This window comes from Neofelis nebulosa, chromosome 7, assembly GCF_028018385.1.
Source record: "Neofelis nebulosa isolate mNeoNeb1 chromosome 7, mNeoNeb1.pri, whole genome shotgun sequence".
Classification (NCBI taxonomy): domain Eukaryota; kingdom Metazoa; phylum Chordata; class Mammalia; order Carnivora; family Felidae; genus Neofelis; species Neofelis nebulosa.
In genome coordinates this window covers 60,430,200-60,716,176 of record NC_080788.1, presented here as the reverse complement: position 1 = coordinate 60,716,176, position 285,977 = coordinate 60,430,200, and the positions used below count along the sequence as shown (strand labels likewise).

The 285,977-nt window shown below is 42.4% G+C and overlaps 10 protein-coding genes, 1 non-coding gene and 2 pseudogenes across 55 annotated transcripts; 6 read left to right on the top strand and 7 right to left on the bottom strand.

Moving 5' to 3' along the window:
- Positions 1-990, top strand: part of LOC131516669 (E3 ubiquitin-protein ligase Itchy homolog) — a 3,034-nt pseudogene extending 2,044 nt beyond the window's left edge.
- A 14,348-nt stretch (positions 991-15,338) lies between these two features.
- On the bottom strand, positions 15,339-18,196 carry LCMT2 (leucine carboxyl methyltransferase 2). Its single transcript, XM_058737999.1, has one exon. It carries the CDS (start codon positions 18,194-18,196, stop codon positions 16,139-16,141), a length of 2,058 nt encoding a protein of 685 aa, XP_058593982.1. The 3' UTR covers positions 15,339-16,138.
- LOC131518311 (U5 spliceosomal RNA) lies at positions 15,597-15,705 on the bottom strand (annotated as a pseudogene).
- Positions 18,117-43,243, top strand: ADAL (adenosine deaminase like). 2 transcript variants are annotated; one of them, XM_058738012.1, is made up of 11 exons: positions 18,117-18,235; positions 24,543-24,772; positions 25,050-25,180; positions 25,899-25,959; positions 30,107-30,194; positions 33,000-33,081; positions 35,221-35,347; positions 36,434-36,514; positions 38,596-38,734; positions 41,508-41,608; positions 42,164-43,243. In XM_058738012.1, exons 2-11 carry the CDS (start codon positions 24,707-24,709, stop codon positions 42,356-42,358), a joined length of 1,071 nt encoding a protein of 356 aa, XP_058593995.1. In that variant the 5' UTR covers positions 18,117-18,235; positions 24,543-24,706; the 3' UTR covers positions 42,359-43,243. The 2 variants fall into 2 exon arrangements, with proteins under 2 accessions (XP_058593995.1, XP_058593996.1); XM_058738013.1 differs by lacking the exon at positions 18,117-18,235 and adding an exon at positions 18,430-18,573.
- A 1,830-nt stretch (positions 43,244-45,073) lies between these two features.
- ZSCAN29 (zinc finger and SCAN domain containing 29) lies at positions 45,074-57,776 on the bottom strand. 7 transcript variants are annotated; one of them, XM_058737990.1, is made up of 6 exons: positions 57,695-57,776; positions 56,306-56,737; positions 55,616-55,820; positions 52,845-53,540; positions 50,160-50,630; positions 45,074-47,688 (listed from the first exon to the last, which is right to left on the bottom strand). In XM_058737990.1, the coding sequence occupies exons 2-6, from the start codon at positions 56,621-56,623 to the stop codon at positions 46,820-46,822; spliced, it is 2,559 nt and encodes an 852-aa protein (XP_058593973.1). In that variant the 5' UTR covers positions 56,624-56,737; positions 57,695-57,776; the 3' UTR covers positions 45,074-46,819. The 7 variants fall into 7 exon arrangements, with proteins under 7 accessions (XP_058593973.1, XP_058593968.1, XP_058593969.1 ...); XM_058737985.1 differs by having other exon boundaries at positions 57,050-57,744; XM_058737986.1 differs by having other exon boundaries at positions 57,235-57,744.
- Positions 57,777-57,862: 86 nt separating this feature from the next.
- Positions 57,863-93,317, top strand: TUBGCP4 (tubulin gamma complex component 4). The gene is made up of 18 exons (XM_058738000.1): positions 57,863-58,146; positions 64,179-64,307; positions 67,103-67,225; positions 67,591-67,644; positions 68,685-68,741; positions 71,643-71,722; positions 74,253-74,454; positions 77,438-77,603; positions 77,821-77,945; positions 82,891-82,941; positions 83,358-83,463; positions 84,945-85,052; positions 85,484-85,622; positions 88,640-88,817; positions 89,367-89,501; positions 90,968-91,084; positions 91,708-91,847; positions 92,495-93,317. The coding sequence occupies exons 1-18, from the start codon at positions 58,069-58,071 to the stop codon at positions 92,505-92,507; spliced, it is 2,001 nt and encodes a 666-aa protein (XP_058593983.1). The 5' UTR covers positions 57,863-58,068; the 3' UTR covers positions 92,508-93,317.
- LOC131518336 (U6 spliceosomal RNA) lies at positions 81,749-81,853 on the bottom strand. The gene has a single exon (XR_009265027.1). It is a non-coding gene; the product is annotated as a U6 spliceosomal RNA (small nuclear RNA).
- A 713-nt stretch (positions 93,318-94,030) lies between the features above and the next one.
- On the bottom strand, positions 94,031-191,417 carry TP53BP1 (tumor protein p53 binding protein 1). 9 transcript variants are annotated; one of them, XM_058737955.1, is made up of 29 exons: positions 191,316-191,417; positions 165,384-165,573; positions 164,623-164,807; positions 164,324-164,417; positions 163,804-163,888; positions 155,902-156,035; positions 155,176-155,334; positions 154,669-154,798; positions 152,706-152,872; positions 151,005-151,131; positions 149,986-150,080; positions 146,613-146,821; positions 134,156-135,479; positions 127,572-127,691; positions 126,611-126,814; positions 123,136-123,193; positions 122,058-122,150; positions 117,309-117,792; positions 113,474-113,626; positions 107,243-107,514; positions 106,415-106,564; positions 105,692-106,122; positions 102,715-102,906; positions 102,093-102,311; positions 100,239-100,454; positions 96,298-96,392; positions 95,352-95,551; positions 94,733-94,878; positions 94,031-94,384 (listed from the first exon to the last, which is right to left on the bottom strand). In XM_058737955.1, exons 2-29 carry the CDS (start codon positions 165,388-165,390, stop codon positions 94,197-94,199), a joined length of 5,937 nt encoding a protein of 1,978 aa, XP_058593938.1. In that variant the 5' UTR covers positions 165,391-165,573; positions 191,316-191,417; the 3' UTR covers positions 94,031-94,196. The 9 variants fall into 9 exon arrangements, 7 of the variants coding, with proteins under 7 accessions (XP_058593938.1, XP_058593939.1, XP_058593937.1 ...); XM_058737956.1 differs by lacking the exon at positions 191,316-191,417 and adding an exon at positions 190,069-190,159; XM_058737954.1 differs by lacking the exon at positions 191,316-191,417 and adding an exon at positions 189,739-190,147.
- Positions 190,700-211,090, top strand: MAP1A (microtubule associated protein 1A). Of its 3 annotated transcripts, XM_058737951.1 has the most exons (7): positions 190,700-190,956; positions 191,928-192,029; positions 200,091-200,173; positions 200,439-200,579; positions 200,814-208,977; positions 209,114-209,334; positions 209,530-211,090. In XM_058737951.1, exons 1-7 carry the CDS (start codon positions 190,719-190,721, stop codon positions 209,683-209,685), a joined length of 9,105 nt encoding a protein of 3,034 aa, XP_058593934.1. In that variant the 5' UTR covers positions 190,700-190,718; the 3' UTR covers positions 209,686-211,090. The 3 variants fall into 3 exon arrangements, with proteins under 3 accessions (XP_058593934.1, XP_058593935.1, XP_058593936.1); XM_058737952.1 differs by lacking the exon at positions 209,114-209,334 and having other exon boundaries at positions 209,530-209,711; XM_058737953.1 differs by lacking the exons at positions 190,700-190,956; positions 191,928-192,029 and adding an exon at positions 196,821-196,855.
- LOC131516680 (uncharacterized) lies at positions 196,863-200,080 on the top strand. Its single transcript, XM_058738014.1, has 2 exons — positions 196,863-198,271; positions 198,513-200,080. The coding sequence occupies exon 1, from the start codon at positions 196,995-196,997 to the stop codon at positions 197,937-197,939; it is 945 nt and encodes a 314-aa protein (XP_058593997.1). The 5' UTR covers positions 196,863-196,994; the 3' UTR covers positions 197,940-198,271; positions 198,513-200,080.
- Positions 211,091-212,269: 1,179 nt separating the features above from the next.
- PPIP5K1 (diphosphoinositol pentakisphosphate kinase 1) lies at positions 212,270-255,764 on the bottom strand. 19 transcript variants are annotated; one of them, XM_058737964.1, is made up of 33 exons: positions 255,685-255,764; positions 251,927-252,022; positions 251,474-251,648; positions 250,817-251,012; positions 250,283-250,373; positions 249,971-250,056; positions 249,487-249,641; positions 249,274-249,375; positions 248,649-248,810; positions 248,415-248,536; positions 246,779-246,880; positions 246,447-246,533; positions 246,254-246,329; positions 246,015-246,124; positions 245,849-245,931; positions 244,966-245,097; positions 244,672-244,793; positions 244,197-244,379; positions 241,212-241,353; positions 240,799-241,022; positions 240,364-240,491; positions 240,040-240,154; positions 239,767-239,874; positions 239,011-239,127; positions 238,692-238,856; positions 236,713-236,862; positions 235,999-236,089; positions 233,049-233,174; positions 232,275-232,337; positions 228,630-228,812; positions 226,998-227,135; positions 218,312-218,425; positions 212,270-214,282 (listed from the first exon to the last, which is right to left on the bottom strand). In XM_058737964.1, exons 3-33 carry the CDS (start codon positions 251,618-251,620, stop codon positions 213,336-213,338), a joined length of 4,767 nt encoding a protein of 1,588 aa, XP_058593947.1. In that variant the 5' UTR covers positions 251,621-251,648; positions 251,927-252,022; positions 255,685-255,764; the 3' UTR covers positions 212,270-213,335. The 19 variants fall into 19 exon arrangements, with proteins under 19 accessions (XP_058593947.1, XP_058593948.1, XP_058593951.1 ...); XM_058737965.1 differs by lacking the exon at positions 255,685-255,764 and adding an exon at positions 255,406-255,601; XM_058737968.1 differs by lacking the exon at positions 255,685-255,764 and adding an exon at positions 254,426-255,370 and having other exon boundaries at positions 240,388-240,491.
- A 2,331-nt stretch (positions 255,765-258,095) lies between these two features.
- Positions 258,096-264,208, top strand: LOC131516663 (creatine kinase U-type, mitochondrial). Of its 5 annotated transcripts, none has more exons than XM_058737950.1 (10): positions 258,096-258,278; positions 259,247-259,432; positions 260,084-260,282; positions 260,486-260,581; positions 260,986-261,207; positions 261,344-261,429; positions 261,549-261,672; positions 263,299-263,433; positions 263,626-263,751; positions 263,964-264,208. In XM_058737950.1, exons 2-10 carry the CDS (start codon positions 259,284-259,286, stop codon positions 264,078-264,080), a joined length of 1,254 nt encoding a protein of 417 aa, XP_058593933.1. In that variant the 5' UTR covers positions 258,096-258,278; positions 259,247-259,283; the 3' UTR covers positions 264,081-264,208. The 5 variants fall into 5 exon arrangements, with proteins under 5 accessions (XP_058593933.1, XP_058593929.1, XP_058593932.1 ...); XM_058737946.1 differs by having other exon boundaries at positions 258,097-258,278; positions 259,148-259,432; XM_058737949.1 differs by having other exon boundaries at positions 258,097-258,371.
- Positions 264,209-264,399: 191 nt separating this feature from the next.
- Positions 264,400-285,666, bottom strand: STRC (stereocilin). 6 transcript variants are annotated; one of them, XM_058737939.1, is made up of 29 exons: positions 280,501-285,666; positions 279,401-280,186; positions 279,285-279,309; positions 277,280-278,534; positions 276,241-276,303; positions 276,033-276,143; positions 275,692-275,858; positions 275,318-275,504; positions 275,071-275,186; positions 274,678-274,810; positions 274,137-274,319; positions 273,816-273,854; positions 273,468-273,635; positions 273,247-273,312; positions 272,662-272,790; positions 272,309-272,367; positions 271,400-271,523; positions 271,176-271,288; positions 269,039-269,174; positions 268,430-268,626; positions 268,145-268,235; positions 267,776-267,932; positions 266,976-267,145; positions 266,217-266,372; positions 265,695-265,837; positions 265,356-265,504; positions 264,996-265,093; positions 264,753-264,900; positions 264,400-264,557 (listed from the first exon to the last, which is right to left on the bottom strand). In XM_058737939.1, exons 1-29 carry the CDS (start codon positions 280,544-280,546, stop codon positions 264,469-264,471), a joined length of 5,304 nt encoding a protein of 1,767 aa, XP_058593922.1. In that variant the 5' UTR covers positions 280,547-285,666; the 3' UTR covers positions 264,400-264,468. The 6 variants fall into 6 exon arrangements, with proteins under 6 accessions (XP_058593922.1, XP_058593923.1, XP_058593924.1 ...); XM_058737940.1 differs by having other exon boundaries at positions 272,662-272,787; XM_058737941.1 differs by lacking the exon at positions 273,468-273,635.
- Positions 285,667-285,977: the final 311 nt, after the last annotated feature.

The following is a 285,977-nucleotide window of genomic DNA, read 5'->3' as shown; positions in this document are numbered from 1 at the left end:
AAAGAAATTTTAGGTGAAATCAAGAGTCATGATTTGAAACCTAATGGTGGCAATATTCTTGTGATGGAAGAAAATGAAGAGGAATATATCAGAATGGCAGCTGAATGGAAGTTGTCTCGAGGTGTTGAAGAACAGACACAAGCTTTCTCTGAGGGCTTTAATGAAATTCTTCCCGGAAATATTTGCAATACTTTGACACAAAGGAATTAGAGGTCCTTTTACGTGGAATGCAAGAGATTCATTTGAATGACTGGCGAAGACATGCCATCTACCATCATTACACTAAGACAAGCAAACAAATTATGTGGTTTGGGCAGTTTGTTAAAGAAATTGATAATGAGAAGAGAGTGAGACTTCTGCAGTTTGTTACTGGAATCTGCTGATTGCCAGTTGGAGGATTTGCTGACCTCATGGGGAGCAATGACCACAGAAATTCTGCACTGAAAAAGTTGGGAAAGAAAACTGGTTACCCAGAAGTCATACCTGTTTTAATGGCCTGGACCTGCCACCCTACAAGAGCTATGAGCAACTGAAGGAAAAGCTGTTATTTGCTATTGAAGAAACAGAAGGATTTGGATGAGAGTAACTTCCGAGAACTTGTGCCACCAAAGGACAAGAACTTATTTGCAATGTTTGTCCTTTTCCTTCTCTGCTTGTTGCACATCTTGTTGTAAAATTGGGCTGTGACTGTTTAGAGAGTTATTTGAGTGTAAGTAAATTAATGTTATCATTGAGATTTATCTCCCAATGATTCTGGATTTCTACTCCATGTTTCCAGAAATCAGATTGCAAATGACTAGTCAAAACTTACTTAACATGAGATTTAACACAGCAATGAAATCTGCCTTGTCTTATTCCACTAGACTGTTACCTTAACAACAGTTTTGTATACATGTGTGGAAAATCAAAAAAAAGAAACTCCATACTTATTAAGGAGGCCATCACTCTCCACTCCTCCCTAACCCAACTCCTGGCAACCACTGATCTATTTTCTCTATGAAGCTACCTATTCTGGAGATTTCATGTAAATGGAACCACATAATATGTACCCTTTCCTAGCTGGGTTATTTTACTTAGCATATGTTCTTGAGATTCATGCATGTTGAAGCATGGATCAATACTTCTTTTTATGCCTGAATAATATTCCATTGTATGGATATACCACATTTTGTTTATCTCTTCATCAGTTGGTGGACATTTCAGTTGTTTCCACATTTTGGCTATTGTGAATAGTGCTGGTATGAATGATAATACATTTTTTTTTAAGTTTATTTCTTTTGAGAGAGAGTGCACAAGAGGGGGAGGGATGGAGACAGAGGAGAGAGAGAATCCCAAGAAGGATCCACACTGTCAGCACTGAGCCTGATGCAGGGTTCCAACTGACAAACTGTGAGATTATGACCTGAGCCAAAATCAAGAGTCAGATGCTTAACAGACTGAGCCACTCAGGTGTCCCCCACTTTTTTTTTAAAGTTTATTTATTTGTTTTTAGAAAGAAAGAGAGAGAGAATAACCCATTTTTATATTTGCTTTTCCTCCTTCCTGGTCAGTGTGGGAGACAGAATGGTGTGGGAAGAACCTGGAAGCCATGAGGCCACTGCAATAGTCCAGGGGAAAGGGGGAACCTTGGAGATCTGGACTAAGACAGGGATAGACAGAAGAGGCTATATATGAGAGACATGCAGAATTGGTGACAGTATGAGAGAGACAGGGCCATGGTGGACAGGGGAGGGAAAGAGGATGATACTAGAGCTTTAACTTAAAAGCAGTGTTTTAAATTGGTGCCCTTTCTAGGGCCCAAACATTTTATAATTTTTATAGCTACCATATGAATAATTACTATGTTAATAAATCCCATGTAAGTCCAGCCACTTGTGGGGACAAGTATTTCCAGGTTCCTAAAATCAGGGCCATACTTAAACTTTGTAGAGCCCATGGGCAAATATTTTTTGCAGGGCCCCTGTCTAAATATAAATTGGAATCACCCGAAATCAGCATGTCAACACTACTCTGGCAGCTCAGTCTTTCAGGAGGCCTCAAAGAACTATCACCTTGACCAACTGGAATAATCTGTTCACCAGGCCATTTCCAGGAATCTGATCCTGGTCACATTGCCCAGGGACAAACCCATAGATATGAGTTCTAGAGTTCCTCAGGGCATCTGGTTAATCCCATGTCAGGAAGGGGTGGCTATGGGGAGTCAGAGTGCCTCAAAGAGGTAAAAACAGAGATTGGGGCTCTGTGGAACCAAGTCCAAGCTGGACAGCACTGCCAACAACCACCAGGGAGGGATTTAGAAAACTCTGAGGAAGGCACCTCTGAGGACCTCGGAGAGCCTTACTTGTCCAGGTCTGAGGGTGGTAGAACCCAGAATGATCTGGGATTAATGTGAGCTTTGGGCAGGGGAATAAGAAGTGGAAACCAGCATTTGTTTTGGGTGTGTCCTACTTTCCAAGCACCATGCAAGACACCTGCTTCATTAGATCTTTATAAGCACCTTGTGAGATAGGTACTATCAAACCCATTTTACAGATGAGGAAACTGTGTCCCAGAGAGATTATGTGACTTCCCTCAGGTCATCCAATGGTGAATCCAGGTTCCAAAATGTGTTCCCTTTCTCTACTCCATGTGACTGCCCAGAAAGGATCTTGCCTTTTCCATTTCCACTAGAAGGGCATGTACTATTTCTCTACAAACAGTATGTATGTCACTCTGATCTTTTCTCTAGTTGCTGGACCTTCTCTAGCTGACTGAGTACATTCCACACTGAGTTTCTGTGACTGGGTTTTAGCCATGGCCCAAAGCCCCCTCTGATCTCTTGACAAAGGAGTAAAGTTTGCATCAAATAATTCCTTGGCTCCTAAACCCCTGTTGCAGGATCTAGGACTCCACCTGTGCCTGGCAATCCCCTGTCTGTCTGGGAAGGTTCAGCTCACATGTGGAATGGAGTCAAGAAACTCCCTAAAAAACAATTTAAGCCAGAGGAAGAGTCATCAGGCTAGGTGATAGAAGGCTTATTCAGAACCTGACAGGAAATCAGCTAAGATCATTCTGCATAGTCTGTGGTGACATAAATGATTATTCTAGTTTGGCTTGTCATTGGCTAGGACAGTCTTTGGGCAAAAATCATTAAGGCAAGGTGTGGCTGTTCTCTATGGCTGACGAAATCCTGCACCTAGGCAAGGGGCCAGGCAGGAATTTAAGCACAGCTACATGGCTTAACCATTGTTTGAACACTTTCACCAGAAGCCCTGAATGAGAGATGGCTTCATCTCTTGAGAAGTGTTGGCTTGGGTCAGGTAAGAGCTTCACTGTTTTACAGGCATCTTGGTCTCCTTTGTGTGAGCCTCCATCTTTTTTTCTGGACCCATTATTTATGATCCCATAAGTAACTACAAATGAATCAATAAAATGGAGTTGCTGTGAAGGCATAAATTCAAGATTTACATTAGAGGGAGGAGAATGGGAAGTCCCATTTCCTTATAAATGTAGCATCCTGAAAGAGAACATTTGGACAGTTTTTAAGAATCAGAAAATGTGTCCTGTGACTTGAACAAAACCTCAGGACTAGGGCAGTTGAGGTACTGAGTGTAACTGAGTGTAACATCAGCCCTCGGCCAGAAAATTACTCACAGTCCCCTGAAAATGACACTTATGATCTTGAGAAGGGGTAAGGAAGATACCTCCCAGAGGGGTTTAACATCAGGACAGACTCGTTTCTTCTTTGGGGGTAGTTAGCCCAGGATCTAAAAGTCGATGCCCACTCTCAACTTTTGACCTATAGCAAATAAGGTTATAGATATGAAAACCAGGAGCTAAAAGGAGTCTGGTTTCTAAGGAACTTGATAGAACAGTAGCAACATTTCTGGATGAGAATGACTTCCAGGTTAACTGACTCCCTAACACTAGTCCCAAAACCTGGCCATCCAAGTTACAATATATGGACAGGGCATCTGGGATGGATAACTTTATTACATCAGCCCTAGGAAATACCACACATTTCCATTATAGTTTCATGCTTGGTTGGTTGATCTGGATAAAAGGACAATGGTTTCCCTTGTTGGCTTGTGTTCAGCTGCTGCAACAGAAACCAAGCCTGGGTTATTTGACTTCATCATGGCATGAAATCATGGGCCTGTAAAAGGAGTAGAGATGATGAGGTGTTATATAAGGTTTAGGTCTCAAAGTCAACAGAAATGGGTTTCAGGTTTCTGGGCTGACAATGCAAACAAGGGAGTTTTGGCATTCCAGAGGCAGGGTTGATGCTACCTGTATGGCCAGTCCGACCAGCAGCACGTTCTCAGAGGTACTTCCCTAGTGCCAACTCAACTATTCCAGTTTGGGTCTGTAAAATGTCAAAGGCATTTTGTCACAGTGGTTGTTCTTACAAGGCAGATTAGTGCAGTGGTATGGGATTCAGTCCAAGCCTTGGAGCTATCTTGAGACTGGATTACTACAGGATTCTCAAACCTGAGTTTGAATTCTGTCCCTATGATTAGCCTGTGTCCATGAACAAATTACATCCCTTCTCTAAGCTTCAATTTCCTCATCTTCAAAGGGGACACGATAATAGTACCTCTTGACAGGGTTGTGAGGATTATAGGAGATAATTCTTGAAAGCTCTTGGCTCATTGCTGGGCACAGAGTCAGCTCTCAATAAACAGAAGCAATTATGACTATTTAAAAAGCATATGTCTGCTCAATGGGGTGCTTCTCCTTTCTTTCCTTCCTTGTTTTTGCTGAAGAAGCCCCTGGCCAGGTCTACAGAAATTGACCAGTCAGTAATGTACTTACCCAATAGCCCATTTCATTCCACTTCTGGGTAGTTTGGCCACTGTCCAAATGTAGTTATCTGTGGTAATTACTTCATCAATTGACTCAGGTTTTTTGGTAATGAAGAAGGCAGGACTATTTGATATAATAAATAAGGAACAGTGAAGTTGTTTGTTGAATAACCACAAGGCTGGGTTCAGCATCTGGAAACAGCTGAGCCTTGCAAGTCACTCAAGTTACCCCACAAAGTTTTTTGCTGAATGCAAAACAGTGATGATAACTTATGTTCTCTAGTATTTGTTTTTATCTTAGAGAGAGAGGGAGAGCATGTGAGTGGGGCAGAGGGGTAGAGGGAGCAAGAGAGAATCCCAAGCAGGCTCCACACCCAGTGTGGAGCCCAACAAGGGGCTTGATCCCACAACCTTGGGATCATGGCTTGAGTCAAAGTCAAGAGTTGGACGCTCAAACTACTGAGCCACCCAGGTGCCCCCCATGTTCTCTAGTTTTTTAAATTCACCTGTCACTTGACTGAGTGAATGTCCCTGATGTCAGGGAGAAAAAATATGTTGGTTTTTTTTTAATATGTTAGTGTTTAAAAATTATCAGGGGCACCTGGGTGGCTCAGTGGTTGAACATTTATCTGACTCTTGATTTTGGCTCAGGTCATGATTTCATGGTTTGAGAATTTGAGCCCCTCATTGGGCTCTGAGCTGGCAGTGCAGAGCTTGCTTGGAATTCTCTCTCTCCCTCTTTCTCTAGCCCTTCCGCATGCTCTCTTTCTCTTTCTCTCAAAATAAATAAATAAACTTTAAAAAATAATTTATCATAGTGTAAATGCAATAGGGAGGATTCAAGTTAACAAAAATAATGTGTGTCTTTAAATTTACAGATTGGCTTTACTATCTTCTCCCCCATTAACTAACAGCTTAAATTTACAGATTGCACTTAAAAGCCACTTGTATGCCATTAAATCCCATTGTGGCCCTCAGGAAAATTATCTGTGTATGCCATATTGACATATTCAACACATCTCAAACTAAATTCATTTTTCTCTTTAAACTTTCTCTCCTTCCCAACTACACGTTTCTTTCAATAGTGTTACCATTTTAATCTCCAAACGTAGATATCTTGATGTGATCTCTGATTCTTCCACCACCTTTCCTGTCATCAGGAACCACCTGGTCATGATCTCACAGTTCGTGGGTTTGAGCCCCGTGTCTGCTCTGGGCTGACAGCTCAGAGCCTGGAGCCTGCTTCAGATTCTGTGTCTCCCTCTCTCTCTGCCCCACCCCTGTTTGCACTCTGTCTCTCCCTCTCTCTCCAAAATTAGTAAACATTAAAAAACATTTCTTTAATTCTTAATTATCTCATCAACTTATGATGTGAGTACCATTATTTTTTTTCAATATATGAAATTTATTGTCAAATTGGTTTCCATACAACACCCAGTGCTCATCCCAAAAGGTGCCCTCCTCAATACCCATCACCCACCCTCCCCTCCCTCCCCCCCCCCCCATCAACCCTCAGTTTGTTCTCAGTTTTTAAGAGTCTCTTATGCTTTGGCTCTCTCCCACTCTAACCTCTTTTGTGAGTACCATTATTATACCCATTTTATAGATATGGGAACTGAGGTTTAAAGAAGTTAAATAATTATCTAAGATCACATGATAGTAAGGAGCAAAATCAGAATTGAAACCCAAGTCTATCTGACTCCAATCCCACAAGCTTAAACTATACAACTGCCTTTGGTCAGTTGTCCGACATGAACTTTTGTCACAGTTCTGCCTGGTTTGTTCTTCAGGATGAGTGAACATTAATTCAGGTTGCCAATGACTACACATTTGCTGTCCTCCTTGAGTTTATATTTTACTTCTCTTCTACCCTGAGTAGCAGAACTTTGGCTCTTCACTTGCATGCTATTTTTCCCTCAGGTCTTCCCAGATCTTATTTTTCAGACCATATTTCTTATCTTGTGGAAAAAAAAAAAAGGTAGGAATAATACCATGTGGGGCACCTGGCTGGCTCAGTTGGTGGAACATGCAACTCTTGATCTCAGAGTCCCTAGTTCAAGCTCCACATAGGGCACAGAGCTTACTTTAAAAAAAAAAAAAATTAGTTTATAATCTTAGTAACTTTAGGGACTTGAAGTTACTCTTATCAACTGTAGGCCATAGAAGGCAATCACTTATCAAAGAGGAATTCATCAATGAGAAATTGTCATGTATACATCAGCTGAACAAGACATGTGCAAGAATTATCAACAACTTGATTTTAACCTTGATTTTATCAAAGTTAACTTTCTTTGTGGTAGTGAAAAGAATTTTTATTCAGAACTTGTAAGAAGGCAAACAGGGCAACCCAGGCATGGTTAGAAAGTCATAAAAAATGTTTAAATGTTTAAAATAGCAGATTTTGCTTTTTAAAATATTTCTGTAATGAGCACATATGTCTTATATAATAAATGACAATAAGTGTCTTAAATTTTTTTTAACGTTTATTTATTTTTGAGACAGAGAGAGACAGAGCATGAATGGGGGAGGGTCAGAGAGAGAGGGAGACACAGAATCTGAAACAGGCTCCAGGCTCTGAGCTGTCAGCACAGAGCCCAACACGGGGCTTGAACTCATGAACTGAGATGGGGCGCCTGGGTGGCGCAGTCGGTTAAGCGGCTGACTTCAGCCAGGTCACGATCTCGCGTCTGTGAGTTCGAGCCCCGCGTCGGGCTCTGTGCTGACAGCTCGGAGCCTGGAGCCTGTTTCTGATTCTGTGTCTCCCTCTCTCTCTGCCCCTCCCCCGTTCATGCTCTGTGTCTCTCTGTCCCAAAAAAAAAAAAAAAAAAAAAAAAAAAAAACATTGAAAAAAAAAAAAAAAAAAAAAAAAAGAACTCATGAACTGAGAGATCATGACCTGAGCTGAAGTTGGACACTTAACCAACTGAGCCACTCAGGCACCCTGACAATAAGTGTTTTAAAATGAACTCTTGGCTAACACATGGCGGGATACAGAAACCTCAAGTTACTCTGTGTTCCAACTGAATTGACACTAGTATGAGTCTAGTGATTGACTCAAACCAAAAGTGGCTCACCTAGGTGAGTCTTAAACCAAACCAAAAAATTCAAAGGTAATTGGGCTAGAGGGGTAAGTTGCAGGTTCAAGTCACTCTAATTGAATCATCTTACTAGTTAAAATGTGGTTAATATACTGATCTTCTACAAAATAGTACAAAAAATTCACTATCTCTGCAATTACTTAACTCTGTTAACTACCCACCAGATGTCTGACTGGGAGATCAAGGAAGCAGTAGGACTAAAAATGGGGTTCCTGAAAGTAGATGTATATAATCACAGCTGTGTTCTAAAGGTTCTGGATGATTCTTTCTGAGTTTATGACCAATGGCACAGGCTTGCATGAGAGCGCCTAGTGTTTTTTTGGGTGTCATTTTATTATTCTTCACTGATGCTTCTTTATTCTCCCCCAGGAAGCCAGTGGCATTAGATTTATTATATTGAAATGGTATGAGAAAGGACTGGCTTCAAAAAGTTAAACAGCCACAGTGAGAGATACTTGTTCAGTTCTAGTGTTTATGGTGTCGGGTGCTGAGAATACAAAGATGAATAAGATACTATCCCTACCCTCAAGGAGCTAAAATCTGGAAAGAGAAGACAGACTAGAAAATAGATTATAACATAATATGGTAAGTGCAATATGGAGGATATTTACAAGGTGCTATTGCAATACAGAAGGGTAACCCATCCCAGCCTGAAAGAGAAGGGGTATTAGAATCATGGAATGCTTTTCAAAGACAAGCTTTGAAAGCCAAGTAGGAGTTGCATAAACAAAGTTGAGATGGTGTGCGAGTAAGGTAAGAAGAGCAGTATCGAGAATCCCACAGGGAGAACACTGTAAGTAAAGGAATAGAGGCATGAAACAGTATCACATACTTGGAGATCTAGGTGTAGTTCCATATAACTGGGATGTCAAGTAAGAGGAGGAGATATGGCAGGGGATGAGGCTTGTGACATAAGGAGTGTCAAATTCTGGCTTTATGAAAAAGCTATAAATGTAGAATTACACAGTATGCATGATAAATATTAATAGAGAAAGAAGTTAAAATAAAATAAATAAATAAACAAGACAGTGGATCTGAATGGAAGTGGCTCTGAGAAGGGCTCTGGGAGCCAGGAGCAGTCAGCGTGGGCTGTCTCACAGAGGAATTGTCCCTCTTATTGTTCAAGCTACAATTTGTGTTTCTAATTCAGCCATTTTTATTTGCCAGTCTCATTCCTATGTTTGGTCTGGTTATTTACAGAAGGCAAAGAAAAAAGTGAATGAAGAGGATAAGGAAAGAAGTTATAGATATTTGAGTAAGTGGTTCCTCATTTGGATGTCTAACTGAAATCACAAAGTTAACATATCCAACCTGAACTGTTGATCTACTGCCCCCCAAGACACACACACACACACACACACACACACACACACACACACACACACAATTTGCACCACCTGTAGTCTCCTTTATCTCAGTTGATGGCAACTCCAACTTTCCAGTTCTGGAGCCCATCCTTCACTCTTCCCTCTTCCTCATATCCATACCCAGTCCATTAAGAAATTTTGTTGGCTCTTCCTTCAGAATATACCCCTAATCCCACCATTTTCACCATTTCCAGCTCAATCGACATCATCTTTCATCTTGATTACCACAACAGCCTTCCAACAAGTCTCCCTGCTTTTACTTTTGACCTCCTACAATCTGTTCTCCCTGCGATGTCCAAAGGGATCCTTTAAAACTGTGAATCAAGTAGCATCACCCAAAACCCTAAACAACTCCCTTTTTTACTCAGATTAAAGCCAAAGTTCTTAGAATGAATTTCTTTAGGAGCTTTGCTCTGGCTAGTCCCCCTTCCTGAAATACTCTTTGTCCAGTAATCTACTTAGCCAACTCTCTTACCTTTTCAAATTTCACAGCTCCATGAGAGTGACCTTGTCCACCCTTTTTAGTTTTTGTAACCTGTTACCCCTATCCCCATGCACTCCTAACCCCCATTATCCTATATGCTTTTTCTTTTTCTCACAGTCCTTATCACTTCTAATATAATATGTAATGTATTTATTATCTTTATTATTTAGTTTCTGGTCTCCCCCTGCTAGGCTGCAACTTCCACAAGGGATTGATTATTTGATTCACTGGTCTACCCAGCTTAGAACACTAAATGTTGAATGGATGAATGAATGAATGAGTTATTATAGTCAATTGAAAGCTTCACTTACATTATCCAAATTTCCTATTGTTAACCTAAACAGAGGAATGAGTCACAGGCATCTTAATTCTAGGAACTGAATGAAAAAGGAAAACAAAAGTTTCCCTATGGTCTGACCCTGGGGAGAGGGAAGAAGCCACTAATCTTTTAACATTTTAATGTATTTTCTTATTGTCCTGAAGTTTTAAATGAATTATCAGATTTTTTAAAATTAATTTTTTATTTATTTTGAGAGAGAGAGCAAGGGTTGGAGCAGAGATAGAGACAGAGAGAATCCCAAGAATCTGACAGTGTAGAGCCCAACATGGGGCTCAACTCGTGAACCATGAGATCATGACTTGAGCTGAAACCAAGAGTCAGACGTTTAACCAACTGAGCCACCCAGGCACCCCAAGTCATCAGATTTTTAAAAAGTTGTTTATATGTATGTGTCCTTTCAGGCCTTTTCTATCACAAAGATTATAAACATATTCTTTATACTTGTTCTCACACTTAAATAACTTAGTTTTGCTTTATTTTTTAAGTTTAGATCAGGTCTTTAACCCATCTGGAATTTATGCTTGTGATTCGTGAGAAGTAGGGAGCTGACATCACTTCTTGCAAATGATTAGCCAATTGATCCCAAATCATACATATACAAAAGAATCCAGCCATTCATCACTGGTCTGAATGTCACCTTACTATAAAGTCTATTCTTGAATTTTTTGTTCCTTCAATCTATTTGTCTATTCTGGCACAAATATCAAACTAATCACTGTGACTTTACATTATATTTTGATTATCTTGGGGTTATCTCTGATCTTAACATTACAAGTCACTATTTATTACTATTTTTAGCTTGAATCAAACACATTTCCATTAATGTGACATTTTTGAATATTTACTATGTGTTGTGCACTGGAAATAAAAATATGTTGGCTGGACTCAATTGTGCAAATTTAAATTCAGTGGATTGTGGTCTAAACTCTGCTTTTTCAGTTGAGTTTTTTTGGGGGGAAGGGAAGATGATGGCAAAGTTGTTTTTTTCCTCTTAAGTATTGCTTAAGTTGCTGATGTATCCATACATAAGAAAGATTGGTTTTGCTAACTTTTTTCTGAAATAGTAAGTCTATATATGAATCAGATGTTGAGAGGTTCTAATGAAAAGCCTAAAAATGTGGACAAAGGCTAGGGAATGAGAAAAACAAGATGTAGTGTAATATCCTAAATTTATAGTTTGTTTTCTAGCCTTAGACTGCCATTTAGGTGACAAGTGACTTCATGAATAAATATTAGGGCAAGGTTTTTCCTCTCCCTTTATGAAACTTTGAGAGTTACACACCAAGTCATGCCCAGCGAAGCATCACCACATCCTAGCAAGATCCTGAGTGTATGTGCTCATGAGGACATTTAATTGCATGTTCCCACATCCTCAGATTAACCTTTTGGCAAAGTTAGCTCACTTCATTTGCAAAGGATATGGGGTAACCATGGTCCATTGTTGAGCAAAAGAGGATGAAGATCAGCTGGAAATTGCAATCAGGGAGAAGGTTTGGGTGTATTCTGTAAAGCTAGGAGTAACACCGGGAAGTCTACCACATTTAACACAGGTTAAAAGAGTTGAATTTTAAAAACTCTTAAAGAGAAGGTCTTTAAAACTTTAATACTCCCCTACCACACATTAAGTAAATGAATTTTGACATACGTTTGTGCATGGTATACACAATAGTAATATTCGAATATAATTTATTTGAGTGTCATATCGGACCTTCATCTGGTGAGTATTTATTAAGCATTTACTATGTTGGGGATAGCAACGTGAACTAGACAGACACAATTCCTTCCCTCAGCCAAGGAACTGCCCCTTCCCAACCAAGTGTGTTATGTCATTGACCAAGAAAGGTAAGTGAACAGTCTTTAAACTGTGGATTGACAGAAATGTTTTGTTTAATTACATAATTATCGACATCCAAGGAAATCTGTCTACTCTAAAGCTGATTATAAGTTTCATAACTTCTCTTTGTATTCACCCTCTTTAATTTTTTTAATGTTTATTTATTTTTGAGAGAGAGAGAGACAGAGCACGAGCAGGGGAAGGACAGGGAGAGAGGGAGACAGAATTTGAAGCAGGCTCCAGGCTCTGAGCTGTCAGCACAGAACCTGATGCAGGGCTCAAACCCACAAACTGCAAGATCATGACCTGAGCTGAAGTCGGACACCTAACCGACTGAGCCACTCAGGCACCCTCTTTAAATATCAAATCCAAACATGATTAGCCAGGACTCATGACCTACTTTGCCAGCCTAATACTATTTTATGTCCCTTTCATTACTGCAGTCAAAAAGCTGAGTTTGGTTTTAATGTCACACTAGACATTATTGGATGCTCCCTATGATTAAGAACTCCTCAGTGATTAGTTTTCTTATTCACCAGATTCTCCAAAGAGCATAGTCTTCTCTCCCATAGGGGAAGAGTGGTTGGCTACATTTGGGGCTGCCATATGAGAGTGTTTTCTAAAATATGTCATATGGGATGGGTCCCAGAGTAGGCATGGGTTGTTCAAGGCTGGGTTTGGGATCACAAATACATATAGAATAAACCAGGACTTCAAGGTCTGAGATCACAGAAAGAGAAGAAGAAAGCAATGTCTGGGCACTGAAATATATGTTACATGTCAACTTCCTAACATCACTAAGGAGGATTAAATCTGCAGAAAGATGAAAAATGGGCAGTGGTAAAATCCAGAAAGCACACAAAGAAGTGACAGCACTGGCCTTTGAAGAACATATCCTAGAAGAGTTGTTCTTAACCTTGTTTTCATATCCTCACTGGTATGATACACTGTTTTTGAGACCCTGGTAGAGATTGAAATTGTTGGGGCACCCAGGTGACTCAGTCGGTTAAGCATCCGACTTCGGCTCATATCATGATATCCTGGTTCATGATTTCGAGCCCTGCATAGGCTCTGTGCTGACAGCTCAGAGCCTGGAGCCTGCTTAGGATTCTGTGTCTCCCTCACTCTCTACCCCTTGCCCACTCACACTGTGTCTCTCTCTCTCTTTCTCTCAAAGATAAATATTAAAAAAATAAAAATAAAGAAAATAAGAAATTGTCTTCCTTCCTTAACTGGTTTTCCTAGTTAAAAGTTTAAAAAGTACTTGTATGCCTGGGTGGCTCAGTTGGTTAAACGTCTGACCCTTGATTTTGGCTCATGTCATGGTCTCGCAGTTCATGGGTTCAAGGCCTCGCACTGGGTTCCGTGCTGACAGGGTGGAGCCTGCTACAGATTCTGTCTCCCTCTCTCTCTGCCCCTCCACCACTGTACTCTCTAAATAAACAAACAAGTATGTAAGTAAGTAAGTACAATCACTAAATGAAGAAAAAGGCTTTCATTAACTTTCATGACTACACCAGGCTCCAAACCAGAATTTTAGAACACAAATATTCGGAGCTGAGTTGGAGAAGCAAAAATCTCTCTCCAACTTCAGTTCTCAATCTGGCCCACATCTCTAACTGCTGCAGATTACTGTTATGAAACTGGGAATCCAGCACTAGTCCATACTGAGTGCTGCTCCAGAGGTACAGGGTAAATGTTGCTGACAAAACTTCTAAGTGTTCTAATGAGGAGAGCTTGAGAAGTGAATAATTCCTTAACTGAGTATGATGCATTTATAGGGTTAAAGGTGGAGGGCATGTTTAATCTGGTAATTGCTTATAGAAAATGTGGGTAATTTCTCTGGGGAGAACAACCCCAATTACTCATAATGCACCATACTGGGCAGTGCTCAATAGGTGCCACTGCACTACAAATTTAGGTCTGGCATACATTCTCTTGATAATACACTCCCACCCCCTCCACTCCCCCCCGCCCCAAAAGTAATGAAATAATAATGGTTGATGGCACCATCTGAGAGGTAGCATAATGGAAGGTGTTACCTGGGCTTTGGAGTCATTTCTAGGTTAGAATTCTAGAACTAACTACTACATAGCTGAGAACACTCATTTCACCAACGTTCTGCTTTGATCTGCTCCTGAAAGTTGGGGAGAGCCTGTGGTGAACTTAGAAACAAGAAATACAGAGCAACCTTTTCTCCTTCTGATCATATTCCTCCCAGTTATCTAGTATCTGGCCCACCCATAGCTTTGCCAGATGCCTAGTTTTAAGCCCTTTGTTTCCCAGGGTTCACTCATGTCTATACCTGATAACGTCCCCAGAAAGGGCTCTTGTAGTTTCAGGGAAGTTGCCTCTCTTCTCCTGGGAGCCTTTATCTAACAGAACCAACATCTTTGCACCTAGATTTGTGTTTACTACTCAGTTTTTTTTAAATATTAAAAACCATTCACTTTCATTTATATGCAAACTTGTTAATAAAAATATTTAGGGAGAAGGGATTCTCTGTCATACTAAGTCCAGCAAGATGCTAACATTGATAGTACTTCTAAAATTTAGGTACTTATAGAATCTCAAGATATTAAGGTTTCAAGGATTGAGGACTAACAAGAAATACTAAAGTGGTAATTTCGTATCAACAAAGCCAATACCTTATATGAATTTCACAAGGTATACACAATTCAGATGATGAATCAAGGCTCAAATTTCAAGGATGAATACCTAAAACATTTCATTAACTTCACAAAGCTCAACAGGAAAAATGGCCCATTTAAAGAGGATAATTGAGAAGAATTTAATGAAGATACTAATTAAAAAAGGGTGAGCAGGATTAAGGGAAACCAAATCAGGATGGTGAAATACCTCAGAAATGTCCCAATCTTTCTGCAGTGATGGTAATGTTAGACATCTACATTGCCTAATAACCATGGATATTAGCATCATGAGGCTGGCTATTGAGCACTTAAACTTGATTAATGCAACTAAGCCACAGAATTCATTTTACTTAATCTCAATTAATTAAACTTTAAATAGCCACATGTGACTAATGGTTGCTATACTGGACAGTGCAGCTAAGGTCTAACAAAGAACCATTACAATTCTTAGGCCTAGAGAAGTAAGAAGGAACAATTACTGGAACCTGGAGTAATGCAGAATTAGAGCTTATAGAAGAGAACTACATGATAGTAGTCATGTGGACTTTGACAGAAGAATGCAGCCACTGATAACTTACAGACTGGCAGAGGAAACTGAGAATACCCTGACTCATTCTTCCTGCCCAACCACCCCCCTCTGATGCTTCTGACTGGTAGAGCTCACCAGAAACTAGAGGACCAAGAAAACTTTTATATAGTCCGTAAGAGTCAGCACAGAACATAGTGAAGGATGGAGACTAGATCTGGAGTAAAACATTATCATACCATGTACAAAATGACTTGAGGCATAAAATGTCTGGTTTATTAGTATGAATAAATCTAAAAAAATGGAACAAGTGGCAAAAAAAATTAAAAGCATATTTTTCAATAAAGTCCTACAAATGTCTTATTAAAAGCTATCCCAGAGTTCTCTGTTGCACTAAATGGCACAATGCTTTAATCCAACTGTAACTGGGTTCACTTCCGATTTCATACATGAAGAATGAAATCAAACCATGTCCCTTCAGTGACATTCAACCTTGTATTTTTTTTAAGGTAGCATCATAAAAACAAGGCCTCAAAAATTGGGTAAAAACTCATTTCTGTACTTCTCCATGGAAATCTTTAGGAAAAGGCAAAAGATTTATGTAATCTGAAACCAGAGTATCAACCTTGTATTTTTACCAAGAATCTGTGTTAAACTTTTTCAAAATAGCATTTCAAATCACAAAGCCTGAGTGGGAAATTTTTCACTTGACTTAGGCTGAAGGTCATTGTAACTCAATAAATGGATAAACTTAGATGAGGAAAACCAATCAACTAGACACATAGGGATCCAAAGGCTCCCCAATTCCTATTCTAGGACTGTATGGTCATTCTCTTTGGACAGGCCTACTTATGTTTTATTTTTGTACCATCTCTCTGAATGTTGGTATGTGTTTTAACAACCTGTTTCACTTTCTGCACTGGATAGTAGTGCTAAAGAGAAGAAAATGATGGGGAAGGAAAGAGTTGTAGTGTGTATAGCCACAGTCAAATCCTATTTGTGGAAACCTTTATTGTGTACTTCAGTGATTCTTGAATATTTCAAAAGTCCAGTCCTACTGTCCAGCACTTAAGGAAGAAAGGTCTAATGTCACTGCATGGGGGTTGAAGTAGGTACCAAAAGAAAAGCAGTTCCCACCACCTCCAAGGAGCAGGAGCTGTTGCTCTTCAGGAAGCAGGATGCTGGTATGATTGTGTAACATTAATGGCCATGGCACACATGTTGTGTCAATTTGATACTCAGAGCTCAACCCTGTAGTCAAATCAATTACAGTCACCCCAGGAATTGAGGAGGAATGAATCCAAACCCCACCAACCAGTAGAAGCTTCCCGTTGAACACATGAGCTGTGTGTGAATACCTTGGAGTAATAGGGGGCTGGATGACTATTGATTCCCACAGGAATCCACAAGAAATTGGTTTTAAAAAGAGTACAGAGCTCAGTGGCTCCTCAGAAGCACCCAGACCTCCAGCAATAAGGGCTCCCCCTTGCCAGCTGCAGGCACTATGTGAATGCCGACCTTCAGGTGCTTCCCCCTTCACTGGGATACTGACCCAGGCCATTGTCCCCATATGTAGGAAATGCCAGTCACTTAGAACAGGTTCCACCACACTTCGACCCCCATACACAAACAAATACTTCTGATTCTTACAGGACACTTCTGTTGTTGAATGCCGCCAACATGACAACATGGAATCTTCTGGGCCAGCCTTTGTTACTGTTACATTTAGGTCCCCAGTGCTATTATCCTCACTCTTACAGACACCAAGTTGTAGAATCCCCAAGGCTGGAGTTACTGGGGACAGTCTCCCTCCCAGAACCAGAACCTGAGTATCTGAAAGTCTTGTCATGGTGTGATAAAGGCGCCCATCCCACTGGGCTCCAGTCTCACAACTGCGTATTTGGTTGCCTTTCCATTCAAAGTCACAGTGTCTTGACAGCAAGTGAAACTTGCTCACTCGGCAATGCCGCCCCTCTTGTTCTCCAAATCCTCCTGCACTAAGAATAATGCTTGGGCTCAAAAGGACAGAAGCGTGCCCATATCTCCTAAGGTTTGGGCCCTGGTTGTCACTGGTGACTACACTGGCAGGCAAGACTCCTGATGGAGAATCAGGATCTACTCGAGGAAACGCCTCTGAGGGTGGAAACACCAGAGTTTGGGTGAGAGCATCTCCTCTAGAAGCGGCCAAAATGAAATAGTGGGCGCACTTCAGATGCCACTCCTCAAACTCATCAAAAGGTTCAAGATTTTCCACTCGCTGGCATTCTTCTGGGGGGAGAAAGCAGCGATAGAATTTATTCATGTCCATGGCACTGCAGGCAGTCCAGCCAGCATGAAGGAAGCGATGCTGCTGGGCCTGCACGTCGGGAAAGCGGTCCAGGCCATGAAGGGGAGAATTAAGCTGCCGAAAATGCTGCTGCATGAACTGGCCAAACGCATCGTGCGGTCTCATCTGCTCGTAGATTACGAAAAGGGCATCAGGAAAACGTTGGGCTGCCCAGGCGATGAGGGCCGCGGCCTCGTCCGGGTCGAGGTAGGTCAGCACTGCCTCTGCTAGGAGCAGAGTGGGCGCGGCTGCCTGGAGGCCCGCGGCGGCCAGGGCCTGATCCAATCGCGGGAGCTGTCGCAGGTCCAGGCCCAGGAGGCGGTAGTCCAAACTCTCAAAGCACAGTGCTGACGCGGGGTCCCCGTTCTGGAAAGGCCCAGTTAACGCGCACAGTTCCGGCGTATCTCGAATCCTTTCCGCTTTGCGCCGGGCCACGTCCGGAAAGTCTACCTCCCAGACTGCAGCCTCGGCCAGGCGGCCCTCACTTTTCAGGCGAAAATACAGAGAATCGGAGCCAGCTCCCAACGACACTATCTGTGCCCGAGGCGCGCCGGGGGCCGCGCACGTCCCTTCCAGGAAGGCGCGCACGCAGTGCCCCACGGCGCGTGCGCGGACGTAGTAGCCGCGGTGGATGAGCGGCGCGCGGCGTGCGGTCCCTGGAACAAGCAACGCTGCAAAGGGGTCGTGCACGTACCCGTGCGTGGCCAGGGAACTCTTGCTGAGGGCGCTGCTGTCGTTAGTGCTCTGTACTGCCCCCGCCCGACGCTCGCGGCTCCGCGGGCCCATGGCCAAGAAGAGGGTGAGGAGCAGCGCTCCGTCACGGTGGTGAGCTGCTCTTTCGTTCTGTTAATACCCACTGCGGGGACTTCTGTCCGGAGAGAGCTTTTCCGTGACTCCCCTTCCGCGTGTGTGCGCGTCACTTCCGTGAAGAACGCACCGCACCAATCAGAATTGAGGAGGGTGTCGCTTGTGCTAAAATTCGACTGTCTGATTTTTTTATGGATTTTCTGCGTCTGCATTTTTGGGGAAGGCTTACCGCTGTGGCTTATTGTAGGCATGTGGACTGTGTCCGGAAAGCGCTTTTCTACAAGCCTTTACGTCTGAGGGGGAAATTTAGCTAAGTCCTCACAGCTGTCTCAACTGTTGACAAGAATCTTTAAGGGGTGAGTCTGTGAGGACTGACAACCAGACCTCCTTGGTTGGCAGGGTCAGCATTGAGTAATTTGGTAGGGGCACAGCAGGGTTAGAACCTCTGACCTTGGGGGGCAAGGAGAAGGGGTCGTTTCTCTGATGCTAACTACTAGTACTTACTAATTTATGTAATGCTTTAATAGTTTAAAAACAGATCCCGGGGCGCCTGGGTGGCGCAGTTGGTTAAGCGTCCGACTTCAGCCAGGTCACGATCTCACGGTCCGTGAGTTCGAGCCCCGCGTCAGGCTCTGGGCTGATGGCTCAGAGCCTGGAGCCTGTTTCCGATTCTGTGTCTCCCTCTCTCTCTGTCCCTCCCTCGTTCATGCTCTGTCTCTCTCTGTCCCAAAAATAAATAAACGTTGAAAAAAAAAAATTTTTAAAAAAAATAAAAAAAATAAAAAAAAATAAAAACAGATCCCATTTAAATCTGAAAACAAGTCAGTGAGGCCAGGCGCAAAATGAAAAATTTTTTACAGAGGTTGTGATTCATCTAATAAATGTTTCCCCACAGACATATACTGTTAATTCACCTGTATTCCCGGCTCTGTGCAAAGCTGACAAGTAAGCCACTCAGCCTCTGTTTCTCAGTTATAAAGTTTTTTTTTTTTTTTTCATGTTTATTTACTTTTGAGAGAGACAGAGGCAGAGCGTGAGCAGGGGAGGGGCAGAGAGAGGGAGACACACAGTCTGGAACAGGCGTCAGGCTCTTAGCGGCCAGCACAGAGCCTGATGCGGGGCTCGAACCCGTGGACAGTGATCATGACTTGAGCCGAGTAGGGCGCCCAACCGACTAAGCCACCTAAGCGGCCCTCTGTTCTCAGTTATAAAATTACATTCCCCTCCACTTCTGAAAGTCTCTGATTCTAGGGTGGTGTTGAATATATCCACAGAAGAGGGAATCACAGAAGAGAGGTGATTATTCTCTCTGAAATGGTCTGAGATTTGTTGGGTGTTTAAAATAACCATGGAAGGAGTGCCTGGGTGGCCCAGTCGGTTGAGTGTCGGACTTAGGCTTGGGTCGTGATCTCATGGTTCATGGGTTCCAGCCCCGCTTCAGGCGGAGCCTAGAGCCTGCTTCGGATTGTGTCTCCCTCTCTTTCTGCCCCTCCCCTGCTGGCGCTCGCTCTCTCAAAAATAAGTAAACATTAAAAATTAAAAAAAACAAAAAAACATCGAGTTTCTAAGTTGGGTGTTTGGAAGTCATCACCAGTAGGAAACTGCTTCCAGAGATATTTGGGAGATTTATAATTTCTTAATTGGGATTTGGTGACTGACTGCAGGGGCTGAGGGGAGAAGGAAATCAGGATTACTGTCACTATGGTGACCTTGAAGCAATGTGGCAGAATGATTAAGAGCAAGAGTTTAGGAGTTCAGCTGATTTGGATTTGGATACCGGAACTCAGAAGTTTGAGTCAGGATAAAGTTTCGGTCATTGAAAAGTGTCTTTCGATCTGGTGTTGAAGAGCTTCTAATGACTTTAGGGAGAGCAATTTCTGTGGAGCAGAAAGGGCAGAGTTTATGTTTCAGTGAATGGTAGATAAGTAAATGGAGGCAGCCAGTCTATATTATGCTTTCAAGGACCTTAGCTTAGAATTTAAGGAAAGACAAGGCAGTAAAGAGGGATATGGGATGAAAGAACGGTTTTGTTTGCCTGTTTCTTAGGTGGAAGCAAATAATGTACCTGCGTGTTGGTTCCCTGACGGAAATTAGCCAGTGGAGAGAGAGGTTGGAGGAACAGAAAAGTGAGATTAACTAGTGGAGTAATGACTTGAAATAGCTAGGAGGGAATGGGATTTAGGGCACAAATTGATGTTGAGGACAGAAGAATGAATCCTTTATCTCTGACTTATGAGAGAAGAAAGTGCACAGATACAGATAAGTATAGGTGTAGGTGAAGGCAGAGAGAGATAGAGGGAATCCATACCTGATGGCTTCTGTTACCTCTCTAAAGCTGGCAGCTGGGTTGTTAGTTCAGTGTGAGGGGATTGGCGGGGGGGGGCGGGGAGGGGTGCTTCAAGTGTTTGGAATTGCCTCTGATGGCAATGGGAGCTCCCCTGAGCTTGCTGGGCTGTGGGAGCCTCATCTCTAAAATAAGAAGAGTAGGGGCGCTCAGTCGGTTAAGCGGCCCACTTAAGTTCAGGTCATGATCTCACGGTCTGTGAGTTCGAGCCCCGCGTTGGGCTCTGTGCTGACAGCTCAGAGCCTGGAGCCTGTTTCAGATTCTGTGTCTCCCTCTCTCTGACCCTCCCCCGTTCATGCTCTGTCTCTCTGTCTCAAAAATAAATAAACGTTAAAAAAAAATTTAATAAAATAAAATAAGAAGAGTAAGTGCTGCTTTCTGAGTTGTCTCAGATTTGATTGACGGCCAAAGAGAAAAAAAAAAAGAAAGAATTGTGGGACTTTAAAATATGTATACAGTACTGTAGAAGTATATTATTATAAGTTAGTAAAATATATGTGATATGTTAGAAATAGTACTTTTTTGATAAAGAACAGATCAAGAAAAGTGATGCAGGAAAAAAGACAATGCAGCCAAATTTGTGATTTGGGTACCTTACAATTGTTTTCTGGTTATTATTTTTTAATCTGTTTATTCTCATGTAAAATGAGGTTGATAATATCTCACTGATTGTTGTGAGGATTAAGTAAAATAACCACCTAAGAAATTTAGCAGAGTGTTTGGCTCATGATAAGTACTTAATAAATAGTAACAAATGTCTTTATTATTATGACTTCCCTTTTTTTAATTTTTTTTATTTTTTTGGTGTGAAAAATATTCTCTGGGAGACAGGAGACTTGGTTCTGATCTTGGTAACTTGATGAAATATAATACAAATGTAGAAAGATCTTAACTCAATGTGTTGCCTTTTGGCTACTCACTCCCATCCCAGCTTCTTCTGGCCCATGCCACACCTAGCCCAGAAAGGTAGAATGTGACAGCGCATGGTATTGTTGACGGCAGTATCTTAGGCATGGATCAGTGAAACAGGTTTTTTATTTTTTTAAGCTTATTTTTTTTTAGTAATCCCTATCCCCAATGTGGGGCTTAAATTCACAACCCCAAAATCAAGAGTTTCATGCTTTTCAGACTGAGCCAGCCAAGCACCTGAAAACAACAATATTTTCAATGTGTAAAGATTGTGCTTTTTGGTGGCTTTCACATTTCCTCAGGTTAACATTGTAGCCAGTGGGTCAGTAAATTTACAATGAGTTAAAGCTCAATCTGGAGGGTGGCTTGAATGTAGCACAAAATAAAATCAGGGTCCTAGAGCTAATCCTAGAGGATTGACCAGTCAGTAAAATCAATCCTAGAGGATTAAAAATGTATATGAAAGGCTAGCCACCTGTCAGATTATCAGCCCGCTGTGAAAAATGTCCTAAGTGCTTTTTTAGGTTGTTGTTCCGTTGTCTAAACATAAAAGTTCTTCCCTCTCACAATTCATAATAATAAAATTGTTTTGCAAGTTTTAAAAATTATTTAATTATTTTATAATTACTTAAAATTAATTTATTAACTATTTAATTTTTTAAATTATTAGTAAGTAAATTATCTAATTTGTTATTCAAATTTTTCATTTATTAAAATTATTTTAGAAAGCAATCAAGTATTAACATGCTTGTTGTGAAACCTTCAAATTGAACAAAACTGTGTATGGTAAATAAAAGTGAAATTGTCTCCCTTGACGTTTGCCATTTCCAACCCACTTTCTTAAGACTTCTATGTATCCTTTCCACCCAGGTATATGTATGGTTTATCTCCCTCTCTGTTTTTATATTATTTTTGCTTCCCTCCCCTTATGTTCATCTGTTTTGTATCTTAAATTCCACTTAAGAGTGAAATAATGTGATATTTGTCTTTCTCTGACTTATTTCACTTAGCATAATACACTGTAGTTCTATCCATGTTGTTGTAAATGGCAAGATTTCATTCTTTTTGATCACCAAGTAATATTCCATTGTGTGTGTGTGTGTGTGTGTGTGTGTGTGTGTACACACACACCACATCTTCTTTATCCATCAGTCGATGGACATTTGGGCTCTTTCCATACTTTGGCTATTGTTTATTGACCATTTTAATATTGTGGTAACTTCTTCTTCTTCTTTTTTTTTTTTTAAAATTTTTTTTAACATTTATTTATTTTTGAGACAAAGAGAGAGCATGAATGGGGGAGGGTCAGAGAGAGGGAGACACAGAATCTGAAACAGGCTCCAGGCTCTGAGCTGTCAGCACAGAGCCTGACGCGGGACTCGAACTCATGGACCACGAGATCATGACCTGAGCCGAAGTCGATCGCTTAACCGACTGAGCCACCCAGGCGCCCCTTGTGGTAATTTATTTAACGCCTCTCAGTATCAACTTGATTTGTAATGTGGCAAATTTATTTTGCAAGGTTATTGGGAAAATTAAAAGTAATAGTAAAAGCACTTGCTACTTACCTGGTAGGGTCTGAATGGAAACTATTCGTCTTATCAATATCATCATCATTAAGATGTGAGAACCCAGAGGGTCAGGGTGTCTATTCTGAAAATCACTAAATTTCATTTGAAATTTTAATTTATAAGCCACCTTCAGAGGTGAAGGGAAATGAAGATTTATTTATCATCTACAATGTGCTAAGCATTGTCCTAGGTGCTAGGGAGGTAAAATAAGCTATAGTCCTGTTTCTTCTGAAGTTCATAATCTGGTGAGAAAGAAAGACAAGTAAATCAGTGATTGAGATACAATGTGACAAAGTGCTGATTTAAAGGTAGTCACTGGATTATATGGGACAGTAGTAGAGGGAAAGTAGATTACTTTATTAATCCTTAGAGCTACTCTGCATTTGTATCCCATTTTACAAGTAAGAAAACTGAAACTAAGTAATGAAGGCCATACAGCTACTAGATGGCAGAACTATAAGAATTAATCTAGGTACATGTGACTCCAGTTCCTCTGATCTTCCTTTTATGTTATGTTATGTTATTTTTGAGAGAGAGACAGCATGAGTGAGGGAGTGACAAGGAGAGAGAGAGAGAGAAAGAGGAGGGGGGGAGAGAGAGAGAATGAATGAGAATATCCCAAGTAGGCTCCTCACTGTCAGCACAGAGCCCAATGCAGGGCTCAAACTCAGGAAACCATGAGATCATGACCTGAGCTGAAACCAAGAGTTGGATGCTTAACCAACTGAGCCACCCAGTTGCCCCTCTTCCTTTATATTTTTTAAGCAGCTCAAAAACATAAACTTTTACCCAAAATAGGCTTTATAAATTTCTACTTTTAGAAGTAGTTTCATAGAAAGTTCTAATAGGTAAGGAATACTCAATACCTTACTAAATTCCTTTATTTTTTTATTTTTTTATTTTGAGAGAGAGAGCAAGCAGGAGAGGGGCAGAGAGAAGGAGAGAGAATCCCAGGCAGGCTCTGCACCATCAGCGTGGAGCCCAAACCCATGAACTGTGAGATCATGACCCAAACCAAAATCAAGAGTCTGATGCCTAACCGACCGAGCCACCCAGGCATCCCACCTTAGTAAATTTCAGATTTTAATTCACCTCTACCAGTTTGAGGCATTTTCTTATTTCTAGTTCAGATTGTTAGTTTGCTTAAATTAGCATTGAAGGGGTTTTCATCTTTTAAAAAAAATTTTTTTAATGTTTATTTCATTTTTGAGAGAGAGAGAGGCAGAGCACAAGCAAGGGAGGGGCAGACAGAGAGAGAGAGAGAGAGAGAGAGAGAGAGAGAATCTGAAGCAGACTCCAGGCTCTGAGCTGTCAGCACAGAGCCTGATGTGGGGCTCAGACCCACCAACTGCAAGATCATGACCTGAACTGAAGTTGGACACTTAACTGACTGAGCCACCCACGCGCCCCGGGGTTTTCATCTTTTAAGGAATAAAGTGGCAAAATTCTGTTTCTTTGCTTTTATGTCAACACCTGAAAATGTTCACATTTGTTTACATAGGTGAAGCTGAGCCCAGAGCTACATATACAGTTTATCTTATCAAAATGTATGGACATAAAACAATCTGAAGGAATTCAAGACCACAGAACTTACTGACAAAAGTACATTGTACTGTTTATAACAAGAACGAGAGTATTTGGAGAAAGATCTTTTTCTACTACGTCATGATGGAAGCAGAAGAACACCAGCAACCATGGAAGACAGCTTTTTATTCAGAATTACCTAAAGTGGTGAGAATTCAGCCACAGAATTCTGGAGTGGTTACTAATTATACGGACATCTGTGTTGTTGTTGTTGTTGTTGTTGTTGTTGTTGTTGTTGTTGTTTTCACAAAGAGAAGTACATTTTATAGGTAGAATTTAAACTTTGTAAACTATAAGAGTCATGTAGCTACATCTGGTAGGTAATTTACCTGGTACAGAATACAAACATCAAGTACCTGGTATGATGCTATGAATCTAGTTGATACTTGAGAAGTTTTTACTGATTGTATTCTCTTGTTTTTAGGAACTTCATGCCCACTTGAATGGATCCATTAGTTCTAATACCATGAAGAAATTGATAGCCAAGAAGCCAGATCTTAAAATCCACGATCAGATGACTATGATTGACAAGGGAAAGAAAAGAACTTTAGAAGAGTGAGTTTGGGAAGGTTGTGGACATACTTCTTTTTTTTCTCTTTTATTGTTTTGAGATTGTAAATAGTATGTAAGAATCCAGATTTTTGTAGTTTAGAAATGTGTAGCCATTTGGTATGGAGGGTATAACTTGACATACAGCATTTTTTTCCAGCTGTCAGACTGTTGACAGTATTTTTAGTGATTTAGGTTGTTTGTAAAGTTGTACTATATTGAAATATTCTTTCTTCCTTTTTTTAAAGCTTATTTATTTTGAGAGAGAGAGAGCGGGGGAGGAGCAGAGAGAGAGAGAGAGAGAGACAGAGAATCCCAAGCAGGCACCACATGATGGGGGGCTCAGTCTCATGAACCATGAGATCATAACCTGAGCCGAAATCAAGAGTCAGACACTTAACTGACCGAGCCACTCAGGTGCCCCTGGAATATTCTTTAGACTTAAAAATATAGGCTTATTGACTTGTCTCCCTGTTTGCTGTTATCAGCAGAGGGTAGGAGGTGTGGTGAAGGGAAGCTACTATTGCCCGCTTAAAAATAATGTTTTATTTTTAGTTATTTGATTATCTTTCCAGATCAGTATAATTTTTGAAAAACTTAGTCTGTAATTCTTTATAGATGTATAATTAGTATTAGCCTAAAATATATTAATTCAACATAATGGGTTTGTCTTGAGTGACAAGTTTTTGATAACTAGAGTATGTTAAAACTTTTCATGTTGCAGATGTTTCCAGATGTTTCAAATTATTCATCAGCTTACTACTAGCCCTGAAGATATTCTAATGGTGAGAAATGAAGCAATTTTTAGAGTGGTTTAAAAACTATTAAGTAATTTGTGCACTTCTGGTGTTACACATGACCTTTTGCTTTGATCAAGAATCAAATGAGAAATGCTTTCTGCTTTTTTATGGCAACTGTTTTCAAAACCAACATCTGACATTTGCCAAGAACTAATATCAAAAGACTACATTCATTGAAAAAGATAAAAGAACCAAGATCATCATTTTCTGTTACATACAGGATAAAATGGAGGATAAGATCCTGTCCTGTTTTCCATATATTACTTACCATATGAAATATTTGACCATATCTGGCCATTTTCTTGATAAGGCTTTATCTGTATTGCTTGAGATACTTTTAACTGCCTAGGTGCACAGTATAGACAGTAAAGTTCAAGAAGTACTTAGAGATTGAATGACTGATTAATCCCTAGGGAAAGTGTGCCTTCCCTCTGGGGATGAAGGACTAGAGGATACCATTGTGTTCTCTTATCTGAAGCTCTGTGATATTAGAGCCTGATACAGAAGACTGACTTTTGTATCATTGTCTGACCAGGATGGCATTTTAAAATGTACTCTTTGTAAATGCAGAAAAGTAAATCCTACCAGTGTTCTTAACCATTAGAAAAAAAATTGCAGATTAAGAAGTATAACCTGTGTTTTTGGAGAACTAACTTCTGACTGGTCAAGAAAGAATTTTCCTCGGCTGAGACTGCTCCTCATGATAACTATAAGTAATCATCTTTTGAAGGAGAGTTAACTCTAAAAGTTTAGCTCAACAGAAGTTGATTGAGGAACCCAAAGGAGCATTGTCTTATCAGCCACTCGATAGCATTGAATACTGCTAGGAATGTTTCACTTTCTGTTGTTGATTGTAACAGAGCAAAACTCATGAAATTTTGGATTTGAAGAGCTTAATATTCTGGCTATAATAATCCCATGCTCATTATTTAATTCCTTTCAAAGTTGTTAAAAAGCTTTATTGAAATGAGATAAGGCCAAAGGATACAAAAATACAGATTTGAAGGGGTACATGCACCCCAGTGTTTTTGGCAACTTTATCAACAATAGCCAAACTATAGAAAGAGCCCAAATGTCCATCGACTGATGAATGGATTAAAGAAGATATGGTATATATATACAATGGAATATTTCACAGCCATCAAAAAAAAATGAAATCTTGCCATTTGCAACAATGTGGATGGAGGTAGAGAATATTATGCTAAGCGAAATAAGTCAGAGAAAAACAAATACCATATGATTTCATTCATGTGTGCAAATTAAGAACCAAAACAGGTGAACATATGGAGGGAAAAAGGAAAAAAAAGAGAGAGGGAAACTAACCTTAACTTTTAGAAATAGAGAACAAACTGAGGATTGATGAAGGGAGGGAGGTGGGGGTGGGTTAGGTGGGAAATGGGTACTAAGGAGTGCACTTGTTATGATGAGCACTGGGTGTTGTATGTAAGTGATAAATCACTGAATTCTCCTGAAACCAATATTGCACTGTATGCTAACTAGAATTTAAATAAAATTTGAAAAGAAAAAAAAAGCAAGGTGAGGAATTAAGATTCTGTGATTTGACTTAGTGGTACTAGAATGAATAACTTTAGGTGGTTCTGAAGGAGGACGCTGAGAGTGAAATTAGTAACATTTACATATAATAAATGAACGCTGTACGGGAGTACGTGGAGAGATTGTTTGTAAATGTGGGATCAAATGTGTGGGATCACTTAGCAGTACAGTCAAGTTAACCTGGGTGTAATCTCAAAGAGAAAAAGGATTGGAACGTGATTTGATGTGCCAGACACTATATCCAAGACTGCTTTCTGAGGTAGGTATTTTTACTGTTCCCTTTTTGCAGGTGGAAAAAAAAACCAAAAAACAAAAAAACCCCTGAGGCTTAAGTAGGTTAAAGGTAACTTGTTCAAGGTCACTCACAGAATAAGTGGAGGAATTGACTGTCTGGTTCCAGAGCCTGTGTTCTTTTTTTTTTTTTTTTTTTTAATGTTTTAATGTTTATTTATTTTTGAGAGAGAGAGACAGAGACAGAGCGTCAGCAGGAGAGGGGCAGAGAGAGAGGGAGACACAGAACTCCAAGGGGGCTCCAGGCTCCGCACTGTCAGTACAGAGCCCGACGCGGGGCTCGAACTCACAAACTGAGATCAGGACCTGAGCTAAAGTCAGATGCTTAACCGACTAAGCCGCCCAGGTGCACCTAGAACCCGTATTCTTTCTCATTCAAGAGATGCAGTCTTACACCATCCTTAGAGTAAGCAGAAGCTTAACTGTGTTGTGTCGTATCTGAAGAAGGAGCTTGAAAAAGAGTTGTCCTCAGTACCTGTTGCTGCATGGAGCAGAAAGGCCTGAATCTGGCAGACACAGTTGTGGACTCCAGGGAAGTACTATTGAACATGAATAGGGATGATTCCACAGGCCTCAACATGGCCTAGATAAATCATTTCATTGCTCTCATTCTGTGCTTGTCAGTGTCCTTCTGTTTTAGTTAGTTTCACAGGTACCTCAAGAAACCAAGAAAGAGTACTTGGATAGTAGATGTGGTCTCTTCAGTCAGTGAGGACCACCACTTCATACCCTCACCTCCACCCTCATTGTCAATGCATACATTAGCAAGTAGGCTTCTGCATTAGCTACATGTGAGCTGGGATAGAGTGGGTTGGCCTCTGTGGGTCTGTTCAGTTCTGGAGCCACTGACAAGATGCAAGCTTCTTGGTCTGTGTAGATGAGGCCCACATTCTGGTAGTGGCATTGGCAGCAACATGGAGTTTTGGGGGCAGCAGTGCCATGGGGTCCAGTACCTGTGATGATCATACAGAAGCTACAGGGTCATGCTTAGTGGTGGAAGAAACAATGGTATCTTGCTTGGTCTAGGAGTGTCACCTGATTTTGAATGCTTTTTGAGGCTGATTTTCCAGACATGCTGAATCTGAGCTTTGTATATTTATATTATAATAAATTCCTTTTTGGCTTTAAATACACACGCGCAAAACCAGATGAAGCCCAGACCTTGGATCACAGTGAATCTACCAAAGTAGTGCCACCTTGTTAGGCACTGTCTACATAATCAGCCAAACTTTATTCCTTTGCCAGGACACTGCCCTTGCATGCCTATGTGCTTGTAGTTGAAGCGGGTTAAGATTAGGGTACCAACTGCAAGGACTAACTAGAGCTGGTTGTCACAGCATTTCCAACCTGGTCCTTTTTTCTTCTAGATTTGGTATTTTTAGGATTGATGGCAGAGAAGGAAAAAATGAGTTTATCCTTTTGATATCATTTGCCCTGGTCATTTAACCATTTTTGGATTGTTGAAATTTGTGCTAACGTGGATACCATTTTATTCATATTTATCACCCATTTTCTTTGCCAAAGAGAAATTTTTCTTAGTACTTTTGGGGCAGATTTAACCCTGCCTGAAGAAATTCTTGAAAAGTACAACTTATTCCTAAATAACTTGAATAAGAACATTAAGCCATGGCTTTAAATGGTGAGTCAGTAATACCTAATTGTTTTAGCCACTTCTTTCTTTTTTTTAATGTTTATTTTTGAGAGAGAGAAAGAGAGCGCAAACAGGGAAGGGGAAGAGAGAGAGAGAGAGGCACAGAATCCGAAGTAGGCTCCAGGCTCTGAGCTGTCAGCTCAGAGCCTGACACAGAGCTCTAACTCATGAACCACAAGATCATGAAATGAGGCAAAGTTGGATGCTCAACTGACTGAGCCACCCAGGTGCCCTGCCATTTATTTACATATGTACCTCCCTAGTACTATGCACTCATAGGTAGTTTTAGTTTTGCCTTATTTCTCTGTTTTATCAACTGCTGTTGTGAACACTAGGAAATGGAGAAATGCTAAAGAGAAAAGAGCAGAAAGGTGTGCATGATGTGTATATTTGGATTTAATGTGAGAATGAGTGCTGTGAGGGGAGCTGTTGGAAGTGTTACAGTTCGGTCAGTCTCCTGCAAGGGTATGACAAAGCAGGTCATCTTGACTGCATGAGAGACTTCCAACATTTTTTGCAAATCAAGTTTAATGCATGTGATAAAGCTGTAGCATGTGTTGGGACATTATACCAACGTTTTTGTTGGGACCCTTACACTAACGTTATCAATATTGTGTCCATTGCCTTAATTGTCAGGTGACAAAAGATGTCATTAAAGAATTTGCAAATGATGGTGTCAAGTACCTGGAACTAAGGAGCACACCCAGAAGAGAAGATGCTACAGGTAGAATTTAATTGCTTCTTGGCAAATGTACTTTTTTTTTCCTGCATGCTTTGATGATTCAAGTGTTTATAAGTTTGGGAATATGAAGCATTTACTTTTACACTGTTAAGGAGTTAACAGTCCAAATCTTATGATGTACATTATTAATGAGTGAGGTATTAAGTTAAAATCAGATCAGGGATTATCTGTTTAAGGGAAATAAGAAAACCTGCAAAAAATTTGTTTGTTCTTATTTGTTTTTCTCACTCTGAGAAAAGGATACTTGCTCCTTATAGTTACATTGTTTTAAAGAGAGGCTAAAAAAAAAAAAAAAAAAAAAAAAAAAAAGAGAGAGAGAGAGAGGCTAATTCTCAGTCCTTGCATCAAGGGCACTTGAGACAGTGCCTCTTGAGTCGATGCAGACTCATGTTTTATGACGGCCCCAGAAATGAAGATTTTTCAGTCACTTCTCGGACACTGATAGGCCAGGAGCAAGCAGCAACAAGGTGGTAAAACCTCTTTTCATGGAGATGAGTGGATCTGAATGTGGTGTGGTCTGAATTCCTGGGACCCTCTTTTCATAAGGACAACATTGAGAGATATTATGTAGTGTCATTGGGTCCCTTGTAATATGTTGTGTGTGACCTGAAAATGCCCTGTCAGGTCATCTTGTGTCCTGACATGTGTAGCCCAATCACTCAGAGGGTGAACATTTTAAAACTACATAATGTAAATATTGAGGTGCGACAAGCAGAAAATTCTTACCTTGCATTTTTAAATTGCAGGATCAGTTCCAAGTTATGATGGTGAGGATAGTGGAAGGGAAGGAGAGAAGAAACCTGCCACTTATTAGAGCTAGTTTGCTCTTTGAATGGAGATTCAAAACGGGATGTTAGCCTAAAATACAATCGTGGGGAATGGGTTTATAAGGGTTAATGGAATATTAGACAACCATTAAAAATATTTGCAAGGATACTTTAAAGACTTGGGCCTAAGCTCAGAATAGTGTTAAACAACTGAACTGGATACACATATACCTAGTAGCATCTCATCTATTAAAAAAAAACATGTATGTATACTTAGAAAAACAAAGACAGTGGTTATCTCTGAGTGGTGGGATTACAGGTTAACTCTTACTTTTTTTCTTTATAATTTTCTGTGCTTTATTAGAGATTTTCCGGGGTGTCTGTGTGGCTCAGTCAGTTGGGCGTCTGACTCTTGATATTTCCCCAGGCCATGATCTCAGATCTCAGGGTCGTAAGAACGAGCCCCTCATTGAGCCCTGCAGTGGGCTCTGCACTGACAACATGGAGCCAACTTGGGACTCTCTCTGTCCCTCTCTCTCTGCCCCTCTCAACAATAAATAAACTTAAAAAAATTTATTAGTGGGGCGCCTTGGTGGCTCAGTCGGTTAAGCGTCCGACTTCAGCTCAGGTCACAATCTCGCGGTCCACGAGTTCGAGCCTGGCGTCGGGCTCTGGGCTGATGGCTCAGAGCCTGGAGCCTGCTTCTGATTCTGTGTTTCCCTCTCTCTCTGCCGCTCCCCCGTTCATGCTGTGTCTCTCTCTGTCTCAAAAATAAATAAACGTTAAAAAAAAAAATTAAAAAAAAATTTATTAGAGATTTTTCATCAAAAATAAGTATTTTATGATTGGGGTATGAGAATATTTTAGAGGAAGTTGTTCTGGAGAGTGTTCTTTCAGAGCCCCTCAGAAGAGGAGGGCTTTTGCACCCAAAACTGGAAGAACTGCTCTAGTGCCTAGACTGGAAACATCGAGCCTGACCAGGATTGAGGTGAGAGCCCAAGAGGGGATTTTTTTCTGGACCAGCAGGAAAACATTCTGCTAATAGAGAAAAATGGTTTTGTTATTTTAAGGACAGGCCTTTAGAAAGGGCTTGTTCTTGTGTTTGTAGAACAGCACTTCAAATTTTCATAGCAATTTGTGAGAGTAGTTGTTTGTTTATTTAAAAAAAAATTTTTTTTTTAATTTTTAAGAGAGAGAGAAAGTAGGGGAGGGGCAGAGAGAGAGAGAACCCCAAGCAGGCTCCACACCAACAGTGCTGAGCTTGATGCTGGACTCACACCCACGAAACTGTGAGATCATGACCTGAGCTGAAACCAAGAGGTGGATGCTTAACCGACTGAGCCACCCAGGTGCCCCTGTTTAAATTTTTTTTAAGTAGCTCCATGCCCAACATGGGGCTTGAACTCATGACCCTCAGATCAAGAGTCTCATGCTCTACCCACTAAGCCAGCCAGGTGCCTCTGTGAGAGTAGTTTTATGTCTGTTGAATCTAAGAAAATTTTTATTTAATTTTAACATTTATTTATTTTTATTCTAAGAAAATTTTTAAAGAGCTTTATTTTGTATGTCTTTTTTTTTTTTCATTTCAGTTTTTTTAGTACTTCATTTAAAAAATTTTTATTAAGGGTCGTCGCCTGGGCGGCTCAGTCGGTTAAGCGTCCAACTCCTGGTTTCCGCTCGGGTCATGATCTCACGGTGTGTGGGTTTGAGCCCTGCATCAGCCTCCACACTGCAGTGCAGAGGCTGCTTGGGATTCTCTATTTCCGTCTCTCTTTCCCCCTCCCCTACTCTGGCTCTCTCTCTCTCTCTCATTTATTTATGTTTAAATAAATAAACATTTAAAAAGCATAATTAGTATTTACAAAAAAAAGTACCTGTAAGGGCCATGTTTTAACTTATCTTTAATCATACCCTGTCACAACATAAAGTAAAAATGTAATTATTCTTAGAGGGATGCTAATGTTGAAGGATGAAATAGTTGATGATCTCTTTACAAATATTTTCCTTATGTCCTCTCCAGGAATGACTAAAAAGACTTATGTGGAATCTGTACTTGAGGGTATTAAACAGTCCAAACAAGAAAACATAGACATTGATGTTAGGTAAGCAGCACTGTACCTTAGTGGTCACTGTTTTAAAAACTAGAATGTGAAAATGTTGTTATTTTGATCATGAGTGTAACAGAATTTTATATATCAAACGGTAACTGATTTTACCTTAGGAAAAAAGAGTCAAGAACTCTATTGCTCAAAGTTGAGAATGCAACTCTAATTTATTCATGTGGCAGTAAAATTCTGAGTACTGTTGCTCTAGAGAAGTATGGCTTCCTATTGCCTCCACTAAAATCAGAATTCTTATTGTGGCCAATAAGGTCCCATGTGATCCGGTTGCCTCTCTTCAACAGCCTTATCTGGACCACTGGTTATTACATGCTGGTTTGCTGTCTGTTCCTCAGATAGACCAAGACTATCCCACCTCAACACCTTTGACCTAGAACACACTTCTGCCGTATCCTTGCATGGCTGGCTTTTCATTATTCACTTCTCCATTTGGTTGTCACTTGCTCAGAGGGGCCTTCCTTGACCACATGATCTAAAGTGCCCCCCAAATCCTCTAGTAACCCTATTTATTTCCTTTCTGGCATTCTTCTTAACAGGACCAGAAATTATCTTGTTTTATTTGTATATGTGCTGCTGAAGCAAGCACTGTCTTGTTTTATTTGTATATATATACCCACTAGAGTGTAAATTCATGAAGGTAGGAATCTTTTCTTTTGATTCTCCACTACCCCTCCAGTACTTAGAACAGAGGTGACATAATCAGGGCTCCATAAATCCTTGAAGGAAGAAAGCTACCTGTATAGTTTCTGGCTACAAAATCTCTCCAAATTAACCTTAACTAGACTAACACCATCCCCTCCCCTCCAAAAAAAGCAGGTAAAAGACAAGAGAATTCAGAAAAGAAGACTTACAAATGGCCAGTAAATGTATAGGGAACTGTTTAATCTCACTAATCAGACAGTATTAAAAAGAAATATTACAATGCCATTTCAGTAGGCCCTCCCCAAAAAGGGTAATAACCAATTGTGAACTTACACACTGCTAGTGAGCATATGTAATAAATAAAACTTCTTTAAAGAGCAATATGTATTCAGATGTATAAAAATCTTTCCCTCTGACCCAGTATCCCACTTCTAGAGATGCTTTCCTAAGGAAATAAATTGATTTATATGTAAGATTCTTTATTATAGTGTTATTTATAACAAAAAGTGGAAAAATTCCTTAAACATTCAGCAATCAGAAGACAGTTATATTTTGTTATGTTCATATGATTTATGTTGTTTTCTAACATTATTTAATGGCAGGAGAAATCGTTAAGTTAAAAAAAAAAGACTGCATTTTATATATAGTTGACCCAAATTTTGTAAATAAATAAATGTTGGGGGAATTTATTTTTGTATGTGTGTAAAAAATTGATAAATCAATAAATGCTGGAGGAAAATTATGCAATATTAACAGGGGTTCTTTGGGTGTTAGATGCCAGCTAACATACGAAGAATGCATTTGTATCAGCTGTTGAATATGTGTTAGAATTAGAATATTACTACTTTTGTAACACTTAATGAAATAATGGATCTAAGCCTCCTGATGAAGGAACATGCCACCATCTATGAAATACTCTTGCCAAAAAATTGAATCTGATCAAGCCTATAGACTAGATTTAATTTTCAATTTATAGGAAATATAAGAGACGGGAGAACAGGTTAGCAACACAGGAATTCATTCAGCAAAATACATATTGTGGGAAGCTTTATAGGACAAAGCACCTGGTTTCTTCAACAAGTAAATTCAAAAAAAGAGGTGGTGTGTGGGGTATGGAGAAGGGGTAAGGTGGGGCGTGAAGGGATTGCCTCTAGATTAAAAGAGTCTTGGGATACATTGACCAACATAATACTTGGACTTTTGTTGAGTTCTGAATCAAAAAAACTAAAAAACAAATACATGAACAACAACAACAAAAACATGAGACATTTAGAAATATGAATACTAACTAGGTGTTTGGTGCTGTTTAGGAATTTATGTCTCTTGCCTTCTGGCAAAGTAAGCTGTCCTGTCAGTCAGGCTATACCTTTCCTAGTAACTAACTTTCACATGTAGCCTGCTATACCTCCCTGGCTATACTCAGAGTTGTCTTTTTTATCTGCACCATATTTGTTTTCAATTGTTTTTCTTATATTAAAGGTATTTGATAGCAATCGACAGAAGAGGTGGCCCTTCAGTGGCCAAGGAGACTGTTAAACTTGCTGAAGAGTTCTGTCTCTCTACTGAGGATACAGTTCTTGGCCTTGACCTCAGTGGAGACCCTACTGTAAGCTACTTTTCCTAAATACATTTTATTTCTGGAAGGTAGAATCAGTTTGTGGGGTAAGGATTAGCTTGGAGCATCCTGCATTTTCCAGAGGTCCAGCAGACTCTCAGTGTGGATGAAGACCTATTCTGCCCTGGATGACCATCATGTCTGTAGCAACTGTTCTCAACGAGGACTCTGGGAAAGAATTAGGCCTCTAAAACAGAAAAAAGAAAATGATTAGCATGGCAATATGATTATTTTCTCCATTCTTCTAAAGATGCTACCCAGTATCTTTCTATATGCATAGGAGAGAAGTTAATTTATTACATACAATGCATGTTTAATGCTTAATTAATACTTCATTATGACTAGGGCTTAATTATCTCATAGAACCCCCAGTTGAGAGAGGCTGGCCTACAGCTTCTTGAATGTCAGATTCAAGAACAATGTCTAACCTGTGGCACTATTGACATTCTGGGCCAAATGATTCTTTGTCTTGGGAGGATGTCTGTGTATTGCAGGGTGTTTAGTAGCATCCCTGGTCTCTCTATCCACTAGATACCAGAAGCACCTTCCTAGTTGTGACAACCAGAAATGTTTCTAGATATTTCCAAATGTCCCCTGTGGTGGCAGAATTGCCTCTAACTAAAAACCATTGAACTTAGGGAGTCCCAGGAAACTGGTTCTTATGGCTTTGTCTAAACCTGGATTATTCTGCTCTTGTTTCATTCATCTATTTGGTAGAAGCTTTCTTTGCTCTAATCATCCAGGTTCCTGAATCAGGTGAGTTCTCCTCCTTAGTGCTAGATATCTAGATTTCCTTTCAGAAATAAAATTTGGTGACCTCCCTACCTAGCTTGGCTGACTGACCTCAGGTTCACGAGACTTAACATTCTTGAGGGCAGGGATTGTGTCTTTGCCAGCTTTGTATTCCCTAAGGTGTCTAGCACATTATAGGTGCTTTATGAATGAAATTTTCAAATGAATCAATCTTCCATTTTTTCTTGCCATTATTTTTATTCCTTTGTTTACTGAGACAGAGTACCCAATTCTTTAGCTTGCCTAAAATGTTAATGAGTCTTTGTTTTAACTTTTATCTTCAAGGTAGGACAAGCAAAAGACTTCTTGGAACCTCTTTTAGAAGCTAAAAAAGCAGGTCTGAAGTTGGCATTGCATCTTTCAGAGGTAAATAATAGTGTAAAATTAGGCTGAGAAGGTAGATTACAATGAAAATAATAATCATTTGTAAATGGCTAAAAGTAAACCTGCCTTGGAAAAACATTTTTTTAGAGGAGGAACATAGAAATGTTTTAAAATGTAAATTATAATGGTAAAGGCATGACTTTCTTTAGTCCCTCATGTTACTGTTTTTATGTCTTTGTGGTTCCTGGGGGTGGCTGTTGACTTGCACTACAGCTGTGTTATTAAAGCAGCTTAATGACATCTTACTAGAGAAAATGCATAAATTTTCATCATCAGGCTTGTCATTGGCCAGACACTGAGAAAAGCACCAGTTCATCTCACTTGTCTTTGTAGGATAAGGGACCTGAATGTATGACATACACTAGTAAGAAAGGAAGTAACTCATCATTATTTTATAAGGCTTATCAGAAGATCAGGTGCCCTTCATTGGGCCTCAGCTCCTTGGCAACATGAGCACAATGACAGACAATGTACAGATAATGGTGAGAGAATAGTCACTTTCGTAAGCACATCCCTGTGAGGCAAAGAAGGGTGTCTACTACACTTTCCCCCATTTTACAGATGGATTTACTTTGTACCTCAGCACTTCTACCAATTTTTCTTCCTTCCTTCCTTCCTTCCTTCCTTCCTTCCTTCCTTCCTTCCTTCCTTCCCTTCCCTTCCCTTCCCTTCCCTTCCCTTCCCTTCCCTTCCCTTCCCTTCCCTTCCCTTCCCTTCCTTCCTTCCTTCCTTCCCTTCCTTTCCTCCCTTCCTTTCCTCCCTTCCTTTCCTCCCTTCCTTTTCTTTCTTTCTTTCTTTCTTTCTTTCTTTCTTTCTTTCTTTCTTTCTTTCTTTCTTTCTTTCTTTCTTTCTTTCTTTTTTTCTTTCTTTCTTTCTTTCTTTCTTTCTTCATACAAAAGCTGTACATAATTATTGTATACAACTTGATGAGTTTGGGGTTTATTGTCTTGAGTGCAGGAAATAATACTTAAGCTACTTATCTCACAGGTTTATTGTATTAGGTTCAGTAATATATAAAGGTTGAATAGTATCGTGATTTGACGCAAAAATTAGAGCTTCTTGTCAATACTGATGTTTTTCGTTTCTATAAGCAAAGAGTCAGTAATCTAGTGGCAGAACTTAAAATCTAGGATCTGTGTTTCCACAGTCTGATCAAAAACCTCTCTCACTCATAGGTTAGCCTCTAGCTGACCTAACTGATGTCTGATTTTTAGCTACAGGTCAATATAATGGAACAGCCAGGATGTTTTACTGTGACTGGTTATCTCTGGTTTTGGGCAACTGCATCAGAACCTTCTCATTACCTTAGTCTCTGTTGCTTTTCTTGTTTGATCCATTGGATATAAAACATTTCATTTCAAAAAAAAATTTTTTTAATAAAAAAATAAAACATTTCAACATGTTATGGTCATTTGTATTTTAGGCTATCCAGCAGATAAAGAGCACAGCTAGACCTTTTCATGGTAGTTGGGGAATGTCTAGCTTTGTCAAAATAAAACATGCACATCTGAGCCCTAAAGTCAGAGCTCCATGACCTTAGACCAAAAAAAAAAGACAAAAAAAACAAAAAACAAAAACCCCCCCAAAAAACAAGCTTTATGTTTTAACTGCAAAAGTTAGGTGTATCTGAAGAAAATCCAAGTATAGAGAAGTGTAATGTAGAAGGAAAAAAATTAAAAATGGAAGGTCCACTTTCCCATTTCAGTTCTGCTCCCACATTGATCCTATTACTTTCTCTGAACTTTAATTTCTTCATCTTAATATTTTGTAAGATTCTTGTGAGGTTTAAAGGAGAATTTATGTGAAGAGGCGCAGAGCAGGGCTGTGTTTGTTGTTATTACCTTTGCTGTTAACTATATTATTGTCATTGAAGTGAATCTAGAAGAATATTGGGAAATGAAAGATAAAGGCAAAGAAGAGAGCTGGGAAGGTTCAAGTAGTTCAGCTTTCCAGAGTGTCAGCATTATCTTCTTTGAGGGACAGAGTAGCTGGCTGTAGAAAAAAAAGTACTTTGGAGAACCACTGGAAAGGTTATTCATTCTCTCTCTCTCTCTCTTTTTGAGATTCCAAACCAAAAAAAAGAAACACAATTACTTCTGGATCTACTTCCCGACAGAATTGGGCATGGGACATTTCTCAACTCCTCTGAGGGAGGATCGCTGGAACTGGTAGATTTTGTGAGGCAACACCAGATACCACTGGGTAAGGCTTAGGGCTTTAGGTCCTCCAGACAACACTCTGTGCCTTTGTCCCCAGCCACCAGGTTGCATGCAACCCAAATGTAGAGGAGTACTGTTCTAAATAATGTAAGTGTCATTTAGAAATAAAAAGTTGCATGGTGCATGTGCTTCCTGAGCCTCATTTAAATAACAGAAAGTTTTACTACCTTCCATTAGAATATAAGCTCCATGAAAGCAGGGCCTTTGTCTTGTTCACTGCTACATTCCCTAGTTCCGGAAACTCAGTATTATATTGAAGGAATAAGGGTCATCTAGTATTTTTAAACGACTTTAACCAAATTAATATGTGTTATGAAAATATGTGACATTTATTTAAAAATTAAGAATTAAAGGGGAGCCTGGGTGGCTCAGTCGGTTATGCGTCCGACTTCGCCTCAGGTCATGATCTCATGGTCTGTGAGTTCGAGCCCCGCGTCGGGCTCTGTGCTGACAGCTCAGAGCCTGAAGCCTGCTTCCGATTCTGTGTCTCCCTCTCTCTCTGACCCTCCCCTGTTCATGCTCTGTCTCTCTGTGTCTCAAAAATAAATAAACATTAAAAAAAAATAAAAAATAAAAGTTAAGAATTATGGATGATTCCAAGTCCAATTTTTATATGAGTGTTGACTATTACATACTTGTTTGTCTACATCTGTATCCCTGGAGTTGCTTTTATTTAACAACAAGTATTTATGAAGTGCCTACTCTTTTCTAGTCACTGTTCAAATTGCTGGGAAGAGAGCAGTAAACAATACAGGCAAGATTTCTTTCTCAATGAACTTATATTCTAGCATAGGTAAGAGAGGCTGTAAACAATTACACAAGAAAATGTCAGTGTTAAGTTCTTTGAAGAAAGTTAAACAGTTTGGTATAATAGTAATGAGATAACCACTTTCAATTGGATGGTCAGGAAAGGCCTTTTCTCTAGAGGGAAAAAAAGCAGTTGGCTGAAAACTATTTTACTAACTTACCAACTTGCTAAATTTCCAAATTGATCAATTGGCAAAAACATGTGGGTGTGTGTTTTGTAATTACTGATAGAGTTTTCAGCAATTAATAAGTTGTTTTTTTTTTACTAAGGATGTTAAAAAAATTTTTTTAATCTTTATTTTGAGAGAGCAAGAGAGAGACAGAGCGTGAGCAGGGGAGGGGCAGAGAGAGGAGACACAGAATCTGGAACAGGCTCTAGGCTTCGAGCTGTCAGCACAGAGACCAGAGCAGGGCTTGAACCCATGAACCGTAAGATCATGACCTGAGCTGAACTCGGACCCTTAATCAACTGAGCCACCTAGGCGCCCCATAAGGACATTTTTAAACACCCATAAAAGTAGAGAAAATGGAAACCACTTGCTTAGTGATCTTAGTGTGGTGGCCCAGCTCTGCACCCAGCAGAGTGAGGGAGCAAGTGGCTATCTCTTGGACTGAGTGGGAGGCTGCCTTACCCTACTCAGCAGTCACCATCAGTCAAGTCAGTGAAGTATTTCTGCTCTGGCTGGGGTAGCTGGGTACAGTGTGTCAAGGCAGGAATTTGCTAATAATAGAAGTCATTCTTTTTTTTTTTTTTTAATGTTTATTTATTTTAGAGAGAGAGCACAAGCAGGGGTGCAGAGAGATAGGGAGACACAGAATCCGAAGCAGCCTCCAGGCTCTGAGCTGATAGCACAGAACCCGATTTGGGGCTTGAACCCACAAACTGTGAGATCATGACCTGAGCCAAAGTCGGCGCTCAACCAACAGAGCCACCCAGGCACCTCTAGGTGTCATTCTTAAGATGGACTTACTTGCAGCCGACAGTGAATAGACAGTTGTCTGAATAAAGAAGCTTAGAGATTTTCTTGAAGTTCATTTCTGCTCTTGGCTTTTTTAATGCTATAGCCCTCAAGCAGTGCTACCATTTTGTCTTAGCCTCTACTGTAAGATGAGGAAGAAGTGCAGCAACCCTTCAAAAATTCCTTCATCAGGGGCGCCTGAGTGGCTCAGTCAGTTGTGTCCAAGATTTCGGGTCACGTCATGAGCTCACAGTTTGTGAGTTTGAGCCCCACACCTGGCTCTGCGCTGACAGCATAGAGCCTTCTTGGGATTCTCTCTCTTAGTCCCTCTCTCTCTACCTGTCCCCTGGTTGCACTCTCTCTCTCTCTCAAAATAAATAAATAAACCTAAAAAAAAAAAAGAAGAACAGTTCCTTCATCCTACTTCCCTGCTTTCTCCAAGGTGACTGACTGCCTTTTACTTTCCTCTTTCTACTCCATTTCCACATGGCTGTGGAGGGGTAGGAGTTCCCTGCCTGGTACAGTTGCTGCCGTAAGTTGCAGCATATATTTCCACACAACTACACTATTTGAACTACGAATTTTCACACATAAGGTCAATTTTGTAAACTCATGAACTACTGAAAATTAGCATACTTTGGAAAGATTTCTCTTTTTTTTTTTTTTTTTTTTTTTTAATTTTTTTTTTTTTTTAAACGTTTATTTATTTTTGAGACAGAGAGAGACAGAGTATGAACGGGGGAGGGACAGAGAGAGAGGGAGACACAGAATCGGAAGCAGGCTCCAGGCTCCGAGCCATCAACCCAGAGCCCGACGCGGGGCTCGAACTCACGGACTGCGAGATCGTGACCTGAGCCGAAGTCGGACGCTTAACCGACTGAGCCACCCAGGCGCCCCTGGAAAGATTTCTCATGTGTCTTCTTGATGAACACTGATGAGTGAGTCTACTAATCTGCTTTTAATAAGAGACTTTTTCCTCCTTTCATCTAGAACTCTGTTTGACCTCAAACATCAAAAGTCAGACGGTTCCGTCTTACGATCAGCATCATTTTGGATTCTGGTACAGCATTGCCCATCCTTCTGTGATCTGTGTAAGGTTATTTTTTTTGAAGTACTTTGCTCCATTTTAGTTCCAGAGGTGCATTAGGTCAGACATTCACCCCTAGCTGAATGCCTTGCATGCCTGAGGGTAGCACCCAAGTAGAAGAGTAAGAGCGGATCAGGGCAGGAGGGGCTGCAGAGGGCCAAGGGAACTCAGGTTTGGCTCTATGGGAAAGGGTCCTGGATAGTACCCAAGGGAACATAAAAAAAATACTGATGCCCAATACCATCCCTTGAGATTCTGTTTTATTTGATCTGGGGTGAGTCCTGTACACAGATACATTTTAAAAGCTTCCTAGGTGATTTTTAATATGCAGCCATGGTTGAGAGCCACTACTCTGGTGTTTTTAGTTTTTGTTTTAAAAAGGACAAATAAGCCTATTTCGTTATAGATATGCATGAACGCATTTATAGGCCTATTTAGGCTCTTAAAAGAAGCATGGTAAATATTAGGAAAATAGAGTGTAAACAAAAGTTTTTTAAAAAATTATTTTCTTGTTCATTTTAAAACTTCTTGGTTTTGTTTTGTTTTTGTTTTTTGGCAGACCGATGATAAGGGTGTTTTTGCAACACACCTTTCTCAAGAGTACCAGCTGGCTGCTGAAACATTTAATTTGACCCAGTCTCAAGTGTGGGATTTGTCTTATGAATCCATCAACTACATCTTTGCTTCTGACAGCACCAGGTCTGAACTGAGGAGGAAGTGGAATCATCTGAAACCCAGAGTGTTACATTTTTAAGCTGCAGTGAGATAAACTACTTTTGACTATGTGCTGCAACCAGGATCTTCCTGCCATATCCCACTTAGTAAACCGTCCACCGCTCCCTTTGAAGCACAGCAGCCAGCTACCATAGGTTCCATCACCAGCACCATATTTGTGGTTGGTGCTCAGTAAACATGTCTTAAACTGACTGCAGACTCTGAGGTCTTACAGAGCTTACTTACCTCTAAGCTGCTTACTGGAAGGGACTTGAAAGTGGCTGCTAACTAAACTCCCCATTCCACCAGTTCCTTTCCATTAGTGATCATAAAACTTAAGGAAAATCAAAGAAATTTCTCATCAGGAAGAATTTTGGAGTTACTAATCTAAATAAGATGAGGAGAGGGGAAAACAGATTGCCACCAAAACCTTTAAGCCTTGTAGCTTGTGGCAACAGCTCTCTTTATTTTGTTGTGCTTGTTTTAATCAGACTCCCTTCATTTAAGTATTCCCTGAAACCCCAGGCTATACTACATACCATGGATTTTTGTGAATATCCAGTAGTCAGGGTTAATCTACTTTGAATGACCCTAGTGACAGATAAAGCTAGCTTCTGAGATCTGACTTTGCCCTTCTCATGATTAATTCCCATGGAATCAAGGTAGTGGTTCTTTAAAATGTTCCTACCTTACCCTTCTCTTATTTTGACTATAATGGAGCTATGCCAGATATTTCTTGAACTCTAAGGTACTTTGGGCTTCAATCCAGCCTTTAATCTGACTTCCAGTTGTTCCAGAGTTTTGTTTCTGAAAGAGCCCCACGGTGGGTGTAGGAGAAATTTAAGGTCCTAACTAAAATATTTCCATATAACATCTGTTATTATTTAAGCACTGTGATATCAGAGAATATATGTGAAAACTTTGAGATACGCATCTCCCTGGATAGTTATTTGAGTATATAGGAGTAGATTTCATTTTAGATTTTGAATTGAATAATGGAAGAATTGAGTGTTCATATCTCATCTTCCCTTTCCTTTTTAAAAAAAAAATTTGGGGGGCACCTGGGTGGCTCAGTCAGTTAAGCATCTGACTTTGGCTCAGGTCATGGTCTTGTGGTCTGTGAGTTTGAGCCCTGCGTCGGGCTCTGTGCTGACAGCTCGGAGCCTGGAGCCTGCTTGAGATTCTGTCTCCCTCTCTCTGCCCCCACACCCCGCTCATGCTCTGCCTCTATCTCTCTGTCAAAAATAAATAAAAATTTTTTAAAAATTAAAAAAAAAAATTTTATGTTTATTTTGGAGAGAGAGGGAGAGCATGAGAGTGAGAGGGGCAGAATGAGAGAGAGAGATAGTGAAAGAGAGAATCTGAAGTGGGCTCTGTGCTGTCAGCATAGAGCCCAGGGGCTCGAACTCACAAACCATGAGATCATGACCTGAGCCAAAGCCACACATCCAGCCCACTGAGACACCCAGGTGCACCCCCCCCCCGCCCTTTTTTTTTTAAAGAGTTTATTTTTAAGCAATCTCTGCACCCAATACGGGGCTCAAACTCATGACCCCGACATCAAGAGTCACATGCTCTACTGACTGAGCCAGCCAAGTGCCCCTCTCTTATTGTCCCTTTCCTAATTGGTTCTCTACAGAGTTGATAAGACTCAGCCTCCCTACTCTGATTATAGTAAAAGAGAAATGGCAACACAGAGAAAACCTGTGTTATTAAGTTCTGTGGCACTGGCCATAGCAAGCAATCAAAGGAAGAATGACAGGTGCCTGGCTGGCTCAGTCATTAGAGCATACAAATCTTGATCTTGGGGTCATGAGTTTGAGCCCCACGTTGGGGGTAGAGATTATTTTTTAAAAAAATTATAGCATGGGAAAAATGAAGAAAAAGAAAACAACTGAGGAGGATAGGACTATCTAGCTCCTGCTAACACATTCTTGCTTCCTTTGTGCACATGCCGCTCCGTCTCCACAAAGGTTTTCTTATAAGTATTAAAAGGGCAGGTAGGCTGGGTGGCTCAGTAGGTTAAGCGTCCGACTTCAGCTCAGGTCATGATCTCACGGTTCATGAGTTTGGGCCCCACGTCGGGTTCTGTGGTGACAGCTCAGAGCCTGGAGCCTGCTTCAGATTCTGTGTCCCCCTCTCTCACTGCTCCTCCCCCACTCATGCTCTGTCTCTTGCTCTCTCAAAAATAAACATAAAAAAATGAAAAAAAATAAAAGGGCAGGTTAGGGTGCACAGATCCTCTTGCTCCACCTACAGTAGCCTTGGTTTCTCTCTTAGAATGTGTAAAGACTATTATTTCTTGCTTCTTGCCTCAGGAGTGGCAGATTGGGTAGCAGAAAATGGTTTGTAAGCTAGTTTGAGATGAAATAGGCATTTCCCAGTAAGAATTTGCCTTTGCCCTATTCCTTTTGTACATTCTCTTCATCTGTAGGTTGGAGGGCTGGTCCTGGGTGTTTTAAAATAAGATTTACTCTCCATGCCCAGTATGACACAGGCCCTAATGGACTGTCCCAATGAATAGAGATACAGATACCAAAGAATGATTTGTATTCTAATTTCTCTTTTACCACTTCCTAATTTGTTTCTCAGTCTAGAACATAAAGATTCAAACAGGCATATTTCTAGTATGCCCACATAGGGAGCTTTAAAAAAGCAGGTAAAAATGTATCTTTTCCTCGCAGCAACAACTTAATAACTTGCACATGTACGTTTGGGGGGTGGGGGGGGGGAAACACCAGAAAGAAACACTGGGTACTTTATAGACATAATTTTTTATTAACATGGTATCCCTGAGAGGCAGATTAAGGTGTAAACGTTATTCTGATTTACAGAAAGGGAGATGGATACAAACAGGTTGACTTACAAGACATCTGGAACCAGAATTCATATCTGCTGATACACCAACCGGTGCTTTTTACACACAACTACACATAAATATACTAAAGACAGTAATCTCTCATTTTCAGAAACATTCTAGCACACTTACTAAACCATCTCAGATCCAGAGGCACTGCTTTAGACTGGTGTTTCTTCTATCATAATACCTTGTTCCCCATTTTTCCCATTTCTCACCCACTCAGAACTCAGTTTTGTGATTTATTTTGGAAAGTTTATCCCACTCTAATTTACCTAGTAACCCTCCTTCCTTTAAACACTTGCTGTTTCATGAAGCCTTCCTGAATAAAGAGAAAAAAATACCTCCCAGATTTTTCTTATAGAAAACTATAATGCATTAGATCTTAACATTTATGCATAATGTTACTATATTTCTAGATTTCTCTAAAACTGTTACAGCTCTACATGTGCATTTATTGTTTGTCCATGTCAGTGTCATCTGTTTTAGACTAAGGACAAGGACAGAGTCTGTTTACCTTGTGCTCTACTATGAATATATGGGCAATTAATTCAATACTATTTGGTTATACATAGATCAGAATTATACTTGTGTTTGAGAGCTTCTAAAAATAGGTGTGTACAGTTGAATGTGTGCGTGTGCATGTGTGCAAGTATTGGCAACTCCAATGACCAAAAATAATCTGTCCTCCCTGCCATTAGGCTAGAGTTGTTGGCACAAAGTGGTCTGTTTCCTAATCCATGGGAACATGGCAGTGGCTTCTGCTCAGTGCAGGTTAGTATTAAGTGCCCATGGGGTACATAACACTAATCTAGGTGTCTGGAGTGTGTGGAACACAGCCAATTCCCTACTGGCAGCTTTAACTGCTTTCCCTCTCAACATATCCAGCTGGCTTGCTCTTTGCACATCTGGACAAGAGACAGATGAAATTCAGATGAGATGGAAGAAGAAAAAAAGATCAAACTAGATGCTCTACTCTATTCGAGAACATCTAAGACTTGGAAGAAACTAAGAAATTCAGGGTTCATAACTCAATATTTATACAAGGTTTACAATGTTTCCCCATACAGACACCTAGGCTTTTGACAAATTCTTTAATAGGTCAGAGTCAAGGTGGACATTAAACTCTCGTGTAAGGTAAATGAAGTGTGCATGACAAATGTCATTCTGAGGACAGGCTTATGTGAACACAAAGAGCCATTCTTACTTGCATTTCCTTTACTATATAAAGAGCTAGACCCACTCAATTAGAAAAGTCTCACAACGTCTCCCTGAAATGGTGCAGTGATAAGTTTTTCCAGTTGAAATACAGCTGAATAACAGGATGAATAAATAAGGGTATATATCAAAACTATAGGATATACTACCTAGTCCTGTCTATTAAGGGAACAACATAGGCACTGAGAGGTAAAGGTGTCATCTGTCATTTCAAATACAGGCAAGGAGAGGGACTGAAATCATCCTCTCATTCTTAAGATGACTGCCTTGGGAATCATAGATCCAGGAAAAACATAGGAACAAGGGTGGGGTAAATCCTAGAGTGTTTCCTAAGCTAGTTGGGCAGAGAATAGGAGATGGATCTCACTATTGGCAGACTTTTTCCAACCATTTTGATATATTTCTTTCCTTTAAATTCTCAGGAGCTTACTTAGGTGCCGACTGTGACAGAAGTTTTTCTCGTGTATGGATTTCTCGGTGCTTATTAAGAGCAGAGCTTTTACTAAAGCACTTGCCACAATCACGACACCCATAGGGCTTCTCTCCTGTGTGGGTTCTATGATGTGCACGTAAGTCAGAACTCTTACTGAAACTCTTTCCACAGTCAGGACACACATGGGGTCTCTCTCCTGTATGTATCCTCCGATGTGCACTGAAATGAGAACTGTTGTTGAAGCTTTTTCCACACTCTTCACATTGATAGGGCTTTTCTCCTGTGTGGGTTCGCTGGTGAATTATAAGGCTTGAGCTCTGATTGAAGCGTTTCCCACACTCACCACATTGATACGGTTTCTCTCCTGTGTGGATTCTCCTATGGGTGATGAAATTTGAACTGTCACGGAAACTTTTCCCACAGTCAAGACATTTATAAGGTTTCTCTCCAGTGTGGATTCTCCGGTGTCTAATGAGGCGTGCACTCCTACTGAAGCTTTTCCCACAGTCAGCACATTTATATGGATTTTCCACTTGATGGGATATCTGATGCATGAGCTGGGAGTTCGGACCAAAGCTTTTGCCGTATCTGAGATATTTATAGGGTCTCTCTCCCAAATAAGGTTTCTGATGATTTAGAACTTTACCTAAACTCCTTTCTGGGAGTGTTGATTTTCCTCTTCTCTCCCCTGGGGTCTTTTCCCACTGTCGTTCTGATCTACATTCAGTGTCACTGCCTTTACCCTGATTAAGATGCCAGGGAACTTTCCTTTCTGACCTTGCAAGTAATGTCCTATGTAGTTGTACTTCCTCAGAAATATCTCGTTTTACATTCTCTTCGTTATCAAATCCAGCCTCAAAACCTGATATGAAAATAGAATTTTAGAAGTTATCCATTTCTTCAATATTACGTGCCAGGGTTTAGGCAAGTATCACATTAGATTATTAAAGGTAAAAATTAGGAAGGACTAGATCCCAAATGACTACTATCAATTAAAATTCCAATTTTTTACTCCTCTAGTTAGTAACCTATCACATGCTTCTCATCTATTACAGGGACTGATTAATATATTCTTTTAACTCTCCCTGGATACCCACGATCTTCAGAAAATCCTCTCAGTATAACAAGTAAAACTTACCAGCTTTAAGATATGTCCATAAATGCCCAGGAAAACCCTGAGAAACACCTATATCCAAAAGAGCTACATGAGTCCCCTTCCCCTCAAATTCCTTTATGTTGAGAATAAAAACAGAGTAGAAAAATATTTGGTGTCTTTCAAAGAACAGAAGGCTTTCTGAGAGAGAAATTTTGCTACAAAGTATCTCCCTAAAACATTCTCTTTTCCCATGGAAAAATAATCATGTAATGTTCCAAAAGCACTACTCTAATGTCCAAGCTAACCTTTTAATACATTTTTAAAATTTTTTTTTTTTTCGTTTTTTTTTTTAAATTTATTTTTGGGACAGAGAGAGACAGAGCATGAACGGGGGAGGGGCAGAGAGAGAGGGAGACACAGAATCGGAAACAGGCTCCAGGCTCTGAGCCACCAGCCCAGAGCCCGACGCGGGGCTCGAACTCACGGACCGCGAGATCGTGACCTGGCTGAAGTCGGACGCTTAACCGACTGCGCCACCCAGGCGCCCCTACATTTTTAAAATTTAAAAAAAATTTTTTTTAATGTTTATTTTTGAGAGAGAGCACAAGTGAGAGAGGGGCAGAGACAGAGGGAAACACAGAATCCAAAGCAGGCTCTGGGCTCTGTGCTGACAGCTCAGAGGGGCTCAAACTCAATGAGCTGTGAGATCATGACCTGAGCCAAAGTTGGATGCCTAACTGACTGAGCCACCCAGACACCCCTTTAATATTCTTCTAAGAACCAAACACCAGGCTTCCCAGGTCCAGGTTATGTGAATTTGTAGATACTTGCAGATTTTCAGTTTGTGAATGGACTTTGAATTTTCAGATGTTTCAGATAAATTCTGGATCCCAAATTCTCTGAGCTAAATCTGAGAGCAAAGAAATACTGAGTGTCAGCCTGCTTATGTACCCCTGAAAGACAGTATTTCTACCCAGGAGCCCAGTCTTATGAGATGCCCCATGAGATAGAGATTTGTTACATTCAGTTTAACCTCAAAACCTTAAATACGTGTGTATGTACTGTGAGCCTCCAAGGAGAGTAATCGAGCATTTCCTAAACGTAGAAGGCATTTTTTAGTGGAACATACTAATATCCCCATGGACATAATGCTCCACAGAACACCCTTGAGGAATGCAGATCTAAAGAACTTTTGGAAAAGAAAATTATTACTTATTAAATACTTACTATGTGCCTAAGCACTGTGCTAGGTGCTTCACCAAAGTACCTCGTTTATGTCAATCTTAATAAGGTAGGTCTTAATATGTAAGCAAACTTACAGGGTTAAATAACTCGCTCTGAGTCACTCGGCTGACTAATGGACATGAGAATGCAGATTCACGTACATGTATGACTCCAAAATCAGAATTATTCTTCCCACAAGGAGGGAAGCCATAGTGAAATATTTATTTTTCTGACACAGCAGTTAAGATTCAAAGGGTCAATTCCCTCAGGAATCATAGACTTTTGCCCAGCTGTATCTGAAGAAAGAGGTTATCAGGTTTTCATATGTGTGAATAAAGCAGATATATAACTGGTAATACATAGTGGAACTAGAGGAAAAAGCATTAATAAGAATGAACTTTAAAATCAACTTCATCGCACTATGAGTATACAGCATGCTATTTGGGAGATGTTAGCTTTCATATGCCCTGCTAGGTAAACTGTCTAACAGCTCAGATGTAGACAGCAAATTTATAAAGTCTGCAGCCATCAGACTGATGCTGTAGTATGAGAAGGCAAGTCAGGTGAATCATTTATATACCCTCTGAGCTGTTTTAATAAGAAGGAAACATGGAGAAGAGATAAAGCGGTCACAAGAAGAATTCATGAGAGCTGGGTATAGAGGCCAGTCTTCTGGTTTTCAGTTTGTGGATTTTTCTCCTAAATCCCACTGCCTCCCCTTTGCTACTTAAATCTTAAGAAGTAAAAGGATTGGGGCACCTGGGTGGCTCAGTCGGTTGGGTGTCCAACTTCAGCTCAGGTCATGATCTCACGGTTTGTGAATTTGAGCCCCACGTCAGGCTCTGCTGACAGCTCAGAGCCTGGAGCCTGCTTCAAATTCTGTGTCTCCCTCTCTGTCTGTCTCTCTGCCCCTACCTTGCTCACGCTCTGTCTCTCTCTCTCTCTCTCTCAAAAATAAATGAACACTAAAAAAAAAAAAAAATTAAAAGAAAAAAAAAGTAAAAGGATCTTACCACTGGGACTCTGGAATAAGACTGGAGCACGGGTCATGACAACCTCTAAGGGTACCTCAGTATCCTCTTCATCATCCTCAGAATCTTCTTCTATGGTCTCTTCTGCCACCTCAGCTTGCTTCTCAGCTTCAGTCTCATTGACCTCCTGGATGGGGCAAGAGGCTGTCTCCTCTTCCTGGCCATCACTGGATGGGGCAACAACCCTGGCACTCACCAAAGCATCCATTTCTTCAAAGAATGGACAGGTCTCTGGTGCTTGGCCATTCTTGACTTTCCGATAGCTGGTTTGTAGGCTTTTAAACTTGGTCCGACACTGCTCTGGTGTCCTAAGGAATCCATATTCCCATAACCGCTCAGCCACTGCTCCATACAACTGGCTGTTGCGGTGACAGTTCTGGAGGGCTTCGTAGAACTGAGTCTCACTAAGAATTGCAAGGTAAGTCTTCGTCTCTTCATAACCCCAGTGTACACCTGCCACCAGAAAAGAAATTTCAGCACCACTTAATGCAGGCTTTATAGCCTTAATTCCTCAGCCCTATCAAGTGCATGATGAAAAATCACCTAAGCTTGGGCTTCTAGGTGAAAAAATAAAAACACTTCATGTTTCCCAAATCTATACAAACTCATTATAGAATGTTTTGCTTCTCTATATTGTATAGCAATTTCATAGGGACCTTTATTCCTACATTCTGTTTAGCCATTAAAAAAGGAGGATGCCTGGGTGGCTCAGTTAAGCACCCGACTACAGTTCAGGTCATGATCTTACAGTTTGTGAGCTTGAGCCCTGCTTCCCACTCTGCACTGTCAGCATGGGATTCTCTCTCTCTCCCCCCCCCCTCTCTCTCCCCCTCTCTCTCTCTCTCTCCCCCTCTCTCTCTCTCTCTCCCCCTCCCTCCCTCCCTCTCTGTTAAACAAACAAACCTTTCCACCAGATCACTGAAACAGTCATTACATACACTGAGTCAAGAGTACAGGATGCCTTTCCCCATTCTTCTAGTATGGGGATTCTCTGGAATTCTGATCCTAACTAGAAAATAACTGGTCAAAGGAATAAGACCCAGTCAATCACTGTCATGAGTCATCCCTAACTTCTCAGATCATTCTTTTTCCACCAGCTCTACTTCCTTATGAATTAAGTTTTCCAAAGAATGACTCAAGACCCCAAAGAACAGTCTCTTTCACACTTTCACACTTGCGTAATCCCTATTAGGACCCTTCTTCATTTGCCACGGTCTCAAAAATGAAAGCCCAGTAACAGCAAAGACCTGAAGGGTACAAGAGAAGACCTGATAGTAATGCACCTTATTATCCTTAAGACTGAAGGACTGGTTGGAAGCCAGAAAGAAGGAAGCAGCGCAGACAGCATCTCCTGTCCTGAACATTTACTAGTGCTGCAGTCCCCCCCACCCCCCGCCCTGCCTTGGGCTAATATTACTTCAGTATGATTACAGACTCTGCTCCCTGAAGGTCCCCATGGTAGAGGGAAAGGAGATTCACAGTCTTCCTCCCACTGGCCAGCCAACTGGAGAGGACATTGCTTCCATTATCCTCCACTTACTGCAGGTAAAGGAGTGGGGGAAAGAATTGAAAAACAGAAAAAGTGGAAAAAGATGAAAAGAACAAAGATAATGAAAATAGCAGCTAGCACATGTGCCACATCTGTGGTTTACCTGCACTTACTCCAGTGACAAAAAGAATGAAAGATTTTGAGAAAGGAAAAAGTGGAAGATAGGAAGACAAGAGTAGAACACAAAGTAACACATATAGTAGAAAAATGAAAGGAAAAAAATCACAGTGAAACTGCAATTTTACAGATGTAGTCCTGCTGCCATGCCCCATTTTACATGTGAGGAAACAAACTTTGAAATGGTCAGATAACTAAGGTCGCCTAGGTGATGAGTGGTCAAGATTAGAAACAAGGCCTCCTGACTCATAGTTCGGTGCTCTTTCCATAACAACATAGTTATATAACTTATATCAACAGTAATAAATAACACTTAAAAACAGTTCCATAGGCAAATAATATTTCAACAAAGTGTTAAAACAAGATTTCTTACTATGTGTGTTGCAAATCTCATAGAGGAGTCTTAGAAAACGTTTCTAACTTCAGGCAGTCCTTCTCTAGGCTAGGCTATGTAGAAAGGAACACATAATAAATTGACATTGAGAAGTGGGGAAATAAAAGATAAAACACCAGTTTGTATAAGGTGCTCAGTAAATATTCTCCTTAAAGCTAATATAGTTCTGGGTTTTTCTCAGCAGTAAATTATTTTATAATCAGGAAAAAAAATACATTTTAATAAGGAAATGGAAGAAATGATACTTTTTTTTTTTTTTTTAAAGTAGGCTCCATGCCCAATGTGGGGCTTGAACTCCTGACCCCAAGATGAAGAGTCCACATGCGCCACTGACTGAGCCAGCCAGGGGCCCCAGGAATGATATTCTTTTTAAGAGCTCTCTAGAATTTTCTAAGTGTACTTCTTTAAAATATCTAAAATTATTCCCTACTTACTATTATCTAATTTTCCCACAAAAGAGAATGAAATACAGATAGAACTGAGAAGGTACCTCTTTGTTCTGTTTAAGTGACAAAGCCGACAGGTGACATTAAACATGCTGACTGCACATTCAGTCCCATAACTCCTCAGATCTAACCACAGAACCCCCAAAAGGAAAACTTCTTACCACTTGGGCTTCGAAAAAGAACAGGTGCAGTCAAGTTGTCGGGGTCTTGGGGGGTGGCTTCCTGGACCATTTCATCACTGTCAGACTCTTCAGCCATGGCCTCTTCTGCTCCCTCATGCTGCCAACCCCCCTGCCCTGGCTCCTCAGTCTCAGCATCACTGCCCACCAGGCCAGAGTAACAGGCTCTCTCTTCCAAGCCATTACTGGGCAAGGCAATAACCTGGGCACTCATCAGGGCTTCCATCTCTTCAAAGAAGGGGCAGGTCTCAGGTGGGTGACCACTCTTGACTTTCCTATAACTCTTCTGGAGACCTTTGAACTTGGTCCGACATTGTTCGAGGGTCCGAAGGAAGCCAAACTCCCGGAGCCGCTCAGCCACAGCTCCATACACTTGGCTGTTTCGGTGACAGTTTCGGAGAGCCTCATAAAACTCAGTCTGACTGAGAATTGCAAGGAGAGTTCTGGTCTCTTCATAGCCCCAGTGCACACCTGCTACCTTCTCATCCTCAAAGCCCCAGTGATCCTGTTCCACCCAGGTCCTTCTCTCTCTCTTGGATGATAACAGATCAGCATGCATTTGTCTATCTCCTGTGTGACTGCCTCTTGAAAGTTCCTTCTCCTTGGAGCCCAGAGCAGGGACCAATGGCTCTCCTTGCTCCAATCTGGAGACCACACCGGATTTAGGAAATGGAAATCCTGCTTGCAGGGAAGCAAACAAAGGATATCATAATTTGGATTGATCATAAAAACACCTCTGAGTTCAGATCTGCCTTTTTTTTTTTTTTTAAATCCAAGAGGCTTTTATAAAGAAAGTATCTAAGGAAGTGTTTTCAGAAAGTTCAGTGGGTTGGAGAAAGTACACAAAACCTCAAATAATGAGAATATTTTCCAGTGCAGGGTGACAAGAGAGGAAAATGTTCTGTTTGCATGTTCAGAGCAAACAGTTATGCTCCATGTTGCTCCCTAGCCTTCCTCACCACTTACAGGCAGGTCTTGGCACTGCTGGGAACAGGCACCTCCTGTCTCCTGTAAGTTCTCTGCTTGGGGCTAGAAAACTAAACTCAAGAGTAATTTCAAGAGAGAGAGGAGCAGGCGTGAAGGGGGGCGGGTGGGACTTCAACTCATCCATTTCCTTCACACTATCACCAAGTTCTAAAAGTTTTTCACTTTAGTTTGTCCTCTGTTCCTCCGGCCACCATCCAAGTCTAGACTCCTTATCCTCTCACACCCAGATAACTGCAACAGTCACTGTCCTGCCTGACTCCAGGTTCTTGCTTCCTCAGTTCAAACACTATACTATTGAACCTTAACCTGAATGCCTACCACGCACTATCCATTCATATCAGACTCCCCTCCAGAATGCAGCATACATTTATTCATCACTTTGTGCCTTTCCTTTAAGTCCCTCCTATCCAAATGGAACCCATTCTATGAGAAGCTGTATTTGCCAAAGCCCCCCATGAGCCTTCCCTACTGCCCTCCCTCATCGCCCACTCTGCCAAACCCCTATTGTACTCACACAACTTGAGTAACAAGTCATTGTCTGGCATGGTTTCAATATAGTTAAGTTGAACACATATTTGCTTTCAATCACACCATAAGCTCTTTGAGAATAGGCACCTTTGCTTATTGCAGAGTACCTTGCAAGGCATTAGAATACATGTAGGTGTTCAATAACTGATTAATTCTGCAAGTCTCTATGTAGAATTGCATCTGAATTACTAAACAGGCCCTTAAAAACTGCTGAGAAGGCTAGCATCTTAGACGATAAGATCAGAATTCAAAACAACCTCAAGTTAAATGATTAAAAAAACAAAAAACAAAAAACAAAAAAATGGAGTTCAACCAAGTATAAAGAAGAAAAACGAGTTCTACAAAATCAGGTACAACAATAAGCACTAGCCACAAAGACAATGGGAAAGCTGTAAGAGTCCTGGGAGTTACCAAGTAAACAATGATCACCAAATAATTAGTTGAGCTATACTGAAAGAGAACGTAGTGAAATTCAAAAGTGAAATTCCTATTCTGCCTGTACCTACCAGGCCCCTCCCTGGAATAATATAATTTAGTTCTCCACAATTAACATAATATTTGGAAGACTTAAAGGTTCCAAGGGAGAATAACAAAAACTTAGTAAGTTTAAAGAATGGCACTTCTGGGGAAGAGCTTAAGGAAATAATATACAGTTTAATTTGGAGAAGGAAAGTGACTGAAAGGAGGCTGTGCCTTCAAGTATAGAAACGAATTTTTTTTTTTAAATTTTTTTTTTTTTTCAACGTTTTTTATTTATTTTGGGGACAGAGAGAGACAGAGCATGAACGGGGGAGGGGCAGAGAGAGAGGGAGACACAGAATCGGAAACAGGCTCCAGGCTCCGGGCCATCAGCCCAGAGCCTGACGCGGGGCTCGAACTCACGGACCGCGAGATCGTGACCTGGCTGAAGTCGGACGCTTAACCGACTGCGCCACCCAGGCGCCCCGAAACGAATTTTTATCTAGAAAATACTGACCTAGTATCATCATTGCCAAGAGGAAATAAAATAGTTCCAATTCTGAAAAAAATTGGGGAGCCATCCTCTGGCAGATTCGTCAAGAAGAAATATGAGAATACTATAACAGAGGGCTAAACTACATACCTTCAGGAGGTCTCCAACAACTGCATACTCTACAATTTCAACTCAATTCCTAAAATCCCTTTCCCACTCACTATTCCCAACCCTACTTCCCAATTTAGAATGGCATCCTATCCTCCCATATGAATCTACTCCTCACCGCTCCTTTGAAAAGGTCTGAGCTTCTCCTTTGGATTCATCTGCTCCTGTGGTCTCAGGTCTGGGCTTCTTGCCCTCTCTTTCTTGGTTACACCCCTGGGCTGGGGTTCCACTGACTCCTGCCGAACACTTAATAACTCTCGTGATGATTTCAAGGGTGTCATCTTCTCCAAGCGCACTTCCTGCCCCTTCACAGAGACTGTGACCTAGAAACAACCCCCATTAATTGTCACTGCAAGGTTATAATGAGGGGCACTCCCAGAGGAGATTATTTAATACCCCAAAAGAGCTCATCCTCTTGGGACATGGCTAGGGTTGGGGGGAAGGGGAGAGGGTTTAACAGTGAACAAGGGTCTTTCTTACTCCATGAGCTTAGAGCAGCTGGAACTCCAGAAGGAAAAGATGAAATTAGTAAACCCAACTACAAGCTAAAAAATACTTCCCCTTTCTTCCCTCATAAGTAAAAACACCGTTAAGCCATGAATAACTCATTGTGACAGGGTAGCAAAGGTACACCCAGGTAGCATCTCCAGACAAGTTCTATCTGAAAAAGTTACCTGTTCCAGGACCAGAAGAATGAGCATCACCAAAGGAGATTGTGCCCCTCTTTAAACCTGCCTATATCTTAATTGGGCCCTTTATCCTTGCCCCTTCCCAGTCACACACTTTAGAATTCCCCCTCCCTTCTCACCGAACTTCCAGGTCTTCCAGGCTCTCTTTCTAAATCTTCCACCAGAGCCACTGCCTCCTCTCCACTTTCTGGACATTGCTCCTGTACCCAATCCTGGATCTCCCCAGGTAAGATGGTCAGGAACTGCTCTAGCACCAACAATTCTACAATCTGCTCCTTGGTGCGCACCTCCGGCCTTAGCCAACGACAGCAAAGTTCCCAGAGTTGGCTGAAAGCCTCCCGGGGCCCAGCTACCTCCTGGTAGTGAAATCTCCTGAAGCGCTGTCGGAAGGTCTCAGAGTTAGGGCCATTCCCTCTCAGAGTGGGTTTGGCCATCATTCACAGCAGAAAGCAGCTGCCCTCCACTTAAGGGTTCGAGGGCTTACACCTATTTTCCCATGTCCTTGGAGAATCACCTGCAGATGAGTCTCTCACTGTAAGAAGAGTTTCTTCCTAGGGTAGAGAGAGATGGCACTATCAGAAGAAATACACTCATAGGTCTAAAGTCTTGCCAAGAGCTGGCCTGCTTTCCCATATACTCCACATGGCCATCTGAGGTAGCACCAACTTCAGGATAGCAAGCCAAAACTGAACATGAAGGAAAGAGACCTTTCAAAGGCTGCATTTCTGGGTGACTTCCACAGCAGCCCCGGGAAGCAGCAGAGAATAAAGTACTGTCTGCTCTTCTTCCACCTCCCCCCAAATCTGATCCCATTTAGCTCCCCTGACCAATGTTGCAAACTGAGTTTGAACCATATGGGAAACCTGGAGCTTGAGAGGATCTAAAGGCAAGTCACCATCCTGCTGAAGGCAACACAAAGCCCCTGTCCAGCTGGTCGCAGCTGATCTCTCCCAGTACCTCTGCAAGTCCTTCCAGAGGCCCTTTACATCCTCCCCGCCCCCTCAGACTCCACAACTACCAGTTCCCACCCGGGACAAAAATCAAGTACTGAATACTGGTCTTTGTTTTCCCTCACAGCAGAAGTAAACGATCAGCAACTGTTCGGGAATTATTGACGGGAAACCTCGCGCATTGGGAGGACTGGTTTTGGTTCCTGAAGAAGGGCCGGTGGGCGTAGGGAGTCACACACAGTTGGTGGAGACAGGGAGTCCGAGAGGGCAGTAGTAATGGGTCTTCTGATGACGAGTTCGGTTGCTGGCCAGGGGCTCGGAGGGCTGCGAGGTTCGCGGGAGTGGGGCTCAGCTCAAAGAGCGGCGGGTGCGGGATTCCGGCCTCTTTGTCTTCGCTCTCTCCGGCCAGGTCACTCTCGGAGCTGTCGTACAGTCCCTCCAGAGGCCTCCGACCAGGCCAAGGTGCCCTGAGAGCACCCTCCGACTACCCGTGGGGGCGTCTCCCTCTCGGGGCTGACCCTCAACCCACTTGCATTTCTGCCCCCGGGCCTGCCTCACCCTCTTAGGGTCGGGCCCCAACCCGGCTCTGCAGCCTCCCAGTCCAGCTCTCAAACCGGAAGTGCGAACGGGCGCCTCGGGCGCTGAGGGCGCATGCGCAAGGGCAACTACAGAGACTCCTCCAGCAGAGCCCCTGCAACAGCGAGCGAGTGAGCCCAGCCGAGCGCGGCACACTTCCGGGACGCGGCGCGCCTATACCGTACCCTTTCCCTTCCACTCTTCCCGCAGTTGTCCTGCTACTTGGGATTCAGGACGAACAGCCTGTCCCAGGGGCCTGGGCGCTTGCACAGAACGCAGCATTCGCCTCCGTGGTCCTCTGGAGGGGCGCTGCAGGAGGGGGCGACGGATATAAGGACTCGAGATCCGCCGCGGGAATGATCCACGAACTACTCTTGGCTCTGAGCGGATACCCAGGGTCCATTTTCACGTGGAACAAGCGGAGTGGCCTCCAGGTACGGTCGGACTCAGAGCGCGGGAACTCGCGAGCGCATAATGGGCGTACCCAAGCCAGTGCCCGGGGGAGGAGTTTGCAAGGGCGGGGGGTGGGGCTTGCAGAGGCTGAGGCGATTCGGAGGCGTGTCCCTAGACTGGTAATGGGGGAAGTGCGGGAGGGGGCCTTTGCGCGCGGTACCGCATCTGGAGAGGGCTGGGCCCAGGCTGGCGGATGGAAGGCCGGTGCCGGAGGGCTACGCCTTCGGGACGGGGAGGGAGCTCGCGACCGGGCCTAAGGTTGAGGTGTCTGAGCGCGTGTTGCTGGGGAACTGGATGTAAGGCGAGTTTCACCCATTTTCACGCACCCATTTGCAGTGCTTTAAAGTGAGTTTTGAAAGCTCGTCCAAATACGCAGCGCCTAACATAGTAAGAGGTCAGCTACTTTTGTTGTCTGAAAAATGAATGAGAGTGTTTCCCTCATTACTCCTTTCGCTGGAAATTTCTGCACTAGGAGAATTTGGAAGGGAGGCTTTCACGTAACCAGAAATGTTTAAGGAGGAAGGGCTAGGTACTGTATGCATTATCTCATTCAATCTGCAGGATCACCTATCTCCATTTCACAGATCAACTTCCTGTATCTGGTAGCTAGTAATTAGCGAGCTTGGTCTTGAACCTCAGGCCTGCTTGGCTATGGTGTCTGAACCACTCTTTTCTGCTTTTTTTTTTTTTTATTATCCAGTCCTCTCAATAACTTAGTAACTTAGGTATTGTTAGCCCTTATTTACAAAAAAGCAAACTGAAGCTCAGAGAACTTGTGGCGGCTAGTCGTGGTAATGGCAAGATTTGAGTCTAACTCTGTCATATCACAGTCATGCCTATTCCAAACCAAGCAACAGATTCTGAACTATGGAGAACAAAGTGATAGTTACCAGAGGGAAGAGAAGTGCGGAGATGGGCTAAATAGGTGATGGGGATTATGGAGTGCCCTTGTGATGAGCACTGGGTGTCCTTATATTGTACACCTGAAACTAGTATTACACTTTATGTTAACTAACTGGAATTTAAATAAAAACTTTAAGAAAAAGTCATGCCTGTTCCTATAACAATTGCCAGTATAGGCTGCAGAAGAGCAGAAAAATTACATTCCTCTATAAAACCTATAAATCAGATTCCTCTTCCCTATAAAACTAACAATGGCAGGCATAAAGGAAGAAACTGTATAGGAAGCATTTGTGGGTGCTTGACTGAAGTAAAAAGATAAAGTATAGGAAGAATAGTTTCCTTTCTTTTTTATAAAAAACTCTCAAGTCTCCATTTTCCTTATTAAAAAATTTTTTTAAAAATACTTATTATTTATTTTTGAGAGAGAGAGAGAGTGGGGAGGGTCAGAGAGAGAGGGAGACACAAAATCTGAAGCAGGCTCCAGGCTCTGAGCTGTCAGCACAGAGCTCGATGTGGGGCTCAAATTCATGAACCATAAGTAAGAGCCTGAGCTGAAGTCGGATGCTTAACAGACTGAGCCACCCAGGTGCCCCTGGATATTTTCCTTCGTAAGGTGTCAGCTTCAAAGTCACCCCAGAAAAATGTTCTCTGACCATCTCTTTAAGTATCCTCCCCTTATGCCATTATTCTCCCTTACAACAACTTATTTCCCTTATAGGAGTTATCACAGTTTATATTAGTTTTTACCTGTGTATAGTCTTTCTCCCACATAGGTTGCCCATAGCAGCGAAGACTACAGTGGTTTTCTTCATCTATGTAGCCAGCACAGTTTCTGCCACTTGGTAGGTGTTCAGATATTTGTGGAAGAAAAGAAGACTACTAAAAACAGAAAATATTGATACATTCTGCAGTGTTTTCACATTTGAATAAAGGGAAAAAGTGTCATGAATGCCTAATGTTGACAAAATTCATTTTATTGTAATACTGAATATGCGTACACCTTAACCTAAGTATAAGCTCAAATTTATTTGAGTGTAAGCTCAATTTATTGCTCTTAAAAAAAAACCTGTAAAACCAAATATTTTTACAAAGTAAACAAAACTACCAAATGGATGCACTCAAAATGACGTTAATCTAATGCACGGTTTCTCAGCCTGGTTTCTTTCTCATTGTTGACATTTCGGGCTGGATAATTCTTTGTTGGGGGTTGTGTCCTGCCTGTGCATTATAGAGTGTTAAGCAGCATTCATGGCCTCCACCCACTAGATGCCAGTAGTACCCCTTGAGTTGTAGCAATAAAAAAATATCTGCAGATATTTACCAAATGGGGCAAAATTGCCTCTGAGAACCAGTGATCTAATGTGACATAACTATTGTTGTGCTGAAACTAAATCCCCAACATTGAGTTTAATAATAGTATGACAGCTGCAGATGTGGCTGCATATTCTGTTTTGACTTCAGTAAGTCTAGTATGGAGAATGCCTGTTCATGTAAGTAGGTTGCACCAGATGGTACCAATATATTCAAGGTATTGTTTGCTGTTTCAGAATAACTAGACCTTGAACTTTTGTAAAACTCTGCCACCAAAGCACTGCTTAGAATTCCAGTTTTAATGGGAGCATCACTTGATAACTGGGTAGATCTGTGTTAATAATAAAAAATTACTGGGACACCTGGATGGATCAGTTGGTTAAGCGTCTGACTTCGGCTCAGGTCATGATATTGCGGTCTGTGAGCTCACTGTGAGTTTGAGCTCCTCATCAGGCTCTGTGCTGACAACTCCGAGCCTGGAGCCTGCCTCAAGTTCTGTGTCTCCCTCTCTCTCTGCTCCTCCCCCACTCATGCTGTGTCTCTCTCTCTCTCAAAAATAAAAATAAACATAAAAATATTTTTTAAAAAGTAATAATAAAAAATTGCTTACGTGTATCAAGCACTTGCTATGTGCATGGCTTTACATGCATTAACATTTAACCTTCACAATTGTTATCTCCATGTTATGGGTATGAAAACTGAGGCACAGGCAGGTATTATAACTTGCCTAAGATTTCAAGCAAGTTAAGAGGCAACTCATGGTGACTTCTTTTTTTTTTTTTTTTTTTTCCTAAAGGCACAGGCAAGGCTTTACTGGGGGCTATAGATCCAGCCTGAAGGGACACATAGCACTAACAGAGTAGTTAGGCTGGCCTCCCAAAGACATTGTAAATTTTTTTTTTTTTTTTTTTTTTTGAGAGAGAGACAGAGTGAGAGCAGGGGAGGAGCAGAGAGAGAGGAAGACACAGAATCTGAAACAAGCTCAGGACTCTGAGCTGTCAGCACAGAGCCTGATGTGGGGCTCAAACTCACAAACCTTGAGATCATGACCTGAACCCAAGTAGGGCACTTAGCTGACTGAGCCACCCAGGCACCCTCCAAAGACAGATTCTTAAGCATTTAAGTCATGTTACCTCATAAGTTATTAACTGGAAGATATGGTTAGCAGTGATATTAAAATCTGTGTTAAGTGGATTCCTAAACAAATTATTGTGGATTCAGTAACAGAAAAATTCTTCTTTGCCTATTTATTACTGCTTTTATTGTTATGTACAGATGGCATCCACGGGCGCACCTGGCTGGCTCAGTTAGAAGAGCATGTTACCCTTGATCTCGGGGTTGTTACTTAGAGCCCCACGTGGGGTATAGAGATTACCTAAATAAATAAAACTTAAAAAAAAGATGGCATCCACAAAATACAGTACTCGCAATATAAATATGCAGTATGTTAAGTTCTTTGGGGATAGTAACTACTTCTGATTTTGTTCCCTATTTAAACTAGATATGTTAACACTGTGCCTTTGATAAGTATGTGTTCATTAAAAGTTGGTCGAAGCTCCAGGGAAGATACACAATGGCCAATAAACAAATGAAAAGATTATCAATATAGCTGATCATTAGGGAAATGAAAATCAAAAGCACAATGAGATACTACTTCTTACCCATTAGAATGACTTTTATCAAAAAAACAGAAAATAGCAAGTGTTGGTGAGGTTGTGGAGAAATTAGAACCCTTGTATATTACTGGTGGGAATGTAAAATGTTTCAGGCCTGTGGAAGACGATGTGGTAACTCCTCAAAAAAATTAAACACAGAGTTACCAGATGATCCAACAACAATTTCACTTCTAGGTATACACTCAGAAGAAGTTAAAGAAGGGACTTAAACAAATATTTGTATACCCATGTTTATAGTATTAGTATTCACAATAGCCAAGGTAAAAATACAAGGGTAAAAGCAACTCACATGTCCCTTGACAGATGATTTGGATAAACAAAATGTGGCACAAACATACAGTGCAATATATTTCAGTCTTAAAAAGGAAGAAAAAAAAAAAAAAGGAAGGAAATTCTCTTACATGCTACATCATGGATGAAACTTGGAGACACTATGCTAAGTGAAAAAGCCAGTAATAAAAAGATAGATATTCTATTTCCAATCTTTGAAAGTACTTAGATTGGTCAGAAGTATAGAAACAAGAAATAGAAGGGTGGTTGCAAGGGGTTGGGGAAGGGGGAGGAATAATGGCTACAGAGTTTCAGTTTGGGAAAGTTAACTGGGGGTGGATGGTGGTGATAGATGCACAAGGTGTAAATAAATGCACTTAATGCCACAAAACTGTACATCTAAAGATGGCTAAAATGGTAAGTTTTATGGTATGGATACTTCACAGTTTGTGAAAAATTGGGGTTGAGGGGTGCCTGGGTGTCTCAGTTAAACATCCAACTCTTGATTTCGTCTCAGATCATGATCTCACTGTTCTTGACATTGAGCCTTGCGTCAGGCTCTATGCTGACAGTGCAGAGCCTGCTTGGGATTCTCTGTCTCCTCTCTCTGCTCCTGCCCCACTCACATTCTCTCTCTCCTCTCAAAATAAAGAAGTAAACTTAAAAAAAAATGGGTTGAATAAATTCATTCTCCTACAACTTTTTTTTCTATTTTTGAAATGCTGTGAAACTTTATATAGCATAGTAGGTTATATTATGGCCTTAAATTAAAAATACCCAGTGAAATGAAATACCAAATATAAGTGAAAATATGAACACTACCTTTATATGTCCAGTTTTGAGGTGCTTTTATAGATTATAGCATGTTACATTAATTTTACATTTTAATTGAAATGAAAATAAAATTTAAAATTTTATAGAGAGGGATACCTGGGTGGCTCAGTCGGTTATGTGTCTGACTTCAGCTCAGGTCATGATCTCACAGTTCATGAGTTCAAGCCCTGCATCAGGCTCTGTGCTGATAGCTCTCAGCCTGGAGCCTGCTTCGGATTCTGTCTCCCTCTCTTTCTCTGCCCCTTCCCTGCTCATCCTCTGCCTCTCCCTCTCAAAAATAAGTAAACATTAAAAAGAATTAAAAAAAAAAAAATTTATAGGGGCGCCTGGGTGGCGCAGTCGGTTAAGCGTCCGACTTCAGCCAGGTCACGATCTCGCGGTCCGTGAGTTCGAGCCCCGCGTCAGGCTCTGGGCTGATGGCTCGGAGCCTGGAGCCTGTTTCCGATTCTGTGTCTCCCTCTCTCTCTGCCCCTCCCCCGTTCATGCTCTGTCTCTCTCTGTCCCAAAAATAAAAAAAAATAAAAAAAAAAACGTTGAAAAAAAAAATTTATAGAGAATTTGCAGATCTTAAGAATATGAGAAACCCCTGAAGTCTGCAGATCCCAATTTGAACAGTATCACTGGAGACCATTGAAATCACGTCCAAAACTTCAAATCCTGATAGGCCATGTGTAGAAGATTGCATGAGAAACAGGTAATAGTAGCTGCTGGTGGGGAGGTTGACCTGAGCCCAAATCAAGAATTGGACACTTTAACCAACTGAGCCACCCAAGTGCCCCGACTGACTTATTTGTAATGTACAACATTTGATAGTGTTTGAATTCTTTACCATGTGTTACTATCTATTTCAGTCAACAACTAATTAGGTCAGGATGGGGAACAACACCTTTGTAGCAGTTTGGAATTTACCAAGCTTAAATGGGCATCTTGAGAAGGGAAATAAAAAGTAGTATTAAGTATTTGAAGCACCTCAAAGATAGGCAGGCATCAGTGTTTTTAGACTGTTCCTCTTCCTGCAGGTGTCACAGGACTTCCCATTTCTCCATCCCAGTGAAACCAGCGTCCTGAATCGACTCTGCCGGCTGGGCACAGACTATATTCGCTTCACCGAGTTCATTGAACAGTACACGGGCCATGTGCAGCAGCAGGTAGGCTGCTGTTGTCAGGGAATGGACACCTCCAGAGGTCAGGAGCTATGTCAAGTTTTCAGTGAATCCAAACTTTGATGTGAAATAAGTCTCAAGATGTTATGAATGTCTCATCATTGGAATTATTCAAGTGAGGGCTAGGTAACTAGCTCAAACAAGGGAGAAAATATACACAGGGACCAATTTAGGCAGATTAGTATAAGAGGAAATATGCTTTGCCTGTGTTTTAGGAGACCTGAATTAAATCAGTTTGAGCTGGACCAGAGTTCCAGTTCCAGAGGTGAGATCATAAAGCATCATTTCAGATCTGTTTCCTCTTCTGCTTCTAACTACCTTAGTCGCACGGAGGCGACCAACTAAAATCTTTGTGTTTCACTTTTGTCATTTGTAAATAAAAGAGTTAAATCAGAGAAGGTGCTTGGCACATAGCAAGCACTTAATATATATTACCCATTAATTGGTGGGTTAATTGTAATTAATAGTGTAGAGATCAAGGATTTGTGTCCTGCTCTATCACTGACTGGCCATAGTCTGCCTGGCGGTAACCTAATGCTCAGAAACTAGAGCTCAGTTACTTACCTATCAAATAGGGATAATAGTGCCTATCTCATAGTGTCAGAAAAAATAAATAAGATAATTCATGCAAAGTGTTAGCACTCATATTTTTTTAAGGAGAGATTTTAAAGTTCCCCTTTGTTTTTAACTGTCTGTAATTCTGTCCGTGGTAAGTAAAAAGATTGCTGAATTGTATGACTCATTCAGTGACGACTATTTCCCACTTAAAACCATGATTCTGGTTGAGGAGGAAGGCAGGGACTTCTAGAAAGGAAAAGGAAAGTTTCCTGAAATAAGGTCAGTACCCTCTGTTATATAAGTTGGTTGTCAGGCCTTTGGTGGCCATCTGTAGGGCACAGGAGTTGGAGAATAATGCCTTGTATTTTCATCTCTGGGACAGGGATTCTGATTCTCTCAAATTGGCTTTTGCAAACATAAGCTAAATGTGAGGTGAAAATCTAATCAATGCTATAAAATCAATATTAAAGAGGGCACATGAATTATCAGAGTTGGAACCTATACACACACACACGCACACACATATTATGAAAAGGCCTCATTTTAATTTTTTGTATATAACATTTAATAGAAAAAAAAATCTGCCCTGTATTCGTGTGACTATATGGATTTTATATAATATGTGAATTCTTACTTTCCTGAATTCTAAAGATAGCTGTAGTGCCTCTTTTTTGGAACAGTAAAAAGCATACTTAATTTCTCTTTCATTTAGTGATAAATGAAGACATTCAGTTCTCTGGAATGCCATAAGATCAAAATAAAATTGGCTACTTGTAAGCCAATCTGTTCCATTTCATCCCATGCCCATGCTGGTCTTATTATAGCTGTGAACCTTTATCTTCAGGAACTGCTAGTATCCTTTGTGGCATCCCCTGACTACACTGTGCCTTTTAACCCCTGAGTCCAAGCTTCCTACCCCATTTGTTGTGGAATTCTGCTATTGTGTCTACTGTCACCAGAGCCTGATCACCCAAATCAGTATGCAGCCAGAGTGGCCAATCATCGTGGTCTCTAGTCCACTCCCTCTGCAGTTGCCCCGGTAAAACTACAAGAGGCTCTTAGAAAAAATTGCAGGTTTCCTGAAAGACAAGCCATATTTGTAAATTGGCTCTTAGTGAGAGTCTTATCACTCCCCATGTTGACTATCAGATTCATGCTCCTGATGAATTACCAGCCAGGCAGGAGAAGGGATTTTAGAAGGAGGATTGAGGTGATTTTATTTATTCACTAAATATTTACCTTGTGTTCAAAGAACTGTGCTAGGAGCTGAAATACGAAGATGAATAAAGTGTGGGTCCTGCCTTCATGAAGTTCTTGGTCATGAGAGGAGGGCATATAAACAAAAGAACAATTCAAGCACTACATAGAGATGTTATGAAATCAACAAAGAGGGAGCGATTCGTTTCCTAGGGAGAGTTAGGAAGGGCTTTGAGAGAAGAGATGCTTGACTTGGGTCCTGTAGGAAGAGTAGGCATTTGTCACAAAGATGAGTACAAGGTTATAAGTGGAACACATCCACATTCGTGGGGGTGAGAAATAGAAGCAAGGCACATTTGGTGAGCTGTGGGTAGTTTGGAAATGAGAATGTGAAGTTGGAAGCAGTAAAAGATAATTTTAGAGAGAGAGTTTAGGGCCCGAATGTAGAAATCATTGTATGCCACGTAGGGGAGTGGAGATGTTATTCTGGGGCAATGGGAAGCCACCAAAGGGATTTCAGCTGGAAGTGATAAGGTTAGTTGTAGAAAACCTTCACTGACAATATGAGGTTCTTTTTTTTTTTTTTTTTAACATTTATTTTTTGAGAGACAGAGACATAGCATGAGCTGGAGAGGGGCAGAGAAAGAGGGAGTCACAGATTCCAAAGCAGGTTCCAGGCTCTGAGCTGTCAGCACAGAGCCTGATGCGGGGCTCAAACCCACAAACTGTGATATCATGATTTGAGCTGAAGTTGGACATTTAACCGACTGAGCTACCCAGGTGCCCCAATATGAGGTTCTACCTGGTTGTTTGTAACATGTAGGATGCTTGGGAAATTAAAATGTTATCACATCTTAAAAGGTCAGAACTCAAAATCGGCCTCTCTAGTCAGGCTTTCCTCTCACCGAAGCACTGCTTTGATGTGGAATTGTTTAAGCAAAAACAATAATACTATTAAGGGATAATGTCTTCCTCAGGTTTTAGAGTCTGAGCTGTGAGGTTTAATTCTCTTTGTTTGATTTCAGGATCACCATCCATCTCAGCAGGGCCAAGGTGGGTTACATGGAATCTACCTAAGGGCGTTCTGCACAGGACTGGATTCAGTTTTGCAGCCTTATCGCCAAGCACTGCTTGATTTGGAACAAGAGGTGAGAGAGGAGATTTGGGAACAACGTCTCTGGGACAGCAGATTAGGGCACATTCCTGAATTTGAAATACCCTTGGATGTGGTCAGATAGCTAAGAGAGAGCTGTTTTCTTCGTGGCTAGGGGGTAGGGTGTACTCTGTGATCGCCCAAGCCATGATCAAAGTGGTGTGCAGATCATGGCAAAGGTATCAGAGCCCCTGTTTTTTTCTCACCTGAAAAATCAGAATTAATAATCCATAAACTATCAATTCTCCATAGCCTAAAATTAACACTGAGCCTATTCTCAGATTCCCATCTAGTTTTCAGAGATCAAATAGATTCGAGATGTCTTATATGGAACCTTAATCACATTGTTTTTTGTTGCAGTTCCTGGCTGACCCCCATCTGTCCATATCACATGTCAATTACTCCTTGGATCAGGTATGCTGTCCAAATAACAAAATGCCGGGGCGCCTGGGTGGCTTGGTCGGTTAAGTGTCCGACTCCGGCTCAGGTCATGATCTCACGGTCCGTGAGTTCGAGCCCCGCGTTGGGCTCTGTGCTGACAGCTCAGAGCCTGGAGCCTGTTTCAGATTCTGTGTCTCCCTCTCTCTCTGCCCCTCCCCTGTTCATGCTCTGTCTCTCTCTGTCTCAAAAATAAATAAATGTTAAAAAAAAACAAAAAACAAATAACAAAATGCCTTGAAATCTGTTGATATTGTTAGAATAATCTAACTTAACAGGGTTCATGGCTGGCTCATTCAGTGGAACATGTGACTCTTGATCTTGGGGTTGTGAGTGTGAGCCCCATATTGGGCAGAGGGATTACTTAACCATAAAAAAATCTTAAAGAAAAAATGAGGAATTAAAAAAATAATCTAACTTGGGGCTCCTGGGTAGCTCAGTCAGTTAAACATCCGGCTCTTGGTTTTGGCTCAGGTCATGATCTCACGGTTTGTGAGTTTGAGCCCTGTATTGGGCTCTGTGCTGACAATGCAGAGCCTGTTTGGGATTCTTTCTCTGTCTCTGTCTCTCTCTCTCTCTCTCTCTCTCTCTCTCTGCCCCTCCCCTGCTCTCTGTCTCTCTCTCAAAAATAGATAAATAAAAACTTAAAAAAAAAAATCTAACTTAAGACATTAAGACATTCCTTCTGGATTCAGAGCTACGCATTTTATATGTTGTATGCTTTCCTAGATCAGAGCTGTTTGGAAAGCTCCAAATTTAGTTAAAATCTAATATCTGATATTAACACTCTGTGTTGACTTCAATATTAACAATTATGTTAGCCTCAAAAATAGAAACTGCTTCTATCTGCCATTCTCCCTTTGTAGCCAACCCCCATATCAGCTTGCCCTCAGATACTGAATCTTGGCTGTTCTGTGCTATTGCCATCTTTATGTGATGTGGGACTATTTAGAAACAAAAGCATTTCCTGAGCCAGTTCTCATTAATTATTCTCCTAATTATTCTCCACTTTGCAGTTCCAGCTCCTTTTCCCCTCTGTCATGGTTGTGGTAGAACAAATTAAAAGTCAGAAGGTAAGAACTTTCCTTTTTTATCTTTGCTGTGGGAAGTGCCAGGGATATAGTCGTAATTAATTTCACCTTACATTCTTTTTTGAAGACCATAATCTTTAGTAGTTTTTATTTATTTATTGTTTTTTTTTAATAATATCTGCTTGGGTATCATGCTAAATGCAAAAAATAAGCTGTCGCTCTGCCCTTAAGCACCTCCTGATCCAGAGGGTGGGGGTGATGTTAATAGATATACCCTGGTAAGAGGATTCTGTCTGGTAAGAGAAAAATGCTACGGGCGATATTTGAAAGTGAGAGCATTTTGCATTAAGGATTTGGGATTGTTGGATATGGATCTTAAGAAGCAGAAAGTTAATCTTCAGAAAGAATAATACATTTAGGTTAGGGTGCTAATTCTTTTCCAAGAATTAGATCACTGGGTAAAACCCAGATGTTTCTTTTATTAAATACGCCTATTACCACAAGTTTTTATTACATGCACTGAAAAGTCAGGGTCCCCAATACCAGAAGAATGTCTTTTCTGAGTGGAGTTAATAATTGAGGGATAAATGCTTTGAGATTTCACATTAGAAGAAGAATCTGCAAGTCCATAATTGGATGAGAAAAGACAAATGGATTAAATATGTTTAACCCTGTTTTGTTTTTAAACTGTTGTAATTGTGCCTTAGCTTATTAGGAGTCTTCACCTTGATAAATATAACTAGCTAACTACTTAATTTGCCAGGTTGCCGCTTCATTTTTTTGCTGTATAAGTGTAGAAGTTTTCGCTGTGCTGTGTTCATTAGGAGCCAGCAAAGCCAGTGAGGGAGGTGCTGTTTGGCCCTTCAAAGCTGATTACCCTCATCAATTAATATTCAGCTTTTATTGTGCACTTACTGTACACCAGGCACTATGCTAAGTGTTTCACGTACTTCATTACATTCAGTTTTCTAAGGGGTCAGGTAGGTTAGGGAATGTGCTTAGGGTCACATGGATGGTAGGAAATAGTAGGGCTGGGATCTAAACCCGGCTCTGACTCGAAAGACTATGCTCTTAACCGCTCCCCTAAACTGTCCCCCCACCCCCCACCCCCGCCCCCTGGGTTGGAGAGGACCTTCTAGGTACATGGAGGTAGTGTAAGGGTTGCATGCTTAGCTGCACATCTCAGTTGACTTTCAGATTCCACTGACCACAGGAAGGAGAGTAGAAACTGAGTAGGGGGGTTGGAGATGGGCAAACCTTCCTTCTTGCCAAGGTGGTGGTAGAGAAGCCAGTGTGTTCTGCCTCTACAGAGTTCAAACATGAGGTGGTCAAGAGCATGGGCCGGGGTGAGAACTGGGATGATAGCAAACAGACACAAAGGGATTCCTTTAGAGTGATGGAAATGTTATAAAACTAGATTACGGCAATGGTTGTACACACTGTAAAATTTACTAAAAGTTGTTGAGCGGTACACTTAATTCTGGGTGTATTTTATGGGTATATAAATTATACCTCAATAAAGTTGTTTTAAAAAGAGAGACAGAAGAACATAGAAAGAAGCAGCAGATTTTTTTGAAAACTGTATACCTTAGAGCATGAGTTAGGCCTTAATCTGAAATAAAGAGCTTTCTTCTTAGCTTGGAATTTTAACTCTGAGTGATTCTGGTTTCTCTAGTGCAGTAGAATCACCTGGAATAGATGGTTAAAACCATGTGGCTGGGCCCTGCCACAGGGATTCTGATTCAGTAAGCCTGGAGTTGGTCCCAAGAATTTCCATTTCTTACAAACTCCCTGGTGCTGCTGCTGGGGGCATGTGGATGGGGTGGGGAAGAGTAAGTAGAGTGGAGGTCCATATTTTATAGAATAACTGTTGTGATACTGTGATCTATAATAAATATAGGGTGGCCCCTGGGTGGCTCAGTGGTTAAGCGCCAGACTCTTGATTTCCACTCAGGTCATGGTCTCACAGTCGTGAGACTCTCCCTCTGCCCCTCCCCTACTAGTGCTCTTTCTCAAAAAAAAAAATAAAAAATTATATATATTTCATCTTCATCCCCTTTCTGGCACGTAGCTTCTAAAACCTTTGGCATTTCCTAAGTGATAAGAATGATAAAGGTGTCTTGGTATTCATAATTAGCCACACCTGAGTCTATGGTAATTAAGTGACTTTTGGAAAGCACCTAAGGATTGGCTGGTTGCCAGGGGAAACAAGCATTTGATTGGGGGATTGGGACCTTCATACCCCTGACCTCTGCGGAGAGGAAAGGTGCTGGAGGTTGAGTTCAGTCACCAGCAGTAAGTGATTTAATCAATTGTGCCCATGAAGTGAAGCCTCCATAAAAATCTGAAAGGGCTGGTTTCAGAGAACTTGTAGGTCGCTGAACCAGAACACTTCTGGCTACAATGCTGGGCCCACGCTCTACGGGGACAGAAGATCCTTTGTTTGGAACCTCACACTATGCATCTCTTCGTCTGGCTGTTGATTCATATCTTTAGTATGCTTTTTAATAAACAGGTAATCTAGTGACTAAACAGATTTTCTGAGTTCTGTGGGCCGCTCTAGCAAGCTAATGGAATCCAAGGAAAGGGTTGTGGGAACCTCTGATTTTATCAGCCAGTCAGCCCTGGGCTTGAGATTGGTGTTAGAAGTGGAGGGGAGGTCTTGTGGGACTGACCCCTTCACCTGTGGAATTTGATGATGTTCTAGTAGTGTCAGAATTGAGTTGAATTGTAGGACACCCAGCTGGTGTTAAAGAATTGCTTTGTGGTGTTGGGAAAACCGCCCCTGCACACTTTGGAATTAGAGTCAAAATTAGAATTCTCTGTAGATCTTTAGCCTCATTATCTGCTGGATGTGCTCTCTGGATTGAATACCGAATATGAGTTTGTCCTATGCGAACTGTTAAAATGGAATCCAGTTTGACAAGGTTGTATTTTGCACAGATTCATGGTTGTCAAATCCTGGAAACGGTATACAAACACAGCTGCGGAGGTTTGCCCCCTGTTCGAAGTGCACTAGAAAAGTAAGTCATGGCTTAATTGGGGGCAGGGTTGGGTGATCAAGTGACTTGACTTTGCACTTGTTTCATTTTCAGGTCATCTCAGGTTTCCCTCTGGGAAAAGTTAAGACCAGGATAGAAAAGACCCATGTATGATGGCTCAGAAACTGCAAAAAGAATGTTAGGAAGTGTTGAGGATCAAAGCTAGAATCTAGTCACCTAGATGACCTTGAAGTAGTGCTCTTTAATTTGGGGATATCATTATCCTTGGAGAATTTCTATTACATGTGTCAGATAATGTAGCTGTACCTAAACTGTGTGTGTTTTGAGTAGCTGGCATTTTATATCAAGATCCTTAAAAATGTTTATAATCCCATTATGCCATTCTTAGGAATTTTATCCTAACACCTATTCAAAAGAAGAAAATAACCATATGCAGAAACATTCACTGGAATGTTGTCTGTTTTATCAGGACATTAGGAAACTACCAGCAGCAGAAGAAAGCTAAATAAAGGTATATTCACTTGATGGTCTATAAAGGTAAAATTAAAACTAAAAATACTATAAATATAAACACTGTCAAAATCTGCAAAAGGAAACTTCCCAGAACATGCTTCAGGGACTTAATTTTCTATTATTGGGCCTTTTTTTTTCCTAATAAAAGAATTGTATTTTGATTGTAGAAAATACAGACCTGTAAAGAGAAGAAATAGATTTTCTAATCTTTGAGATACCCAATATAACTTTCACTGTATATATATTCTCTACGGTTTCTCTATACATATACATAGTTTTATGCATGGAATATAAAATCTTACATAGATCCTGTGATTAAGTGCATGTTTGTTATATATTTGCAAGACCAAATTTTATGGACCAAGTACTCGAATGTACTAAATGTAAGTTTTGATTTTTTAACTATTTTTTTAATGTTTATTTATTTTTGAGAGACAGAGACCAGCATGAGTGGGGGAGTGGCAGAGAGAGAAGGAGACACAGAATCCGAGGCAGGCTTCAGGCTCTGAGCTGTCAGCACAGAACCCGATGCGGGGCTCGAACTGAGGAACTGTGAGATCATGACCTGAGCCAAAGTAGGAAGCTTAACTGACTGAGCCACCCAGGCACCCCCCTCCACCTGATTTAATTTTTTAACGATAGATTCCATTCAGTTAGCTTATTATAAATAGCAGACTCAAGCTCTTTTCATTTCTCCCCAAGTTATTTTGAAATTTTTCAGATCTACAAAAATTTGAAAGAACAGTATAGTAAACACTGTATATCCTTCAGTTTCACCAGTTGTTAACATTTGGCCACATTTGATTTCTTTTTCTTTTTCCCCTCTGTATGGACTGTGAAATATATATATGTAAATATATATAAACATACACACATGCACACCATGTGTGCTAAATCATTTGAGAGTAATCACAGATACAATGCTTAACTTGTAAATACTTCAGCTTGTATCTCTTTAGAAAAAAGGCTTATATAACTTCAATTGGTTTATATAACCTCAATACCATATTATAGCCAAAAAAGTTAATGTTAATTCAACAATATATTATCCAAAAATAAATCTGAATTTCTCCAGTTGTCCCCCAAAATTCTTTTACCCTTGTTCTTTTTTGCACTCCCGATGGAGTCTGCCTTTTCCTGTGGCTTTTTGCAGCCACCTCTTTTTAGTCCCCTTTAATTTGGAACAGTGCCCTTCCTTGCCTTTTTAATCTTTTGATGACATTGACATTTTAAGAGTCCTAACCAGTCCATTTTAGAGGCACATTTTCAGGGTGCCTGGGTGGCTCATTCAGTTAAGCGTCCAACTTCAGCTCAGGTCATGATCTCACAGCTCATGAGTTCAAGCCCTGCATCGGGCCCTCTGCTGATGGTGCAGAGCCTGCTTTGGATTCTCAGTCTCCCTCTTTACTTCTCTGTCCCTCCCCCATTCACACACTCTCGCTCACTCTTTCTCTCAAAAATAAGTAAACATTAAAAAAAAAAAAAAAAAACAGGCACATTTTCCTCTTTGTAACTAAGATGTTGTCTGGGGAGTGATCCTTTAAGACCATGAGAATGTCCCATTCTCCAACAACCTTTCTGCATCTTGAAGGATTATAGGATTGTAGGAGATATACCTGCCTCTCGCATAGTGCATCTACTCTCCATATGTGACTCCAACAAAAATAAAACAAATTTAATACTGTGTTAGCCAGACTCTTATAAGCACATTTAATTTTAACAAGAATCTTTAGTTTTGGAACTCTTCCACACAAAAGGAGGAAAGAAAATGTGCCTCTTCTAAAAACCCAGCAGAACACTTACTGAACATTCAGACTTCAGCATGTAGGCTACAAGTGTGGAAATTTAATCGCTGAGTTCATCCACAAACATTTAAATTAAAATAGCACAATTATTTTTAGCCTAATTGGTCATTTCCCTTCTGAGTCATCAGACCTCTGTTTGTCCTGTCGCAGTTTAGAGCATGGTCTCCGTGCAGATGTAGGCTTCAGTGTCTGCGAAGTGGACTTCTAAGTCTCCTGCTTTTCTCTCCACTCAGGATCCTGGCCGTGTGTCATGGGGTCATGTATAAGCAGCTCTCAGCCTGGATGCTCCATGGACTCCTCCTGGACCAGCACGAAGAGTTCTTTATCAAACAGGGTCCTTCTTCTGGGAATGTCAGTGCCCAGCCAGAAGAGGACGAGGAGGATCTGGGCATTGGGGGACTGACAGGAAAACAGTTGAGAGAACTCCAGGACTTGGTGAGAACATGGCAAGAAGTCTGGCGTACTCCTGCCTGAGTCAGAGAAGTTGTCAGCTAGATGACCTTTTGGAGATTTCTACCCTTGTCCCCAGCTCATCAGAGTCGAAGCATCTTTCAGAAATTCTTTAGACATAAACACTTGAACTTGGCTTTATCTTAACTGCATTCTTAATACTTAACTTAATGGGAGACTACAAAATAGAAAATATATTTGTGAGATTCCTTTGTTTCCCCTTGTCCCAGTATATGCATTTATGAGGTTAATGAGTCTTTTCAGGTAGTTGTGTAGTTACCCTATAGCTTTTAAGTGCAGCTTAGAGTTTCCATTAGAGTACCAAAAGTCCTATATTGTCTTTATTCATCCATCAATCTATTTATTCATTCGTTTATCCTGCTACAGCATTTTATTGAATGCCTGTTATAGGCCAGGCACTGTTCTAGGAGAGTTACTGGGTGTTTAACTGAGTAGATGAATAAAAGGTAGCTGGGGCGCCTGGGTGGCTCAGTCGGTTAAGCGTCCGACTTCGGCTCAGGTCATGATCTCGCGGTCCATGAGTTCGAGCCCCGCGTCGGGTTCTGTGCTGACAGCTCAGAGCCTGGAGCCTGTTTCAGATTCTGTGTCTCCCTCTCTCTCTGACCCTCCCCCATTCATGCTCTGTCTCTCTCTGTCGCAAAAATAAATAAACGTTAAAAAAAAAATTAAAAAAAAAAAAGAGGTAGCAGACCCTATGCTTAAGGAGCTTATTGTTTAGTGGAAGACCTAGAAAAATAAACAGTGACATTAAAGTGTACAAAGTGCTCTGGAAAGAGCAAGTATGGGTATTCTCAGAACTTAGAGTAGCTAGAGAAGGCTTTTCAGTGGAAGGTATGTCTAAATTGCAAAGAGTTTGGAAGGAGAGGTTAAGAAACGTTCTAGGCAGAGGGAAGGATGTGTACAAAGTACAGAGACCATGAAAGACCTGGCTTATTTGAGGAACCAGTAGTAATGCAATTGAAATGGTCAAGTAAAAGCTGAAATACAAAGTACAAGGGACAATGGAGGGGAGGGGGGAAGTAGTAATCGATGAAACTGTTGAGGTAAGATCATGAAAGCCCTTGTCATCAATGGGAAGGTATTTAGACTTGAACCTCAAAAGAGCTTGGAGCTAGTGAAGAATTTTCAGCAGGAGGTCAACACAATGAGACTTTATGATAGATGACTCTGGACGCTGTGTGGGGAAATTGTTTTTTAAAAAATCAAGGGTCGCCTGGGTGGCTCAGTCCTTTGAGCATCCAACTCTTGATCTCAGCTCAGGTCATGAGCTCATGATTTATGAAATCAAGCCCTGCATCAGGGTCTGCGCTGATGGTGCAGAGCCTGCTTGGGATTCTCTCCCTCCCTCTCTCTCTGCCCCTCCCCTGCTCATGCTCTTTCTCTCTCTCTCTCTCTCTTTCTGTGTAAATAAATAAACATTAAAAAAAATTAAGACTAGCAGCAGGGAGGTCAGTTAGGAGAATGTTGGGGACACTCAAGTGAAAGATAATAGTGGCCTAAACTGAGGGTAGTAACAGTAAATATGGAAAAGAATAGAGAGGCTTGAGAGAGACTTAGCAGGTGGAATGGGTAGGCTTTAGTGTTTGGATATGAGTCCAGAAGGAAGAGTCAAGAATGATACCTAAGTTTCTGCCTTCAGTGGCTAGGCAGGCAGAGATGATAAGGAATGTATATGGCAAATACCGGGGGAAAGAAGATGGTTCCAGTATTAGACATGTTGAGTTTGAGGTACTTGCAGGAAATGTTCAGTGGGCTGAGCCTGGAGCTCATGAGAACAGTCTGGCTTGAAGATAAAGATTAAGGAGTCATCAGCATATAGACGTTTTTAACCTGGGGCCCCTGGGTGGCTTCAGGGGGTTCTGTGAAATGTATGTTTGTATAACTGTCTCAAAGTTCCATAGCATTTATAATGCAGAGTCCTATGATGTAAAAAGACTAGAAATACCTGTTATAATGATCAATTCAGTGACAGAAGAAGATGTGATTGTCTAAGAAGAGTGAGGAGAACAAGAGGAAAAGAGAGTCTGGGCAGTCCCCTGAGGACTGCCAGCACTGGAGCACAAACCAGAAAGGGTAAACAGCAGAGCTCAAAGTCAGGATTGTGGAGCCCAGAGTTCCTGCTGGGAGCTGGAGGATAAGGATCAAGTCCAAAGCAAGTCTGTGTGTGTCAGAGTTAGCTGGAGAGCTTATTAAAACACTGATGGATGTCTAGGCCTCATCTGCCAGGCTGTCCTAGATCTGGGGAGGGGCTTGAAAATTTGCATTTCTAACAGAGTTTCCAAGTAACAAGTTTCCAGCTGATGCTGCTGGACCACGAGCTACAGTTGGAGAACCACTTGGCTAAATGACTTGGGTTACATACTAGTAAAGAGCTGAGGGGTGCCTGAGTGGCTCAGTCTGTTAAGCATCCGACTTTGGCTCAGGTCATGATTTCACGGTTCATGTGTTCGACTCCCATGTTGGGCTCTGTGCTGACAGCTCAGAGCCTGGAGCCTGCTTCAGATTCTGTGTCTTCCTCTCTCTCTCTCTCTCTCTCTCTCTCTCTCTCTCTGTCCCTCGCCCTCCTCTCTCTGTCAAAAATAAACAAACAAACAAACAAAAAAAAGTGGGCAGAGCAAGCATATGTACAAGACGATAAAGTCCCTACAGGTAAGGAAGCAGAATTCCTGACCTACTGCACAGGGTTTTACATAGTAAAGGCAGAGTGAGGGCTAAAATCCTCATGTTAAAAACAACCACAGTGATTTCCACCATGTTCTCTCACTATCTGAAAATGGAAATGTAATCATCTCTCTAGTGGTAATTTAGGCATTCAGATTTAGGCATTCAGACTTCATTTTAAAGTCCTTCTAGAAAATATAAGTCATGGGTTGGGAGAATTAGTGATGTTTTCTTGCTTTCCTCTTCTTCATACATCATGTCTGCTACGGATTATTTCCTGGAGTAGCGCCTGATAGAGGAAGAGAACATGCTGGCACCATCTCTAAAACAGTTTTCCCTACGGGTGGAGATTTTGCCATCCTACATTCCAGTGAGGGTTGCTGAAAAAATCCTGTTTGTTGGAGAATCTGTCCAGATGTTTGAGAACCAAAATGTAAACCTGACTAGGAAAGGTAAGACTCTCATTGGCCAATATACTGTCTTCAAAGGCCCTTTTTCATATTGCGTGGCCCCAAAGAATGCTCGGTCAGAGTGAGTGGCTGGTAAAGTTTAGGTACCGAGTTTGCAGCACCATTATAGGCTTACTTGAGAAGCGTCTGACCGGATTGTAAATCCTTGCCTGTCCCACCGTTCTCTGCCTTCCTTTGAAGGTGCCTTCCTGTTTTGCAGGATCCATTTTGAAGAACCAGGAGGACACCTTTGCTGCAGAACTTCATCGGCTCAAGCAGCAGCCACTCTTCAGCCTGGTGGACTTCGAGCAGGTGGTGGATCGTATTCGTAGTACTGTGGCCGAGGTTTGTATTTCACGGTATATTTGCTTAACGAGAAAACAGACTAGTTCCCCACAAACTGAGTACTTTTGTTGCTTCTTGATGTGATTAGAACTCAGCTTGGAGGGAATTATTTGAGAGAGTTGAAGGGCAAGAAGTTTTTTTTGTTTGGTTTTTTTTAACGTTTGTTTATTTTTGAGAGAGAGACACAGAGCATGAGTGGGGGAGGGGCAGAGAGAGAGGGAGACACAGAATCCGAAGCAGGCTCCAGGCTCTGAGCTGTCAGCACAGAGCCCAACACGGGACTTGAACTCAGGAACTGTGAGATCATGACCTGAGCCGAAGTTGGACACTTAACCAACTGAGCCACCTGGGCACCCCAAGAAGTTTTTAATGATAGAGGCAGAGCTGCTTTAGTCTTTTCACACCCAACAGGAGTTCGCTAGTTAGCTACTTAAATTGAATAAGGAGAAGGCTCGCTTTCAATTTCAGACAGTTAGCATTTGGAATCTGTCAATATAGTTGGCAGGAACTGCAAAGAATCAAATGATTCTGGGTAAATTTAGCATCTCACTTACATTTTAGATGGCTTTACTGCTAAATCTTTCATTTATGGATATAATGATCTTATGAGGAATGCAGAACAAGTATTATTTTTCCATGAAAACTAACTTGTCCAGTGTTGCACAGTAAGTAACAAAGGTGACATCAAAACAGGTCTTGTGACTCGTATTCAGTGTTCTTTTTTTTTTTTTTTTTTTTTAATGTTTATTTTTGAGAGTGAGAGAGACAGAGCATGAGTCGGGGAGGGACAGAGAGAGGGAGACACAAAATCTGAAGCAGGCTCCAGGCTCTGAGCTGCCAGCACAGAGCTCAATGCAGAGCTTGAACTCACGGATTGCAAGATCATGACCTGAGCTGAAGTCGGCCACTTAACTGACTGAGCCACCCAGGCATCCCCTACTTCAGGGTTCTTAAGTAAATTGTGCTTCATCCACCATCTTAAATTGTGACCAGTGATTTTTCAAATGGGCATCTGTTCTGTGGCTTAAAATAAAATTTGGCTCCCAGGTGTGTGATAATGTGAAATGAGATCTTTAGTCAGACAACTGTTTTGTTTGCTATATTAGTGGTTTTCAAGTTTGGCTGTGGATGGAACTGCTTTGGAAAATGTTAAAACATGGATTTGTATCAAATCCTCACCTCCAGAGCTGCTGACTTAGAGATCTACATCGAGAGGGAGGGAGTAGATAATAGTATCGATCCCATCCAACTAGACAACCAACCAGCAAACCACTGCAGGTGATTGTGAAGTGTACCCAGTGCGCTGTGGTATCTAGAACTGCTAAGAAGTTTGGCATCAGATATCCTCACATTGGAAACATAGTAATCAATCATGAATAGGATTTCCTTTTCCAGTTAGTATCTCAAAAATTCTGGGCATGGGAGACAGAGCTGTGATGTAGACGGAGTATTAGATCTTAAGATATCACTTCATTTGATTCTTTGTGGGCAACTAAAGATCTACATGCTTCTGTCCCTTCATAATTTCAAGGTATTGCCCCTCCTCAATCTGTAACTAGAGCAGCTCTAGTCTAAGGGACACTTTATTTTATTAAATCTATTTCTGTTCTCTTATTATTCTTGTGATAACTCTGGAATTAATTCATGAAGGAAAGTAAAACCTTAATAATACAAGATTTCAAAAATGGTTTTTTCTTGTGAAATCTGAAATGCAGATACTGCTAGACATTACATTTCCAGTTTGTAAAAAATGATAGACAAAGAACTGAAGTTCAGACTCTTTGAAGTCTTTTAGAATTGCAGCTAATAGGCTTTTTTGTAAGGTATTACCCTAATAATAACAATTTATAGTAATGAAAATAGTTTCCTTTTTAGAAGGAAAAAGGGGGGAATGTCTCACAAATACATATCATACTCGTCCGTTTTTTGTTTTCTTTCCTTCTTGATTTTTTTAGAAAGTATACACACTATATGAATTTATTTCTATAAAGTTCAAAAACAGTTAATACAAAGTTTAATATAAATGTTCAAGTGCAGAACTAATCTGTTGTTAGATGTCAGGATCATATCTGACCTTGATCAATGGGAAGGGTAGGAATAGGGTTCTCAGGGTGCTGCTTATACAGATGTGTTCAGTTTGTGAAAATTCTCTGAGCTGTAAACTTCTGATTTGTGTGCTTTTCTGTATGTAGTTTTAGTACTTCAGTGAAAAGATTTTTAAAATTAATTCCTACATATGTAATGGTTTGTTATTTTAATTTTTTAGTTAGCTACAGTTTTTATGTAGAGAAGTGGCAGTATTGATTTTTGTGCGTGGATCTTCTGCCTGACCTCTTAAGGTCTTTTTTTAGTTCTCATAGTTTGTTGATTTTTCTGAGTAATGATTGTATCGTTTGCAAGTAAGATTTACTTCCAATTTTAGGCTTTTGCTTTTGTTTTGTTTTTTTTCTTACAGTCTTGGATTTCTAATACTACATTAAACAGCTGGAGTGGTAGTTGATACAAACTGTGTGGAGGCAATGCTAGTATGAGGCGATGATGAGCATTTTCGATATGTTGGCTCTTAAAGGTCATGTACCTACAATTTCTGTGTTACTCCAATGTTTGCTGAGGGCCTTTGGCACATAAGTTTATCATGTTAAAAAAAAAAAAAAACTTTATTCTTCCTAGTTTGCTATGAGTTTTTATCATAAATAGATGATGAATTTTATCAACTGCATTTTCTGTGTCAATTATGGTGGTTTCTTGCTCGGAGTTCTTTTTCTCCTTTAGGCTACTCATATGGTAAATTGTGGATTAGGTTTTCAGATGTTGAATCTTCCTGAGATAAACTGTACTTGAACATTTTATTTTTTTAATACACTGTTGGATTTGGTTAGCCAGTACAGTACTTGGAATTTTTGCATCTATGTTTACTAGTGAAATTAGACTATTCCTGTTTTGTTCTCATGTGGTTGTGGAATAAAGACTAGAATACATCATGAAATGAGCGAGGCATCTATCACTCTTTTCTATTTTCTAGAATAATTAATAGAAGACAGGAGTTATTACTGAAAGTTGGATTGAATTTACCTGAAAGATTATCTAAGCTAGTTGTTCAAGGGCAAATCTTTACCAATTCAGTGTATTTAAATCTATGTTAATCTGTTCAAGATCATTATTTGTCATACTAATCTTGGTATTTTCTACTTTTCTAGGAAGACCCATTTCATCTAGATTTAATTTTTTAGAAAATAAGTGTTTATGCGTTTTATTTTGTATTTTCTTTTAATCTTTTACTGTTGAGTCCTGCTAATCTTTTCGAAGAACCACCTTGTGTTTTTATTACCTTCTTTTCCCCTCTGTTTCATTGATATCTGCCTTTATTTTTTTTTCTTGGTTTTTTGTTTTTGTTTTTGTTTTCTGTTACTCACTACTAATTTCCAGGGTTGAAAACTTGACTTTTCTATTTGTAACCCTTATATCCTAGGTAATCTATATAAAGCTTTCTATATTGCTTTGACTGTGTCTCACAACTTTTTTGCATGGAGTGTATACATTAACATCCTTTTCTAAATAATTTTAAAAAAATTTGTTTAATGTTTATTTATTTTTGAGAGAGAAAGACAGACAAAGCATGAACGAGGGAAGGGCAGAGAGGGAGAAACAGAACTTGAAGCAGGCTCCAGGATCTGAGCTGTCAGCACAGAGCCTGAGTGGGGTTTGAACCCACAAACTGCAAGATCATGACCTGAGCTGAAGTCGGACGCTTAACCGACTGAGCCACACAGGCTCCCCTAAATATTTTTTTTATTTATTTTGAGAAGAATATGGAATGCTTCACGAATTTGTGTGTCATCCTTGCACAGGGGCCATGCTAATCTTTGCTATCATTCCAATTTTAGTGTATGTGCTGCTGAAGTGAGCACTCTTCAGTAATTTCTGATTTTCTTTTTAACCCCAGGAATTTATTAAGCTTTGATTTTTATTGTGGTACAGTTGGAAAACATACAGATTGGTCCTTCGGAGTTGAATGAGGCTTCCTTTATGGATTGACGTAGGGCCCGTTTTTTGTTTTTAGGTTTTAGTTCTGCATGTGCTCAGCGAGTGTATAGTTGGTGAGTCTAGAGTTCTCTGCATGTTCTAATGCCTCATTTCCAGGCTATATGTTAGGTGTGTGCCTATTTCTGGTGAATATATATTTATTTATTGTTTTTCCTTTTATGTATAGATTATGTACTCTTTATCACTTATGATATATATTCATATATATTAAGTATATATATATGTATGTTTTGTTTTTTTTTAAGGTAGGTGCCACGCCTAGTGTGGGAGACCAGCTCATGGCCCTGAGGTGCCAAGACCTGAGCTGAAATCAAGAATTAGGAGCTTAACCGACTGAGCCACCCAGGCTCCCCTTAAATATATATTTTTTTACTTAAATTCTATTTTATTAGTTAAGATCATTACCCAGCTTTCATTAGTTACCTCATATCTTCTTCCATCCTTTATTTTCAACACTTTTTACCCTCCTTGCTCCCAAGCAGCCACTGAACTACTTTCTGTCACTATAGATTAGTTTGCATTTTCTAGAATTTATAAAAGTGGAGTCAAACAATAGGTGCTCTTTTGGGGGAAGAGGTGGGTCAGGCTGCTTTTCTCATGATTATTTTGAGATTAATCCATGTTGCATGTATCACTAGTTTCATTCCTTTTTTTTTTTTTTCAACATTTATTTGTTTTGAGAGAGAATGTGTGTGCCCGAGTCGGGGAAGGACAGAGAGGGAGAGAGAGAATCCCAAGTCAGGGCTTGAACGCACAAACCTGGAGTTCATGACCTGAGCCGAATTCAAGAGTCGGGCACTTAACCAACTGAGACACCTAGGTGCCCTTGTACAAAATCATTCTTTTTAGAAGTTTTCATTGGAATGGAATTTTATCCCTGTTATATATATTTTTTTCACAGCATCTCTGGAAGCTGATGGTGGAAGAGTCAGATTTACTGGGTCAGCTGAAGGTAATAGCTTAGCTGTCTTTTAACTCTTGAAATGATGCTGGTGGGCAGTGACTCATTCTTTAGGCTGTCTGACGAGCACTGGTGGCCTGTACCTAGACGTCCTGAGTGTTCCTCACATGTTCTCATCCAAGAACACAAACTCTACCTAATTTTACAAATGTCTAGAGTATAAAGGTTTGGGTGTTTATTTTCTTCTGGCATAATATTGTGTTGTCATTGAATAAATGATACCGAAGACACACCCATTGTCCTGCCTTGAGGAATTGCTAAGTATGCCCCTTTGACATGTCAAAAGCCTGTATCCTTTTTAGGTTGGGCTTAACTGATGAGATTGGAAATTTTCTGTGTAATTAGGCTAGTGAGGAGCTCCTGGCCATGCTGCATTACTGGATTGTAAATTGAAATTCTTTCCACAGATCATCAAAGACTTTTACCTTCTGGGACGCGGAGAACTGTTTCAGGCCTTCATTGACACAGCTCAACACATGTTAAAAACACCACCCACTGCAGTAACTGAACATGGTGATTGCCCTGTGGGCCTGAGAATGACCACTGTACTGAAATTGCTGCTAAACTGTTTAGTTTGTTCCACATAAGAGCAGCCTGGCGAGTTACGGAGCCATGTTTCCAAAGATGGAAGGCCTTTCAGGTGGGCTGTACATGGAGGTCATTGGGAGTAGCCTCTTGACCCTTCCTGGAAGAGTGGGCACAAATAAGGTATTTTATCAGATTATAGTCCTACCTTCCTTATGGGGCATATCAGGACTTAATGCCACGTGTATTAGAAATCTTTAGGTTGTGAATGATGGAAACTTAAACTGAACTAACCCAGGTAGAAAAGAGAAATGTATTTGCTATTATATTTGTAACTCCAGTGGGATAGGAGTATAGCTGGGCCTCAGAACAATTGAGGGACTAAAACTAGGGACTTGAATACTGCTAGAATTCTCTTTACTATATCTTGTCTGTGCCTCTTTCATGCCGTTTGATGGCCTTCCAGTCCCCTTTGGAAACATGGCAACAGTTCCCAGGAACTACCTCAGTGTCTACTGGAGGAACCAAACCCAGTCTTTCTGGAGCAAATTGTAAGATTCCAGGAAAGGGTTTTGATTAGCCTAGTCCAGATCGTATACATACCCCTGCATCAAAGATGGCAGACATTAAGATACGCCTCCTTCAGTGAAGTGTTCACCCTGGACTAATGGGAATGCTCACCGTTCCCATTCAAACTACATGAGGAGAGTCGGGTAAGGATCAGAATCAAAAAAAGAAAATAGGAAACCGACAGGGTTACCATTTTTCTAACTCTGTAAAACAAGAGATGTCCACTCTACTCACATCAGACTTTTTTCATCACAGATATCAGAAAACCCAATTCAAAATCATGTAAAGGGGAAGGAAAATTTATTGACTTTCATAAATGAGAAGGTCAGAGTATGATGGCTTTAGGCAAAGTCCGATCCAGTGGCTTACACGATGCCTTCAGGACTTGGTGTCATTCTATCTTTCACTTCTGCCTTTTTTCACAGACAGGCTTGCTCCATATGGTAGCAAGATGGCCTCCAGCCAAGCTCACATCCTGCTAAGGCCTTGTTTATCTCAAAACAAAAACAAAAACACAATAACAAAAAAACCTCTTTCAATCTGAATAGAACCTCTGCATTGGCCTGGCTTGAGTCATGTTCACATCCCTAAACAAAATAGTATAACAAGGTAGAGAATTAACATTCCATTTGATCATGCCTGCATCACCTGTTTACCCTTGAATCGGGTATTGTCAGCCACACTGAACTACATGGATAATGCTGGGAGGGGTGATTCTCCAAGGAAAATTGGGTGCTGCTAACAGCAGCAGGAGGAGAAATGCATGCTTAGTGACGCTAAAGCAACCCGTTTACACTGCGTCCTGCTGTGTCAGGCAGGCTAGAGGAGACGTGGAAAGCCGGTGGCATCTGGGTCTGTCACATAGCCTAGCATTCTCATCAGCCCATGTGCTCTTTCAGATGTGAATGTGGCCTTCCAGCAGTCTGCACATAAGGTATTGCTGGATGATGACAACCTTCTCCCTCTGTTGCACTTGACGATTGAGTATCATGGAAAGGACCATAAAGGTTTGCTGCTCTTTCTTAGATCTTTCTGCTCTTACTGGTCATTGTCTGTTCTCTCATCTCTGCTTCCATCCACCTCCACAGAAACCATATCATTTCTGACCTTAGAAGTCACCTTGTCTGGTACCCTGTTTCATATGGGAGAAAAAGGAAGTCCAGAGAGGCTAAGTGGGACGCCCAGGCCATGATTTTCTTTTCGTTTTCGTCCCGCTGCTGGAAAGCTCTATTTATTTCCAGCCACCAGACTTTAAAAGAATCTAAAAGTCCTCCTAGAGAATCTCCCACAGAATTTCCTTGCCTTCTGCAAGTCCCTTTTTGTCCACTTTATGCTTCTGACATTGCAGGCTCAAGTGAGCGCTCACTTCATGAATGTGACTCACCTTGTGGAAGCTGTGGTTCTAGGTTAGCAAAGCTGTCTTTTTTCTTCTTAACAGATGCTGCTCAGGCGAGAGAAGGGCCTTCTCGGGAAACTTCTCCCCGGGAAGCCCCTGCATCTGGCTGGGCAGCCCTAGGTCTCTCCTACAAAGTGCAATGGCCACTGCACATTCTCTTCACCCCTGCTGTTCTGGAAAAGTGAGTACTTATGAATTTCTCACAGGTAGATATTACCTACCTTAATTCCAAGGGTGGAAATGATCAGGAATAGAATTGGTGGGAGCAAGATAACCACCCAACTGGTGGTTGTAAACAATTTGTAAATCGGGGGTTGCAAACTGAGATGCCTTCATGGACTGAAGACAGTAGGGAGTAGTGGGGACAGGGATGAACAAGAGGGTCAAACCCTTCAAACCATCAATATGGTAGTGGTGGTGTTGGTGTTTGTTTTTAAGATTTTATTTTTTAAGTAGTCTCTATACCCAACTTGGGGCTTGAACTTAAAACCCTGAGATCAAGAGTTGCGTACTCTACCAACTGAAACAGTCACCTCTGCTTTTTTAAAAAATTTTTATTCTTTATTTAAAGTTTATTTATTTTGAGAGATGGCACACACAATGTGGGGAGGGGGAAAGGAGAGAGGGAGAGGGACAGAGAGAGGGAAGAGAGAATCCCAAGCAGGCTCCTCACTGTCCATGTAGAGCCCAATTTCAGGCTCAAACTCAGGAACCCTGAGATCATGACCTGAGCGGAAATCAAGAGTTGGACGCTTAACCTACTGAGCCATCCAGGCACCCCTGCTGCTGTCTTGTAAGTTCCAAGATAAGCAGTTTACAGGCTGCCAGTTTGTGACCCGGGAAGATGCAATCTTGGGTACCACATGGAGAATCTGGCCTTCGTTAATTCCATCAGACTAGCAAGTTGCCTCCCTAACTTTTGTAATATTTCGTTGATCTTCTTGGGAAGAGTTTCCAAGTCCAAGTGTTTGCTGCAGACTTGAGCCACCTCCGTAACCCCCCTGGAGAAGCAGTGGGGACAGCTAAGCTGAGGGGTAGAATGAAGGAGCTGGACCAAGGTGGTGAGAGACTTTTGGATCAGCTCTGTTCTTTATCCTGAGAGCTTGCCACGTGCTATTGCTCTACTCTGTCAGGACCTCATGTCTCCAAGCCAGGGAACGAGAGCTCTAGGGGAAGGGAGGTGGGAGAAGCATGCTTGGCTGGTGGTGGCCTGTGAAATCCGCCCCCACAGCATTTTAGGAATTTCTCAAATCCTATTACGGGATAGGGCACTGGCCCCTGCCCTGGTTGGAGGATGGAGGCCATTGTCCTCGGGCTAGATGAATGGAGAAAAGGAAATAAATGAAGAAAAGGGCCTCACTTCATCTCTCTGCTCCTGTTCACAACCCTGTCTACTTTTTGGGGTAAAGAAGCTTGCAGTATGGAGAACAGGCATGAACTGGAAAAGACAAGGCTGGTTGAGGGAGATTTCTGTGGCAGGTTCAGAGCCCACAGCACACCTAAGTAAGCTGCATGGACCTTGTCCAAAGAGCCTCCACAGCTCCCAGTGTCCCACAGGCAAACAGTCCATTTACCTCCTCACATATCAGGCTGTGAACACCCTTGAAGAAATCAATCTCCGATGTATTTTTAAAAATTTTTAATTATGAAAATTTCCAAATGTATACAAAAGTATGGACTATAATCGCTCATGTATACCTTATCAAGCTTCAGTAACCATCAACATTATGCTATTTGTTTTATCTTTTTTTTCCCGCTAGAGGCTTTATAAAGCAAATCCCAGACATGTCATTTCACTCCCATCACTCTGCAGTTCAGAAAAGGCATGTTTTGAATGTAACGACAGTGCACTTATCACACCCAGTAAAATTGACAGTAAGTCCTTATCTGATATCTGGTCCACATGGAAATGTTCAGTTATCCACAAATGTCTTTTTTTTTTTTTTTTTTTTTTTTTTTTTTTAACAAATGTCTTTTTATGTTTGGGTTTGTTCAAATCAGAATCCAAACAAGTATACTATTTTTACTATGTTCCATTAGAAATAGATGATTTTAAGTGTTTACTTATTTTTGAGAGAGACAGAGAGCGTGAGCTGGGGAGGGGCAGAGAGAGAGGGAGACACAGAATCTGAATCAGGTTCCAGGTTCTGAGCTATCAGCACAGAGCCCGACGTGGGGCTCAAACTCGTGAATCATGAAATCATGACCTGAGCTGAAGTCAGATGCTTAACTAAGCCATCCACGTGCCCCAGGAATAGATGATTTTAAAAACCAAATCAGATTGGTTTCTGCAAGCCTTCCTACGAACAAGTAAATTTATCTGGTTCTGCTAGGAATCAGCTGTCCTTCTCATGTGTCTTCTTGTGCAAGGCAACTAGCCCCTGAGCTTGCTGTGAGGCAGGAGATAGAGCTCAGTGAGGGAGCCTTCGATTGTGTTCTCTCTTCTTTGGGACAAGAGAGTCAAATAACTAAAATCCTTGTTTCCTAGCATATTTTTATTATTGGTCCATATAAGACCCTCCTTCCTTTTTATACATAACCATAAAACCACTTCCCAGCACCAAAGCTGGAACACTGATAGTAACGTCCTTCTGCCCCTGTGGTCTTTCCCAGTCCCACTCCCTTGGCTCCCCGAGCCCAAGGTGACCCCTCTCCTAACATTCACGTTTTCTATCCTGTTTATATTTAGTTTTATAACATCTATATATATATTCCCCCAAAGTATGCTTTTTTTCTACTTGGTTGTTTTAAGCATTAATAAAAAAGTATATCAGGGGCGCCTGGATGGCTCAGTCAGTTAAACATCCGACTCTTGATTTCTGCTCAGGTCATGATCCCACAGTTCCTAGATTTGAGCCCCATGTTGGGCTCCATGTTGACAGTGCAGAGCCTGCTTGGGATCTCTCTCTCTCCCTCAAAAATAAACATTTTAAGAAGGGTATCAGGCTATATGTAATCTGAGATTTAGCTTTTTTATTCAAAATCACATTGCTAGGGGTGTTCTTGAGTTGTACAGCTGAAGCGCATTACTCTGACAGCTCTGTAAGGTTCCATCGTAGAAATTAAAGCACAGTTAGTTCATCCCCACCCTCCAGCCATTCTCATTTCCTTCCTGCCCCATGGGGGAGGGGTGGCCAGCAGGTGAGGTGGGGAGTGAAGCCCCTCTCTGGAACAGCTGGCGGGACGTGTCTGCCCCAGGTACAACGTCGTCTTCAAGTACCTGCTGAGCGTGCGCCGGGTGCAGGCTGAGCTGCAGCACTGCTGGGCCCTGCAGATGCAGCGCAAGCACCTCAAGTCCAACCAGACCGACGCGGTCAAGTGGCGCCTGAGAAACCACATGGCATTCTTGGTGGACAATCTGCAGTACTATCTCCAGGTCTGTGCCGAGGGATGAAGAGAAGGAAGGTGTGGGAACAGAAGCCTGGGAGGTTGACGGCGGTTCCTGAAGTGGGACTGCCATCCTGCACGGGATGAAATGCTGGCGTTTGAGAGAATTCGTAGGTTCTATCTCTGGGTTGGGAGGGGTTCTTGGCGGCATTTTAGAGGAAAGTGGGAATAAATGGAGGAAGGATGAGGAATTTAGGGTTCTTAACCACCAGTGCAGGATTTAACTTGTGTTGACTTGACCCTTTTTATAGTTTGCTAGAACGTCTGGAAGGACTTAACTAAAGGGAGCAGGTGGAGGGGATGTGGCAGGAGGCGGGAGGGATCTGTCAGAACTTTGGAGGCCATGAGGTATTAGGCAGATAAAGTTCTATAAGGCCAGGCAACATCAGGGGGTCTTTGGTCAGTCTTAAAGTGGTCTGAATAGGAGAAAGAGGAGTGGGGGCAAAGAATTTCTAGTTCAGACCATCGGCATCTTAGTGTCCCTGAGTGCTTAGCATATGCAAAGTACTGACAGTATTTGTGTTTAACTGTCCATCAGGTAGATGTGCTGGAGTCTCAGTTCTCACAGCTGCTGCATCAAATCAACTCCACCCGAGACTTCGAAAGCATCCGATTGGCTCACGACCACTTCCTTAGCAACTTGCTGGCTCAGTCCTTTATCTTGTTGAAACCTGTAAGTAGGGCTGTTGGTTTCCTCAGACTGCTTCTAGCCCGACTGTTCCCTTAGATCCTGAGTTGCCAGGATGCGGAGCTATCCTTAAGCAATTGTTCGATCTCCATTTTTAACAAGTTAAAGCAAAACTAAAAGGGAATTTTAAAAGGGAACTTAAATGTCTTTAAATCTCTGAAATATTATATCCCGGGATGTGGTGAGCAGCTATAGAAGAATATGTGCTCAACCCTCAAAAGGAAGGATTTAGAGGAATTTAAGAAACGTTTCTGTGACACCACAGAAAGGCTAACAAAAAGCATAGAGTACTTAGGTTCTCAGAAATCTTTAGGGTCAGGATTGACCAACTGAGAGTTGTTTTCACATACAGCTGGAGTAGTGTCTCCCCCTCTGAGTACGTATGTGTGTATATACACATATGTTCATCTCCTTCAGGGTAGTTATTCTCAACCTTGGCCACACATGGGAATCACCTGGAAGCTTTAAAAAATCTAGGACCCAGAGCACTTAGAGTCTCTGGAGTGAAACCCAGACACCAGTATTTTTTAAAACTCACAAGTAGATTCTAATTCCAGAATAAAAAGCGGAAAGATTGAAAGGACCCCTCAGAGTTTCTATGGTTATTTAGGTTCCACAGATTACACTTCATCTGTGATGTCAGCCAGTTTTATCCCTCAGTCGTGCCACACCACAAACACTACTGGTCTTTTGTTTTGCTATTTGGAGCTATTTTTGCTGCACTAAGGGAGAGTGAGTTACATGGATGCCACTCCCAAGGGTTCTTTCTGTGAACTGACAACACCAGGAACCACTGTCACCAGTAGATAGTCCTCGTCTGGCATGCGTGCATCCTTGGGAAAAGCAGAATTTCAGAGCAGGTGGTCACCATTAGATATTTATTGAGTGCTTACTTTATGCAAGGCACTGGGGATACAAAGAGGTATAAGTCATGGCTCTGCCCTTAAGGAGCTCACAATCTAGTTGGAGAAACAGAACATACATACATACACAGATCAGTAACAACACAGGTGGCCTCAACAAGAGAGCAGTACACATAATATAGAGAGAAGCAGGGGGTCACTAAAGAGTACATGGGGAAGGGAGTGCTCTGCTGAGAAGGTAGAACTTGAACTGTATTAAGGAGAGTGTCCCGGGCACAGGGAACAACACTGAAAGCAAAGCTCAGGGCAGGAGCACACTTGGTGGGTCCAAGAAACGATGACAAGTTCACTGTGGCTAGAATGGAGGTTTTGTGCAGGAGTGACTAAGAGAATGACAGCATCTTTGCCAGGAAGGGAAGTTTGTTTTACACATGTTGCATTTTGAGGGGCTGGCAGGACTTGCATGAGACATTGTCTCTCCTGAGGTCAAAGAATGGGAGTAAGGTAGCTCTTAGATTGTTTTCCCAAATCTTTAATTTCATGGATGCATCTACCTCTTTTTCCTAATACCGCCTCTTTCCTGGGTAGGTGTTTCACTGCCTGAATGAAATCCTAGATCTCTGTCACAGCTTTTGCTCGCTGGTCAGTCAGAACCTGGGCCCACTGGATGAACGTGGGGCTGCCCAGCTGAGCATCCTGGTGAAGGTAAGTCTGCTGGCCACTTGGCGGTGTGCAGCCCTGTCCAAAGGATAGAGGTTGTTTTGCCAATGGGGAATCACGATCTTTCCCTCTGAGTCAATAAGGCATTTTCCGAATAATTACATACATACAGAAATAACAAGATACAGAGATAAAAATGTTGCTGTCAGTTCACTTTAAAGCAGCTAATTTGCCATCTCAACATTCAAAAATAGCTCAGCCCTGAATCTTTTCTTCAGCCCACAAACACACATGGCTTTGTTTTCACATTCTACCCCACCTCCTTACTTCCTTGAACTAACTCCGTTTCACTGAGATTGTGATTATCCGACGGGAACAAAACCACGCAGCTCTCCCCACCCCCACTGTACCACAGAACATATTAACTTGAAAGCAGATGCTAACTTCCTCCTGAGAATGAGCGTGTACTTTCACAGAAAGTCATGCGATCTATGGGTTCTGTACGAAGAAGAGTTTTAGGAGCTAACAGAGGTGAGGATGTGGGAAGGCCAGCTGGTGCTGTAGACTTTTGGGTAAGACTCTTTCAGGGAACCGCCCTCCCTGCCTCACTCCACAGGGACAGTTGGTGAGTCTGAGAGGAATGGCAGCGTGGGTCCTTCTCTCTGCAGGGCTTTAGCCGCCAGTCGTCACTCCTATTTAAGATTCTCTCCAGCGTTCGCAATCATCAGATCAACTCAGATTTGGCTCAACTACTCTTACGACTAGATTATAACAAATACTACACCCAGGCTGGTGGAACTCTGGGCAGGTAGGAGCAAGCCCTGGGGAACTCGGTGGACTGTGTGTGTGTGTGGCTTTTTAACGAGTTGTAATTCCAGAGCTAGGAGGCTCTAGCCACGGTCTCATCCAAATAGCCTCATTTTATAAACAGACTAAGGCTCAGAGAGAAAAAGGGCTGCATCTGATCATCTTTAATAATTTTAATGAAGCTTATTTTCCAGTAAAAGCCATCATCATAGTAACATACTAAAATCCCTGATGCGGAGATGGGTGTTTAGGTCTTGGCTGGGCTGATGCCCTGCTGGGAAGCAGTGTGGCTGTGGTTCCCAGTTCTGACATGAACTAGCTGTGCAGCCGCAGACCCCTGCCTGCCTCACCAGCCCCCAGCTTCCAAGTCTGGGAAAGGTAACTGCCCCTTGTAATTCTTTTCTTTTCAGTTGAATAGATTTTGTGGCGGTTAGCTTTTCTCAGAGGCCTGTCCTATTCAAAAACATGTTATTGTTCTCCTTTTTCTCTTTCTCATATGTCCTCAAGCAGATTTTTCCTAAGCGATTTTAGAAGAGTCAAACTTAAGTTTTAAGATGACATTATGTAGATCACAGGTTGCCCTGATTCATATTTCTTTGAAGAAAAGCTCAGGAAAGCATATTTGATGAGGCTCTTTTTTTCTTTCAGTTTCGGGATGTGAAAACATCTGGTTCACAAACTAACAGGCCCATCATGTTCCCAAATCTGTGACAGAAGATTCAGAACACTCCAGCCTTTCAACAAATGCCTGCAGACTACTGAGGGCTCTACCTTTTTCTGCTAGAAGCAATACTACTGAACACCCGTGGGCACAAATGCTTCCCATGTGGAAGGGTCTGCCCTACCTTAGGGGAGTTCATCACTCACCCACCATGGAAGACATGTGGTGTCAGCTCTCCCTCTGCCGGCCTTGCCAGATCCAGTCCACGGAGAACATCCGTGGGGCACATCCATGCATTGAGCACCTGCTATGCGCCTAGGTACTGTTCAAGCTGCGAGACCCAGCAGTAAGAACTCCCACTCATCTCACGCTGGTAAAAGGGCAATCCTAGCTATTGACAACGTATTAAAGTAGTATTCTAACAAAGAAAAAAGGGTCCTTAAGAAAACTGAGGTCAAATTCTTAAGATTTCAAGTACTGAAAATTACAGGTCTAATTATCCCCTCTTAGAAGAACCATAGGAGTTGAGGTTCTCCTAACCTGGCCCAACCATTACTGGTAATTATTAATGTTCATATTGGTGTGAACCAAAATACTCATTGAACAACTCCCTCCATACTGAACAAGAATGCAGCAATCCAGCGTCAGTCTGTAGCTACTGAATCTGGTTCTTTGTACCTTCTACCACATACTACGTCCTATTTCCTACAGTTGTGTGCTGAGGATGACCCCTTCAACTGCTGCCTGTGGAGAAGTTAGCAAACCATGGCCTGCCACCTGTTGGTGTAAATAAAGTTTTATCGGAACCCAGCCACTCTCATTTGTTTACCTATTGTCTGTGATCGCTTTCGTGCCATCATGGCACAGGTGAGTACTTGTGACACATCAAATAGCCCAAGAAGCCTAAAATACTTCCTAACTGGCAGGAAAAAGTTTTTAACCCCTGCTTTAGAGAATGAGAGGACAGCGGCAGGGCTGATGCTAGAGGTAGGGAAGGAACAGCTTCTAGTAACTATGACAGGAATAACAGTTAAAAAAGGTTGGACCTCTGACTACAACTTCTGCCATTTCCAAACGTTGTCACTGTGTTTCTCCTGTTGATCCTTGCACAAAGTAATCCCATCAAGCTTATAGTCACTGCCCTTTCAGAGCAACTGGTGCTTTTTCCTTTTTAGGAAAAGGTACAGTACCCACAAGTCAGCTGTCAGGTCAATTTTAAATAGAGATTTTTTTTAATTGCCAGGAAACTTCAGAGCTATGCTCAATTCCATTCAGCTTTAGCTACAACTATTGATCTGGACCTACTGTAAAATTAGGTTTTGGGAAGCATCTAATTTTAAACAGCCCAGGATAACCTTTCGACAATGATGGCACGGAAAAATTTTAAATTCACTTGTTATTTTCCTTGGCAAGCTGTCCTCCACTACGAACAAACCTATTGAAAACCACAGAGAAGGTACCACATGTTTGTCTTGCTATTTGTTCTGCGATTAAGTTCAAAGAAATGGATGAAGAAATCCCAGTTACTACAACCAAAGAGATTCAACATTTATTTTATCATAAAAGTCCAGCAAATAAAACTATATACAAGATCCATGCAAGGAATCCAGTTACACACAAGACACATTTAAAACCTGGTTAAAACACAATCTCCACAACAGGGAATAAAATCGGTTAAGACCAATATCCTTAGTGAGAAACATAATCGTGTTTATATTTTGGATGCTGCTTGAATCCAATTCTCTCCCCAACAATGAGGCACTGGATCACCCACTCTTGTGACACCACAGGCAGCTGCAATGCTTCAGCACACTTCAGCACCGAGGCTGGGCATGAGGGATCCGTCACCACCACATCAAATACCCCTAAAGCAATATCTGCAGGAAGCAGGGGAAGATGAGGAAAGGAGACTCAATTTAGCCTTCCATTAAAGATGTGCCAGTATGGTGCACTGTGCCCAAACTCCAGCCCTTTATATCAGTGTTACTGATCACAACCCAAAGAGAAAAGCTGTAATCACTGTATGCTAACCTTGTAGAATTATTTATAAATACACCATTGGACACCAGCAGAAGCATAGAGCCTCCCCCCTAGTGGCTCCTGAAGGTGGTGCCTTTCTAAGAGAAGAAACACGGATATGGTCAACCTAACAGACCACAGGGCCTAACACTTATGGGTCGAAGGACATCCTTGGAGCAGTAACACCACATACACTTTCCAGGTACCTTTGTTATGGGCACTTGAATGGTGCTGCTTCACGGAGGCTGCCCCCCCAGTCATGAGGATCTCAGACCAGAGCTCGAGGAAGTTCTGCTGTTGGTCTGACACCAAGAGTACCTTCAGATTGTGGAAAGGGTTTTCACGGGGTTGCCTACAAAGGAGTCAGAGACACAGCACCTTGGAATTAGAAAAGACCCTAACGTGACAGGTTACATCCAACAACATGTGAATATTTTCAAAAGCCCTGCATTACGGTACCACTCCCCCTTCTCTTCTCCTATGAATCGTGTATTCTCTGGGATCCTAGCCTTCTAATACATCCCTTCTGCTGTCCAGGTTTGTCCTGGGACTAAGAATAAAATGCCTTGCTTGAAATTCAGTCCCCTAACCTTAGAGGTCAAGAACACTGAACCTACATGGAAATCCTCACACATCTTCAAAAGGTCCTTAACCAGGGTACCTGTGGACATAAACTGGATGAACTACTAAAATAAACTCACTCAAGTTCTCTAATTTATCCTATGATCATTCTAATTTCTAGAAACACTCTCACCTTGATTCTCCTCACTCCAAGAGCTTGCTGTCTTCCTGCCTACCATTCTAGATAGGCTCTCAAATACTCACCAATCCAGAATTCTCTGCTCCTCAAGGCTATACCCAGCAGGCAGCAAATAATTGCGGTAATTCTGGAGCTGGTTGGCATGGCAACTATCATGGACCCAGACATGAGACACACAAGGAATCCCACTGGCAAGGCACAAGAAATACTTCCGGGTTCGACAATGCTGATCTGCAATTAGGAGACACTGGTAGGCTGTGTTACACTGGAAGAAAAGGAACAGAAGCAATGGGTCTGGTTACTTCTACAGAAAGCCCCTGAATAGCAGCCCTTAATCACAGAGAATAGATCTGAACACTTCTAAAATACCACCCAAAATGTGATTTTTTTTTTTTAGAGCACATGTGCGAACTGGAGAGGAGCAGAGGCGCAGAGAGAGAGAGAGAGAGAGAGAGAGAGAGAGAGAGAATCTTAAGCAGACTTCATGCTCAATGCAGAGTCCGCGGTGGGGCTCAATCCCATGACCCTGGGATCAATACCTGAGCCAAAATCAAGCTCAACCAACTGAGCCACCCAGATGTCCCTGAACCTATCCTTCTACCCAAGGTCGCCTTTCTCAATGAAAGGCCCACAGGCTTCCTTAGATGTTCTCCCTGCCTCACCTGCAGGTTTCTGGGGGCCTAAACCCTCAAGGGACCACCCAATCCCAGATATTCAACCTTGTAGGCTGAGAATCAGCAACACTCTAATAGGGATTTCTATTAAACAAATTTTAACCTACTTTTGTCCCAAGAATAGAATCACAGCCTTTAACAAGAAGGGGTCTAACTTCTCTTCATTACAACCTTCTCTTCATTACACCCATGTAAAAATTCTAGTTCATGCAACAACTTTGTGGCAGTTTCCCAGTTCCTCAACTGTCTACCTGGTGTACCCAACCTCTCCATCCCCTCCCCCTCAGACTCTTCTCATTACCGCCCTTTTGGGAAGCTACACAAAGAAACTCCTCACCTGGGCTTCATTGAAGTCTTCAAGAATATAGCCAGCTCCTGCTCGAAGCTGGGATTCTGTATACTGCTTGTTGAAAGGAGGAATTTCTAAAAATTCTATTTAAAAAAATAACCAAGATAATAATTACTAGTTAGTTTTGTATTTACTACTTTAAGCCTGCCTCTTGCTGCCTCCTTTGACACTCCTGGCTAGCTCCATAGCACTATATCCTAAAGACAGGTCGAGAGCTTTCCCATGGGTCAGAAAGAGATCTGTCATGAGCACTATAAAATGCTGCCAAAAGCAGGGACAAGAGCAGAAAGGGTGGGAAAGATGAGAAATGGGGGTAGGTCCTAAACCCCAAAACATCAAAGGTTTCTGTACCAAGTCATGGGACTGTTAACAGGGATCGACACACAACCAGTTCCCATGGTAATGTACTCCAATTTGAATAACCCTTACCATCAGGAAGTTGTTCCTTAGGACTACCCTAAATGTCTCCTGCAAACTAAGCCCATTTCCTCTAATTCTGCCTGATGTGGAGGTGAAGAATAGCTGATTAGCACTTTTTGTAACAAAGCCTTCAAATTCCCCCTTCATCAGAATTTTTTACCCCTTGTAGAATAAAACTCTGAAGAACCAGAATACTCAAAGAAAGTAGGGTTTCTACAATGTAGCTGATTAAGTGAAGGCTAGCCAGAAAAATCCTATTTCAACCTTTTTATTGAAAACTATCTACCTTTGATGATCTTGAAGTACCTCAGGACACTGAACATCAATGACTGCTTTACAGTCTTGAGGGTGAAGTAGAAGTTATGAGAGATGAGGCTGAAGCTGTAATGACCCTAGGCAATTAGAAATTGCTTCTTTTGACCAAATATCTGCTCCTCTCATATATAAATAACACATTAAAAAAGAAAAGACAAAAAAAAAAAAAAAAGGCAAGACATTAGAGATTTTAGTTAATTAGGAGTTCTGAGAACTTATCACAAATAAAAAACCCAACCAAATTCATAAGAGTTTAGTGCCAAGACCATTCCCTTCCCCCTCACGCCCAGTGGTAACTGACAGAACAGAACCTGTGCAGACAGGCCAGGCCTGTGGTGCCCTCCTTACTGATGGAGCCACCCACAAGCGCTGACGCCCCACACTCAGTCCTCTACACCTCTAGTGAGGACTGGCCAGCCTATTCATGTCCATTGCTCTGTCCTTGACTATACATTCTCACGTTCCTCTTAAAATGAAAACTCAAACTAGAAACTTTACATGGTTATAAAACACTCAGATGAGAGCAGGACTATTTCTGTTTCATCACTGTATCCTTTTGATCCATCTCAATACACATTTGTCACAATTCTCAGTACCAACACTACTGCTGAGTCGCTCCCGGGGCCTCTCATGGCCCTTTATTTTCCCCAAGACTTCTATTTTATGTCTGCTTAATCCAGGTCTGTTTCCAGTCTTACCCTAGATTTTAATCCCCAATTATATTTCCTTGCTCCTGTGTAATCAAATATTACCCTGTCTAGGCAGCAGTCCATTCCTCTACTTTTTCTCATTTTGGATTTCATTTTATTTGTGATTTATGAGTGGCCCTGCCTGACCTGAGGTTAAAATGAACAGGTTTTTAATTCCATCATCTAAAATCAAGGATGAAGATACTAAATAAACCTAACTCTAGAGTCAATCCCTATGGCTGATGGGTCCCCGATAGTGTACCTCCTAACAATACCAGGTGCCATATTCTTAACTCATTAATAAATATGTCTCATTAAATGGATTTGAGCATTCTATGAGCTCCTGACATAAACTAGCATCTAAGATTCCCATTTATCTATTAGTCATGTCAGATAGTTTCTTTTAAACTATAAATATTCTTTTTTTTTTTTTTTAAGTTTATTTGAGAGAGAGAGACAGAGAGAGAGAATCCCAAGCAAGCTCTGCACTGTCAGCACGAAGCCCAATGCAGGGCTTGAACCCGCGAATTGTGAGATCACAACCTGAGCCGAAGTCAGACGCTTAACCAACTGAGCCACCCAGGAGCCCCAAAACTATTATATTCTGTAGGTTGTTTTAGTACAAATGTCTCCAGGCTTCTTGAGACTGAGGTACCTGTCAACATTCTCACATGCCAAAAACATCAAGGATTTTGGTACTTCTGGGCAGTGTCCGATGATAAAGCAGACATGTTCACTATAATCACATTTTCCATGAGAAACCTGGCAATCTCTTAAAAATGTCCAATTTCTCCTCCTCATTTAGATAAGGCCTACCTCCTTCCGCACATGGTTGCAAGGTTGGGATTATAAACATTTGATATATCAGCCATCAGTGGTGGGAATTTTTAGGAGTTGAGTTTATTAATCTCACACAGGCTCACAGATGTTGGACAGTCTGCATCTTATACCAGTTTGTTTTTTTTTTTAATGTTTGGTTATTTTTTTGAGAGAGAGGGAGCGCACATGTGGGAGGGACAAAGAGAGACAGGGAACCCCAAGCAGGCTCCACGCTGTCAGCACAGAGCCTGACATGGGGCTAGATCTCATGAACTATGAGATCATGACCTGAGACAAGTATCAAGAGTTGGATGCTTAACCAACTGAGCCACCCGGGCACACCCCCAAAGCTGCCTTTCTTGACTATGCTATACCACAGATAAAACATTATAGAGTTGCCTTGTGAAGTCCTGGTCTATGGAAGGGCTAGGAGCATCTTGGAGAATAAAGTCCAGAGTCTAGCAATACTGTGAAAGCAAAAGAAAACAAGACCACAAACACTGTTTTGATGCCACATCCTGCAGAATCCTCAAGGGACTCCCATTATAATCAAAGTAAACTACACTCTTAGCTAGGAAACTCTTCATACACCTTGTCGCCAATGATACCTATCTGAATTCTGTCTGACAAACAAAGCTGGGCACACACTTAACCTTGAAACCCCACACATGCCACACCTGCTCCCACACCCTAGAGTCGCTCTACTGATGGCTGTTTATGCACCTTCCAAATAGCATAAACCGTAATTTCAATTCTCTGATCACCCTTCCCATAGCCCTGTACAGATTTCCACATGGCTATGGTTGGTTTTGGTTAATTAGGGGAAGAGTTGTCTACACACCTGAGATGCCTACCATCGCAGATTTGCAGTGGTGCTATTTTATGAAACCATGTTCCCCAATTCGATTCCCTCGTGTAAGATATAGTAACTAACCTGCAGAACATCACTCCATCTGCACCTTTATGGTTCACAGATATATGTGGATGCTGCTGTGAGTCACTTACAGTGTATACATTTGTATCCACCCATTTTCTCTCCTAGATCACACACTCTTTAGACAGTTCAAACGATTTTTACCTGTCCCCACTACAGCCTTCACTCAAACCCTAAGTCATAGACCACACAGAAATACAATATATAGATTTAGGTTAAGGTTGAACAGAGATACAAGAGTTGAAAAGGCTTAGAAGCTGTTTCTGTGATATCACCCGGGGGCCCTGGGCACCCTACATTCTCTGTCTTATGCACAGACCTCACGAGAATCAACTTCACCCCCAGGTGGGTTTTCTCTAGCAACTGCCCCTAGAACACAGATGGGAAAGATGGCAGGGCATTCAGAAACCTGACTTGGAGGACTGTCATAGGATAGAATGAACACCGGGTTCTAGTCCCAAATCTACCATTACTGCAGACAAAAAGCACGGTTTTAACCTCTCTAAGCTTGTTTCCTCATCTGTAAAATGGACAGTAAGATGTATGTCCCATGTGCCTCACAGGATTGTTTTGAGGAGCCACTAAGAGGAATTTTGTGAAAACCGTCTATATATTAAGAAGGAGAGTTCATTAACTTTCCCTGACCAAGATCTCACACACCACTTGCACTGCTTACTTTATAGGCTCATAAGTGAATGGAAAGGAAGAAAGTGCTCATGTGTGAGAGCCCCCAGGGCTTCCTAGGGACTTACCCTCCTCTTCCTCACTGCTTCCTGTAGGGCCATCTGGCAGTTTGGAGCGGCTGGCCAACTTGTCACTTGTTGTGGCCATGGTGAGAAGAAAGGCATAGCCAAGAAACAAGGTTTTGTTAAGGGGCAAAGGCCCTCTCTGCTCTTCCAAGGCAGAGGGTTCACCCATGTTGTCTCCACTCTCACAGGGGCTCACAAACTCTCCTGCCCCCACTGCACCTGGAAGGGATGGAGACACAATTACTAGAAAGATACAGACCACTGCCTGGGCATGACAGGATGGGTAGGCAATGTCCTGACCAGGTTTTTTGAGCTACTGACCAAAGACCATTCCTATGGACCCCTATTGGGTCCCAGGACCCAATTTACAGTGCAGAGAAATTTTATGTATTTAAGTTTTATACAGTCATGACGATTTATAAATGAATATCAACTAGTATTGTTTTTATACAGCCAAACTAAATACTTCTGGGATCTGAAGAAAGTAGTGGTTCTAATACAAACAAAGTTTAGGTAAGAGTGAAAAATACTTAGAAATCTTCAGCCCACTTTCTCTTGCTCAGTGCTCTGATTTCCCCAGGATATGTGATATTTTGAAACAGCCCTTAAAAACAAAAAAACAACAACAAAAAACCCATTTTTTTTGTTACCGAGAAGTGTACCCAGCAGATACTCCCACCCTATGCCTAACCGTCACCAGAACGGTGCACAGAATACTTGGTAATAAAGTGTTCTTACTCACTGATGGAGCTACAGCAAAACAGCCTGCTTCAATTATCCCAGTTTCCAACCCCTGGGGGTGAGTAAGTGCACCGGCCAGCCCAGGACTCCCAGAACACCCATGCTACGAGTGCCCCAATAAGTCCTCAAGAAGAAAACAAATACCTGATTTGAAGAAGCAGAATCATAGCCTCATTAGGAGGCTAAGATGACAGACAGGTCATGCCTCCCTAAAACAAAACCAGCAGGAGGAGAACAGTCTGATGTAGTATGTATAAGCCTGGACTTCAAAGTCAAACTGCCTGAGTTTGAATTCTGGATTACTAGGTCACCTTGGTAAAGTTAGCCAACTTTTCTGTACCTCAAATTCTTCAACTAGAAAATGAATTCTAGCATCTAAACCTCATTGGGACTATTTGAAGTAATATCGAAGGACTTCATGCCTCACATACCCTGAACACAACAGAGGTGCTGGATACATATGGAGATGACACAACGCAAATATACAGGAAACCAAAGGAACTCTGGTGCTAGGACAACGTAACAACCGATGAACTCGCTCAGTCTGCTGCACTGAGAGAGCTCCCTCAGGGCAGACACTGAGGACTTTACACCTGTGTCTCCAGAACCCACAATGGCTGGGGCTGGATATTAGAGACTCCGTGAACAACAGACGGATGAATTCCTGTTAACATGAAACATGAGTGCGTGGAAAGGAGGTGTTTGAGGAACAGTACAAGGAGATGCAGACTGAGGTACTAGCTTTCAGTAGGAAGTCTGGGAGAGCCAGAGGGCCCTTAGCGCAAAAAGACTCAGGAAGCAGAGCTTCCTGAGGTAGAAGATGGTGCCAGATAAAGGAATCTGCTTAAAATTCAGTTTCTTTCCCTCCTGGAACTTATACAGAACTCAATGAATGTTTCCAATCAAGACCTAGTGTCCTATCTATCTCCACTGGACTCTGCTGGGAGATGTGTAAAGGTAGATGCAGTAAGCTGAGTACTACCTGTGCTTGTGCAGGATCCCAACTTTGTAGCAGGACAGAGCGGCCATTGCCACTTATCAGGCTCCTTCTCTCCAGCAGCTGGCCCTGCATTCCACAGTGGTCTGAGGGAGGATGAGGCAAAAGGGAGTACTCACCAGGTTTCACAGTGGCAGACTTCCGGCCTCGCTTGGCAGGGGACCGTTCTTCTTCAGAAGTGATCAGTTTTCTTTTGCCTGAGAGAACTCCCGAGGAGGCACGAGGGCTGTCTGTAATCTTGCGGGTAGGGGTTGTGCTGCTGCTGCTGCTGGAGGCAGTAGGGGTGGCTGGGGAGCTGATGTTGCTGCGCCGTTTCCGTTTCCCTTCCACCAAATTGTCTATGATAGGATAAGTCAAAGGTTGGTCAACTCCCATGGTCTGAGGCCCTGGACTCCAAGAAGCTGGGCAGAGCCTGATTTAGATATCACCACACCCTTTCCTCCACCTCCTATGAGAACGGGAAACCTCTTTTAAAGCTGCCATTCTGTTTCAGTCTTAGCCATGACTGAAATGCATCTGGTCCCCTGAAGAACTGGGAAGACCAGAAGAATCTGAGGATTTACCATGTGGTCCTGGGAAGGAAACAGAGATAGGTGGTGGCTCCAGAAAATGGCAGCTCATTAGCATCTCATAAACCACACAGGACTTGCAAGATTTAGCGAAGCATCCTGATTGCTCTAGAAACCGCTCTTCCCACCACAAACAGGACAGGGGCCCGGAGCTAGGAAACAAAGGTCTTACCTAAGCTGATATCTGCTGCCTTGGTAAGGGGTGTTACTGCCTCATATGGGCCAAGGCCATACTGCTCTCGCAGTCTATTTCCTTGCTCCAAGGACAGGATGACGGCCATTCGCTTGTACCACTTCCTTTGGCCTTCTTTTTCAATGCTATAGTAGAGCTCTCCAGACTCCTTCCTATGCCCTTTCACCACTCCTGGGTGGGAAAAACATAAGAGCAGCCTGCTATTGTTTTAGGTTGCTTGGCAGCCACTCACAGTGGGTCTGCACAACAGGTTGTGTCAGGGCATCAGGAAGTCCGACAGTGGACTGAAGTTAGTACTGAAATCCCAGCTGTCAATCTCAGACACCACCACCACTTAAGAATATATGTAGCTACAACCCTGAGATTGGGACATGGAAAGATTCTCAACAGAAGGAATCCTTTGGTTATAAAATAAAGCCTCCTAAAAGCCAGCATTTATGAGTTATTAGAGGTTCAATTATTTCTTGAAATGACATGTGGTTTCTTAATAATCCCATTATAAATTACTAAACCTTTCTTGGTTTCTTTGGAGACAGTGATAATTCTTGAGCTAAGCTGTAGGTGAAAGATGACTTAACTCGAAGAGAGAAAGACAGAGCATGTGTCTGTGTGGCTAAATCAAAATAGAGATACAGAGCAAAGAAAGGAAAAAACACATAAATTCTGCCTCCCCTGCCTAATCTTCCCTATTATCTACTTTCTTGCTCTTGCTCTGCTTCAGAACCTAAAGGCCTTTAGGTTACAAGGAACACAATGTGGAGTATAAAACGGAACAGGGCTAGAATTTAGGAGACCTGAGCCTAGGCCTAACTCTGCTACCAGCAAACTGTGTGATCTTGGGCAAGACCCATTTCCAAACCTGTAAAAAGATGATACTCCTCCTCCTCCATCCATCAATAAACAACTTATATACCTGCACATGCTATACACACACACACGCACGCACGAAGTATATAACATAAAAACAAGGCATTTTCATGAACACCTCTTTATTCTTATAAAAGAAGAGTCCGTTTGTTCTCTCCCACTGGTCTGTGCTTGAATGAAGGGCTAAAAGAAACCCAGAGCATATGCCACCAAGGAAAGAAATACAGACGTGAAAGCAGGCCTTGGTTCTCTATTTATGCCACAGAATCACTCCCCTCCCCCTTGCTGCTTCATCTTCTGGCTTCAATCTCTACCAGCAAACTAAGTCACAAAGACCCCTTTCAAGAGTACAATGAAGCCCAAGGCCAAGAATATACTTCACACTGATGAAGAGCTACTACAACTCGAAGCAGTCTAGTAATGATGTTAGTAGACAGCCTTGATAAATAAGACACAAGAGACACCCCACCCCTTGATGCCATAATTCACACTGGATACAGAACTGTCTCTTGGTCTTAAGAGGACCTGGAAGACAGGCTTTAAACCTAATGGATACATTTGATACAATGGGCATATTTGATACAAACTATGTAAGCCAAAGGTCATAAAAGACCTACATCCACATGCTACTAAATGATGCCACCTAAAGCTAAGTGTTACCCAGGACTAGAAGGTAAAGATTAACAATGATAAAGGGGCAAAAAACTACTCAGGAGTCCAAATCACAAGAAAGTCTGAGGAAACTTCGCCAGAGGCATTTTTGCCCATTATATCCCAATTTATGTTCCAAAAAATCTCCAGACAGGATGTTTTTAAATGACAAACTCAACACATTTATCTCCAGATTAGCTCAAAAAAAGGGAATATATTCAAAGAACTGGCACATGCAACAGTCATAATACAAATATCTCATTATCAGAGGAACTGGCTACTTAAAAATTTTTAATTTTTTCAAACCAGACAGTAAATGGTTGCTGTGCAGACACAAAAATACAGTACTAACGACGTCTTCCTAAGCAAAAATATCTCAATATATCTGCTACACTCACCTACTAGATTCCTAGCAAGGCAGGTACTAAGTTTAAGTCAGTGGTGAAAGAGCAGATAAATCGAAAGGGAAAACACTAACTTTACAGTGGAGAAATTGGGCAAATACTTTACGTAAGTGATAAAGGTTAACGTGACTAGAGATGTCCTGTGGATGTCATAGGCCTCAGTCCTCTGTGACATAATGAAAAAGGCACTTTACCTCCATAGCATTCTTTTCAAAACCTGTAACTCCAATATAAAACAAAAGGTGAGACGGACCAGAACTGAGGGACAAATATCTGACTATACACTCCTTACAACCGTCAAGGCCATGAAAAACAAGAAAAGATTCAGAAACTGTCACAGATCAAAGGACACATGAAGACTAATGGATTGGATCCTGGAATAGAAAAAGGATATATAAAACCTGATAAAATGCAAATAAAGTCTGGAATTTAGTTAGTTAGTAAGGAATCAAGGTTGGTTTCTTAGTTTTGACAAATGTGCCATGCTATCATAAGATGTTAACAAGAGTGGAAGCTGGCTGACGGGTAGGTGAGAACTTCTTACATTATCACAGTATTTTGTGCTTTACACAGCAGTCTGTACATTTTCTGTAAATATATTATTCCAAAGTAAGTTCAGGAGTACCTGGGTGGCTCAGTTAAGCGTCTGACTTTGGCTTAGGTCACAATCTCACGGTTTGGTTCGTGAGTTCGAGCCCCGCATCGGGCTCTGTGCGGACAGCTCAGAGCCTGGAGCCTACTTCAATTCTGTGTCTCCCTCTCTCTGCCCCTCCCCGACTTGTACTTTCTCTCTCTCTCTCTCAAAAATAAATATTAAAAAAAAAAATTCTTTTAAGTTAATTCAAAAATAAGCAACAAATGAAAACAAAAAGCCAGTGTGAGAGTACCTCACACAGGAGGAATGGAATTTGTAGCTTTGGAGACCCCTGAAGAAGAGTAGTTGGGCTGGAGAGAATGCCCTTGGTAATTACTGACTGGAGAGAGGACTGGCCCAGGCACACTAAATCTCTTACAGACACCACTCCCTTTATTACCTGCACTGAAATACTCATCCTCCGAGAGGGCTGTCACTTCCGTATCCAGTGGGATGGGGTCACACAGCAGAATGTCTTTGCCCAACACATCACACTCGTATCCATCATCAAAGAGCAATTTATACTTCCCAGCTCCGACATCACGAGTGATTTTCCCAGAGTAAAAATAGCCATTGGACGACCACTTGGCTACAACACGGAGTCCCACAAAGCTATTTCCTGGAGAGGAGGCATCTAAGCCATCAGAATGGCCAGTAGCGGCCTGGAAAGGAATCTCTGGAGAGTCACTTCGACGCAAAGCACTGGCACCCGTGTCTGCTCGCCTGGTGGAGTCCGGCACTCGGGGCACAATACGAGTGAAGGATTTATCATCTGGTGACATGCTGGGTGATATGTCCTCTATGCCCAAGGGGCCAGGAACAGCTGTTTCTCTAAACAAAGATAAGAGATAGGAGAAGGCAGTTAAAATAAGAAAAGTTTCTAACTGCCAATTTTCCCACTCCTTTGTCCATGGGTCTTCCTCAGCCCATTCTTGGAGGACCCCATCACAGGCCTAAGCCTGGTTTCTCGGTGGCCTCTCTGATCCCTGCCCGCTCCCAAGTCAATGTGGACCCCTCGTGTCCCTCCTGACACCCCACATACTCTCTACTCCCCTCTCTTCTCTCTACTCCCTTTTTTTCTGCATAAGTCATAGACTAAGTGTATCTCACACTACCCGGGTACCTGGTTCCAGTGGTCCGAGAAGGCGGGCGGCCCCTTCGCCCGCGCCCACGAGGCGTGACTGGAGCCTTCCCTCCCTGTCTGATGCCAAGGCCTGCATCACCATCCTCCTCACACACTGGCGCCCCTGTCTGACTGACCCCTTTTCTAGGACTAGAGAATGAAGACAGGTTAGTCTGACAGCACCTGCTACTGGATCCTTTCTCCACAAAGTCTCCCCGTGGCCCTTAAACCACATGCCAGGCCAACATGTATTAGACCTCCAACACAGCAGGAAGCTGGCCTGCACACCCACCACCAAAATATCAGCCAGGGAGTAGGAGTGTAGGATAACGAGTAAAGGACATCCTCCTCTATGGAAGTCTACTCCCTCCTGACAAAGCTTCCTACTGTTGCCCTCAAAAATAGCACACCCATTTCTTCCCTGCCTTCTCTTCTACTACAGGCTCTAGACACCTGCAGAGGATAACAAAAAGCTAGGGATGTATCAGGTTGAGGTGACCACCCTAAACTTTTTGCACTCCCAGTCAAAACACTACAGGCTACAGAAAATGGGGGTGGCAGCAGCATGTGCCAGCATTCTCAAAGTCCCCTCACCTGTTTTTCTACATTTTCTTAGGAGTCTAGTTCTCAAAGGGCTCCACCCTTTCTCCCATGCAAACCCAAACAGGAGAGGAACAAAAGGGGAGGAAGAATATTTGAATTTTCCTAGTTGGAGGATGGGGGGGGGGGGGGGGGATTTCCCATTACTCCCCTTTTCCTGTGATATTAAAATGTCAGCAACCCTGCCCCTGCTGTAGCTCTCTCTCTCTCTGGAGACCCTGTCTGCACCTCAGTTTTCCTGGGCCTCCTCGGGAGCTGGGCAAGGCAAAATCTGCGGGTTCTGTCCCGCTGGTTTTCCCTTTGAGTGGTCCGGCTCCTCTCCCTGAGCTGCCACTGCTGTGCATGGCTGAGAGACTCGTCCCACTTGACGTGCGGTGTAAGCTGGATGCCTTGGAGGAGAAGGAGCTGATATCCCCCAGGTCACCTGAGGAGCCCCCCGTCTGTGAAGGGGAAACTTCGGTTTCACATTCCTGACACTCTACAATTGGCTCTTCAGTCTCCTGCAAGGAAGAAATGGATACAAAAGCTAAAAGAAGCCACAACAACATCATGCTAATGTGGTGGCTAAAAAATCCTAGAGATGGCAAGAAATTTCAATTCAGAAAGGTGGGCATCAGGAGGAGACTTTCTGGATTAATGGAAATGTTCTGGATCTTATTCTAAGCAGTGGTTACACACAATTAATCGTTGAGAGCCACTGAACATTTAAGACCTGAGCATTCTACAGGGAATATATTATATCCCAATAAAATATAAATAAAGGTTGCACTGGATTGGAAACAAAGAGATCTCTATTATGAGCTAAGTTATCTCTTTATTGGACAAGTTCACAACCTTTGCCTACTGGGAAGACAGCAAGAATTGTAACCCAGACATTTTCTGTCTGGGAGAAGAGAGGTAAGGAGGAAAGAAGGTTAGATAAGGAAAACAAATGGTTAGGAGCCATTCTGGGTATTTCATCAGCAGTGGGTAGCATGACATGTTTTTTGAAATCAGGTTATTTTACATTACTTTTCAATAAATGATACAGGAAATAGAAAATTATAGGCAAAAATAGGCTAAAAATAGTATCACTGTTTATAAAAATGAAAAACAGGTAATAATCAAAATGTACAAGGTTGCAGTATCTATAGAAGACAGGAATATCAAACTGACTTTATCTCCCATGCTCACTTTGATGGATTGGTAAGTGGTTAACTGGAGCTCAGTTTTAAACAGCCTTTGGAAGCTAATTCCCAGGCTTATGGGAAAAGGTTCTGGGGCCAATCAACAATGTCCTCTCTGGACACAGGATTGAGAAATTACAGCACACCTGCTTTCCTGTTCTAGACTATTCATGCATCACCATGCATATCAACAGAGAAGATATGGAGAAGTGTAAGACCCTCCCCTCAGAGTTTATAGCTTCTCTGGGCAGACAGTATGCAATGCACACACACTCAAATAATGCTGTAAGATAATTAAATGATTATTATTTTTTAAATGTTTATTTATGAGAGAGAGACAGAGTATGAGCAGGGGAGGGGCAGAGAGAGAGGGAGACACAGAATCCGAAGCAGGCTCCAGGCTCTAAACTGTCAGCACAGAACCTAACATGGGGCTCAAACCCATGAACCATCAGATCGTGACCAAAGCCGAAGTCAGACAATTAACTGACTGAGTCAACCAGGTATCCCCTAAATTATTAATTTTAACCACTCCCTTCTTGAAAATATCTCCTCCTTTGGAATCTACAAAGTCACTTTTACTTTCATTCCACCTCTTTTTTTTTTTTTTTCTCATTCCACCTCTTTAAGGGCTACATCGATATGTGCTTGTTTTCAGGTTCCTCTTTCTTCATCTGTTCCCTTAGACACAGTATTGTGCAGGACTCTGTTCTTCCTTTTCTTACTCTTCCGTGCTTTCCCTGGACAATCTCACCAGACTCATCCCTACCTATCTACCAACAATATAAGAATGACTCAGCTCCAAACTCACGAATAACTAAAAAACCCTTCCCTTTGGATATACTAAGGACACTGAAATTTAACCCAACCAAAACGCAGTGTCATCCTCTCTCCATTTCCTTGCCTTCAACGAATAAATCCTGGATATGACCGGTGCATCTCACAATCCCTATAGCTCTATCAGAGACTGGTTTTTTTCCTCCACCAAACCCCAATTCAAGAGTTTGGAGATATGAGATGCCTGCGTGGCTCAGTTGATTTAGCGCCCAACTCTTATTTCAGCTCAGGTCACAATTCCAGGGTCGTGGGATTGTGCCTCACTCCACATTGAGTGTGGAGTCTGCTTAAGATTCTCTCCCTCTCCCCCATTCTGCCCCTCTCCCCCACTCATGGGCTCTTTCTCTAAAATAAATGAAATAAATTAAATTTTTAAAAAAAGACTTTGGAGGTAAGAGGCAACTTTGCTCCCTATTGCCATCAACAGACCATTTCTATCTCCCACCTCTCGCTCCTACTAAACCACTATTTGCCATTTTGTTAAACTTTGCTCTCCCCTTCCGTTACTCACCAACATCCTCCCACCCACTCACTCTCATGGATGAAAACCTTAACCTCTGGCTCACAGCCTCCCTTTTCTCCCCGTCCCTATTTCTGTCACTATTCTCTGTGGCTTACATCCATCAGATGACCCATCCAGCAACTCTCAAGTTCCTGATATAATTACCACCATTAACCATTTTCTCTGCCTCAGCCATCTATCCTCAGGGTCATTACCAGAAAGTGTACCACCTCCAAAAAATATCAGTGATAAACATGACTTTCTCATATCTCTGTCTCCTATCACCAACTTGCCTGCTCTAGCCAGATTCAAGTCTATCTACTGAGATCCTTTGACTAAAGGAGGTGTTGTGAGCCCAGAACTGAAGTCAATCCCTTCACTTGAATATAGCAAATGTGTAGGGGCATGGCCAGCCTAAAAGGCTGGGATTCCAGGCTGTGTCTCTGTTGGAGAATATGCCCCAGGAAGAGAAGCCAGCTACAACTGCCTTTGCAACTGTCCTACAGTCAAAGCCATCACTATTGTAATGACAGATCCAGGCTCGAAGGTGGCCTGTTGTCATCTTTTTAACGTATTTGCTTACTTATCTTCCTGTGTGTCTTATACGCTAGACTACAGAGACCCTATTAAGACAGAAATTGTAACCATCTTCTTTCCTGGGTATATCCTCCAAATCCAGCACAGTGCATGCCATAAGAGACCCTCAGTAAGTATTTACTGAATAATCTCTCTCAAATCAGTGTCCTATTTACATTCTCTGTCTCAGCATATGGTACCACTCTCTATCTCACTGCACAGGAAAAAGCCCACGTACCATGTTAAATCCCTCCCTCTCCCTGTATCCCCACATTTAGGAATTCACCAGTCTATCAATTTCACCTTCTATGTACTTAATGCATCTGTCTCTCCTCTCAACCCCTACTGCCACTGTCCTAATGCAACACTCATTACCTCTTGTCTGAACTATGCCTCAACCCACACCAGTCCACTGTTAAACCACTGCCAATCCGAACTTCCCAACATGCAAATCTGAGCATGTCACTCTTTTCTCCAAAATTCTTTAAAAGCATCTATCACACCAAAGATAAAAATCTAAATTCTTTTCTGTGGTATACAAAGCCCTCATACTTTGGGCCTTTACCAAACTCAACAGCATCCTTTCCTACCATTCGCTACCCTACTGTTTGTGTCATATTGAGCTTCTAAATATTCATTAAGCATGCCACGCTGTCTACATAACTTTTCATTCTGCCTATGATGTCCTTCTTCCCCATGCCTCAGTGTTATCTGCCACACTTCTGGGAGCTACATCTTCTGTGAGGTCTTTTAGCCACCTTCAGGTAAGCTGGTAGGCTCAGTCTCCTCTTTCTAACACATCTTGCCACCCTCTACAACAGCAACCAACAAGTTCTGGATTTGTTGCATGTCTATATAAGCTCCTAGAAAACAGGGACAGTGTCTTTTTATCTTCTTAGTTCCAGGGCCTGCCACCGTGCTAGGAACATAGTAAAAAAAAAAAAAAAAAAGTTGCAGGTAAATAAATTAATAAAACTTCTAAAAGATAATAAGCAAACAGGGGCGCCTGGGTGGCTCAGTCGGTTAAGCGTCCGACTTCAGCCAGGTCACAATCTCGCGGTCCGTGAGTTCGAGCCCCGCGTCGGGCTCTGGGCTGATGGCTCAGAGCCTGGAGCCTGCTTCCCATTCTGTGTCTCCCTCTCTCTCTGCTCCTCCCCTGTTCATGCTCTGTCTCTCTCTGTCTCAAAAATAAATAAACGTTAACAACAACAACAAAAAAAGATAATAAGCAAAGAATACAAGCTATGAGGGAAGGTGTTCCTAGAGTCTTCTGAGGTCAAAAGACTAAAAACTAAACTAAACGTTTCATACCTGTGTGCTCTTTACTTTCTGTCTCTGTGCCTTTACTCACCAGACCTTCTGTATGGAATGCCTTTTCCCCTTATCTCCCAACATCTAAAACCTTCAGGGTCCAACACAAATGCTTTTTGGACCTCATCCAGACAAACTAGCAAAATTCCCTTCAGAGGAGTTTCATCCCATGTGAACTACCATATGCATCTTCCTTCTTGCACACATCACTTCGCTCTTGAGAAGCAGCATCATGTAGTGGTTAGGAATAAAGGCTCTGGATCTAGACTGCCTGGAATTAGTTCCAGTTCCTCTGTTTATTAGCTATGTAACCTTATGCGAGTTATTTTAACTTAACTTAATCCTCAGTTTCTTCATGTGAGAAATGTGATAACAGTATCTAACCCACAGCTTAGTTGTGAGGATTAAAGAAGTTCCATCACTAAAGTCCGTACAGTAGTGCCTTACATATAGTTAGTACTACAGAAACGTTAGTTGCTATTATCACTGTATTTAATTATGGTAATATTTCCCAAACTATATTCCAAAGGGGTATAATAAGTATTATCTTAAAAAATGTTCAGTTGATGGGGTGCCTGGGTGGCTAGGTCAGTTAAGCATCTGACTTTGGCTCAGGTCATGATCTCAGTTTGTGAGTTCGAGCCCCGTGTCGGGCTCTGTGCTGACAGCTCAGAGCCTGGAGCCTGCTTCAGATTCTATGTCTCATCCTCTCTCTGCCCCTCTCCCACTTGTCCTCAGTCTCTCAAAAATAAATAAATGTAAAAAAATAAATAAGTAATAAAGTTCAGTTGTCAAGTTTGGTAACTTCTATGTTAAACAATAAAACAGACATCTTTAATAAAGGACTTCTTAGACCCTTTAACATAATAGGCACTGTGAATTTCCATGGGAAACAGGAAGTTTCACACATTTGGTATTTCTCAAACTTATTACCATGGAACTTTTTACCCCCTCAGAGTATCTAAAAGGCCTGTTTCCAGAAATATACTTTTGAGAGCACCACATCAAATAATACAGTAACATATATAACATTTTAAACTACAAGAGTTACAAAAACTGTTCATGAAATCAAACTGTTTTTCTAAAGTTGCTAATCTCCTAATTTTTCTAAAATAGTAGCAATATTGAAAAAATTCCACAAACATAAAAATTGAAGATGAATTAACATCTGGGATTTTGGTGTACAATAAAGTACACAAGAAAATTTCTCAAACTAAAGTCAAATGCTTTCTGACATGAGGGCCACAATGGCCCATTAGTGAACAACCGCAATAATGTGTTCCATTTAATAAGACTATATATATATATATATCAGAGTTTAATTCTCCCTGGTCTCAACTTCCTGTATGGCTATCTGGCAAATTTTTAAAGATGTGCCTAAGTATGGCAACAAGGGCTAAGGAAGGAAGGAAGTACCTGTGCCTCTCATCAATTAATAAAATGGGTTCCCAGAAATTAACATATGTACCAAGATAGTGCCACATATTTAATTCTTGAAAATCTGATTTCAGCCAGCCAGTATTGAGATGTAAACAGTCAGCATATGATGCCGTCCAATCTAACAGTGAATAAATGCTGATATTTTCCAACACTGGGAATGAGTCCATAATGAATCCTACTAAGATATAAAGGTGCATCTCCTACAAACAGGTCTATAACCACACATGGATGGAGACCAAGAAAGGACACAATGAGCAAACGTGACAACAAGTGAGAAAACATGGAGCAAAGCAAGGAGTTCTAAACCTCTTTAGTTTCCAAGAATTAAAAATAATAGATAAAATGTAGTTATAACCTAACAGAGATTTATCAATCTGTTCTTTACAAAACAGAAACCATGATGGGACTGGTTAAATAAGTGGCCAGAGGTTAAACAGTAAACTCGTGGTTGGGAAAAACACAGAATTCAAGACTCTCCTCTCTTACCAGATTCTTAAATCTTTCTCACAAGATGAAGGAAAACAAAGAAGCTAGTTGCACAAGAAAGGCGGGAAGGGGTGGAAGTGGAGAGCCAGGGAATTTTTTCTACCAAAAGAAATTTGCCACATAGACCTAAGTATGCATTACCTCAGTTACTTTTCTTTCTACTTCTGTTCCATCCACATAATACACATCTGTGATGACACGGGTGACAAGTGTGCGAACCTCACGGATTGTCCTCATGTGGCGATGCAAGACATGGCCATGTGGAGGCTGAGGCATATCAAACTCTTCCTCTCCCTGTGGCAGAATAAATAGAACACAAGCATAGGTATCACTGCAAAGTGGCAGAATCAAAAATCAACTGCTTCATGATAAGCAGTGTTCAGAGGTTCCATGAATCTAGTGTGATGGAATTTTCCAGTTGCTTTATTTTTTTATTTACCTATAGATAAGAAGAGGGATGGACCAGCTATATAGCCAGAGGCTAGGAAGAGTTTGTATCAGTTATCACTTAAAATGACCTATTTCTGTCTCAATCAAAATTGTAACATCTAGCACTTATACCTAGGATATTTAAGTGAAACTCTGACCTCCCCCCCACAAAAGTACATTTACATTATAATCCTTCTGATTTTGAGGCTGACTTATCAATCAGTATATAAACTTATACTTGCCACATCTCTTTAAAAAAAGGAAGGAAGGCATATTTTTAAAACTTTATATAAAAACAAGAGTATCTGTTAATCTCAGTGCAGTGTGTTTTTCCTGCTTTAGTAAATCAGAACTATAGTTTCTTTATGCCTAGAACAAGATACACAGATTCTTCTCAGGATTAAATACGGAATATTTAATCTCTTCCAAATAACAGATTGTAACTTAAGAGCCAAGCTAGTGCCTAGTAAAAGGATTCTGTATTTACTTGTATCATAAAGGATTAATGTAATAGCTTAAATAAATAGCTTAAATAAGCCCTGCATTTTTGTTTACATGACAACTGCTATCCATATGTTTTCTCATAACACATATACCACATTTAACAGCATCCACGCCCTCCCCTCAACCCCACCGGTAATTCTGAGGAGAAAATGCACACTTTTTTTTCTCCCACCTTATTTCCCCATAGCAGACTGATTTTTTCTTTCAGCAGTGTCAAGGTATTCAAGTCTTTGAAAAGAACTATATATATCACTGTAATGATGATGATCCTGGGTTTTCACTGACCAATGTGGTAGTGATAGTAATTTACCTAAAGCTTTCAATAATTTACCTGAATAATTCCCACTCCAACTCCATCTTGGGGGTAAAATATCCACTAAAATGGAAATGTAAATTATGTGAATAAATATAAATAAAAAGCATGGAAACTTAGATCCACTAATTCCTTAAAATACTTCTATATATATAATTCTGGCTAATGAATGGCCAGAGCACTGGTCTGTCACATCTCAATCATCAGGGTGCCCCTGCATCAGAACCATGACAGCTGGACCTCCTGCCCTCACACACAGGCAGGTCCGGGATCACAGATGTCTAAAAGGTTTCAGGGATACATAAAGCACTCCTTGTATTCAGGCTTCTCAAGAAGTCTTCCTGTATTTTTCCACCACAACAGCCAGACAAATGATCATTTCAAGACAGACACTTAAATATGACTGATAGAATAAGAAACGAAAGAAGGAAAAGGGGGCAGATAAAAAGAAATCTATGCTTACTCTCTCTTCAAATAGTCTTCTGAAAAGAGGTCTCTGTAAAGATAAATAACTTGAAGATCTTGTCATCATAAAAGGAAGATAAGAAAATGAAAACAAAACCATACTTTCCTTCATTAAAAGCCTAGCTCCAGGCCCACTGGATAGAGACGTCAAACTTTAAGCAATGTCAAAGGTAGGCTGCCTATGCTTTTCTCCCCACTGGCCTCAGTCCTACCCAGAATGCAAGGGATACAAAAGCACTGACACCTGGAAAACCTCCAGAAAGCATTCCTCATTTTCCAACCATTCTTCAAAAGACAGCACACCAATCTATATTTTCTGTTACCGCACCCACCCCATCTCTGTTTTTTCATTGTAGTATAAAACACGTAACATGAAATTTACCATTTTAGCCATTTTTAAGTAGACAGTTTGTGACCTTAAGTACATTCACATTGTTGTGCAAACATCACCATATCCACCTCCAGAACTTTTCATCTTTCCCAAGTCAAACTGTACCTATTCACCTAGATTTTTCTAGCACCTTTCTTAACAGGAGCAACTAGCTCTTTAAAAAGTTATTTCACTCCATATGACACAACAGTAGTACAGTATCAGCAGTGGCTTTGTTGGTGGTAACAGCAGTATTTAAAATAATAATAATCAGTAGGTAGCAGCAGCAGCAGCCAATATATATTGAACATTTACTATGTGCCAGATCCAGTGTGGAAAACTTTATCTAATTTAATCCTCACATATACCAGATAAAGTGGTCTGACTCCAAAGCCTAGGCCTAACTGCTCTGGCTCACTGGTTCCTGCTTTCATCAACATGAGAAAGGAGCAGGGATTATTTCCCTACTTTACAGAGGAAAAATGTTAAGTAAGGAAAATATAATCTAGTGGCTTCAACGAGATTGCTATCTTTAGGATCAAGTTTAATTCTTTTTATAAAGGCAGAGAAGTTATTTATAGCAGAATGCCAACACTTTAAGGGTAAAAACAAGTGCAAAATAGGGTCTGATCTACTATAACCCCTATATTCAAAAGGCTATTCTATTTTCAATCTGTACAAACTGATAAAGTCTTAGGTCTCAGAGACCATGTTATCAAAAAGGCTAATAACATAAACAGAATTTCTGGAGTTCCTGGAGAGGCATGGATAAACAGAACAAGACTACACAGGCCATGATTATTAAATAGAAAAGCAACATAGCATAATGAAAAGAATACCGATTCTGAAGTCAGATATGCTGAGTTCAAATTCCAGTTCTGCCACCTACTGATGGCAAAATCTTGGGCAAGTTACTTAACCTCTCTTCAGCTTGATTTCTTTACCTGTGAAATGGGAATAATAATACCAACCTCATGGGTTGTCTTGAGCACAATGCTGATACACTGTAGGTGTTCAATAAAGAGGAACTATATTATTTTATTTTTATAAAACAAACAAGTTGGAAAATTAGAATGAGATGCACATCACTAATGAAGCTTTCCTAGGCAGATTCCAAGTGAAGACGATCTATCACAGCAACTGAAAAGGCAGTTTAACCGCTATTAGTAATTTCCAAAATTTCCCTACCATGGAACCCACTGCCACCTGACGAAATTGAACTTCCTCTTATTTCTTAACACGTACACTTCTACCACCACCTCTTAACTCGATTGTTACTACTACCTACTCCCTTACTCTATTCCCAAGAACCTGTTGCTCCTCCAGCCTCACTTCCACCACCCCTGATCCTTTTCCTCCCGTTACGTCTAGCTGCAGCCTGTGCAGTCCTCACTGCCTGAGGACACCCCCTTCCTCTATTTCTCTTACTGTTCTTGGTTTCCAATACTGTGCTACACTATCCTTCATGTTTCTTCTATCTCTTCTCCTCTGCTTCCTACTCCTTTAGTTCCTGGGAACTTTGGTGAAACAGACTTGGGAGAGAAGCAATTAGCTCCAATGCTTTTATGGGAGGATGCAAACTGACAGCAGAAGAAAAAGATTAAATGTAGAAGAATATATCAGGGCCCAGTCTATATTTTTTGACTTTTTCATCCAGTAAAGACCTACTTGATAAACTCTAGCACTATTTCATTTTCCATAAGAGACTATCTATTGGATACAGCTACCCATAATTTTCACGACCCTATCTCTCTATCTTGGAAAAATTGTTTTTAATGACTGGTCTGCATCAAAGTGTTAAGAATTATCATTAGGTAGAAGTATCACAACTTAAATTCTCTGGGAATCCATAAAGTCAAAACAGGGCCCCTGAGATACCCTAGACGTTCTCTCACCTGGCTATGGAGCGACTCTGTATCATCCCCAGGAGCACTGACTGGTTTCTCACCACTCCCCCTGTCAGTCTGAACCATGGCATCTTGTTTTCCAGAGTTCTGGTCCACCGTACTGGTCCCCTGTTCACACACATTCTTTACAGTCTGAGTTGCTGCTGAAACAGTTTCTGGGACCCACAGAGAATGCTCTATGGTCTGGATTCCTATGTTATTTTGGCTGGGCCTTTCAATCAAGGCATTACTAGGTTTTTCCTGATTGGTATTTCGTCCTTCTTTCTGGCCTTCTAGCACATCTGTCTTCAATGCTTCCCCTTGAGGACTGGATGACCCCTGTGTAGCCACCTGCCGAGGGGCAGGAGATGGAGGGTCTTTGACAGGACAACTGGGCTGCATGGGCTGTTGACTCTGCCTGGTCCTTTGGTCACCTTCCAATCTTTCCTTTCCTTCTTCATCTTGAATACTTGGAAAACTGAGCGAGTTCCCTCTGAAAATCAACCATATAAAGAAACCATGTCAAGTAAACAAGTGTGAGTTTGTGTGTGTACTAGCAAGGGAACCATAATTTGACAATATGAAAAATGTGGGAAAGGGAGAAAATACGGCGACCCAGCATATCACCTTTCTCAATGTAATTTCACTCTTGAGAAAATAATGGTACATAGGACTCTATCACCATGATGATACAATAGTCATAAAATTTATTCCCATCACTAGCTATGAACTCTGAAACTTGACACAGGAAAATAAGGTAAACAAAAAAATTTAAAGTCATTACTGAAGTCATAGTCAATGAAGGCTGTTTAGGGATCTACTTCATAAGAGATCAATTAGGTCAACATGTCTCATTTGGTTTTTATTGGTTCTAACATTCCTTAAATGACTGCTAGCATTTTAGATTCTTTTCTTCACCTCCACCCGCCAACAACAAGCAAAAATTTTAGGAAAAGAAACTTCATCTATACAGGATAGAGTTATAGGTGAGGTTCGAGCTTTGCCAGCTAAACTGGCATATCTTACAACTAACAATTCAGAATGACTTGATTCCTCTAAGAAAGTTCTCAAGATATAGCCTACTTCTTTTCATTTGGCTACACCAGGGATTTATTTATTTATCCCACAACCATTTGATTAATGTCTCCTATAAAACAGATACTATGAAGTCCTGAGGAGCCTAGGGGCTTTCTTAAATGTCTAACCAGAACAAAAAGGCCCAGATTAACTCCAAGTGAGCAGGTAACATACATAGAAACTTGAAATTCATGTCTTAGGAGCACCTGGGTGGATCAGTCAGTTGAGCAACCGACTCGATTTCAGCTCAGGCCATGATCTTGTGGTTTGTGAGTTCGAGCCCTGCATCAGGCTCTCCACTGACAGACTGAAGAATCTCTATCTCCCTCTCTCTTGCTGCCTCCCCAACTCTCTCTAAATAAACTTAAAAAAAAATCGTGTCTTATTTACTCATCTCTACTTAAAACATCTAACAGGGCTTAATATACAGTAAGTGCTTAATGTACTCTGGACATTTATTGATATTCTCTCCATTGAGTAGCTGCAAAAATCTACTCTCAGATGAAGTAAACTAATTGTATAAGTAGCAAATTCATGTAGAAAATGCGTATAAACTTTTAACTTTTTGGTAAATTACAAATTCGATGAATCAGTGCACTACAAACAAAACACAAGAAACTAACACATTTTAGGGTCCGTTAAATGCATAGTAGCCAGAATAAAGATAAAAGGAATCCATTCTGAACTGACCACAGTAAGACCACAACTGGATCTGTTTCAGTTTGGAGTATCCTATTTTATAAGGCATAAACCCACAGAAGATAACATTCAGGATGACCAAGGATCTAGAAACCATGTCATATATTGCTGTATTCTTTGCCCAGAGAAAGACTAGTTACCACTGAGACAGAGAAAGCTGTCTCCAATCTGGGAGAAGCTCTCACCCCTTAAGAACTGAGCTGACATGGGTAGGCTGAAAAAAGGAAACATGAAGACCTCTTTAAGAAATGCTCTACCCCGGATCTTGAGTAGAAAGACAAAAGGAGAAGTTTCTGAGATTTCTATCTTATTTACATCAGTTTACCAGAACAGGAGATTAAAGAGATTTTTAGAATAGAGTTCTAGCCAAAGAGAGCCTGGTAAAAATTTGGCAGTCATAGCTTGAGTCCTTTCAGGAACTTCAAGTGAATAAGGATATATATAATACAATACAGATAAGGCAAGAATAAGACCACCAAGAGTAACACTTACTGTGATGAGGTTGTAATTAACCATATATAAAAAGTACTCCACTCAGGGCTAGGTACACAGCAGATGTTCAATCAATACTAGTTGTGTAAAACAAAGCAATTAAGACTTCATGTTTTCTACGAACTTAATACTCATGTGTGACTCTTTTAGACAGCTAACATATTAACAGCTGAGCAATGAAAGTTAGTCAAAAGCTACAAGAACAGGATTAGCCATTTGAAGAATTCAATTACCATTGTTTCCCACCCTTAAACAAGCCTACCACATTTTACAGAAGCTGTTTATTTAGGGTAGAACCTCTGAATAGAATTTCACTTCCAAAGCAAAGTTTTGTTTTATTTTGGACTTTAAAAAAAAATGTTTATTTATTTTTGAAGGCGAGAGAGAGTGAGTGGAGGAGGGGCGGGGGGTGCGGTGGGGGTGAGACAGAATCTGAAGCAGGCTCTAGGCTCTGAGCTGTCAGCAGAGAGCCCAATGCGGGGCTCCAACTCACTGGCTGGGAGATAGTGACCTGAGCTTAAGTCGGATACTTAACTGACTGAGACACTCAGGTGCCCCAACACTTTTTTAAATCTTAATTGACAAGTATTAAGTTGCTTTATTTCCCCAAAGAGTTAATCAGAACAACTCTCTTCTCTCTAAAGACCAAAGAAGTCTCATTTCAACACTAGCAATATTCAGCAGATTCCTATCAAGTAGCAGGTATGAATATCCTATGATTTTGGTACTTATCATTCTCATGTTAGCCTCAGTCAAATGAGTGACATTAGAATCACAGTCATTTCCCCCCACATTCATATATTTTCATACATATATACAGAACAGCAGGTAAAAGGCAAAGCCTTAATTGCAACACATACTGCAGGAAAGTGTTGCTCCACTCTTACCAAGTTCATAAATCCTCAAACATAAATAAAACTGAGAAATACCTACTGTAAAGATGTATGTTAATGTCCCAATAAACAATAAAGAAGGAATCTTTAGCACTAGAAAAGAGCTTTAGAAGACAAGAGAAATCCAGTCAACTCTAAGAAGGGCCACACCTCTCTTTATTCATTTGTTCCAGCTACATAACCCTACCTTGGTCACTATATGCCAGATTTGGAAACTGATGGTAAGAAAGCAAATTTTAGCAGGAAAAGTCCAAGTAAAATTAACCCAAAGTGAAAAAGGGAAGAATAAACCTCCATACTTAAACTTCTAACCTTTATATTCTGAGTGTAGGTCTGTCTGTGGAGCAACTGAAATAAAATCCAGCTGGATTCTCAGGCCTGTGTTCTACTAAGATTAAACAAAATCACCAGCACTTTGGCCTAAGATATTCTAGTACAATGGGAAGGCAGTAGAATGCCTCAGTAAATTTAGTAATTGCGAGGCCATTACTGTATCACTTTTGAATCACACAAAGTAGCGTTTCACCTAATAAGCTTCTTGATACAATAAAGGATATGACCTGGGCTATGTGAATCTCAAGAATACCAACAAGCTCACATTTAATTATCAGAATGCCACTAAAAGCACTGATATGTTTCTTTTCAATATTTATGTTAATAAAGACTATAAAAATTATGCTGCAAATAACACTATTAGGAATATACCTGCTGACAAAATATTATCATATTCTCTAACTACAAAAATCACTAAACGTCATAATGAAAATACAAGTTTATTTCCATTGCCATTACTTATTTCCCTATACTAAATACAAGAATTGTACATATCAAATAAGATACTCTCATTATTTAAATAAAGAAAAAGAGGTGCCTGGGTGGCTCAGTCGGTTAAGCATCCGACATCAGCTCAGGTCATGACCTCACAGTTCGTGGGTTCGAGCCATGCATCAAGCTCTGTGCTGACAGCTCAGAGCCTGGAGCCTGCTTCAGATTCTGTGTCTCCCTCTCTCTCTGCCCCTCCCCCGCACATGCTCTGTCTCTCAAAAATAAATACACGTCAAAAAAAATTTTTTAATTGAGAAAAAATACTTTGTAACTCAATTTTATTACTTTTTTTTTTGTTTTAGAGCTGTTCTAAAAGATTATGGAGTAAAGAAATCATAATTCCATCCATAATTCCATAATTCCAAATCTTAATTCCATCAAGTATGACAAACTTTAAATTTGGAGTGTTGAACATCTCAGTTTTGCCCTATGGGAAACTGAAGAAAAATAAAAAGTCTTGTTAAAAAATAAACATTTCTAAAACTAAGAAAAAATAATCTTAAAAATACAGAATGATATAGGTTCATAAATTTATGAAGACTGAATCATTTCAAATTGACAGAACAAGAAGATCAAGACAAAAAACTTTATAAAATATTAAATAAAACTTCTCTTGACATCTCACTTATAAATCTGTCTAGAATATATCACAGTCCATCAGGTAAAAATGTAAGCTCAAGTTCACAAAATGGTAGCAATACATTCTAGATTTTGGAACCAACCGTTTTGCAAATAAATACAGCTCAAAAGAGGCTATGAAAATAATGCTCACTTGATGGGTGCAGAGGGAGGATCCCGATTTCGAGCCTCAGGATCTTGTTGTGCTTCACAGACACAGCTAAACAAAGACATGGTCTTCTGGGGACTAAGATAACAAGTTAAAGCAACATACTGTGTTAGTTTCGAAAGGAAAAGTACCTCTGGAGATTACCTTTTTTCGGCACAGAAGGAATAAAATCCTTGCTCTGCGTCCCAAACCCCACACCTTATGTCAAAATGCCATTCTTCATACTTGTTTCCAATTAGCACAATAAAAAAACTCTTAAAGAAGATTCACAGGAAATAAGATGGACAGAGAACTATAACCAACAGCATCTGACAAAACTAAGTTTTCCTTCTGGCATGGTAATAACGGGCTGGAGCTGAACAGGGGCACGTGTTCAAACAGGACACACATTCAGTTGGCCATAATCCTTAATACCTTGTGCTTTTGCACCTAGCCTGCTATACCTATTTACTGTACCTGCCAAGCCTGATTTAAGAATCCTCACCTATACTTCACCAACTGCCACTAGTACGTTCACACTGGATGACTCATGCCATGAACCAATGAAACAATTCTACTCTCACAGCCACCAGATGGCAAAGCTTACCACTAAAGCCTCAGGATGGGGTCAAACACATCCCCAAAGCATTACAGCATTCATGACAAAGCAAAAATAACAGTTCAACACAACAGTTAATTTGGCAGGCAGAAGAGAAAATGGCCTGAGGTTGCGGCGGAGTCAGGAATCCTTGAAGGAACAAGGTCTAAGGCTGTTTTTCTTTAAACCCTTTATTGCCTTACCAACAGCAGCAATAATCTCAGTCTCCTCAAAAGAAACAAAGAAAAGGGTATACTCACATGAACAAAAGAGAGAAAGGGAAACACCTTTAAATACCTTAGTTCTAAGTATAGCAAAAGCTGAAAGTATTAATAAGACAGCCTACTGTTAGATTCAATACATGGCTAAATCCTTTATGCTGAGTTTCATTTTAAGATTTTTCCTTTATTGATACATCATCTTCCTCTTATTAACAGAGTGGCTTTGTATATTAAACTCCTCTAAATAGCAACCAGCTCAGGTTACCTGGCAACAGCCTCAGCAACTGCAGTAGATCCATTTTTTCTTTCACCAATTGCAGGCTCTGAATAAAAACAAAAGCAAAAGGAGAAAAGAGAAAGAAACAATTCAGTTAGTATCACACCTAAACACCTCCTCTGAAAACCTGCTCTAATAATTGCAACAAGTAACAAAAAGGAGTAAGAATAATAAGTGAACATAAAAAGACTTACACTTAAACAGTACAAGTTTTTCCTCACTTGCACCAATTTTCTTTCAAATTTCCTACAGAAGACTAATCAGTTTGTCCAGAAATACAATGAATTACTCAACACTAGCATGTAAAAATGAAAATTAAAACTTCTCCTCAACCAATTCATCTCTCTTCTCATACAGGATGTAAAAAATTTACATAGTAAAAAAATACGAAACTTTAATAAAGAAAAAAACTTTAGTAAAATAAATTATACAAGAAAATGTTTTCAACTGATACAAATTTTCAATAGTGTACAGTTTGGTTGTTTTTGTTTCTTTTAAACAGTGCACAGTTTTAAGAGAACCCATACACAGAAGGTACTCAAGTTCTTCCCAAAGTGCCTTTGGGACAAATATCTGAAAAACAAAACTTATTTTCAAGAAAGAATCTGTAGCAAAGAATTAAGAGCAACACTGAAAAGAATCCCATATTCTCAAAGCAGTGTCACTAATGCCAAGGGATTAAAATGTGTTCCTTTAGCAATTTATTCCAGCCTTAGAGAAGATAACACATATTTTTAAACATTTCTAAAATATTCATGACTCAACATAATCTTCTTAACAGTCCATCAAGGTGGCCGAAGTTTAGTGGTTAGAGCCCTGGCTATGAAACAGGCCCTGGCTCCAGCATTAGTAGTCCAACTTGGAGTAAACCCCATCTTCTGAGTCACTTTCCTCATCTATAAGATAGAGATAAACCAGAACCAACCTCACAGGTTTGTTGTGCAGATGAAATGAGTAAAACTCTGAGTCCAGTGACCGCCAGATAGGGTACTCCTACTATCAGGAAAGGTAGTAATACCGTCCATTATGTTAGCTCCACTTAAGGTCTTCCCAATTTTAACTTCAAATCTAAAGATTCAAGGCTACCATATACTCTCTTGATAAGCCCCACGTGATTTCAGAGAGAATAAAAATGGAAACATGTAATACTTTAATTTCTACTGAGGTTCTATTATTCAAATTAATAAGCACGGAAAAAGTAGAAGAGCACTATAATTCAGACCCAGACTGCTGGTTCTTAAAACTACTTTTTTTAAGTTTATTTTTTTCAGTAATCTCTACACCCAACATGGGGCTCAAACTCACAACCCTCAGATCAAGAGTCGCATGGTCTTCCAACTGAGCCAGCCAGGTGCACCCCTGGATTCTTAGTTGGGGTGCCTGGGTGGCTCAGTCAGTTAAGTGTCTGACCTTGGCTCAAGTCATGCATGGTCTCGCAGTTCATGGGTTCGAGTCCTGCGTCGGGCTCTGTGCTGACAGCTCGGAGCCTGGAGCCTGCTTCAGATTTGATGTCTCCCTCACTGCCTCTCCCCCACTCATGCTCCCATTCTCTCTCTCTCTCTCTCTCTCTCTCTCTCAAAAATAAACATTAAAAAATATTAAACAAAAAAACCACTTTAAATTCAGGCTACCCCATTTACTAGCTGCTTGACTCTAGGAAAAGCACTCCATCTTCCTGTGCCTCAGTTTCTTCACCTATAAAATGAGGATAGTAACAGGACTTACTTCACAGGTTTGTTGTGAGATTCAATGAGCTATACATGTAAAATGCCTGGAATATCATAAGTACTCAAAGCATATTAGCTAAAATTTCTTTGGTCTCCAGAGAATGAGAGGCCCTTCTTATTCAAGTCCACCCATTCTGCTAGTCTTTTGAAAGCTTCCTCTCCCAACTCCCTCAGGGTTTTGATCCATTAACTGTTTCCCCTATTCCCTCATTTTTAACCCATCTCTCTTTTGGAGACACTCTCTCAGCCTATAAAATGCTTAGGCCTCTCTATGCTTAGGCATAAAAATGAAAAAAATCTCCAATCCTAAATCTCTCTAATGTGGCATATGTTTTCCTTTCTCATATAAACTTCTCAAAAGTAGAATATGTTTGCTGCCTCTTCTTCCCATCACTCCTCAATTAACTTCAGTATAGCTCCCACCCAAAGCACCACACTGGAACAGTTCTTGCTAGAGTCACCAAATGGATCCTAACGGCCAAATCCAATGTACATTTTCAGATATACCTTATTAGACATTCACTTTTGCATCTGACATTATCTTCTTGTAATTCTCCTCCCCATAAGCTTCCTTTCCCATCTCTTTTATAAGACTTCTTCCTGTTCTAACTCCATTGAACAGCATTTACAAACTACCTAGTGGAAAAATTACAAACTTTTTTGTCAGACAGATCTGACTGAAACTCTAACATTATCTCTTAGCAATTATTGTGACTTTAGGCATATAACTTTAAAACCTCTGTTTCTGGAAATAAGGATATCTACTTTGGAGTGCTATCATGAAAACTAAATTCAGATGTAGATTCATTCTGTATTTTTCCCCCGTCCCTCTAACTTCCATATTCAACCGGTCCCAAGGTTCTCTCAATTCTACTATTCACCTCTCTGACTGATCCTCTCATCTCCATCTCCACTACTAATAACCTTACTTCCTGGTTAAACAAAGTCTGAGTTTTCCAGGCAGGAGACTAGGAAATGGGAAGGCAAGGCAAGGAATAAAGCACAAAGGCATGAAGTTTTTAATACTCAACTGATACTTTTAAAAAAGCTAATCTGATATTATTCTCTTGCCTACAATTCTTTCTTTTTTTTTTTTTGGGACAGAGAGAGACAGAGCATGAACAGGGGAGGGGCAGAGAGAGAGGGAGACACAGAATCGGAAACAGGCTCCAGGCTCCGAGTCATCAGCCCAGAGCCTGACGCGGGGCTCGAACTCACGGACCGCGAGATCGTGACCTGGCTGAAGTTGGACGCTTAACCGACTACGCCACCCAGGCGCCCCTCTCTTGCCTACAATTCTTCAGTGTCTCAGCATCATGTAAAAGGCCTTTCCAAATCTGGATCTTTGCAACCTCCCTTGTTTGTACCTTCTCTGTATTCTAGCCATACCCATTAACATGCAAGTAATGGAGAAATAGTCAATCAAGCCTAGAGTGTGAATCCACAATCCTGTATTTTCTACCCTCCTCTGAACTGTTTCTGAACATTAAAACCAATTACTTTATATATGCAGGTTTAAAACAGAGAAACAAGCAGCACCAGAGATTATAAAATGAAGCATCTTCAGTAACATGACAGTGCCCAGCTGAAAGCAAAGACTTAAGTCTGTGAGACTTAAGACTTTGGAAATACAATTATAAAAGTATTAATCATTGTAACTAGGAGAAAGATAACTAATACTTCTCATATGATCTGCAGCTACTAATCACCCAAGATTGACATAAAATAAAACTTACTTTCCAAACTAAACTGCAAAGACTCTTCACTCGTCTCAGTCTCAGGAGTGACGAGTTTCATTCTTAGACACAATTTATCATCCACTTCTGGGGCAGCCCCAGGATTTCCTTTTTCATTCCCAAGTATCGGATCATTGGTCTCCACCATGCTTTCAGACATGACATCACTGGTTACTATGGTGCTTTCTGGATAGTTGCTAATACCTGAAAGAGGGAGGCAGGAGGAAGAAAGGAAAAACACTAAAATACAAACATGAAAAACTACAATTTGAGGTCACCAATTTGCCTGTTTGGCTCCACAGCTGTGCAGGATTGAAGGGGGGTTTCCTAGGATAGATCCTGTCACAGTATCAACAACTACGCACTAGTATTGACACCTGGTCTTAAGAGGAGCAACAGGATTCAGTTCCACTTCTGCATCTGGACAAAGGATGCTGCATGAGCCCTCAGCCAACCCACATCTGCCAGCATCAGGCATAGGTAGCAGGAGACTCCAGACGGCATGACTGTTACCTCCCAGCACTGACTAGAGAAAACAAATAGGTTAATGCAGAAGACTGCTGGCTGTTTCAGGGAAGGAGGATCTAAGTTTCCCTGCCCTGTCAAGTAGCAGACTGATAGCCGGGGTACTGAATAAACAGTACTTCTACCCTATTTGCTGTCCCTTCCTTATAAAAATAGCTCTGTATCATTACTTCGCACTCAGATTCTATTGTCCTGCAAGTAAGAGAATAAAATCTGTGTATTCTCTTCCTTCCTTCCTCCCACCCTTTCTTTCTTCTCATTACCACTCATTATCTTCTAGGAGCAAATTCATGGAATCAAACATCACAGCTTATTCTCTAAGACAAAACCAACCTTACCAGGCAGGCCCAACTCCTCAAATCTAAAAGAATCACTTGCATAAAGAATGGTATCTCAGAAATTCTGCTTTAAATATTATTACATTTTAGTCGCTCACCAATAGGAGTACTGTGTCTCTTGGGCTCCAGTTTCAGGTGACCAATAAGAGGTGGAGTTGCACCAGTCAATGGTGGGATAATATCACCTTCCTTAGGCAACGTGAAATGAAATGGAGTTTCTAGAGGGAGTAAAAATAATAATAATAATAATAATAATAAAGAAAGAAAGAAACCAAAACAGAAGTATAAGAAGAAAATAAAAGTAAAAGTGAGAAGAACTGCAAGAAGTATTTCAATTATTCTTTTCCCTTGCTCCCCAAATCAGCCACATTCCCAACCCGCCTCACCAGGCCTCCCAACCAATTTCCTATTATTTTCTGTGCTCTGGTTACAGCCAACAATAGGTCTGACACCAGAAAACAGACAGCAGACAACCAGAAAACAGACAAAATGGAGGAAGCCCAAAGTTTAGAGGCCCTGAAGAACATGAGTTCAAAAGGAACATGAACTGACCACATTCCTTCTAGGCCATAATACTAATATTCATATGTAAATGTCTGCACAATAGTAAATCCCACATATATGAGCATTCCCAGTGCACCCATTTTGGTTAGTCATCAATAAATTAATATAAACATAACAACTTGTCAAAATATAAACCTTTATTTTTAACTAGGTCTTGGTTCCAAAGTTTTTACTAATCAGAATTAGCAAACTGCCAAAATGACATTTTCTGGGGGCACCTGGGTGGCTCAGTCGGTTAAGCGTCCAACTCTTGGTTTTGGCATAGGTCATGATCTTTGTCAGGCTCTGCACTGACAGCACGGAGCCTGCTTGGGATTCTCTCTTTTCCCCAATCTCTGCCACTCCGCAGCTTCTGTACACACACACACACACACACACACACACACACACACACTCTCACAAAATAAACATTTTTTAAAAAAAAATCACATTTTCTGATTTCTTGTTTATCTCTTTTAATAAAGTGACTAGGTTTGGGAGAGAAAAAAAAAAAAGAACTGCTAGACTGCTCCTCTTCAACCTAACATCTGAAAATTTGTACTTACTTTAACTGTGATGGCTCAAAATACCTATAATCTGGCATACCCAGACTCTACTCCTTCACAAGCATTTTGCCGAATGTGTATCCCAACACCACCAAGCAATTATCCATTCTCAGCAGCAAATGACTGGTATCACTCACTTTTGACACAGAAATCTACCTGGAGATGGCATCAGTACCACAAGACTGCCCCCACTTCAGACAGCAATCACAAGGCCCTGTTGTTATCTGTGTTTCTCACCAAATGGCTATACTTTGAGGATCCCACAACCTCCTCCCTCAGGTTTGACTAACTTACAAGAGCTGCTCACAATACTCGGAGAAACACTCACTCTCACTTACCAATTTATTATAAAGGACACAGATGAACAGCCAAATGAAGCAGTACACAGGGTAAGGTCCAGAAGGGTTCTGATAGCAGGAGCTTCAGTCCCCGTGCAACTGGGATGAGATACCTAGCTCTGGCTCATTACAACTTTGGGCAGAACCTTATTAAATCTTGTTGCTCAAGCAATTTCATTGAGCTTTAATCTCCAGCCCTTCCTTCCAGCAGGAGGGTGGGTGGGCTGAAAGTTTCAACCCTCTATTCACTTGGTCTTCACAGAGAACAGCCTGGGTCCTGAGGCTATGTAGGGATTCCACCCTAAATCACTTCATTAGCATAAACTCAGAGGTGTCTGAAAGGGTTTGTTATGAATAGCAAAAGATATTCCTAGCACTTAGGAAATTACAAGGATTTTTGGAGCTCTGTGTCAGGCACTGGATGAAAACCAAGTTAATTTCTCACAATACCACACTTTTCTCTTTTCATCTTTTTCCACTCCACTTCTACCTTTTATTATCTTTCATATGAAGCACTTTGATACTTTTTTCTTCAGTCACAAAGCAACAAAAAACATCTCTTACATCTACATGTGAGAGAAAATGAATTAGTAACCTGAAGGGATGAAGAGAGAAAATGAAATAAACTTTAGAAATAAAGGGTGAGGGGCGCCTGGGTGGCTCAGTGGGCTCAGGTCATGATCTCACGGCTTGTGGGTTCGAGCCCAGCGTCCGGCTCTGTGCTGACAGCTCGGAGCCTGGAGCCTGCTTTGGATTCTGGGTCTCCCTCTCTCTCTCTGCCCCTCCCTGGCTCCCACTCTTGTCTCTCTCTCTCTCTCAAAATAAATATACATAAAAGAAAAAAAGAAATAAAGGGTGAAAAGTATATATGCTCAGCTAAAGGAACTGTAAAGAGCATGAGAAAGACTATCAGATTCGCATCTTATATGGCAAAGAATTCCACCATAGTAATAGAAAAGAGAAATGGGTCAGGTATATAAGGATTCTTTCTCTGGCAATTACTTAAAAAGCAAGTCCTTTAAGTTAATAAAGAAGAACTTAGAAGAGATACAAAAACTAAAAAGTAAAAAAGTATCTCACAAAATATCAAACATCGCAAAGATATATTTTACAGAATTTTGGTTCCTGGAACAATCACCTGCACTGCACTGCTCTCTTGACAGGAACCATCCCTCCTATTATGACTGACCAAGCAGACTTTTGAAAATCTATGTGGGGGTGCCCGGGTGGCTCAGTCGGTAAGCATCTGACTCTTGATTTCAGCTCAGGTCATGACCTCATGGTCAGTGGGATCAAGCCCCACGTGGGGCTCTGTGCTGTTGGCGTGGAGCCTACTGGGGATTCTCCCTCTCCCCCTCTCTCTCTCTCTCTGCCTCTCCTCTGCTCGTGTGCACACGCACCCTCTCTCTTTCTCTCTTCCAAAAATAAACTTAAGAAAGAAAATCTGTAAGGGTTAAATTGTAGTGTAGAGCTAATGCTTAGCTTGAAAAATAACAGCTTTGTGTTGACACTGAAGGTTAAGAGATAACAGCCTTGCTTTGCTCAGGTAAACTACGCCTCATACCCTTGTAAATTAAGCTTCACCAATTAAGGAAACAAAAGTTCAAAGAAAAGAGCATCAGAGGCAGGGTCAAGAAGATCCACTGGTTGCAACTTAGAGGCAGAAAGTCTAAAGTTCTTTGTTCTGTTCCCAGGTGATGATAAAACGATGTGATAAAAACTCTGTCCCCCGGCTGTTCGGGGCCGCACTCTTATCAAGAGTGTTGGTCCCGATAGGTCGGCCTTGCCTCTCATTGTAATAAACTTTGTTGTGACTGTCACTGGTGCCCGTAGCATTCTGTTTCAGGAGTCTGTGGATGCAACAAATCTATATATGAAATCTTTAAGTACTTCCTTTTATATCATACCATAACATGCAAATGTAATATGCAAGCATTAATTACTGAACATTATTTCCCCATAACAGGGTTTCCTTTGCACAGTACTACATAATACTCAAGAACAATTATTTGTACACCACTGACCCAGCTGCATTACTACAACCAAACAGAAAAATGAATCTACTTTTATAAGCAACACTGCACTCCTTATCTGGTCCTTCAATGATTCATTCCTGGATTATTACAACAGCCTATCAATTATTTTCTCTGCCAGAAGTCTACCCTCTTCCCCAACCCCCAATTTTTTCTGTACACCACAACCAAAGCAACATTCCTATAAAACATTAGAATATGTTAGCCTCCTGTCAAAATGCCAAGGTTTCCACTAGAAAATAAATTCCTAACTCTTTAATCAGCATTCAATTAACTAGTAGCAGCCTATATTTCTAGTCTTTAATTATTCATATTCAGAAAGCCTCTATTCAATGTCCTCCAAATGCTTTCCCATTTCTCTGCTTTTGTTCAACTCACATGAAAGACACCACTAATCAAGTTATCACCATCCTGCAAAATAATATTTCACCCTTTAATACTGGAATTTTCCACATATTTAATTCTTTCTCTGACACTTATCACACATATTGTTTAATTTATCAAATCCCTTCCTGCAATCCCAGATTATCACGGGCTATCCTATTGTTTGCCAGCATACCAACCTATGAAGAAAGCAATGAACAAAAGGAAACTTAGTATCAATCACCAAACCAGCTGAGTGGGGTGTTTGTCTTTATTACTAAGGACTTTAGGAAAGTCATTAGTCCAAAGCAATATTTAAAAAACCTTTAAAGTCAGGAAGGTGTCCCTTACTTCTAACTTTTTGTTACAATCTATATCCCATTTAATCTTCTTTTGTGCTCAAAAGAAGAACCAGTTATTTCTTACAACTGATTAAAAGCCACCTACTTAAAAATATGAGAATTTCTATACTAGATAACTTCATGCATAAACACTTTACCCTACAAGTCTGCCTCTGACATTAACATCTAATTAGGAGGATATTCATAAAGTAAGACGGTAGAGGTTAGAGCTAGAGCACAAAACATACCTAGCTTCCCTGATCATTATTAACCCATCATAGACTACCTCTTATGGATTTAATTAAAGACTTATTGAACTTGTCACAATTTTTCCTATAATCAACCTATCAAAATCATATTATATATTGAATAAGGCTTGGTTTCCAAGTACCATCTTTCTAAATTTGCTTTTTCAAATTTCAAGAGGTTTTCATAAACACATGTCTGAAGACGTCTCATGTCTCCAAGTTATCTATATATAAAGGCACTTATCAGTGATTCTCTCCTTTTCTCTCCCAACTCCCTCTCTCCTCTTCCCTGTACTGTTCGAACTTTTACAACTAAGCACGTATACTCTTTTTTAATCAATAAAGCTATTAACAAAAACAAAAGTTACCCTTCTAACTTTACTATACAGGAATCTAACGAACAAATCTGGGACTCAACCAATTCGTATCTTTCATTTTGTCTTTCCAAACTAAAGAACCATTAACTTTTTAGGCTATTCTCATTTAAATTAGTCTCTCTTAAACTTTAGCAATTAAACAACTGTACTTTAAGTACAGAATAATTTTTTCTCTTGTCTAGCAATGCTCTTCTGAATGATTTATTTTACTTCAGACTAATTTTCTAACAGTCCAACCACTGTCTTCACTGTTTTTAGTTGTTTGGCTCAAAAACTAAAATCTTGAAGCAGAAAACAACTTAATAGTATTTTCAACAATCTAGACAAAAGATTAGTAAAGTAAGTTTTTACTATCACAGTGTCTACTATAAAAAAGAGCTGGCCCGGGCAGTTAATGATGTAAGCAAGAATTCATGGAGCAAGAATTCATGTTAAAATGATACAACTAATATCCCAATGTTTTAGAAGCTTCTTTTGCATTCAAGTGCTAAGATAATTACAAAATACTCCTAAGCAACCATATTAAAACAATTTATAGGCCCAAATGCTTTCTTAGCCTAGGTCAGTAACAGTATTTAGATACAAAACAATTTTTAAAAATATTCAACAATACAAGATATTAGATCAGATAGTTCTTTGCCATAATTTGTCAGATTCATAGAAACTATATTACATAGTCTTACAGGAGTAAAAAGCATAGAGTTCAGAATCAGCAGACCTAGGTTCTAGTTCCACCTCAATTATTAACTAGCTATGACTTTAGAAAGAAGAGAACGAACCCATAACTCTTTTAACTTCCTTCCAGTTATAACAATTTCTTGTTCTAAAAACGAAAAAAAAAAAAAGAATCCTGAATATAAAACCTAATGATAGGGGCAATTTTGAAAGTAAAAAAAAAAGTACTAATAATAATCACACCTAGACAAGTATAAACTGGGACTGTTCTAGGAACATCAAAAGGTCTGATCACCTATACTAATAGCTATGAAGCTGCCCAAATACTGTTTCTCACTTCGATATACTTGGAGACTTGTTTTCTTAAATTTGTATTTTGTTTTCATTTTTCTGTTTTTAAGAGATTGTTTTGTTTTCAAATTATACTAAATCTGGGCATTCAGAAAGTATTCTCATTCTGGTCTTAGGTAAAATAGCTAAAGAACATAGACTAATTATCTTTTCTGGTTTAAGGGTTTTGTTTTTGTTTTTTAATATCTACTTATTTGGGGGAGAATGCAAACAGGGGAGGGGCAGACAGAGGGGGACAGAGGATCTGAAGCAGGCTCTGCACTGACAAACTGACAGCAGTGAGCCCGATGTGGGGCTTGAACTCACAAACCATGAGATCATGACCTGAGCCAAAGTCAGACACTCAACCGTCTGAGCCACCCAGGTGCCCCTTCAAATTTAAGGTTTAAGACGTATATATGTTGAACCAAATTTAGAAACTTTACCTAATGCCTATAAAAAGAAAAAAATAAAAAAATAACAGTACACTCATTAACAAAATTCTAAATATTTTACTATGTACGGTAATAAAAAAAAAAATCCTTTTATTTCAAGGTAACTGTCAAAATATAAAAATATGAGCAAGGTTGGGACCCAAGTAGAAAACACCAGATTGTTACAATTTCTAAATACCTAGAAAATTCATGCTGATTATTCCTGAGTTATAAAGCTGATAAACCTCGGATGATTCCACAATTACAGCTACAAAAATACATAATGCAATTTCTTTATTTCCCCAACTATGACTGGCTCTTCATAAACGTAATTCCAAGTTAATTTTCACCCCTGACATAAGCACGGTACTCTCCTACCTTCTATTCCAAATTATACTTTGATTGGAAACAGAACAATTTATAAGCACACTCACCACTAGAGCTTTCACAGAAGCTTTGTGAAGCATGGGCAGAGGCCTTCTCCAGCTGCTGGGTTTCTACGCCTGAGCCCAACTGCTTTGCATTAGCTATTTCTGAGTCTTTTGGTAATGAGTTACCAGTTTTCTCTTGAGGTTCAGCTTGCTGCATCTCCTGGTCAGGTCTCAGAGCATCATCTGCTCTCACTAAAGTCAAGGGAGGCTGTGGAGAGTGCACCTCTATAGGTTCCTTTTCGGCAGTCACTGATTTCACATCTCCTTCATATTCTGCACTCTTTTCTTCCTGGGTGTCAACTCTATTCTCAGCACATGGTTCTATTTCTGGAGCATCATCCTCCCACGACTGGGAATCTGAGCATTTCTCCACTCCCTCTAAAGGTTCAGAAGAAACATCAACTCTGGGAGATGGTTCCTTCACATCTACAATGACAACACTTGAATCCTCTGAAGTAGCTTCTTCCCAAGCCTCCTGATCCTTATGTTCCAATTCGTGGTCAAGAACTGGAATCTTCTGGGGGGAATCAATACTAATCACACTGGTTTCAACTTCCATAGCTTCCTGGCATTCTTGTTTTGGGATTTCCTTTGGAAGACACAATCCTTGGGACTGAGTTTCAGTCAGAGAAAGATGCAATGGGACACTCTCCATATTTTCTTCTTTGGGCTCTTCTCCTTGACTTTCACAAGGAGTCTCTGGGATTTCTTCCACCTCAGACCCTGAAGACCCCTCCTCTGGATGATGTTCTTTAATTTCCATAGCTTCCTCCTGATCTAAAACACTAGAGAGTGCCTCAGATCGAGTAGCTGGAGAAGGAACTGCCTGACTTCCTGAATCACAAGTGAGATCAATACAAACATCTTCTGCTACAGTCTCTTCTCTGCCTTTGCAATCAGTGGCTAAAATACTTACATCATCTCTGGTTTCTGCGTCATCCCCCTTTGTTTTATCCTTCTGATTCAGTTCTACTTGGCCATCTTGTGATGGATTCATCAGGATATTATCATTTTCAGCAGGAACAAGTTTAGAATTAAGAACTGGAGACATGGGTTCAGTATCCTCAATCTGTGTGTTCTCCCCATCTTCACCAATCCTGTGAGAACTCAAGCTCTCCACCTTCGGGGACTGACTATACTCACTTGTAGAAAGCATCAACTTACAAGAATCCCCTGTCAAAGATAGCCCAATATCCTCAGTGGAATTCTTTGGTTCAATCTCTGAAGTTTTAGAACACTCAACAGTCAAAGATGAACTGTGCAAATCTCCACCTTTCTTCCCATCATTTGATTGTTCTTCCAAACTTGGGGATGGAATGAAAATGTCCTAAGGAGGAACAAAAAGAAATAAATCATTTCTTCATAATCCTATTTCTTTTATATCTAATCCTTGAATTCATCTAAAATTTCTAAAGCAATTATTCAAGAATTATAGAACTCTAGGGCCATAATCTCAGAAATACAAAATTCCTAAGTCACCAGTCTTTTCTACAATCTAAGCCACTCATTTAATCCTTTTCCTATGAATCACTCATCTAGATAATACAATCAGAAACATTAAAGTATTAACTTATCCTTCTAAAGGTAGGAAGACACTTAAATTTAACTGTACATCACCAAGCTACTAAAATCTTGTCACATATTTGATGGGCTCTCAATCACACAGTAATCATTTAAACACATGCTTACACGGCCCACTTCATTTCTCACAAAGGAATATACACTTATTTTACTTCCCACCATCTCAAAATATGCTAGTATTCATAAAATAGAGGTTAAAATCCAAAGCTTTCAATATCATCAGTCAACAGACACCAGTACATACCAACAGGGATGGCTGAAATTAAAACGACTACATCCTGTTGGTGAGGATATCAAACAACTGTAACTCTCATACACTGCTGGTGGGAATGCAAAAGGGAAAAGAGAATGACAGTATCTTCTAAGGTTAAACATACATTACCATATGACCCAGAAATTCCACTTGTTAAGTATTTACCCAAGAGAAATAAAATCCTATGTCCGCTCCAAGATGTGGATGCAAATGCTTATAGCAGTGTTACTCATAACAGTTCAAAACAGGAAGCAACTCAAGTGTTCATCAACTAGTGAATAAACAAATTGTGGATATCTATATTATGGGATACTACTCAACAATGAAAAGGAATCGGATGTTATTACATGCAATAATATGAATGAACCTCAAAAAATGCTAAGCTAAAGAACTCAAACAAAAGACCATATACACTTCATGATCCCAACTATATGAAATTCTCAAAAAAAAAAAAAAAAAAACCCAAAAATATAGTGACAGAAGGCAAACAAGTGGTTGACTAAAATAGAATAGGGGTCAGGAGATGGGGAGGATGAATCAACTGCAAAGGATTATGAAGAAACTTCTTAGGGTGAGGAAACTGTTCTGCACTTTGATGAATGTGGTGGTGGTGGTGGTGTCTACACATTTGGACACAACAACCAAAATTCACCAAACTCCCCACTTAAGATGGCATTTTATTTTAAATACCACCTTAATATAAAAAAAGAGAAAATAACCCAAAGCTTAGATATGTTTTTATGTAAGAACTTACATTTAATGTGTTATTTTACCTGACATAAATGCTATAAAACTCTAAACTTAGATGATAAGGCATTAATTTCCTATGATTTTTAAGGGAAAGAGAAAATCAAAATTAAGTTGCCAAAAATTCTGTATACTCCGTAAATGCTGTTATTCCAATGTCTCCTGTTATCGTTTACCCTTTCAGATTATAAAAAGTCATAAATTTGGGGCGCCTGGGTGGCTCAGTCGGTTGAGTGACCGGCTCAGGTCATGATCTCACAGTATGTGAGTTCAAGCCCCGCGTCAGGCTCTGTGCTGACAGCTCGGAGCCTGGAGCCTGCTTCCGATTCTGGGTCTCCCTCTCCCTTTGCCCCTCCCCCTCTCATGCTCTGTCTCCCTCTGTCTCAGAAATAAATAAACATAAAAGAAAAATTAAAAAAAAAAAAGTCATAAATTTAAGACTGCTCATATTCTCAGGTGTGACAAAGTAAGTATAAATTGGTTCAACATTTCTAAATGGCACTAGGACAATAAACAATAGCCTTGAAACTTCATATACTCTCTCACCCAAGAATTCCAATTCTGGGAAATGATTTGATCGAAGTACACTGCTACTTACCTACAATACTGTTCAGTGCAAATGTATTATTTAGAATAGGAAACAATATAAAATACCTTATAAGAGAAGATTCACTTAAAAATTATGATACAGGGGTGCCTGGATGCCTCAGTCAGTTAAGTGTCTGACTTCAGCTCAGGTCATGATTTCATAGTCTGTGAGTTTGAGCCCTGCATCGGGCTTTGTGCTGTCATGACAGCTGAGCCCAGAGCCTGCTTCAGATTCTGTGTCTCCCTCTCTTTCTGCCCCTCCCCTGCTTGCATGCACGCTTTCTCTCTCTCTCAAGAAATAAATGTTAAATAGTAAAAATAAAATAAAAATTAGGATACAAAGTATTCCATCATGTGAGTGTTACTACATAAAATTTTAGATGAATATTAAAAGAGAAAAACATTCAGGCTATGCATTAAATAGAAGCCGTTTCTATTTTAGTAAAAAAAAAAAGTATGTGAACATATATTTTACTGTAGACTTTTTATACATTTTTCTATGATTTTCATGAATTCTTAAACACACACAAAAAGGTGAAAAGTGGCTATTTCTTTTTTTAAAAAATTTTTAAATGTTTATTTTTTTAGGCAAAGAGACCACATGAGCAGGGGAGGAGCACAGAGAGAGGGAGACACAATCTGAAGCAGGCTCCAGGCTCTAAGCTGTCAGCACAGAGCCCGACACAGGGCTCGAACTCACAAACCATGCAATCATGATCTGAGCTGAAGTTGTATGCTTAACTGAGTCACCCAGGGGCCCCAAAAGTCTATTTCTGAGACAGAATAAGTAATGATCTTATTTTCATTTATCTCTATATTAGACATCCTCTATAAGAAATTTTTATTACAAAATAAGTCATTTTACAAAAGCTCATATATAAGACACTACTAATCAACTTTTTTAACGTTTATTCATTTTTGAGAGAGACAAAATGCAAGCAGGGGAGGAGCAGAGAGAGAGGGAGACACAGAATCCAACCGATGTGGGCTTGAACTCATGACCTGAGGCAAAGTCTGAGGCTTAACTGACTGAGCCACCCAGGCGCCCCATAAACTATGAGTATCTCTTAAGTGAAATTCGCATAACATAAAATTAACCACTCCTACGGAGTAAACACTTACTTACAATGTAGTGTAACCACTACCACCTCTATCTAGTTAAAAAAATTTTCATCACTCCAAAAAGAAACCACATATCCATTAAGTAGTTGCCCCCAATTATGAATACCTTTTAAGCATTATCAGAGTAAATACTGGTATAATTTTATATTTTTACAGGATTTGTATTCAATACATGTAGAACTTCAGTCAGAATAAAATTTTAGGGGCTAAACAGCCCATCAATAAGCTACTATTTCTTTTATTTTTTTTTTATTTTTGTTTTAAGTTTATTTATTTTGAGAGAAAGCTAAAGAGCACAAGTGGTGAAGGAACAGACAGAGAGGTTAAAAGAAAATCCCAAGCAGGCTCTGCACTGTCCGCACAGAGCCCGATGCGGGGTTAAAACTCAGGAACAATGAGATTGTGACATGAGCCAAAAATCAAGAGTCAGATGCTTAACCGACTGAGCCACCCAGGCGCCCCAACAAGCTATTATTTATAAAGACTGCCTGATCCTAGCTAGCCTCTGAGTGTCTGACCCAAAATAATCCACAGTACTGAGACTCCCTGAAGACCTGGTCAGAAAAACTGAGCTAAGTGAAGAGAATCCCCTCAGGGGTCTGGATAAAGACTGACGGAGAACTGTCAGGACTATGCTCAGTGTGAGTCAATCTTTAAGTCTAGATTCATTACAGACCTAAATCCACATTATCCAGCTAATCAAAATCTGGTCTCACATATACGGAGTTTAAGAGCTATTCATATAATCATCTATAATCTGATTTTTCATTCCCAAAATTATTATGTATATCAAAACTGAGAAAACATCAAGAACTAATCCTCTCATCATCCCTTACATCCTAGTCAAGGGTCAAAACGGCTATATAATTAACAAATACATTAAAAAAGATAGGGGTGCCTGGGCAGCTCAGTCAGTTAAGCTTCCCAATCTTGATTTCAGTTCAGTTTGTGACCTCGAGGTTCATGGGATCAAGCCCTGAATCAGATCTGCACTGATACCACAGAGCCTGCTTGGGATTCTCTCTCTCTCTCTCTCTCTCTCTCTCTGCTCCTCCCCCTCATGCATGAGTATGTGCACGGACATGCACACACTCTCAAAATAACTACTAAAAAGAAAGAAAAAATACACAAAATTACCTTTATCTCAATTACCTTTTTATCAGTATTTGATAAATATTTAGATCTTACAACATCAAAATTAGACTGACTTGGACTCCAGTAACCATGGTACAGACAAAATAACAGATATGCAAAAGTTAGCCATTAAGAATAAAATGTAAGAAGTTTAATATATAGGGGCAAAAATGTATACAACTTCTAAATTATGATGGTGGATTTAATACACACACTTAACTCTTCTCCAAAACCCCACTAAGCAACAGTAAAGGAAAAAATTTTTTAAACATGATTTTTCAAGGGAAAAAAAAAAAACCAGAAGAAAAGATAACAGCAACAGAATTTTGGAAGAATGATCATCTATTTCACAGACTAGTGGAAGCTGAATTCTAAGCCAGCAGTAGAGAAAGCCAAGAAGCAACCCAAATTACACCCCAGAACCACCATGCCCAAAAAAGATTCAGGACTTGGCAGCAGCATCAGGTGAGTCTGGAAGTGGTGAGGGTGGAGCTAAAAACAGGAGGAGGACTGGTTGCAAAGCTATTTAAGAAGCAGTTCAGGGGCGCCTGGCTGGCTCAGTCAGTAGAGCATGTGACTCTTGATCTCTGGAGTCGTGATTTCGAGCCCCACGCTGGGTATAGCGATTACAAAAAATAAATAAACTAAAAAAAAAAAAAAAAAAAAAAAGGAGCAGTTCAGCTCTCAGATCCTCTCTCCCTGACCCTCCTCTACCCTGGAGTAAAACAGAGCATCCCTGAAGAAAAAGAGGAATAATTATCAGAAAGTACCATACTGAAAACAGGGAGATTAAGTGAAAATTTACCTATTGAATGGAACCTAAACCTGACTCTCAACACCCCCAGCCCTCTTCTATCAACAGACCTCTAGAACAATGGCAGCCAGCAGACAGGAAATTAGACATTTTTCTGGGGAACCTGACCAAGCCGAGATAAATCAAAATACTAATACTAGCAGACCCCCAAAATGGCCCAGCAGATCACATCACAGTGAATCCCAGAAATAAGCACCCACCACCAGTTCAGAACATCTAATGTTCAGAAGTTCTAATCAGACTGTCTTTGAGCAAACAATCAAGGATTATCAGACACTTGAAGGAACCATTCAATTCGAAAGTGAAACATCTAAGGGCGCCTGGGTGCCTCAGTCAGTTAAGCGTCTGACTTCAGCTCAGGTCATGTTCTCACGGTTTGTGGGTTTGAGCTCCACATCAGGCTCTGTGCTGACAACTCAGAGCCTGGAGCCTGCTAAGGATTCTGTGTCTCCCTCTCTCTCTCTGCCCCCTCCCCACTTGCACTCTTTCTCTCTCTCAAACATTAAAAAGAAATTTTTTTAAATGAAGCATCAAAACTAAAATCTATTTGAAGAAGCATGACTATTCCAGGGAGTAGAAAATGTCTCAAAAAAACTACAATTGGGGCGCCTGGGTGGCGCAGTCGGTTAAGCGTCCGACTTCAGCCAGGTCACGATCTCGCAGTCTGTGAGTTCGAGCCCCGCGTCAGGCTCTGGGCTGATGGCTCGGAGCCTGGAGCCTGTTTCCGATTCTGTGTCTCCCTCTCTCTCTCTGCCCCTCCCCCGTTCATGCTCTGTCTCTCTCTGTCCCAAAAATAAATTAAAAACGTTGAAAAAAAAAAAATTAAAAAAAAAAAAAAAAACTACAATTAATAGGGGCACCTGGGTGGCTCAGTTGGTTAAGCATCTGACTCTTGATTTCGGCTCAAGTCATGATTTCATGGTCATGGGATGGAACCCCACGTCCGGCTCCGCACTGAGCATGAAGCCTGCCTGGGATTCTCTCTCTCCCCACTCCCCTCTCTCTCTGCCCATCCCCACGCATGTGCTCTCTCTCTAAATAAATCAATATCTTTTTAAAAACTGTTACTAATAACCTTAGGGAGACAAGATACTATATCTATAACACAAGACAAAATATTATTTTTTTAATAAAAAGAAAGCACATTCAGAGAAAAATAGCCCAAAAGTAGAGGGGTGCCTGGCTGGCTCAGTCAGTTAAGTGTCTGACTTCAGCTCAGGTCATGATCTCACAGTTTGTGGGTTTGAGCCCTATGTCATCGGGCTCTGTGCTGACAGCTCAGAGCCTGGAGCCTGCTTCAGATCCTGTGTCTCCCTCTCTCTGCCCTCCCCAACTTATGCTCTGTCTCTGTCTCTCACAAATAAATAAAACATTTAAAAAACTTTTTTAAATAAATAAAAACCCATAAGTAGAAATAACTCAGAGAAAGGTCAAAAGAAGGCTGAACCTGGCAAATGCACTCCTAGGCATATATACAAGAGAAATAAAAACACACGTCCACATAAAAACTTGTGCGTGAATGTACACAGTAGCATTATTCACAATAAGCAAAAAATGGAAAACAACCCAGATGTCCATCGACTGATGAGTGAATGAATAAAATGTGCTATATACATAAAATGTAGTATTATTCAGAATAAGAAAGGAATAGAGTTCTGATACATGCCGCAACGTGAATGAATTGTGAAAACAGCTAAATTAAAGAAACCAATCATAAAAGACTACATAATGTATATTTCCACTTATGAAATGTCCAGAACAGGCAAACCTAGAGAGAGACAGTGATTAGTGGTTGACTAGGGCTGGAGATAGGAGAAACAGGAGTGACTGCTAAAGGGGATGGGATATTTTGAAGGGAAGAAGAGAGATGAAAATGTTCTAAAATTAGATTGTGCACTAACTGCACAACTCTGTGAATATACTAAAACCCATTGGAGGGGCACCTGGGTGGCTCAGTCGGTTAAGCATCCGACTTCAGCTCAGGTCATGATCTCGCAGTTCGTGAGTTTGAGCGCCACATTGGGCTCTGTGCTGACAACTCAGAGCCTGGAGCCTGCTTTGGATTGTGTGTCTCCATATCATTCCGTCCTTCCCCCACTCATGCCATGTCTGTCTCTCTCTCTCAAAAATAAACATTAAAAAAATTTTTTTTCATGGGAATGCAAGCTGGTGCAGCCACTCTGGAAAACAGTATGGAGATTTCTCAAAAAACTAAAAATAGGGGGCGCCTGGGTGGCTCAGTCGGTTAAGCGTCCGACTTCGGCTCAGGTCATGATCTCGTGGTCCGTGAGTTCGAGCCCCATGTCGGGCTCTGTGCTGACAGCTCAGAGCCTGGAGCCTGTTTTGGATTCTGTGTCTCCCTCTCTCTCTGCCCCTCCCCTGTTCATGCTCTGTCTCAAAAATAAATAAACGTTAAAAAAATAAAATTTTTTTTTTTAATTAAAATTAGAACTATACTACGAGCCAGCAATTGCACTACTAGGTATTTATTTATCCAAGGGATACAGGTGTGCTGTTTCAAAAGGAAACATGCACCCCAATGTTTATAGCAGCACTATCAACAATAGCCAAAGTATGGAAAGAGCCCAATGTCCATCGATGGGTGAATGGATAAAGAAGATGTGGTATAGGGGCGCCTGGGTGGCGCAGTCGGTTAAGCGTCCGACTTCAGCCAGGTCACGATCTCGCGGTCCGTGAGTTCGAGCCCCGCGTCAGGCTCTGGGCTGATGGCTCAGAGCCTGGAGCCTGTTTCCGATTCTGTGTCTCCCTCTCTCTCTGCCCCTCCCCCGTTCATGCTCTGTCTCTCTCTGTCCCAAAAATAAATTAAAAACGTTGAAAAAAAATTAAAAAAAAAAAAAAGAAGATGTGGTATATATATACAATGGAGTATTAGCAATCAAAAAGAATGAAATCTTGCCATTTGCAACTACATGGATGGAATTGGGGGTTTTACACTAAGTGAAATTACTCAGAGAAAGACAAGTATCATATGACTTCATTCATATGAGGGCTTTAAGAGACAAAACAGATGAACATAAGGGAAGGGAAACAAAAGTAATATAAAAACAGGGAGAGGGGACAAAGCATAAGAGACTCATAAATATGGAGAACAAAGGGAGGGTTAGTAGAGGGGGGATGGGAGGGGGGATGGGCTAAATGGGTAAGGGACATTAAGGGATCTACTCCTGAAATCATTGTTGCACTATATGCTAATTTGTATGTAAATTTTAAAAAATAAAAGTAAAAAAAAACCTTTTTAATAAAAAAATAAAAATAAAAGCTAAAAAAGGTGAACAATACTGTATGTGAATTATATCTCAATTATCTCAATAAGGCTATTTTTTTAAATGTTTATTTATTTTGAAAAAGAGAGAGTGTGCAAGTGACAGAGAAGGAGAGAGAGAATCCCAAGCAGGCTCTGTGCTCACAGCGCAACATGGGGCTCAATCTCACAAACCATGAGATCATGACCTGAGCTGAAATCAAGACTCAAACACTTAACCAATTAAGCCACCCAGGTGCCCCAAAAACTAGTTTTGGATTTTTTTGTTTTGGGGTTTTGTTTTTTTTTTTTTTTTTTGAGAGATAGAGAGGCTCAAGTGAGCAAGGGTGGAGACAGAGAATCCCCTGAGGGGCAGAGAGAGAGTGAAAGAGAGAAGGGGGCCTCACTAGAAACGGGACTCATGTTCACCTAAAGCAAGCTTCGAGCTCACCTGAAGAAGCAGGGCTCAAGCTCATGAATTGTGGGATCATGAATTGAGCCAAAGTCAGATGCTTAACTGACTGAGCCACCCAGTGCCCCCAAAACTACTTTTTTTTTTAAAGATAGTTGAGGAAATCCCCCAGAAAATTAAAAAGACAGAAACAACAAAACAAGAAAATTCCAAAACTAATTATTTCAACATCCAAACAATAAGTATTCTATTATAGGAAAAATTTCAAATAAGAACAACCTCCAAGGACTACAGTGAAAAGGAGGTGAGTGATGCACCAGGCACAAAAGGCAACAACACAGATTAGAAATTTGGAGTCTCCAAAAGAGGTTTCTTCAAAGAGATAAAGTTTGAGGGCCTCAAACATCTTGAGGAGATTATGACAACTGGTGGAGAGCCTAGGATTGATGGAAGAAAATTGTAGAAAGCTAAACAAATGCAACAGACAATTATCAATTCCAGAATAAAAACAAGAAGCGATGTAAACATGAAAAATAATAATATTCCACAGATTCTGCCCTGAATGGTGTTTACAATAATAGTGTTCATAATAATGCAAACTCAATCATGATTTAAACAAAATTATAATGTAACTGTACTAGGAAGATGGAGAAATAGCTAAAAAAATTTTTTTAAATTTTTTTTATTTTTATTTATTTATTTATTTTAATGTTTATTCATTTTAGAGAGAGAGAGAGAGAGAGACACAGCATGAATGGGGGAAGGTCAGAGAGACAGGAAGACACAGAATCTGAAACAGGCTCCAGGCTGTGAGCTGTCAGCACAGAGCCCGATACGGGGCTCGAACTCACGGACCGCGAGATCATGACCTGAGCCAAAGTCGGTCACCCAACCGACTGAGCCACCCAGGCGCCCCAGCTAAAAAAAATTTTTAAAGAATGCATGAAAGTATAATCATGATATGTAGAGTTACAGAGATAAATAACACAAGAAAAAGCCTTTCTACGAGGTAGGTAGTATCCAAATCTCCACATGATTTGATGAGGAAAGTGAGGCTCAGTTTTAACTCGTCACAAAGGTAATAATGGCAGCACCAGGAGTTAAGTCTAGAAGTTCTGACTCCAGAGTCGTTATTAACCATGCCACCAAATCGCTTCTGACTGGCATAAAATGTAATTTTTAACAAGTTTTAAAACTCCAGAAAGCAATTAAACTACTTTCTTCCTAATGTCTCCTCTACACTAAATTTAAAATGTATTTCATTATTATTCATTTTTAAATATACTTTTGTTATAACATCTGTAAACTGAAAGACATGAAAGAAGTTTTCCCAGTAACACTAAAACAATCCTCCCAATTAGTCTGTTAAAAGGAGGTATTTAGATTGAACATGTAATATAGTCACTTAGATTTAGTTAAGGACCTTCAATTCACTATGAATAAAACCTGCACTTTATTTTTTTAGCATTTAAATTTAGAATTACACAAGAGAGATGTTAGTTCTCCCTTGCTTTTATAAATGAAGAAAACTAACGTCGCATTTGAAAACTAGAAACCAAGGGGGCCTGGGTGGCTCAGTCAGTTGAGTGTTGGACTCCAGGTATCAGCTCAGGTCGTGATCTAATGGTTCCTGAGTTCAAGTCCCACACTGGGGGCTTGCCGTCAGCACAGAGCCCACCTGGGATTCTCTCTATGTCTCTCTGCCTCTCCTCCGCTTTGTTTCTAAAAATAAATAAACTTTCGGGGTGCCTGAGTGGCTCAGTTGGTTAAGTGGCCGACTTTGGCTCAGGTCATGATCTCGCAGTCCACGAGTTCGAGTCCCACATCAGGCTCTGTGCTGACAGCTTGGAGCCTGGAGCCTATTTCAGATTCTGTGTTTCCTTCTCTCTGACCCTCCCCCATTCATGCTCTGTCTCTCTCTGTCTCAAAAATAAACGTTAAAAAAAAATTTTTTTAAATAAAAAATAAATAAATAAATAAATAAATAAACTTTCAAAAAAAATTTATAAAAAAAGAAAGAAAGAAAACTAAAAACCATCTTGATACCCTCAGTACAGGAATGTACTGAGGGAATTCACTTATGGTACATCCACTCAGAGAAATATCATACAAGTTTTCAAAAGACAGTATAAGGACTATGTAACACTGAAAAACCATTATGGTGCAATGTTAACTGGAAAAAGAAGATGAAAGTTGTATGTTCACTATAAATAACTTTATTTTAAAAAAAGCAGGCGTGTGGAAAGACAAAAATGATAGTAGCAGTTGTGTTAAAATAGAATAATGATTAATACCCCTTTCAATTTTGCACTAACATTTTCAAAAATTTAAAGACCTAGTATAAAATTTAAACATAAGTAACTCTGGAAATGTTCTAAGACTAGATTGTGATGACAGCTGCACAACTCTGTAAATGTACTAAATATTGCTAAATTATATACTTGGAATCAGTAAATTTTATGTTTATACATGATACCTCAAAAATTGTTAAAAAAAAAAAAAAAAAAAAAGACATTCAGAGGAAAACACTTTTTCTATAATACTTACATGAGAAAATTCAGGCTGGGATGGGATAGGCAGTGACCCAGGAGTGAAGACTGGTGTGCTCTGAGACACTGGTGTTGAGGCTTGAGGTGATATAGTGGGCTCAGGTGGGAGAGGGGGGTGTTCTATCTCCAGTGGTTCTTCATCTTGTAGTTTCTTCTCAAAACACTCTCCTTTTCCTTCTGATAACATGGACATGTCCATTGGCTCATCTGGTTTAAAACAGGAAAAACAAATTGAGAAATAAACACTCATCAATATTACTCATGTTCCAATACCACTAGTAACAACTGTATCACAGCAATTTCCATTCCTAAAAAAATAATGATTTAATTTTCAGAAAAGCTGACAGATTAATAGTAGACTGAGTCTAAGAAATCTAGCAATGCTTTCTTCCCCTGGGAGGAGGAAGGTCCACACTCTCCAAATCCTCAGATATAGATTTCATTGGGGTGGGGGAGGGGGCATTCATCTGGGGATACCCACTCATCCCCTTGAAATGTTAAATTAACTCAGCTCCTCTGAACCCCTTTCCCTACCATTACTCAGTTTTTCCACATTTTGTATGGGAACACCCACGTTAATGTCACCTAATTTAACCATCGTATATTCTGCCACAGGCCTTGAGAGGCAGCGAATTTATTCACCACTCCAATATCTACTTATTTATGAACTCATTACATTTGCATTAACAATTGCTAAGCACAGAGAAATGAATGCCAGGAAAATACAGAAGAAGAAAAAATCTGTCAGTGCCAATCAGCAGTGATTTATCAAAGAACTAAGTGTAAGCCACTAATCCTGAGATAAATTGCTCAAGAGTGAAACACAAACACACACCACCACCACCTCCCCAATGCTTTCCCATAGTATACTACCCACCTGTAGGCTAACAGGTTCTTCCTCAGAGCCAGCCTAGCTAGCTAGGTCTTGATTTATCAACCCTTTTTCCCCTATTTTACAACTTGACCCCAAACAGGCTTCCTTCTAGACCACATTCACAAATTATCTATATATACCACTAAGTTTTTCCCTGCCACCTACATTCATGCTACTGACTATACCTCACCTTGGTGCCTACCCTTGCTGCTTTGCTTGATTTAACCTCACATTCCAGTCTAATGCTAGGTTCCAGATCTGGTGCTGCAGGCCTTGAGCATGCTAGCACAGCTGTGCTAAGTATTTTCATTACACCGTTTCAGTTTCATTTTCATCTCTCTCGCCATGACAAAGTACTTATTAAGGACCTACTGTTCTAAGCACTACATATAAAAAGGTTAATAATTTTAGAAAGAAAGAAAAGAAAGGAAGGAAGCAAGCATATATAGAGCCACAAACAGTTATGCACATGTTAAGCAAACACACTAAATCCAAAATACAATTGACAGGAGAAAATACAGTATGTTATATGAAAGAATAAAAAAGAATGCTGAATCATATATATAACATAATCCCAAGTCTGTAAAATACTTCTTTATGCATAGAAAATACTCTGAAAGGAAATATATCCAAGTGCTAATCATGTCTGGATTGTGGTATCCAGGTCACTTTTATTTTCTTATTACTTTCCTATGGGCTTTCCAAACTTTCTACAGTGAGTATTAATTATGTTTACAATCATGGAGAAAGTATTTTTAGTATAATTATATTTATGTGATATTCAATTTTCACACTATAAATAGAAAAAATGGTTTTAAGTACAAACCAAACTTAACTTGCATTAGGATTTTTGTGGAATGGATTGACTTTTATTTTTTACTAAAGATATTATTAATCATGCTATGCTTAATATGATACCAGTCTATTTGGCTACCTACAATTGACTTCAACACAAACAACAAGACCCAAATTTAATGGCAAAAGAAAGTTAAGATTACATTTTGTCATGGGTAAATTAAACCTGAAAAAGTTAAACATATTTCTATATTTATATCACTCAAGAGTAGAGACAGCAGGATATCATAGGAGGCATATAAACAGATGAGACCATAGGACCTGGAGGCAGCTGCCAGAGTTCAAATTCTGCCTCTATGACTTAGTTGTGAAATCTCTCTGTGACTCCATTTCCTCATCTGTAAAATGGAGATAAAACATCTACCTCGGGTTGCCTGGGTGGCTCAGTCGGTTAAACATCTGACTCTTGATTTTGCCTCAGGTCATGATCTCACAGTTCCTGAAATCAAGCCCCATGGTGGGCTCTGCACTGACAGCACGGAGCCTGCTTGGGATTCTCTCTCACCCTCTCTCTCTGCCCCTACCCTGCTCTCTCTCAAAACAAATAAATATTTTTTAAAATTAAAAAAAAAAAAAAGTAACACCTATTTCTTAGTATTGTTGTGAGGGTTCAATTAAAAAAAAACAAAAACATGGGGCGCCTGGGTGGCGCAGTCGGTTAAGCGTCCGACTTCAGCCAGGTCACGATCTCGCGGTCTGTGAGTTCGAACCCCGCGTCAGGCTCTGGGCTGATGGCTCGGAGCCTGGAGCCTGTTTCCAATTCTGTGTGTCTCCCTCTCTCTCTGCCCCTTCCCCGTTCATGCTCTGTCTCTCTCTGTCCCAAAAATAAATAAAAAACGTTGAAAAAAAAAAAAATTAAAAAAAATAAATAAAAAAAAACAAAAACAAAAACAAAGAAAAGCACCTAGAGCCAAAGAGAAGCACACCAAACAGTGCCTGGCATACCGTAAGTGCTTAATAAATATTAACCATTATACCATCATTGGTATGTGAAAGAATTAAAAGGAGAAAATCATGAAATTTATTGGAAAAGACTTCGTAAAAGTAGTAGGAACTTAGAAATACCTTGAGTGACTGGATATAAGACTAAGAGAGAGTAAAAGAGATATAGATAACGAGATAAATTAAGTAAAAAGGAAATCTTTCTTGTGAATAAAGTAATGTAAAATCACCAGGTCCTCAAAGGAGGAAGTGAATGAAATCAAAATTTCTACGACCTGCTCCTAGCCATTCTTTGACTAAAACTGCTTGATGATAACAAAAATAACATTTAAATAGCAAAAGAAACAATTTTTGGTTCCCTTTCCCTGGAAGCATGTCAACATGTTGCTGGAAACTTCTGGGTTATTAGTAATAAACCCAGTTCTTCACCAATAAACTAATATAACATACTATTCTGAGTTCTATCTTAACAAATTTTACCCTACAGATCTTTTTAAAAATTAAGTCAAAAATACAGAATTCTCATAAGAATGAGCCCCTTATACTAGGCCACATCCCTGAAGGGGAGATAGACATGAGTCCTACTGAATAGTTTAGGTCACAGTGTCTGAACATATAAAGAAACAGTACGTTCTGCAAGGCAGAAGAAGTGCTGCTGCTCGTCTAATCTGAGAGCAACAGACAGATCACCAGAGCTCACCTTTTCTCCCTTCTTGCTCTGTGGGACTGCTAGGAACGATAAAAGGGGTAGATCGGAAAGCATCAGGGGAAGGAGCAACAAGATCTGAGGAATTCCTTTATACAAAGAGAGAATCACAGGTTATTGTACCACAGCCACAGTTGTGCATTTGTTTACTTTCTGATAGCAAAAATATCTAAGTCATCCAAACAAATCTTATTAGCAATCTCTCAAACATCTACCTGAGGCTGATGGAAGAGCCATGAATAATACTTAACTATTTCTCACACCAGACATATCCAAAATTAGAATTAAAAAAAAAAAAAAAAAGGATAAAGCCATATGATTATAAGAGAAATAAACAATCAAACACAAGGACATCATGATTGCAAAGCAAGATGACAAAGAGCTAAAAAATAAATTCACGTGCAAAACTGAGGTAAAAATACTCCAAATTTTACCTAATATTAGAAAGATCATGCACATTTTTATTTCAAAAAAAAAGCAAATCTCTTTGCCATAACAGCGAGATAAAGAACTGCAACTAAGGTCAACTATAGTACAATCTATTCTCCACCCCTATGCGGTTAAATGGAAAGAACTGCTGGTCAAATAGAAGAGCAGTATGCTTGTTTTGGTTGTATAACAGAATATAACTGGGCAGTTTCTGTCTAGTGAAACAATTGGGCTACTATTATAAACTTCCAAATGGGGGAGTGCCTGGCTGGCTCAGTCAGAAGAGCATGCGACTCTTGATCTCAGGGTTCTGAGTTCGAGCCCCAAGTCGACTGTAAAAATTACTTAAATAAATAAAACTAAAAAAATAAATAAAAAACCTCCATATGGGAAAGCAGAGCTACCTGCCTTCAATAGGTCCACTAAGTTCTTAACTCCAAAATTCTAAAGCCTAGAGTTTGCTTTTTGGAGTTTGCTTTTTGATTTTAAAAAGAATTCTAGACTAGCAATTTCAGCTCTTTCAACCTTAGCCTAAGACCCTCAGATACATGTTTCTTTGGCAGAGCTATTTTAGGCTTACTTACGTGGAAAGACTCTCCTGAACAAGGGACCTCTGACCAGAGAGCTGCAGGAGGTGCAGAGTGGTGGCAGGTGTGGAAGCCAGAGAACATCCACCTTCTTCCCTTGAAGGAGTAGAGCAACCATCAGAAGCTATTTTAAAAGAGAGAGAGAGAGAGAGAGAGAGAGAGAAAATCTAGTTTCATTTGCTTCTCAGATTGACAATCCTGAGTTTAAAAAAAAAAAAAAGGAAGAGGAGGAAGAAGAAAGCAAGCAAGCAAGCCACTCAGTACTGCAAACAGTAAGATCAGTGTTTCCCACCATGTTCCAAGAGAGCAGAAACTGTTTTCTAATAGTAGTACAATCAATGGAATGCCATGCTAACACAAATTCTAAGTGACCACTAAATACCATCCTCCCTAAATTACGGGTTTCTTTAATATAGAATTGACAAAACATATTCCTTAGTCCTTTCCATCATGATTAAACCTTGGGAGGAAAAAGGCAGAATCCTTACCCCTCTGCTTGGCTGCTCTGCTTCTTGTGAAGCTTCTATTGTAAAACAGCAAGTAAGCCTTTTATTCCAAGGTCTACCTATGGTGAAGTAAAGCTCATGCCATGAAACAGATGGCAGACGTAAAACAATGTGCATCACACCTGATGATATGAATGCAGTTTTCATGATTAGAACCTGGGCCTCCTCAGAGGAGACAGAAAATACTAATGCGTTAATAAAAGAATATAAGAGCAGCCATTATTGACTTATATTATGAACAATCTCCTGTTGGTCACTTCTCAGCAACAGACAGGGGTATTAGCTGCATTAATCCCAAGTATAAAGGAATTTCTTTCTGCTAGGCCATAACTTCCTATTTCTGACAGATGAACTAACTAATAAATAGATGAGTAGGCAGACTATTGCCCAGGGGATTATGAAAAACTTAACACTTAATTACCATGATATTAAGATCTGAAGACCTATGATGACTCTAATAGCTATTCTGTCCTTAATATTAAATTTACTATATTATTCCTCAAAATCTCCATTTCCAACACAGAGAGAAAACTATGTTAAAATGTAAAACAGGGGCGCGTGGGTGGCTCAGTCGGTTGGGCGTCTGACTTCGGCTCAGGTGGTGATCTCACTGTTCGTGAGTTCAAGCCCCATGTTAGGTTCTGTGCTGACAGCTCAGAGCTTGGAGCCTACTTCGGATTCTGTGTCTCCCTCTCTCTCTGTTCCCCACTGTTTGTGCTCTGTCTCTCAAAAATAAATAAAGATTAGGGGCGCCTGGGTGGCTCAGTCGGTTAAGCGGCCGACTTTGGCTCAGGTCATGATCTCGCGGTCCGTGAGTTCGAGCCCCGCGTTGGGCTCTGTGCTGACAGCTCAGAGCCTGGAGCCTGCTTCCGATTCTGTGTCTCCCTCTCTCTGACCCTCCCCCATTCATACTCTGTCCTCTCTCTGTCTCAAAAATAAATAAACGTTAAAAAAAAAAGAGAAAATTTTAAAAAATAAAGATTAAAAAAAATTTTTTTTTAAATGTAAAACAGCAATCATTCCCAAAAAGCCTTTCTCATTAATCAGTTAGAATTGTATTTTCCTTCCATACTACAAACAAGTCTGCATACCTATAAAGTGCCTTCTAATTCAAACAGTAGGCTCAGAACAATAATAATAAAGTTTAGATCGTCGGAGAAGAGGAGCTACAGCAACTAATCACTCTTTATACCTGTTTTATTGCTCTGGTCAAACAAGTCTTCCTGAGTTGACAAAACCTCAGGCTCTGGGGACTTCTGAATCTGCAGTCCACCTTCCAAAAGTTCTTGAGCAGGTATTTGTTCTTTTGTTTCCACAGCAGCAAGAGATACTTTGCGACAAGGAGGCATGTCCTCTGACCTAGGAAATTCAAACCACCAGGAGAAAAAGTTGCTATACATTCAAATGCTTTCACCTTTGAATTAAGATTTTCCTGGGGCACATGAGTGGCTCAGTCTGTTGAGCAACTGACTCTTGATTTCAGCTCAGGTCATGATCTCATGGGCATTGAGGTTGGGCTCCACACTCAGCATGGAGACTGCTTAAGATTCTTTCATTCTTTCTCTCCCTCTGCCTCTTCCTCTCTCTCAAAAAAAAAAAAAAAAAAAAGAAAAGAAAAGAAAAAAGAAATAGAAGAAGCTTTTCCTGTTATGTATTCTCTAATAATTTCAAAACTTCCAGGGGCTCTATTTATTCAAAGTTGAAACAAGCTACTTTTTATAATGACATGAAGACCTCAGCCCATTTAAAATCTTGTCTCAGTCTCTCACACAGCAATTTTCCAACTTTGCTCACAGCTGTGCAGCATGCTGTCCATGATTTCTCATGAGTGATTCAAGGATTTTTGTTACATATACTGTTACCTACGTGAGCATGAAGGATTCTAAACCAAACCACAACAATGCCAGTCCTAATGAGGACTTTCCACAAAGTTTAGATGTGAATTATCCTCTGTGCTATTGCCACACACATTATCTGCTGCTGACCTTTTCCATTTGTTCTGCTCAACCTCACCCCCAAACCAAGAATCCTTCATACCAATACCACTCACACATGTAAAACTCTCATTGCTGGCCCCTTTCCAGAGACTTGGGAGGTTCGCCTATTAAAAAGTTAGCAAAACTAGCTACAGGGAAACTTCCTAAAGAAAAACCTAAAATGTCAGCCCGTGTGAGGGTGAGTGTTTTGTATTAGAAAGACAACTTCTCTTGGGGTGCCTGGGTGGCTCAGTCGGTTAAGCCTCCGACTTTGGCTCAGGTCATGATCTCATGGTTCATGCGTTCAAGTCCTGCATCAGGCTCTGTGCTGACAACTGGAGCCTAGAGCCTGCTTCAGATTCTGTGTTTCCTCTCTCTCTGCTCTTCCCCTTCCCCTGTTCGTGCTCTCTCTCCCTCAAAAATAAACAAACATTAAAAAATTAAAAGAAAAAAAAAAGACCAAACAACTTCTCTTGATAGTCAACTTTGTTCAGGACTCCATTCCCCACCATTTGTATTGAAGGAAGTTATAAGAAAATACTGAATGCTTATTCAAGTGCTTATTCCCAAACTGGACGCATCCCACTTTTCCTCTGCCATATCCAAACGTGAGCTGTTGACCAGAGGCAATGCAGTTTGGGACACGATAATCACCAGAGGCACAGCAGAAGGATAAGCCCAATTCCTACCAATTCCACTATAGGACTTGGGAAAAGAATACGTCCATAGCTATACCATAAACTATTAGATGTAGGATACATGAGGACTGAAAGCAATCTGGGTGTTCCTCAATTGTAAGAACAGTAAATTTTCAAATATAATATTCATGTGATTCCTCATAACACTAGAGATAGAGAAAATAGGAACTCCTCCCACAGAGACAGTGTCTCTGTAGACAAAGATCAGAGAGGAATGACAACCAAAGATTAAGGAGTCATGCTTACAATTAACGGCAACAATAAAATGGCTTTGTAATATGCCTAAAGATAAGGACACGGTTAAGAATTCATAAATAATTAGTTTCCACTGGACCAGAAATATGCACAGTACAAGGGGGGAGGAAAATCAATAATTTCTAAAAATGTTTCCATCTAGCCAAGTAAAACAAGTATGAAACTTAAAAATACTTTCTAGAAACTATAAAGTACTATAGCAGAAACCTAAAAGAGCAGAGTTTACCTTGCAGGTGGTGAACTTTGCTCATCTACCACATGTACATCCTTACTGGGCTGTGCTACCACAGGGACATCCTTGCTGGGCTGTTCTGCCATGGGCGTATCTTCATTGGACTGTTCTTCATGCTTAATTGCTTGAAGTTTTAGAAGACAGGAAGGAGATACTTAATTTTCCAAAGTACTAGAAGCAGTCCCAGATGCTTTTTTAAAGGCAAAGATTTAACAAAAGAAGTCCAATTTGAAAATATAAACAGACATCAATGCAAAAAGAAAATAACCAGTAACCTTAATCAAAACTAACCAAACCAAACTAAAACAAACCTTTCCAAAACTCTTAATCTGCAACCCATCAACTAACAAGTATTTGCCAGACAACTCTGCAACCCTACTATATTAACTTGATTATATTAACCTAGTAGTTATAAACTGTATTAAGGAATGAATAACTAGCTCTAGCTTAGGACGAAAATGCTTATAAACAATTCCAAATGCCAAAAAACATGTTTCATACCAATATTAGCATCCACATCAGACAGCCCAGTGTAACTAGAGTTGGTAGTTACTGGCAGTACAGGCTCTTTGTCTACTTCATATGTCACAGTATGTTCTTCAACATCCTGGCTCTGGGAGAGTTCCAGAACTCCAAAGCCCAACTGTGATGGGGCAGGATCTAGAAATAAAACCCCAAGAAGTTAGGTAGCATCCCACAATATTATGCACTGTGTAAGGTCCTGTCCCTTAGCAAAACAAAAAGGTCATTTTAAGTCCTTCACAAGAAAGCCCTGCCTCCAAAGTTTTTCAAAATAAACTCAAGAATAAAGGCACTAAAAGTGAAAGGGAAAAATACATAACGAAACAAAAATTACATATTCTAAAAGCTTCTGAGCACCTAACATATAGGTAGACTATGTCTACTTTCTGAAGATATACATAAACCATACCCACACACACAGTAATTCAGATTATACTTCCACCCACAAAGCATACATTCCCAAAATATTTGAAAACCAAATGTAACAAGAGTCAATATGCAGAAAGAGAGCTATCCAATGAGCATCAAATTCCTGAACATGAAATTAGGGGGAATATCTTAGACAAATGCGACTTTCTTAATGACTATCCTCATTTTAATGATGAGAAATCTATAACCTGATAACAAAGAGAAATTTGGATATCTTCATGCTTATGTTAAAGGGACTTAGAACAATCTACTATCTAGATAAAGGCATAAAGCTACCTTCAGCACCAAGGGAGTGTGTGGTAGTATCATCTCTAATATCTTCTTCCTTTTCCTCCTTCTCCTTCTCTTCTACCTCCTCTTCTTTCTCTTCTCCCACAGGAGGAGCAGATTCCACTGACATTCCCAAAACACTACATGGAAAGACACAATCATGTGTTCTCAGATAGGTTGGGACACTTTGCTCAAAGCACTCTTCTAAATTTATTGTAACAGCCCACACACCAACCACCTCTTACGCAAATTTGAAAAAAGTAAAAAGCCTCGCCCCCATCAGTGCTTCTTTCTACAAAAAGCACCTGAAAGGATAACAACTCAAAACGCTGCACTGAATTAAAGAACACAAAATATTTAACAGAAGAAAGGAATAAACACATTTGAGTTTTCACTTTTTCCGAAAAAATATAAGCAGGGAGAGAAAAACCTTACTCTCAAGAGAATAACTGACAAGTGACACAGTAAGATATGCATTGGATATGCAGTGAAGGGACTCAAAGATACATCAGCTGAACCAGACACAGTTCACCAAAATATTTAAGAAAAATTTTTAATGTTTATTTATTTTTGAGAGAGAGAGAGAGAGTGAGTGCGGGGGAGGGTCAGAGAGAGAGAGGGACACAGAATCGGAAGCAGGCTCCAAGCTGTGAGCACAGAGCCTGACCCGGGGCTCGAACTCATGGACCACGAGATCATGACCTGACCCAAAGTCAGAAGCTTAGCCGACTAAACCACCCAGGGTCCCTACACAAAAATATGTTAGTATAAAAATCTTAGACTACATACATAGAACCAGAATGTCTGAATAAAATTCTGGTAAAAGGCCTGTATATTTAGAAGAAGTTAAGATTACAGGTCAAAAAACATAAAAGTAAAAGACAACAATCAGGAAAAAATACTACAACAAATAGAACAAAATAACAGTCTCCCTAAAATAGAAGGAATTCACATGAAGAACCCCAAGACATAGGTGAACAGACAGACAACTCATAAAAAAGGAATATAAGTATCTTAAACATGTAGGAAAATAGAGAAAACAACTGTTGCCCATCAAATTGGGAAAAAAAAAATTGTCAATACTATACTACTATTCAGTGCTACCCAAACCTGAGATAAGCACTATCATATACTGTTTACGAGACTCAACCATTGAGTTTACTATAAACTAATAGAATGTTTCTGGAGAACACTTGGAACATTTGCAAAAATGTTTCTAAAAAAACCTCCAAAACAATGTATACACCTAATAATTTCAATAATTTCAATTTTAAGAAATAATTTGAAATGTAGAAAAATCCTTATGCAAACTTATTTCTCAATGTTTACTGTAATTAAGAAATACCTAGGGGCGCCTGGGTGGCTTAGTCAGTTAAGTGGCCAACTTCAGCTCAGGTCATGATCTCGTGGTTCATGAGTTTGAGCCCCGCTTTGGGCTCTGTGCTGACAGCTCAGAGACTAGAGCCTGCTTTGGATTCCGTGTCTCCCTCTTTCTCTGCCCCTCACCCACCCACCCTCTGTGTCTCTCTCATAAATAAACATTAAAAAAAATTTTTTTTAACTTTTAAAAGAAAAAAACTTCAGTAAACTTATTAAGAGTTTCAACTGTCGGGGCGCCTAGGTGGCTCAGTCGGTTAAGCAGCCAACTTTGGCTCAGGTCATGATCTCACAGTTCATGAGTTCAAGCTCCACATCAGGCTCTGTGCTGACAGCTCAGAGCCTGGAGCCTGCTTCAGATTCTGTGTCTCCCTCTGTCTCTGCTCCTCCCCCACTCATGCTCTGTCTCTGTCTCTCTCTCTCTCTCTCAAAAAAGAATAAACGTTAAAAAAATTTAAAAAAAAAAGTCTTAACTGTCATGGGAAAAACGCCATGTTGTTAAGCAAAAAAGTCAGCAAACACAAAATTTTACTCTACACATGTCAGCTATCAAGTGTGCACACAAAAAAAGAAGGAAAATATGTCAAAATGTTTACAGCAATTAGCCTCTGGGTGGCAGAATTATAGATAACATTTTTGCTTCCTTGAAGCTTTCTACACATTTAATTATTTCATATAAAGACTACTAAGCAGAACTATAATGAGCATAAAGAGGTGAACACATAAATTTGCAAAGTTAGGGGACCATGATCCAAGGAAAAGGGACTAGTAAAGATTTTCACACACAAAAAATAGAACATTACCTACGTAACCAGGAAGACTAGTTACATAACCTCAGGAAATATAGCCCCAAGTTGAGTTTCTTGGGAAACAAAGTCCAAGAGCAAACATGACAAAATGTAGAAGAGCAATGAAAGACAGCACAAACCATATACTTTGGCTCTTCTTCAGTCTCCTTTAGTGGTTTTCCTTCATGTCCCTCCCTGACCTCTAAGTTCAGTGAGTCCTTGGAGCTCTTCTCCATCTTTACTCACCTCCTTAATGATCTTACCCAGGCTCATGGCTTTGAATATCATCCACATGCTTATGACTTTGCAATTTAAATCTCTAGCTTAAGACATTCCCCCTGAGCTCCATCCAGACTTGCACATCATCAAGTGTCTCCAATTGTTTATTGAAAAGGCAGCTCAACTTCAACATGTCTAAACCTGACCTTCTCCTCTTGCAGTCTTTTTCCATCTCATCTAGCAGCAACCCCATTCTTCTAATACTCAAACCAAAAATGCAGAATCATTGTTACCTCCTTCCTCTCATACTCCACCATCCAATCAGCCTTTGAATCCTATTTTCAAAAAACCCAGAATCTCACCACTCCTCATCTACTTCTACTCTGGTGTAGCCACAGTCATTTTGCCTAAATTATTTCAATAGTCTCCTACTTGGTCTTCCTGCCTCTGCCCTTGCTCCTCCTTCAGTCCATTCTCCTTTTTAATTTAAACGGATTTTAAATTTTTTCTCCAGCTTTATCAAGGTACAATCAACAAATAAAAATTGTACCCTCTTCTGTCTACTCTTGATCCAGCAGCCACAGTGATCCTATTAAAATCTAAGTCAGATCATGTCATTCCTGTTCAAAACCCTTAAATGCCCTCCTATCTCAACAAGAGTAACAGCTGACTTCCTCACAGTAACCCAGAAGGCCTTACATATTCTGGTGCCCCTTACTTTTCTGACCTCTTCTCCCAATTCTCTCCATCACTCTACTCCAGCCATGCTAAACTCCTTGCCATTTCTCAAATATTCCAGGCACACTCCTAACTCAAGGCCTTTGCACTTGGCTGTTCTCTATGCAATGATTGCACTTACCCCAGATAAGAGCAGAGATCACTTACTTAAGCATTTTCTTAATGTTTGTTTTTTTTTTTGTTTTTGTTTTTTTTTTTATGAGAGACAGAGCACGAGCAGGGGAGGGGCAAAGAGAGAAGGAGACACAGAATCCAAAGCAGGCTCCAGGCTCTGAGCTGTGAGCACAGAGCCCTATGCGGGGCTTGAACTCCTAGACCTTGAGATCATGACCTGAGCCAAAGGCGGACACTTAACTGACTGAGACACCCAGGCACCCCACTCAAGAACTTTTAATCAAATGTCTTATCAGCCAAGCATTCCCTAAGTCACCCTATCTAAACTTGCAACTCCTTTGATGTTTCCTATCCCCTTCTCTGCTATATTTTTCTCTTCAGCCCTTATCAGTTTCTAACATACTATTTACTTATTGATCATGTATTGCTATATCCCATACAAGAATGTAAGCTATATTAAGGTCTATGATTTTTTTTTCTGATCCTCTGCATCTCCAAAATTCAACAATGCTTGGCATATAGGAAATACCCAATAAATATTTGTAAAATGATCAGGTGAATCCAAACAGGCTTGAAATAAATCAGATTATAGGCAAAAAAAACCCAGTCCTAATGGTTAAACTTTTCTCCACTGTCTAAAGCTAATGGAAAGGAAAACAAAGGTTTAAATACGTTATTTAGAAGTACAAAAGTAGCTGACCTAAGAACTAAAATAATTATCAATAATTGGGAGTGTATGGAGTTAAATCCTCATCTTTCATTATGGAATTCAATTGTCTTAATTTGATAAAATAAGAAATGGCAGTATTAGTTTTACAATATTGTAAAATATTAGTTTTACAACAGTATTGAGCACCAGAAAGATAACCTCTCCAAGAAGTTAAAACACACAGCATAGCCTCTGTGAAAGGACACCAAGGGTGGGAAAGGACTCTGCTTTTAATTATAAGTTTTTTTTAAAATAAATTATGTATTTATATTACTGTTAAAAATATTTGACAGATCTCACTAAAATTAAAAAACCGCTCTGTGAAAAACCTTCTGAAGAGGATGAAAAGATAAACTAGAGTGAGAGAAAATATGTGCAAACCAGATAGCCTACAAAGGACTAATAACTAGAATATATAAAGAACTCTAAAAACACAGTTTTTAAAAATCCAATTAGAAAATGGACAGAAGACATGAACAAACATTTCCTTGAAAAGGATGTACAGATGGCAAATAAGCACATCAAAAGATTTTTAACATCATTTGCCACTAGGGAAATGCAAATTAAAATAATGTGATAGCACTACACATTTATCAGAACGGTCATAATAAGAAATTGTGACAACACCAAATGCTGGTAAAAATGGAGAGAGACTGGATCTCTTACACTGCTAGTGAAACTATATAATGGTATAGTTACTCCAGAAAGAGTTTGGCAATTTCTTAAAAAACTAAATATACAACTACCAAACAGCCCAGCAATTTCCCAATGCCCATTTATCCCAGAGATAGAAAGATTATGTTCACTTAAAAACTAGCACACAAAAGGTCAGAGCAACTTTATTTGCAATAGCCAAAACCCATATCAATCCAGCTCTCCTGCAACAGGTAAACGGTTAAACTGTGGTATATCCATACCATGGAACAACTACTGGGCAATAAAAAGTAATGAACCACTAATATATGCAACAATTTGGACAGATCTCCCAGGAGTTATGCTGACCTGGGGCGGGGGGGGGGGGGGGGGGGGGCGGAAGCGGGGAGGGAAGCCAATCCCAAAAGGTTAATGTATGATCCCATTTACATAACATTTCGAAATGACAAAATATTACAAAGGACAGTCTTAATTAGCGATTGCCAGGTGTTCAGGTAAGACAAAGAGGTGAATATGGTTATAAAAAGACAGAAAGACAGCACTAGGGTTCCTTGTGATTCTGGAACCATTCAGTATGTTGACCACAGTGGCAGATACAGAGGTAACTAGACTTCATAAAAATTCACATACATGAATACAAGTAAAAGTGGGGAAACTTAAATCATTCAGTAGATTTTATCAATACAGATATCCTGGTTAATATACTATAGTTTTGCAAAACGTTACCATTTGGGCAAAGTTTATAAAGGATCTCTCTCTATATACTATTTCCTACAACTGCATGTGAATCTATAATTATCTCAATTTTTTAAAATGTTTAATAGAGAAGGGCACCTGGCTGGCTCAGTCAGTGAAGCATGCAACTCTTAATCTTGGGGTTGTGAGTTAGAATCCCATGCTGGATGTAAAGAATACTTAAAAATAAAATCTTTAAAACAATAAAATAAAATGTTTAACAGGGAAATAAAACAATCTATATTTCTTTAGTATATTTTAGGATGCTCCATGTTTAGGACCATCAGCTTGGATCAACCAAACACTAGGTAAGAGAGGAAGATTTTTTTGGAATTTTATGCAAAAAGTTCACAAGCAGCTTTTTAAAAAATACTTGCATTAACGAATAAATACATACAAACGGAGATCAATATACCTGTGTTTTGAAGAACTTTCATTCTCTTGGAATCAACCCCAAATCCTTTCTAGATTCATGGCCTTTGCACTTGCAGTTCCCTCTGGAAAGCTCCTCCTCCCACCAGCCACTCTTCTCCCCAGCTCTTCAAACATGTCTAACAAATTCATATTTATAGTTTAGATCACATTCCTCAAAGAGGCTTACCCCTATCATACAGATTAGGTCATATTTTCTTTCTTTCCTCCCTCTTTGAAATAACAATTGTAACTGAATAGCTGTTTATGTAATGATTTAACACCTTTCTCCCTGTTGAATTATAAGTTCCATGATGGCAAAGCCCCTTTAAAACACCTTACCACAGTGCCTGCACATTTACTGAATGTAAACGTTCAAGGTTTTTTGGTTTTTGTTTTGTTTTGTTTTTTTAGGGAAAGGGCAACACGTCAATGCAAAAAGGGAAAAGTGATAGTATGGGACTTCTCTAACAGCACTGCTTCACTTATGAGGGGTATACATACTTCCTGCCCCCACTGGTTCAAACCAAGGTGCTGGGCCACAAAAACACAAATAACTTTGGCACACGTTCACTTTAAAGTATCATAAATTTAGGGGCGCCTGGGTGGCGCAGTCGGTTAAGCGTCCGACTTCAGCCAGGTCACGATCTCGCGGTCCGTGAGTTCGAGCCCCGCGTCGGGCTCTGGGCTGATGGCTCGGAGCCTGGAGCCTGTTTCCGATTCTGTGTCTCCCTCTCTCTCTGCCCCTCCCCCATTCATGCTCTGTCTCTCTCTGTCCCAAAAATAAATAAAAAACGTTGAAAAAAAAAATTTTTTTAAAAAAATAAAAAATAAAGTATCATAAATTTAAATGCCTACAGAAAGCAAAACAAGGTAACAAAAAGGGGTGAAGTGGCTAAGAACAAAAGCAAAAGTACTGCAATAAAAGATGAATAATTAACTTCAGTGTCCACATACAATAGTGAATTGTAGGGACTATGACAGACCAGAGCACTCATGCTCACCTATGCAGAGGTTAGCTGCTACTCACAGCTCTAGGCAAATGTTACCAATAATACAAAAGTTGCATTACCTCTGGACTAGTAATGCCAGAAGCTGAAAATCCAAGTTTTATGTAAATTTCCCCATTTAAAATTCTATCAATTATTTCAAATATATTTTACAACCATGTGTGGGCCAAAGACAAGCCACCTGCAGGTCAAAATAAGCCCACCAATTTGTAGATTGTTCCAAAGCACCAACTAATAATTTGGGAGAAAAAACTTATGTGCAAACAGAGTATTAAATAGAAGGCAAAAAAAAGGGGGTGGGAGGGCATTTATTTTTTAGATAAAACCATAGTCTTTCACCACCTCAACCTGACATTCTCCTCTTTGACTAGCTCCCTTTTCCTACTCAGCCACCACAAGGCTCCTGAAGTTATCTAAGTTCTCTTTTGATTTTAGTAATTTCAGGCAGGAGACTAAGAAGCACTGAATAGTAAAAAAGAAAGAGAAGGCACTGAAGTCAGGAGGCTCAGAGCTCAGTTGCCACTTATAAGCAATATATTCTAGAACAAGTTATCTAACATCTTCACCCATCAGTTTCCCCCTCTATGTAATGGAAAGAAGATTATGTCTTCACTGTACAGCTGCTCTAAGGATGAAATTAAATGGGAATATGTATCAAACATCCAATTCTGACAGAGGATCCTATCCTAACAGAGGATAAACTCAAAAAATGGACAATGTAAAACTACGCATAAGACAAAGTAAAAATTGAATACTGTTTAGCGTATGAATTAATAAACATCCTGGGTCTAAAACTGGTAATTTAGCTGGTAGATGGAAAGCATGCCTAATAGTTTTGATAATATGCCTAAAAATTTTTTGATTATTTTTTCCATTAAGTCATATCTATGCTAAGAATGAAGAATGATTATTTACTTTACATGTACAATACAAACCACAATTTGAATAATACAAGTGTAAAAAATGTTATTACCTTCACAAAAGAGATTCTGGCTATCAGTACTAATGTACCAGTGAATATGATCCTCAACTCCCACTATCTAATTCACAAAAATAAGATTAATCCCTTTATCGTTGGGATGAGGCAATAGGTACAGATAAAAGAAATGATCCATTAATAAATTTAAATAAATTCCTTCCAACACTAGTATACCTGCTTGTCCTGTTTGGCTGAGGTAACTGTTCAATGACCTGACTGATGGTATCACCTGTGTCCAAATGAGAAGAATCCATAGGGTCTGAAAAAAAAGAGTGGACATTAGTACAAAAGGCATTTACTACCGAACTTTAATACCAAACTTTAATACAAATTCAGAAATGTAGAAAATATCAATCTAATCATCTACATTAAAAAATCAACTTTCTGGGGCACCTGGATGGCTCAGTCGGTTAAGCATCCAACTTCAGCTCAGGTTGTGAGTTCAAGCCCTGCATCAGGCTCTCTACTGTCAGCACAGAGCCGGCTTTGGATCCTCTGTCCCCCTCTCCTTCTCCCTCTCTGCCCCTTCCCCTCTGGGTCTCTCTGTCTCTCAAAATAAATAAATAAGCTTAAAAAAAAAAAAAAACTTTCTGAGTGCCTTATACGCATTCACCACAACCACATAATGTTTAGATCCACCCAGTTACAACAAGCGCACTCTTGCAAAAGGGACTATTAGCTTTAAACATCTCACCTGCAGCTTTGTTTTCTTTCAGATGCTCATTGAACCCACTATTACTATCTCCTTGTTCTTCTCCAGCTGTTTGTTCAGGATTGGACACAACATCCTAAAAAACATACATACATAATATCCCTACTACATATGAAATAATCCAAAATAAGGCATACTTTTGTGAATGTGTTGATTTCGTTTTTCCAACCAATTTTATCCAAAAGATAGAGATCTCCTAAGTACTTAGATGTGCTAATTGTTCTTGATTAGATAAAAAAATAATTTTTCCTCAATCCTTTCCAAACAAGATTATCACTCACCAACACAGGGTTCTCTTTGTGTGTCTGTAGATTAGGAAGGTGTCGAGATAGCAGACTAAAGCGAGAACCAGAATCATCTTCTAGAACCTGGCTTTCAGGCTGAGAATCTTCAATTATCAGGCAAGGAGTGTCTTGCTGAGAGAAATCTGAATCCAACTGACTTCCAGTAGGGTCCATCTGCTCCCCTGGTATGGAATAACAAAAGATCAGTTCTGTGTAACCTACTAGCTTTCCTCTCGCAGTCTGAGCTTAAATAATGGGGCGGAGGTGCAAGAACTAGGAAAAGGGACCAGTCTAGGACTCCAATTAGATTATATTTATAATCGCTGCAAACACTTTCCTATCAAACCTCCCAAGGCCTTATTTCCTCGTTATTTACTATCAGTCTGCCAATCCTTCTCTTCCTCTTCTTTTCCATCACCTTCCCGTAGACACCCTTTCCCCTCCTTCCTAACCTCTTCTCTCCCCGCCTCTTTTTCCATCCCCCACAACTCTCCCTGCGTCTTTCTGGCGCCTCTACCGCCCCCCAAAAGGCTGCTTTGTAATTTCTGTTCGCCAGAACACTCACAGCCCTTCACGTTTACTCAAGACCACCCAGCCTTCTTAGCTACTGCTTCCCCACCCCCTCCTCAGGGCCCTCCAACCCTTTCCCCGTCACCGCCGCCATGCTTGCCACCCCGCCCCCTCCGGTCAGCCATCCCTTCAGACCCGAAACCCAAGCCTTCAGAGCTCACTGCGCCCCCACTTTCTGCAAACGGTACCAGGCATCCCGGCGGGAGATCACTCGCGCTCGAGCTAGAGGTCTCTGCACACTCCCCAGCTCCCTCCAGCTCGATCCCCAGGTCGCCGCTGTAGCCACCGCCGCCACCGGCCGCGAACTCCCCCTTTTCCCGTCGCGTCACGCAGTACCGGCTCCCCCATTCGCTGCTGCTGCCCGCCACTCAAGAAGTCCTGTGGATGATTCGAGGTTGAGGCAGAGTCCCCCGCCCCACGTAAGAAAAAGGAACACCGCGGCGTGTTTCCATGGCAGCATGGACGTTGCAGGCCCTCCCCCTAGTACAGCCAGAGAATGACAGTATCCTTGAACCGAAGGGACCTTGAGAGGGCGTGAAATATATTCCCCTGCCTCCAGAACAATTGTGTGTACCACTACTCAGATATAAGAGAAGAGACTGCTTTTCTATCGTTCATGCACTTTGAGGCCCCTTCTCTTACCTTCTTCCGTAGAAAAGCAGAGGGTTCCCCAATTTCTAATAAAAGGGCAAAGACGAGGATCCAGGATGGCTAGTACTTCAGAGCTGGTGAAACTGAAGACAGACAGGATGCTTGGGGTTTTACCTGTGTCACTTAGAATCCCTTTTGTGGGCCTCTAACTGAATTCGAGGGCCTCACATTATGCCTCTGACAGTTTAGGTTTGGTTTGGGTTTTGTTTTTTTTTTTTTTCCTTTACATTGTCTGAGGTCCCCAATAAAGCATATTTTTCCCATTGCCCTCTGCAGTCTGGAACGTAGGTCAAGCTTCACATTCGCTTATCATTGCCCTCTCTTTTATGAGATTGAAACCTAAGGAGACTATAGCCCCAGACATTTTTTTGCACTTCCCATTGAATTAAGCAGGGTGATTCTCAGACTCCGTGGAGAAGAGAACAGCTGCCGCCCCTTTAACTACATGACCTCAAAAATCCCTCCCAAGCCTTGAGAGTCTATTATCCTAATTATGGTGCCAGGGTCTTATAGAAGGTGTGGCAGCTGGGACTTGTTTTAATGAACTAGACACCATAAGGAATATATGCTTTGTTTTATTTAAGTGGTGGTTGGATCTAGAATGGAATTCTAGCTAGAGCAGCTGTCAGTGGGGAAAGTACCTAGCCCAACGCCAAGCACATACATAGCTGGCATTCAGTAGGAGGTAGTTTTCTGTCTCTACCCCAGGTTCAGAATGACTTAGGTATAGCCCAATCATGATTTTCCAAGATTCTAAATGCCCAATTTAGTACCTTATATAAACTAAGAGAAAGTGGAGCTTCCTATAAACCAGTCTTCTCCCTGCTTTTATAAATTACAGTGATCACATTTTTTAAAACAAAAATCAAAGCATATCATGTGAATATATGCTACTTATGGAAACAAAAGGACAGAACCTTTGAAATGAAACTGTCCTGAAAAACCTAGAATCTGTTGTTGCTGTAACTAGAATATAATTAGGGTCCCTGGAATGTTTTAATAGTGGAACAAAAATAGAATAGAACACACAGAGACACATCCCACTTCTTAATCTTGAAGTCATTTATAATTGATTCCTCCTTTCCTCCACTCCTAGTGCTGCAGAAGACCAGTGACCAAATAAATTTAATCCTGAAAGGACCAGGGCAGGTCGATATTAAAAACACTAGGTAGACAAAGTAAATTCATCTGCTCCATTTGTGAGGGCTCAAACAACCAGTTCCTATTGTGGGCAAATCTTGATATCAATTCCCATAAAAATACCCCAAAAGTCACTATACTTTTGCTCTTTTCTGTCCTGCTATTGCATTTCCCCTCCCCAAGTAAGACATAAATAAATAGGCCTTCTTGATTATTTGAAAAGCAAATTGCATGTGTTTGTTAAAACTCACAAAACTCTACACTAAAAAGGGTAAATTGAACCTCAGTAAACATGACTAAAACTAAATAGATAAGTAAATAAGACTGAGCCATTCCCATTACCAAATAAAACTGTGAAGAAAAACGGTGAATTCCTTGTTAGGCAGTATAACAATTAAATTAATCATTACATTACCCAGAAAGATTAGAAAATGCAGGCAGGATGGTTACCCACTGAGACTGACTGATTGTGGTTAGATGAGCAAAAGGCCTTTGTTGACTCCTAAGCTGCAAAGGACATCAGCACCGCTACCCACCTGCATGTACATCTTTAGCTAAGCCACCTCAGTAGAGAGAACTCTGATCTACCTCTAAAGACAAGAAAATCCCATCAGACTTTATGTTAACTCACTTTAAAATTTAATAAACCTCATTGTCAGAAATTTTTATTCCAATCATCTAACCTAAATCCTTTGTTCTAGAGCGTAAAGCCATTTCCTCTCATATTGTCTTTAATTGACAATTCATTTTAAAACCTAGATAAATTTTTGTACGGCTGGAATCATTTCACCTGGTCCAATAATTCCATAATATATTTCAACCAATGAAACAATAAATAGAAGTGTTATAAATCTAATTTGTTAGTCTTTTTCTGAGGTCTTCTCACAGACTTCTCTAAGCAAAAGAACCCCAGGTGGCTTAAATCTACCACACAGACACTATTTACCAACCTTTAAATTTGCTTCGTTATTTTCATCTGGAAACTCAGTTTGGGAGTTCAGTGGCAGAGAACCTTACTGATGATACAAGTACTGAATTTAATGAAAAATTATTACATATCCCTTTTAAGCAGCAATACTCAAGTATTACATTCTGACTTATATTTATATATAATTGATTTCAACCCCTAAGATGCCTTCTGTTGTACCTGGACCTATACAATCATGTCCAGTCATATACCAATGATATAATTAATAACATGTATCATATTTTCACTATATGGCAGGCATTGTGGTCTGTTTTACATTCATTACCTCACCTAAAAGCCTCATAACTCTCTGAGGGTTACAGATGAGGGCACTAAGGTTTAGAGATGAGATAATTTGTGTCATGTGTTAGAGCTAGCAAGGGAGAGGGTCAGAATTTAAACACAATCCCTAGTGTTCTAGGAATTCATAAGAATAAATTAATATGAAGAAAACAGAGGAGAAATTGAAAAGTTGTCAACTCCACATCCTTATGTAGAAGTTAAGTCAACAAAGAGGTGATGATATAATTAAAATGTGAAAGCAAATTGCTTAAGGTACTCAAAAATTGCCTATGATACTATATTATCTTCCTAACAATAGGCTGATAGACCTGGTACCTGCAACGCCTGTAGTGGAAGCAATCCCACTGGTCTGTATCTTATCTCTACAGAACTTCCTCCTGTTAATTTTAAGTAAACTTTTTATTTTGAAAAAAATTTCAGAGCAACAGAAAAGTTGCAAAAATAGTATAATTAAAATAGTATAATGGTCTCTTTCATAAACCCTTTCACCTAGATTCACACATTGTTAACATTTTGCCACATTACTCCTACTCAGTTTTTTTATTGTAATGTTAAAATATATATAACATAACATTTATTGGTTTAACCATTTTTAAGTGCACAGTGCAATGGAAATAAGAGCATTCATGGTTATGCAACCATTACCACCATCCATCTCCAGAATTTTTTCATCTTCCCAAACTAAAACTCTGTACCCATTAAGCACTTACTCCCCATTCCTCCTTCCCTCCAGCCCCAGGCAACCATCATGCTACTTTCTGTCCCTATGAATTTAACAACTGTAGGTACCTCATATAAATGGAACCATACAATATTTGTCCTTTTGTGTCTGGCTTAGTTCATTTAGCATAACGTCCTTGAGATTCATCCATGTTGTAATCTTAAAAGCATGTGTCAGAATTTCCTTCCTTTTTCAGGCTGAATAATAGTCCACTGTATGCATATATCACATTTTTAAAAAATATTTTACTGTTAAGTAATCTCTCTACCCAACATGGGGCTCGAACTCATAACCTCAAGATCGAGAGTCACATGCTCTCCCAACAGAGCCAGCCAGGTGCCCCTGTATAAATCATATTTTGTTTTTCATCCTCGTTCATTGTAACCCACTTTTCTAATCTCTCCAGAGCCCCAATTTTGCCACACCCAAGTATCCATGAAACCCTGGAAGCACATTAGCAGAGCACACCGCCCCTTACATCTAGAGGCATTTTCTAGCCAGCCAATCAGCAATAGGCCTTATCAGCTTGAGTCTTCCTCAAACACACAATACCAAGCATAATTGTGACAGTAGTATTAGCTGCAGTTTTCTCCCTCCCACCTTTCAAACGTCTAACCTAAACAGTTGAACTCAGAAAACAAAACAAAACAAAACAAAACAAAAGGCTGGGTTTCAACTCCACCAGGAGCCACTTGCCACTTACCTGGAAATAGAAAGGAAACTTTATGGTACGGAGGAGGTGGGTGTTGGACGGAATCTTTGCCCATATGAATACTGATGGAGACTACCATCCTCCCTTTGGTTTATTCCTCTTTTTCTAGCAGTACTCAAATCTCCATATCCTGATAGCATCTTTCCTCCATTTTACTCTCCTATCAAGCTCTTGGACTTTCTGTTTCCTTCCCCTCCAAATTCCATTTTCTCCACACACACCAGTAATTCTATAATCCTTTGCAATCTGGCTCCAATCTCCATAAACCTGGTGCCTAGCACAATTCCAGGCACAAAGCAGTTACTCTAAAAATCTTTGTTAATAACCAATTCTGAAAATTTCCTGTCAAATCACCTCATTAGCTTTTTTTTTTTTTAATTTTTTTTTTAACGTTTATTTATTTTTGAGACAGAGAGTGAGCGGGGGAGGGTCAGAGAGAGAGGGAGACACAGAATCGGAAGCAGGCTCCAGGCTCTGAGCTGTCAGCACAGAGCCCGATGCAGGGCTCAAACTCACGGACCGTGAGATCATGGCCTGAGCTGAAGTCGGACGCTTAACCGACCAAGCCACCCAGGTGCCCCTCACCTCATTAGCTTTGACTTTTATAGTACATGATGGTGTTCCTGATTCCCTCCTCCTTAGAATTCTCATTCTGTGACTCCAGAGTTCCTGGCTTTCCTCCCTCTCAGCTTTCTTTCCAATCCATAACTTCCTGCAATCCAGTACTACAGGATGAGAATTAAGAATTAAGAGTGGTATCAACATGCTACAACACGGATGGAACTTGAAAACATTATGCTAAGTAAAATAAGCCAGACACAAATGGACAAATATTGTATGATTCCATTTATATTATGTACATAGAATAGGCAAATTCATAGAGACATAAAGGGGAATGGGGGGGAAGGAGGAAAAGGGAAGTTATTGTTTAAGGGGTACAGAGTTGTGGTTTGGGAAGATGAAAAAGTTCTGGAGATGGATGGTAGTGATGGTTGCAGAATGTGAATGTACTTAATGCTACTGCACTGTACACTTAAACATGTTTAAATTGGTAAAGTTTATGTTATATGTATTGTACTACAATTTAAAAAGTTTTTGAATGAGACAACACTAAATTTCGGTATTTAAAGATACACACCTAAGTCATAAATAATAATAATAATAATAATAATAATAATAATAAAGAAACTATATGATTAACAATAAAAGTCAGAACTAGTGGTTAATTTTAGAGGAGCTAAAGAGGTTTTAATTCTTTTTTTTTTTTTTAAGGGGTTTTAATTCTTTAAGAGGCAAGGGTGGTGATTGGAAATGTTCTAATTTTATTACCAGGAGCATTAACAGGTATATTATGTATAATTCATACCTTTGCACATTTATATTTTATTCATTTTTATGTGGGTTACATTTCATAATAAAGATGATTTAAAATAGGGGCGCCTGAGTGCCTCTGTTGGTTAAGCGTCCAACTCTTGGTTTTGGCTCGGGTCATGATCTCATAGTTCCTGAGACTAAGCCCCGCTTGGGATTCACTCTCTCCTCTCTCTCTCTCTCACTCTCCCAAAATACATAAACTTTTTTTAAAAAAAGGTGATTTAAAATAAATAAATATCACTGATGCCAAAACTAGTAATGTGGTGGAAAAGAGGGTACTTACAAAGTCTCAAAGTATCTCCCTAAAATGTATTAAATTATTACAAACAGAAAGTAGTACATTTGCAGTGAAAAAAAACTCATGTTCACCAACGTAACCAAATGATTCCAGTTAACATCACTAGTAATGGGACAAAATACCATCATGTGTCACTTGATATGATGCACCGAGAAGGAAATAACATCACTTTACTTGTATTCCTGCCAAAAATTTATTACCTGAATCTGACCATGAGGAGACATCACATAAACCTAAATTGATGGATGCTGTACAAAAAACTAGCCAATATTCTTCAGAGACATAGGAAACAAAGAGAGAGAGAGAAGAGAAAAACATGCCAAGATCAACAATGACAAAGAAAGACTGAGGAACTGATTCAGATTTGAGCAGATCTAGGAGATAAGACCCAAGACCATCAAATGCAACATGTAATCTGGGACTGAACCCCAGACAAGAACTCGGTTTTCCTTCTGCTACAAAGAACTCTAATATTAGCACTGATGATATCCGAATAAGGTATGTAGATTATATAATAGTATGGAATCAATGTTATCTTCCTGATCTTGTAGTTGAAAGAGAAAGAAAGAAAGAAAGAAAGAAAGAAAGAAAGAAAGAAAGAAAGAAAGAAAGAAAGAAAGGAAGGAAGGAAGGAAGGAAGGAAGGAAGGAAGGAAGGAAGGAAGAAAGAAAGAAAGAAAGAAAGAAAGAAAGAAAGAAAGAAAGAAAGAAAGAAAGAAAGAAAGAAAAGAAAGGTAGGCTAAAGACACAGTGGTACCAAATTATCTGAGATTGGAGCTGAGCAGGGGTGACATTAAGCAAAACTACAAGAAAAGTTTACTGCACCTAACATAGGAATGGGATGAAAGTAAGAAAAGGAATATTCTTAGAGCCTTTGGAAACAGAAAGGCCAGAAATCAGAACCAGGATGGTAGAAGATGAGAAAAGTCATCTTGTAGATTAACACAAAAACAGGGGTGCCTGGCTCAATCGGTTGAGCATCCGACTCTTGATTTTGGCTCAGGTCCTAATCCCATGGTTGTGGAATTGAGCCCCCGCATAGGGCTCTGTGCTGAGTGTGGAGCCTGTTTGGGATTCTCTCCCTCTTTCTCTACCCCTCCCCACCTCACATGCACATGCTACATTCTCTTCCTCAAAATAAATAAATAAACATTAAAAAAACAAAAACAGTTATTCCTGAACTCTTAAGTCCCAATGGGGAGAATGTTCTGGGCCTGAGAAATATAAGAAGAAAATAAAACACTTCAGTGGGAAAGGACACCATGCTGGTTCCTACTCATGCATGTGGCTGAACCATGAAATGTTTACTCATCCTCTGAGGTAAGTGTGTGTATACATAAAATCATGTACACAGCGCCAATTTTATATTGTACTCCCCATATTACTATGTCATATTCTCCTTCATTCCACTCTAGGTCACTTTAGTCATCTCTCCTCTGTATTTTTTTAAATTATTTTAATTCTAGTATGGTTAACATACAGTGTTATAATAGTTTCAGGTGTACAATACAGTGATTCAACAATTCTATGCATTACTCAGTGCTCATCAAGATAAGTGTACTCTTAATCCCCTTCACCTATTTCACCCATCCCCCCATCTACCTCTCTTCTGGTAAACCTCAGTTTGTTCTCTATAGCTAAGAATCTGTTTTTGAGGTTTCTCTCTTTTTTAGTTTGTTCTTTTGACTCTTAAATTCCACATATGAGTGAAATTCATATGGTATTTGTTCTTCTCTGACTTATTTCGCTTAGCATTAAAGTCTCTAGCTCGATCTATGTTGTTGCAAATGGCAAGATTGCATTTGTTTTTATGGCTGAGTAATATTCCATTGGGTATATATGCCATGTCTTTTTTTTTTTAATTTTTTTAATGTTTATTTATTTTTGAGATAGAGAGAGAGAGACAGAGTGCAAGCAGGGGAAAGTAGAGAGAGGGAGAGACACAGAATCCAAAGCAGGCTCCAGGCTCTGAGCTGTCAGCACAGAGCCCAACATGGGGCTTGAACTCACCACCTGTGAGATCATTACCTGAGCCGAAGTTGGACGCTTAACCCACTGAGCCACCCAGGCGCCCCATACCACTTCTTCTTTATCCATTCATCTATTGATGGACACTTGGTTGCTTCCATAATTTGGCTATTGCAAATAATGTTGCAATAAACATAGGTGTGCATATATCTTTTCAAATTAGTGTTTCATATTCTTTAGGTAAATTCCTAGTAGTGGAATTACTGGATCATATGGTAATTCTATTTTTAGTTTTTTAAGAAAACTCCATATTGTTTTCTACAGTGGCTGCACCAGTTTGCATTCCCACCAACACTGCATGAGGGTTCCTTTTTGTCTATTTCCTCATCAACACTTGTTGTTTCTTGTGTTTTTTTATTTTAGCCATCCTTTGTTTTTTAACGTTGATTTATTTTTGAGAGAAAGAGACAGAGTGTGAGCAGGAGAGGGGCAGAGAGAGAGGGAGACACAGAATCTTTTTTTTTTTTAATTTTTTTTTTATTTTTTTAATGTTTTTTATTTATTTTTGGGACAGACAGAGACAGAGCATGAACGGGGGAGGGGCAGAGAGAGAGGGAGACACAGAATCGGAAACAGGCTCCAGGCTCCGAGCCATCAGCCCAGAGCCCGACGCGGGGCTCGAACTCACGGACCGCGAGATCGTGACCTGGCTGAAGTCGGACGCTTAACCGACTGCGCCACCCAGGCGCCCCAAGGGAGACACAGAATCTGAAGCAAGCTCCAGGCTCTGAGCTGTCATCACAGGGCCCGATGTGGTGCTCAAACCCACGAGCGGTGAGATCATGACCTGAGCTGAAGTCTGATACTTAACCAACTGACCCACCCAGACGCCCCATATTTTAGCTATCTTGACAGGTATAAGGTGATATCTCATTGTGGTTTTGATTTGCATTTTCCTGATGATGAGTGATGTTGAGCATTTGCATGTGTCTGTTGGCCAACTGTATGCCTTCTTTATAGAAATACCTGTTCATGTCTTCTGCCCATTTTTTTTTTATTTTTTTATTTATTTTTTTTTTTATTAAAAAAATTTTTTTTTCAACGTTTTTTATTTATTTTTGGGACAGAGAGAGACAAAGCATGAACGGGGCAGGGGCAGAGAGAGAGGGAGACACAGAATCCGAAACAGGCTCCAGGCTCCGAGCCATCAGCCCAGAGCCTGACGCGGGGCTCGAACTCACGGACCGCGAGATCGTGACCTGGCTGAAGTCGGACGCTTAACCGACTGCGCCACCCAGGCGCCCCTGCCCATTTTTAAATTGGATTATTTGGGGTTTTTTGGTGTTGAACTGTATCATTTATATAATCTGGTTATTAACCTTTTATTGGATAGGTCATTTGCAAATATCTTCTCCTATTCAGTACGTTGTCTTTTTGTTTTGTTGATGGTTTCTTTGTTGTGAAAAAGCTTTTTATTTTAATATAGTCCCAATAGTTTATTTTTGCTTTTGTTTCCCTTGCCTCAGAAGATATATCTAGAAAACTATTGCTACAGTCAATGTCAGAGACATTACTGCCTGTGTTCTCTTCTAGAATTTTCATGGCTTCAGGTCTCACATTTAGGTCCTTAATCTATTTTGAGTTTATTTTTGTGTATGGTGTCAGAAAATGGCAATTTTTTTTTTTTTTTTTTTGCATGTAGCCTTCCAGTTTTCTCTACACCATTTGTTGAGGAGAATTTTTCCCATTGCATATTCTTGCCTCTTTTATCAAACATTAATTGACCATATAATCATGGGTTTATTCCTCTGTGCTATCTTAGATAGGGTTGGATCCTAAAGGCTGATCTATTATTCTGTGTGAAGACAACCTATTCAAGAAATAGGCTAGTCACTCCTCAGGCCACTCATGTCTGGTTTGATGCTCTTTGCTCCAGACTTAGCTCCTGAGCTAAGAAGCTCCTTTGTTACACGTGAAGAATGGCTCTTCTGAGGAATTCTAGAACCGACTCCCCCAGGCTCCAGGAGTGGGGGCACAGGGAGTCACCAGGGAGAAGCTCTGGGGTCCTCTGCTCTGTCCACACACCCAGGCACCTGGTAGAATGAACAAAACTTTGTTTCTTTCTGGAAAACAGTCTCACCTGCCAGAGCTGCTGACAGGCATGAAGGTGAAGAGAAAAGGTCTCATGAAGAGGTGATCCTTCTGTGTCAGACTTATTCCATGATCACTAATGTTTCAGTTTTGTTTCACAATTGCACATTGCTGGGGACTTTACAAGCTGTTGGTTGCATTCTCAAATATGGGGATTTGAAAACGTCTTTTAGTAGGCACCTTCCACAAGTATCAAGGGACCTCTCGATTATAATTTTCAGCTCTTTTCTTTCTTTGGACATCATCTCTCTGAGCCTCAGATTTTATGAAATGCAGAGAAGGACATTGTACACAGGGTTGTGAAGAACAAAACAGATCAAAGCTCTTAGACCAGGGCCTGATGTATACAGCAAGTGACCAATAAACACTGGCTCTTATCATTGTTATTGCAAAAAAATAAAAAAATAAAAAATAAAGGCTGAACTAGGCAATACAGAGTCAGTGCGCTAACTAGTTAGCAAGAACTACAGTAACACACTTTGGCCCTGCTCAAACATAAGACCATCAACATAGGGAGTCTCATAAACCTGAGGCCAGAATATCCATAGCCCTGACCAGAAATTTCTCAGAAATACTAGTTCATTTATTAATTTCAATTCACTTATGTGAAAGACACCATTCTGGCTCCATGGTAGTAGTGGAAGGAAAGCAATGTATAAAGATGATTAAGATATAGTTCCCACACTCAGGGAACTTATAATTTATAAAGAGGATAAGGCATGTATACAAATAACTATAATACAAGATACAATAAAAGTGCTGTAGGAGTTCAGAGGAGAAAGAAGTCAAAAGAAATAATTTTAATCATGTTTATAATAAATATTTACTTGGCTACCTGGGTAGCTCAACGAGTTGAGGGTCAACTCTTGATTTTGGCTCAGGTCATGATCCCGGGATCTGGAAGCAAGCCCCATGTTGGGCTCTGCACTGAACATGGAGCCTGCTTAAGGTTCTCTCTCTCTCTCTCTCTCTCTCTCCCTCTGCCCCCTACCCCACTCACGTGCATGCTTTCTCTCTCTCTCTCCCTAAAATGAAATTTAAAAAAACATTTTTTAAATGTTTATTTATTTTTGAGAGAGACAGAGCACGAGTGGGGGAAGCACAGAGAGAGAGGGAGACACAGAATCTGAAGCAGGCTCCAGGCTCTGAGTTATCAGCACAGAGCCCGAGGTGGGGCTCAAACTTGCAAACCGTGAGATCATGACCTGAGCTGAAGTCGGATGCTTAACCAACTGAGCCACTCAGGCGCCCCTAAATTTTTTTTTAAATAATAAATATAATGAATATTAATGACCACTTACTATGTTTACTCTTGCTCTTTTTTTTTTTTTTTAATCTCATCCGGCCTCATTGCTATAAATGTCATCTATATGTTAATGACTCCCAACTTTATATCTCCAGCCCAGACCTCTGTTCCAAATCCAAAACTTGTGTATCTAACTGCCTATTCAGTATCTCTGTTTGGATGTTCAACTGACACCTCAAATTCAATGTGCTTAAAATTTAACTCATCTTTTCTGCAAAACCTGCTCCACTTGCAGCCGTCCCCATCTCAGGTGATGAAAACTTCATCCTTCCTGTTGATTATAACAAAAAGCTTGGAGACACTCTTTTCTTATTTTAGTGGAAAAGGAAAAAAAATAACCCATGTACTTATCAGTCAACTTCAACAATTATCAACAAACATTCAAACTTGTTCCATTGATATTCCCACTCCTTTCCCAACTGATTATTTCTAAGCAAATCCCAGACATCATATAATTTCACCCATAAATACTTGTATTTGTGTCTAAAATACAGAGAATCTTTTGAAAACATCAACACATACAGGGGCGTCTGGGTGGCTTAGTCAGTTAAGTGTCTGCCTTCAGCTCAGGTCATGATTTCATGGTTCAGTTTGTGGGCTCAAGCCCCACATGGGGCTCTGCACTGTAAGTGCAGCAGTGGAAGCAGAGCCTGCTTCCAATCCTTTGTCTCCCTCTCTCTCTGCCCCTCCCCCATGCTCTCTCTCTCAAAAAAAAAGAAACAAATAAAACATTTTTTAAAAGTTTAAAAAATAAAAAAAAATCAACACATACAAAGAAAATTGACAGCAATTTCTTAATGCAATCAAATATGTAGTGTTCAAATTTCTCAATTGTCCCCCTATCTCTCTTTTTTTTTTTTTTTTTTTTTACAATTCCGAAACAAGGTTTACACACTGCCTTTGGATGATTCTTTTGTTAGCTATCTTTTAATCTGTAAGTTCTGTTTCATTTTTATTTCCTGCAATTTATAAATTTGTTGATGAAACTAGGTCATTTGTTCTATAAAATTTCCAGAACTGTGTGGATTTTTTTTTATTGCATCCCTGTGGTATCATCTGACATATTTGTCCCTTCTTATTTTCTATAAATGGGCAATTAGATATATTTCTTATGATTTATGCTTCATTTTTTCTTTTTGGCAAGAATACTTCATAAGTGGTATCATTTACTTCCTATTGCATCTTATCAGGAGACATATAACATCTGGTTGAATGTATTTTTGTTTTGTTACAATTGATAAATAGGTCCAAATGTTACTATCTTTTTACTTGATAGTTTAGTAGTCATTGGTAATCATTACCTAGCTGCATTATTTCACTAAGAGCTGCAAAATAGTGGTATTCTATAATTTTTTTTAATGTTTATTTATTTTTGAGACAGAGACAGAGCACGAATAGGGGAGGGGCAGAGAGAGGGAGACACAGAATCTGAAACAGGCTCCAGGCTCTGAGCTGTCAGCACAGAGCCCAACGTGGGGCTTGAACTCACGGACCATGAGATCATGACCTGAGCCAAGGTCAGATGCTTAACCAACTGAACCACCCAGGAACCCCAAAATAGTGATATTCTAATTTTAACATACTGTATTCATTTATCAGCTGGAATTATTTCATAAATAAGAACTTTTTCTTCATCAAATATTTGATTACCTAAGGAAAGGCAGAATTAATCCTTGATTCTTTCTTTTTGACTTGCTAGTTTTCAAAACAATGATTTAAGGTTCTCCATATAATAGAGAATATTTCTCCAAATGATGAGGCTCTTTAGCATACTCCAAAAATGACCAAGGAAATTTTTGTTTTTAGTATCACTATGAACTCATGGATTTTTAACACCTGGTGTATTCAATCAACTGCAATTATTGTTCACTTTGAAATGCATATTGTTAGATCTTAGGACTGTTGGACATCACTTCCTTCAGATTAGCTCCAGAGTCCTTTTGACATGATTGCAGGGGTCTTTGACAGCTTCCTTCCTTTCTGTTATAATAAGATGTTCCAGGTTTATCCTGTTCATTTCCTGCCCCAGATCTGGAATCAGCTGTTTCCCTAAGAAGCCTTGGTTCATTTTAGTAGTAAATAGCACTTAGAGACTGTAATGTGGATGGCTGGAAAGCTTATTGCTAACATTGGATTGGTCATTGTTTTTGCTTTTTCCAATTAAGTTTAGGATTTCAGAGATTTTACCCAAGTTTCTTGATTTTATATTTGTATCTCTCTTATGATCAACATCTTTGTTGTTGATAACATTAACATAATTTGCTTTATTCTATTTTCTATGTATATATACAATCATTTCACACACACAAAATACCACTATTGTATATAATACAATGGAGTATTACTCGGCAATCAAAAAGAATGAAATCTTGCTATTTGCAACTACGTGGATGGAACTGTAGGGTATTATGCTAAGTGAAATTAGTCAGAGAAAGACAAAAATCATATGACTTCACTCATATGAGGACTTTAATAGACAAAACAGATGAACATAAGGGAAGGGAAACAAAAATAATATAAAAACAGGGGCACCTGGGTGGCTCAGTCGGTTGGGCGGTCGACTTCGGCTCAGGTCATGATCTCGCGGTCCGTGAGTTCAAGCCCCGCATCGGGCTCTGTGCTGACAGCTCAGAGCCTGGAGCCTGTTTCAGATTCTGTGTCTCCCTCTCTCTGACCCTCCCCTGTTCATGCTCTGTCTCTCCCTCTCTCAAAAATAAATAAAATGTTAAAAAAAAATTTTAAAAATAATATAAAAACAGGGAGAGGGACAAAACATAAGAGACTCATAAATATGGAGATCAAACAGAGGGTTACTGGAGGTGTTGTGGGAGGGGGGGGATGGGCTAAATGGGTAAGGGGCATTAGGGAATCTACTCCTGAAACCATTGTTGCACTATACGCTAACTAATTTGGATGTAAATTTTACAAAATTAAATTTAAAAAAATTAAAAAAAGAAAAAAATACCACTATTACTATTAATGAGATGACTAGCAAAAACTGTTTTACATTTCTTTGCAGTTGCTTTTTTCCTTAGGGTACATCTCTTTAAAAATGTACAATTAAGACCTATGCTACAACATGGACAAATCTTGAAGACATTATGTTAAGTGAAATAAGTCAACAATAAAAAGACAAATATTGTATGATTCCACATATATGAGCTACTTAGAGTAGTCAAAATCATAGAGGCAGAAAGTAGAATGGTGGTTGCCACAATCTGGGGGGAAGAGGAATGGGAGTTATTGTTTAATGGGTATAGAGTTTTTGTTTTACAAGATAAAAAGAAGTATAGAGATGGATGATGGTGATGGTTGCACCATATTATAAATGTATTTAATATTACTGAACCATATGCTTAAAACTGGCTATAATCGTAAATTTTGTGTGTATTTTACAATAAAATTTTTTTGAAAAAAGCACTGTTAAATTATTGTATTTTAGAGTCATTTGAAGTAATTCTACCAATTTAATACAGAGAGGTTAATTTATTTCATTTTTTTATTTTTAGTGACTATTTTTATATTTTTGTTAGGATAACATTTAAATACAATGAAATGCACAGCTCTTCGTTGTATAATGTCATGAGTTTTGACAAATGTATACATCTCTGAAACTTACATGCCAATCAAGAAATAAAACATTTTCTTTGGGTGTCTTGGTGGCTCAGTTGGTTAAGCATCCGACTTTTGGTTGATCTCAATGTTTACTGAATTCAAGCCCCACCAGAATCAGCCTCCTTGAGGAACCTGCTTGGGATTCTCTCTCCCTCTCACTCTCTGCTCATCCCCCACTCATTCTCTCTCTCTCTCTCTCTCTCAAAATAAATAAACAGCAAAAAAAAATTTTTTTTCTTCACTCCAGAGAATTTTTCATGGCAACCATATTCTAATTTCTACCATCATAGATTTTTTTTCCTGTTCAACAATATTAATGTAAGTGGTATCATTTAGTATGTAGTCTTTTATATTCAGCTTCTTTCAGTCAACAGTAACACTTTTGAGATTCACTCATGTTGCATGTACCAATAGTTCATTCTTTTTTTATTGCTCAGTAGTATTCTATTGTGTATATGTTCCACATTTTGTTTATCAGTTCTCCTAATGATGAATATTTGGGTTATGTTAAGACCAGTATAAATAAAGCAGTTATAAACATTCATAGATAGGTATTTTGTGAGCATATGTTTTCATTTCTCTTGCATAAAATATCTAAGGGTGGAACAGCTGGGTCATAGGATAGGTATTTGCTTAACTTTGTAAGAAACTGCCAAACAGTTTTCCAAAATAGTTGTATAATTTTATACGCCCACTAACAAACATATGAGAGTTTCAGGTGCTGCACATCTCGCTAACATTTGGTATTTTCATTGTAAAGGAGTATTTCATTGTGTTTTAAAGTAAACTTTATATATAATTTATGTACAATAAAATGTGCCTATTTTAAATGTAGCATTTGATGAGTTCAACAAGTGTGTGTGTGTGTGTGTGTGTGTGTGTGTGTGTGTGTGTAGCCACCACCACAATCACATAGAGAACATTTTCACCACTCCAAAGTTCCCTTGCAATCAGTTCTCACACCCTCCCCAACCCCAAGCAACCACTTACTTGCTTTCTATCACTATAGATTAGTTTTATGCATTCAGGAATTTCATGTAAACTTATCCATGCAGTAACTACCGGTGGTGACCATGAAAATGCACCACTGAAATCTGGTTTCAAGGAGCATAAGTGACTGATGACACTACCTGCTGCCGCTCTGGATCTATCACCACATTTGGACCAAAGCCACACTTTCCACAGACTGATCCCAGCCAATGAGAGAACACAGCAGGGCTACAAAAACAGGCCTAATGCTGTGATATACACAATGCCTCCAACAGGTGCCTTTGATTTGAAGACTTTTTTTTAAGATAAAAAATTTATTGAAAACTTTTTTCCTGCCAGGATCTATTCTTCAGGCCCATTTTAATACTCATTAGGTCTTAGGTTAATGGGTACATTAAACTAATAGATTTGCTCACAATTTTTAAGGTAAAATGGGTATGTATATTGGTTTCAGGTGTATAACAGAATAATTTGATATGTGTATACATCACAAAGTGATAACCACGATAAGCCTAGTAACCTTCGATCACCATTCAATTGACCCCCTTCACCGATTTCACCCACCCCTCTGACTTAAAGGTTTTTCATCAGCCTCACCAAACCTTCTTGGAATTATGCTGTAGGACAAAGCTCTTCCATTCAAAGATTTTTCCCTTTCTTCTCTCCTTCCACAGATGTCAGACCTGTACCTTGATCTGAAGGCTCTCTTTGCTTTCCCCTAGTCCCTCCCTGTGGTGGTTTAAAATAAATCCACTAATTCATTGACACTCCCTTCAAAAGTAGAGCTAATTTCCCTCCTTGCGAGAGGGAAGTCACTAGACTTAGTGATTTGCTTCTAATAAATAGAATAAGATAGAAATAATGGTGTGTAACTCCCACACTACGTCATAAAAAGACATTGTGGCTCCCTCCTTCTTCTCTCTTGGCTCACATGCTCTGAGAGAAGCCAGCCGCCATGTTATGAGGGTACTCAAGTAGACCTATGGAGGGGCCTACATGGCGAGGAACTGAGGCTTCCTGCTAATAGCCATGTGAGTGATCCACATTGGAAGCAGATATCCAGCCTCAGTCAAGCCTTCAGATTACTGTAAACTCAATCAACAACTTGACTACAACCTTATGAGAAACCCTAAGCCAAAACAACTCAACTCGTTTGCTCCTGAGTTTCAGATCCTTAAAAACTATGTGAGATAGGAGTGCGTCGGTGGCTCAGTCAGTTAAGCATCCCACTCTTGATTTTGGCTCAGGTCATGATCTTGGGGTTCATGAGACTGAGCCCTGCATTGGGCCACAGACACAGCAAGGAGTCTGCTTGGGATTTTTTCTCTCCCTCTCTCTCTCTGCCACTCCCCACTCACACATACTCTCTCTCAAAATAAAAAATGTTAAAAAAAAAAAACACTATAAGATATCAATATTTGCTATTTTAAGCTTTCAAGTTTGGGGTTAATTTTTTTCAAATTGATAACCAATATACTCCCCCAACAAATCTCTTTGCACATCTAATTATGTGTTGGCATTAGTTCCCCAGGAAACCAACTAACATAATATTCTTTTATGCTTTGTTTCTTTTGTTCAGCATGATGTTTTTTATTTTCATCTATGTTGCATAAATTTGTAGTTTCTTTTTATCACTGAGCAGTAGTATATTGCATGAAGATATCACAATTTGTTTATCCATTCTCTATTGATGGACATTTGGGTTGTTTCCAGTTTTTGGCTATTATGAATAAAGTTTCTATGAACAGACCCCACAAGTCTTTTTGCGGACATATGTGTTTTTATTGAGAAAATGTCCAGGAGTGGAACCACTAGGTCACAGGATAGTTGTTTAATTTTACAAGAAACTTACAAATACTCTTCTAAAGTGATTATAACATTTTATACAAGTATTAGCAGTAAATGAGAGTTCTATTTGTTCCACAATCTTGCTAACATTTGGTGTTATTGCTCCTTTAATTTTTGCTATTTTGTGGATGTTAAGTGATAGTGCACTGTGGTTTTAATGTGCATTTCTCTAGACTAATGATGAATGCTTTTTCCTGTACTTACTAGCCATTTGTACATCTTGTGGCAATCCACTTAAATTGTTCACTTTATAATTGGGTTGTCTTTTTTTATTCATTTGTAGATTTAAAAAATATACTCTGATTCAAGTTATTTGTCAGATTGGCCATTTTGACTTAATTTTGATTTATACATATGTAAAACATTTATATAATTCCAAAGTCAAATTTATAAAATAAGTTAAATTTTTAAAAGTCTACTTCCCATCCCTGGCTGCCTCACAATTACTTCTTCTCTCCTCCAATGGGTAACTTTTTTTTCTTTTTAAGTTTTTGGTTTATCTTTGGAGTCATTATTTATTCTCTTTCTCTTTCATTCTTCATTTGATCAGACAGAAAATCAGGTTGGCCCTAACTTTAAAATACTGTGTATCTAGAATTCCACTGATTGTCACTATCTCCACTGACATCAGTCTAATCTGAGTTACACCATTGCTCACCCAGATTACTGCAAGATCCCTGACTGGCTTCCCCCTTCACTCCTTATATCCTCCATGATCCATTCTCAAAGTGACCAAAGTGATCCTGTAAAAATCTAAATCAAACCACATCACCTCTCTGTTCAAAAGTTTGCATATGTTCCCCATTTCACTCAGAATAAAAACCAAACTCCAACATACCTACAATCTCCTGTGTGATCTGGTCTCTGGTATCTCCCTGATCTTATCTCCTATTCTTTCTCTCACTCCTCCACTCCAGCCACAATGGGCTCCAGCTAGTCTTTGGATGTACCAGGCATAGCTACCTTAGGAACTCTGTACTGGCCATCCTCTCTTTCTACGAGACTCTTCTGCCAGATACCCAAGTGGCTATCTCCCTCACTTCCTTCAAGTCTGCTCAGGTCTCATATTCTCTCTAAGGCCTACCCTGACCAGCCCATTCAAACCTGCAACCTTTCAGGGTGCCTGGGTGGCTCAGTTGGGTTAAGTGTCCGACTTCAGCTCAGGTCATGGTCTCATGGTCTGTAAGTTTGAGCACCATGTCTAGCTCTGAGCTGATAACTTAGAGCCTGGAACCTGCTTTGGATTGTGTCTCCCTCTCTCTCTGCCCCTCCCCACTCACACTCTGTCTCTCTCCCTCTCTCAAAAATAAACATTACAATAATGAAAAATAAAACAGCAACCTTTGCTGTCCCTCCCCTCTTCTTCCCCAACACCAGAGCACCTACCAGTGTTCTCAGTCACCCTTACCCTATCTTCTTCTTTTTTGCCACAGCACTTACCACTTTCTCACATACTATATGTTGCCTCTTTATTATTTGTCTCCTCCACTAGAATGTAAGCTCCACAAAAGCAGGAATCTTTGTGTACTGGGTGTGCTGGCACACAGTAAGTGCTCAATAAATATTATTAAATGAATAAGTAAATGAAATCTGCACATTATTGTAAGCATATTTAAGAGATTGTCCCATTTAATTTTCAAAATAACACTACAAGGTGGGATGCAATTATTACAACTTTATAGAAAAGGAAACTAAAGCACAGAGAGGATAAGTACCTTGTACAGTTGGCAAGTGGGGAAGTCAGTTTCATAGAAGCAGCTGTGTTTGAGTTGGGTCATAATCCTTAAATCCTTTGTGGAATGAAATGGAACCTTATTTCACAAACAAAATAAATCAAAAGGGTAAAGTAAATAAATTCCTAAATGAGAATTAAGGTGAACAAAGCATCTAAGGAAAAAGAGACAGCCTGAACAGAAAGTATAAGAATGATTGAGGGAGTGGTGCCTGGGTGGCTCAGATGGTTGAGGGTCCAGCTCTTGATTTCAGCTCAGGTCATGATCCCAGGGTCATGGAATCAAGCCCCATGTCAGGCTCCATGTTGCATTGGAAACTGCTTAAGACTCTCTCTCTCTCTCTCTGCCCCTTTCCTCCACTCATTCTCTCTCTCTCTAAATAGATATATACTAAAAAAAAAAAAAAAAAAAAAAAAAAAAAAAAAAAAAAAGAATGACTGAGGGAAAGGCAAGTGGCTGAGATTGACTGGATAAGGGTTAATGTAAAGTATTCACAGGAAGTAATGTTAGAAAGGGAAGTTAGGGCATATTATGAAGGATCTTCAGGAAAGTATTAAGAAGGGGGCACCTGGGTGGTTTGGTCTGTTAAGTGTGCAACTTCAGCTCAGGTCATGTTCTCATGGTTCATGAGTTCAAGCCCTGCTTCAGACTCTGTGCTGACAGCTCTGAGCCTGGAGCCTGCTTCAGATTCTGTGCCTCGTCCGCTTATATTCTGTCTCTTTCTCTCTCTCAAAAATAAATAAACATTAAAAATTGTCTTAAAAAAAGAAAGAACTAAGAAGGAAGGGGAAAGGTATTTGTGACTTTGTGATAGTGTAAAGGGAACAATATTTCTTTAACCCAAGCATTCCCTCCTGAAAAATAACTCTATTCTACAAATACCTTTAAAAAATGATGTAGGGGCGCCTGGGTGGCTTAGTCGGTTAAGCGGCCGACTTCGGCTCAGGTCATAATCTTGCGGTCCGTGAGTTCGAGCCCCGCGTCGGGCTCTGTGCTGACAGCTCAGAGCCTGGAGCCTGTTTCAGATTCTGTGTCTCCCTCTCTCTGACCCTCCCCCATTCATGCTCTGTCTCTCTCTGTCTCAAAAATAAATAAACGTTAAAAAAATACTATATAAAAAAAAATAAATAAATAATGATGTAAAATTTGATTCACACAAAGGCATGGCCTCAAAACTAAGTTTACACACCTAGATTTAGACTACCTTTACCACTATCATCTTCACCACCACAAGAAAATCCTTAGAGGTCCCTGCAGTAAGAGGTAGCTTTGCTCAGAAGGCTAAGGCCACAGCCAAACACTAACTTCCATCTCACAGGCTAATAGAATGGATTAGGATAAATAGTATCTATAAATGTTTTTCACTTTTGGGACTTACTTTCTTTAAATTTTTTTTTTTTGATTTTTTTTTTTTTTCTGAGATAGAGAGACAGAGCAGGAATGGGGGAGGAGACAGAGAGAGGGGGAGACACAGAATCTGAAGCAGGTTCCAGGCTTCCAGCTGTCAGCACAGAGCCCCAGGTGGGGCTCAAACCCATGAACCATGAGATCATGACATGAGCTGGAGTCTGATGATTGACTGAACCACCCAGGCACCCCTTGGAAATTACTTTCTTAAATAAAAGAATGTGGGGAGTGAGGAAGGAAAAGGGGTAAATGTCTTTATTGTCCTTTTGCAATGCTCTGCAGGGAGAGGGTAAACCCGGTGTCTGTGCTTTTCCCGTTACTTAATGTGAACAAATACTTAGGAAAATTATCCAACAAATAATTACTGTGGGCCTCCTCTGTGTGCCAGACATAGCAACAAATGCAGATTTCTCCCCTACCTAGACCTTTTTTAGAGATTATTTTACTCAATGCCTCTGCAGATAAACCAGCTATTCATACTAAAAGGTGACCCTATGGCTGCCAGTATGCATTATGATCATAGTATTTTCCCCAAAAGCCAAGGATAAACCTCTGACACAGCAATCCTGTAATCAAACACGACTCTCTCTGTGTAAAGAATGCTTTATAGGCAGAACTGAGTGCAGTATGGGAATCTGAGCTGCATGCAGTTCCTTTTGGATATTTTAGTTGATAAGACCATGCAATCCAGCAGAACAAGCTGGAATGCTGCCAAATGAGCTCAGATCTAGGGCGCCTGGGTGGCTCAGCTGGTTAAGCATCCAACTCTTAGTTTCAGCTCAGGTCATGATCTCACGGTTTGTGGGATCAAGCGTCACATCAGGCTCTTTGCTTATAGCATGGAGCTTGCTTGTGATTCTCTCTCTCCCTCTCTCTCTGTCCCTCTCCTGCTCTCTCTCTCTCAAAAATAAGTAAACTTTAAAGAAATAAAATAAACTTGGGGCACCTGGATGGCTCAGTTGGTTAAGCGTCTGACTTTGGCTCAGGTCATGATCTCGCAGTTGGTGAGTTCGAGCCCCACGTTGGGCTCTATGCTGACAGCTCAGAGCCCGGAGCCTGCTTCAGATTCTGTGTCTCCCTCTCTTTCTGCCCCTCCCCTGCTCATGGTCTGTCTCTCTCTGTCTCTCAACAATAAATAAATGTTAAAAAAAATTTTTTTAAAGAAATAAAATAAATATTAAAAAATGAGTTTGTTCACATCCTCAGAAAAACTAATGACATTCATCAGGCCAGAAGTAAGGGAGGAGTTATTGTCTCTTTTTTATGAATTATTAGAGCTGGCTTAATTCCTGTGGACATCCCTAAGCATTGAAAACTTTATGGTGCCCTCCTCTCCCATATATACATAATTCAAGATGAGAACAATTAATTCCAATAAAATTCTGCTTTTCTTGTGAGGACAACTAAAATTTTAAATTTAATTCAAATTTAAATGCCAAATATGAAATTATTTCCAGAAAAAATTTAGAGATGCCCCTCCTACCTTGTTAAATATGTGCATAACTTACCTATTTGCTAATTTATCACTATATATTATGAACTGGCAAAGGTCTGAGAATCCCTTCATTGGCTTACACTTAGCCAAGGCTACAATTACCTTTCATAGTATTTGAGATTTATACTGTTTTCTGCCTTGTGCCCACTGAAGTGCACATCCAAGGGAAGAGCCTGTAATAGTGTCTTCCTTTTGCATCTCCTCTAACCTTGCCTTCAGGGGTAAATCCCTAGTAACCCCTTCTACAATTCAAGGGTCCTTCATCACAAAGAGTTTGAAAAGCATTGGTTGTAAGCACTATATCTGCCAATGCTGCATGACAGGGGTGTGGAAGAAACAAGGAGTTCCCAAAAGATCATATGTGGTCATCCCAGTGGTCAATAGTTAAATGAAACACTGTAGTGGGCTCTAAACCACCACACACTACTGCATGTGCCTCGTAATCATGTGTATCAGAGGTGCCCAATAATCCCTTTGGACAGGTCTTTCTTTGAAGGACATCTTTTTACTACTAGGTTCCTGCCATGGCACACTCTTCCTAAACACAAAATAGGTTTTTATATACTTTGCAAATCATGTATGTATTTCTTTAATATTTTTAATCAGCTTTCCATGCCTCACATACATGCATCAGTGTTTTCTGTATTCAGTTTTAAAATTCTGGAACCTAGATGCTAATACTAAACTCCATAATTTTCTTTATACAGCATTTTGCACATTGTGCTGTCTGCCATTTGATACTTGAAAATATTTTCTGATAATATGACGACGATACTGGGATCATCACCTAATGTTTGGGATACTGTTAACCCAGGAAAGAGTGGGGTCTTTAAGAGATACCGGGAGTCAATCTTCTTCTGATATTTTCTGCCTTTTAAAGAACAGCCCGCTGAATGCTCATCCAGCTTATATGTGCAATTGTACTATTATCATAGCCTGCCATTGTAGCTGTAATTAACAAAACCTAATTCTAGCACGGTCTGAGATCACAGACCTGAGTTTGTGCCCTTACCATCTGATCAGTGTGTGGTCCTTCCTTATACCATTCAGATCTATTGTCTAACCTCTTTGTCAGACCTGATGAAAGCAGAGTGTGTGGTTAACTGCTGCTGACCCTTATACTGAAGCCCTGTGCTACTTAAAGGCCTCATCTCTACAGTTGCTATGGAAACTGTCCCCTTCTCCCTACAGCCTATTCTGGCTTTCTGCCTCCACGTGGCACTCTTGTCTGATTGCAGAAGAGGAGGCCTGCACATCTCTCCAAGCTTTGCCAGATTCAGATTTGCAAATGGCGGGGCAGAGATGTAGCAGAATATTGTTTTAGTGGCATGTAGGGTGAGGCACCACCGCCATCTGATATTTCTCCTTCTCTGCTACAAAAAGGATTTTCAGGGCCATGTCCATTCTTTTAAATTGAGATATAACTGACATATGATATTACATTAATTTTGGGTAGGACCATATCCAAATTGACTGCAGAGTGGACTGGCTATTTTACTATCACACATGCTCCACAATAAGGACTAGGACTGCAGTGAGGCACTTAATATGCAGGCCCTGTCCAATCCTCCTCAGGGTCTCCAGAGAGGAGGTGGAACAGAGTCAGGAACTGTGCTCCTTTCTACCCTGTACCATCCTGAAAGTGTAAGGCAAATGAGACCAAAAGAAAACAACAACAACAACAACAACAACAAAAAACAGTGCTGCTAGAGCCCTATGGTGAAAGACAGGTTCTCTATCGGATACATACATGTACAGAATGATTCAGAATCTCGGGTAAAAGAAGATGCCGGAGTACAGAATAGGTGATGGGGACACACTGAAGAACAGGGGAGAGTAGACTTAACAGCACACACCATACTTACAATAATGTTCTAGTCAGTCATAAAACAGTGCCAGCCTCTTCAGTCCTCTTTCGCATCCCCTGGTTTTTTGTTTTTTGGGTTTTTTTGGACAGGTCATCATCTACTTCGGTTCAAACATTGCCCCTTCTGTTTTGGGAATTCCCTGGGGGAAATAATGCCACTGTCTCCCAAGGTTACCCAACTCACTGTGTCACATTACTTGTCGTTGGGAAAGTCTTTCCTGGGTTTTACTCGAATCCCCCTTGCTGCAGTCTGAGCTCATTGCACTGGAGTCCTGCACTCAGCAGAGATGGAGACTAGCCAACCCCTATCTTCGGAAAAACAACTCACCAGGGACTCTGGGCTGGAAGGTCATTCTGTCCCTCCAGTACTGCGCAGCCTTCCTGAGCATTCCCAGGGCCTGGGGCAATGAGGATAAGTAAACCGAGGATGGAATCTAGGACCCTGGCAGGCAGTGACAAAAAAAAAAAAAAAAAAGAAAAAAGAAAAGAAAAGAAAAGAAAAAAGAAAAAAGGGGGGGGGGGGAACCACACCAGATAATGATAATACGGCGGCACAGATGGAGACAACGCTATAAACTGGGAGACAGGGAGGGACAATATGGCTCCCCTCAGTTTGGGTCAGGCTGCGGAATTGCCAGACAGTACTTATCCGGGAAACATCCTAACTAGAAGCTTCTTCCGGCGCCAAGGCAATCGACTCGCCCCTCCACCCGGTCCCTCAGAGCCCCACCCCTGCCCAAGTCGGAGTGGGCGCTCCCCGTGGAAAACGAGCTGGGGCTGACGCGGGCGGCCACCACCCCAAGACCAAGGGAGTCCGCAGGGCCGAAGCGTCGCGGCCCCAACCCTGCCCCTGCGGCGCCAGAGCTCCACCCCCTGACAGGCAGCAGCCAATGAACGGTTCTTGCCGCCGGCCTTTAAGAACGGCGCACACTCTGCCTGCAGCGGACGCTGCCGGCCTAGCACTCCAACGGAGTTTCCATGGAGACCGAGGCTGGGCCCGGGCGGCCTAGCGGCGTTGCCATGGAGACAAGTCCCGGGCTGGGGCTCCGAAGCCCCGACGCTCCGCTAGCTCAGAACCCCGCGGAGCCGCCGTGCGAGGCCGGAGCCGCAGTGGCGGCAGCACGCTGGGACCTGCGGAAACACTCTTTGCTCATCGTGATCGGCGATATTGGTACAGAGAGTCAGCTGAGGGCCGTGCGGGCCCACCTTGAACAAGGTGAGCCGCTGTCCTGGCTGTGCTCGGGGCATCCTCCATCCCGTGCTTTTCCGCCATCTGTGTGTACGTCTGCATTCTCCATCCCTAGGTTGCACTTCCTGAGATCTGCCCTCCCTTGTTAATCTGAATCATCAGTGCATGTCACCTGCATCTTCCATGTCGTGCATAGCCTCTCTAGCTACTAACATCTCTCTTTCCCCATCCCTCCCGTACACCCCAAGGCGTTCCGCAATCTCCCTGAGGCAGGGGAGCTCTATACAGTCCCTGGGGCCACTCTGGTCACACCCCTCCCACCCGCAGTGTCTCGGGTCGGATGTCTTGAAAGTCCTTACCATCCCCTGGAGAGTCCATGTTCCTACCTTAGTTTCTTCTTTAGGTCCCTGAACAGGAACAGTGTGCTTTCTGAACGTCCCAGACAAATCTGAAATCTCTCAGTGCCAGCGGTAAACCTGAGAGAGTGACCTTCGTGGCCACTATCTCCTCAGCCCTCACCTCCCTCTCCAGTTGCCTGCCTGTGGCGCAGTGCTGCGGAGCCACTTGCGGGTGGAAGCAAGCCGCGGAGGGGTGGAGGCAAAGAGGGGGCATAGAAGGAGAGACTAGAATACTATTTAGCTGTAAAGACCAAGAAGGCAGCCCCCAGTATCTGGGAACTGGCCCTTGAGTTCCCTTCTATCAATTGTGTCACTTCTATCACAATTGGGCAATTCTGCAAGAAAATTACTACATACAAACTCATTAATGACCAAGTTTAGCCTAACCTCTGCCCTTCTTTCTCTGGCTCAGGCAAAGCTCAAGAAAGACACAGGATGGGAAATAGACATAGGCACTAGCCACCTTTCTTAAAGACGGCACTGAGGCTGATCATGGCAATCCTTACCCTCTCCCTGTCCTCATGAGCTTGGAAGTATTCCCCTAAGTCCATCCCCATTGACCTTATCTAGCGCCCTCTTTTTTTTCTCTCTCTCTCACAGGGATTCTCTCCTGGAACATTGACTTATCATCCTTCGACTTGAACCAACAATTGAGACTCTTCATTACCCGGCACCTAGCTCACTTCTCCTCAGAGGTCAAAGGTTAGGACTAGTGTCATTTGTCTCAAGTTCTTGGGGTGAGGGCTGGTTACAGAATGTCAGAGGTCCAGTCTCCCTGGCAGAGCTGGCTTTGTGGGAGGTTTGGGTCAGGCAGAAGGGAGGGACTACTGAGGGGAAAGTTGGAAAGCTAGGAGGCTATCCTCCGCATACCCAGGACTCTTTGCATACACATGGTATGATGGTGGAGGGAGCCTGGAGAACAGAATTTCTACCTGACAAGAGGGTGGTTTATGGACAGCTGTTGACATGCACTAAGGGAATGAGGTACTTCTCTTGAGTGATTAATCATCTCCCATGCAAAAATCCGCTCTTTTTTGTGTGTGTGTTCCTCTTTCTGTATATCCTAGCCTCCTTGCTTCCCTTTATAGAGACCTGTGAGTGCCCCAGTTACCTTCCCGGATCTTTGCTTAGCACCTTTCCCTCAGTCTACACAGCCCCACCCTCCAGGTTTCAGGATTCCTTGTTCCTCCTTTGGGTCATCCAACAGCTCTTGAGAACAGAGCAGAATCCTGGTCCTAAAAGCTGATGAGTACCATCAAATCCAGGGTTGAAGCAGGGTCTCCTGGATTGCCGCTACAAGAGATAGTCACACTCTGAGGTTTGGCTCCGAAATCAAAGTCCACAGGATTCAATTTCCCATTCTGCTGAGTAGGAGAAATGAGTTAGGAATTTGAGAAAATATTTCAGGCACTATCATTCCATGGCAGTATCTGTGGGGAGACTGCAGAAAGGCCTATATCCCACTATAAAAGTGTTGGGCATCTGGTCATGCTATCGGTAAATGCTGACACACCAATCCATGTGCCAGTGCCTTTATGGAAAATAAAATCCATCCAACTCAACAGTCACTGCCACCAAATGACTGAATTCTTATCCACCAAATGACTGAATTCTTATCTTATACAGATAAGTCTCAATTATCCAGTGTAGTGGGTAATCACCAACCCTTCTCTTCCTATTCCTCCTGCTAACTGCCACATTTTTAGTCATTTCCCTGATCATTGACTCTTCTAGAGACGTTCCTAGAGAGAGGAGATGAGAGGGTTAATATGACCGATATTCCATTATCTTAGGAATATGTGCAGCATTTTAAAAAATGTGAAGCTGGCATCTCTTTGATGTGACTGGCTTCCTGTGAAGCTAGCCACTCACTGTTTTGAGACTGCCTTCTGTTTAGAATTATTCATGTCATGGCTTCCTCCACTAGCACTGATGATTGAAAATCAACAGTTTTGCCATTTATTACTCCTACCATCTCTGGTGCAAGCTGGATAAGGGGATGACAGTGGATGAAATTAATGACTGAATTGAAGTTTGGTGGGTATGTGCTGATGTTAACAATTCACACTGAATTCTCTAATTTTGTCCTTTGGGCCACAGAAACTTAAGAGTAGGCCGCATTCTGGAATGGTGTAAGAATGAAGAAAACTTAAACCAAAATGCTTAGCCATTCTTCAGATTAACATTCAGGGATGCTTGGAAAGATGCTTACAGATAGATGCATAGTTACGCTCAGGCATTTCTCAGAAATAACCACTAATATTTAAACACCTACTTGATCTTTATAATCAGTTTTGCCATGGCGTCCTTCAGGGGCCTAGGACCATACTCCTAAGATCAGGGCTCACTTTAGTCTACTGGATTTTTTTTTTTTTTAAGGTTTGGACATTTTCATGGTGGCCTATGTCCCTGGAGAACAGTGGAGAATTTCCTGGAAAAACCCACATGGCTCAAGACAGCCACAGCCCCACCCCTGCTGGCTCTTCTTTCAGCTGTCCCCACAAACAACAGTCAGCCCAAAGCAGCTGCAGACACTGCCCCGCCCTTCAGCCTCCCATTTGCCAAGTAGCAAAGGGAACCAGGCTGCTGTGATGGGTTCAAGGGGATATGGTATGGCTTAATCCTTTCTGCCCAATCCACAGGCTAGGCAACCATCCCTCTCACCTCTCCTCAACCCTGGGACAAAAGGCTGAGAAAGGGGACAAATACGTATCCTACAGTGTCAGGGCAAGTGCAATCATTCCTATCCACTCTCCACTCTTCACTCAAACACAGAAAAGGAAGGACCCAGTGATGGAGTGTCAGTGGCCCAGCTCCTTCTAGTGGTCAAATCTGGTAAAGCTTTCCAAGGTGAATTTTGAGCCAGGTAGTCTCCAGTGGTGACTTGGAGCCTAACTTTCTAATCCCGCAGAAAATCTGGAGCTTCCAAGCATTATGAAACAGACCCAGAAACTATTAGGACAGTGGAAAACTGAGTTTAAACAACACTCTGATACTTCTATTATTGAGCACCTATAGGAAAGGGAGAGACTTTCCTAATTTATAATTGATGATTGATATTCTAAGACTCTAAGAAACATACACTGAAGGATCAGTTTGTAGGCCTTCTGTGTGAGTCTCCACTACCATTAATGTGCTCTAAAAGTGGTATTTCTGTTCCTTCTGCAAACATGAAAGACGTTGTGAATTAATACAGTAGTTCATTGGCCCCTACAACTTGGGGTTCTGCCTTGCTGTCTGAACAGGAAAAGCAGCGAACATGAAAGTACTTCACTTCCTACAGGCACCTCCAGCTTTGGGTTTACCTGGGAGCTAGGGGGTACTCTAGAGTTGGTCTGGTCTGAGATTCTGGTTTTAATCTCAATTTGATTCTGATCATAAGTCTACAAAAAGGAGACAAAATTTCAGTGGCATTTGTGCGCTGCAGGGTTAGGGTTCTAGGAATGAAGCGCTTTTTCATCTTTTATGCCATTCATTCCTCACTGCATTATTAGATGATGGTATTAATACTATACTCATTTTATAGTTCGGGAAGCAAGCTTTCAGAGAGGTTAAGTGGCTTGTTTAATGGCATGACTGATAAATTGGTAGAGTCAGGTCTCAAATCCAGGACTTCTAGTCGCGTTTTATGTCTGAGCTCAGGCCTTTCTTTGGCATCTCACCATTTCATTGCAGCAGAGCCTAGGAACACAGCAGGTGGAGGGGCAGTTGTGGTGGGTGGCTGTTCAGAGGGTGAGGGTTGAAGGAAAACTCCAGTGTGAGTTGGAACAATGCCCAGGGTGTGGCCCTTAGGGGTAGCAGCTGAGAATAAGGGGGGCTCTGCATTGGCTGGGAAATGTTATTTTGTTCTCTAGCCAAATGTCTACTCAAGTTTCCCTCTTAGCACACTTCAGAGAGCCCTAGAAAGCAGATAGGAGATAGAAGATTTGAAGTGGGAAGAAATACAAAATATGAAGTTGCCGAAGGGAAGTGTTTTCCTTTTGTGATGCTCAGAACTCAGTCTGGTTTGTGTTGTGTATCTCTGCAGATAGTCTCCTCAATCCAAATGGGGCTGTTGCCATGTTGCTGCTTTGCATCTCCGGATCTGAGCAAAGATTCCTCCTCCTCTGTTCCTCCCTGCCCCCCCTCCAGTCCTGGTGACTCAGCTCCTCCTCTCCTCTGGCTACAGTTAAGGGGGGAGGGGGGATGCTGAGAGCAGAGACTATTTTGGCTTCTCTGACCTTCAAAAGCAGTTTTTGGCAGTCTGGGGCAGGGGTGGGGCTGGTGCTGGGGTTTGAGTGGGTGGATGTCAATGTGTGGAAGGCATTAGGAGTTGGCCAGAACTGGGGAGGGTTGGTGGAAGAGAAGAGGGCAGGGAAGGACTCTATGGGAGCATGAGCATCACTGGGTTGGAACTGTATGCTAGGGCTCTCAAGATCGTCCCTTTGAGTCTTTTGAGTGCTGAAACAGAGGTAGAGACTAAGGGAAACAGCCAACAATGGAAGGATTAAGTTAGTGTAAGAAACATCAGAGAGAGAAATAGAAAAGTGCAGAGAAAAGGAGAGCACAGGGACCCAATACCCTACAAAGTCATAAGATTTTTTTTTTTTGTGATCCAAAGAGTACTTTATGTTGCACTTAATAATTGGCCTATAGTTAAAAAAAAAAAAAAAATCTCACTTGGGCCTGGGGCCCTGGTGATCCTCCTTGGTCATTTTTAACTCTCTCACTGAAAAGCAGAAAGCGCCCAGCCTCTTCAGATCTAATGACCCAAGAATTCCAAGTATCAGTGCTAGTGTGGTTACTGTGCTGTGTTGCATTGACACAGAACTACATGCAGCTCCCAGAGTCCCTGTGCCCCACCCAGAAGGGCTAGGGACCATGTGTCTACTCCAGAATTTCAACCTACACTGCAACCTAAAATGAGACTTCTACCCTCCCCTGGTTCCTGCAGATGTGGCTCAAAAGCCCACAGTGCTCACCACCCCATCCCCAGCCTTCATCTCAAGCAGTCCCCTCACTTTTATTCCATTCTTTCAGGTCCCCAACCCCTTTGTCTCCTGCTCCTCCAGGGATTGAAGGTCATTCCCTGGGTCTCAGGGGAGAGGCGGCAGATGGTTCCTGAGGGAAGGGGGAGGGCCCAGGCAGCCCACACCTCCTGTATCCCTGCAGTGTGTCATAGCACAGGACTTTGGTCTTTTGGCTGATGCTAAAAGGGCATTTCTTGATGAAGCAGTGTTGAGGGGAGAAGGGCCTTATGGGCCATTGTAGACCACCGTGGCTCTTTGACTTACTAGACAACTCCTCAGCACCCCCCAGAGCCAAGCAGAAGCATCAGAGCACTGACACTGTGAAGGCAAATAAACAGTTAAGTCTCCAGTGCCTCGTCATGGACCAGCCCCTCTTCCCCGCCCAGGCGCCGCCCTCCCCATCAAGCCCCCCCCCCCCCCACTCCCACCCCAAGTGCAAGTGCGGCAGACTCTTCCCTGAAGCTGCCGGCTGAGGCCGGAGCTGCAGCCTCCATGAGGGGCTCCCGCCCACACCCCAGGGTAAGAACCAAACCAAAGGGCTTTGCATGGGGGTGGGGGAATGCTGTGGTAGGGGTAGCGGGAAAGGAGTTGATACCTAATCTTGTGTGTTTGGAATTTGCCCAGCAGGGTGGGCAGACTGGGGGGACAGAGAGAAAAGATGAACATTACTGGCTGTGGGGTCAGCTTGGACCCAGGACCAGGTAGAGGCCAGTGGGGCCGGGACTGTGACAGTCCACCTCTCAGGCTGGGCTGGGTTGGGAGACATCAGCCTAGGGGCAGTAGCAGAGGGTGGTGTCTCTGGTTCTGCCTGGTAGCCCGGGGTGCTGGAGGACTTTGGGGGCTATGTCTTTGGGCAGAGGCAGAAGAATCTGAAGGAAAGGCGGATGTTGCGGGAATGCGCCTAATGGGAGGGTCTCTGGTGTCAGCTGCTGGATTGCTCAGCTGCTCCAATGCTGGGGGTGAGCGGGATAGCGAGTTTTTGCCAAGTAAGGCAAGGTGGGGGACACTGTGGAAAAAAAGGGAAGAAAGGGTCACTAAGACGTGGCACGCGCCTCTTCATAGACCAACCTATTTGCAGCGGCACCCCCCCCCCCCCATTCCCTGTAAACGGCTTGAGACTGGGGCTCTAAGCCCCCGCTTCTGGCTCCCTCTGGAGATTGAGAGGCCACTCGGGAGATTGAGAGCAAGCACTCCCTCCCCGGCAGCTGCCCCGCATTCCCAGTCCTGTCAAACCCACAGGTTCCAAGTCTCAACCCCACCCCCACCCCATCGCCGCTTCTCTTCCCAAGATGGGGGCTCTGGAACAGAGGCGCCAGTTTCTTCTCCCTCTCTTGTGTCCCCCCCTCCTCACCCCCCATGCAGAGGCAGCCAAGAAAATGACTTGTCATGCTGGGGTGGGGGGTGGGGGCGGAGCTGGAGCCTGAGCTCAGCGCGCACACTCACACACACTCACACACTGCGGCAAACTGCAGCTGCCCAAGCGGCCCCCCCTCCCCTTCTGCCTCACTGCGGAGACACCTGCCCTCCTGCCTGCTCAGCGTTGGCGGCCCAGGCCACCCCCACAGCATCACTGGCCAAGGGGAAGTGTCCCTGCCTCGTATGAAAGAAAAAGGAAAAACAAGTCAATTCCCTTCAGTGGGATTGCTGGGGAGCAGAAAAGAGAAATAGGGCTTTCTCCTAGGCCTCAAAAGGGTGCATGATATAGACCATGTAGTTGCCAGTCAGAACTGGAGAGCACATGGGTGAAGAACAGGGTCTTTCACCAAGACGTTAACTGGAATCAGAGAAGTCTAGTAGTTACACACAAGGGACTGTGAGGAATGGTCAACTGGTGGAGGAAGAGTGGTAAATAGAAAACAAATCAGTCTGTACCACAGATTTCTTCTTTCAGACCATTGTAGCTCGAATGTGTGACCTTGTGTGTATATGTCCGGGGTAGGGTAGGATTTGCCCTTTTATTTTTTTATTTTTATTTTTTTTTTTTTTTAATTTATTTTCGGGACAGAGAGAGACAGAGCATGAACGGGGGAGGGGCAGAGAGAGAGGGAGACACAGAATCGGAAACAGGCTCCAGGCTCCGAGCCATCAGCCCAGAGCCTGACGCGGGGCTCGAACTCACGGACCGCGAGATCGTGACCTGGCTGAAGTCGGACGCTTAACCGACTGCGCCACCCAGGCGCCCCATGATTTGCCCTTTTAAATCTGAACTACTTACGACTAGTCTAGGGCTAGCCTGGCCCTTCCCTGAACCTTGATACCCCTCATCTGCCCAAGAGCTGCCCCAGCCTGTCTCTAAGGTGGTTCTCATCCTCTGAACTGACCTCAAAGCTTCCCACAGTTCCCAAATTAATAGAAGAGAACCCTTGAACTCTTCTTGGGCTCCACCCACCCACTATGAGGTTTGTTCTTCGGACACATCTACAGTTCATTTCCCCTGCAGCTGCAAGTGCAGCCCTCTGCTGCCAGATTTGCCTGATCCTGGCACTGTGGTTCTTCCTCTTAACAAAGGCCCTGGCCCCAGGCTCCTCATGCCTAAGCCCCAGAAAGAGGAAAGAGCTGGATCACAGAAGAGGGTCTAGGGGACAGATTATGAGCACTCCCACCAATATCTTTCAGACAGCTCACTCCCGGGCCATCTGTTCAACTCTCTTTCTGCAAGGTAACGCCGCTGTGTGCAGCAGTTAGGAAGGGCAGGAACAGGGGATGGCAGCATCCTCCATTATCTTGTAACCTGCCACTTTCTTTCTTTGCTGCATTGCTCGGTGTTTCATGTGAGTCTGCAAGAGGGAAGTAGACAGGGCATTTGAGGCTGTTTTGTCTTTCTCCATGGCCTGGGGAACACTCTGAATCTCTCCTTCCTTATTTGTGTCTTGTTTGTGGACCCCTAACTCCCATCTCCATCGCAGAGGGCCCATAGGAGAGGGGCAAGGATGAGAGAAGAAACTGTTCACAAGGGATGGGTTGTGGGGCAGTGTACCAGGCCTCTCTTGTGCCTGGGGACATGGAGGTGAGGTGGGAGAGGGAGCTGTAACCTGTGGTGGTGGGAACAGCATGATTGTGTGCATGCTTGTGAGCTCAGGCTTGGCCTCTGAAGAACTAGAGAACAGAACAAGAAATTATACTCCTGTTTCTAATCTTTGAATTGTAAAAGCCCAAGGGTTCAGATAAATAGAAACAGTCTTTTGGAAAATGGGAATTCTGGCCTTGGATGGGGAATGGAAAGGAGGATGGGGAGTCTGTAGACACTGCAAAGTGCCCATCTCCATGTTTCCAGGCACTCTACTGGCATGAAAGCCCAGGGCAGAGGCAGGCTAATGAGGAGAGAGCTGAGTAAGCATCACAACCCCAGGAGCCCTCCCTCCAGCTGAGCCCCCCATCCCCAGGCAGCACCAGGAGCTTAGTGCTCGAGAGGGACAAAAGCTTCTTGTCAATAGGGCAGCCTGAGGCAGGAGTTTCAAGCGGAGGGGGTGGGGGTACCAGACTGAGCAGGCAGAGGGTGTGGCAGATGAAGGGAGGAGAGAAGACAGTCAGTGTGGGTGAAGGGAGGAGGAAACCCTGACAGGGAAGGGCTGGAGGAGCCAGTTCCTAGACCTTACTCAGCAGTATCCAAAGTGGCAGGATCTAAGGATTGCTAGCCTCCTCTTTCCCCTCAGCTCCATTGCTGTACATTCTTTTCTCTCCTTTCCCACACAATGCCTCTTCCCTTTTACTATACCCACTCTCTTCAATACAAAATCCTGCATCTCTCCCTCAGGCCAGAGGACCCTCTGCCACCAGAGTGAGATCCTTGAGACCGTCATCCTGGTAAACCCCAGTGCCGACAGCATCAGCTCTGAGGTAAGGCCAGGGCCTGTGCCTTGCCACAACGGCTTGTTGGAAGTGCTGTAACCCACCCCTGCCAGTACTACTGCTGAAAGGCCAAGAATTCCCAGACTTGGCTTTGAACCATCTAGGCTGCTTTATGATCCCCAGCCTTACACTGGAGGTATTGTGGGCCTACTAGTGGGGAGCATGTCTTTGCAGTACTAAGGGGAACCAGAAACATCCAGTGCCCTTCCCTGAGTTTCCCACATCCATGACCACTCTTGTCCTTCCATTATAGGTTCACCATCTCCTTAGCAGTCAATCAGCTCACAAACTACTGATCTTGAGTGGGCAAAGTTTAGAGCCTGGGGGAGACCTTATCCTACAGAGTGGCACCTATTCTTATCAGAACTTTGCCCAGGTCCTTCACAACCCAGAGGTAAGTGCCATGTCTGAGTCTGGGAGGAATGAAAACTGGGGTAGGACTAGGGCTGTGGGGAGGGATCCAAGGATGGGAAATCTCATGTTGCTTGAAGGTTGGGAACTTTGGTGGAAAAATACGAGGCGATCACCTCGCAAAGAGGTGGAGACTAGCAGATTGAATCTGAGTTGGGTTAAGGCAACCCCAGCTGTTTACCTGACCTGATCAGCCTTTCATCTCCCATTCCTCTAGATTGCCCAATTGCTCAGCAATAGAGACCCTGGAATCCAGGCCTTCCTCACCGTTTCCTGCTTAGGGGAGGGAGACTGGAGCCACCTGGGACTATCCAGTTCCCAAGAGACCCTGCACCTCCGACTAAACCCTGAGCCCACACTGCCCACCATGGATGGTGTGGCTGAATTCTCCGAGTACGTCTCTGAGACTGTGGATGTGCCATCTCCCTTTGACCTGCTAGAGCCCCCCACCTCAGGGGGCTTCCTCAAACTCTCTAAGCCTTGCTGCTATATCTTCCCTGGTGGCCGTGGAGACTCTGCCCTCTTTGCCGTTAATGGTTTCAACATCTTGGTGGATGGTGGCTCTGATCGCAAGTCCTGCTTCTGGAAGCTGGTGCGGCACCTGGACCGCATTGACTCAGTGCTGCTCACACACATTGGGGCAGATAACCTGCCAGGCATCAATGGACTCCTGCAGCGCAAAGTGGCAGAACTGGAGGAGGAGCAGTCCCAGGGCTCCAGCAGCTACAGTGACTGGGTGAAGAACCTCATCTCCCCTGAGCTTGGAGTTGTCTTCTTCAATGTGCCTGATAAGCTGCGGCTGCCTGATGCCTCCCGGAAAGCCAAGCGCAGCATTGAGGAGGCCTGCCTCACTCTGCAACACCTAAACCGCCTGGGCATCCAGGCCGAACCTCTGTACCGTGTGGTCAGCAACACCATTGAGCCACTGACCCTCTTCCACAAGATGGGTGTAGGACGGCTGGACATGTATGTCCTCAACCCTGTCAAGGACAGCAAAGAGATGCAGTTCCTCATGCAAAAGTGGGCAGGCAATAGTAAAGCTAAGACAGGCATTGTGTTGGCTAATGGGAAGGAGGCTGAGATCTCAGTGCCCTACCTGACTTCTATCACGGCTCTGGTTGTCTGGCTACCAGCCAATCCCACTGAGAAGATTGTACGTGTGCTTTTTCCAGGGAACGCACCCCAGAACAAGATCCTGGAGGGCCTGGAAAAGCTTCGGCACCTGGACTTCCTGCGGTACCCTGTGGCTACACAGAAAGACTTGGCCTCTGGGGCTGTGCCTGCCAACCTCAAACCCAGCAAAATCAAACAGCGGGCTGACAGCAAGGAGAGCCTCAAGGCCACTGCCAAGACAGCTGTAAGCAAGCTGGCCAAACGGGAGGAGGTGGCTGAAGAGGGAGCCAAGGAGGCCCGCTCAGAACTAGCCAAGGAGTTAGCCAAGACAGAGAAAAAAGTAAAAGAGTCATCTGAGAAGCCCCCAGAGAAGCCTACCAAGCCTGAAAGGGTGAGGACAGAGTCGAGTGAGGCACTGAAGGCAGAGAAGCGAAAGCTGATAAAAGACAAGGTAGGGAAGAAGCACCTAAAAGAAAAGATCTCAAAGCTGGAAGAGAAAAAAGACAAAGAGAAAAAAGAGATCAAGAAGGAGAGGAAGGAGCTCAAGAAGGATGAAGGAAGGAAGGAGGAGAAGAAGGATGCCAAGAAAGAGGAGAAGAGGAAAGATACCAAACCTGAGGTCAAGAAAATTTCCAAGCCAGACCTGAAGCCCTTTACCCCTGAGGTACGTAAGACCCTCTACAAAGCCAAGGCCCCTAGCAGGGCCAAAGTGGACAAGAGTCGGGCTGCCCGTGGGGAGAAGGAGCTGTCCTCTGAGCCCCGGACACCCCCAGCCCAGAAGGGGGCTGTACCACCCCCAACAGTCAGTGGGCACAGGGAGCTGGCTCTGTCTTCACCAGAGGATCTCACACAGGACTTTGAGGAGATGAAGCGTGAGGAGAGAGGGTTGCTGGCTGAACAAAGGGACCTAGGACTAGGAGAGAAACCACTCCCTCCAGACACTGCAGAGGAGGGACCCCCAAGCACAACTGGCCAGGAGATACCACCCTCTGTTCCACAGCTGGAACAAGAAGAGCCCATGATGAAGGAGAAAGAGATTGTCCCAGACATCCCTGAAGAACAAGGTAGCAAGGATAGAGGCCCAGACTCTGGGGCTGAAACAGAGGAAGAGAAAGATACCTGGGAGGAAAAGAAGCAGAAGGAAGCAGAGAGGCTCCCTGATAAAATAGAAGCCAGAGAGGAAAGTGAACCTGAGGTAAAGGAGGATGTGATAGAGAAGGCTGAGTTAGAAGAAATGGAGGAGGTGCACCCTTCAGATGAGGAGGAAGAGGAAGAGACAAAGGCTGAAGGTTTTTACCAAAAACATATGCAGGAAGCCTTGAAGGCAACTCCAAGGATCAGGGAGGCCCTCGGGGGCCGGGAAGTAGGACTCCAGGGCAAAGCTCCTGAGAAGGAAACCTCATCATTCCTAAGCAGCCTGGCCACACCTGCAGGAGCCACTGAGCATGTCTCTTACATCCAGGATGAGACAATTCCTGGCTACTCAGAGACAGAGCAAACCATCTCAGATGAGGAGATTCATGATGAGCCGGAGGAACGTCCAGCTCCACCTAGATTTCCTACAAGTACCTATGACCTCCCTGAGCCTGAGGGTCCTGGCCCCTTTGAGGCTAGCCAGCCTACAGACAGTGCTGTTCCTGTCACCTCCAGCAAAGGCTATGGAGCAGCAGAGACTGAACTCACCTACCCCCCCAACATGGTGGCCGCCCCTCTGGCTGAAGAGGAACACGTGTCCTCGGCCACCTCAATCACTGAATGCGACAAGCTTTCTTCCTTTGCCACATCCGTGGCTGAGGACCAGTCTGTGGCTTCACTCACAGCTCCCCAGACAGAAGAGACAGGCAAGAGCTCCCTGCTGCTCGACACAGTTACAAGCATCCCCTCATCCCGCACTGAAGCCACTCAGGGCTTGGACTATGTGCCGTCGGCTGGTACCATCTCACCTACCTCTTCACTGGAAGAAGACAAGGGCTTCAAATCACCACCCTGTGAGGATTTCTCTGTGACTGGTGAGTCAGAGAAGAAAGGAGAGATTGTAGGGAGAGGCTTGCCTGGAGAGAGAGCTGTGGAAGAGGAAGAGGAGGAGACCACAAATGTAGAGATATCTGAGAAACTTCCCAGTCAGTTTGGAACCCCGATGTTTGGTGTCCCTGGGCATACCCTACATCAAGGAGAACCAGTCCTTGGAGAAGTGGAGGAGCGCTGCCTTAGCCCAGATGACAGCACGGTGAAAATGGCCTCTCCTCCACCATCTGGCCCACCCAGTGCCACCCACACACCCTTTCATCAGTCCCCAGTGGAAGAAAAGTCTGAGCCCCAAGACTTTCAGGAAGCAGGCTCCTGGGGAGGAACTAGGCGTACACCAGGTATGGGCAAGGAAGATGCTGCAGAGGAGATAGTTAAGCCTGGGCCTGAAGAGGTCACATTGGAAGAGGGAAAGGTGCCTCCTCCCAGGAGCCCCCATGCCCAGGAAGCACCTGTCAGCATCGTTGGAGAACATACAGGCTGCACTATCCAGCTGTTGCCAGAACAGGACAAAGCAATAGTCTTTGAGACTGTGGAGGCAGGAGAGCCCACAGGCCCAATTCTGGGAACAGAAGCTCTTTCCGGAGATTTGAGAACGTCACTCCAAGAATCTAGTGAAACTCAGAAAGATGGGGTGCTCCAGTTTCCTGACCAAAGCCTCTCCCCTGAAGATGCAGAGTCCGTATCTGTACTCAGTGTGGTCTCACCAGACACAGCTAACCAAGTAGCCATCCCCAGGTCTCCCTGTGGCCTGACAGAGCAGCACGTACACAAAGACCTTTGGCCAGAGGTATCTCCAGAAGACACCCGGTCACTTTCTCTCTCGGAAGAGAGTCCCAGCAAGGAGACCTCTCTGGATATCTCTTCTAAGCAGCTCTCTCCAGAAAGCCTTGGCACCCTCCAGTTTGGGGAACTAAGTCTTGGAAAGGAAGAAAAGGGGCCTCTGATACAGGCTGAGGACACCTCTCAGCACCTAGTGCGCACATCTATTCCAGAACCCTGTGCAGCCACACTATCACCTCCCACAGATGGGACCACTGGTTACTCTGTACTGGCAGACATCACAGATAAGAGCCCTGATGGAAAGTTACCTACCAGCTCCTTCCCTCACTCTACATTGTTGGGAGATGAGAAGCACTCACCTGGTGTGATCACAAGCCCTGGTGAACACATTCTGACACCTGACAGCTCCCTCACCAAGAGTCCTGAGTCTTTGCCAAGCCCTGCCATGGAGAGCATTGCCATGGAGTGGGAAGGTAAAGTTCCAGAGTTGAAAGACAGAACCCCAGAGCAGAGGGACAGGGGACCTGAACCAAAAGATGAAGTCTTACAGCAGGACAAAATTCTGGAGCAGAAGGATGACATTGCAGAGCAAAAGGATACAGCCATTGGCCAGAAAGATAAGGCTCTGGAAGAGAAGACTAAGGCTGTAGAGCAGCAGGATAAAGCTTTAGAACAAAAAGGCAGAGACTTAGAACAAAGGGACATAGCCCTGGAACAGAGGGACAAGGCCCTGGAATCAAAAGACAAAGACTTAGAACAAAAAGACAAGGTTCTGGAACAGGAGGACAAGATCCCAGAAGAAAAAGGTGAAACCTTAGAACAAAAAGTCAGAGACGTTGAGCATAAAGACAGGGCTCCAGAGGACAAGGTCCCTGAACTGAAGGGCAAGGCCTTAGGACAGACAGACGAAGTCCCTGAGCAGGAGGACAAGGCCCATGGACAGAAGGATAAGGCCTTAGAACAAAAAGACATAGACTCAGAACAAAAAGGCAAGGCCCAAGAACAGAAGGAGGAGGCCTTGGAAAAGAAGGATGAAGCCTTAGAACAAAAATACTGGGCCTTAGGACAGAAGGATGAAGCCCTGGAACAAAACAATAAGGCCACTGAACAGAAAGATAAGGCTCTGGAAGAGAAGGACAAAACTCAGGAGCAGGAGAGCCCAGTGCAGGAGGATAAAACCATGAAACCAAAGGAGAAGATCCTAGAGGAAAAATCTCCAGAAAAAGTTAAGGCTGTGCAACAGGAAGAAGAAGCTCTGCTGGAGAAGACCAAAGTTCTGGGGCTGGAAGAGAGCCCAGTGCATGAGGACAAGGCCCCGGATCAGGGAGAGAAGTACTGGAAGGAGCAGGATGTGGTACAGGAGTGGCAAGAAACATCTCCATCCAGAGATGAGCCAGTTGGAGAACAGAAAGAGCCTGCCCGGACATGGGAGGACACATCTCCTGAGCAGGAGGACAGGTACTGGAGGGGCAGAGAGGATGTGGCCCTGGAACAGGACACATACTGGAGGGAGCTGAGCTGTGAGCGTAAGGTCTGGTTCCCTCATGAGCTGGATGGCCAGGGGGCCCGGCCACGGTACACAGAAGAGCGGGAGAGCACTTTCCTTGATGAGGGGCCAGATGATGAACAAGAAGTGCCCCCACTGGAGCACACGCCTCAGAGCCCCTGGGCCTCAGACTTCAAGGGTTTTCAGGAGCCCTCACCACAGAAGGGACTGGAGGTGGAGCGCTGGCTTGCTGAGTCACCAGTTGGGCTGCCTCCAGAGGAAGAAGACAAGCTGACCCGTTCCCCTTTTGAAATCATCTCTCCTCCAGCCTCCCCACCTGAGGTGGTTGGACAGAGGGTTCCTCCAGCTCCTGGACAAGAAAGCCCTATCCCAGAGCCTGAGCCCATGCTACCCATGAGGAACGAACCCACCACCCCCTCATGGCTGGCTGACATCCCACCATGGGTGCCCAAGGACAGACCCCTGCCCCCTGCACCCCTCTCCCCAGCTCCAGCTCCCCCCACGCCTGCCCCAGAACCACACACTCCTGCACCCTTCTCCTGGGGCACCACTGAGTATGACAGTGTGGTGGCTGCAGCACAGGAGGCAGCAGCTGAGTTGGAAGGTGGGCCATACTCTCCCTTGGGGAAGGACTACCGCAAGGCTGAAGGGGAGACAGAAGAAGAAGGTGGGGCTGGGGCTCCTGGCAGCAGCCCTCAAAGCTCAAAGGTTCCAGAGGCCAGTGAAAGCCATCCCACCAAGGAGCCCGAACAGATAGAACCTGAGCAGAGAGAGCCCACACCCTATCCTGATGAGAGAAGTTTCCAGTACGCAGACATCTATGAGCAGATGATGCTTACTGGGCTTGGCCCTGCATGCCCCACTAGAGAGCCTCCGCTTGGGGCAGCTGGGGACTGGCCCCCACGCATCTCAGCCAAGGAGGAGGCTGCTGGCCGAAACCCATCTGCAGAGAAGGAGCTTTCATCTCCTGTCTCACCCAAGAGCCTCCAATCTGACACTCCAACCTTTAGCTATGCAGCCCTGGCGGGACCCACTTTACCCCCTAGGCAAGAGCCTGAGCTGGGTCCGAGTATGGAGCCCAGCCTCACCCCACCTGCAGTGCCCCCCCGTGTTCCTATCCCTCTGAGCAAAGGCCCAAGCCCCTCTCTTAATGGTAATATCCTGAGCTGTAGCCCAGATAGGAGAACCCCATCACCCAAGGAATCAGGCCAGGGTCACTGGGATGACAGCACTAGTGACTCAGAGCTGGAGAAGGGAGCACGGGAACAGCCAGAGAAAGAGGCCGAGTCCCCGAGTCCCCCTCACCCCATCCCTGCAGGGCCCCCTACATTGTGGCCTGAAAGTGAGGCACATACCAGCCCTCCCTCGGACTCACACCTGGGCCCTGCCCGACCCAGCCTGGACTTCCCTGCTTCAGCCTTTGGCTTCTCCTCATTGCAGCCAGCTCCCCCACAGCTGCCCTCTCCTGCTGAACCCCGCTCAGCACCCTGTGGCTCCCTTGCCTTCTCTGGGGACCGAGCTCTGGCTCTGGCTCCGGGTCCCCCCACCAGAGCCCGGCATGATGAGTACCTCGAAGTGACCAAGGCCCCCAGCCTGGACTCCTCACTGCCCCAGCTCCCATCACCCAGCTCTCCTGGGGCTCCTCTCCTCTCCAGTCTGCCAAGACCTGCTTCACCAGCCCTGTCTGAAGGCTCCTCCTCTGAGGCCACCACACCTGTGATTTCAAGTGTGGCTGAGCGCTTCCCTCCTGGCCTGGAGGCTGCAGAACGGGGGTCTGGAGAGCTGGTCTCAGGAATGGAACCAGCTGCCCAAAGTCTCTGGGACCTCACTCCTCTGAGCCCAGCACCCCCAGCTTCACTGGACTTGGTCCCAGCTCCAGCTCCAAGCTTACCTGGAGACATGGATGACAGCACTCTGCCCTGCCGCCTGGAATGCACAGGAGCTGCCACCAAGAAGCCAAGCCCATTCCAGAGTCCCTCTGGGGATTGTGCCACCAATGGCCCAACTGAAACCAGCCCCAACCCCCCACGCCCTGCCCTGGCCAAGGCTGAGAAAGAAGCAGCTGAGACTTGCCCTGCCTGGGAACGTGGGGCCTGGCCTGAGGGAGCCGAGAGGAGTTCCCGACCTGACACACTTCTTTCCCCTGAGCAGCCACTGTGCCCTGGAGGGGCTTCTGGAGGCCAACCCAGAAGTGTCTCCCCTGAGGTTGAGGCTGGGCCCCAGGGATGTGCTGCTGAGCTCCGGCCCCACCGAGGGGAACTCTCCCCATCTTTTCTGAACCCACCTCTGCCCCAATCCACAGATGAAGGTGACCTCTCAACTGAAGATGCTCGGCTAGTAGGGAGGGGAGGGCGGCGCCGGGCAGGGGGCCCAGGGGCCACAGGGGGCCCATGCCCTGTGGCTGATGAGACACCCCCAACATCAGCCAGTGACTCAGGCTCCTCACAATCAGATTCTGATGTTCCACCAGAAACTGAGGAGTGTCCATCCATCACAGCTGAGGCAGCTCTTGACTCAGATGAAGATGGGGACTTCCTGCCTGTGGACAAAGCTGGAGGGGTCAGTGGGACTCACCATCCCAGGCCTGGCCATGACCCACCCCCTATCCCTCAGCCAGACCCCCGCCCATCCCCTCCTCGCCCTGATGTGTGCATGGCTGACCCTGAGGGGCTCAGCTCAGAATCTGGAAGGCTAGAAAAACTACGTGAGAAGGAGAAAGCACAGGGGAGAGTAGGGCGCAGGGCCCCAGGCAGGGGCAAGCCAGCATCTCCTGCCCGGCGTCTGGATCTTCGGGGAAAACGCTCACCCACCCCTGGTAAAGGGCCTGCAGATCGAGCATCCCGGGTCCCACCCCGACCACGCAGCACTCCAAGCCAAGTCACCCCAGCAGAGGAAAAGGATGGACACAGCCCCATGTCCAAAGGCCTAGTCAATGGACTCAAGGCAGGATCATGTAAGTATAACATGAAAAGTTAGAGATTGTGGGTTGGGGTTGGGTGTGGCTGGTCAAAGACTCCAGGAGTAGGAGAAACTGTGGAAGATTGCTAAAAGTGTCTACCTCTCCAATGAGTCCTGGCTTGTCTCTACAGCGGCCTTGGGTTCCAAGGGCAGCTCTGGCTCCCCTGTATACGTGGATCTCGCCTATATCCCGAATCATTGCAGTGGCAAGACTGCTGACCTTGACTTCTTCCGTCGAGTGCGTGCATCCTACTATGTGGTCAGTGGGAATGACCCTGTCAATGGCGAGCCGAGCCGGGCTGTGCTGGATGCCCTGCTGGAGGGCAAGGCCCAATGGGGGGAGAATCTTCAGGTGAGTGGCAAGGGATGCCAAGGAGGAGGTCTGGTCAAAGCTTACTCAGTGGAACACAGTCTCTACTCATAAAAGAACTGAACCCTTTCTATGGGCAGTGGGACTACTTCCTAGACCATCAGGTGTGATGCCCCATCCCCCTCACTTACCTTCCCTTCATAATGTCACATCAGGCATGTCTTGTCTCCCTCCTAGGTGACTCTAATCCCTACCCATGACACGGAGGTGACTCGTGAATGGTACCAGCAGACTCATGAGCAGCAGCAACAACTGAATGTTCTGGTCCTGGCTAGCAGCAGCACCGTGGTCATGCAAGATGAGTCCTTTCCAGCCTGCAAGATTGAGTTCTGAAAGAACCACACTCCTTTCCCCAGGAATCTGCTTCCCCAGCTCCCTTAGAGAATGGCTATTGCTGAGTCCGTTGGGGTTGAGGGACACGGGAGCTGGGGTGGGGGAGACGGGGCGGGATGTCTTGTTGTGGGAATTTGGGCTGGGCTAAATGGGAGAGGTTGTCCCTCCCCCTCATCCATACCCAACGGGATTTTCAAAACCAAAGGCAACAGGGATTGGATAGAGGGAGGGCACGAAATTAGGATAGGAGGTCATCTGTGCCTGAGAACTCTGGAGTGCCACCCTCTCCTAACACTACCAAATGTTTGTATTGGGTGGGAAGGAAGGATGGGTCTCAGCAACCTCCTCCCTCATGGAGGGACATCATATATCCCCAAGCCCAGGGACCTCTTTATCTCTATTTAGCAACCCAAGGAAAAATTTCCAGTAATAATCTATGTGACCTGGGGCAGGATTCTGTCAGTAAGGTACCCAGAGCTGCGCCCCTTCCTCCATCTCCCATTCCCTTACCCACCGGGGTCTGGGTTCCAGCAGGGGTCTAGGGGTAAACCACTGCTATACTGTCCCACTGCCCCCCACCATATCTGAATGTCTCAATACAAAACTTGAAGCTCTTTTGACCAACAGACTGGTGAGAGAAGAAAGTTGCTTATCCTCCCAGCCCCTGCTTCATACCATTCACATCCCAGAGCTGTGCCCAGACCAGGCCTATTGGGCAGCACAAGAGGGGCAAGGAGAGCCCAGCCCCAATCCCAGAATTCCTCCAAGCTCCCTGACCTTTTGGCGTTTTCACCTACCCATTCCAATTATCCTCATCCCTTTTCATCCCCTGCTTGGCTTCTCTGCATGTGGTCATCTGCTGTGGCCTGGTGTGTAATGGGTTAAAAATAAGCCACTGCCTGACATCCCAACATTTGACACCCCAGCAATGTGTGACTCCCCCCAACATTCCACTATGCCATCCTGCAGCTGAAATGGGAACACTGGCTGCCTTTCCAGCCCTAAACTCTTGGACAGAGGATCTGGGAGGTAGAGGCTATGCCAGAGAACTTGGGGAAAATGAGAGGAAGGGAAGAGGGAGACAAAGCTGAGCTAAAGCTGAACTCCTACTGAGTAAGATGAAAACAGGCTGAAGAAACCACCCCAGGAGAGGACCTCTCCCCAAGCAAGCCAATGAGCAGCCCTGCCAGACTATCGCCGGACTGAGAAATCCAGACACTCGTCAGGGCTCGGCTTCTCTGCCAAATGACTGTGTGGAAAATAATATGAGCCGGCCTGTGTTCTTCCTAGCTCCCACCCTCCCTGTGCTGCTGTGCTCTGCTCCTCCCCACACTTCCCTGCTATAGTTCCCAGCTGCTGTAATGGAGCCGCCTCCAACTCTAACAATAAAATCAAGTTCATTACAGATGCTGTCGTGAGGCTTAGGCTTTTTCTGACTCTACACATTGCTTAGTTGCTGGACCTTGGCTTCTACCTCTCTGCTTCTCCTGGCACTGTCATTGATTTTGATGTCTTTGATAACTGGAAGCAGCTCCAGGACCCAGGGAAGCCAGAGAACATCGGGTAGATAAAGGTAGAAAAGATATGGGGAGCCAGCATAATTTCTGAAAATGAGAATGCCAGAGTATGAGGAATAGGGGCCTAGGGTGGGGAGATACATTTGGTTTGGGGGAGGGAAGAGAGGGGCAGGGTGTCTGGGAAGGGGATCTGCATACTCTTGACTTGGGGTCAAGAGCTGAGGACTGAATAGCATCAGATACCCTGGATAAGGGAACACCAAAGAGTCAAAGAGTTGAGAAGCCCTAAGAGATCCAGAGCCTATTGAGGTTGTAATGAGCACTCACCTGTGCATTTAGAATTTCCATGAAGTTAATGCTGGATTTTTCCCTTGCGGTGAAACCCTTTATAGTCGTAGGTATGTCAGGAGAGGCCAGGTTGTTAATGTAAATATATGGGGAAGGGGATATTCCAGCCCTCCCAGTGTGCTGGGCTTTCTCAGTGTAAATGTCAAGGAGGTAAAGAAAGACCATAACCCCTTTATATCAACTCCTCCTTGACACTCACCCCAAATCATCAGAGTGGAAAATTAAGAGGGTGAATCTAAAGATCTGGTGAGAAGGCAAGTACCCACTGCTGCTTCACAGAAATAGAAACTCTGTCCCCGACAACACTACTCATTTAAGACATTTTAGGATGGTGGGCTGACTGCCATAGGGCCCTCCTGGGATGCCTGATCTCTTTTAATGTTTTAAAATGTTTATTTATGAGTGAGAGAGAGGCAGACTACAAACAGGGGAGGGGCAGAGAGAGAGGGAGACACAGAATCAGAAGCGGGCTCCAGGCTCTGAGCTGTCCGCACAGAGCCTGACAAGGGGCTCTAACCCACGAACTGTGAGATCAGGACCTGAGCCAAAGTCGGTCACTTAACCAACTGAACCACCCAGGCACCCCCCTGATCTCTTTATTTTATAGTTCCTTCCCACTCAACTATAGCAGCTTTTGACTGGTTCAAATTAATTCAGTCACACGATTGATTTATAGTCATATTCATACTTGAATTCACAAGGACATCATCACCACCATCAACATTTTTATTATTTCATATTTATTGAGCACTCATAATGTTCTAGCCACCCCACTGCAATGACTGCATTATTCCTCCTACCCATGCCCATTCCCATCCCCATATCTTTGGGAAAAGCTTCATAATCACACCTGACCCTAAAGACATAACAATAAAAGGAAAAACCTCTTGGGGACCCTGGAGTGTTTGGTCTTTGGCCAGTCTGTCCCTGGCACTACTACAGAAATATATATAATCTTTCCTCATGTCTGTACAATATTGATCTCTGCTGATTGCTTAAAATAGAACCTGATTTTCTCTGCTACAGCATCTCTTAAGCCAAGTAGCCCCACAACAAAAGGAGACCCAGCTTCACAGATTGGCCAAGAACCCCCAGAGCATTTTAAGTAGTTACTCTTAAAATTTTCACAGCAATCTAATACCTATTTTTCCCTAGAGCTATTGCCCAGAGGAACACTACTGGGGCAGAGGGGGAACTTGCGACATTATATAAAACACCCATAAACCCAATCTAAAGATTAATGACCACAATGGATGTTTGGGAAAGGGACTCTCTTTCCACCCCCCACCCAGACATTTCAGAGAGCCATCCTAGGCCCACCTGAGGAGTGCTAGCAAAGACAAGAATCTTCCTGAATGCACATATGGTCTAAGGGTACCTTGAGAAGTTGTGAATATTTCCCCAGAAAGCGGAGACCCGGGAGTCCCCTTTTGCACTTGATGTCCCCGGATGGTGTCTTCAGCAGTTAAGTGGCATTTCCTTTAACAATCTGGAATTTCTTGGGATGCTCAGAGGACGTTGGGTAATGATGCTTCAGCCCACCCCTTTATGGAAATCCTATTCAAGTCTAATGGCCATATGAGGAGTCAATGGTTGCTTTGAACATGAAATTGGCTCCCCTCCAAGCCCAGCTCGGGCACAGTTCTTGGCTTCATGCCAAGAGGACTGCTTCCTCAGACACCTCTGGTGAGATCCAAGGTCTTACACTGGTAGGTGAGTTAGCCAACAGAAAAAGTTGCTAGCTCAAATAGCTGGTATAGTGTGACACCACTAATGAGAACACGATTAATCACATGTTGCTGGTGGAAGGGGTGAGTGCTGGTTACAGGCTAGAGACTGGCTCTGAGGGTTTGGATCACTAGATTGACACTGGGCTTGGGGAATATCCTCTCCAGGCAGCTGGTCAGTCACCTCAGGGAACACCCAGGACTGCTGATTAACCTCAGGGACCTCCTGTACCTGCAGATCATCCTCCCCAGGAAACTCTTGGGATGGTTTATCTACCTCAGGAATGTCCTGAGACAACAGATTGATTGCAGAAGCCTCTTGGATTAGCCTGCCAACCTCTACAAAGAACTGGCATGACTCGCTGAGCTCCTCAGGGATCTCTTGGGCTGGCTTGCCAACTTCTACACCGATTTCCTGGACCAGGCCACCAACCCCTACAGGGAAACCATGGGCCAGCCTGCCAACCTCCACAGAGACCTCCTGGCATGGCCGGCTGACCTCCTCAGGGTTCTCCTGGCAAAGATGGCAAGCTTCCTCAGAGATTTTCTGGCACAGTTGACTCGCCTTCTGGCATGGCTGGTGGATTTGAGGGACCTCCTGGCATATCTGGTTAACATTATCATGATCCTTCTGGCATGGCTGGCTGATGACAGGAACCTCCTGGCATGGCTGGCTAAACTCTTCAGGGATGTCTTGGCATGGCTGGCTGATGTCAGGGACCTCCTGGCATGGCTGACTGATCTCCTCAGAAACTTCCTGGCATGGCTGGCTGGTTTCCACAGGTGGTTCCTGTGAAGACTGGCTTGGTTCAATAGGCTCTTGCATCCCTTCAACGGGGAACTCTTGTTCTCCATTCCCAGGGAGCATCCCAAGGCCTTGATGTTCTTCAATCATGTGTGAACTTACAGAAGGTTGATCACTGAAGCCAAAATGGCAGTTACCATCCACTGCAGTAGGGGAGGAAGGACCAGCACTGGACACAGTACTGGAAGGACCACTGCTGTCTGTAAAGCAAAGTCAGAAAACCAAGTCAGGCAAGCTGGAAGAGTAGGTTAAATTCTATGTATGTAGTCCAAATACCAGAATATACGGCCTATGTTAGTCATGTGTTGAGAAAAGAGGGTCTGATTCTTCCTAAGTTATGCAGAGGCTCCTAAATTAGCCCAGCTCAGGAACTGTTGGTCTGGCATAATGTATACTACAGGAGTATACAGGAGCACAAAGGTATATCTAAGACTTCAGAAGAGAGTGCTAAGGCCTACTTCACCCAGTTCTTTCACAAATGTACCCCCACCCTAACTCCAAATTCCCATTGTCCCTCATTCTTACTTTGGAAGCATATCAACACTGTATTCCAGTGGTTCATAATCAGGGGTATGTACCAAAACTATGGAATATTTAAAAAAATAAAAATTTCCAGGTTCCATCACCAGAAATTCTAATTCTGTAGGTTTAGGGTAAACGTGTGGGGTAGAGGGGGAAAAAGGCAACATATTTTATTGAGACACTCCCCATTAAACCTGATGTACATCTTTTGTTAAGAATCATTTTTTTAAGACAATCAGCTTATTTCTGCGGCAAAGGTAATCATTCTTTATAGCCCAAGAGATAAGTAAGCAGGAGAATGTAGCAAAATCTTGTGAATCAGAACAGCAGGAAGGAAAATTACCTGAAGATGGAAGACTGCCATGGAATCTAAATGGCAGAAGTTCTTAATTAACCCTTCTAGGGGTCACTGAACTCTTTGAAACTTTAATGAAAGTCACAGACTATCTTCTTAGAAAAATGTACAGAAAGGTATGCATATGGATATTCATACTATCTTCACAAATAATTCTTGGGGCTCAAAGACTTTACCCTGAAATCCATCCTGGATCCAAGGTTAAGACTTCTAAGTCTTGGAACACATACAGGTTTATGGATGTTATAGACATATACAACAACAACAACAAAAAACTAATTAGCTAGATACTGACAGTAATAAAATGAAGGTTTTAGAGTCTTCAATTACACTGTGGGACAATTCCTACCCCAATCTCTACTTCATTGACCTCTAGTAGCGGACTAATCTACTTTTCCTTTTGTAAATGTACTTATTGATAGTATTGTAATTTCATATATATAACACTGTGATACCAATAATGATAGATTTTGGAAATAGGAAACCTGAATATCCTGTCATCAAGGAGAACCTGGGAAAGTTGGCAAGCCTGAGACTGCAAAGGCTGAATCAGTCATTGAGTTTAGGGTATGCCAGTTCTCTCTTTTCTGTACAGGACCACAGGAAGCATGCTTCAAGCAGGAAAGAAAGAGGAACATGGTTTGGGCCACCAAAGCCTATTTAGGGCAGACAAACCCTAAAGAAAATATTTACCAATGAGGCTACACATCTCATACTGAGTCCAAAGTCTGATGGTAGATTAAAAACAAGAAAAAAAAAGTTTACCCAAGGATAGAAGTAGCTTTAATATTCAGCTAGTGGTCTGATTCAGGCAAATCAAAGAGGATAGACAGAAACAGAAGCAGGAAAAAAACAAGGTTTCCAGAGGCAGCCAAAGCAATCTTGAGAAAGAACAAAGCTGGAGGTATCACAATTCCAGATTTCAAGATATACTATAAAGCTGTAGTAATCAAAACAGTACTGACACAAAAATAGATTCATAGATCAATGGAACAGAATAAAGACCCATGCTTATATGGTCAATTAATCTGTGACAAAGGAAGCAAGAATATACAATGGGGAAAAACATTCTCTTCAATAAATGGTGTTGAAAAAACTGGAAGGCTACCTGCAAAAGAAGGAAACTGGACCACTTTCTGACACCATACACATAAAACAAACTCAAAATGGATTAAGGACCTGAAGCCATAAAAATCCTAGAAGACAGTACAGGCAGTAATCTCTCTGACATTGGCCAAAGCGACATTTTTCTAGATATGTGTTCTGAGGCAAGGGAAACAAAAACAGAAATAAACTATTGGGACTATACCCAGATGAAAAGCTTTTGCACAACAAAGGAAACCATCAACAAAACAAAAAGGCAACCTACAAAATGGGAGAAGATATTTGCAAATGATAGATCCAGTAAAGGGTTAGTATCTAAAATACATAAAGAACTTCTACAACTTAACACCAAAACCCCCCAGATAATCCAATTTAAAAATGGGCAGAAGATCTGAATAGACATTTTTCCAAAGAAGACATACAGATGGCCAACAGTCACACACAAAGATGCTCAACATCACTAATCATCAGGGAAATGCAGATCAAAATCACAATGAGATATCACCTAACACCTGTCAGAATGGCTAGAATAAAAAAAAAACAAGGAATAACATATAATGCTGTATGTTAACTAACTGGAATTAAAATTAAAACTTAAAAAAAAAAAACAAGAAATAACAAGTGCTGGGAGGATACGGAAGAAAAGGAATCCCTGTACACTACTGATGAGAATGTAAATTGGTAGGGTCACTGCAGAAAACAGTATGGAGGCTCCTCAAAAAATTAAAAATAGAAATGCCATATAACCCAATAATTCCACCACTGAGTATTTACCCAAAGAAAATGAAAATGCTAACGGGAAAGGACATATGCATCCCTATGTTTATTGCAGCATTATTTACAATAGCCAAGATATGGAAACAGCCCAAGTGTCCATCAATAGATGAATGGATAAAGAAGATGTATATATACGCAACAGAATACTACTCAACCATTAAAAGTATGCAATCTTACCATTTGTGACAATATGGATGAACCTAGAGGGTATTATGCTAAGTGAAATAAGTCAGACAGAAAGACAAATATCACTGATTTCACATATGTGTGGAATCTAAGAAAAAAAAATAAACAAATAAAAAACAGAATCAGACCTAAAATACAGAAAACAAACTGATGGTTGCCAGAGGGGAGGGAGCTGGGGGGATGGGCAAAACGGGTGAAGGGGAGTAGAGAATATAGGCTTCCAGTTATAGAATGAATAAGTCACAGGAATAAAAAGTACACCAAAGGGAATATAGTCAGTGGCACTGTAACAGGGTTGTATGGTGACAGATGGTAGCTATACTGGTGATCATAGCATAACGTATAGACTTGTTGAACCACTGTTTTATAACATTGCATTATCCACTGTACTCAAAATAATAATAATATTATTAAAAAAAAGATTTCCAGGGGCACAAAACCCATAAATACTCCAGGAGAGAGGTAAAAGGAGCAACGGCAAGGTGAATATAAGAGAATCTGAAATTCAGGGGAAGAACCCTTGGTGTCAGGAAGGGATGTTTCTTCTACATACAGAGTGCCAATTCAGCATTTAACCCAATGCTGAAATATGAATCTTTGCTTCAGTCCTATCCAAATAAAATAATAAAAGCCATGCTTGATTTTCATTATTTCCTGGAGGCAGGCTGAATAAGGAAAGGATTTTTCCATCACTGGTGTCTGGGGCCCTTATACTCCCTCTGATTGTCACCAGTATCTCCCCTTCCCTGCAATTACCCTAAGAACTCCTTGTGACTCCACTGTTCACACTGTTACCAAGGAAAATTAGTGATAGGCTAGATATTATAAAGAAGAGATGGGAAAAAGCAGCACCTCAACTTGAACTAACAGCTGAGAACAGACAACTTCCAAGAAAGGATATGTAGAAAGTAATACAAGATACTAGTTTCTTTCTGCCAACTTTTCTATATATCCAGGTTTCCTCCCAAGTCATCTATAGTTGAGAAAGCTGTAGAGACAAAATGGGAATCTGAGGAGAATGAAGTCCTTTCTTCCCCAAAGGACCTTCTGGGACACTATCTTTTAGGAGTCTCTCTAATGAAATAGAGGGGCATGGAGAACGGAGATAATGAGATAAAGAGATCCTCCCTTCACCTTGGAAACAACAGATGACACTGCTTCCCCTACTGGTTATTCCTGGTCTTTCAACCTTCATCTACATTTCTCTCATGACACAGATGTCTCTTTCATCAATCCCTCCATCCCTCTTGGCCTTTGTCCAGGCAGTTCCAAAAGGATTACTTACACCAAGGGGGCTTCTCAGAGCGCTGCCGGAGTTGTAGGGTAGGTGAATGCAGAGTACGGGGTGGGGAAAATGGGCTATCTGAGGCCTGGTTGCTGTGCATAGAGTCAAAGAGGGCTGGATAGAGTGGGGAGAGAGAAGGAAGGAAAAAATGAGTTTGAGGAAGAATCCAAGAACCACAGGTTCTCAACATAAGCCAAAACAAACTTACGCTTTCTCAGGCTGAAAAGTAGTGTTTCCTAGGGACGCTTCACACAAACCATTTTTAATATTTTAAACTTTATATTATGAATATTTTCATTTTCTGTTCCACTGTATCTCCCCATTTTTAAAAAAAGTTGTTGAAAGACTAGTACAATCCATACTGATACATTCATCTCCTATATTTACCACATCAATGTGTTAACATTTTGCCATACTTGTTTCACCCATTTCTTCACACTGAAGTTCTTTTTTAAAAATGAGAGACATTATGAAACATTTCAACTCTAAATTCATCAATATTCATCTCTAAAATATAAGGAATTTTTCCTACATAGCCACACACCATTAACAAGGCTAATAAAATTTAATAGTAATACCCTAATATCATCTAATACCCAATTCATATTCAAATCTCCCTCAATTATTCCAAAAATGTCTTCTTTAGTAATATCCAAACATGAACCATGCATTACATTTTATTATGTCTCCAAAGTCTCTTTTGATCTGGAATATTATCCTCCCCCGCCCCCCTGCCACACACACCATTTATTTCCCTCACACTCATTTTTTTAAAAAAACAGGTCAGTTGTCTCACAGAAATATTGTTTCCCACATTCTGGATTTGTCTGATTGCTCCCTCATAGAATTGTTTAACTTGTTTCACTATTGCTTGTATTTCCTATAAACTGGAAGTTAGATATAAAAGGCTTGATTAGATTATTCAGTTTAAATAACTTTGGTAAGAATATTTTAAGAGGTGATCCGATGTACTTTACATCACATCATATTAGAGGCACATAATATCTCACTGTCCCACTAAGTAAAGCTAAGTTTACTAACTGGGTTTAAGTGGTAGCCACAAGATCTCACCATTGAAAAGTTTTCTTGTTCTGATTAGAGGTAATTCTTGGGCACCATGCAACTCAATCAACATTTCACTTAATTGTGTTAGTATCCATTAATGATCCTTAATTATTTAAATGGTGATTTTCTAGTTCTATCAATCCTCCAACATTTATTAGCTGGCATATTTTCTGTAAAGAAGAGCTTTCCCTGGGGCTATTTGATTACACTGAACTGCAGTTCTTACTGAAAAGGTAAAATAAGAGTTTATTTACTTCCAATTAGTTTTCAGAGAAAAGAGGTAGTGAAAGTATTCTCCAATTGTGGCAGATGCGAATTATTTTATTTTTGCCCGCTTTTTAGTAGAATTACTTATTATTTATTATGAGCTTGTAGATTTTTATATATTCAGTGTACTTTAAATTATTTTTAAATGCTAAAATGTGGGGTGTCTGGGTGGCTCAGTCGGTTAAGCACCCAACTTTGGCTCGGGTCATGATCTCTAGGTTCATGGGTTCAAGCCCCGCATCAGGCTCTGTGCTGACAGCTCAGAGCCTGGAGCCTACTTTGGATTCTGTGTCTCCCTCTCTCTCTGCCTGCCCTCTTTGTCTCTCTCTCTCTCAAAAATAAATAAACATTAAAAATTTTTTTAAATGCTAAAATGTTCTGATTCTGGTCAGTGGGAGCCTCTTCAGGGCTTGATCACTTCCTTGCTTTTGTTATAACATGACTCAGGACCACCTTGTAATTTCCTTGTTCTAGACCATGCATTCTCAACAAAATTGGTTCTGGTGAGGGTGAAAAAAAATCTTAGCTATTCTGCTGGTTTGTGGTCCATCACATGGTCACAGACCATAAACACACATGTATTGTATATTTGTGGTATTAAAATTCCATGTGGTGGAGGCTACAAGGGGAAAAACTAAAAGACTCTGGGGATGGAGTGTGAACATTGGATTTCTTTTCACTTATTTAGGTCTTCTTTAATTTATTCAGCAATGTTTTGTAGTCTACCGTGCAGAAGTCTTTAAACTTCTTGGTTAAATTTGCTCCCAGGTATTTTATTCTTTCAGATGTTATTATAAATGGTATTGTTTTCTTAATTTCCTTTTTGGATTGTTCATTGCTGTTTACAGAAACACAATAAATTTTTGTGAGTTTATTTTGTACCCTGCAACTGGGCTGAATTTGTTCATTAGTTTTGGAAGGGTTTTTTTGAGGATTCTTTTCTTTTTTTCTATATAGGGCCATATCCTCTGCAAATAGGTTTAATTTCTCCCTTTCCAATTTCAATTCCTTTTTTTTTTTTTCTTGCCTAATTACTCTGCCTAAAATTTTCAGGACAATGTTGAGCAGTGGTGAATGTGGGCATCTTAGTCTTATTCTTGAATGTAGGGGAAAAACTTTTAGTCTTTTGCCATTGAGTATGATGTGTGTTATTGGTTGTTCATAAAGACCCTTTATCATGTTGAGGAAGTTTCCTTCCATTCCTAGTTTGCTGAGTGTTTTTTTCGTGAAAGGGTATTGGATTTTATCAAATGCTTTTCTATGTCAACGGAGATGATTGTGAGTTTTTCCCTGTGTTCTTTTATTTTTTATTTTTTAAAAGATTTAATTTTTTAACTTGTAAAAATAATGATAGAACAATTTTTTAAGTTTATTTATTTATTTTGAGAGAAAGCATGCACACACATGGGGAAGGGGCAGAGAGAGAGAGAGAGAGAGAGAGAGAGAGAGAGAGAGAGAGAGACAGAATCCCAAGCAGGCTGTGCTCAGTGTGGAGCCTGACTTGGGCTCAATCACATGACCATGAGATCATGACCTGAGCAGATATCAAGAGTTTGATGCTTAACTGACTGAGCCACCCAGGTGCCTCTTTTAATTTTTAAATATTTTTATTTTTATTTTAGAGAGAGAGAGACAGTGCATGCAAGCAGGGGAGAGGGGCAAGTTGGGGGGGGGGGCAGAGACAGAATGAGAAAGAGAGAGAGAGAGAGAGACTCTATGCTCAGCACAGAGCCCAAAGCAGGGCTCAATCCCATGACCCTGGGATCATGACATGAGCTGAAATCAAGAGAGGAACACTCAACCAACTAAGCCACCCAGGTGCCCCTCTTTTTGTTCTTTTAATGTAGTGTATTACATTACACTGACTGATTTTCTTATGTTGAATCATACTTGCATTTTTTTTTTCACTCTTGCATTCTTGAGGTAAATCTCACTTAGCCAACTTGCTGTTGGATTTGGTTTGCTAGTATTTGGTTGAGAATTTTTGCTTCTCTATTTATAAGGGATATTGGTCTGTAGTTTAATTTTCTTATGGTGTCTTTATCTGGCTTTGGTATCAAGGTAATGATGGCTTCATAGAAAGTATTTTCTCCTATTCTATTTTTTGGAAGAGTGTGAAAAGTATTAGAGTTAATTCTTATTAACTATTTGGTAGATTTCACCAGTGTAGCTATCTTGTCTTGGACTTTTCTTTCTTGAAAAGTTTTTCTACTGATTCAGTCTTTTTCTCTCTTACAGGTTATGTTCAGATTTTCCATTTCTTCTTGGGTCAGTTTTTATAGTTTCTGTGTTTCTAGGAATTTGTTCATTTCATCTAGGTTATCTAACTCATTGGCATATAATTATTCATAGTGCTCTCTTATAATCCTTTTTATTTCTGTAAAGTCAGCAGCCATGTCCCCAGTTTTATTCCTGATTTTGGTTATTTCCATCGACACTTGATTTTTCTTAGTCTAGTTAAAAGTTTGTCAATTATGTTAATTTTTTTCAAAGAACCAACTTTTGGTTTTGTTGATTCTGTTTTCTATTCCTTCCTTCTTTTGTCTTTGTTCTAATCTTCACTATTTCTTTTCTTCTACTAGCCTTGGGTTTAGTTCCTTAAAGTATAAAGTTAGGTTTTTGGTTTACCATCTTTCTTGTGTTCAAATGTAGGTGTTTACAGGTATAAATTTCACTCCTAGTACTGATTTTGCTGCATTCCATAATTTCTGGAATGCTGCATTTTCACTTTCATTCATCTCAAAGTATATTCTAACTTCCCTTGTGATTTCTTCTTTGACGCATAGGTTAAGAATATGTTTAATTTCAGGGTGCCTGCGTGGCTCAGTCATGATCTTGAGGTTTGTGAGTTTGAGCCCCCATCAGGCTCTGTACTGAGAGCTCAGAGCTTGGAGCCTGCTTCAATTCTGTGTTTCCCTCTCTCTGATTCTCCCCCCACCCTTTCTCTCTCTCTGTAAAAAATAAACATTAAAAAAACCAAATGTTTAATTTCTCCATATTTGTGAATTTTCCAGTTTTCTTTCTATTAATGATTTCTAGCACCATTCCAGTGTGGTTAGAGAGGATATTTGGTATGATTTCAATTTTTTAAAATTTATTTTTTTTGTGTCCTAGCATATGGTCTATCCTGTAGAATATTCCATGCGCACTTAAGAAGAATCTCTATTTGGGGCGCCTGGGTGGCGCAGTCGGTTAAGCGTCCGACTTCAGCCAGGTCGCGATCTTGCGGTCCGTGAGTTCGAGCCCCGCGTCGGGCTCTGGGCTGATGGCTCAGAGCCCGGAGCCTGTTTCCGATTCTGTGTCTCCCTCTCTCTCTGCCCCTCCCCCGTTCATGCTGTGTCTCTCTCTGTCCCAAAAATAAATAAAAAACGTTGAAAAAAAAAAAATTTAAAGAAGAATCTCTATTTGTTGGTGATGGAATATTCTATATATCTGTTAAGTTTAGCTGGTTTATAGCATTATTGAAGCTGTTTCCCTACTGATCTTCTGTCTGGTTGTTTTATCTATTATTAAAGGTGAGATATTACACTATTATCATAGAACTATCTCTCCCTTCAATTCTGTCAATGTTTGCTTCATATATTTGGGGACTCTGTTGTTCGGTGAGTATATGTTTATAATTTTTGTTGTGTTCTTGATGAACTGACCTTTTTATCAACATAGAGTGACTTTCTCTGTCTCTTATAACAATTTTTTATTGAGAGACCATTTTGTCTGACATTGGTATAGCTACCCTGGCTCTCATTTCGTTATTATTTGCATGGGATATCTTTTTCTATCCTTTCATTTTCAACCTATTTGCATCTTTGGATCTAAAGTGAATTTTGTGTAGATAGCATATAGTTGAATGACTTTCTAAAAAACCCATTTTGTTAATCTCTGCCTTTTAATTGGAGAGTTTTATTCATTTACATTTAAAGTAATTACTGATAAGGAAGAGCTTAATTCTGCCATTTCACTATTTGTTTCTATACAGCTTATACTTTATTTTTTTCCTCCTTTGCTCCATTACTATCATCTTTGGGTTTAATTGATTTTATGTAGTGTACCATTTTGATTCCCTTCTCATTTCCTTTTCTGTATATTTTCTAGATATTTTCTTAGTGATCACCGAGGAGCTTACAATTAACATTCTAAATTTATAACAATCTTGTTTGAATTGATGACAGTTTAGCTTCAATAACATACAAAAACTCTGCTCCTATAAAGCTCAGCCCTCACCTTATGTTGTTACTGTCACAAATTATATCTTTATTTATTATATGCCCATTAATACAGACTTGTGATGATTGTTTTATTCATTTATGTTAAGTTATATATGACACAAAAAGAGAAGTTACAAATCAAAAATACAGTAATGCTGACTTTTATATTTACCAATGTAGTTACCTTTATTTTGGTATGGTATCAAGTCACTATCTAGTGTCCTTTTATGTCAGCGTCAAAGGCTACTTTTAGCATTTCTCAGAAGGTCTTAATTTCTCTTTCATTTCTGAACAGTTTTGCTACATAAATAATTATTGGTTGACATTTTTTTTTCTTTTTTTTTTTTAATTTTTTTTTTTTTTTTCTTTTTCAACGTTTTTTTTTAAATTTATTTTTGGGACAGAGAGAGACAGAGCATGAACGGGGGAGGGGCAGAGAGAGAGGGAGACACAGAATCGGAAACAGGCTCCAGGCTCCGAGCCATCAGCCCAGAGCCTGACGCGGGGCTCGAACTCACGGACCGCGAGATCGTGACCTGGCTGAAGTCGGACGCTTAACCGACTGCGCCACCCAGGCGCCCCCATTTTTTTTTCTTTTAGCACTTTAAATATGTCATTCTATTGCTTTCTGGACTCTGTGATTTCTGATGAGAAATTGGTTGTTAATCTTACTAAAGATCCCTTGTATGTGACAAGTTGTTTTTTTCTTACTACTTTCAAGATGTTCTGTGTCTTTTGACAATTTGATAATAATGTATCTCAGTGGATTTTTTTTTATGTTTATTTTTGAGAGAGAGAGACAGAGGTGAATGGGAGAGGGGCAGAGAGAGAAAGAGGCACAGAATCCAAAGCAGGCTCCAGACTCTGAGCCGTCAGCACAGAGCCCGATGCAGGGCTCAAACCCACAAACCATGAGATAATGACTTGAACCAAAGTCGAGCGCTTAATTGACTCAGGTCAATTTACCCAGGTGCCCCTAAGTGCGGATATCTTTGAATTTATCCTTCCTGGTGTCTGAATTATTTGGATGTATAGATTTGTGTCTTTATCACATTTGAGAAGTCTTCAGAGCCATTATTCAAATATTTTTTCTGCCTCTCTCTCTTTCTGGGACTCCCACTATGAATATGTTGGTATCCTTGATGGTATCCCACAAATATCTTTGGCTCTGTTAATTTTTTTCATTCTTTTTTCTTTCTCCTTCTCAAAATGGACACTTTCAAATGACTTATCTTTATTTTGCTGACTCTTTCTTCTGCATGCTCATATCTTCTAAGAAACCCTCTAGTGAGTTTTGCGTTTGTTATACTTTTCAGTCCCAGAATTTCTGCCTGGTTCCTTTTTATATTTTCTATCTCTTTAATGACATTCTGTATTTGCTGAGACATTCTCCTGATGTCCTTTAGTTCTTTGTCCATGGTTTCCCTTAGCTCATTAACCATATTTAAGATAGCTGATTTAAAATATTTGTCCTAGTGAGTGCTTCCTCAGGGACTGTTTCCATTAATTTCTTCTGTGAATGGATCATATTGTCTTGTATCTTTGCATAGTGTATAATGTTTTGTTGAAAACTGGACATTTTGAATGATGCATTAACTCTGAGTATCAGATTATTCCCCCTCCTTAAGGTTTGTTTTCATTGTTTGCTGTAGGCTGTGGCTGTTTAGTGATTTTTCTAAACTCTTTTTGTGAAGTCTGTCTTCTTTACCATGTGTAGTCTCTGAAGTCTCTGTTCCTTTAGCTTGTTTCACAACTAGTGTTCTGACAAGGATTTCCTTGAATGCCAAGAACCAAAAGAAGGGGAGGGGAAGATGGGGGGAAAGGAGAAGGGAGGGAAGGGGAGTTCTCTCAGCCTTTACAGATTGGTTCTGTGTTGAGGTATTCCTTCAACAGTTAGCAAAAGTGTTTACAACTCCCCCTTGGTCTTCACTTCTTGCTTGTGCCAAGTACAGAGTTCAACCAGAGGTAAAATCTTAGGGTCATCTTGTGTGTTTTCTGCACGTGCGTCCCTCCCTAGGCATGCAAATGGCTTCTAAATTCCCCAGCATATGTGGGTGCCTTTGAATGCTTTAATTTTCCAAAAAAATTCTCTCCCTAAGTCTTTACCCCAGGCTTTCAGTACACTTATTGTTTGCCTCAATTATAATTTTTGCCCCAGGAAGCAGCATGTTATTCATATGCCTTACACTGTTTTCAAGGAACACTCTCCGCTACTTTACTGCCCTGATTCAGGTCCAAGTTAAGTGAAACAAAGGTAAGTACCCTGTGACAGTTCTTTAGGTTAGACAAGTTAGAATAGATAAATTAGAATAGACAAACACAATTCTTTGAGAATAAAGTCTGTTCTCTCTTTGGAACCAGGGACCAGAGCCCCACACTGAGAACATGGCCTGCTGTCTTTAAGACTGATGCCAAAGTTGGGGAGAGGGTGGGATAAGAGACAGTAAAATGATGGGAAGCTTTCTCCCATTCTTAGGTTGCCTCTTTCTCAATTGACCATTTTCCTGGTTGATGCAAACTTTTGATTATTTTCCAGAGTTCTGACAAAGCTGATTCTGATAGTTTTTGCTTGATTTTTTGGTGCTTCTATGAAAAGACAAGCCCTTGGAACAACCTATTAATTAATTTTTACATTTAGATTTCTCAAATGTAAAATAAACATTTCTGAAATGTAGAAATAGACATTTCTAAAATGTCTATCTTTCCCCCAGTATTTTGAAATACTAACTTCATCTGTTTGTATATTTTCTATTCTGTTGATTGGTCTCTCTGTCCATTCACGTACAATACAACAGTGTTTTCATAATAGAAGTTTTATAGAATGTTGTGAGATCTGATAGGGCTAGTAACTTTTAACTACTCTTCTTTTTGAGGTTTTCTTTGGCTACTCTTGCTTATTTTTCAATGACAACTTCAGAATCAATTTGTCTGACTTTAGAAAAACAGCCGCATTTTTATTGGAATTATGTTAAATTTATAAATTAACTTGGGAAGTTATGATGTTGAATTGGCCTATGCAATTAAACAATTTTTCAAGTCTACTTTTGTGTCTTTTTAGAGTGCCTATATTTTTAATTTATTATTCATGTTCTAGGAAGCACAGGGGCAGAGACAGAGACAGACGTACAAGATAAGAGTATTCTCCATACCTGCAGATGCCTGCGCTTGGGCATCAGTGTGGCGCTGGCAGACGGTACTCAGGAATTCACTCACTTGACGCAGGGAAAGGGCATTATGCAGTGTTTCCAGAGGGTATATGGTAGGCACCATGGAACACCCTTCAAATCCTGTTAGAAAAGAGATGGGCAAAGTCAATGTTATTCCTGCCAGATATACCCCAATTGTCCAAGGAAGCATGGAGAGTCCCTGAGAGCCATCAGGAGAGTCCGTGGCTTTTGGAGATGGGGTATCCAAGATTCTCAAGAGTGGGAACTCTTTAGAGCCCATAAAGGAGTCTGTTTCTCACTTCCAGATTTCCTAAAAAGTCTACCTGCTAAGACCTCCAAGTGAATCGAATCATCTCTGATCCTACCTATGGAGAGCCTGCAATGACCCATGGAAAAATCAACAGAATTCCAATAGGGTAAGTACCTACATTGCTCCTGCTCTTTCTAGGGGAATAAAACAAAAGTCCAGAGGTAATGGTGAAATTGTAGGTCTAAATGAGGTAGGGAGGTCATGGAGCTGGGAAGAAACAGCAGGTTTCAGGGATCATGTAAAGAGAACTGGATTAAAGAGGGGGGCATGGAATCTGAGGAGGGGTTCATGCAGATTTAGGATATGGGTAGAAAGACTAGCTGAAAGCTAGTCTGGAAGCAAGCTGGAGTGCATGCAATACACATGAAGCTCAGCCCAGGAAAACCACATGCATGAACAGGCTGGGGGATGGAAGTTCTTTCTTGGTCATTTCCATCACATCAAAGCTTCCCCTTCTGCTCTCACTGGAAAACCCCAGAAGACTTGCTAGAATTTCTCTAGTCCATCAGGAAAATGAGGCAAACCCCTAGGAAAAAGAATAAATACTGATTCTCTGTGCTGAACCCAACAATTCCGAGGTAAGTTCCCCAGTCTGGGTTGGGTGAAGTGTAAACCTAAATTTGGAACCTTAATCCCAGGGCCTCTTGGTGAAAGAAAAAAAAAAGTCCCCATTAGAGGATTAAGAACACACATCCCAAGTACTTTTTTCAGCCCCCAATCTTTCCTATGTCTCTTTACAATTCCTTAAAGAAACTAAGAGTAGGCACAACAACAATACCTATGTAAGACATAGCCTCTTGTTCCCTAATGACTAAAATCTATAACTCAAAAAGATTACACCTGACCATCTTCTAAGCTCTGGCCCTTGTGTGCTTCAAAGATTCGATTAAGACATTTGTGCCTCAATTTTCCCCTGTACTCTAGTGGCAGGAGCATAGAAGTATATGGTCTTTAGCTCCTCAGAGGGGCTAGAAAAATATTTAGATTTGAAGATGGTGCTAGCTGAGGGTTATAGACACAAGAGCAGATTCCAGGGCAAGAGACTATTCCTATACTGAATAGAGTTGGGAATGGGTAACATTAGGAGGCAGTGAGAAAGGAGAACAGGAAGGGGATGAGCAGCCAATGCTACAGCTACCAGGTAGTCTGGCCCCAATCCCATCCAAGCAACTAAATGCAAGTCACATAACCTTAGGGTAAACAGGAGAAAGGAATAGGTGGACTCTCCTGCCAGAAGTGCAATAAGCAAAGCAGTCAGTCCCAGCCAGGGTAACGGCAGCAGCCAGCTTGGTGGCAGGGGGTACCGTAGAGGCACTCGGGGTCATCCTGGCCTGAGCGCAGCCAGTTCCGGAAGAGGCGCAGGTGGTAGGAGCACTGGTGCAGGTGATGCGCCAGCGTGGCATCCAAGGAGACTGGCCGGCCCCCTGGACAGTCAGAGGAAAAACTGCGCAGCAACCGGACCACAGGGTGCTGGTCATCCAGCAGCTCTGGAGGGGATGGGGGGGACCACGGCAGGAAGCACAAAGATAAAGAAAGAGAAGAGGGAGAGACAATGAGGGGGGCACTGAATGGCACAAGCATTACTAGGAAGTGGGACCACTCAACTCCAAGGTGAGCTAAGAGAGAAGGAGAGATGGTCAGAACCACTGGGTATCTCTTGCAGGGAAGAAGAGTCGGCATCACATGGAATCTAAAAGAAGGGGCTAGTGAACCCTCATCATACAGCAAGGCCCTCCCCTCTCTCACTGAGGATAAATTAAGTCAGTGCTTACAGAGAGCAGTCACATCATTCTAGATGGGGGTAAGCTGGCAGTTTTGTGGCTGGAAGTCTTGATTAGAGCTCCAGTGTTCCTGGTCATCCCTGAACAGATGATCCCTGAACATCCCTACTTAGGGCCTGCTTCACAGACAAATGTATTTATAAAGTTGGTATAGAGATGCAAAGATTCAAAGTCACTTAGAGAAGAGTATCAAAAATGGTAGAGGGAATCAAGATAGAGTTTGAAGCTAAAAAGGCTCAGGCCAGGCCTCTGGACCAGACTCTAAAATAGCCACAAACAGGGAAGGTATTAGATAGGTGGCTAAGGAGATTGGCAGAACACCAGGTATAGAGGTCCTTTTAAACAGAGTATGTAAAAAACGGAATCCGTAAGTGAAAATGATGATATTGACTAATCAGCCTTTACGCTTACCCAAATATGCAGATATTTAAAAAATAATTGCATAAATCTCAGGATTCAGGAGACACTGTATCTATTACATAAGCCAAAAAAAAGTTAGGTAATTCTATATTTTCTTCCCACTGCTGTCTAACTTTGGTCAGCTGGTGAGTGGAAAAGCTTCAATCCTGAACCACTTACAATTTTAGCTGCGTGGCAAACTTTGTGGATATATGCAATTCAAATGCAAAAGGTTGAAGGCAGTGAAAGGCATGTGGAAAGGGGCATAGGAGGAGCAATAAGGAAAGGATCCTAGGAGAAAGGTATGCTGTCTTAAGACCTGATGGTATAGACAAGTTATGTTAGGGTAGCTAAAGAACTCCCAGATCAGAAGTGGTTCCACAGAGTGATCTTATGAGACTATGGTTTCCAGAGACATTATTATGGATGTCAGGAGAGGTTTCAGCTCTATCCAGGCACTAAGTGTATCCTACAAAAAATGGGCTTGGTAAATCCAATGGGTACACTCTAACATTCTGGATAAGGGTAAACTAGTCTCTTTCCCACTATATTAGTTTACTTTAGTGAGTTCAGCATGCAGTTTAGTAATGGGCCATTCTTGTATACTCAACATAGTCACAGGATGTGACAGAAGCATATCAGGAACAGAGGCAGGGATAGGCTGACAGATGTTCTCCTGCTAAAGTGAGATACTGCCTTGCCTCCTTGCCAAAGCTAGGTCAGGTTTTCCAGCTGCTATTTCAAAGACAGACCTCGTGGCAAGGAAATGGTGATGATGGGACAGTAGGTTGGCATATTGTTGTGACTAATCTGCATAAACAATTGTAGACAGAGCATCCACTCTGTAATTGCTGGGTCAGTGACACAAGATTTGACCATGGGGTAGAGCCCTCATGTTGTCCAGAGGGACAACTTAAATCTAGATAATCTTCAGCAAGAGATGTAATAGCTCCAAATTTCTCCAACAGGTAGATCCCAGATTCTGGTATCTGAGGCACTTTAGCCTCCAAACTCAAGTACAAGAAGAGGGCCAGAAGGTCTCTGAGGAAGTGTGCAGGGTGTCAAAGGAGATCCTGAATTTTCTCTCCTGTACCATATCTGAATTGTCCAGGTCTTTCTTCTGCTCTTCCTTCAGGAGAATTAATTCTTCTCTTCTTCAACTGGTGAGGCTGCTAACGAAGGCTTCAGGGAACTAGAGATATATAGGTTTGAGGATCTGTTTTATGAATTTGGATCTTTTCTCATAAAGCCTAAGAACTAGGCTAAATCAGTGATTTAGCTCTGATTTCAGGGGCCCAATTTCCTGGTACTATATTCTATACTCTAAGTAACACATCTCATAAGTCCAAGTCCCAAGTTGTGGGGTTGGGTTGGTGCGTGAGGCTCTACTCTGGAGATGATTGTGACACATGAAGGCCAGAAGAATTTGGAGCTAAATATGAAGGCACAGCGATGCCACTCTAAAAGGGGAGCTCCTGTCACAGGCACAAATGGGAGCCAGGGTGGGGGTGGGGTTATAAACCGAGCAAGTATAGGCTAGTCAACCTAGGGAGATTTCAGCAGTGCCTAGTGGAGAAGTATGGCCTGACTGGGCTAAAATCTAGCAGCTGCCACTGGCTATGGAGGTTTTTCCAGCCAGGAAGCCAGGCTAATTTTGCCTCCTTTGCAGAGTCTTAGTTCTCGGACAGAAGAAAATCATATATAAAGAAACCGGATTTACCTTGAAAACAAGGTACAAGGCAGAGAGAAATGAGGAATATGAAGGATAAAACAGGGAGTAAGTCCTGGGTTTCCCTGCCATGCCCTACAAAGAGACCACAGCTCTTCAATTTTTGGTTTACACAGATCTCTAAACTCTCCCACCTTAGTATGACCAGACCAGTTCTTCAATATTCTTGAAGTATTATTCCTTCCTAAGTCCCCCAGAATTCCCAGGTGACATCTCAACCTTCACTTCAAGCTTATCTGAGATAGCAGTGTCTTAGGCTGGGGCTAAAGGGAAACTGTGTAGTAACTCGTGTTATATAACCCAAGGTACAATCCCTTTTCCTTTACCTACTACCTCCTACTCCTTTCTTTCTCTCTTTATCCCAAATCGGTCTGGGCTCCTGTTTTCTAGGCCAACGCCCTAGGTTAGTAGTAACGTAAAGCAAATGTCAGGAGCACAAGAGCCACATAAAGTACACACAATGATAGGAGATAGGAATATGGTGATGGAAAACTGTAAACTCAAGACCTTATGGGTATGCTTGGGAGCTGGGAACTGCAGCAACATTGCTCCAAAAGAGAAACAAATTAGTCATTCACTCCAACAAAAAGTTGGAGAAAAAAACAGGAAGACCAAACTTATAAGCTGAGGAGTAGGGGGAAAAAAAAGAGATGGGGATAATACAGGAAATACTATTCTCTTCCTAAGAAGGAGAACCATTGTCATGTTTGTACAAAGCCCAGCAGTCATGTGATGGGAAAGGGAGAGGTTTAATTAATGTTTTGGTGATGATGCTGAAAAAAGTGACAGAACAGTGATGATGGTGACCATGGATGTAAATCCCTGAGTTGCCACACGGATAGAGCAGCCAGGCTGCAGCCAAGAGTAAAGTTTGTCACAACAAGGAGTATGTCCCAAGAGGGACACTGGTGAGTGGTTCAGAGACACCAGGTTGCCAACACAGTGGAAGACAGAGGCAGAGTCAGTGTCAGAACTCAGAGGTTAAGTGTCTGGAGGTGACATGATGAGGGGGAATGACATTGAGTCAGAAGCAAACGTACCGTTAGTCGGATGCTTTGCAAACGACACAGAAAATCGTTTTACGGCCGGGACAAACAAGAGCTCTGGGGAGAAAAGACATCATGGGGATTATACCCACCCCTGCCCCCACCCTCTGCTCTGGAATTTGCCCACAATATACTCTGTTCTTTACAGTTAGTATATGATCTGTTCCCACCCCACCCCCTAGATTCCTGACTACTACCTTTTGATCTTCTCCTTTGGTATAATCTCCTTGTAGGAATCTGTGTGTCATTTCTACCACAGTACGACCCCACAAACAACCCTAATTTCACCACAACATTCTCTTTCTGGTCATTTGGAAATAAAATCTGTGTAAAAACTTTCCTCCCTTCCCCCAATCTCTTTCCATATCATCTTTCCTGCCTTGACTGAGCAACTTCCCCATCCCTGATTTCCTAGATTTTAATTAAGATTCCACTGCATTCTTCCTGACCACGGATCATCCTCCTTGGTCCTTGCTCCTATAGGCCAGAATCCAGGAAAGAATATAAAGGTGGAATAAATTGATGTAGCAGGGCTGTATGTGGGAGATTATGAAGGGATAAGCATAAATAAGTAGTATTTGTATGGTGAGAGGGAATGTAAATGGAGGGGTGTATGGGGTCTTGGTTCCTTCTCCCCTCTATAATTGATGAAGAAAACTTGCTATAAGGCCAGAGTCAGTGCCACTTTAAGTATGAATAGTTCTTGAGCTGTGTCCGCGCTGGGGGACAAGTGAAAAAAAGAGTTGCCCCCCAAACCCACCCACATACCATCTCGGTGCTTGAGACTGGCAGGTGGTAGCTTTTTGCCATGGCTGCGGGCGTAGTCCTGAAGATTCGGAGCGCTGGAGGAGCCACCCAGCACTGTGGTGCTGAACAGCCCTGTGCACTGTGAGCCTGCAAGGCCGGGAGTGCATTAGTAGCCACACAAAGCTGCAATTACCACACAGAAGTACACATAACTTCACATGACAACATCAAGACACATACATATAGCTACTCAGAGCCACCACCATGTGACCACTTCTCATAACCACAAACAGATTTCACTATTGTCCATAGTCGCACCGGGCAAGCAAGGTAGGGATTCTGCCAAAGATCTATACTACTAGATACAAGAGACCACTACAAATACAATGTTAGTCATATTAGGGGACTCAAAGCTACTGAAAGGCATAGACTGTTTTCCAGGTGCCTCTTAGGAATGCTAAAAGAATAGGTAGATCTCTCTAGATCTCCCTAGATTTAATTCAGTGCTCCTTACCCTGGATATAGAGTTTGAAGAATTGAGAAATATAATACTTTATAGACTTACAAGGAAAGAACTTTGACTGAAACTAGAGACTAGGTTTTGAGCACTCAGCCCAAATTTCAAGTTCATGTAAGTTTCAATCCCTCCTAAGTTTTTCATCCAACATTCCCCTCCTTCTATCTCTCTTCAGGCCTTTTTTACGTTTCCCAAGAAAAGAAGTACGAGACTTACTGAATTTTTAAAGCTGGAAGGGACTTAAAGATTATCCAGTACAATCTCTTCATGTTAGAGGTGAAGAAACTGAGAGTCAAAAGGGATCTCATTTACTCAAGGTCATATAGTTTGTTAGGAGCTAAGCTAGACTAGAGTCCAGGTCTCCTGATTCTGAAGATCAGTTGTGTTCATTTAGAAAAGACATAATTATTTTTTTCATCAAGAAGAAACAGAGCATTGTTTCTGAAGTGAAGATGGACACAAATTAAAGGCCTGTGAAGAGTCAGGTGACTGCATGCAGAACATGCCTATTGTGTGCTGAGGACCCTATTAAGAACGAGGACCTGATAAACACGAAACAATGAAAAAGCCATGTTTTTCTGCTCTCAAACATTTATTGTCTCATAAGCCCTATCTCAAAGCCAGATGCCTACACACATAAGTTCAAAGAAAGCAAAGGGAACTCTACTGCCAGAGGAGTAAATAAAACTTAAAAAATCTCTGAAGCAAATAAGCCAGTCAATGTTCCAGATATTATTGAGAGTAGGGTTGAGACTCCAAAGTCCCCTCTCCTACTGTAGCTCACAAGGACAGAGTGGGAGGAAAGAGACAAGATTGACACCTAAGTTTCAGGAGTTGCATCTCTCCTTCCAAATCCATCTTAGCCAAGGCCTTGGCTTTGGCTTTGGAACTTAATATAGCAGAGATGGATAGAATGGAAAGGAGGTCAGCTTCCTTTGAGCCCACAAAGAAGGTGTCATGGTTTCAGGGGTCCCAGCATTTCAAAGCTACCATAAAAATCAAGAAGCTTAGACAGCTAATAATCTCTGTCCTGGAATTCAAGATTGCTGTTCTATGCAGCACCTTCTCCTACTTTTCATGTGTAAACAGGCTCTAGAATGGGGCTCAAATAAAGCTTGTTAAATATGTCTACTTTTCTTCACAGAAGCTGAAACTAGCAGACTTTATCCCAGACCACCCGAGCTTTGTTCTATATTTACTTCCTCCCCTAATAATTTTCTGGTGCCATCCTGCCAATCTTGCCCTGTCCAGTCCTTGGATCATCTCAGAGGGTAGTGTCTAGGTTACCACCACCCTTGTCCTTGACAGCACTCCTACTCAACTGGGCCTGACACACCTATCCTCATTTTCAGCCTACTTGAAACCTATTCGTTACTGAAACTTCTAGGAAGAGAAGTCTGTGTCACAGATCCATCAATTTGCCATTTATTTTCCAGGCCCCAAACCATCTACCTCATCTCAGGGATCTAGAAGGCAACCTACTTCCATAAAACTAGCCAGGAAAGTTACCAAAACCTTTCTCCCCCTTGCTGGTCCAAATGCTGATTATGTTTAGGCCAAGAAATTGCCAAGGACAAAATTAACAGAAAAATGAAAGGAGCTAAATGGAGTGAATAATAGGACAAGATAGAAAGAGCCCGAGAACCAAGTCCAGACGCCACACAATTGTCTCTAACTGCCAGTTTACTTACTGGCTCACAAGACACTGTATTCAAAGATAGCCCCTCCCAAGGACCACTCCCCGCTCCCAAAGAATACAATACCCTCTGAGGCTTGGTCCTTCCTGCAGTCTGTGTTCTTAGGAAAGGTTGAATGATGTTCTCCACCCCTCTCCAGGAATCAAAAAAATCAAGAGACATTCCCTCAAAGTCCTGAGAGAAGCCTCTGCCACTACACCAGTCTCAGATTTGTCCCTCAATTTTCAGGAAGGAAGGAAAAAAAATTACAGGATTAGGAGAGGATGAAAGAGCCATGGAGGTAGGAGGGGCCTGAGCAGGGATACAATAAACATAGGTCTCAGAGGAAGACATGGCACAAGTTGTCCAAATGAGGAATATGACACTTATGAGGAGGTCACAAGTACATCTATTTATAGTTTTGTCTCTGGTAACTCTGAAGTATCAGAGTCTCCATGGCCCCTTAAGGTTGGGGCTAGACTGGGAGGACAGATAAGGAATGAGAGGGGAAGCCAGAAAAAAGTCCTTCAGCCAGAGAAATGGGAGTTGGTATAAAAAAACAAAAGACAAACACCTTCCTGGAATGGAAACAATCATCTGGGTTCAAAGTTCACACCTAAACATGGCTTCTCCCAATTCATCCTCCCTAGCCCCACCGACAATTCCACAGACTGAAATGACCCCAACACCCATGACTAAGGTTTCCCACAATAAAACCCTGAGGAACAGACAGACACACCTCCCCAACAACAACAGGTGAGATGCTGGAAGACCATACCTAGGCCACTCTGCTTCATCTCCGTTGGTGGCCGTGCAGATGAAAAGAGCCGGTAGCCACCAGGCCTCGAGGATGAAGTCTCAGAAAGCACCTGGAGAGAAAGGACTCTGTATTACCATTTTGGCACCTCAACCAAGAAGTCTAAAACCCTGGTCCAGAATTCCTGCCCCTATAAAGCCAAGCAATGTCAGAAAGTCTGGAAGAATCAAAAGATTTTTATGGGGGAAGAAGAATGAAAAGGGAATGAAGAATGTACTTCGCAGAGGGAACTGTACAGGGAATCCCATACCAGAAGGCACTTGTATTTCCAAGATGCCTGTCCCCATTGCCCTTCTATCCCAAATCTGAGAAATCATTATTCAACTATTTTCAGTTCTCAGCAGAGCAGTATTCCTTAATCTTATCTATCCCTCCATGGGATTCAGAAAGCCAATCACAATAGCTGAGCAACAATAAGAAATAAAGTCTGGCTACCCTCTCTTCTTTCCATGGGACAACTGTGGTTATGGCAACCACACTCAGTTTCTTATCTGAACCAAGAGGCCCTCCCCTCCATGTCTGGAGACGTGTAACAGATTTCTAAAAAGGCTACGAAGGCCTAATCACACAAACCCCAACATACACACCCTCCAACCCCCAGATAATGTTCTGAGTCCCTAGGTCCCAAAAGGCAAAGATAGAGGCAGGAAAGGAAGATGAAGTAGGGAGGGACACCTGTGTGCAGGATGCCAGGTGAGTGGTGGACACAGCCCGGGGCTGTAGGCCGATGGCTGGGGAAGGCCGGGGGAGGTCTCCTGACCTCCTGCGGCGCCGTCCCCGCAAGGGGATCAGGTCCAGGTTCCCCGTGCACTGCATGTTCATGACCTGCAATCAGACCGGGTGGAAAGCCGGTCACGGCTCCTTTAACTCCCAGGCTCCCAAAAGCCCCAGTGAGGCAGAGCTAGTTATAGACCTGGAGAGGATCATTACCTAGGGCACAGCTGCTATGAAGGTCACAGATCTATATTCTAAAACTGTCCAAAAATATGAGATGACAAGAGCAGAAGAAGGGATGGGGGAAGCGTTGTAGTCAATAAGGATAAAACTACCAATGCCTATACCTATAGAATAAGGAAAGGAAATATTAATATTAAAAGGCTGTGTGACCAAGGAGTAAAGAGACAATTTTCTTGCAAAACTGAGGAACATATCTTGGGCTACCATCATCCTGGATAAGCCATGGTATAAGTAACACTAGGAACTAAAAGGAAGGAATGTGATTACAACAGGAAGCTTCCCTATAGTCCTGAAAGAAAAAAGCCAACTCCTCAAGTCTGAGAGATGATACACAGAGGGCTCTGCTTTGCCTATGTCTCTCGACTGCTTAAACCAGAAAAGTGGGGGTTAAGCACAACAGTGCCAGAGAGACTGGCAGACGATGTGAATGGGGAAGACATTCAGATGTGGAAAAGCATTTTATTGATGGAAGATTATACATCATTCTGTCCATTTGATCTAGTCACATGAGTCTGCAGGGTACTAGTATATTATGGATACTAAGTTAACTTATACATCAAAGGGAAAATGATGCATACCACACTTAAAGAAGCTCTGAGTAGTCACAACATCAAATCTATCTTAAAATAATCAGGAAGAAAAAATAAGCCCAAAACAGAGTGCAGTTTATCTTTCCAACTTTCTCCAAAATCTGAACCGTAAACCTCTGGCTGAACCTATGTAAGCTAGTTGCAAATTCTTCTGAGTAGTCCTAAAATGAAAGATCAATTCCTTTAAGACAGAGAGCTGGTACAAAGCCAGGTGAACAGATTTGTCTGTCAAAGCAGGACCCAAATCGGACAGTCAGAGTCACTGAGACAGGGATAAATCATGGGGTCAAAAAGAGTGTCATTGGGCCCAAGAGGAAAAGACTCTGCAGGAAAAAACCAGGAACAAAAACCCCAGCACAGTTAGCTGGATACAATGTAATATTTACAACAGTTACTTCCTCTAGGCTAGAGAATTGGAACCAGGCCTAGAGGCAGACACAGGCCCAGGTCCCTAGATCTCCTCATCAGAACAGAGGGTAACACAGAGAGACCTCCATACTTTATTTCCTTTCTGGAATGAATACCGATAACTCTAAAGGAATGAAATTAGAGTGCTATATAATTGCTCCTGTTTGAGCTATAGTTTTTAACCCAAGGGAACAAAGAGATGGAGACAGCCTGGCCTTTAGTATCAATTGTTTTATTATTATAGCTACTGTTTACTGAGCATCTATATGGTGGATATTGCTTGTGTTTCATAGACAAAAAAAAACTTGAGGCTTGGAGAAGTTACCTGTCCAAGGTCACACAGCTTCTAGATATCAGCCTGGGAGTTTAGCCCAGAGTTCATGCTATTTCTACTATATTTCCTTTTAAAGAACAGCCTTTTCAAATTCATCCAAAGGCCTCCTCCTCATTATCATCTCTTAAAATCCTATCTCTCGGCACCTCTCACTGACATCTCCTTAATCTCAGAGGTAGCAACCAACTTAAAGGAGCTTTATTGGGAGACCAGCTATGAAACGGAGATTAAATAAAACATATCCATCAGGGGCAGAAGGACTCTGCTTAAGGTGCCAAGAATCCCCCCAAAGTGATTCAGAGGATTTATGGATATTGTCCTATGAACAATTCCACCACTTCTTTCTCCCAAGCCCCTCCTATTACCTCCATGGAGCCGGCTTTTCGGTTACGAATGAGGGGTGATCTCCTTGGGAGGCCAGGGCCCTCAGGGGGCTGAGGTGAAGTCTGCAATGCCCGGTCTGGCTCATCCGATGCCTTCCCTGGGCACAGGTTCTCCATGCTGCCTTGGTCTGCTTTCATCTCTTCATTCTACCCAACAACAAGCACAGATTCAAGAGGAGTTAATGGCCTCCAGCCTTCTAATCCTAGACCCCCAACCCTCTTACCTCCCTGTACTGTTTTCAAGTTTCCCACCACTTGGTTCCTAAATCCTCTAATCTAAAACCCCAGCACTCCAACCCACCTCAGAAGAAGCTGGACGGAATCCATAGCCAGTTGGGGCGTTGCCTTCTTCCTCAACACCTTTTACTCCAGGGCTGAAGTGTAGCTCCACATGGAACCGCTCCTCTGATAAGGGATCCTATGGGGCATCAACAGATGAAGGGGCAGTTGGAAAAGCTGAATATGGTGGTGGAAGACCAGGCAGGGACAACAGAGAAGAACTCAAGAGGATATATCCTCCCAGGGATGAGGTTCCAGTATCTTACTCCACTTTGGGGCTGATCTATCGTAAGCTTCCCCTTAACTATAGTCTAGTGTTAAAGATTCCTCATTACTTCACTTCTACCATTTGTGATCCACCACCCCACACAACTTTCTAGCCTCCAGTTCTACAACTCTTTCCATCCTTCTCTCACAGTAATTCAGTTTTGCTACAGTACATACAGCAGCACAGTTAAAGATACCTTTGTGAAGCCAGATGAAAAACGTATAATAATGTTTGAGTGAAAAAGACTCATCATAACATCATCCCAAATTCTATACCCTCCCTAATGCAGAGCTATGTTGTCTGATAGCTCTCTGGCTCAACACCATCCCAAAACACTTTTTTTTGTTCCAGAAGGAATCTCCTGGATGCTCTGTGACATGCTGTCCTTGGGTGTCACACCTAGCTGAATTCTACAAATTATAAGGATATGAAAGTTTCTAAGATGAGAATTAAGGAGAAAGAAAGGGCACCCTCATTACCCCCCCCCCCCCATTGGCTAATGCTCCTCACCCGTGTGTTGTCCTCATAAAGCATGATGACAATCTGGGTCATATAGTTGAGCTCTGAAATGGCACTAAGATAAGCCAAAGCTCGCTGCCATTGTGCATCCTGGGTCTCCTACCGAACAAAAGAAGATGAAAGTCAATGACCAAGGACTAGGAAGTCAGGGAAGGGGCAGGGAGACAAAGAGAATACAGAAGGCTTGTAATAAAAAGCAGGAAGAGGAGAGTAAAAGAATGCTTGGAATAAATGTTCATACGTTGAAGGAAGGAGGATCCTTACATCAAGAAGTCCCCCATAACGGAATACACTGAGTAGGGAATGGACATGGCTTTCACTGGTGAAATAGAGACGTGTTCGAACATGGCGACCTGGGGAGAGCACCCCTCGAGAGTACCTAAGATAAGAGCTAAGTCATTCACACTGTCAGATAATCTTCTTCCCACCCTTCCACAAACTCTTTCCTCCCAACTCAAAGACTGCTTTCCTTTCTATCCCAGGACCCCTTCTATTCTTGGTTCCCCAAGCTGTACCAGCCTGGATTCCTCCCAGGGCTCCCTGATATGCCCCTCCCTCCATCCAGCACCCCTCCCAGCCCTCCCTCACAGGGGATGCAGCTTGTTGACAGACTCATCCTCGTGGGTTCTCTGCAGGTCAAGTAGTATCTTCCGCAACAGTGGAAGACAGAAGCCCACAGCAATTTCCAGTTTCTCCTCCCGACTGATCCCGTATTCCTAGGGGCCACAGGCCAGGAATAAGTACGTCGATGAATCTTGTTTCCCTCTTGCCTCATACTCCCAGGCCCAAGATGATGCTTGTCTTCACCTCAGGTCTAGAGTTTCTTTCATATCCACCACATTCCCCCTCTCCAGGTGTCTCCTCAGTTAGCCTCTTGCACTTACTCAGAGCCAGAGTGAACCCTGACAAATATAGCAACTCAACTAATTCTTTCTCTAAGTTTTCTTTCCCTGGTTCCCACACCATCCCTCCTTTCTGCTTTTCTCCCCTTCCTTTCCCAGTGCCCCAGGCTATGAGACACACCTGGGGAATGACCACATCAGCCAGTGCCTTAGAGAGACGTAGTAACTCTGCTGTGCCTTGAAGTCCCAGATTCCCGTTGTGCTGCACATCATACTTGACACAGTCATAGATGTCAGGGATCTTACTGATATCATAGCGCCCACTCTTCTGTCGAAAGTCACGCTCCAGCTTGCTCCAACGCTGTAGCATGAGCTCTAGAGTCTCACTGTGGTAGAGTTGCAGGTCTGGAAGGAAGACAGACAGTCAGAAAGAACCAAAGATTTTACCTTCAACAAAAGACCCTAAAAAATCTGCAGTAGAATCAGAGAGATGAGGATGCCTTGTTTCAGACACTTAGAAGAGGGCACAGGAGTGCCTGAGTAACCCATCCATACCTGAAACCTTGAAGGGAAGATAGTACTATTCATACCCACCTACAGACTTGGGGTCCTGCATCCTTTCCCGGATCTGATGAGTGAGGTTTTCAATCAGGGCAAATACCTGATCACAGACCTTTACAGGATTCTGGATGATAGCCATGGAGTTGAGGAGGGAAGTGCTTCCAGTGGGAGCGAGCTATGAGCAACAGAGAGATGAAAAGCAAGATAGGCTCTGTGCTGATTGTGCAGAATCCTGTGAGCCTATTACAGAAACTGTCTGCCAGTAAGATCTGTTTATAGGCTCACTCTAATGAGAATTCCTGGGCTACAGGGCAGACCACCAGTTCCAAGATGAGAGGATTGCTCAAACACACAGTCATCTAAGGAGGGTTGAGGGTAAAAGCCTTAGAATCCAGAGGAAATAAAATAAACCTAGGTTCTTTTATTGGGGGGTTCTAAAATATACATGGAAAATACTGAGGAATAAAGATTAAACCAACCCCTCACAATCCCTACACAAGGTTTTCATGAGTGGGTAACAGAGGTAACAAAATCTTATTCCTCTAAACAAAATGTTAGCTTGAACCTACAGTAGAGGTCTTGCCTCAGAACTAGATTCCAGCTCAAGCTTTCAGGACAGTGACAGTCAATGAAGAATGGGGAAGTGAAAAGAGGATTATGGGTGGAAAACACATATTCAACCTAGGTCCTCACAAGTCCCATTTTTGCTAGCAAAAAGAAGCAAGAGAGAAAGAAAAAGTGCTTTAGCTTTTGAATTTGACACTGATTGGAAAATAAGAGAGCAAGGTCCTGTCCTTATTAAGTCCTGCTCAGAGAAAAATACAAAAAATGCCATTCTCCAGACAATGTTCTCAGCTACTTAGCTCATTGAAGAACCCATCAGAAATGGTTACACCATATTGTGAATAGACTTAACTGAATATACTTAATACACTGAACTACACACTTTAAAATGATTCAAGTGGGGGGCACCTGGCTGGCTCAGTCGGTAGAGCAGTCAACTCTTGATCTTGAGGTTGTGAGTTTGAACCCATGCTGAGTGTACAGATAACTCAAAAAAAAAAAAAATCTTAAAAAAAAGATTCAAGGGGTTCTACAGCTTCTATAAAAATATACTTTCTTTAAAAAACAAATCCATCAGAAATGAGGAGCTATCAGTGGGAGGATAGTACAAAATCACTGTCTGGCATATGATTCCCAGTCAATCAAGGTCTGGATACACAGCAAAAAAAGATAACATTGGGTAATGGCATCCACTGTGATTACTACCGTGAGACAGTACACTATAGTGGTGAACAGTCCGGGCTCTCAGGTTAGACTCTTTAGGTTAATACTAATTAGGTGACCTTGGAAAGGTTGCTTAAATTTTTCTGAGGTTAGGTTTTCTCATTTTTAAAATGGGGGAAAAGTAGTACAAGTCCACAGTTCCTATGGTGGATTAAATATGGTCATTAACTCTTTGTTACCTTCTTCTTGCCTACAATCTACACTGTGTACTGGCCCTGTGACTGCTTAACCAAAATAAAATAAAATAAAATAAAACAAAACCAAAAAGCAAAGTTACATTTAACTAATTAAGTCTTGACATATACTTTAAAAGAGCTCGGGGGGTGCCTGGGCAGCTCATTCGGTTGAGCATACGATTCTTGATTTTGGTTCAGGTCATAATCTCAGGGTCATGGGATCAAGCCCCATGTTAGGCTCTGCACTGAGCATGGAGTCTGCTTAAGATTCTCTCTCTCTTTTGCTCCTCTCCCCTGCTTGAGTGCACTCTCTCTCTAAATTAAAAAACTGAAAATAAAAAATAAAAGAGCTTGGAAGGAGGCACCTAGATGGCTCAGTCAGTAGAGTGTTTGGCTCTTGACCTCAGGGTTGTGAGTTTGAGCCCCATGTTGGGTGTAGAGGTTACTTAAAAATAAAATATTTTTTAAAAATATAAAAGAGCTTGGAAGCTTCTGCTTTTGGGATGTCCTAAGCTACCATTTAAGAAGTCTGGCTACCATGCTAGAGAAACCACATGGAGAAAACATATGGAGAGGAGAGGCTCTAAGACTATAGGTAGAGCATAAAGTGGGAGAGAACCCAGCTATCTTAGCGACCCAGTCAAGCCTTCAGATGGTTTCAGCCCCAACACATGGACAACATCTGGGCAGTTTTAGGAGAGACCCCAAGGAAGACCAGGTGAACCTAGAACTATGAGTAAGATAAAATGGATATTGTTTTAAGTTACTCAGTTTTGGGGTAGTTTTTTAAGTAGCAATAAATAACTGAAACATTATTTCATTCAAAATCTTTGGGACTGACTGTTTTAGAACTGAGAATTTTTCAGACTTTAGAATTAATATAGCACATAGTCATATGTTATATAATACCTCTAGCAGGACTGAGGGCATAACTAAACACATTTATGTTTCTGCAGCACAATATATGACTATTTACACTAAACAAAATAAATAGGAATTAGTAATAGTCTTTTTTTTTTAAGTTTATTTATTTATTTTGAGAGACAGTGCAAGCAGGGGAAGGACAGAGAGAGAGAGAGAGAGAGAGAGAAAGAGAGAGACAGACAGATAGACAAACAGAATCCCAAGCAGGAGAGAGAGAGAGAGAGAGAGAAAGAGAGAGACAGACAGATAGACAAACAGAATCCCAAGCAGAATTTGCACTGTCCATGTGGAGCTGGATGCGGGGCTTGAACCCATAGATTATGACCTGAGCTGAAATCAAGAGTCGGAGGCTAAACTGACTGAGCCACCTAGGAGCCCCAAGAATTAGAAATAGTCTTATCATGTCAGGTTTTGCTACCAAATGAATCTTGGTGCTTGATCTTTTTTATTTTTGAAATTATGAGTAAGAGATTATAGACCCATACTTAACTCAAAGGGTAAAGATTGAATGAGAAAATGTATGGAAAGCAGTGTCTACAATGTAGTAAGTACCATTACTGATCACCATTAGTTAGAATTCTAGGAATCTGGGATGGCGGTACATTGGGCACAAAAATAGGGAGAGCCTGACCTGATCATAATCCTCAGGACCAAAGGGTGCATCCTGTTGCAAAATATGGTGCAGTCGAGCCTTCACCCGGTGCTGGCAGCTGCTCAAGGAATCGCCATCGCTGTCCAGTAGCCCATTCATGTTGGCACTCTTCACCATTTGTACCAAAATGGGTGTTAGCTCCCCTTCTAGAGCCAGAAGGCCCTGGAGGGGAAGCACAAAATCTATTAGTTTTCCTTCCAGTCTACTTCCCCTAAGCCTAAATGGTCTCAGAGATCAAATGAGAGCTGGTATAGAGGCGAGGAGTACAGGTCAAGGTGCCTACGCCCACTTAATTATTCTCAGCTCATTCTCAGTGGTACAGAATGGGTCAGACACAAGCAGAAACTTCTCTGAGTCAGCACATAAACACCCTGACATTTCCCAACTAGTTCTCCAAACTCTTAGCTTCTCTATCTAATGGAAGCTGGGACTGTGAAAGAACTATAGTGTGCACCTTAGCAAAGGCAGCAGCAGTCATCTGGACACGGCCCTCATCAGAGGCATAGATCTTGAGATCATGGCGGAAAGTGCTATGGAGACGAAGCAGCCCACAACCAGGGAAGCCAGCATAGTCACCTGGGGGAGAAAGGGGAGGACCAAGAATGGACTGCTATACATACCCACATGGAAGAAAGAATGCTTCTTTCCCCCTTTAACTTTCCCATTGCCTCTGTCTCTTCATTCCCCCAATTTATTCTCTAATCATCTCATCCAAGCCCTGTTATTTGCCCCCCAGACACTCACTCACCCTGTCCTCCAGGGTACATGCAGCGAAAAGCTCGTCCCAGCTCCTCAGCCTGAACACGGCCATCAGGAGTCAGTTCTCCACCCCACTTCAGTACCAGCAACAGAGAAGGGGACAGGGCCTCCCGCTGTGGATCTGCAGGAATAAGGGGAAGTGAATAGGTCTAGATCTAAGAAAAATAGCTGGGAGGGGGGGCAGCTGGGTGGCTCAGTCAGTTAAATGTCCAGCTTCGGCTCAGGTCATGATCTTAAGATCTATGAGTTCAAGAGCCTTTCCTTTGGGCTGTCTGCTGTCAGCACAGAGCCGGCTTTGGATCCTCTGTCCCCTCTCTCTACCCGCCCCTCCCCCCCACCAAAATAAATAAACATTAAAAAAAAAAAAAAGAAAAGAAAAAAAAAGGAAAGTAGTGGGGACATCTAAATGTCAGGTCTTCTGAGGAGCCCAGAATGGTGATCTGGGGTAGAGGTCATCTAAAGGTTTTGTTTTTTATTATTTATTTCTATATTTTAATTTACAACCAAGTTAGTTAGCATATAGTACAATAATGTTTTCAGGTGTAGAATCCAGTGATTCATCTCCTACGTATAACACCCAGGGCTCATCCCAAGGGTTTTGTTTATTTTTTTAAGTTTATTTATTTTGAGAAAGAGAGAGAGGCAAGAGCGCAAGTAGGAGAGGTGCAGAGAGAGAGAGAGAGAGAGAGAGAGAGAGAGAGAATCCCAAGCAGGCTCCACATTGTCAGTGCAGAGCCTGATGTGGGGCTTGAACCCACGAACCGTGAAATCACGACTTGAGCTGAAATCAAGAGTCAGAGCACCCTCAGGTCATCTAAAGGTTTAAGAATAAGAGACTTGAGTGGTAATAGGAAGGGAGTATTATATCTTACCTTGCCCCTCATTAGTAGCTTTTACTCCATGAGGGTAGTAAGTCAACTGCACCTTCCGGTTGATGCCTGAGAAATGACCATACCTGCAGGATAAACTCAGTTTACTTTCTACCCCAGCACCTAGTTCTCACTGTCATTGGCTCCCCTCTCCTATCCCCTTTCTCACATCTCCAGCACAGACTTCAGCTGCTCTAGTTTCCCAGTCTTCTCCTCGATCTCACCACCTGGTTCTTTCTCCAGTTCAGCCAGTAACAGCCTTGTGATGTCCAGCACCTCCTGGAGGAAATAATAGGGTATCCATGAAGGAGACCAAGTCCTGGGCAGTTACCCTTTCATCCTGGTCTCTCACTGAGGCCCCCAATCCCATACCCACCTCGCTCCTCCCAGCCCAACTCACCACCTTACCTGTAGCTGCTCAGGCCGCTTCAGTTTTAATTTCCCTGTCTTGTAGCCACCATGTTTTTCAAACAGACTGAAAAATCTGAAGAAGTAAGGAAAAGCTTCAGTATGGGGTGAGACAGTCAAAGCCTTTGGGAACTTCCCCATCCCCATCTCTCTCACAAAAAACTATTTGTCTAAATCAGGACATTCATCCTACCTTGGATGTGTCACCTCCATCTTCATTTTCTGCTTGGGAGTACGATCTCCATGACGGATAATTGCAATGACACAACGGAGTTCCATCCTAAGATAGGGAATGTCATTAGAGCCTTTCCTCCAACCCACCCCACACCACCTCCCATCATTTCATCCTACATGACATGTCAAAGAGCAGAGGAAAAACTGAGATTAAGAATATAGGCAGGGTTAAGGAAATTGCCTAGAAGATACCCAGCCTCCACTAGTCATATGGTATAGGGTCAGAAAGTAACCACTGGTCTGATTCAGGTGCCTTAAGTAGGTTACTCCAGATTTTATACTTTTGCTCACATAGTGCCAGATGTGGTAGGGACAATGGGAATGTCCTCAGCCTCTGTGGGGATGGACCATGGGATCTGGAACTGTGGAGCAAGCTCCCGCATGATGGTGTTCCTAGAAGGAAAAACATGAAGAAATGTATGAAAATGAATGAACCACAACTACACATATGAATAAAGCTCACAGAAATTAGCAAGTTGTAGAATATATTATATAAACTCTAAAAACATGCCCCCCAAAAAAGCCCCCATAGATGTATTAAAATATTAATAAATGCATGGGAATGACAAACACCAAATTAAGGATTGTGGTTACCTCTGGGTAGAAAGGGAAGGGATGTAATTAGCAAGGAGTATTCTTAATATTTTATTCAAGCCTGAGTGGCTCTGTCAGTTAAGTGTCTGACTTCTGCTTAGGTCATGATATCACAATTCATGAGTTCGAGCCTCACATCAGGCTCTCTGCTGTCAGCACAGGGCCCACTTCAAAAAAATTTTTTTTAATGTTTATTTATCTTTGAGAGGCAGAGAGAGACAGAGAACCAGCAGGGGAGGAACAGAGAGAGAAGGAGACACAGAATCCGAAGCAGGCTCCAGGCTCTGAGCTGTCAGCACAGAGCCCGACGCGGGGCTCGAACCCACAAACTGCGAGATCATGACCTGAGCTGAAGTCAGTTGCTTAACCGACTGAGCCACCCAGGTGCCCCGGAGCCCACTTCAGATCCTCTGTCCCCCTCTCTTCTTGCCCCTCCCCTGCTTGCACTCTCTCAAAATAAATAAACCTCAAAGAAAGATTTTATATCTAATGTTTAATTAATTTATTTATTTAGAAAGAGACACAGTGTAAGCAGGGGAGGGGCAGAGAGAGGGAGACACAGAATCCCAAGCAGGCTCCAGGCTCTGAGCTGTCAGTACAGAGCCTGATGCGGGGTGCGAACTCTAGGAATGAGATCATGACCTGAGCTGAAGTCGGACACTTAACCCACTGAGCTACCCAGGTACCCCAGAAAGATTTTATATATGAAGATTTATGGTGAATACATGAATACTCACTATGTTCATTATTCCTCATACATTTTTATTTTTTTAACTTTTCAAAAATTCATGTATTTATTTTGAGAGAGAGAAAGAACTCACGCATGTGCACGAATGAACAGGGGAGGAGCAGACAGAGGCAGAGAGAGAAAGAGAGAGAGAGAGGGAGAGACAGAGAATCCCAAGCAAGCTCTGTGCTGTGAGTGTGGAGCCCAATGTGGTCCTTGATCTCATAAACCTTGAGATCATGACCTGAGCGAAAATCAAGAACTGGACATTTAACGGACAAAGCCACCCAGGTACCCCTCCTCATACATTTTTAAATATTACATGGTAAATTTACTTTAAAATCAAGTTTTAAAACAGTATTACAGTATGATCACATTTAGTACTATAAATAGTTTGTTTATACATGGTAGAAAAAGACATATATGTAAAACTGCTAACAGTTGTAACTGGGGAGTACAGTGTTAGGAAGGCAAAAGGGCTAAGAAGCCCTTTTTTTATTTTCCTTTTTTCATTTTTTAATCCTTTTTATAATATTTAAAATAAGGCAAAAAGCTTTCTCTCTTCTCTAAGCCCATTCTCCCCAGTCCAGACCACTGTGTCCTTACCCCAGGATCTTGGCACAGTCATCATAGTATTTCATCGAATTCTTGACAAAACTGAAGCCATTGACATCACACACAAAGGAGTGACCATTGGCACGAAGAAGGTCAAAACCACAAACTGTTTGCTGCAGTGGAAAGAAGCAAGATGAAAACAAGAGAGCCACTCTTTCTTCCAGACCCCTGCTCCTGTCCCTTTCCCTCACTCCACAGCACCATCCCCCAAAGGCCTTTCACTACCTTAAATGCTACACAGACTTTCCTGGCCACCAGCTTTTCCATGGCAGTCAGCATGACTGGATATCGAATCTCTTTCCCTTCACTGTCTCGTTCGACCTTCCCATCGAGAGCTGGAGATTTTCTGGCTTCAGCATGGGCATAATCTGGGCCCACTGTATATACCTGCAGGTACATAGCATCACTGAGTATGCCCACCGCTCATCCTGCATATGAGAAGACAACATGAGCACTAGGTCTGTAAACTAGTTTCGGAAACAAAACAAAACAAAACAAAACAAAAAAACCCTGAGTATTAAGAACAAGGAGACTGACATTTTCCTTACTGGGCCCCACCAAAGTATCCTTATGAAGGTTTCTCCTTGGGACCCCAGCACCATTTATTACCTAGTCCTCATTAAGAAACAACTTACAATATTATACCATTTTCCATGTTACCCTTGCCCTTGCTCTGATAGTAACAATGTAAATGTCTACTTCTCTCATTCATTATTTTCACCTGAATGTAAAAGCAAATCACATTCACTTTATTTTCTGTGACTTTCTCCATACACTTCCACTTGCTTCCCAAGCACCCCATCCCAACCCAGACATTTATCACTTCTTAAATCCCTGTATCCACCATAACCTTGACATCTGTGCCATCTGTTGGCATAAACTCCTCATAGATGTATGATCCTGTCTTTCGGACGCTGCTCTCAGGAGAGTAAACACTGCTTCGGCTGCCAATCTTCAGGAGGAAAAAGAAGAAAAAAATGTTGCCTTCACGTTGTCCCCAAATTCTCCAGCTCTTGTCCTTCCACCTATCTGACTTCCCCAAATGCTCAAATGTCTCCCATACCTTTCGGAAGAGGCGCTGACTTCCTCCTCCGGCTGAACTGGGGTAGTAGATGTAAACATTATGGTCCTCTGCACTCACTGGCTTCTCCACAAAGGGCTTGGGAAAGACAGCTCCATTTACCTCTACCTGGTCTTCACCTTCTATCAGGTTGCACTCTGAAGTAAAAGTATGTGGTCATTCCCAGGGTTGAGGATTGTAGAATACTTCCAACTCCCATTTCTCTGAGTTTTAATCTTCATAACCCTCAAATTTCTATGACCATATCTTAGTAATAGATACGGTAATATATGCTATATAAATATGATAATACCTACATAAGAGGTCTAAGTCTCTGTTTAAGGAACCATGGTTCTAACTCTACCCATTGCCCAATAACCAAAGCCTCACTTGGATAAGTAATACATGGAGATGTCCAGAAGATGGACAGCTGGGCTATGTTACAGAAAGCAAGGTGGGGCAGGACTGGACAAAGCGAGGTACTCACCCTCAGGCCGGGCAGGGTCACGATTGAGCACAGCATATCGAGGCAGATCAATACCTTCCTCCTGCAGGATCCGGTACACCTCCCTCCTGTCACCCCCAAATAAATTAGCTGGGGGAGGTGGGGAATGGTGAACAAGGGAAGAGGCTAGGGATTTCATTTGCTCAGGAATTGGGAGATACCAGGGTATAGAACTCGGGAAGGTATGATACAAAAATTAGGCATGTTTGTTTGACTCTGCCCCTCCCAGAGTGGGCTCTCTAAACAGGCATGATCTCAGGACTGCCCACCCCACCAATCAACAGAAAGCTATACCTATCCTGGATGTAATACTGCATAGCCAGGTCATTGATAAGAAAGGGGTTTCGAAGCTTGGAGTAAGCAACAGCTTTGTCCAGAGGAAATCCTGGGATAGAAAAAGGAAATAGATCAAAAAAAGAAAGTAAAAGAGACAGAGTGAGAAAACAGCAAGAGAAATAGAGGTATTAAAGCTAAAGTTGCCACTAAGCTCCTCTACCCATCCAACCCGTAACATCCTTCTGCCCAACTTCCCAAGTCTATAATATCCATCAGGAAAAAGTTAAAAAGATGTTATTTCTAGGGTCCTTCTAGAGACACACAACTCTGTCAGAGACCCTAACAGCTTTAGAACTGTCCTGAGGTTCAAATATGGGCTTTAAACTACCGCCAGCAACTCTTCCACAATACAGGGAAAGGAAACCCCTTTGCACTGTTCGCCAGTGTGTCAGGAAGAGCTGATGACCACTGTACTATTCGACAGTAAGAACCTCATTTCCCAGGCCAGCATTCCCAACACCATTCCTCCCACTTTCCTTCACAGACTCCAACCTTTGGAGTGGAAAGAGATGAGGCAGTGGCAAGATGGCCAGTTTTCCACAGGTTCGTTGAGGATCACGTCTTCTCCCAGGATGATAACAGTTAGGTAGTCAAATCTGCAAAGTCGCTCTAGGATTTGGGTCATTGGCTTGGACTTGGATTTCTTGGTCATGGCACAGATGCCAACAATGATCTGAGGTTCAGGAGGCTATAGAGAGGAAGTACTGTCAGGAACTTAGGAACTTCCCACCTAGACCATCCCTATTTAGGGAACACTGTCTCATTTCCTTAGGGCATAGAGTTTCTTGCCAGGCTTTGGAACTATGGGGCAAATGCTGTCTCCCAACTTAGGTCTAGATTGGGGTGCCTGTAGGGATTCCTACTGCCTAAAGAATAGGAGGCTTTCCACAGTAGGAAATCTGTGCTCAGATAGGAGAGCTAGAGAACCAATAACCAGGACACAACAGGAGGAAGGCATAAAGGCAAGGGATTCAAAGATAGGTAATCTAACCAATCTCTACTGCCTCTCCTCTTAATCAAGATAGGGCCTGTTTATGACAGGGAGTCTACGCATTTGGAAAGGGCGGAGAAGTATCTCCAGCCAATGGAATCTCAACTCTCTATGACAGGGGTCCCAACACCAAGTTACGTCATTTTCCTTAGTCTTACCACTTCATCCTCCTCATCCTCAAGGAGCTCGCTGTCACTCTCTTCTGTCCTCATGCCTATTCCACGGGTGCCCAGCCCCTCATCTCCAGCTCCAAGGAAGAAGTGGGCCGTGGCACTCTCGCCCTCACTGGCCGGCAACGACCACATCCCCGCCGGAGCACCCACTCATCCCGCTCTGCAATGGAGGGTATCCCATTAGCTCAGAATCCAAACCTGCATGGCAATGGGTGGGGATGGGGCATAGGGAATGATAAAATAAGAGGGAACCACAAGGAGACTAGGGGGAACAGGAAACAAAGCTATCGTAAAAAGGAACAACAGGAAAGGAGGCACGTGGGCTATGACTTGACATGACTAAAGATCCATAAGAGAAAAGCAAGGTCTTCCTTTTCCTCCCTGCTCACTCCACCCCAACCATGAGACTGGTAAGAGGATCAGTAGGTTAACCCTTACAGTGCTGGCATGTCCCTGATTCTGCCAGCAGGAAACACCATTAACTCCAGCAGCAAGTGGAAAAGGCAGTTCCTCATGGAAGGCTGCTGTTGATTCCTACCAGAAGAGAAAGTTAGAGAGACATTTCCAACTTTGGATTCATTCCTAAACATTCCTATCCCTTCACCACCTCCCCACAGTAGTGTTGAACTCAGGGATTTAATTCAAGGGCAGAGGTAATAAAAGAGCACAGCTGCCTTTGACCTTAACCCTCATCTTCATTCCTACCAAGGATTAACTCAAAAAGAATTTATTGAGGGCACTCTATGTTCTAAGCATTATATCAAAACATTAAAATCCTCTGTTCCCTGTTTCTCTTCCATGTGCTCCACTTTAAAAGACAGATGCCCAAGTCTGGAAAATCTGTCAAGGAAAGAGGTCTAGTGCTAACTGGGAGGTTGAGGATACAGGCATCCATACAACAGCCTCCAACCCATTCTCAAAATAAAGTTTCAGTTTTCTCTCTACCATCTCCTGGTACTACAGACCCAAGTCGGGTCTAGGCCAAGGTGTCAGTAGGAAAAAATTCTGCCTAGAGCCATAATTAGTGAAAATATCTTTTTTTTAAATGTTTATTTATGTTTGAGAATGAGAGAGACAGAGCATGAGTGGGGGAGGGGCAGGGAGAAAGGGAGACAACCGAAGCAGGTTCCAGGCTCTGAGCTGTCAGCACAGAGCCCAACTCCAGGCTCAAACTCACAAACTGCAAGATGATGACATGAGCCGTAGTCGGGTGCTCAACCAACCAAGCCACCCAGGCACCCTAATCAGTGAGAATATCTTAAGACTTACGCTTGTTTTAGAATAATCTGGCAGTTCCATTTCTACATATACACATGTATAATAGTGGTTCTTAACCAATTGTGATTCTGCTGGCCAGGGGACATTTGGTAGGAAGCACTTTTGGTCGTCACAACTGGGAAGGTGCTATTGGTGTCTAATGAGTAGAGGCCAAGGATGCTGCTTAATAGTTTCAAATGCATAGGATGTTCCCCCACAATGAAGATTTATCCACTCCAAAATATCAGTAGTGCCGAGGTTGAGAATCTCTGCTGTAAAGAAACTCTCCCACATAACGTGCAAATATGTTCATAAACTCACTGTTGGTAATGGGAAAAACTGAAAACTCAGAGATCACAAGTAGAATGGATAAATACAGGGTAGAATATACAAATGATAGACTAACAGCAGTTTTAAAAAATGAATCAGGGGCAACTGCGTGAGTCGGTCAGTTAAGTGTCTGAGTCTTGGATGTGGCTCAGGTCATGATCTCACAGTTCATGAGTTTAAGCCCTACGTCGGGCTCTGTGCTGACAGCATGGAGCCTGCTTGGGGTTCTCTCTCCTTCTCTCTGCCCCTCCCCATCTCGTGCTCACTCTTTCAAAAAAAAGAAATGATGTCTGTAATAATATGGACAGCTTCCAAATGCAAACTGCAGAAATACACACATTGCAGTACAATTCAGTTTGCATAAATAAAAAATATTACATATATTTATGACTGTATATATAATTAGTAGAGTCTAAAAATATGGACTGAAAAGAAAAGCATCAAATTCATAATACTGGTTACCTCTGAGGACAGGGTAAAATGGAACTGAGAAGGATTTGAGTGGAACTTTACAACCTTATCTGTAATGTTTATTTCAATTTTTTAAAAATCTGAAACAAATACACAAAAGGTTAACATTTGTTAATACCAAATTGTGAGGATACATATACTATTTGTTTCCAAAAATAAAATTGAGTCACCCAGCAGCAATTTTTCACATTCTCCAAAAGTTCTCAGAAATACTAATGACTCTAATGAACACCACATTCTAAGTAAATGGATCATCTTAACAGATTTATAAAATAGTCTTCAACAATTGCATTTTGTATTTTATTTTAAACCCTTACCATTCCCAGTGGGATTTCCAGCTTTGATTAGAAAATTATTGCTAACCTTTGTATACACCTTGACCTCCCCAGTCTTTACCATCTGCTTGTCTCCACAGGCCGGTCACAACATTCTCCTTAAGACTTAACATTTCCAGTTGTGTACTGCAGGTCTTACACATATGCTTTATCTTTGAACCCCTTTTTAGTGACCTGACCCAATTTCCACGACCTGTATAGTTTAAGCAGGCAGAATTTTGTTGCACCCTTTATCCTTTATCTGAAGCAGGGGCTTTCCCTCATGTCTAAGATTCCTAACCCTTCACCCTTTTTTTCCACTAAGTCCTTCCTGATTTTCTACTGAATGTATATAGTCATTTTTCCTTAAAATCTTTTACAACTCTATAACAGGGGATGGTAACAGAATGGGGAAGAAGAGTCTGTTCACAGATCCTTTAAGGGGCTAAAGAGATATTATAAAGGCCTAAATTTATAGTTAACAAAGCAAAATGACAAAGCTATGAAATAGCTTTGAATAGCTATGAAATAGCTATGAAATAAGACAGGATTTATTTAAATGTACCTTTGAGAGAAGCTGGGATTTAATATGGTATTCCAAGAGCCATTCCCCTGTTTTCCAGGCCCTTCTTCCCATCCCCCTTTCCTTCAATACTTTGTTGCAAAAGAAAACTTCACACTCTACACTAGGCTAAAGCAATCTCACTCCCAAGGCCGAATCAATGCAAATGACGGAAAAAAGGGAGGATGGGAGGGGAGACGATAAGTAGGTGAGAAGAGAGGGTGGGGCAGAAGGGAGGGTAAACTGTAACTTCTTGATCCCTTAGAATTTAGGGCTGTTTGCAGTAGTCCTCTAATTTCCTTAAACACCATGCACTTAATGGAGGGCACCATTAGTGGTGAAGGGGACACATCAATACAGAGTCCAGGCAGGAATATTTTCAACACAGTAAAACTCCTCAGGCAACCAACACTAGCTCCTTCTCACCTTCCACAGTGGACCCCTAAATTCTTTCTGGATGCAGCATTTAATCCTTCACACAGACCCTTATTCTGACACGGATGAATTGGGCTGAAGCCCTTGTTCTACCAACTCACTCATACTCCCTTCTTTCCCTAATTTGCAACAATGACTCTCCATGGACCCTCCCCCAACCACTCAAGACACTGCTGCCCCCTCCCCCATCACTGATCAACGAATCCAATTAATAATCCAAGTAATCCTCTCACTCAGTGATTCTCCAACATTAAACTGCCCTCCAAACCCGCAAATGAGTCACCACACTTGGTAACAATTTATATGGAACACTCAATGATCTCCCACAAAGACTGCCTTAGATCAATTCCGTCCTCACATTAGCTCTCTCCAGGGTACCCTCCTCTCTGTAACAACGCCTGCCTGAAGCTGATCCTCTCCAGAGTTGACTCCATTCCACCCCTCCTCACACAGACCTCCCCACCCTGACCCTCTCTCGGGCTGACTCCGCTCCTCACGCAGGACTCCCTCTTCCGCAAATCCTCACACCCCTCTGTTCTCTTGCTGACTCCCTACGGTGTGTCTCCGGTGTGTCTCCTCACACAGCTCCCGGTCACGAATACTGCCCTCCGATGCGACTCCACCAGCCTTCGCCCTCCCCCGCCTTCTCCGCCTTACTCTCCCTACGCAGACATTGAGGCCTCATCGAGGGCCTCCTCCCGAAGCCGCCCCCAGCCAGTACTAACCATGGCCCTCAGCACCTAGCAAGCCCACTCTATCCAGCCCACCCCCTCAGATACCGCCCCCAGCCCCCAGCCACTCCCCCACCGCCCCCGGCCCTCGCTCACCCGCCTCCCTGCGCTCGCGCAGCCGAACCTGCCGGCAGCGACACCTGACAGCAGCCCAATCAAAGCGCTGCTTCCCTGCGGTGTCACCAATCAGCGGAAGGCGCGCACCGGCAACAAAGTCAGGCTGCGTTGGCCCGCACTTCTGCGTGGAGGAGGGTGGCCCCTAGTGGCTATGGGGAGGGAATGCAACCTGATGCTCGCCTTCCTCTGATTTCTGTGTCGCCACAGCCCAGATGCTTGGTCTAGACAGAGACTTTCCAGTGAGACGAAGGGCAGAGAAGAAGCAAGATGCAGAAAAGAGGCACAATTTGTGCCATTGCACGACCTGAGACGAACCAGGTTTTCTGTTTGATTTTTATTTTTTATTTTTTTATTTTTAAAAATTTCTTAATGTTTGTTTTTGTGAGAGAGAGAGCGCGATTGGGGGGGGGGGGGCAGAGAGAGACAGAGAGGGAGACACGGAATGTGAAGCAGGCTCCAGGCTCTGAGCTGTCGGCACAGAGCCCAACGCAAGGCTTGAACCCAGGAACAGGGGAGATCATGACCTGAGCCAAAGTCGGATGCTTAACACCCTGAGCCACCCAGGCGCCCCTCTGTTTGATTTTTAAAACATAAGAGGTATGATATACTTAGAGAGCCAATAAATGTTGGTTGAAATGTTAACAGATGTAGAGGAGTGATAAGTAGACTGGAGACAAAAAGAGACAGAGAGAAACAAATCAGAAAGTTAAGGGAAAGAACAAAGACTTATTTATGGAGAAGACAAGAAAATGGATGTACATGGAACACTGGGCAATATGATTCCCATATCCACACTGGTTTGTTCTTTACACCTCCAGCCTTGGAACCAGACAAACCTGGATTTGAGTCCTGGTCTTACCTTTAATAGCTGTGCAGCTTTGGGCAAGTCACTGAACTTCCCTCAGCCTCCATTCCCTCATCTGTAAGAGAGTGTTTTAAAAATCTAATCATATGGTACTGGTTATATGAAAGCATTTTGTATATGTTTCCATTTTTATTATTATCTTTTCATCCTTACTTAGGTTTCCCTAGTCAAGACAATCCCAATTGCCCTGTTTCTCCTCTGCAACCTTAAGGAGCTTACCATTTTTTCAGTCAGGTGCCTCATTATACTAACCCTGAATGAGATAGGGATGATTCTAAGGGTTGTCCCTAATGTTCAGGCTCATGTCCTCTCCACCACTCCAGCCCTTCAAACAAGTTATTAAAACATCGTCTAGGTAATTAACTTATCTTCGCACCCTAAAATGTAGACTTCGTGTCTAAAATGTAGACTCAGTCCCTGGTCAACCATTGGAACAATCCAATTAAATGAAATAACACATACAAGAGTTTCTTGTAATTATAAAGTGCTTTATAAATGTTAGTCTTGGTAATTATTATCATTAAATAAATAAAATACATATACATATCAATTACTTCCTGTATGCCATAGGATAATTTTATAAAATGAGCATTAATACATTATGTGGCTGTCAGTGACTCACAGAGAATAAGAAAAGTACACAAATACACATCTTTTCTCCGAGGAGCTATTACTCAAATTTGGACAACTAGTCTCCAAACTTGAGTGATTTCTCAGGCTGTCTTATTTTTCCTTCTCTAATTCTCTCTTCTTGTTCCCTACCTCTTTAATCTTAGTAACCACCCTCTCAATCAAATAACAACTCTCCTTCATTGGAAGATTATCTCCCTTCTTTATCTGGGTAAATATACACCATTGCAAGTAATTATATTTGCTTGTTCATAACTACTCCTTAACCTAGACAATGAGCCCCCACAACACAGGTAACATTTTCCATCTCTCCAAAAGTGACTCTAACTACAGAATTCTATCAATTCTCTGATAATTGCTCTCTTGCCAGAAGAAGGAATTAAGTGATGGACACAGAAGAGAGGTGGATAGCTTCTAAAGATACAAATGAAGAAGGGAGGAAAAGGAACACAAAGGAAGCCTGAGAGTAATGAAGGGAACGAGAGTATAGGAGTAGAATGGTATCTCATCAGTGGGGCCAGAGGACAATATGAAGGGAATTTCTCTTTCTCAAATAAGATTTCCAAGTATCTTACTATCACCAAGATGGCTCAGAGAAGGGACTAACACCACCATGTGCACCCAAGCTTAAATGACTTTCCATATGAAGCCCCCACATCTCTATTTTGGCTCTATCATTCATTCTCTTTACTGCCAGGACAAAGGTCAAGTCACACCTAAGTCACACTTTGAGCTGTGGGAACACACCCTCTCAAATCTGAATACATATCTTGGGAGGATAAAGGACAGAAGGCCAGTAGGAATGTACAGATTCCCTGGCCTTGAACACCACTCCCCTTTACACTCTGGAATAAACAGGATTAGGGAGCCAAGAGAGGAAACACTTGTGGTGGTTGGAAACCTGTGCCTGCCTGTTCTGTTCCTACCCGCCGTCATCTTACCACACCCTTCACCTCACCTTACACTCCCCTCCAGCCCAGGAACTGGAAACTACAAAGAGGGGAGAGAAGGGAGAGGAGGAAGAGGAAACTAACAATTCCCTGCCCAATCCCAGGTCTACACCCAGTACAACCAACAGGTAGGCAAGCTTGCAGAGAATACTCAGAGGGAGTCCTGTGAGCAGAAGACAGTCCTGAACCTGGATAAAACACGAGGAAGTAAAAGATCAAAGGTGAAGTAGAAAATGGGGAGGAGGGTGGAGGTGAAAAAAGTCGGGGATCATGAGAAGCGGGGGCAGGACATAGCAGGGCTATGTGGGAGCCAATCGGGAGCAGGGAACACAGCATAAATGGGATAAGAGTTAATGTTCCCCTGGTTGGTCTCAGGGAATCCTTCCACAACCTTGTAAGAATAGCACAGGTGTGGCCGGAGGGCACCTTGGTCCTCTTCCTGGTTCTAAAGCAAAGGTGACCTTGAGCCACCGGGTGTCTTTTCCAGTGTATGCCTCTATGTGATTTCTCCATTTCTTTCTCTGTTGTCTGTATTTATGCCACGGTTTCTCCCGCTGCCGCCTCCCCTGGGAATATGGAGAGGTTGCTGGGGAAGGCCGAAAACTAGAGAGAGGTTGGGCAATGTCACCCTTTCACACCCACACAGAGTGACGAATCGGGTTTCCGATTAAACCGAGAGGCTTGGGGGAAGGGTGTTAGGCTTGGCGGGTCCCGTCGGGTGCTGTCCTCTACGTGGTGCTGAAATCTGGGCGACCTCAACCCAGGTGGGCCGGCATCCCCGGCCAAAGGTTGCGAAGCTCGGGTCCCCTAATCTACCTGGCGGTGCTTCCTACCTCTGCCCCCGCATACCTAGCGCGGTGGCAGGCGGAAAGGCGGGGCCTGCGTGAGCCCCACCCCTGGAGACTGCGGCTGGGACCTCCCTCCTCCGCCCGCCAGCCGCTACCTCATTGCGCCTCTCCTGCAGTCTGGTTGCTACCGTTTTCCTCTCCTGCTCCAGCTTCCAATCCGGCCCCCATTTCAGCTCCAGCCTCGCACCCAGTTCCAGTCCTCAGTCCTTCTGGTTGCATCCTCCCTCCCTGTTCCTGCCCTGCGCCAGCTCCCACCCCGGGATTCCATAGCCGGACCCTCAAGCCATGGCTGGTCCCTTCTCTCGTCTGCTGTCCGCCCGCCCGGGGCTCAGGCTCCTGGCTTTGGCTGGAGCTGGGTCTCTAGCCGCTGGGTTTCTGCTCCGCCCGGAACCTATAAGGGCCGCCAGTGAACGACGGAGGCTGTATCCCCCGAGGTATCAGTGTCTGAGGCACGGGGGGGGGGGGGGGGGGGGGGGGAGGTGGCGACGGGAACGAAGATGGGGATGGAGATGAGGACCTGGGCAAAAGAGAAGGGTTATAATCACGAAGGCTCTGGAGTGGAGTGCTGTACAATCTGGAGACCACAGTGGGTTGGGAATGGAAGCCAAAACCATAAGGCTAACGCATTTCTGGGGACCTGTAACCCGCAGTCCCCGCCCCCAAGACCCGCTCTGGCCCTGTGAGTTCTGGCTGCACCCACTCTGCCCAAAGCCCTAATTGAGAAACCAGGAACTATCCTTTTCGCTCTCCTCCATCTCGTTTCCTGCTATCCCCGCCCCCCCATTCCCTGAATTCCCCTCCTTAGTCTTCCCCTCCCCCATCCCTAATGTTGTGCTAATGGTAGGAAATAACTGAGCAAATCTGGGGAAATTGTGCCCGCCAGCCAGAGGAAACTAGACCTGTTGGGAAAGAATAGACCCTGAAAGTCCCTAAAGAGATTACTAAGTAAGGTTTAGCCTCCCCCTAATCTCCCCTCCTCCCAAGGAGCAAAGGCAGACATGGCTAACTGGATAGCTCCCAGCTGATTGCACTGGGTCTAGGCCCCCTGTGCTCTCCTCCATGGTTACTGGGTACCCCCTCCCTAGCGCTGAGTACCCAGACCTCCGAAAGCACAACAACTGCATGGCCAGTCACCTGACCCCAGCAGTCTATGCCCGGCTCTGCGACAAGACCACACCCACTGGTTGGACGCTAGATCAGTGTATCCAGACTGGCGTGGACAACCCCGGCCACCCCTTCATCAAGACTGTGGGCATGGTAGCTGGAGATGAGGAGACCTATGAGGTAGGGGGCCCCCAGAGTTTCCCTGGTGACCCAACTCATCTTCCCAGTAATCCCAGCTCCTTCCCCCTAAAGACCCTTCACTTTCCCTTAAGGCTGGACCTTCCATACTCATGTTTTCTGACCCAGTGAAATCAATCCACAACTAAGGCCTGGAAAGGGATTCTCTCTCCTTAACCACCCTCTCCCTCTTAATTCCCCATCAGGTATTTGCTGAGCTGTTTGATCCTGTGATACAAGAGCGACACAATGGATATGACCCTCGAACAATGAAGCATACCACTGATCTGGATGCCAGCAAGGTAGGACAGATATTCGTCTTCTGATTTGCATTGCCTTATATATAGCATTCTGTTTCTCCAATCCTTTCACCTTAATTATTCCTGACTCAGAGTCATTATACTGCCAAGCTTTTAGTTTTGGTTTCTTTGGTTAGATTCTTTGGGGGAAGAATTGTACCTTAAGGAGCTGCAGATATGGAAGGGAGAGGAGAGGAGAGGGTGGGTGAGAATGACTGTACCCCAAAGTGGGCAGTTTGAGGGAGGATTCATAATGCCCTCTTCTGTTGGAGTGCTTGCCCAATGAACTTCTCCTTCCAATGCATGTAGTGAGGACCCCTACAGTCTTTAAGGTCTCTCCTTCCCCAAGGCTCTCTGTTCCCACCCCTGTGTTTCTGTGAGTTATATTAATTTCTCTTATTCCCTAGATCCGTTCTGGCTACTTTGATGAGAGGTATGTATTGTCCTCAAGAGTCAGAACTGGCCGAAGTATCCGGGGACTCAGCCTTCCTCCAGCCTGTACTCGGGCAGAGCGACGAGAGGTGGAACGTGTTGTAGTGGATGCACTGAGTGGCCTGAAGGGTGACCTCGCTGGACGTTACTATCGGCTCAGTGAGATGACAGAGGCTGAACAGCAGCAGCTTATTGATGTGAGGGGCCTTGAGAGGAGGAAGCTGGGTTGAGGAAGCAAATAGAAAGAAGAGTCAGGGGAGGGTGGGTCAGATGAGACAGAGGCCCAGGAACTACTGTGAAGATTCTTAACTCAAGTCCTTTTACTCCCCTCAGGACCACTTCCTATTTGATAAGCCCGTGTCCCCGCTGCTGACTGCAGCAGGAATGGCTCGAGACTGGCCAGATGCTCGTGGAATCTGGTATGAGGCTTACCTTACCTCTCTTTCCCCCATGATCTGTAAACGTCTTTTATTCCTATATCTCTCCCAGTTCTCGCCCTATCTCTTGATCCCTGTCTTTCCCTCTTTACTGCTCTCAGGCACAACAATGAGAAGAGCTTCTTGATCTGGGTGAATGAAGAGGATCATACACGGGTCATCTCCATGGAGAAGGGTGGCAACATGAAGAAAGTGTTTGAAAGATTCTGTCGAGGCCTCAAAGAGGTTGGAGAAGAATGTATAAGGGAACTAGGTGGGAGGACATAAGGAAAAGCTAAGGACTAGACCATATAATTTATCAATCAACCCATGATACTTTTGATAACAAAAGGGATCACCATCAGTCAGTCCAGGACAATATATCAGGACTGTCCAGAGAAAACCAGGATATATGGTCACCTAAGAATAGAAAGAGAAAGAATGTCCTGAATCTAAGGTAGTAAATAAAGTAGTTGTTGGATAAGACAAAGATGGAATAATTGTGTCAATGCCTGAGGTGTGTGGAGTGTGCAGATAAGGAAAAGTTTGAGCCTGGATCAACGTAGGAAGTGAAAGATTGGTGTGTTCATGATTCCAGTGTAACCATCCAGTTCTGAACCAAGGTATTCTGTCATTCTCACTGAAGTATCATGTCTAGGTTTTAAGCTGAGAGCAGGAGGGAGACTAGGGGAAATGGAAGATGGAATGGCTTAAGGCCCAGAATGTGTGGCTCTACTGAATCCTCAATCATATATGGATTAGGACTCCATATTCTATTCTAGATTAGAAATCCCCATAAACCCAGTTTTTATTGTATGTTCTCATATATACAGTTGTATTTTGGACTTGGAAAGACAGACAGCTTCTCTTTTTTTAGATTCTAGCTGGGAAGTTTTTATTGTTTTTGGCTAATAACAGATAACATATTCTGATGGTAAGTGGGTAGGGAAGTACTTTTCAAATGATATGCCTCAGGTTTCTCATCTGTAAAATTGGGATAATACGGCTTCCTACATTTTAGGTTGTTGGGGATTAAATGAGATAATGTATGTAAAATACCTGGTGCATAATAAATGTTCAATAAGTGTTAGCTCCTATTATTTTTCTAGATGTAAAGGTTTCCCCTTGTTCAGCATGTAAGATGACCCCCTATGCCGTGTTTTTTTTTTTTCTCTGAACTATAAACAGGGTTCTCTTTACTCATATGAGGTAGTCTTCGCATCCATCCTTCTGGCACACCCCCTGTCTCTTGAACTCTAATAGTCATTTCCATCATTAGGAAGCTCTAGTGAAACAAAACAATCTACCCACACTCCCTTCCCCACCCCCTCACGTATACACATAACTATGAGTCCAGCTCTTCTGGACTGTTTTCACCTTTCTCTCTGCCTTCTCACATGTGCTCTTTCCACAGCTAACAGAAGGCTTTCTTGCCTCTTCCTGTTGCAAAGCCTACACCCTCATTTTATGTGTGAAAGAACCCTTCCAAACTCTAGGCTCATTAGCAAAGCAAAGATAATCCATGCATGCTGAGCTCATTGAATAATCATTCCTTCCTCAGTTCAGTTTACCACCTCCACTCATTTCCCTAGATCATCCTTAGTGCCTTATTCTCTCAAGTGTCTCTTCTTCCACACACAAGATATTTTTCTGTAATCTCACCATTATGGGCTTGTAACATCAAAATTACCTTGTACACATGATAATAACAAACGATTCCCCACCCCACCCCCCACACACACAAACAGCAGTGTCATTCTTTCACAGTCCAAATTCCTCATTCTAGACATATTTCTAGAGTTCTTGTAGGTCTGGCTAAGTGAGGGCTCAAATATCCCTGACTTTTCACTAACAGAGCCTTTGTGGACTCAGGTGGAACGGCTGATCCAGGAGCGTGGCTGGGAGTTCATGTGGAATGAGCGTTTGGGATACATCTTGACCTGTCCGTCTAACCTGGGCACTGGACTTCGGGCAGGAGTGCACATCAAACTGCCCCTGCTAAGCAAAGTAAATGAGTTGTGTGGTTAGAGAGGGGTATGAATAAGGAAGGTGGCCTTGTGTGGATGGGAGGGTATGGGCATTTTGGAAAGGAGTCAGACACATTGTGGGTAGAGTATCAGGGGAAAGAGACCAGTCTCAAATAGGACCAGTCTCTGCCCCTAATGGCCCGGCCCCCAATCCCTATCTCCTCTCCTCTAGGATAGCCGCTTCCCAAAGATCCTGGAGAACTTAAGACTCCAAAAGCGTGGCACTGGTGGAGTGGACACAGCTGCCACAGGCAGCGTCTTTGACATCTCTAATTTGGACCGACTGGGCAAGTCAGAGGTGAGATCCTTAGGGATTACAGTGTGGAAATGTATAGGTCTGTGGGGGTGGAGATATGACAGTGAGTGGGCCCCAGGAATGTAACAGAATCTGAAATGAAATTCAGGTTGAGTGGGGAGACAATTGGAAATGAGTTCCTAGAGAAGGCAAATCAGTGTTCAAGAAGGAAACTCAAGGGTGGGAAGCAGAGATCAAGGATTAGTGTCCTTCAGGTGGAGCTGGTGCAGCTGGTCATCGATGGAGTAAACTATTTGATTGATTGTGAACGGCGTCTGGAGAGAGGCCAGGATATCCGCATCCCTCCACCTCTCATCCACAATAAGCATTAATTCCCCATCCTCAGGAGATGACTCAAGATCCCCAGGACTTCTGCCCATTCTAATGTGGCCCATTCTACTTGCCCTGGATGCCCCTCCAACTCCCTTCTGTCCTAGTAAAGACTCCTTGCTATGCTCTAGCTGTCTGTGTTATTTCTAATGGTTGGGATGAGGAGGGACTAGCTTTCAGGAAAGGAAAAGAAGCAGTGGGGTTATTTATGATGGAAAGAAGACTCCAGATATGGCATGCCAGGAACACTGATTCTCAGGTGGGTGGAAAGCATTAGCATTTTACCCATATTCCTCATCGGCTTCCTGAGGATAATTAGAATGCATTTCCATTTGCACTTTATTAAAGTTTCTTTCCCAACAATCTTTCTCTTTAACTGTGGAGACAGGTTCAAAGCAGGTTGCCAAGGAAGCAGATGGTCAATGCCATGGCCCAGGAGGGCTGTGACCAGTCCTGAAGGCCCCAGGCTGTGCTTCGACCTATAATGAGACAGAAAATGGGAGGAATATCAAAACTCTGTTCCCCAAGAACCACTGATACATGGAAACTGTCTGCCTAGATCCCTTTGCTTCAGGGGTCTCCCTGAATGGGTTCTATGAACCAGATAGCATCAAGTTTGGGGTCAGATTCTGGGTCAGGAGTTAGTGGGGCAAGCTGTGCATTTGGGAACTCACCCTGCTGTTCTGGGCTGTCCTTCCCCTCATGCTGGGCCCATGCAACTGCTCGTCGCTGCTCAGGACTCAGAAAGGCCATTTGTTCAGGAGTGACAGCCACAGCCTGAACACTCGTGAGACTAGATAGCTGGGTGGGACTGAACACCACCTGGGGGTGGGAGCAGAAATTAGTACATCCAATATAGCCCCCATTGGGCCCTGGCTCTGTGTGGTCACCTCAGACCCCAGTTCTTAAATACTTACAGCAAATTTAGGAGCAGGGATGACAGAAATAGCAAGAGGGGTAAGGCCCTGGATCTGTTCCTGCAGCAGTGCTGAAAGAGCCAGGTCTGGGATCCCTGCTGTTGAAGCAAGTGGGATGGGCATCCAAACATTGTCTTATACTGGCCTTCCCCCTTCTCTTCAAACCTATAGACTATAGACTTCTCTAACCGCTCCCCAAATACCCGGCCATACACCTTTCCCAACACATCTCCAACCTCTTACCTAAATGCCTTCTCAGACTCCCACCTTAAGAATTCCAGAGCAGTCCTCCACCCAGTCCATCCATGGTAGGGAACCAACCTCTAACAGCTAGCACCAGCAGTGGCCCAGCCTCCCTACCTGCTATTGTGCCGATTTCAGTGAAGATCTCAGGCCCCCAGTTACTGACTGGACCAAAACCACCCGGCAGCACAAGGAGCTGGGCCAGAACTTCCAGTTGCTCCTCAGAACACTGGAGATGCAGATTGCCCAGGAAGAGAGCTGCTTGGCTGTGGAAGAGTGGAAAGAAAGAAAGTATATTCAGCCACAGTGATAGGGTCCATGGTTATGAGACGGGAGTATAGATGGCTTCAGGTGAGGTCCCTTCCTCCATGGGACCACTCCACCATGAGTCTTCCATCCCCAGTGAGTCCACCTTTACATGAGCACCACCACCCACACATCCCCTCCACAGATGACCTAAATTCCCAACTGCTGATATGCTGTAGCTCCTCTGGCCGAAGTCCACAGAGTGTATAACCCAGTGCAGTCAGATGAAGGAAGTCCAGGTGGCTCACATGCCGGCCACTCTGCCGCAAGAAACTGGAGACCACAACCCGAAGCTGGGATGGAGATGGAGGGCACAGAATAAGGAGAGAAATCACAAGGAATTCATGGGTGAATTCATGGTTGGGGAAGAGACAAGTGCTACTGGATTTTATACTTGTATTATTAACTGATGATCCAATAGCCGTGAGGAAGATTGAGGATCCAAAAAAGAGAAGGCCTCAGGGAAGACAGTCAGGAGGGAGTTTTATGTGTCCAGACCTCAAAGTGAATAAATCACAGAGTTCCTAAGGCCACAAGTAGGGGGTATTCTATTTTAATAGAAAGAATGGCCAAGCAGGGTAACAGAAAAAAAAATTCTTTAGGTGTTAGGTGACCTAAAGGCCTAGATCTGTGGAATAGAAGTTTGGAAGGTAGGAAAAGGGAAGGTGTTACCTGGATGGAGCTCCAGCCATCTATCTGCCCCAGGGTGCTCAGCACTCCCCAGTCCACTAGGATCAGCTCCTGTAGTTCCCGCTCTCCTAAACCTATTAAGAGCCGACCTAGCTGCAGGATCTGCTCAGGACGGAATCCCCGGGGAGGACCCCACAACTAGGAGAAAAAGGAACAATGTGAGTGGAAAAGCACTGGACTAGGAGTCAGAATGCTTGGTCTTAGTCATGCCTCTGACCTTAGCTGTGAACTCTAGGCAAATCACTTGCCTCTCTAGGTCTTTAGTTTCCTCAACTGTAAAATGAGAGGGTTGGATTAAGGTTCTGACTAAGGTGTTACTGAAAGATGCTAGAGTCTCAGTATAGAAGAATAGCAGATCATAGTCCATGGATTCTAAACCTTATGTGCACCAGACTCACTGGGAGTGCCTGTTGAAATGCTGATCCCCCAGAGCCCTCAGAAGATTCTTCCCCCAAAAAAAGATTCTTCAGTGAGTCTAGCATAGGACCCTGGCACCAGCATTTTAAAAACCTACTCCCTGGATAATTTTGATACACCCTAAAGTTTGGTAACCACTGCCTTCTTCCCTCTACCCATTGCACTAGCTTCCTTTTCTCCATATTCATCCTCTCTGACTTCCTACTCAGGATCCACTCTCATTCTTTCATCTCCTATTTCCTCCACTTTTCCCCAGCTATCCACTCCCTTGTGTCTCATACCACACCCAACCAGCTTCCTCATGTTGGCCCCTCCATCCCTAACCTGTTTTGCCTTGCCCATAGCTGCCCGTAGTTCCTCAGGCCCAAGTCCTGGGTCTCCTGCGAATAATTCCAGGCAGTCCTCAAAGTCTGAGAGCTCCATCCCTGCAATCTGGGTTGCTGACCAGGCTGCTGGGAATGTCCCTCGTATATCTGCACAATTTGGCACAGGTTCTGAAGGGGGAAGGCAGGCACAGGGGGTCAGTAGAATTAAACTATGCCCACAGAAATATCTATAGGTGGAATGACCCCTCCAACCTTTGGAGGATAGGGTAACATAGACAGTATGGGCCAAAGGATTACTATAGTATGAGAATTACAGGACTCAAGGGATATTAGAACAAGTGACTAAAGAGGATAAGTCCCTCATTGTATAAATGGAAGGCTGAAGGGGTTGCCTAGGGATTTAATGGCAGGTCTAGATCAGAACTCAGGTCTCACTAGCATCTCCCTCCTACATCCTAAGCATCTTCCCAGCAGACAGCTCCATACTCTAGCATAGAGCCAAGCTTAGAGTGGGTCAGCTGCTAATATGGATAAGAGAACAGGAAAAGGTAAGTCCTGGGCTAATAATGTAATGAGTCATAAATTTCCAGAGCTATAGAACCCTAGAACCAGAAAAGACCTTGAAAATTATCCCTCTAACCACTGTGGTTTATAGATGAGAAAACCCAAGCCCAGAGAGCAGAAGGTGTGCAAATCTGCTCAAAGGGCACAGCATACCTAGAGCCCCGACTTCTGTCTACATTTCTGGATACTCTTTCCTATACACCCTGATAGACATGAATATTTGGGTAGTTTCACCTGGGAGATCTTCTGCAGTGGGCCGTACAACCCCAGCTACCAAGGCAGCTTTCTTGGAAGCAAGCTGTGGTCTTCCACATAGCTGTCCAACTCTGCTCTCCTCCCAACTCTGCTGCTTCTCTAGGAGCCGCTCCAGAGTCTCTTGGCCCAAGGCCTCCTGTGTGAGATGGTAGATGGAGGGTGGGGAGACCTGGGCAGGTCAGGGCCAGCTGCTGCAGCTATAATTTTAAAGTCCTATCTCTTTTTAGCAGTTTCCCCCAGATTCAGGCTTCACATCCCTTGCCCTCAGTCTCCTTGCCCTTAGCTCCCCAAAGCCAGCTCACCAGTCCCCTCTCTGCTCTTACTCCCTCCCTTGTTCCTTCACCTCACCCTGGGGATCAAGGAAATAGCTTCAGTAGACAGAGTGAGTACTAGGCGTCCAGCTTGCTCTACTTCACCCTGGCTCCACAACTCTGGCTTCCTGGGGGACAGGAAGAAGATCAGGGGCTGGGATGCTGAGACAACTGTGAGGGAAAGGAAGGGGAAAAGAGGACATGGGGACTCAGGGCTCCAAGGGACCTTGTGTATATTTATTCAATGATCTGCCACTGATGATGGTGGTTAAGAGAGTGGGTATAGGATGAGTCAGAATTAGAAGTTCCCGAAGGTTCATACCCAAGAGCAGGCTCCTGTGACAAGAGCCATCCCAGCTCTGTGGCAAATGGCTCTCCTAGGCAGAAGCCTTGCAGCTGATTGAGTTGGCCCAGCAGGATCGGTAGGGGGATCCGTCGTGTACTCTCTATCCCCAGGAATCCAACCAAGGGGCCCAATGTCTCCAGCACTTCCCTTGAGACTGTTGTCTCCTTTGGAGCCTGGAGGGGGCATCAGGCCTTGGGACAATGCATCTCTGACTCAGAGGACCAGATTCTTTGATCAAGACACCAAAACCTTTGATTTTCCCTCCCTCCAGCTCCCAACTCAAGACCCTACGATGTTCACTGCCACTGTTTACTTTCTTAAATAATGAGCCCAGATAGGAACAGGCAGAAAGGCTAGGAGTTGGAATCCAAGGGATTTCTTGGACTCTAAGGAATGTGAACAAAAATATGAACCTAGAGATAGGTTGGGATGGAACCTAGAGATATATCTAGGGGCTAGGGCCTTCTGGACAAGAACCTTTTTGGCAACAAAAGTGTGGGGCTAGGCCTAGAAGATAGAGAGCATTGTCTAAGAGGTAAAAATTGTCCAGGCAGCAGTTCCGAGTCTGGTACGTTGGACTCTTACCAAGTTTTGTAGTGCCCTCTCTGCCAGGGCCACCCGGTGGAGTGGGGTCAGTGCCAGCAGCTGCTCTGGAGCTCCTCGTACCAGCCCCACCACCAACATAATAGATTCATTGGACAGTCTATCCATCAACCGGACCCTATAGCAATTTGACAACAGGGGCATTCAGAAATGAGTCCTGTTGAGAAGGGATAACAGAATGCCACATTGCCCAGACAAGAGGTAACATCAGACCAAACCCTATGGCCCTGGACAGGATCTGATATTAAACTGCCCCAGATGCAATTCCCTTCATAGTGTTTAAAAGGAGTGCCATATTTCTAGTCTTCCTCAGGAAAAATGACAAATGACCCTACCTTATCTAATGGAATCAAAAGTCCCAAATATTAAATATCTTTAAAATTTCTCCCCATTTGGGGCACCTGGGTGGTTCAGTTGGTTAAGCGTCTGACTCTTGAATTCAGCTCACGTCATGATCTCATGGTCTATGAGTTCGAGCCCCTCGTTAGGCTCTATGCTAACAGTGTGGAGCCTACTTGGGATTCTGTCTCCCTCTCTCTCTTCCCATCCCCCACTTGCTCTCTATCTCTCTCTCAAAACAAATAAAAATAAACTTTAAAAAAATTCCCCCCCCCCCCATGTTATAGATTAGAAAACCAGCTCACAGAGATGGTGGGATCTTACTCCCAAGTCCTTTTTTCCACACGGTCACCCTTCCTCTACTTTTTGTGGGGAAGTCCTCTCTCATTTGCATAGTGCTGCACAATTTACCAAGCCCTTTTATAGTATTCTCTTATTTGAACCTTATGACAAAACTTTGGGGTAAGACAGGTATTTTTCTTATTCCTCTTTCATAGATGGGGAACTCAGGTTTTCCAACTCATGGTCTAGAAACTTATCTAGGTCCTTAGGATTCTAAATTATCTCCAAGAACCAATAAATTTAAATAGATTTCAATGGCTTTTTTAAAAGCCCTTTTGTCCAGGTTTCAGAAGTGTATTCTATCTAGGGCTGCCAATTCTGGAACTGGAACTAGGCTGCATAGCACAAAAGCCAAAATCTGTGGAAAGGCCTATAAAAATGTAAGGATGGAATCAACTGCTTTACCATCACCTCATCCCTTTTCCTACTCTAACTCACAGTTCAGATGGCAATGGGGTAGGGATGGGGGCAAAATGAGACAGGAAGCCTGGGAGAGAGATACTCATAAAACTCCTAGAGTCTCTGTGTTAAGAGGACTCTTACATTCATGAATTTTCTCTCCCCACAACCCTTATCCATACTTAAATGTGCTCTACAACATTCCTGCAATGAGACCATTCGGCCCAGGCTTGAATAGCTCTGATGTTGGGAATTTGCTACATCAGTTTTCCTTGTATTTTTCAAATCTGATTTTTACTCACTGGTCATTGTGATGCCCAATGGAGCCATTCAGAAACATGCTAATCTATTTTCTATTTGATAGTCTTAGGAGTATTTAAAGGCATTTATCATGTTTCATACACGCTCTTTCTGTACTCCACTGAACACACTGACAACATGGTGGCTTAAGCAGACTATAATCTTCTAGGGTGAGTTGGACCATTGACTCCCTCAGTTCAGATACTCTATCTCTATTAATGTGGCCTAGGTTATACTATGATTGTTTGGCAGCCCACATCATAGTGTTGCCCACCATTAGCTGTCCTATGTTGGGGTCATGTTCTGGGAGCCAGTCAAAACATAGAGCAACTTTGAGTAGAATCCTCTGCTTTGGGCTATAACTGATGGCAGAGAACCACCAGAAAGAAAACTGCCACCTTAGGGCATTTCCAACGTTTTTTTTTTTGTTTTTTTTGTTTTTTTTGTTTTTTTTGTTTTTTTTTTTTATTTTTGGGACAGAGAGAGACAGAGCATGAACGGGGGAGGGGCAGAGAGAGAGGGAGACACAGAATCGGAAACAGGCTCCAGGCTCCGAGCCATCAGCCCAGAGCCTGACGCGGGGCTCGAACTCACGGACCGCGAGATCGTGACCTGGCTGAAGTCGGACGCTTAACCGACTGCGCCACCCAGGCGCCCCCTTAGGGCATTTCCTAAGGGCAGACCTTCTACCCCAGGTTGAGACGTCTAGGGATCCAGTGTCTCCAGTTGTAGCACTTACGGTAAATCCAAGAGTAGCCTGGTGTCTAGCCCACTCAGTTCTGGCCCCATGGTTGCCAGCTCTGGCTCTGGCATTGTCATCCTCCGCTGTAGCTCCACCCAGATACAGGCTCTCTGTAGGATAGGATGGGGAAACAGGTCAGGATAGAGCTAAGCATAGGGGCCGGATTCAGTACCCAGGATCCCTGCCTCCCTGCTCCACTAATGTTTAAGCACCCCTCTCACCAGACTCCCTCGAACTCCAGTGGGCAGCTGATAGATCATGTGCACTACTTCAAGGAAGTTTGCCATTGAGTTGATCTGCTGCAGAAACTCACACGACATGCCCCCTGCCAGGGTGCCCAGAGCCCTGTAGGTATGTGAGTGGGTAGATGCTCATTCAACACATGCTGTGGTCTGTCTGCTCCTTGATACTGATACTCTCAACACAAGTACAGAATTCATTTATGGTAATTTACAGTTTGAGAAATGGCTTTCCATAGAAAACCACAACATCATCACTGTTTATCAGAGAGGAAAATGAACGTTCACAGACGTCAAGGGATGTTCCGAACATCATTCTATTAAAAATGTGGTAAACTGAGCGTAGAGCTATATCTTTAGATTCTGAAGCCCATGATTCCTTTACTGTGGGTGAAAGGAAAGTGATACTTACTTGTTCCTGTTTATTGCTGCATGGCCAGTAGCTCTGAGGTCACCTTGGATTAAACTAACAACAGCAAATATCTATTGGGAGATTTCACTGGGCCAGGAACTATATTAAGTACTTTATATGCCTTACCTCATGTAATCTTCACAACCACATCCTATGAGGTAGGTACTATTTTAATTCTCATTCCACAGAAGAAAAAAACTGAAGCTTAGAGGATTAAATGACTTGCTCAAGGCCATGAACAGGTCTCAGGGCTGGGACCTGAATCCAGGTGTTCTGAATCCCTTTAACTAGTCAGGATAGGTGTGGTGCTATGGGAAGGCATGAGAGTAAAGGGAGGAGGAGCCAAGAGAAGGCCCACACGCTGGGACTATGCATCATCCATCCTCGCATGTCCCATTGCATATCATATGGGGCCTGGCACATGGCAAGTCTCAAAAAATGTTAGTTGAATTAAATTCTGCTCAACACAAGTTACTCACTGCAGATTCCTAAGTGTCAGGTTGGTGGGCACCTGCATCTTCTTCCAGAGAAACTGAGCCTACAGGAGAAAGAAAGAGGAGCAGCCCCCCAGCAGAGATATTGCCCAAGGACCTAAGATGCTTTGGACCTAGCCCTCCCTCCCCACCCTGTGGATCCACCAGCCTCCTACTCTCCCAAATGAACACTCCTCTCTTGGAGATGGGGGGGGGGGAGAAGTAAGGGGGAGGGAGAAGGAATAAAGCAAAGCAAGTCACATTATAAAGGATGCTGGGGATAATGTGACCAATCTAGGGCTGACAGGTAAAAGAGGTGGAACATAGAGGATAGTTCTGGAGTAAGTGAGGAGAATTACCTGCTGCTCAGACCAGGGCAGCTCCCGGTAGCGCCTTCGGTTAGCCAGAAGAGCCGCAGAGTCCAGCTGTAGCAGCTTTAGTGGGAGCAGGGGAAGCAGGCAGTCTGGCCAGGTGGTGGGGATGGGCTGCTGGTGAGGATGTGTGTAGCAGAGTAATGATAGGTAAGAGGGGCATCATGGGGGTGGGAAGGGACCAAAACTAGGGAAAGGGTGGATGGCATGTGCCACTATAGCAACACACACCAGAGAGCCCTCACAATGAAGGTGGATGTGGTCAAGTATTGCTGCTATTCAGGCACCTGATGAACTGATCTCCCTCAGACTCTCTGAGCTTTGCTCTCTTTCTCTGAAAGCAGGTTCGTTGGCCTGGAAGATTTCTCAGACCCTTCTGGTTTTGACATTATAGGACAGTGTGGGTCATGCTGTCATGTAACTGGAACTGGGGTGAGCTGCTAATGTCTTTGTGGAAACAGAGTCAACTTGGATGCTCAGGGCCACTTCAGGGAGAGTATAGGAGGCAGCACAAGTCATATGAAACTACCCGGGGACATGGAGAGGAGCTTAGTTGGGAGATCCCACACGTACCTGACCAGGGATACACACAGCTGCACTGGCACCTGTTGTACCTATGTTTTTAACGCCGTCTTTCACCTGCATGAGAATCAGCAGTGTGTGTGTGTGTGTGTGTGTGTGTGTGTAAGGAAGTGGGGAGGTATGGGAGGCCTTCCCTGGCCACAGGGAAGATGCCCTCCTCTTAACCAGAGCCCACATCCCTGAATGTCTCATCCTCCCTGCTACTCTCATACCCGAAAGGTCTGCAGCAATGCTGCAGTCTGGCAAGCTGAGAGGCGTGACAGTTCAGGGGCCAGGCAGGAACAGGCCCCAATCAGAACTCGCCTAGGGATGGCCTGGAGTGTCTGGGAGCTGAGGCCTGGCAGCAGAGGGTGCAAGGAGCAGAGTTCCTCCAGGGACAGCTGGGGAGCAAGAGAGATAAGAGTCCTGAAGAAGAGAAGCAGGGTGGTTGGGAAGACAACAATCACAGTACAGCAAGGCAGCAGGTCTGAGGAACTGAGAGGGAAGAAGGGGCAGATGTGAGAGCCAAGGAAAGGGGGACAGGGACCTCTGAGGGACATTGAGAAGTTGCTGCTACTCACATCATGCCTAGGGAGGAGCCGTCCAAGCAGTAAGACAGCCTAAGGTGGGATGGGATGAAACAACAGCTCTCAAGTCCTGGTAGCCAGGTTTTATGCAGGTCCCTAGGACCTACCCTTTAAAACTTCTAGTTTCCTTGATACCACCCCAGTGACTAGCCTGGCTCTGGGCTCTTCTTGATCTGAAGAAGGGGGATGAGGGAGTCCTCCTTGGGACAGAGAAAAAGGAGGCTCCAGAGAAGCTGGTGGTATCCCTGAATGTCATTCCCTTGAGTGGGGTTCCTGGGGTTGGAAGGTGGATGTTAGAGAGTGAGACAGGCCCACCTGGGCTGGTGTGACACTGGTGCCCTGCAGGGCAGGAAGCATGGCTCTAAGCTGGGGCTCTGACAGCTCCTGCAGGAAACGGAGGCCCAGCTGAGGGAAGAGAGGGGCCCAGGCCCGCAGCTCCCGGGGGCTCAGCACAGCTCCTCCAGATGAGCGCAATACCCCCAGAAGTTCATATGCCACCTGTAACCAAAGAAAGTTTGGGACTGGGGAGAAAAGACAAGTGAACCTTAAACTTCCTCTCTAATCCCACATCTGGATTTCCCAGGGCCTGGGCTAGGGCTTAGAACCAAAGATGGGACACGAACAGATAGGGTTTAAGATGTCAAAGGGTATGTTTGGGGTGTCATAGACCAAACGGCATTGGGTCAGGAAGGGGTGGTAACAGAGAAGGATGACCACGAAATAAGGAAAAAAGATAGTAGAGGTCAGGGGAGGGCTGGCACTGTTGTGCTCAAGCTTGGTTGAGATGACTGAGCATGTCATCCACACAGACCCAAGGAAAGCCTGGACTCTTGTAAGTCTGTGCCAAGGGGCTCACCCGTCCTTGTGGGCTGAGGGTCCCGTTGGCCGCACATTCCAGCAGCCCCCGTTCTACTGGCCCCAGTGGATCACTCAAGGGTACCAGGCTCTGCAGCTCCTCAGGGCTCAGGAAACAGGCGAGGGACCCCAGCCTGAGAAGGGCATGAAGCTGGCCTTCATGTGGTCACTGAAGCTGGCACTAAGGTAGGGATCGTGTAGGTATATGGAGTAGGCACTCTGCTAAACTAGGAAATATGGGTACCATAGATAGGCCTCTGTCCTGGAGTCCTATACTGCCTGCGGCCGCTGCCTACCTTTTCGACCCTTCCTTCCTAGGCCCCCAACCCACCATGGCAGCTGCACTAGCCTCTCTCCCAATTTGGCTTTGATCACTGATCCCACAACTGCTCACCTGCGCACCTGCTCTTCTCCGTCCTGGACACTCTGGTTCACCAGGCTTCGTAGCACATGCCGGGCATGCCCTGGCCCAAGACCTGCTGCTGGCCAACTATCCTCCAGGGCCTGGATCTGAGGTGAGGAGGGTCAGCTCATGTTGGGTCACTGTGGGACACTTGTGGGGAGAAGCTCACCAGGAGACATACTACTGACTCCTGTCCCACCTAGAAGAAGATGGGCTAGTCAAGAAAATCATGTCATACCTGGTGAGGGCTGAGCTGCAGAAAGTTCTCCAGAGGGAGGTGGGGGAGCAGGGGCAACACTGCCCACAGTAGCTCCTGGGACCAGGCGGGCACTTCCCCAAACAGGTCAGGGGCCAGCAGTCGCTTTGCAAGAGCTTCCTTCTGTTCAGGCCTCATTCCTGGGCTGTAATCTCGGATGGCAGCCAGTCTGGGGTGAGAAATGGGTATTAACCTTTGGCCCCTGTTGTCCCCCTCACACTCTGAAGCCCTACTGTCATGGACAAGAAGGAGACTCTCCCTAATTTTAACAGAGAGGATTTCAAGAAGGGGCTGCTATAGGCTGATGGGGTTGGCTGACCCTGACAGGATCAGGAGGAGTGGTGTGGGGTCCTTACACACTGTCATTGGCCAACAAGGATGGTGGGAAGCGCATCAGGTCAGAGACAGCCAAGAAGGGGATGAGCGGTGACAGGTCAATGAAGAGCTGGGAGGTGAGGCGTGGGTACTGCTGGAGCAACAAGGCTGTCAGGCGACCCAGGGCTTGCTCCTCAGATGGTGGCACCTGTGAGGGCATAGGAATGGATGCTGGTTCTGGAGATGCTCAGTATTGTCGCCATCTCCTTTTGAGCTTCTCCTTCCACTGAGGAAGCCCTCTGCACACCAGGTTCCAGGTGCTCTTGATTCCCAGATGTCTCCCTCCATCCTCCCCTCCCCCCCACCTGCCCTCTATACCCACCTGAAGCTGGGCCCAGGAACGGTGCATGAGCGTCAGGAAGCCCTGAGCAGCCTCCCTCTCTGCTGAAAGCACCAGCTGCTGGAGATTTTCTGGTGGCATGTGCAGGTATGCCTGGGAGTAGGAGGTTAAAGTGGGCATGGCCTCACTGGGCAGAGACCTCATGCCACAGTTGTTACCCATTCCATCCATGTACCCCTCCATCTGTTACCTGCACTAGAATCTGCAGGGCCCAAACACTCTTCTCCCTCTGGAGCAGATCCCATAGCACAGGCTGGTGAGGAGACAGACAAGATACCAAGAGCTGTCTCCTCTATCCTCCTGAAGATTCCCCAGGCACTCCAAGTCCACTTGCTATATGCTTGTCCTTCATCTGAAGCTAGTATGTGTGTCTCATCAGATACTAAATTCCATTAAACCAGGATGATGTCTCAAACTTCTCCTGTACCCTTTTCCATGCTAGGTCCATTGTTGGCTCAATAAATACTTGTAGATCCAAACCAAAACTATGAATCTGTATAATCCCATTTCACTGGACACAGGACTTGAGAAAGGTGGGCCCTAACATGGAGTAAGGAATCTTTACATATGCTACATAACCTAGCAAAGTGCCTTACATATAACGGGGCACCCAATGAATGAATTATGGTATTTATATATTCTAGCCCCTTCACTCTACAGAGAAGGAACAGAAGTCCAGAAAATCTGAGTTAAATTATTTTCCTATTACCACACTAATGTGTGACATAGTTGAACCCAGAACTCAAGTCTTCTGATTTGTAGTTGCCCTGAACTATTCTCATTTCTGTCTTATCTTCCTATATTTGCCAGCCTTCTCAGTCTCTAGGGACAGAGTCAGATCCCTCCAACTTGATACCTTTCCTTTCTGGAGCAGAAAGGGGGAGAGTCAAAGAGTTAGAAAGAATAATGAGATAACGTTTAGTGCACGTTTATGTGTCATGCTATATACATAAGACCACAGCATGTATAATCTTATGTAATCCTTACAGGTACCCTAAAAAAGTGGCACTGTTACTCTCCCTCATTTATAAGTGAAAAAAATGTTGCTCAGAGAGGTTAAATAACTTGTCCAAGGTTGATCACAGAACTAAGATCTGAACTCAGGCCTGTTTGACTCCAGAGCTGTGTGCTTAAACCACTATACTATACTACTACCTCTCAGTATTAGAGAATTTGTTTGGAGGCCCTTCCCTCTGTTCCAGGGGCTTTAACCTTGGCGGATCACTCACACTGAAGCAGGACAGGAGCTCCATCTTGTTTATACCAGAGCTGGGGCTGGCAGTGGGTTCAAAGCCCAGCGGGGTCCACTGCTCCTCCTGTTCCAGGTACTCCCCAACTGTCCGCAGCACACTGCGCCGGCCCTCTGGGCGGAAGGCATCCCAGAAGGAGCAGTTGTCTGGGAGACTGGAGAGCATCAGGGCCTGACCCAGCATCCCCTGGGCCTCAGTCCCCCCAGCCCCTGGACCCAGAAGAAAGGTCAGCAGGCGCAGGAGATAGTGTAGGCGTGTGGAGTGGGCAAGGGCTGGTACAGAGGACTGACAACGTGGCAATTGGGATAGCATGCCAAGCAGGAAGGGGGCTGGGGCTAGACACAGTGGGGATGGTCCCAGTGGTGGCAGAGAGGGCAGAAGAGGGCCCAGTAGCCCCTCTAGGAAGCAAGTGTCATTGCCCCCACGACTTATCCTGCACTGGCCTGCTAGCCAAGGCCAGAAGGGCACAAGCGCTTCATACATGGTGTCATTGGCACAGACCATCATCAGGAAGCTGCCCCCATCTGGGCAGCGTTCCCCACAAGGTCCAATGTGGCAGGGTGGGAAGGCAGTGGCATCTGGGGTAGGGCCCTGGCACACATGCTGAACCCAAGCCTGATTGCTGGGGGGCACAGCCTGCAGACCCGCCTCTCCACACAGCCGCTCAGCCCACAGGGTCTCATTCTCCAAGAAGCAGCCCCAGAAGATCTCTGGGGTGAGGGGAACAGAAGGCAGTCCTTCAGGACAGCTGGTGGGGGGTGGGAGAAGACCAGCACAGAGCCGCTTTACCAGACGGCGATTGGGGCCAGACAAGGCTGAAAAGGAGAGGTTGTTACATATTGCCTCCAGGAACTGATCAGGAAACTGGTCATGGCAGGCCTGTAGCCAGCCTTGGGCACCTGGTGCCCATGAGACTGCATACCACACAGCTGTCTGGCAGATGGCAATGGTGCTGGGAGGGGGCTGTGGGGTGGCAGGCTTGGCGTGCTGGCAGAGCAAGTGGATGGAGAAGTTGGAAATGCTGTAGGGTGGTGCTGGACCTGAGTGGTTCTCGCAGAGGGCCTCCACAGAGATGGCTCGCTGTTGGCGAGGGCTGATGTGGGCTGAGAGCTGGGAAGCCCTGGGCAGAGGCACACCTGTGCTCAGACAGTGGAGGAGGGCAGGGGGTGGGGGTGGCAATCCAGACAGAAAGCCCAGCGCCTGGACATCCCAGGAAAGGTTGTGCCGGATGCCCCTGGGTGTAGAGGGAGGAGTAGGCATCACTTGGTCAGTTTACATTTCCTCTAGTTGAACATTCTGACCCTGGCCCAGAGCCCTGCATGGGGGGATGGCAAGCATAGGCTTTTCCAAAAGGTCCCTGGGAGTATAGGTGTTACTGGTTTAAATACTGGGATGGTGGGAGCAGGAGAAAGATCTGTCCTGCGAAGGCACAAAATCATCTAGGAGCAGCCCAGCTGGAGTCCCTTCTGTCCACCTGGCTCCCTTCTTTCTCCTTTCTTCATATACTTTTAGGTAGCTTAAATACAACCTTTGGTTGACCTCACATCAGGAAATCTGCCCTGCAACTGAATAAGCCTAACAGTGCTCTGACATTGTTGTACTGAAACAGTAAAGATGGAGGAATCCAGTCTTATCCTTTCTTTCCATACCCCAGCTTTATTAGGTAACATTATTAAGCACTATGTGCAAGACAGTTCTGAGTGGCTTGCACATAGAGCATCAACTATTCAATCCCTTTCAACAACTCTGTGGTTGTTAATATTATCTATATTTTATAAGAAGGGAAACTGAGGCATGAGAATGAAAATGTAACTACCCCAAGGTCACTTGGCTAGGTAAACAGAGCTAGGACACCAACCCAGACAGTCATGCTCGAAAACCACTAAACAATGCCCTCCCATCAGTCTCCTCCTCCATTCTGCAGGCTGACAACTTTCCAGGCCCACTCCCTCAGAACTCCTCTCCTGGTAAGAGAGTTACTTACCATAAAAGCAGCTGTTGAAGGTTGCCTAGGAGGGAAAAGAGTAAGGAAGAGGACTACCCCAATCTCCCCCCTTCTTTGTCCTGCCACAGCCCAGCCCCGAACCCAGCAGCACTCACCTCCCTGGCACTGCCCATTGGCATCAGGCTCTGGTTGCCCCAGAATGGAAAAGACCTCATCCTGTAGGGAGTCAGTGACACGGAGAAGTCCCTCCTGGAAGGCAGCATAGAGGGGGGGCCCCACTGTGCGCAGTAGACCTCCCCAAAGAGCCTCCTCAGAGCCTGGCTCCCCTACTGGGGTGAGCAAACCCAACAGACCCTGCAAAAAGTGGGGGGCTGGCTCCCTCCCATTGAGGCCTGTGGCATTTGTGGGGTCTACACTGGACTGCACCTGTACCAGGGCCTGCCATCGTGTACCCTCTAACAAGAGCAGCAGAGAAGGCAACCAGTCAGCCACCAGGACGCAGTCAGAGGGCCCATCACGGGTGCATGGGGGCCGGGTAGGGGTTGGGGGCCCCACAGGAACTAAGGCTCCTAGCAACACCTCTGCGAGTCCACCCAGTACACCTGCCTGGTGCCCCAGGAAGTCCCGGGGGGTCTGCTCCTGTCCCAGCAGTGCCAGAACATCCCCTAGTAGACCTAGCATTGGCTCCCAGTCTGGGCTGCCTCTCAGTGTTACTAGGAAGTCGTGGAGCCGGAGAGCAGGGGGCTGGAGAGGTGGGGGCTCCCCCACAGGTCCCTCCCCCATTCTCCCAGGCCCAAAGGAAGAAGAAATGTTGGCCAGGAATGCAGAGAACTGTGAGCGGCTGAGGGACCCCTGAGGAGCTTGGTCCATTGTGGAGAGCAATGACTTCAGGAGGGAGAGACCAGGGTCCAGGGACTGAATCCCAGTAGGGACCAGAATCACTGTAAGAAGAGAAACCAGAGGTCACTAAAGGGGAAGAGCCTAGAACCCAATTCGGTCCTGCCCGGAGCCCAGTCCTAGCTTGGATCTAAAGATGAGGCGACAGGGATGGCAAGCTGAGTCCCTTTACTGAATACTACTGAATACTTACTATAGTAAGTCTTGGCCTGCTTTCTTAACCCTCATTTTCTCCCTTAGCTCCAGTCTCTGACCATTTTCCTTTATCTTTTATAGAAACTGGTTAATCTCTGCATTCTTAAGTCTCTTTTCAGCAACCATCCCCTTCATCCCCAGCCCTGCTCACTGTTCATCTCACCTGCACAGGACAGCGGCAGCAGCAGGGCCCAGAGGCTCAGAGCCATGTTTCCAGGTGAGCACTGGTAAGAGGTGAATTCTGGTTATTCTCACCTTGTATGCAATAGCCAGGTGAGGGCAGAGCACTGCAGGCAGCCTGAGTTGCCACTGACACTGTAGTGTGGTCTTTCAGGGAACAATATCTGTAACCTGACAGCAGGTTTGTCACCTGAGCCACTGAATACCTGATCCTTTGGCTTTGGAGAAAGGTGTGCTTCTGTGAGAGGGACCAGTGATAGGGGATCCCGGGGGGTGGGGGTGGGGGGCCTCAGAGGAGCCCAGGGAAATAACTTCAGTTAAGAGCCAGGATGCAGATAGCAGTGGGCAGAAATAGAGGTGGAGACCTGGAGACCAGGGTATAATGTGGTAGGGAGGGGGGCTGCAGAAAAATGTAAGAAAGTATAGAGGGTACAAAGGAGTTAAAAGCAAGTAGGATTTGAAGGAATCAAGGAACAAAGGGGGCCCAGAGAAAGGAACTGGGCAGCCAGGTACGAACAGAGAAGAGAAACGAAGACAAATGTCTGGTCCAATGACAGAGCATTCAGGAAGAGCAGAGCCACTTTTGACTCAGTACCTAGAACCACAAAATGCTAAGAATGGGAGAGGACTTCAGAGGTTACAGAGACCAAACCTCTCATTTTATGGATGTGCAACTTGCTCATTGGGCCATTCAAATATTTGTGTTTGCCCTGTGGTCCTCTTCCTGTGGGCTAGGTGAATGCTCTGTAGAAAATTCTGAGCTGAGAAAAGAGATAAGCCAGATTAAATCACTGTGCAAGGGGGCTACTTCCCACATGGACACATACACGCATGCCCACATGTGCATGTATTCATGCAAATACAAAGAGAGAAAGAGAGTACTGCTCACAGATCAGAGAGATCCCATAAAAAATACTCTGGTCTGGTCAAGGTGAGAAGTATTTTCTGTCCTCCATTTATATATCCCCAAAGGCCTTTACCTGACACCAGCTCTAAATAGTAATTCAACACTGTGGCTCCATTCAAACTATTATTCTGTCCCTCTTTCCTTAAAATCCTCCTCTATTCTATCCCCTCAAACCCACACATTCAAATCTATTATTAATGAGCTTCTGCCCTAGAAAGTTCACTTAGGATCATAGAATTTTAGAACTGGAAGAGACCTGAGGAATCCTGTGGTAAAGAAACTTCTCATTTTATAAATGAGGAAATAGAGGCCCCCCAAAATGGAATGACTTGGCCAGGCCACCAAAGTTGAGGACACTGCTAGGATTTTCCAAGGCAAATCAGAAGTTGGGATCAGTGAAATGATCTACTGCATTCCTTTGCCAACATTTTCCCTTTGCCTATCACAGTTACCACATCTAGTCTGAAAAGCAGAGAGGAGAATCAAAGGAAGAGTATGGCCTGTATTCCCAATAGTTTTCTATCTCCTGGTTCCAGCCCATCCTGCAATCCATTTGAATTTTTTCCCTTGGTTCTGTAACAACCCCCTTATAATAAATTATCCTTTTTGGCTAATAGTGTACAAAAAAAAAATGAGATGGCTTGGGTTCAAATCCTGGCTCCAATGCTTACTAGCTGGGCATCTTGGGCAGTTTCTAAACCATTTTGTGTCACAATGTTCTTTTCTATAAAAAGGAGAAATACTAGTATAGAGTTATTTTGAGGATTAAATTAGATAATGCACTTAAAGTACTTAGCACAGTGTGGCATTCATCCAACAGAGTAAGTACCTATCATGTGCCAGGCACTGCTACAAAATAAACTTTCACTAAATATTACTACTATTGTTATTAGACTCAATACGAGTTATATTTTTGAAACTAAAGAGTCCTTTAGTATTGAGTTATTTAGCTCAATATGAATTATTTATTTGAAACTAAAGAGTCCTAATTAATACAGAAATTTTTACCAAGAAGTAGTGTCTTGAGTGAAAGATCTTTAGAACAAGTTTGAAACTAGTAGACTCAAACAGAGAGGGAAACAATGAGTACTCCCTCAACCCAAGCTAGGAAATTCTTGGCAGTACATATGATGATGGAGCAAGCAGTTGGTTAAGCAATCCTGTTGCCACCAAAGCTTCAGAGTATGTGCCAACTGAGGGTAAAGTGTTTAGGGTTTATAGCTAATATATCAAGCTATCTGATATAAGCAGGTTACTGCTTATACAGTTGACCCTTGAACAATGCAGGTGATTAGGGGCACCACTCTCCACCCCCAACCTCCACTGCACAGTCAAAAATCTTAACTACCCCAAAATTAACTAAGAGCCTTTGTTAACTAGAAACCTTACCAACAACATAAGCCATCAATTAATGCATATGTTGTATATTATATGTATTATATACTGTATTCTTCCAATAAAGTAAGCTAGAGCAAAGAAAATATTATTAACAAAATCATAAGGAAGAGAAAATACATTTACAGTGCTGTATTTAGCTAAAAAAAAAATAAGTAAATAACTGTGTGTAGGTGCATCCGCACAGTTCAAACCCGTGGTGTTCAAGGCTCAACTGCAGTTTGGTAAAGTCCAACAAAAATGAGAAGAGTTTCAATCCATGAGTGATCAAATAGAAAGAGAAAAACAGAAACAACAGACAAATTACAGGAGTACAGAATAAGAAATTAATCATGTGTCTTGCTAAAGTGAAATGGAGAAGATTGGTGGGATGACCGGAATGCTCTGTAATCTGGCAATTTAAAGGGAGATACCTAGGAGGAGCTGAAGAAGTTGAGAAATCTGAAACATCCTCACTGCCTCAAACCTGTCAGATGGGTACTCCTTCTGACAAGAACACATTCCTCCCTTGTAAATTACAATTATTTTTCTCCCTTTTTCCCTTTTTGATTTGCCTTTTGTAACTGAAATATGTATTGCTCACTAGATATCCAAGAAATGCCCACATTTTCCATATCTTTTTCAGCTAGGTAGGGGCAAGTGATTAGTTCTAACCAATGAATAGTAAGTGACCAAGAATTTAAGAGCTAGTGAATGATGCTCCAGTAATGTCTTCTCTGTTGAAGTAACCTAGAAACCACAAGCTGATACTGTTGGTGGGAATGCAAACTGGTACAACAATGTTGGAAAACAACATGGAGTTTCCTCAGAAAGTTAAAAGAACTAACCTATGATCCAGCAATTGTACTAGTAGGTATTTACCCAAAGGATACAAAAATACAGTTTCAAAGGGGTACATGTACTCTAATGTTTATAGCAGCACTATCAACAATAGCCAAACTATGGAAAGAGCCCAAATGTCCATCAACTGATGAGTGGATAAAGAAGATATGGTATACATATACAATGGGATATTATTCAGCCATCAAAAGGAACGAAATCTTGGGGAGCCTGGTGGCTCTGCGTTAAACGTCTGACTCTTGCTTTCAGCTCAGGTCATGATCTCATGGTTGTGGGATTGAGCCCACACTGGGCTTTGTGCTGAGTGTGGAGCCTGCTTAAGATTCGCTCTCTCTTGGGGTTCCTGGGTGGCTCAGTCAGTTAAGCATCTGACTTCAGCTCAGGTCATGATCTTGGAGTTCATGAGTTTGAGCCCAGCATCAGGCTCTGTGCTGACAGCTCAGAGCCTGGAGCCTGTTTCACATTCTGTGTCTCCCCTTCTCTGCCTCTGCCCCTCCCCCACTTGCACGCATGCACACACACTCTCTTGAAAAATAAAATAAAAGGAATTAAATTTTGCTATTTACACCAACGTGGATGGAGCTAGAGTATATTATGGTTAGTGAAATATGTCAGGCAGAGAAAGACAAATACCACATGATTACACTCTTATGTGGGATTTAAGAAACAAAGCAGATGAACATATAGGAAGGGGGAAAATAGAGAGAGGGAAATAAACCATAAGAGACTCCTTACAATAGAGAACAAACTGAGAGTTGATGGAGGGAGGTGGGCAGGGGATAGGCTAGATGGGTGATGGGTATTAAGGAAGGTACTTGTTGTGTTGACCCCTGAGTGTTATATGTAATTTAACATTTAGTGATGAATCACTAAATTCTACTCCTGAAAACAATATTACACTATTTGTTAACTAAGAAGAATTTAAATAAAAATTTGTAAAGAAAAAAAAAGGACCAAGTAGGTCCTCTTACAGGTTTAAGGCACAAATTCATGCTACCCATGTGTCCTTAGGTACCTGAAAGAAAAAAAAAATGTAAGTCCATTCTGCAGGAATCCAACTCAAAATACGGACTTCAGGGGTGCCTGGGTGGCTCAGTCAGTTAAGCATCCAACTCTTGATCTCAGCTCAGGTCATGATCTCATGGGTAGTGAGTTCAAACCCTGCATGAGTCTCTGTACTGTCAGATTGGGATTCTCTCTATCCCTCTCTCTTTGCCCCTACCTCCCTCAAAAATAAATATAGAAAAAATATTTTTAAAAAAAACCACATGGACTTCAAAGAATAACAAGAGAAATTTACAAGTAACTCACAATCAGAAAATACAAAACATGTGAGAAAACAAGGCATCAGGAATGAGAGTTAGCAGAAATAATAAATAACATAATCAGACTTGAAAGACTAAAAGTGTTTAATTTTTCAGATTTAGAATGTAAAATAAGTAAAGTTAATTTGCATGAATAAATAAAAAAGGGTATCAGATGTATGACTAAGAAACAGGAAGTTCAATTATTGAGAATAGTCAAATTACTTAATTTAGTGAATTACTTAATTGTACCTAGGTATTGTACTTTAACTCTTGCTTTAAATTGTATTATTCCTACAAATCAAAACCACAATGAGATACCACCTCACACCTGTCAGAATGGCTAACATTAACAACTCAGGCAACAAGAGATGTTGGCGAAGATGCAGAGAGAGAGGATCTCTTTTGCACTGCTGGTGGGAATGCAAACTGGTGCAGCCAATCTGGAAAACAGTATGGAGGTTCCTCAAAAAATTAAAAATAGAACTACCCTACAACTCAGCAATTGCACTACCAACTATTTATCCAAATACCTATATATACTAGTTATTTATACAAAAATGCTAATTTGAAGGGGCACATGCACCCTAATGTTTACAGCAGCACTATCAACAATAGCCAAATTATGGAAAGAGTCCAAATGTCCATTGACTGACAAATGGATAAAGAAGATGTGGTGTGTGTCCATGTATGTCTATCTATCTATCTATCTATCTATCTACCTATCTACACACACATATACATACAATGGAATATTACTTGACAGTCAAAAAGAATGAAATTTTGCCATTTGCATTGTATTATGCTAAGGAAAATAAGTCAGTCAAAGAAAGATAAATATCACATGATTTCACTCATGTGTGGAATTTAAGAAACAAAACAGAGGAACATAGGAGAAGGGAAGGAAAAATAAGATAAAAACACAGAGGGAGGCAAACTGTAAGAGACTCTTAAATACAGAGAACAAACTGAGGGTTGCTGGAGGGGTATTGGGTGGGAGGATGAGCTGAATGG

Excerpts from the sequence above, each read along its gene's own strand:
- LOC131516680 (XM_058738014.1), top strand. The coding sequence starts at position 196,995 with ATGAACATTACTGGCTGTGGGGTCAGCTTGGACCCAGGACCAGGTAGA.
- LOC131516663 (XM_058737950.1), top strand. The coding sequence starts at position 259,284 with ATGGCTGGTCCCTTCTCTCGTCTGCTGTCCGCCCGCCCGGGGCTCAGG. Across the intron at positions 259,433-260,083 it reads CGGAGGCTGTATCCCCCGAG|CGCTGAGTACCCAGACCTCC; the intron begins GTATCAGTGTCT and ends CCCCCTCCCTAG. Across the intron at positions 263,752-263,963 it reads ACCGACTGGGCAAGTCAGAG|GTGGAGCTGGTGCAGCTGGT; the intron begins GTGAGATCCTTA and ends AGTGTCCTTCAG.
- ADAL (XM_058738012.1), top strand. The coding sequence starts at position 24,707 with ATGATGGAAGCAGAAGAACACCAGCAACCATGGAAGACAGCTTTTTAT. Across the intron at positions 25,181-25,898 it reads AAGAAAAGAACTTTAGAAGA|ATGTTTCCAGATGTTTCAAA; the intron begins GTGAGTTTGGGA and ends TTCATGTTGCAG. Across the intron at positions 33,082-35,220 it reads AACATAGACATTGATGTTAG|GTATTTGATAGCAATCGACA; the intron begins GTAAGCAGCACT and ends CTTATATTAAAG.
- STRC (XM_058737939.1), bottom strand. The coding sequence starts at position 280,546 with ATGGCTCTGAGCCTCTGGGCCCTGCTGCTGCCGCTGTCCTGTGCAG. Across the intron at positions 268,236-268,429 it reads TCACAGGAGCCTGCTCTTGG|GAAGCCAGAGTTGTGGAGCC; the intron begins GTATGAACCTTC and ends CCTGTCCCCCAG. Across the intron at positions 265,094-265,355 it reads TGAAATCGGCACAATAGCAG|CAGGGATCCCAGACCTGGCT; the intron begins GTAGGGAGGCTG and ends TTGCTTCAACAG.
- ZSCAN29 (XM_058737990.1), bottom strand. The coding sequence starts at position 56,623 with ATGATGGCCAAACCCACTCTGAGAGGGAATGGCCCTAACTCTGAGACC. Across the intron at positions 50,631-52,844 it reads TCTTTTTCGAAGCCCAAGTG|GTGTACACTGGGGTTATGAA; the intron begins GTAAGAAGTTTT and ends TTCTGGTGGCAG. Across the intron at positions 47,689-50,159 it reads CTTATTCCAGAGTCCCAGTG|GTTTTGAGGCTGGATTTGAT; the intron begins GTAAGATCCTTT and ends TTTTCATATCAG.
- PPIP5K1 (XM_058737964.1), bottom strand. The coding sequence starts at position 251,620 with ATGTGGTCGTTGCCGGCCAGTGAGGGCGAGAGTGCCACGGCCCACTTC. Across the intron at positions 246,534-246,778 it reads CCTACCACATCTGGCACTAT|GATGGAACTCCGTTGTGTCA; the intron begins GTGAGCAAAAGT and ends TCCCTATCTTAG. Across the intron at positions 244,380-244,671 it reads CTGCTGCTGCCTTTGCTAAG|GGCCTTCTGGCTCTAGAAGG; the intron begins GTGCACACTATA and ends CTTCCCCTCCAG.
- TUBGCP4 (XM_058738000.1), top strand. The coding sequence starts at position 58,069 with ATGATCCACGAACTACTCTTGGCTCTGAGCGGATACCCAGGGTCCATT. Across the intron at positions 64,308-67,102 it reads CGGGCCATGTGCAGCAGCAG|GATCACCATCCATCTCAGCA; the intron begins GTAGGCTGCTGT and ends GTTTGATTTCAG. Across the intron at positions 85,623-88,639 it reads ACCCCTGCTGTTCTGGAAAA|GTACAACGTCGTCTTCAAGT; the intron begins GTGAGTACTTAT and ends TGTCTGCCCCAG.
- MAP1A (XM_058737951.1), top strand. The coding sequence starts at position 190,719 with ATGGAGACCGAGGCTGGGCCCGGGCGGCCTAGCGGCGTTGCCATGGAG. Across the intron at positions 208,978-209,113 it reads TGGACTCAAGGCAGGATCAT|CGGCCTTGGGTTCCAAGGGC; the intron begins GTAAGTATAACA and ends TTGTCTCTACAG. Across the intron at positions 209,335-209,529 it reads AATGGGGGGAGAATCTTCAG|GTGACTCTAATCCCTACCCA; the intron begins GTGAGTGGCAAG and ends TCTCCCTCCTAG.
- LCMT2 (XM_058737999.1), bottom strand. The coding sequence starts at position 18,196 with ATGGGCCCGCGGAGCCGCGAGCGTCGGGCGGGGGCAGTACAGAGCACT.
- TP53BP1 (XM_058737955.1), bottom strand. Across the intron at positions 152,873-154,668 it reads CAAAGTTCACCACCTGCAAG|GTCAGAGGACATGCCTCCTT; the intron begins GTAAACTCTGCT and ends TGAATTTCCTAG. Across the intron at positions 95,552-96,297 it reads AAGACTTCAATGAAGCCCAG|TGTAACACAGCCTACCAGTG; the intron begins GTGAGGAGTTTC and ends CTTTTCTTCCAG.